The 227,393-nt window shown below is 39.2% G+C and overlaps 1 protein-coding gene across 1 annotated transcript; it reads right to left on the reverse strand.

Moving 5' to 3' along the window:
• Window positions 1–214: 214 nt before the first annotated feature.
• On the reverse strand, window positions 215–129,267 carry LOC126188585 (tubulin alpha chain-like). The gene is made up of 6 exons (XM_049930186.1): window positions 129,239–129,267; window positions 128,712–128,827; window positions 126,869–126,981; window positions 126,114–126,353; window positions 63,108–63,395; window positions 215–502 (listed from the first exon to the last, which is right to left on the reverse strand). The coding sequence occupies exons 1-6, from the start codon at window positions 129,265–129,267 to the stop codon at window positions 215–217; spliced, it is 1,074 nt and encodes a 357-aa protein (XP_049786143.1).
• Between the last annotated feature and the right edge of the window lie 98,126 nt (window positions 129,268–227,393).

Raw genomic sequence — 227,393 nt, forward strand, 5'->3', positions numbered from 1 at the left:
ACTACAAATATTTCCCCAACCTTTATTGACATATTTTACAAACTTCATCAAAAATATATGAATCACAGAGGAGTATGATTATGCATGAGTCATTTTCTAAGATAGCATTCCAATTTTGCACTTTCTTATTCAAAGATTAACGACAGATTTCTGAAGAAGAGACTTCGATACCAGGTGATTATCACAATACAGACTACATTTAAATACACACTTCCTAAAATTCTTCTAACATATTATCAGATGAATCATTAGCTACTTCTGCATAATCCCTTTCAAGTGCTGCTAGATCTTCACGAGCTTCACCAAATTCACCCTCTTCCATTCCTTCTGCAACATACCAGTGAACAAAAGCACGTCTGTTGTACATCAAGTCAAATTTGTGATTCAACTTTGCCCAAGCTTCTGCTATAGCAGTTGTGTTACTTAGTAGAGAAACAGCTCTTTGAACTTGTGCAAGATCAGCTCCTGGCACTGCTGTTGGAGGCTGATAGTTGATGCCAATCTGGAAATAAAATTGTTTGTAGTATGTATATATATATATATTTTAAGTGTACATTAATTTTTTGCCTGGTTGCAGACAGACTAATAAAAATTGAAAATATTTGTAGTCATTTAAAAGCAATCAGTTTCATCATGAGTAATTTATGACCAACATTTACAGAGGCAATTGACATGTTAGGTGAAATGCATCATGCACCATTGACCATTCTCACTAAATAGTCAGTAACTTGTGTATTGTGGCTGTAGTTATTTATAATGAGAGCACAAACAAAAGTGTACCCAGGACCTAGGACCAAAACTGGGAATGGTGTGGGTGGGGTGAGGTGGGGTGGGGAGGGGGAAGTTAGGAGGAGGGAACTTATGTTATATTAACAGTGAATGACAAAACAGTCTTGAGCTCTCATGATTAATGGCTCTGGGTGCACTTGCTGCTAGTCAGTATCCCTATACAGATCCCCACTGGGAAATTTTGAACTGGTAAGAGGAATGTTGATTCCTTGCTACACTATCTGCAGACAGCAGCAAGCAGTTAATAGTCTGTAGTAATTTCAACGTAAATTTTCTTAAGGATTCTAAAAGGAAGAATGAGCTGCAATCCTTATTTGGATCCCACAATTTGAGCTCAGTAATTAACTTTTCAACACAGGTGGACAAAGACAGTAGGATTCTAACTGATAAAGTTTTATTTGGCAAAACTCAAAGCAAGAAAACATCTGTTGAACCAGTAACAAATACTCTCTCTGATCATGATGCACTGTTAATTAGGATAAATAAGAGAATGCCTTGCAGAATCGATACTTTCTCAGTGGAAATCAGTTAGAGTAATTAATGACTGCAGGACAAATGTTTCCATGAGTAGCTTACAAGAAATGATCTGGGATGAAATTTGTAATGAACCAAATGCTAACATAAAATTTAATCTATTCCGTGATAAATTCATATCATTATTTGAACATAGCTTTCTGTATAAGCTAATGAGAAAGAACATTAAACAGCCACGTAAAAAACCGTGGATCAGCTGAGGGATTAAAGCATCTTGTGAGAGGAAAAGGGAAAGATATCTGCTAGCAAGGTCAAGTAGAGATCCAGCAGTATTTGTAGACTACAGAAACTACTCAAAATTACTAACAAAGTTATTAGAAATCAAGGAAAATGCACATTGTATCAGAAATAAGAAATTATGATAACAGACTTCAGTTTTTTTTATTTTTTTTTATTCTACAAAAACTGATAGGTTGCAAGAAGTAGTTACTAGAAGTTAAGGAACTCATTTATTTTAATAATGCATTTCAAGCGTGCCCCATCATCAGATGACCTGCTAAATTAATAACAAATTTTTAAATTACAAATGTGAACACATGCAGAAATGTATTTATTCAGGCACAATGATTTGAAACCAAAATTCATAATTTACAGAAATATGCACTACAATGCATATGAATACAATGCTGCGACAAATACTATATTCAAATAAAGACAGAAATACTGATATGACATTTAGACAGCTAGCAGAGAAACAAATATAGCAACTTGTAAAGGGACATCCTCCTCTAGTGTTACTTTACCTCAACAGAAGTAGTTGATACCAAAAATATTTTTGATTTTTAAAACAGGTCAATATTGTCTCAGTGGTTTTTCTAAAAAAAATTCATATGATTTTGTGTACAATGTATTATAATTCAAGCTAAAATCCATAAAAAGACATTACTTAATTATTGTTGTTACAATCGATACTTACTAGCTCTGTATGTAGTTAATTTTTCATTTATTTATTTATTTATTTTTTATATAAATATTTGAAATTACAAGATATTTGGTACATTTAAAAATTCTATTATTAACTATGCAATTTTGTGCTACTTATTATGTTTATTTCTGGATTCATTTATAAAATAATAATATAAATTAATAGAAATTCATTTGTCAAGAGAATTTGTAAACACTTGGAATACTGTTAGTACTGCAGAGCAATGTAGTATTGGGCATGCCTCTGACGTTATCAGACATGTTTTTGTAATTTGGAATAACAATGTAATTTCAGCTTTGTTTATGTGAAAATTCAATAAACAGTGTGATGTAGAAAAATATGATACAATAAATTATTGTGAAGAAACAAAAATCCGAACAGACTTAATTCAAAACTTATTATGTCAATGGAAATCATGAGAACTTATAATGTTATAATGTTTAGCTTTAAAAATCAGCCCCTAGACGTGAAGAACTGGAGGCAACTATGAGAAAAGAAGATAAGTAAAAAGGTTATTGTAAACCTTACTTCCCTCAAAGCTTATTAACAGACTTAACCATAAAGACAGAGACAATCAACAAGTGATGTGAGTAAGGGGTAGGTTACAAGCTCTCAACACTGCATGAGTAAACTAGCTTACACTAGAAGCGGGTGAGTCATAGTGCTATAGCCTGACAGTACAGGATAATACACTATTACTTTTTAATAAGATTTATTTTATGGTACAAACAGATATTTACACAAATTTAAAGTGGTGTGTATTTCATGCCAACATATAGGCAATGAAAAACACACTTAAGAGAAATAGTAAGAGATAAAAGTTCAAGTAAACCTACAGACAAGTGATTTAACTCTGTTTTAAGTATATAATCAGTGTTTCAATTCAGGATAAGTGTGAATGTTGCCATAGGATAGTCAAAGAGGGAGTGGTAGGTGTAGATTGGAGTTGGAATTTTATTGTGGTGACTATAGTGGGCAACTGAGTGGGAGACACAGTGAGGCTGTTCCATGGTACTGTAGGCTATGTAAAAAAATAAAAGAGAATCACTAAAAGGAGGCATAGATTTGTGCCTTTCAGGCTTAATTCAAACATGTGAAATTTTAACTAGATAGGCTGAAGAAGGAAGAAGATCATGGGAACTGGGTAAAGGTAACAAGCAATGGGCAAAAGGGGCACAGCCTCTTCAACTTTTTCATCTACATTTGAGCTCACAGTAGAGAATAAATTTGACTTGCTACCTGAAGTAGGAGGAGAAGAGCCTCATCCAACTGTACGTCACAGTAGTGTGCAACAGACTTCTTGCAAAGAATTCTAGTCTAGGTTGGAATTAAAATATAGTAGGAAGAAAAGAATCCCACCACTAGGTAGTAGCCATAGGAGGGGTGTAGGCTAGATGGTACAGGACAAATCAGGAACAGGATACCAAGTCAAAAGTATTGTGAAGCCAAGTGCTAGCCTCAGACAGGTGACAGAGGAGTGGGGATTTTAGGCAAGTATTTTGGCAAAGAGGAGGAGGAGGATATTAGTGTTTAACGTCCCGTCGACAACGAGGTCATTAGAGACGGAGCGCAAGCTCAGGTGAGGGAAGGATGGGGAAGGAAATCGGCTGTGCCCTTTCAAAGGAACCATCCTGGCATTTGCCTGAAGCAATTTAGGGAAATCACGGAAAACCTAAATCAGGATGCCTGAAGCAATTTAGGGAAATCACGGAAAACCTAAATCAGGATGGCCGGAGACGGGATTGAACCGCCGTCCTCCTGAATGCGAGTCCAGTGTGCTAACCACTGCGCCACCTCGCTCGGTTTTGGCAAAGAGAAACACGTTATTGTAGTAAGTGGAGTGGGGAATATACTGGCCAAAGATAGAAATTACAGCATTAGGGGTGATCTGTATGAAATAGGAGTAGCAACTATACACACAGCAATGTGAGTTTTGTGGAGCTCCTGTATTTCCATGAACATCCATAGGACAACACTGCTGAGAGTTGTGTGGACACTAAGTTGAGCAGACTGCTGCTGACTGAAACAAAAACTCATATGAATGTGGTGCTACTGCTACAATTGGGAGATGAAGCTATACTAGAGACAGTTCACACCTGAATAACACCCATCACACAAACAAAGATACCTGTGGTTACTGGTGTCAGAGTGTCACCTTTTTAGGTTAGGATCAGGATTAAGGCACATTGTTTTGAAAGAAGCCAAAATAACACAAGAGTCCCACAAAATTCTTACGAATGCACAGAAAAGTAAGGTTAGAAGAGCTCCTTGTCTGGAAAATATAGAAAGTTCTGAAAAGATGGATATCCTATGCTTATCTGAGCACCACATAATCACAGGGTTAGATAAGTTACATCTAAAAGATTAGACTCGAGGAGCTTACTCATGCAGAACTAATATGGGAAAAGGAGGAGTTGTTACATATATTGAGATGGGAATTAAGTTCAAAAACATTGAGGCTAATAGAGCCTGTAGTGATCAGCACATAGAAGTGTGTGCTTGTGAATTAATGCTGGAAATAATTAACTTTTAACTATAATCATGTACAGATCATCACTGTGGAATATTAAACTATTTTTGAGGAATCTGGATTCCTTACTATGCTATCTGTCAGACATAAGCAAACAGTTATTAATCTGTGGTAATTTAAATGTAGATTTTCTTAAGGTTTCTGAAAGGAAAAATGACCTGGAAACCTTATTTGGATCCTACAATTTGATCTCAGTAATTAACTTTTAAACACGGACAGATAAAGACTGTAGGACACTTACTGATAATGTTTTCTTTGGTGAAGCTCAAAGCAAGAAAATAACTGTTTATCCAGTAGCAAATGCTCTCTCTCATCTTGAAACACTGTTAGTTAGGATAACTAAGATAGTGCCTTTCAGAATAGATATTCCACAGCGGAAATCAGTTAAAATAATTAACGACTGCAGGACAAATGTTTTTATGAATGATTTACAATGACCTGGGATGAAATTTATAATGAACCAAATGCTAACATAAAATTTAATCTATTACATGATAATTCATATCATTATTTTAAAATAGCTTTCTGCATAAGCTAATCACAAAGATTAGATTCAGCAATGACTGTAGACTACAGAAACTACTCAAAATTACTAAAAACATTATTAAATAATCAAGAAACATGCACATTATGTCACAAGTAAGTAATTCTGGCAACAGACTTAAGGCTGTATGTGATGTAGTGAAGTCCGAGACAGGACAACCAGCCACAGACATGATAACATCGCTATTGAACTGAATGTAAGGGCTGTAAATGATGAATCATAGGCAGAAAATATATTTAATAATCATTTCTTAAATGTAATAGGAAGCACAGGGACTAATAGATTAAGAGAAGAATCACAGCAATATGCTGAGAAAGCATGTGTCACAGAATTCAGTAAGATGAATATATCAACAACTTCTCCTTTTTAAATTAAGGAAATTACACTTTCTCTCAAAAATAAAAGCTCATCTTGTTCTGGTGGTGTTTCCAATAGTGACTAAAAATTTGTTCCCCCATATAGTAAGCCCTGTCTTATCTGAAATATGTAACGTGTCACTAACATAAGGCACTTTTTCAGAGAGACCCCTCTATTAGAAAGTTGATACAAGAGATGTCAACAATTAGCAACCAATTTCATTGCTGACATCATTTTCCAAAATTTTTGAGTAGATGATGAATTCTAGAATAATATCTCTCTTCATCAATGATAATATCCTCAGCAAATCACAATTTAGATTTCAAAAGAGTTGTTCTGCTGAGAATGCCATTTACATGTTCTCTTGAAATGTGCCAATTCTCCATCCCTATTCCAATCCTAGTCCCAATCCTGCATCCAATGGGCCAATCCCCTGTGGTCAGCCCATGTGCAAGACCTGTTCCATACATCAACCCACCACCTCCTGCTGCAATCCTGTCCCAGGCATTTCTTACTCTATAAAAGGCAAATCCGTGCGTGAAAGTAGCCATGTTATGTATCAGCTATACTGCAATTGCTGTGTAGCATTACTTGTGGGCATGGCAAGCAAACTGTGGCAAACCACAAACTTGACCATCAATTTTCCAAACATGTTGCACACCACAACACAAATGACTTCAACAGGTGCTTCACTATGCAGACATTTGGATACTTCCTTCCATCACAAGTTTTTCTGAACTACACAGAAGGGAACTGTCTGCTCAGCATATCCTGTGGTCTTGCAATACCCCTGGCCTTAACCTCCAATAACCTCATCCCACTGCCTCACCTTACCCTTTCCCTTCTCTCTTCTGTCCACACTACTTCTTCCCCACCTAGATAGTGCACTACCTTCTCCACCACTCTTCCACCTCACTCCCCCTCCCTGCATTGTGGGTGTTATCTGTCTCTCTCTCTCTCTCTCTCTCTCTCTCTCTCTCTACCCCTTCCCCTCTTTCCCTCCTTTTAACCCCTCTCCCATCTCTTGCTCTTCCCTTTCTCCCTCTTCATCACATCACCTTCTTCTCCTTTTCCTGCTTCCTTCCTCCTTTCCCTCTTGCTACATCTGTTTTTGCTGTACCCTCTATACTGTTACAATTTTGTTGTGGAGTCACAGAGTCATCTACCCTGAGACCTGTCTCTTTCCTGTTACACCCTCTATGCACCCATCCCTACCACCTCCACATCTCCATCAGCTCAGGCAACTGTTTGCAACACTTGGTTATCAATAATCAACCTTACTGTGGCCATAGGAATGTGCATCTGCTTGTCTATTGGTCATGTGTGTGAATGTGTGTACTACTGCTAAAAATAAAAAAATAAAAAATAAAGAATAAAGGAAGAGCCTAAAAACTAATGTGAATGGTGTTCCTGTTACATGTTTCTGGTGCTTCACACATTGGTTTGCTCTATGTGAGTGCTTCTTGTTTCATTATATTAATTATGGTATTAAATACATTATAACCATTATTTTTTCTATTATAATGTGTATATTTTTAATAACTTTTCATAATATACTAGCAAAATGTAGCAGATATTGTACTACCTCCTTATATAAGTTTACCTCTGCATATATAAAAAAAGGATGACCTGTATGTAATCTAGAGACTACACTGATGGGAAAAATGCAAAAATAAAAAATAATTAATATAGAGTAATGAAATTTTGGGAATACACTCATGTAACTAACATATTTACTTGATTAACACTGGAAGATTGCAGGTTAATATACGGGTGAGACACGCCATTGCAAATGTGGATTGCTAGTACATCCATAGTCAGTGTAACCACCAGAATGTTGAAAGTAAGCATGCAAACATGCTTGCCTTGTGTTGTACAGGTGCAAGATGTCAGTTTGTGGGATGGCATTCTATGTCTGTTGCACTTGTTTGGTCAGTACAGGGATGGTTAATGCTGTTTGTGGTCGATGATGGAGTTGTTGACTGATAATGTCTCATGTGTGTTCAATTGGAGAAGACCTGGTGACCGAGCAGGCCATGCCAACATATCAACACTCTTAGAGCATGTTGGGTTACAACAGCAGTATGTGGGTGAGCATTATGCTATTGTAAAACATTCCCTGGAATGCTGTTCTGAATGGCAGAACAACAGGTCAAATCAATAGACTGACGTACAGATTTGTGGTCAGAATGCATGGGATAACTACATGAGTGCTCCTACTGTCATACAAATTTGCACCCCACACCATTACTCCAGCTGCAGGTACAATGTGTTTAGCACACAGACAGATTTGTTGCAGGCCCTCAAAATCGTATCCTCCCAACCAACACACAGCCATTACCGGCACTGAAGCAGAACCAGATTTTATCAGAAAGCACAGCATACCTCTACCGTGCCCTCCAATGAGCTCTCACTTTACACCACAGAAGTCGCAAAAGGCAGTGGTTTTGGGGTCAGTGGAATGCATGCTATGGGGCGTCTGGCTTGGAACTGACCTAGAAATAACCAATTTTTAACAGTTCACTGTATCATTATGGTGCCTGCTGCTGCATATGCAGTACAATGCACCAGATCCATATGCCAAACATGATGGTCTTCAATCTCGGTAGTGCCACATGGATGTCTGGAGCCTGGTCTTCTTGTGACCATACATTCTCACGACCACTATTACCAGCACTCATGTGCAGTGGCTACCTTCCTGCCAAGTCTTTCTGGAATATCACAGAAGGAACATTCAGCTTTTTGTAGCTTTACTAGACAATCTTGTTCAAATTCGCCAAGTTGTCAATAATGGCATGCCTTAAAGGCATTCTTGACTAACATCAACTCACCATGTCCAGTTTCAAAGGTAACTTACAATCACAACCATTACAGTTTGTATTTAAAGCAAACCTGATTTGCATCCTCATAGTGGTACTTGTAGCAACAGTCTTACGAAACTGGTGTGAAATTTGAATCGACACTATCTTTGAGATATATATAGAAACATGCCTATCAACTTTTGTTATGTCACACAACTCCTTCTTGGTGTTGCAGTTATTTTCTGTCAGAGTCATAGAGAAATGTGGAAAAATGAAAGATAATGTCATCGAAGTAGATATGTTGCACCACCATCCAGTGGTGCAAATTTCTTTTGCCTGTAAACAAATAAGAATAGAATATTGTTTGCCTATAAACAAAAGAGGAATAGTTAAACCAATATCCAGCATTCAACAAAAAGAAAAAAGTATTCTATTTCAAATTCAACCACCAACTACTAATCACAGTCACAGTCACTATTTGTTATTATTGAGGATGGAGGCTTTGATATGATTTTTGCGATTGATTGAATAGTATAGGAGTTGATATGCTGCAACATCACCAAGTGGTGTAATACAACAAAGTGGGTACTGTGAAAATATTCTCCATCCTCAAATATCATATACACTAATTTTCATAGTGATCAGTTGAATGGTATAGAAGCTGATGTGCTGCAGCACCATCTAGTGGTGAGTTACAGCAAAGCAGATAGCATCATATCCTTCTCTATGAAAAAATACATACACGTTCTAACTTCATGGTGACTTGTCAAACATTGTCAAAGTCTATTAATCTCAAACAGCCATACCAACATCCATTTCTATACACAAATATTGAGGTAATTTTTGTGTAATGTAAATAGTATGGGGTCTATGCTTCATATGGCAATTACATAAACTAACTTTATCCATTTACAAAATTATATTAATCTCTTCAGTAATTTAGTTTTTAAAATGGGATTACTGAATAATTTTTTAGAGAAACTATGTCCAATTATTGTTACAGAATTCCATTCATTTTACATCAGTATTTCCTTACTTAAACACCACATGCCAATCTAACTTTTGCATCATGTTCTTGTTTTGGATAGAAATGACTCAGCCACTACAGTTTTCATTTTTACTAGTTGTCTTTAAGGCCTGATCAGGCACTGAAAATGACGTAAATACCTTTTCTCAAATAGAACATTGTTCAGAAAAGAGTTACAAGTGGGAGACCTACTAACTTTGCATACAAAATATAAAAAATTTACACCTAAGTCAGGCTGTAACAGCTGAATAACATTTCCAACTTGCTTTTTCTTTCATAATCTTTTAAGTAATATTCACCAACTATTAACTGTTTCTTTTTGTCTGACATGTAGCTTCAAAAATAAATTTAAACTTTACATAAAAATCTGTAAGTTCCCCAGTGTTGATCTACAAGAACTTGTAATTATAATAGTTTTATTCTTCAGTAAAAGCTCAGAAACAGATGTTTCTATATCTTCATCTATGTAAAAACAGAATGTTCAAATACTTTTGACTTCACATTCTATTTACAAATTTTTGGTAACTTATTCTCTTTCTGTGCTGACTCAATTAGAAGATGTTGCTAAACTAAAAGCACTTGTAATTTATCTTTTATAAGTCTGTGGTTTCATGATATGATTCTGTAATTCTTCTAAACAAGTAGCACATCAAGTTTTTTCTCAGTCTTTATTATTCTTGCCAGATAGTGAGATGGAGCATCTGGTTGTGGTTGTCTCACCACTGAGAGTTCTACCAGCATAAAATTGAGACATACACTGCTGTACATCTAATAGCCAACACATCTGTGGATGAGTAATTTCCCTAAAACAATTAAGGCAAATATTAAGAAGGTTTCTTTGGAAAGGACAGCTGATTTCCTTCCACATACTTTCCCAATCTGAAACTGTACTCCATCTCTAATAACTTTATCATTGACAGTATATTGAACCCTGATTTTTCTTCATTCTTCCTTTTATCCATGGATAAAACAGCTGGCTCAGTACACAACAGTCAGTGATATATTTACTACTGAATATTACATCTTCTTAAAGGCTGAGCCAGTTTTCTGATCTATACTATGAAATCTGCTTTCTACCCAGATTTATTTTTGATTGGTTCATGTTAAATTAGTGTTTTAATTTGTGTTATATTCTTGGACTTTCTTGGTATATTCTTATATGGGATTATTATTTAATCTATGATGGTCTGATGTTCTTAATTTCATATCATATGCATCTGTTTAGGCCAATCCAATGCTATCATTCAATAATTTATATTCAGTTGTTTAACGCAAATACAAAATTGGTGACTATATATTAAGTGATGATTGTTAAGTATGTGCATATGATTTAATAGCGTAATTAATGTCCAGGATGGGACTGGAATAATTATTAAGTTGTCACTTCAGTCATGCAGCCCAAATCCATCACCTGATTCTTAGTCCTCCAGAACAGTTCTTAATCACAATGTACCATAGACAAATGACAAAAACCAATCTCATATACACAAATAATGGGATTAGCAATCAGTACTAATGTCAGTCTCCCAGACAGCTAAATCTCATTTAGATTGTTTCTACATCTACATCTACATCCATACTCCGCAAGCCACCTGACGGTGTGTGGCGGAGGGTACCTTGAGTACCTCTATCGGTTCTCCCTTCTATTCCAGTCTTGTATTGTTCGTGGAAAGAAGGATTGTTGGTATGCCTCTGTGTGGGCTCTAATCTCTCTGATTTTATCCTCATGGTCTCTTCACGAGATATACGTAGGAGGGAGCAATATACTGCTTGACTCTTCGGTGAAGGTATGTTCTTGAAACTTTGACAAAAGCCCGTACCGAGCTACTGAGCATCTCTCCTGCAGAGTCTTCCACTGGAGTTTATCTATCATCTCCGTAATGCTTTCACGATTACTAAATGATCCTGTAACGAAGCGCGCTGCTCTCCGTTGGATCTTCTCTATATCTTCTATCAACCCTATCTGGTACGGATCCCACACTGTTGAGCAGTATTCAAGCAGTGAGCGAACAAGCGTACTGTAACCTACTTCCTTTGTTTTCGGATTGCAATTCCTTAGGATTCTTCCAATGAATCTCAGTCTGGCATCTGCTTTACTGACGATCAACATTATATGATCATTCCATTTTAAATCACTCCTAATGCGTACTCCCAGATAATTTACAGTATTAACTGCTTCCAGTTGCTGACCTGCTATTTTGTAGCTAAATGATAAAGGATCTATCTTTCTGTGTATTCGCAGCACATTACACTTGTCTACATTGAGATTCAATTGCCATTCCCTGCACCATGCATCAATTCGCTGCAGATCCTCCTGCATTTCAGTACAATTTTCCATTGTTACAACCTCTCGATACACCACAGCGTCATCTGCAAAAAGCCTCAGTGAACTTCCGATGCCATCCACCAGGTCATTTATGTATATTGTGAATAGCAACGGCCCTATGACACATTGTTGTTGTTGTTGTTGTTATGGTCTTCAGTCCTGAGACTGGTGTGATGCAGCTCTCCATGCTACTCTATCCTATGCAAGCTTCTTCATCTCCCAGTACCTACTGCAACCTACATCCTTCTGAATCTGCTTAGTGTATTCATCTCTTGGTCTCCCCCTACAATTTTTACCCTCCACGCTGCCCTCCAGTACTAAATTGGTGATCCCTTGATGCCTCAGAACATGTCCTACCAACCGATCCCTTTTTCTGGTCAAGTTGTGCCACAAACTTCTCTTCTCCCCAATCCTATTCAATACTTCCTCATTAGTTATGTGATCCACCCATCTAATCTTCAGCATTCTTCTGTAGCACCACATTTCGAAAGCTTCTATTCTCTTCTTGTCCAAACTATTTACCGTCCATGTTTCACTTCCATACATGGCTACACTCCATACAAATACTTTCAGAAATGACTTCCTGACACTTAAATCTATACTCGATGTTAACAAATTTCTCTTCTTCAGAAATGCTTTCCTTGCCATTGCCAGTCTACATTTTATATCCTCTCTACTTTGACCATCATCAGTTATTTTGCTCCCCAAACAGCAAAACTCCTTTACTACTTTAAGTGTCTCATCTCCTAATCTAATACCCTCAACATCACCCGACTTAATTCGACTACATTCCATTATCCTCATTTTGATTTTGTTGATGTTCATCTTATATCCCCCTTCAAAACAATGTCCATTCCATTCAACTGCTCTTCCAAGTACTTTGCTGTCTCTGACAGAATTACAATGTCATCGGCGAACCTCAACGTTTTTATTTCTTCTCCATGGATTTTAATACCTACTCCGAATTTTTCTTTTGTTTCCTTTACTGCTTGCTCAATATACAGATTGAATAACATCGGGGAGAGGCTACAACCCTGTCTTACTCCCTTCTTAACCACTGCTTCTCTTTCATGTCCCTTGACTCTTATAACTGCCATCTGGTTTCTGTACAAATTGTAAATAGCCTTTCGCTCCCTGTATTTTACCCCTGCCACCTTTAGAATTTGAAAGAGAGTATTCCAGTCAACATTGTCAAAAGCTTTCTCTAAGTCTACAAATGCTAGAAACGTAGGTTTGCCTTTCCTTAATCTTTCTTCTAAGATAAGTCGTAAGGTCAGTATTGCCTCACGTGTTCCAACATTTCTACGGAATCCAAACTGATCTTCCCCAAGGTCGGCTTCTACCAGTTTTTCCATTCGTCTGTAAAGAATTTGTGTTAGTATTTTGCAGCTGTGGCTTATTAAACTGATTGTTCGGTAATTTTCACATCTGTCAACACCTGCTTTCTTTGGGATTGGAATTATTATATTCTTCTTGAAGTCTGAGGGTATTTCGCCTGTTTCATACATCTTGCTCACCAGATGGTAGAGTTTTGTCAGGACTGGCTGTCCCAAGGCCGTCAGTAGTTCCAATGGAATGTTGTCTACTCCGGGGGCCTTGTTTCGACTCAGGTCTTTCAGTGCTCTGGCAAACTCTTCACGCAGTATCGTATCTCCCATTTCGTCTTCATCTACATCCTCTTCCATTTCCATAATATTGTCCTCAAGTTCATCGCCCTTGTATAGACCCTCTATATACTCCTTCCACCTTTCTGCTTTTCCTTCTTTGCTTAGAACTGGGTTTCCATCTGAGCTCTTGATGTTCATACAAGTGGTTCTCTTATCTCCAAAGCTCTCTTTAATTTTCCTGTAGGCAATATCTATCTTACCCCTAGTGAGATAAGCCTCTACATCCTTACATTTGTCCTCTAGCCATCCCTGCTTAGCCATTTTGCACTTCCTGTCGATCTCATTTTTGAGACGTTTGTATTCCTTTTTGCCTGCTTCACTTACTGCATTTTTATATTTTCTCCTTTCATCAATTAAATTCAATATTTCTTCTGTTACCCAAGAATTTCTATGAGCCCTCGTCTTTTTACCTACTTGATCCTCTGCTGCCTTCACTACTTCATCCCTCAGAGCTACCCATTCTTCTTCTACTGTACTTCTTTCCCCCACTGCTTTCAATTCTTCCCTTATGCTCTCCCTGAAACTCTGTACAACCTCTGGTTTAGTCAGTTTATCCAGGTCCCATCTCCTTAAATTCCCACCTTTTTGCAGTTTCTTCAGTTTTAATCTACAGGTCATAACCAATAGATTGTGGTCAGAGTCCACATCTGCCCCTGGAAATGTCTTACAATTTAAAACCTGGTTCCTAAATCTCTGTCTTACCATCTATCTGATACCTTTTAGTATCTCCAGGGTTCTTCCATGTATACAACCTTCTATCATGATTCTTAAACCAAGTGTTAGCTATGATTAAGTTGTGCTCTGTGCAAGATTCTACCAAGCGGCTCCCTCTTTCATTTCTTAGCCCCAATCCATATTCACCTACTACGTTTCCTTCTCTCCCTTTTCCTACACTCGAATTCCAGTCATCCATGACTATTAAATTTTCGTCTCCCTTCACTATCTGAATAATTTCTTTTATTTCATCATTAATTTCTTCAATTTCTTCGTCATCTGCAGAGCTAGTTGGCATATAAGCTTGTACTACTGTAGTAGGTGTGGGCTTCGTATCTATCTTGGCCACAATAATGCGTTCACTATGGTGTTTGTAGTAGCTTACCCGCACTCCTATTTTCCTATTCGTTATTAAACCTACTCCTGCATTACCCCTATCTGACTTTGTGTTTATAACCCTGTAGTCACCTGACCAGAAGTCTTGTTCCTCCTGCCACCGAACTTCACTAATTCCCACTATATCTAACTTTACCCTATCCATTTCCCTTTTTAAATTTTCTAACCTACCTGCCCGATTAAGGGATCTGATCCGTAGAACGCCAGTTGTCTTTCTCCTGATAACGACATCCTCTTGAGTAGTCCCCGCCTGGAGATCCGAATGGGGGACTATTTTACCTCCGGAATATTTTACCCAAGAGGACGGCATCATCATTTAATCATACAGTAAAGCTGCATGCCCTAGGGAAAAATTACGGCCGTAGTTTCCCCTTGCTTTCAGCCGTTCGCAGTACCAGCACAGCAAGGCCGTTTTGGTTATTGTTACAAGGCCAGATCAGTCAATCATCCAGACTGTTGCCCTTGCAACTACTGAAAAGGCTGCTGCCCCTCTTCAGGAACCACACATTTGTCTGGCCTCTCAACACATACCCCTCCATTGTGGTTGTAGCTACGGTAACGCTATCTGTATCGCTGAGGCACGCAAGCCTCCCCACCAACGGCAAGGTCCATGGTTCATGGGGGGGAGGGGGGGGGGGGGGGTATGACACATTACATGGTTAAATTTGTTTCTGTACCATAAACCTGGATGTATGCCCACAGAGTACTTATGATGACCTCCGAAAACAGATGTGGATCTGCCATACTGAGTGGGATGCCACAATGGTTATCATACAGGACTAGCATTTGGGAGGATGGAAGTTCAGATAGCCATCCATCCATCTGATTTAGTTTTTCCATGATTTCCTTAAATTTTTTAAGGCAGAAGGCAGGGTGGTTCCTTTGAAAGAGCATGGCCAGTTTCCTACTTTCCTACTATACCTTTTCATAAGCTGAATTTGTTCTTCATCTCTAATGGCTTCACTGTTGATGGGGCTCTAGTCTTCCTTCTTTCATTATTGGCTATACCATCTTGGTGATATGAGGTAAAGAACATAGTTCTGGTCCAGGCCTAGAAAAAAAATGTTCTTGCAAGGGAGGAAAAAAAAAATACTGGAGTGTGATGGAAGCTTTGGGGGGGAGGGGGGGGGGGAGGAGGGAGGGAAAAAAAATACTGGAGTGTGATAGAAGCTTGGTAAGGAAGCCCCTGCCTATTGTCAATGAAGATTTAATTTATACCAGTCTACTGGATCACTAGTGCTGCACATGACATACTGTACACTTCTTACCTATAGTGAACAAACTATTCCAGGAATAGAGAAAACAGTCATTTCCATAAGCCATGAGAAAGTTACTTGCAAATTAACAATACTAACAATGGCAAATCCTAAGATGTCCAAAATTTTTCATCTAGATGTCTTATTCTTATTTGGATTCTAAGTTCAAGATGCAGTTAGCCTAGGTTCAGAAGTTTCCCCTTTTGTCAGTCTTGAATATATTTTTGAACCAAGTTTAGGTTGTGCCAATAAATCACAACATGTTGAAATCGTCCACATTATGCTTTTGTATAGCTAAAATATTTTAATTTGTACTAAGGGATAAATGAAGTAAGGAATTATGCTAAGTGGATAAACATATACAAAAAAGGCAAGTATGTGTACATAGAGACACACATTTCTCCATGTCCAACCACTGCCATTCAGTCAAGGTTGTGGTTGTAGTTAGTGCTAGGTATCCTACAATTAGTAAGGGAGTTTGGCTGCAAAGGGTGAAAGTTTTTATATCTTCAAATGTAACATATTTTTTGGACAACACAACACACATATAAGTCACTGAGTAAGTTGACCTGTGTACAAGTCGGCATTCGATTAAACACTGAGTCTCAGTCTAGCGGCCGCTGCTCAGCTGGTCGCTTAGGTGGCGCAGCTGCTGCCTGGCTGGCAGACAGCACCGCACGTAGAGGACGTGCGTAATTGCGCGGCGGCACTTTGAATAATCGGCGAGTCACAACACTTTTCCCCCCTTTTGAAATTGTTGCACTGGTCTTGATAGAGGTGTCCTGGAGATGGCTAACGTCCATAGGCATTGTTTGACTCGCCGTAAAGTCTCGAGGAGGAGGCTTCCCGTACGGACGGAAATGTCCCTGATGATAACGGGTCGAGATGACAGGAGACGTAGGAGTTGAATCTGCTGGGGCCCCCTGCACCAATCTGCCCGTTGCGGCAAGTCCAGTTGATATGATAGGAGACATGGGCGATGTGTCAGCGTCTGTTGGAGGAGGAGGCGAGTAGATGTACTCTGACAGAGGACGGTCCTCCGGTTCCTGCATGGGCACGTCTCCTGGTGGCGTTCGTTCTGGTGCTGGCATCGCGATGACAGTGAGAGGGCTGCGTTGTGAGTATTGAGAGATGCCAAGATCCCGGGCATCAGGTAGAGCCAAAGGTGGTGTGGCGGCATTCGGAACAGGCGTTGCTGGCACCCGAGGCCGAAGCTGGTCCGAATGATGCACTGCAACACCCGCGTCCGTCTGGATTTCATACAGGCGTCTGACACGGTGTCGTAAGATGCGGCCCGGGCTCCATTTTGGCCGCCTGCCATATCCCCGTACCCAGACGAGGTCGTCAGCAGTGAACCGGCCAAGTGAAGGCACCCGCGGCCGTGAGGTGGGAGGCCGCAGAAGATGAAGTAGCGTGCGGGGCTGTCGGCCATGTAAGAGCTCAGCCGGGCTGTGATCGCCCATGGGGGTGAAACGGTAAGACGCCAGGAACTGGAGAAGCGCGTCATCAGCAGCAGAAGAAGTCAGAAGTTTCCGCATCTGAGCCTTAAATGTGTGGACCAGTCGTTCAGCCTCACCGTTTGATTGTGGATGGAACGGCGGGGCCGTGACATGCGTAACGCCGTGACGAGCACAAAAATCTGCAAAGTCGGAAGAGGCAATTTGCGGACCATTATCAGTAACAAGAGTAGAGGGGAGGCCTTCCAAAGAAAAAATGCGGGCGAGAGCACTGGTGGTTGCCGCGGTGGTAGGTGACGTGCAACGGACAATGAAAGGAAAGTTAGAATAGGCGTCAATTACGAGGAGCCAATAAGTACCTATAAAGGGTCCCGCAAAGTCAGCATGAATGCGCTCCCAGGGCTTCTCAGGCGAAGGCCACGGTGACAAAGATGACTTCGGGGCAGCGGCCTGTGACGCACAAGGGCCGCAGGCAGCGACCATGTGTGCGATGTCAGAGTCGATGCCAGGCCAGTACACATGACGGCGTGCCAGAGATTTTGTGCGAGACACACCCCAGTGCCCCTGGTGAAGGAGGCGCAAGACCGAAGCACGCAAAGACGCAGGTACTACAACACGCAGCGAATCATTGTCAGTGGAGAGGAGGATAACACCATCCCTAGCCGTGAGGCGGTAGCGCAAAGTGTAGTAGTTCCGCAACGGATCAGAAGTCTCAGCGGACGGGCGATCTGGCCAACCCTTCTGAATACAGTGTAAAACCCGGGAGAGGGTAAGGTCAGAACCCGTAGCAGCCGCTAGCCTGTCCCCAGTGATGGGGAACCCGTCCACAACCCGCTGCTTGGCAACATCCAGGTGGAAACACAAAAGTTCGTCCCTATCGAATGCCTGATCAGGACCCATGGGAAGGCGAGACAAAGCATCACCATTCGCATGTTAAGCCATTGGCCGGAAATGAATCTCATAATTGAAACGGGACAAGTAAAGAGCCTAACGCTGGAGGCGGTGTGCAGCCTTGTCGGGAAGTGATGTTGATGGATGAAACAAGGAAACAAGCGGTTTGTGATCCATAACAAGATGAAATTTTGAGCCATAGAGAAAAACACCAAACTTATGAAGAGCATAAATGATGGCCAAAGCTTCTTTCTCAATTTGAGAATACTTTTGTTGGGCATCCGTGAGCGTTTTGGAGGCATAAGCGATGGGTTGTTCCGAACCGTCAGAAAAACGGTGCGCAAGGACTGCACCGACCCTGTATTGACAGGTGTCTGTGGCAAGAACAAGTAGCCAGGCATGGGGCCTGTTTCAGCATAGTCTTTAATTTCCGGAAAGCCGCGTCACATGACGCGGACCAGTGAAAAGGCACGTTTTTATGCAACAGGCGATGCAACAGCTGAGCCACCGACGCCGCAGACGGTAAAAACTTGTGATAGTATGCTATTTTCCCCAAGAAAGCCTGCAGTTCCTTAACAGATGTAGGGCGAGGAAGGGCATCGATCGCAGCAACAGTGTGTTGAAGCGGACGAATACCATCCCGAGAGAGTTGAAACCCCAAGTACGTGATAGATGCCTGAAAGAATTGTGATTTCTGAAGATTACACTTAAGACTGGCAGTCTGTAAGACATTAAAAAGTGTGCGGAGATTTTGAAGATGTTCTTCTGTGGTGGAGCCAGTGACAACAATGTCCTCCATGTAATTGATACACCCCGGGACAGGGAGCAATAATTGTTCCAAGAATCGCTGAAAAAGAGCAGGGGCGCTAGCAACCCCGAATGGCAAGCGTTGGTATTGATAGAGGCCGAAAGGCGTGTTAAGGACCAGAACCTGCCGGGAAGTAGCGTCGAGAGGAAGTTGATGATAAGCTTCCGACAGGGCAATTTTAGAAAAATACTGTCCTCCAGCGAGTTTAGTGAACAGTTCTTCAGGACGGGGCATAGGGTAAGTGTCGATGAGGCATTGAGCATTTACAATGGCTTTGAAATCGCCACAGAGACGAATATCACCATTGGGCTTAGCAACTACAACGACAGGAGAGGACCACTCACTGGAAGTGACAGGAAGCAAGACCCCTGAAGCAGTGAGACGATCCAACTCCCATTTTACCCGATCACAAAGGGCCACAGGAATGGGCCGAGCCCGAAAAAACTTAGGCCGAGCAGTGGGTTTGAGCGTGATATGAGCTTCAAAGTCGTTTGCATGGCCTAACCCAGGAGAAAAAAGGGACGAAAATGTCATCGACAAGGAATCCAGCTGAGCATAAGGAACAGCATCAGAGACAATATTGACAGAGTCATCTATGGAGAACCCAAAAACGCGAAAGGCATCGAAACCAAAAAGATTTTCTGCGGTGCTCTGGTCGACCACAAATATGGGAACAGTGCGAACGATGGATTTGTAAGATACCTCAGCATTAAACTGTCCCAAGAGAGAAATCTTCTGTTTATTGTACGTCCGTAATTGCCAAGTGACAGGGGACAGGAGTGGAGAACCCAGCTGAAGATACGTCTGAGAATTAATTATAGTGGCAGCAGAACTGGTATCCACTTGCATGCGAACATATCGACCAAGGATTTGGACAGTGAGGAATAACTTCCCTGAAAGGGAAGAAGTGCAATTGACAGACAACACAGAATCAGAATCAGCGTCATGTTCATGAACATCATGTATGCGGTCGGATTTACAAACGGAAGACACATGACCTTTCTTTTTGCAATTGTGACACACAGCCCAACGTTGGGGACAATCCTCACGTGAATGTTTCGTAAAACACCGCGGACATGAAGGAAGTTGCCGAGGATTTTGCTGCAGTTTCTTAGTGGGTTGTTTACGGCTAGGCCGCGGCTGCGCATGGGAGTGTACTGCGGCCACGTCGGCCGGCGGGGATGCGCCGCACGCGTCGTCAACAGCGCACAGAGGTTGTATTTCCCCGACGTCACCCCACGCCTCTATTTGCGCCCCAGCGGCGCGAGAAATTTCAAAAGACTGCGCAATGGAGAAAACTTCATCGAGAGTCGGATTCGCCAACTGAAGGGCACGTTGCCGAACTTCTTTGTTGGGCGCCGACCGGATAATAGCATCCCGTACTATGGAATTGGCATAGGATTCTTTGTGAACGTCAGTAACAAATTGACACTTTCGACTGAGGCCGTGAAGTTCAGCAGCCCAAGCGCGATAGGATTGATTTGGTTGTTTTTGACAACGATAAAAGGCAACACGAGAGGCTACCACATGTGTTTGCTTTTGAAAATAGACAGACAGAAGGGAGCACATTTCAGCAAAGGACAAAGACGCAGGATCCTTCAAAGGAGCCAATTGTGACAACAACCGATACATTTGAGGTGAAATCCAGGAAAGGAACAGAGACTTACATGGTTGTTCGTCCGTGACATGAAATGCCAAGAAGTGCTGTCGAAGACGTTTTTCGTAATCAGACCAGTCTTCCGCCATCTCGTCGTAACGTGGAAAAGGAGGTACAGCAAATGCCGAGAAACGCCCCGCATTTGACGCCGCGATGAAATCGCGAATCGCTGCTGTTAGAAGCGTTTGCTGTTCAAGGAGATTTTGCAATAGTTGCTCGACAGTAGCCATGGAACCCTGTGAGTCAACGGTGAAAAGGAAAAATCCACTACCTCGGCGCCAATTTTTATATCTTCAAATGTAACACATTTTTCGGACAACACAACACACATATAAGTCACTGAGTAAGTTGACCTGTGTACAAGTCGGCATTCGATTAAACACTGAGTCTCAGTCTAGCGGCCGCTGCTCGGCTGGCCGCTTAGGTGGCGCAGCTGCTGCCTGGCTGGCAGACAGCGCCGCACGTAGAGGACGTGCGTAATTGCGTGGCGGCACTTTGAATAATCGGCAAGTCACAACAAAAGTAAATGAGTGTGTGTGGCAAAAATCATTTTCTCACACATTTTCTTTAAGAACAGCATCTAAAATAACACTATCATCAATAATTGCAATAATTATTAATAATTAGAATTATTAAAAAAGCTATTAGGGTGCCCATTGTACACTGTGGACTGGAAGTACACCTGTGGACTGTTCACTCAGGGACCATGGTGGACCCTGTGCCTGGTAGGCAACAGGACACATGCTACACCCTGTGCCTAGTAGACAACAGGACACATGCTACACTGAGGTCACTGAAATGCTGATCATTTCTGCAGAGCGCACTGATGTACATGTCCTGTGAATATGAATGTCCTATCTTTAATCATTCGAGGTGTTCTGTTTTTTGTGAACTAGTGTGTGTTTTGTGTTTTGTTAAAAATTTATTCAAGTGAGTATAAACCTTTATTTTTTTGTTTTTACTATTTACTAGTAATGACTTACTTTTATTTATGAATTTATTTTTCAGAGTTGTTGTTTCAAATAAAATGCCAAAGTGTAACACAGTGTTTACACAACCTTATGTGAATTGATAAAGAAGAAAAGCTGCACATAGAAACAAAACAGGAGAAAAAAAAGACGACATGCAAAAAATAAGAAAAAGGTGAAGAGAAGAACAAAAAGCAGACATTAGCAAAGAGGTGTGAATTATATATGTTTAATTAGAAACCATGCATCAACTAACTGACATCAAATTCAAACATAATAAAGAAAGAATGGGCATTCTATGTAAACAAAATTGGCATTGTTAACAAGACCATCCAGAAGATGATTCCAGGGCAAAGAAAATTTACATGTTGATTGATATCATGATTGATGAAAATGAAACTGTAAATTTCCTTACTGAATTTTTAAATTTGTTGTATGTTTCAGGAATGCCATTACACAGCCTCAAATTGAAGGTTGGTTCACCACTCATTTTACTGTGGAATCTGAATTTGCTGAAAATATGTAATGGTACAACACTCTTAATCAGACAACTGCAGAATAATATCACTGAAATCAGTACATTGACTGGCAAAGAAAAATGGCAGACAGTATTTATACTGGGAATACCTTTAATATCAACTGGATTGCCCTTCAGTTTAAGATGATTGCAATTTCTATTAAAGGTGGCTTACAACATAATGATCAACAAAACACAGGGCTGGACAGCCAGATACTGAAGTGTTAGTGTACGGGAATCAAGCTTTTCACACGGCCAGCTGTATGTTGCTTTTTCATGAATTGGATCACATCAAAATTTGCTCATTTTTAGTCCAGGCAATAAAATTACAAGTATAGTGTACAAGCAAGTGCTGTGAAAAAATCAAAATATAAATATGTATACACAATGAAATATTAAATTTCTTATTACATTAAGTAAATTTTGATTTTGACCTGTTTTATTTAACTGATAATATTTTATTGTATTGTTGGTAATTAAATTAGTACACAGTATATACAGCATATGCTTAGTGGAATATACATCTCTATATATCTGATATGGAAAATGGTCCTCATGGCAATAACCGCGTAATATATTCTGACCCAAGCAGTGCCAGGTATTGCAGTTAGTGATACATACTTCATCAAAACAATGGTCCTTGCCATCAGTCATCTTCTTTAAGGCAAATTGGTAATTGTTAGTCAATGAAAATTACAAATCTATGTTCAACAACAATATAAAATGATAGATTGCTAGCCAACACAAAGAGGTGAAAATTACAAATCCATGTTCAACAACAATATAAAATGATAGATTGCTAGCCAACACAAAGAGGATTCATTGATTATTACTCATACACACATAGCTACAGTCTGCAGCCACTCAGGCCTGACTGCCAATTGTGCCTGCATCTGACATGAGCACCAATCTGGAAAAGGTGGTGGAGGTTAGGAGGAGGCATGGAGTGCAGAGGGGTAGGTAGCAGGGTAGGGGCGAGTGAAGGTGTTGTGCTGCTGTGGTAGCAAGCAGGGACATGTTTGGGACAAGGTAGGACAACTAGGTGCAGAGATGGAAGCCTGAGCTAGTGGAGTGGTAGTGGGAGAGAGGCAGAAGAGACATACAGAAGAGTAAAAGGCTAGCAGGTGCGTTGGTGGAATAGAAGGTGTTTATAGAACTGGAGAAGGAACATGGAAGGAGGTGGTGGACAAGGTCTAACATAGGTTGAGGCCAGGTGGCTTCCAAGAATGAAGGATATGTTCTAGGACAAATTCACACCTGTGCAATTCCAAAAAGCTGGTATTGATAGGAAGTATCTACATGTACATCTACAGCTACATCTACAGCTACATACATTCTCCACGAGCCATGTACAGTGGGTGGCAGAGGATAGTACAACTGTTACTTATTTCTTATCCTGCTGTGTTTGCAAACAGAGTGAGGCAAAAATGACTATCTATATTCATTTGTACAAGCTCTAATTTCTCTTATCCTACCACTGTGGCCACTATGCTAAGTGTATGTTAGTACTTTAATGGCTGTTAAATCCTTCTGCAGTCAAGCTTCAAATACCAGTTCTCTAAATTTTCTCAATAGTGTTCCTCAAAAATAATGTCACCTTCCCTCTAGATGTTCCCATTTGAGTTTTTGAAGCATCTCAATAATACTTCTCTACTGCTACAGGCTCATTCTCAGCCATTGACCTATCTTTCTGCTCTCCAACCCTCACCGACTCTGTTCACTGGGAGGTCATTGACGACCTTCATTCCAGCGACCACTTTCCTATCCGCATTCATCTCCTGGATGGTGTATTGCTGGAGCAGCGGCCACCATCGTGGATGATTGGTAGGGCTAACTGGCCACTGTTCACTGTCTTTGACCGCCACAATAACGTACAGGAATAGGTGGATCACATCACGCTTGTGGTCCATCTTGCTGCTGACCTGTCCATACCACAGTCTTCTGGCACTCTTAAGCGGCGCCTTGTGCCTTGGTGGACAGAAGAGTGCCGTTCAGCCATCCGGGCCAATTTAAATGCCACCCAACAGTGGTCAATCTTACCGCCTTTCAAATCGCAAGAGCCAGGGCACACCGTGTCATTAAAGAGAGCAAGAAAAGGTCATGGCAGGAGTTCCTGGACTCCATCAACCGTTCCACTTGTTCCACAAAAGTATGGGAAGCCATCCGGAGGATATCCGGTAAACATGGCCATTTACCAATAGCTGCTGTCCTGAAACAGGGATGCCTCCAAACGACACCTAGAGCCATTGCTCAGATGCTGGCAGAGCATTTTGCACAAAGTACTGCCACTGCAAATCAGGATCCAGCGTTTCATCGCTACCGTATGACTGTCGAAACAGTGACCTTGGACTTTCGGTTGAACAGTTCTGAGGCCTACAATTCCCCTTTCTCCTTGTGGGAACTTGAATCGGCACTTACTGAGACTTCTGACACTGCACCAGGTTACGACCGCATCCGGTACTCCATGCTTCGACATCTGCCAGCGGCGTCAAAGGAAATCTTCCTCGAATGTTTTAATCTCATATGGCAGACAGGAGTGTTCCCCACCTCGTGGAGGGAGGCAATCCTCATTCCTCTCCTCAAACCAGGAAAGGACCGCACATGTCCTGGTAGTTATCATAGTATCGCCTTGACAAGCTGTGTCAGAAAGACCCTGGAATGGATGGTTAACCGGCGTCTGGTCTGGCTGTTAGAGACCAGACAGCTCCTTAGCCACTTTCAGTGTGGATTCCGAAAATTTCGGTCCACGATTGACAACCTGACCCTTCTAGAGGCGGCTATTCAGCAGGCTTTTCTCCATCAGCATCACTGTATTGGTATCTTCTTTGATATCAGTAAGGCATATGATACTACTTGGAGACACTATATTCTTGCACAACTGCATCAATGGGGCTTTCGTGGCCGCCTCCCCATTTTCATTTGGTCTTTCCTGTGTCAGCGGTTTTTTCGGACCCGAGTTGGTAACACACTGTCTGATCGCTTTGAGCAAGAGAACAGTGTCCCCCAGGGCAGTTTTTTAAGCGTTACCCTCTTTGCCATAGCCATCAACAGTATAACGTCTACAGTGAGGAGTCCAGTACAGTGCTCCTTATTTGTGGACGACTTTGCTGTTTTCTGTTTCTCCTTCAGTGTTGCAACCGTGAGCCGTCAGTTGCAGCTAACAGTGCAGTGGTTAGAGGAGTGGGCTGCAAAGACGGGTTTTCGGTTTTCTGCCGATAAGTGTGTTTGTGTTCATTTTAATCGTTCTTGTCGTCTTTTTACTTTGCCTGCCTTGCATATGGTGGATAGTGTCCTACATTTTAGAGACACAGTGTGGTTTCTGGGCCTAATTTTTGACTCCAGGTTGTCATGGCTGCCACACCTATGTGACTTGAAAGCCAGAACGCTGAAGGCACTGAACATCCTCAAGTGCCTCAGCCACAGGTCTTGGGGTGCGGACAGGGCGTCTCCTTCAGTTTTATGGAGCTTTTGTGCGTTCACGGCTGGACTATGGGTGCACAGTATATGGGTCAGCGAGGCCATCTTATTTGCGGATCCTTGATGCTGTTCACCAGGCTGGGATTCGACTGGCCACAGTTGCTTATCGGACTAGTCCCGTACCCAGCCTCTGTGCTGAGTCTGGTGAACCGCCACTTACCATCTGGCGGCAGCTCCTGCTGGTGCGCCAGGCTTGTAAGTTTCTTGCAGCTCCCAGCTCGCCTGCCCACCGTCTTGTTGCCCATCCACCTCTGGACCACCTTTTTTCCCGCCGTCCCCGGGCTACATTGCCGTTTGGGATCCATGTGCAATGTGCACTAGAGTCCCTCAGTGTGGAGTCTGTACAACCCCAAATCCAAGGTTTTAACTGCCTGCCACCCTGGTTACTGAAGAGGCCTGGAGTGATTTTAGATTTATTGCAGTACAAGAGAGATTGCACTCCTGCCACCGTTTTTAATGCAGCATTTTCTGCCATTTTATCTGAGCACCACGACTATGTAGCTGTTTATACAGATGGGTTGAAACAAGGGGATTCTGTTGGTTGCTCAGTTGTTTTTCCGGATCGTGTCCTCGAGGTCCGACTGCCTCAGACTTTTACTGTCTTTGATGCATTCTTCCTCTCCTAAATTTCTTGTCTGTTCCGATTCACTCAGTGCCCTTCACTCATTGCAACGTTTGTATCCAGCAGACAAAATTGTCCAGACCATCCAGGATCCCCTCCTCCAACTACAGCGACTGGGGAAGGTTGTAGCTTTCTGCTGGGTTCCGGGGCATGTCGGCATTGCTGGGAATGAAAGGGCAGATCTCACAGCCAAGGAGGCGTGTCTCGCCCCACAAGTATCTCTGTGTGCTATCCCCTTGCACGCACTCACCTTGCTGTTGATCTCACGGGTCATGCATCGGTGGGAGGATGAGTGGCTGGAAGTGACGAACAATAAGCTCCGTATAGTCATGCCCGCAACGAGTGTGTGGTGTACTTCCTTTTAGCCCCATTGATGGGACGAGGTTCTCCTCACTCGGCTTCAAATAGGCCACAGCCCTATGACGCATGGCTTCTTGCTCCGGCGAGAGGACCCTCCAATGTGTGGTGCTTGCGGCGTCCAGGTCACTGTGAGCCATGTTTTATTGGATTGTGTTTTATTTTCTGACCAGCGGGTCGCGGCTGACTTGCCAGCAGACCTGCCATCTCTTTTAGGCAACACTCAGACGAATGTGGCTAAAGTTTTAAAGTTCTGTGCCCTGTCAAATGTTTTTACAAAGATTTTAGGGAGAGGATTTTAATTTGCTCACTGTGTGACAAGCTTGCCCATATTTTATGTAAGTGGCCAGCCAATAACAATTTCCTGTGACATTCTGGTTGCTATGTTTCCCCTTTCCTTAGGTTTTACTTTCTTATGTAGCATTTTCCTTCTTTTCCTGCTTTCTTTGAGTGTGTGCTTTAGTTTTCTTAGGTCTGTCCACATTTGTTCCTTTTAATGTGTGTCAGGGTGCTGATGACCTTGATGTTGAGTGCCAATAAGCCCCAACACACCACCACCACCAATACTTGCATGCTGTTTGAACCTACAGGTAACAAACGTAGCAGCCTACCTCTTCAATGTCTCCCTTCAATCAAAGCTGGTATGGGTGCCAAACACTTAAGCAGTACTCAAGAATGGCTTGCGCTAGTGCCCTATATGTGGTCTCCTTTACAGGTGTATCTCACTTCCCTAAAATTATCCCAGCAAATCAATGCTGACCACTCCACTTTCCTACAACAATCCTTCATTGCTCATTCAATTTCATATTGCTTCACAATGTCATGCCTAGATATTTAATCGGTATGTCTGTGTCAAGCAGCACACTACTAATGCTGTATTTGAACATTATGAGTTTGTTTTTCCTAATCATCTGCATTTTTCTACATTTAGAGCTAGCTGCCATCCATCACACTGACTAGAAATTTTGTGTAAATTAGTTTGTATCCTTTAACACTCACTCAAGGACAACACCATCCTGTACATCACAGTATCATCTGCAAACAGCTGCAGATTGCTTCTCACCCTGTCTGCCAGATTATTTATGTATATAGAAAATAACAGTCATCCGATCAAATTTCTCTGGGTCACCCATGATTCAGATGGTGCAGGCTGTTAAACTGTCATTGAAGTTAAGCACATCATGTTAGGCAGCATGTGCAGCAACTGTATGGTCCAACTGCCTCTTGACCATAGTCTGACAGGGGCCATTCATCCAGACTGATAGCTTGTTAGTTGTTATGCCCACATAGAAAGCAGCACAGTGGTTGCAGCCAAGATTGTAGATTACACAGCTGCATCCTCAGGTAGCCCTGCCTTTGATAGGGAAGAAGGTGCCTGCGACAGAACTGGAGTAGGTGGTATAGAAAGGATTTATGGGACACCTGTTGATCTAGGTTTGTTGCAGAGATGCAAACCATGAGGCAAGGGGTTGGGATCAGGGTTGGAGTAGGGATGGACAAGGATAATGTGTAGGTTAGTTTGTTTTCATAGGTTGCCTTGCCTTTGATGGGATGGGAGATGCCCATGACAGGACTGGAGTACTTGGTAGTGGGATGATGTATGGGACACATATTGCATCTAGGGCTGTTGCCGGGATATGAGCCATGAGACAAGGGGTTGGGATCAGAGGTGGAGTGGGGATGGACAAGGATACTGTGCAGGTTTGGTGGGTGATGGAATACCACATAGTCCTCATTTCAGCACATGATGAGATGTAGTAACAACTATGGCAGGGAATGTGATCAGTTGCCCCAGTCCTGTGTGGTGCTGAGTCACAAGAGGTATGCTTTTTTGTGGATGGACAGTGGGAAAGTGGAAATGGTAGGTGACTGGAACAACAAGGCTAGGGAGAATTGTTTATGAATTAGGCTGGAGGTCTGTAAAGGTCTCAGTGAGAACAATATTGTATTTGGAGTGGGACTGCTTCTTATAATATATGTGACAGCCATGGTTGGGTAGGCTGTGTGGAAAGGATGTATTGGTATGGAGCAGATGGCAGCTGTTGAAGGAGAGGTACTGTTGGCAGTTGGTTGATTTGATGTGGACAGAGATAATGTGTAAGTAGGCTGTTTATGTTTTCTTATCGGCAACGTTACGTAGCGCTCTGTATGAAAATCACTGGCTGTGCTGTGTGCAGTCTGTGGCTAGTTTGCATTGTTGTCTGCCATTGTAGTGTTTGGCAGCTGGATGTGAACAGCGCGTAGCGTTGAGCAGTTGGAGGTGAGCCGCCAGCAGTGCTGGATGTGGGGAGAGAGATGGCGGAGTATTGAAATTTGTAAGACTGGATGTCATGAACTGCTATGTATATTATGATTTTTCAACACTATTAAGGTAAATACATTGTTTGTTCTCTATTAAAATCTTTCATTTGCTAACTATGCCTATCAGTAGTTAGTGCCTTCCATAGTTTGAATCTTGTATTTAGCTGGCAGTAGTGGCGCTCGCTGTATTGCAGTAGTTCGAGTAACGAAGATTTTTGTGAGGTAAGTAATTTGTGAAAGGTATAGGTTAATGTTAGTCAGGGCCATTCTTTTGAAGGGATTTTTGAAAGTCAGATTGCATTGCACTAAAAATATTATGTGTCAGTTTAAACACAGTCATGTATAATTTTTCTAAGGGGACGTTTCAAATGATGCAGCCATCCTTGAGATGGAGATCAACATTGAGGAAGGAGGCTTGTGGTTGGTTATAGTGACCATGAAGGAAAATGATGGTGTCTCAGATATAAGAGGGTAGGTTGTAGGTAATAGGCTGAAAGTGGTGGTCCACGAGAACAGAGATTCTCTCAAGGAGAGGGGCAAAACAACTGGTAATAATGTGGCATCCTGGGTGGTTAGGTTTATGAAGTTTAGGAAGGATGTAGAAAGTAGGAGTTGGAACAAGAAGAGAGATAGACACACAGGAGAAGTTCTGGGATGGACCTACGAGTTTGAGGAAGGACTGGCTAGCCTGCTGTATTTGTGGAATGGTGTCACTGTGGCAGGGTTTGTAGGCAAATGGCAGCTAGCAGAGATTTTTCACCAGGTAACACATGTTACATGCTTTGGTTCATAACAAGAATGGTGAGCCCTTGTCAGCAGGTATGATTATAAGGTCAGGATCAGTTTTTGGTTGGTGGAGTGCAGTTTTTCCCGCAAATGTAAGGTTTGTTTCCATGTTTAGGGATTTAGGTATTGATGGTGAGATGTTGTTGTTGTTGTGGTCTTCAGTCCTGAGACTGGTTTGATGCAGCTCTCCATGCTACTCTATCCTGTGCAAGCTTCTTCATCTCCCAGTACCTACTGCAACCTACATCCTTCTGAATCTGCTTGGTGTATTCATCTCTTGGTCTCCCTCTACGATTTTTACCCTCCACGCTGCCATCCAGTGCTAAATTGGTGATCCCTCGATGCCTCAGAACATGTCCTACTAACCGGTCCCTTCTTCTAGTCAAGTTGTGTCACAAGCTCCTCTTCTCCCCAATTCTATTCAACACCTCCTCATTAGTTATGTGATCTACCCACCTAATCTTCAGCATTCTTCTGTAGCACCACATTTCGAAAGCTTCTATTCTCTTCTTGTCTAAACTATTTATTGTCCATGTTTCACTCCCATACATGGCCACACTCCATACAAATACTTTCAGAAACGACTTGCTGGCACTTAAACCTATACTCAATGTTAACAAATTTCTCTTCTTGAGAAACGCTTTCCTTGCCATTGCCAGTCTATGTTTTATATCCTCTCTACTTCGACCATCATCAGTTATTTTGCTTCCCAAATAGCAAAATTCCTTTACTACTTTAAGTGTCTCATCTCCTAATCTAATACCCTCAACATCACCCGACTTAATTCAACTATATTCCATTATCCTCATTTTGCTTTTGTTGATGTTCATCTTATATCCTCCCTTCAAGACACTATCCATTCCGTTCAACTGCTCTTCCAAGTCCTTTGCTGCCTCTGACAGAATTACAATGTCATCGGTGAACCTCAAAGTTTTTGTTTCTTCTCTATGGATTTTAATACCTACTCCAAATTTTTCTTTTGTTTCCTTCACTGCTTGCTCAATATACAGATTGAATAACATCGGGGAGAGGCTACAACCCTGTCTCACTCCCTTCCCAACCACTGCTTCTCTTTCATGCTCCTCAACTCTAATAACTGCCATTTGGTTGCTATACAAATCGTAAATAGCCTTTTGCTCCCTATATTTTACCCCTGCTACTTTCAGAATTTGAAAGAGAGTATTCCAGTCAACATTGTCAAAAGCTTTCTCTAAGTCTACAAATGCTAGAAACGTAGGTTTGCCTTTCCTTAATCTAGCTACTAAGATAAGCCATAGGGACAGTATTGCCTCATGTGTTCCAATATTTCTACGGAATCCAAACTGTTCTTCCCCAAGGTCAGCTTCTACTAGTTTTTCCATTCGTCTGTAAATAATTTGTGTTAGTATTTTGGAGCCGTGATTTATTAAACTGATAGTTTGGTAATTTTCACATCTGTCAACACCTGCTTTCTTTGGGATTGGAATTATTATATTCTTCTTGAGGTCTGAGGGGATTTCGCCTGTCTCATACATCTTGCTCACCAGATGGTAGAGTTTTGTTAGGACTGGCTCTCCCAAGGCCGTCAATAGTTCTAATGGAATGTTGTCTACTCCCGGGGCCTTGTTTCAACTCAGGTCTTTCAGTGATCTGTCAAACTCTTCACGCAGTATTGTATCTCCCATTTCATCTTCATCTACATCCTCTTCCATTTCCATAATATTGCCCTCAAGTTCATCGCCCTTGTATAGACCCTCTATATACTCCTTCCACCTTTCTGCTTTCCCTTCTTTGCTTAGAACTGGGTTTCCATCTGAGCTCTTGATATTCATACAAGTGGTTCTCTTTTCTACAAAGGTCTCTTTAATTTTCCTGTAGGCAGTATCTATCTTACCCCTAGTGAGATAAGCCTCTACATCATTACACTTATCCTCTAGCCATCCCTGCTTAGCCATTTTGCACTTCCTGTCGATCTCATTTTTGAGACGTTTGTATTCCTTTTTGCCTGCTTCATTTACTGCATTTTTATATTTTCTCCTTTCATCAATTAAATTCAATATTTCTTCTGTTACCCAAGGATTTCTACTAGCCCTCATCTTTTTACCTACCTGATCCTCTGCTGCCTGCACTACTTCATCCCTCAAAGCTACCCATTCTTCTTCCACTGTATTTCTTTCCCCCATTGCTGCCATTTGTTCCCTTATGCTCTCCCTGAAACTCTGTACAATCTCTGGTTCTTTCCGGGCATGGTGAGATAAGGTTTGAGATTATGAAAGTCTGTGAAGTTAACAAGGGGTGATTTGGGGGGCAGTGGGGCTGGATCATGTCTGGATGGAGGAGTGAACTGAGCCAGGAAGGGTTCAATATTGCTTTGGATTGTGTCTGACCAGTAGAGTTGTTGGCAAAATAGTGTTCCCACTATAGGAACCAAGAAAAGAAGAGAAGGTCTTTAGCAAGTCCAGCATGACTGAGTTTCAGGTTGGGGCAAAAGGCAAGATCTCTGGAAAATGATGGTACTTCTGGTATGGCAGATTCATTACAGGGTTTCATGTCTGTTTCAGTCCTGCATTCTGTATAGTCATGGGAGGGAGTTTCTGAGTGTGTGGTAAATGTCATCTATGAGGGCAGGAGGGAGAGGTTGAGGGGAGGCTATGTCGAGGTGGTGGACAGTGGTAACCCAAGGTGGAATTAGGAGGTTAACAGCTGGAGAGTTTTTTGGTGTGTATTGTGCATGCTGCTCAAGTTCCTGGACGGCAAATGTTCCAGTCTAGGGGATGGGATATAGGAACTTGGAACTGCAGAACAGGAGCATTTTATGGATGCAGAGGCGGTATTGCAAAGAAGTTTGGGCCTGATTTATATGGTTTTGCAGGACTGTCTTGGTGATGGCTATGGACAGACAGAATTTGAACATGGAGAGGTCATTGTGGCAGGTAGGGTTGCCTGCCTGACTCAGTTCACTCCTCCAGTGATCCATCCCAACTGCCCCCAAATCTTCCCTTGTTAATTTTCCAGAATTTCGTAACCTCATACGGTGCCTCACCATCATCATACAAACCTCTAAACATCCACAGAAAAAACTACACTCCACCAACTAAAATATTATCTGCCTTACTAACATACCTGCCAACAACGGCTTCACCACTGTGGTTATGAACTGCAGGGATTACCTGGTGGAGGGCCTCTGCCAGTTGCCAGATACACCCAGCTACCAAGCCTGCCACAGTGACCCCATTCTGCAAACACAGCAGGATTGCCAGTCCCTCCTCAGATCCTTAGGTCCATCCCCAAACCTTTCCCCTTGGTTTGTCTCTCCCTCAACTTCCACTACTTACCTCACTCCTATTTTCTCCATGCTTGCTGAAGTCCATAAACCCAACCACCTAGGATGCCCCATTGTGGCCAGTTACAGTGCCCTCTATGAGAGAACATTTGCTCTTATGGACCAACACCTTCAGCTTGCTACCTGTAACCTACACTCCTATACAAAAGACACCAATCAGTTCCTCCACCGATTCTCCACAGTTCCTGTTCCTTTACCATCTGGCCTCCTGCTTATCACAGTCAGTGCCACCTACCTTAGCACTAACATCCCCATTGCACATGGCCTTGCCAATCCTGAACACTACCTCTCCCAACACTCAAATGATTCCAAATCTACAACCTGCTTCTTGGTCACCTTCAGTGACTATATCCTCATGCACAATTCTCCTTTGAAGGCAGCACCTACAGTGAATTACAAGATACAGCAATGGGCATCTGCATGGCACCATACTGTGATGACCTGTTCATGGATCATCTGGAGGAATCCTTCCTAACCACCCAGAATCTCAAACCTCTCACCTGGTTCAGATTCACTTATGAAATATTTGTGATCTGGACTGAGGGTGAGAACACCCTATTCCTCCAGGACCTCAACACATTTTCCCCCATTCACTTCACCTGATCCTCCTCAACTCCACAAACCTTCTTCCTTGATGTTGACCTTCACGACAGGGATAGCTGCATCTCTACCACCACCCCATAAAATCTACCAGTCACAAACAATACCTCTACTTTGGCAGCTGCCAGCCATTCCATATCAAGAATTCCCTTCTGTACAGCCTAGCCACCCAAGGATGATGCATTTGTAGTGACAAGCAGTCCCTCTCCAAATATGAGTAAGGTCTTCCTGAAATCTTGACAGATGTTGCAACTCTGTCCAGAAACAGATCTCCTAGACCTTGTATCTCCAGTCACCAACCATTTCCACATTCCCACTGTCCAGCCGCAAAAGAGCATTCCTTCATGACTCAGTAACACCCAGGACTGAAGCAATTAAATCACATTCCCTGCCAGGGTCTTGGCTATCTCTCATCATGTGCTGAAATTACGAATATCCTACCCACTATGCTCCCTACCCCTCCTACAGTGGTATTGCAATACCCACCAAACCTACTCAGCATCCTTGTCCACCCCTACTCCACCTCTCATCCCACCCCACTGGTTCATGGCTTGTATCCTGGCAAGAGCCCTAGATGCAAAGATGCAATACATGTTCCATACATCCTCTCACTAGCACCAACTCCAGTCCTCTCATGGACATCTCCTATCGCATCAAAAGCAGGGCTAGCTGTGAAAGCAGCCATGTGATTTACAAATTAACCTACACATTATCCTCATCCATCCCAATTCCACCTCTGATCCCAACCCCTTGCCCCACGGCTTGTAGCATTGCAATAGCCTTAGTTGCAAAACAGGTCCCAAACATCCTCCCACTAACGCCTACTCCAGTCCTGTCACAGGCATCTTCTTTCCCATTAAAAGCAGGACAATATGTGAAAGCAGCCATTTGATTTAGAATCTAAGGTGCAACCACTGTGCTGCTTTCTGTGTGGGCATGACAATTGACAAGCTGTCTGTCTGCATGAATGGCTGCCACCAAACTGTGGGTAAGAGACATCTGGACCACCTAGTAACTAAACATGCTGCCCAGCATGTTGTGCTTCACGTGAATGACTGCTTAGTAGCCTGCAACATCTGGATCCTTCCTACCTACATCATCTTTTCCAGCTTTGCAACTCTGCACTCCTATCCTGTCCCCGCCGCGTCCTTGATCACTCCCACAGAAAAAAACATCATCTTCTCCCACCCCTATCCTGCTCTCCCATCCCTTCTGCACCCCATGCTTCCTCTTTAATCCTACCACCCACCCCAGATTACTGCTCATGTCAGATGCAGGCCCTGCCTGCAATCAGGCCAGAGCAGCTGTAGACAGTAGCATGTTTGTGTGTGTGTGTGTGTGTGTGTGTGTGTGTGTGTGTGTGTGTGTGTATGTGTGTGACTATCATACTTACGTAAGTGTTTTCCACTCCTGAAGAAGGACTTTTTTGCTTGAAAGCTAAAAAATTAGCAGTCTTTAATTGTCTGTCTGCGACTCACTGTCTCCTCTATGTGGTGAGTATGAATTTATCCTTCTCATATTGCTGTTCCATCCTGAACTTTTCAGTGTTCAAATTCATGTTCAGAGATATATACCTATGCAAGTCTATGTCCAGAAGAAAAAGTGGCCAAATAATTAGAAGGCTAATACACTGAGATGACAAAGAGTCATGGGATAGTCATAAGCACATACACAGATCATGGTAGTATACCTATACAAGGTAGAAAAGGCAGTGCATTGATGGAGCTGCCATTTGTACTCAGGCAATTCATGTCCAATGTGATTATGGCTGCATGATGGGAATGAACAGTCTTTGAATGTGGAATGGTAGTTGGAGCTAGACACATGGGACATTCCATTTTGGAAACTATTAGGGAATTCAGTGTTCTGAGATTCACAGTGTCAAAAGTGTGCAGAGAATATCGAATTTCAGGCATTACCTTTCACCATGAACTAACAGACAAGCAAAAATACATGGAATAACCACAGAAATCAATGTGGGACATCCGATAAACATATATGTTAGAACAGTTTGGCAAATTTGGCATTGATGGGCTATAGCAGCAGCCTTTCCTAACAGCATGACATCACCTGTAGTGCTTTTACTGGGCTTGTGACAATATCAGTTGGACCGTAGAGGACTCAGAAACTGTAGGCTTGTGAGATAAGTCCAGTTTCAGTTGGAAAGGGCTGATGGCAGGATTTAAGTATGGCACAGTCCACATGAAGCCATGGACCCAAGTTGCCAACAAGGCACTGTATTGGTGTGGACTGGAATGGGTCCTCTGGTCCGATTGAACTGATCATTGACTGGAAGTGATTATGTTTGGCTACTTGGAGACCATTTAAAGCCATTCATGGATTTCATGTTCCAAAACAATGGTGGAATTTTATAGATGGCATTGTGCCATGTCACTGGGCCACAACAGTTCGTGACTGGTTTGAAGAACAGTCTGGCCAATTTAAGCAAATGATGTGGCCCCCAGATCACTCAACATGAATCTCATCAAACATTCATGGGACATAATCGAGAGGTTAGTTTGTGCACAAAATCCTGCACAGACAATGCTCTTGCAATTATTGATGTCTATACAGGCAGCATGGCTCAATATGTATACAGAGGACTTCCAATGGCTTACTGAGTCCATGCCACATTGAATTCTGCACCAAGCTGGGAAAAAGAAAGGATATCTGACATGAAATTAGGAGGTATCAATGACTTTGTCACCCCAGAGTATTATTCAGAGACAGACTTGGCAAATGCCTATCTGCAATTATTTCAAAAAGGTAATAGTTATTTATGCCTTTTTTGTGTCTATCAAGACATCTCATTTGGAGTTGCAAAAGACCCTGCAGTGTGTCAATGCTATTTAAAGCAACCAATACATAAAATTCCTCAGTGTCCAATCTATTTTGGTGACATCATTGTAACAGAACAACTCAAGAAAATTATATGAAAAGACAGAAAATCAATTTGCAATTTGTAAATCAATGGTTTCAACTATAATTTGTAGGCATGCCCTTTTTTCAACCTATAATGGAATATATTATGCAGATAGGTTTGTGACAATATCAGCAGCAGGTAAAGCAAATGACAAACTACTTGCCTCCAATAATCTTGAAGAATTGAAATTGTTTTTCAGCTAGGTGCTGAAGTTATTCAGATATCTCTTACATCAAAGAAGTAAAAAAGGTGCCAAATTTTTAAGGTCTCAGGACTGTCAGAAGCTGTTATGTAGCTTACAAACTTGTATTAAACAGGTCATCATCTAGCCTTGTCTAACCAAAACAAACATTTCATTCTAATGGTAGATGTGTCCAAGTACAGCATTGGAACAATCCTTTCACTCAAAACTGAGAATGGTTCGGGACAACCAATATCATATGTATTAAAAACATTAACAATGCCAATAATTTAACAATAGACTACAGCACCTGGATGTTTATGTTATTTTTATAAGACACAAAATTTTATGTCTTAGGACTGCTTACCCATCATCTACTTGTTTGAAACATACACCTACTGTTAGAGAAAATGGTTCAGCAAATGGAAAAATGGTGTGCTACCTGAATAAATTTTAATATTCCATTCATTATAGCAATGTGGTTCAACACTTCAAGCTCATGCCCTATCACATCTTCCAATGAGTCCAGATGTTGAGCCTGATGCTAAAGAGTGTAATAGGACACCGTACTCTAACATTTTGTTGTTGTTGTAGAAATAACAATACCATGTATACTATCAATTCTTCTAGAGAGGAACATTATATCAGCTGTCTAACTGAATGAATTTCATATGATATTGTATACAATGGATGTTATTTCAGACTACAATGTATAAAAAGAAATTGATTTGTTACAATCAATATGTACTAATGGTTAAAATTACTTTTCTTTTAAAAATATTTGAAATTATGAAATTTCTGGCATACTTAAAACTCATATTATTAATTGCACAATCTAATGCTAACTACTAAATTTATTTCTGAATTCATTTATAAAATAATGATATATTTTAGTGAAGATTCTTCTTTGGTCAAGAAAGTTTGTAAACTCTTTTAGTTTGTAAACTCTTTGGAATATTGTGAGATCGGCAGAATGTTAGGGGTAGTGGGCATGCCTCTGATGAAAGTAGACAAATTTCTAATCTTGTCAACAAATTTGTAATCTTGCCAGCAACAGTGTGAATTCATGTTCTGAAATGAAATTGTAAATTCGGTGTGATATAAAAGAATGGAATAAAATAAAAAGATGTTCATAGCAACAGGCAAGTCTTCATCTGTTATTCTCTTCAACAGGTCCCCGCAACATTATAAAAATTACAGCCTCAAGAATTCACCCTAGACGCAAGACTTGGAGCCAACAATGAGATAATCAAGATAAGTAAAAAGTTTCGTTTTTTATACCTTATGCTTCTAGAAACTTTTGAAACTAATGAAGACACTAACAGAATTTTAATAGTGATGTGTGGGAGGGTAAGATTATAAGTGCGGGTGTCAGCCATGATCTGTTGATTGATAATGAAGTCTAGTCTGTTGCAGAAGAAGAAAGAACAGTAATTTGTATTATTTCCAGTTTTTATATACATTTGCATGCTCCAATCACTTGATGAATGGAGACCTGAGGGCTACCCAACAAAGTTGTATCAACTGTGATGAGATAATATCAACAATGAAGGACTGGATGAATTGAAAGAGGACTTTACAACTATGACAAAGGAGATCAGAAAAGATAAGTACAAATCTCTCTCTCTCTCTCTCTCTATTTTTTTATTTATTTTTTACTTTTTTATTTTATTTTTTTTTAACTGTAGGACATGGCCTAGACATGTTTGAACCAAGTGAAAGTGTAGTCAGCAAAGAAACAGTGAAAACCGATATTTTGCAATTGATTTTATTAAAATGAGAGGAAATGAAGATGGACAATGATAGCAAATTTAGCACAGTTAATTATCAGTGAACAGAAATAAAAACAGGTAACAATAGCAAATTTAATGCAGTCAATGATCAGTTAATGGAAATATGAACTGAAAACAATGATAAAATGGACATGGTAAAATACCAAATAGACCAACTTAGTAATCAGGTTTCAGAGCTAAAAGATGAGTTGTCAGATGGATTAAAAAGTATGAATTGAAAAGTTGATATGTTGGAAAATAAATTTATTGTTTTGGAAAATAAGGTAGTTGCACAATCTGCAAATTGGAGAAGAATGTTAATGACATCACAGTTCAATAGAAAGCTGTAGAGGGAAAAATGGAACAGATCTTTAGTTGTTTGGATCAAAAAATTTTAACTGTTGAAAATGATATGCTAACTAATGTGAATGTTGTAGACCATTCCAATCAAAAGTTTTCCATCAGACAATTTACATCCATTGGATTTTCTACACCACTGTAGAGATAGTTTTGACTCAGACATGAATGAAGATCAAAAAATTAAATTTCTTAAAAGATGTCTTGAAGGTGAAGCTCTGTCTTGGGTAAATCTAAATTTAGGTCTGTGGGAGACATACCAAAGTTTCAAAAAAAGTTTTTAAATAAATTTTGGTCAGAAGCTGAATAAGGAAGAATTGAAAGTGAATTTCTGAATGGTCCAAATTATAGGAATAGGGATGGGACAATGAAAGAGTTCTGTAAGAATCAACTTAAAAAATTAATTCATCTTGACAAACTATTTGACGAAATGATATTGATTGATGCAATAAAAAGGAGATTACCAGAAATGGTGCAGTGGGATTTAGTACATGGATGTGATGATTGTCTTGAAAAATTTTAACAATACGTTGACAGGGTGGATAAGGCAATAGAAAGAAGCATGTACGACAATAATCAAACGATAGATATCACAATAGTAACAACTACAGAAACTGAGATAATGGTAACTTATATCAGGGTCAAAATGGTAACAGAGACAGAAAATTTGAACATCAGCAGAATAGGAACAATGGGGATAACCACGGGCAATTTAATAGGAGAAGCAATCATAGAGTGGCCATTTGGTAAACAGTGTTCTGCCTCAATGAAGGTCCACAGTTTTGGGGCAAGGAAAAACAGCAAGGCACATCAGATTTCTCATTTATGTTTTGATCAAAAGTTTTGGAATACTATGTTTAATTGTAGTGATACAGGTGCTAATCATAAACGAGTGAGAGAGTAATGAGAATTTTGATGTAGTGTGTACAAATGATTTCATCTCTTGGTCAGAAAACAGTTGATGACTGTGTTGGATCTGAAGTAGGTGGTATTTTGATACAGATGTGAATAAGAGCTGTGAAATGACTGAGGTTGGTAAGTCAGAGACTGGTAGCTTATTGCAAGTGAATGTAGGTGACGAGTGTGACTTCAATGGAGATGAGACTTGTGGCATCGATGATGTTATTGATGAAGTAAATTTGGAAGCATATGATGATAATAATGTTAATGACTATCAGGTATTTGTGGAGATTAAGAATAATGAAGTTTCAGAGTTATTTGTGAATACAGGTGACATAAGTGGTGTATGTGATGATGTAAGGGAGAGTCATGGAATACCAGCCTAGTCAAAACAGTTTTTCATTAGTTTCATGCAGAGTAATGATCCAGATAGTAAAGGCAAGTAATTTGTGAGCCTAGAGAACAAAGATGAAAATGTTTTGAAGTTTGTATGGGACTATATTGATGATAATGTAGATGAATGTCTATTCTGTAGTAAGTTAGCTGTGGTTAGTCAAAATTTGAATCCAGACTGGTGGAATGAAGTGAAAGAAGATCTAAGTAGGAAATGTAATTTTGACAGTAAAATATTTTGTGTTCTTTCTGTAATAAGTGATGCTAGTTGTGCTATGGAACCTGTTCAGTGTGTTCAATCTTTACCTGACAACATGAGTAACCAAAGTAATGCTATGATACCAGTAAAGTTGATAAAACCCTGCAAAAACAGTGTAGATATAGCATTTGATGAAACTGAAAGTGATCTTTTGCTTGAAGTATCTAATAGCAGAGAAGATGATTCAGATTTTGGATGTCCTTAAGATTGATCAGTGGGAAGGGAACTGTTTGACTGATACAGGTAGCCCAATTTGTGACATACTGTATCTGAACAAATTACAGACAAGATACAGTATAGCAAGAATTTTGTGGAAATGTCCCATTGCACTTGTAAAGATAAGAGGAGCCACTGGTAAGTAGAGCAAGTATGTAAAATGTCAAGAACTGTTAATGTTTAGTATAGAGGACAAGAGATATGATTTAGTATAGAGGACAAGAGATATGAACATGTATGCACAATGATACCTAGTCTAGAACAAAATATTGACTGTGTCTGCAATGTCTTTCCACCATTCAATCGTCCAATGTTTACATTCCTTACACCAAACAAGGCATCATTTGGCATTTACCAGCATGATATGTGGCTTATGAGCAGCCGATCAACCATGAAATCCAAGTTTTCTCACCTCCCACCTAACGGTCATAGTACTTGCAGTGTATACTGACACAGTTTGGAATTCCTGTGTGATGGTCTAGATAGATGTCTGCCTATTACATATTATGACCACATTCAACTGCTGGTGGTCTCTGTCAGTCAACAGAAGAGATCGGCCTGTACAATTTTGTGCTGTACATGTCCATTCATGTTTCCAATTCACTATCACATTGGACCTAGGGATGTTTAGGAGTGTGGAAATCTCACGTACAGACATACGACGCAAGTGACACCCAATCACTTGACCAAGCTTTAAGTTCGTGTGGTCTGTGTAGCGCTGCATCCTGCTCTCTCACGATGTCTAATGACTACTGAGGTCATTGATATGGAGTATCTGGCAATAGATAGCAGCATAATGCACCTAATATGAGAAACATGTGCTTTTGGTGGTGTCTGGATACTTTTTATCATGTAGTGTGTCTGTGTGTATTATTAGTCCATGCTTTTCATTTCATTTATCTCCATTTATTAACGTTTCATATACTCTCTTTCAAATTCTGAAGGTGGCAGGGGTAAAATACAGGGAGCGAAAGGCTATTTACAATTTCTACAGAAACCAGATGACCGTTATAAGACTCAAGGGGCATGATAGGGAAGCAGTGGTTGAGAAGGGAGTGAGACAAGGTTATAGCCTATCCCCGATGTTATTCAATCTGTATATTGAGGAAGCAGTAAAGGAAACAAAAGAAAAATTTGGAGTAGGAATTAAAATCAATGGGGAAGAAATAAAAACTTTGAAGTTCACCAATGACATAGTAATTCTGTCAGAGACAGCAAAGGACCTGGAAGAGCAGCTGAACGGAATGGACAGTGCTAGAAAGGAGGATATAAGATGAACATCAACAAAAGCAAAACAAGGATAATGGAATGTAGTTGAATTCAATCGGATGATGCTGCGGGTATTAGATTAGGAAATGACTATAGAAGTAAATGAGTTTTGCTATTTGGGGAGCAAAATAACTGATGATGGTCAAAGTAGAGAGGATATAAAATGTAAGACTGGAAAGTGTTTCTGAATAAGAGAAATTTGTTAACATCAAGTATAGATTTAAGTGACAGGAAGTCGTTTTTGAAAGTATTTGTATGGAGTGTAGCCATGTATAGAAGTGAAATGTGGATGATAAATAGATTAGACAAGAAGAGAATAGAAGCTTTTGAAATGTCGTGCTACAGAAGAATGCTGAAAATTAGATGGGCAGATCACATAACTAATGAGGAGGTATTGAATAGAATTGGAGAGAAGAGAAATTTGTGGCACAACTTGACTAGAAGAAGGGATCAGTTGGTAGGACATGTTCTGAGGTATCAAGGGATCACCAATATTGGAGGGAATACACTAAGCAGATTCAGAAGGATGTAGGTTGCAGTAGGTACTGGGAGATGGAGAAGCTTGCGCAGGATAGAGTAGCATGGAGAGCTGCATCAAACCAGTCTCTGGACTGAAGACCACAACAACAACAACATGTGAATACTTTTTAATCTCACATGACATAAATCCCATACAACTGACTTTGAAAGTTATTAAGGAGAGCATATCTCATGTGATGTGAAGAAGGTATGGAATGGCATATTTAGCACACAAAACAATGTTTCAGGATTTGATGTGAATGCCAGTCAGTTGGAGCATGTGATGAGAACTCTAAGGAGGAGGCTGAATGATATTGGTGGGTCCACTTCGCACACTGCTGTGTGGCTGTATCCTGCTGTACCAGTCATCTTGCAAGAGATTGTGGGTGCTGGGTAACGTAATCGAGCATCTGTTGACTGGATCTGTGTTGTGACTGATATTTGTGAATTGTTAGCCAAGACTGCTAAAGACAATGCCATCCAACATAAATGCATGTAGGGGGATTGACTTTCCAATATGTTATGTTACTTTAAACCAGTATTTATTTTTTTTACCAATTGTAAATGAATCTTCTAGGTCTTTCTGCATGTAGGTTAGTTTGTGTGGACAATTAGTAAGTAGTGTGTAAATCATTTAATAGTGTAGACAATAAAACAAAATGTATACATGTGTGCTTTCATACACTGATTTTGGTCCTCAAGTTACTGGATTGATTCATCATTCAAAGCTATTTATGACTATGTTTACCTGAATTTATCCTGAGTATTGCAATATTGTATCTGATTGGAACTTGAGTTGTGGACAGATTCTTGCTTAGCTCTGTTTTGGGAACCCCTGGACATCATGTCTGTGTGTGTGTACTCAGGGAGAGTGTACAGCCATTGATTCAGGCTAGATGTTTCTTACAATTACTCTTTGCTTATAACTAGACTTATTGATATGATTATGAACTTTATTGATTTTGTTGTGTCCAAAGATTTTTTGCTGGTCGGTCGCCACATTGTAAACTCGGGCCTAATATTTTTCCCTTAGTTTGTTCTTTCATGAGTCAACATATCTGTAAATACTATGGTTTATATGGCTGATTGATTCCTGCTCATGATTGAGTATATTCTTCTGGTCTATACCCATCGTGAGTTTTTTGAGTTGGCTCACTCGTCGTACACTTAGGCACTGAAATTTTTTTGCCCTTCCCTTTTGAAAATGTTGAAGATTTGATTGAATGGATGTTAGTGTGCAATATATAATTATAGTATTTACATTGTCTCTGTAATTATTTCTATAGTATAGTGATGTAATGTTGTAATTATGACTTTGTATTATTTGTTTTGTGATGGTATGTTTCACAGACCTGAAAATCTGAATACCATATCCTGATATATGTATAGATTATGGCTTTTATAGTAGATATTTTTGTTGTTTTTTCTGTAATATGTTATGTATCAGATACTCCTATATATCTACCTGCTATCCTGGGCATCATTTTGTACACTGTTTGGCAAACTTTATAGTCTGTCACAAAATATTATAAACATCCTGTTTCCAAATTTTGTGAGGCAGATATTGTAAAGGGACACCCTCCTCTAACATTATTTTTTTTTTTATAGAAACTAACTGGTACCATCTATACTATCAGTTCTTGGATAGGTGAACATTATATCAACAGCCTAACTGAATGAACTTCATATGATTTTGTACACGTTGGATGACATTTTAGACTAAATTGAATAAAAAGAAATTAATTTGTTTCAACTGATAAGTACTAATGGTTAAACTTACACTTCTTTTAAAAATATTTGAAATTACGAAATTTCTGGCATACTTAAAATTCATATTATTAATTGCACAATCTAATGCTAACTATTAAATTTATTTCTGAATTCATTTATAAAATAATGATATATTTTAGCAAAGATTGTTCTTTGGTCAACAAAGTTTGTAAACTCTTTTGCTTTGTAAACTCTTTGGAATATTGTGAGTTCAGCAGAATGTTAGGTATAGTGGGCTTGCCTCTGATGAAAGTAGACAAATTTCTAATCTTGTCAACAACAATGTGAATTCATGTTCTGAACTGGAATTGTAAAGTTGGTGTGATGTAAATGAATGGGATAAAATAAAAAAAAATATTCATAGCAACAGGCAAACCTTCATCAGTTATTCAGTTCAACAGGAACCCACAACATTATAAAATTACTGCCTCAAGAATGTACCTTAGATGCAAGACTTGGATCCAACAACAATGATATAATGAAGATAAGTAAAAAGTTTTTCTTTTGTATATCTTACGCCTCTTGAAACCTTTAAAACTAATGAAGACACTAAGAGAATTTTAATAGTGATGTGTGGGAGGGTAAGATTACAAGAAGCATTCTGTTTCCAGATGGACAAAAGTGTACAGTAGTTTCTTGATGGTTTACCTCTCACCTCAAGGGGAGAGGCTGTTGTAACCACCAAGGACTTATTTTCAGGTAGGTTCTTACACACATTCAGCACATGTGACTACCATCAGTGGACGTTAATTTAAAAAAATGGGAGACCTAAAGAGAGTGCAAAATCAATCAGGCCAGTAAAACATTTTAATTCTGCTTGCTGTGAAGATGTTTCTAGCTAAATATTAAAAACTTGTGCTAATTTTATAGGATTATCCTTGAGCATTAGTTTTAATCAATTACTGACACATGTAAATATGCTATGTAATATCTGTCTCTACAACTGGAGACAAGCAAACCCCTCTAACTACAAACTTATCTCTCTCTTTTGTGTCTTCTTAAAAGTGTTTAAGAAAGTGGCCTACAACAGAATACTGACCCATTTATCAGATCAAAGCATGTCAGCTGCCTCTCCATTTGGATTTCATAAAAGATTCTCTACAGAGAAAGCAATACAAGACATTAAAAATAAAGTCCTGGTAAAGTTAAAGAAGCCAAATGCCTGGTTGTATGGATCACAGATTTCTATAAGGAAAACTTAAATGTTATGTATTAATGGGATCTCGCCTTCACAAAAAACTCAGGTTCTCATAGACAAATTGTATCATAGGTATGAAACTAATCTCAGACTGGGGAAACATAACATGCACAAGGATTGCTTCTGTACCCTACTCCATAACTGGCTTACATAATGATCTTCCAATGAATTTATAGGAGAATTCAAGAACTATAATGCTTGCTGATGATACAAGCATTCTAATCAACATTGCTAACAACTAAGATGTCAGCTGAACAGGTCTACAAGTGGTTCACAGCTAACAGTTTTAAGTCTTAATCTCACGAAGACTTATTTGTGCAATTTCAAGCAAGCAAAATTAAAGCTGGTAGCACCATAAATAGACGGTAATATTCACACAGTAAATAAAACACCCAGTGGGCCCAGTTGGATAAGAAGTTACAATAGAATCAACATGCTCACTTTATATTATTTTGCTTCACTCACATGTGCGCACACACACACACACACACACACACACAGACACACACACACACACACACACACTCTTGTGCTGCCACACTGTGCCATCTGGATGCACGTGCGCAATTCCAGGATTGCAGTTTGGCAGGTGGAACGGGATGGGGCGGAGGGAGGTCATATGGGGAAGGGTGAGCCCAGTGAGGTGAGAGGCAGCAAGAGGTGTTGGTGTGGTTAGCTAGCATCTTGAAGGAAGGCATCTGATTTACTGGATGGAATATGGGGGGGGGGGGAAAGGCAGCTCACGATGGAGGTGACATTGAGATGTGAATTGGGAGGGGGTGATAAGACAGAGGAAGAGGATAGATTAGATTAGATTAGATTAATACTAGTTCCATGGATCGTGAATACGATATTTCGTAATGATGTGGAACGAGTCAAATTTTCCAATACATGACATAATTAAGTTAATTTAACAACTCTGGAGTAATTTTTCTTTTACAACTGGAGACTTCCTCTGGTCATTGTGTTCCAGTTTCCAGCCAGGATTTCACATATGCAAGTGGTCAAGTTCAGAAAGAGGAGACCCAGTTAAAATGATGAATGTCAAATCACACACATGATTCACTAAATGGGCATTTCTTAAGGGGGTTTCAATCATCTTTATGGAGCTAAATGAGCATTTGCACTCAGCTATTGATATAGCAGTAGTGTTGGAAGCACAAAGCAGTTGTAGTAGATCATGAGGCTTCCGTTCAATATTTTTATATTCCTTGTGCTCCATGAAAGCTCTTATAATTTTCTTGTTATCTGAGATTCTAAATTGTTAGGAGAGATGGACTACAATTTCTCCTCCATGCATTCTATCCAGCTTCTTGGGCCATTCATATGTGCTTAACACTGTTAGGAGACAGAGGAGATAATTGTAGCTACTACTATTTTGTAAATCTTGATTCATTTCACTGTAAGAAGACTAAGTAGTTAACAATCTTGATTCTAAATTGGCAAAACAACTCCTGTAAAACTGCCTGCACAAATGATTTTTATGTTATTGGATATTAATGAAGAAACAGATTTGAATTTACTTAATTTGGTCACACTGTTAGCTACTTTGACATGAAGGCCAGGCTTTTGCTGCAATGACTGAAATACTTTAACAGCTCTTTTTATCAGTTATCTGCAGTTGGCAGTGTCATTTCCCCATTTTGAAGATAATATGAAAGATCAATTAATTCTATCAATGCTTCTAATATTACCCCTAAATTTTTCACAAACTCTGCAGTTCCAAAATACAGGGTGACAATTATTGAACTATATGAAATAAAATTGTCATATCTTCTCAACAGTTTATGTTAGGATGTTCAAAGTGCACAGCTGGCCACAGGGCATGATGAAAATTAGAATAGTTTGGTTTAGCAACAAAGCCCACTTTCATTTGGATGGGTTCATCAATAAGCAAAATCAGCACATTTGGGGGACTGAGAATTCACATTTCATGATCAAGAAGTCTCTTCACTCTCAACTGGAGACTGTATGGTGTGCTATGTCTAGTCACAGAATAATCAGTACAATATTCCTTGATGGCATGGTGACTACTGAATGGTAAGTGAAGGCTTTGGAAGATGATTTCATCCCCATTATCCAAAGTGACCCCGATTTCAACAAGATGTGGTTCATGCAAGACCTATTGAAGCAGAAGAGTGTTTGATGTCCTGGAGAAGCACACTGGGAACCACAACTTGGCTCTGGGGTACCCATAGGCCACTGGCATGGGCCTCGATTGGCTGCCATAGTCTCCAAATCTGAACACATTCAACTCCATTATGGAGGCTATATTACAGGCAAAGTGTACAGCAACAACTCCAAAACCATTTTTGAGCTGGAAACAACCATTCAGGAGGTCATCAACAGCACCGATATTCTGAGACTTCAGTGGGTGATGCAGAATTTTGCTATTTGTCTGCAGCACATCATCCACAATGATGGCAGGCATACCAAAAATGTCATAACCTAAATCAGAATATCTGTAGTGACATACACATGCTGAATAAAGTGTGTGTAGTTTGTAACTAATTTATGTTCTTTTTCATATAGTTCAATAATTGTTACCCAGTATTTTTGTAAAGCAGAATATTTGGCTCTTTCTTTCTGATTTTTTATAGCATCATTCTTAGTCATGTCAAATTGGGATAATAAACTTTCAGAATTTTTCCATATAAGTTGCAGAGTTCTTTTAGTTAGTGAAAGCCACCAAATAGTGAAACTTTTACCAATATGTAACATTTGTTGTCCCATAGCTTTTGCATAGGTGTTAGCTCTCTTTGATTCTTAGGAGAGTGACTGTATAGAACATACAGCTTTTTTCCACAAATATGTGAAAGTAATTTGTTTCATGGACTTCCCTGATGGAATCCTACCAGCTACCTCTGTCTGTGGTTGGAGAAATGCCAGATTACGACAAAGAAAAATAATTTTTTAAGTTTTCCCTGTGCCCCTATTTCTGCCTATCATTGCTACACCACCATCACATGGAAAACTTGTAAGACATTCTTTTAAATATTCAAACAATGGAAAATCCAGGATGGAATAATGACACTATTATGAAAAGGACAGACTGTTACTCGTCGTTTACAGGAGATATTGAGTCACAGACAGGCACAACAAAAAGACTTTCAGCAGAAAGGCCTTCTTCTACAGTAGACATAACACACACACACACACACACACACACACACACACACACACACTCTCTAGATGCAAGGACAATTCACACTCAGTGCCTTAGCAGCAAGAGACTGTGGTCATGTGTGTGAGAGTTGTGCTTCCATGTGTGTGTGTGTGTGTGTGTGTTAGTTGTCTGCAGTAGAAGAAGGCCTTCTTGCTGAGAGCTCACATTTTAGCAGTCTTCTTGTTGTGCATGACTCAACTTCTCTATATGATGAAAATTTGTATTCAATTCAAACCATGACCATGAAGAAAATTTACTTGCTTATTTATGTCAGTGGCATAAAAATATGCACTGTCACTTTTCCTACTATTTTAAACAATCACTTAAAATGTTTTTAGCATAATGCAGGCTTTAATACTGCATGCAAGTAATTGCTCTTGTTAAACAAACCAATGTCTGTGCAGTGTGATGTATAAATGTTCATGTACTACTGTAATTGCGTCAATTGACTTGTCTTATATTACTTGTTCACTGGCTGTATAATATGCAATCAACAGGACCAAATAAATGAATAAAATTTAAAAAAAATCAGTGTCCTCCATAGAAAATTTTAAGCTCATACTAGTGTCTACCTTTTATTTGGTGTTTCACAATTGTTTCACACATACTTTTAGTGATATGAGATATGATATTAGTGCAAGAGAAATTTGTTTGAAGGGTTCCTCCCATACTGAGCCCATTAAGAGATTGGAGATCTATATCAACTGGCATGTCATATAAGGACACTGATATTTTGCAGTTTTGTAAGCTGTTCTTAAATTATGATTAGTAATTTCAACTTTGTCTTATTGTATTGGTACAACTCCTTGTTCTAAGTATTGATTTTTGCTTGGTTCTACTATTTCTGATGCATTTATGTATGACTGACTTAATAGACGTTCAATTTACTTAATTTATGTTCATGAATTTTTTCCTTAAACTTTGTTGTTGAGTTTTTTTAGCACTTCCATAGCAATTTATTTTTCCCTGCACCCATTAGAGCAAAATTGAAGTCCCTGAGGCTTGTTAGGAATAAAATTTGTTTCTGAACATATCTTACATCCTAAGTTATCTTCATAAATGGATTCTCAGCACTAGAAGAATTCCACTGATCTGAGGTCCAACAGTGAGGTAAAGGAGTGGTGCCATTGAATGAACCCATTACATAATTTATTGCAGAGCTTTCAGAAGTACATGCTGCACTTTCCACTATAGCATGTTTTTTCCACAGCACTTTCAGCACTACCACTATCTTCATTCAAAATTTTGCAATATAACTTTCACCTTCACCAGTTTCACCACATTAATTTTGTTTTAACCATTTTAGTAAACTTATTTTGCTTCTTATTTCATGACCACATACATAACATCTGATTCCTAACTAGTAGTACCTACTGCTACTGCTATAAAAAAAATCTGTTTTTAATGTAACCTAATTTTAGATACATCTACATCTATACTATGGAAACCACTGCAAAGTACATGGCAGATTTTGCAACCCATTGCATCCCATTGCATCCCATTGCACCAGTTATTATGATTTCTTCCACTTTCATTCACATGTGGAGCACAGGAAGAATGATTGTTTAAATGCCTCATCCATCCTTTAATTAATCTAATCTTGTCTTCACGCTCCCTAAGGGAGCGATACAAGGGGGTTGTAGTATATTCCTAGACTTATCATTTAAAGCTGGTTTTTGAAACTTTGTTAGCAGGCTTTCTCAGGATAGTTTACATGTATCTTCAAGAGTCTATCACTCCAGTTCCTTCAGCATCTCTGTGACACTCTCCCATGTGTCAAACAAACCTGATCATTCATGCTGCCATTCTCTCTATATGTTCAATATCTCCTGTTAATCCTATGTAATATGGGTTCCACACACATGTGTAATATTCTAGAATGGGTCATGTGAATGATTTATAAGCAATCTCTGATGTAAAAGTCTGTATTTCACCAGTGTTCTACTCATAAACCAAAGTCTAACACCTGCTTTACACATGACTGAGCCTATGTGATCATTTCATTTCATTTCTCTACAGAGAGCTACACCTAGGTATTTGTATGGGTTGTCTGATTACAACTGTGAGTAATTGAAAATGTCTTAGGATACTATAACAATGAAAATAATCTGGTGCAGTCCCCAACAATCAGTCTTCCCTTCTCAATCCGTCTGGTAAGTCTTTCCTGACCCAGGGTACTACTGATTGACATTTACAAACCCTGCCCCTTTTTCTAAACCTTTCCAGTGCTTTTCCTGTACCCCTCTTCTTTACCCTTCAATCCTTCTGCCACTGGCTCTGAAGGCTTGCATACATAAAATGTTTTTTTTTTTTTGTATATGTGTTCTCCTGCTGCCACTTGGTGAGTAGTTCTTTTTGTCATAGGATACTACATTTTTTCATCTTATAAAATGCACAATTTTACATTTATGAACATTTAAAACAATTTGCCAATCTTTGTACTACTTAGAAGTCTTACCAAGTTCTGATTGAATATTTATGCAACTTCTTTCAGACAATACTTCATTGTAGATAACTCATCATCTGCAAAAAGTCTGAGGTTACTCTTAATATTATCTGCAAAGTCATTAATAGATAAAATGAACAGCAAGGGTCCTAGTGCACTTCTATGGGGCACAACTGAATTTACTTACACATCTGACAATGATTCTCCATCAAAGACAGTATGCTGCATTCTCCCTACCAAAGAATCCCAATCCACTCACATATTTCACTTCATAACCCATATGATTGTACTTTTGATACTACTGACCTAATCATTCTCCCTGCAGACAAAGGCTCCACTGCTGTCTTGATGAACCACAGTGACTACTGTGAATACTGTCAGAAGGCTTCTGTCAACTAACTCCTCCATGTATAAGCTCTGCCATAGTGATCCTGCCCCAGAAGTCCAACATAACCTCTAACCCCTTCTGAAATGCTTAGGCTCATCCCAGAACCTCTCCCCTGAGTCCACTTCCCTCCCTGCCCTAATGACACCCCACACACCCAGCTTTTACATGCTCCACAAAATCCATAAAACCACCTATCCTGGAGCCCCATTGTAGCTGGTTATTGTGTTCCTACTGAAAGAATTTCTGATCTTGTTGACCAACAGCTTGAAGCAATTGCCTGAAACCTAGCCTCTCGCATCTAAGACACTAACCACGTCCTTCACCAACTCTTCACCATACCCACCTCTTTAACTCCTGGATCCACACTTGTCACTGTTAATACCACCTTTTATACACCAACATCCCTCATGCTCATGGCCTTTCTGGTATCAAACACTACTCCTTCCAACATCCTTCAGCCAAACACAACTACTCCTTTGAGGGAGAGGTTGCTGTTGTGGTCTTCAGTCCAGAGACTGGTTTGATGCAGCTCTCCATGCTACTCTATCCTATGCAAGCTTCTCCATCTCCCAGTACCTACTGTAACCTACATCTTGCTGAATCTGCTTAGTGTATTCATTTCTTGGTTTCCCTCTAAGATTTTTACCCTCCAAGCTGCCCTCCAATACTAAATTGGTGATCCCTTGATGCCTCAACACATGTCCTATCAACTGATTCCTTCTTCTACTCAAGTTGTGCCACAAATTTCTCTTCTCTTCAATTCTATTCAATACCTCCTCATTACTTATGTGATCTACCCATCTAATCTTCATCATTCTTCTGTAGCACAACATTTCAAAAGCTTCTATTCTCTTCTTGTCCAAACTATTTATCGTCCATGTTTCACTTCCATACATGGCTACACTCCATACAAATACTTTCAGAAACGACTTCCTAACACTTAAATCTATACTCGATGTTAACAGATTTCTCTTCTTCAGAAACACTTTCCTTGCCATTGCCAGTTTACATTTTGTATCCTCCCTACTTCAACCATCATCAGTTATTTTGCCCCCAAAATAGCAAAACTCCTTTACTACTTTAAGTGTCTCATTTCCTAACCTAATTCCCTCTGCATTGCTTGACTTAATTCGACTACATTCCATTATCCTCATTTTGCTATTGTTGATGTTCATCTTATATCCTCCTTTCAAGACACTGTCCATTCCATTCAACTGCTCTTCCAGGTCCTTTGCTGTCTCTGACAGAATTACAATGTCATTGACGAACCTCATAGTTTTTATTTCTTCTCCATGTATTTTAATACCTACTCCGAATTTTTCTTTTGTTTCCTTTACTGCTTGCTCAATATACAGACTGAATAACATCGGGGATAGGCTACAACCATGTCTCACTCCCTTCACAACCACTGCTTCCCTTTCATGTCCACAAAGAGATTTCCCATGCAATATCCTCACTCACCCCTAATTCTCCCACCACTCCCACAAATCAGCTATGAAGGAATGCACCTCTCATCACCCAGTATCACCCTGGACTGGAACAACTGAACCATATCCTTCGCCAGGGATTTGATTATCTATCATCATGCCCTGAAATGAGAAAAACTTCTACTGAAATTCCTTTACAACCATCCTAAACTGGTGTTCTGTTGCTCACACAACCTACATAACACCATGTTAATCCTTGCACCACCCACACTCCCAACCCCATTGCCATAGGAACCATATCCCTGTGGAAGACCCAGGTACAAGAACTGCCCAATCAGTCCACCAACAAATTCCTACTTCAGTCCTGTCACAGGCTTGTCCTGTCCCATCAGATAAAGGGTCACCTGTGAAAGCAGCCACTTCGTACACCAACTCTGGTGTAATCACTGCACAGCTTTTTATGTTAATATGATAACCAAACAAGGTCCATCAGAAAGAATGGGCATCATCAAACTGTGCCAAAAACATTGTTGACCACCCAGTGGCACAACATGCAGCTGAGATCAACAAGCTCGATTTCAATGGCTGATTCAAATCTGGATAGTGCCCTTCATCACCAGCTTTCCTAAGTACATAGATGGAAGATATCTTTGCAACACATTCTTTGCTCTGTTAACCCTCCTGACTTCAATCTCCATTAACCAACTGCCTCCACCCCCTCCATCCAACCGTTTCCTCTTCCTCCGTCCTGTCATCTCCTCCCAGTTCATGTTTCCATTCACCTTCATAGTGCACCAGTGGATCTGACACCTGTACATCTTATGCCTAGCCCGTGCAGCTTCCACCCAACCCTCCCAGAGTCCTAGTGAGAAAACTACCCGCCACCCTCCAAGTTATTAGCTGCCAACCCTAAACTCTCTTCTTGTGTTCCACCTCTCTCCCCTGATTTAATGCTTCTGTTTTTTGATGAGTGGTCTCCTATACTCCCAAGGTACTTGTGTAAAATAAATAAAGAAATAAAGTATTTATTCTGCAGATGTGAGTAGTAGGAAAATTGTGTGAAACAGCCACTCATCTGGCAGAAGTCTCTTTAAGGATATGGAACTCTCTCTCACTTCCCAGCCTACTTACTCCTTAGTATTTTTTATGCCTGGAAACAAAAATCTCTTTTCACTGAACTGTGATCTACACAAACCCAGTACAATGCGCAAAAATAAATTTTCATGTCTAGGGTTCAGACAGGAGTCATGTACCATAGTGGAAAGATATTCAACAAGATCCCACCTAGCATAAAGCAAGATACTGTCTTTCTAAATCAGTTCAAAAGGAAACTAAAAACATACCCTTAAGCTACTCTTCCTACAAATTACACTACTGGCCATTACAATTGCTACACCATGAAGATGAAGTGCTACAGACGCAAAATTTAACTGACAGATGCTGTGATATGCAAATGATTAGCTTTTCAGAGCATTCACATGAGGTTGGTGCCAGTGGCAACACCTACAATGTGCTGACATGAGGAAAGTTTCCAACCAATTTCTCATACACAAACATCAGTTGACCGGCATTGCCTGGTGAAATGTTGTTGTGATGCCTCGTGTAAGGAGAAGAAATGCATACCATCACGTTTCTGACTTTGATAAAGGTCGAATTGTAGCCTATCATGATTGCAGTTTATCGTATTGCAACATTGCTGCTTGTGTTGGTCGATATCCAATGACTGTTAGCAGAATATAGAATTGGTGGGTTCAGGAGGGTAATACGGAACCCCGTGCTGGATCCCAGTGGCCTTGTATCACTAGCAGTTGATATGGCAGGCATTTTATCCACATGGAGGTAATGGATCATGCAGCCACATCTCGATCCCTGAGTCAACAGATGGGGATGTTTGCAAGACAACAACTATCTGCATGAACAGTATGATGTTTACAGCAGCATGGACTATCGGCTCAGAGACCATGGTTGTGGTTACCCTTCATGCTGAATCACAGACAGGAGCACTGGCATTGGTGTACTCAATGATGAACCTGGGTGCATGAATGGCAAAACGTCATTTGTTTTGGATGAATCCAGGTTCTGTTTACAGTATCATGATGGTCGCATCCATGTTTGCCGACATTGCAGTGAACGCACATTGGAAGCGTGTATTCGTCATCACCATACTGGCATATCACCCGGTGTGATGGTATGGGATGCAATTGGTGACATGTCTTGGTCACCTCTTGTTCGCGTTGACGGCACTTTGAACAGTGGACGTTACATTTCAGATGTGTTACGACCTGTGGCTCTACCCTTCATTCGATCCCTGCAAAACCCTACCTTTCAGCTGGATCATGCACAGCTGCATGTTGCAGGTCCTGTATGGGCCTTTCTGGATACAGAAAATGTTCAACTGCTGCCCTGGCCAGCACATTCTCCAGATCTCTCACCAATTGAAAACGTCTGGTCAATGGTGGCTGAGCAACTGGCTTGTCACAATATGCCAGTCACTACTCTTGATGAACTGTGGTATTATGTTGAAGCTGCTTGGGCAGCTGTACCTGTACATGCCATCCAAGCTCTGTTTGACTCAATGCCCAGTCGTATCACGGCTGTTATTATGGCCAGAGGTGGTTGTTCTGGGTACTGAGTTCTCAGGATCTATGCACCCAAATTGCATGAAAATGTAATCACATGTCAGTTTTAGTATAATATATCATCCGCATTTCTTCTCGGTGTAGCAATTTTAATGGCCATTAGTGTATCTGAGTATCTAGAGTTAAGGATTGAAAACTCCTGTTAGCTATATAGCAAGCAGCAATATTTACTGTAAAGCTTTTTGAGAAGTCAGTTACTGTAAACATTATCTGGTAATTTAAACTTACTGACAGGTAACTATTTTCTTTTGAAAATATGAGTATTATCAAGCAAATAATAAGCTAAAAATAGGAAATAAACATCAGATACTAGGATAACTGATAAGACGAAAACAGTTTTCAAAGTAATAACTTTTTTTAAATTTATATGCTTATATTTAGCATAAATAACATAGTGATAGTTTAGTGTAATTTGATAGATAGAAAATCTAGTCACCAGTGGTGGCAGGAGAACCCACTTACAAAGGAACTGAAATCTGTGAGCTTTCAGAGCCAGTGGCTCCTTCTTCTGGAAGAAGGACTAAAGGGGAAGGAAAAGGGGTGAAGGAAAAGGACTGGTAATGGGGAGAATTTGAAAAAGTCACCCAGAACACCAGGTCAGGGGAGACTTCCTGGATGGGATGAGAAAGGAACATTAATTTTTGGGGGTGGCACCAGACGAGATTAGAAAAACTGAGAGCTTAAAGGTGGAAGATAGGGTAATAATCAAAACAGAGATTATTGACAAAACATTTTGCAACAGCTAGTAAAAGTGGAAAACTAAGTGAATTGTATGTGGTGGAGGTGAGGGATGGGGAAAAATACACAGGTCAGAAAATAAAAGAAAACTAAAAGGGAGTGAAGAAAGAAATAGTTACAGAGAATGTATGTTGAGACCAAAGAAATAAAAGTAAAGTAAGGCCAGGTGGGTGGTGAGAACCAAGCACGTCATTACACAAGTTCCCATCTGCAGAGCTCTGAGGAATTGGTGTCTGAGGAAAGAATCCAGATGGCACCTGTGGTGAAACAGGCATTGAGTTCATGACTTTCATGAGCTTGCTCTGCAACAGGATATTGTGTGTTGCCTCTGCCTATGCCCATTCATCCTATCTGATAACTTGGTCACGGTCAAGCCAACGTAACAGGCCAAACAGTGTTCACATAACAGTTTGTACATGAAACGTGTCATTTCACATGTTGCTCTCCCTTTGATAGTATATGCTTTGCCAGTTACAGGGCTGGCATAGGTGGTGGCAGGATGGTGTTTATGGCAAGTCTTAAGTTGGGGTGGTCACAGGGGTAGGAGGCATGGGCTAGGGAAATGGGTGCAGAAGTAGTACAGGTTTCGACAAGGATACTGCTGAGATTGGGGGCAATGAAAAGCTATTCTAGATGCAGTGGGCAAAATGTCAGACAGAACTGACTGCATTTCAAGCATGATTTTAGAAAGTCATAGCCTTGTTGAAGTAGCTGATTAATATATTCAAGACCAGACAACAGTGATAGTTTGTAAAGATTATGTTTCTACAATACGCTTGTGTTTTGTTAATGTATACCATTTAAACATGTGGTACAGAGTTGGACTTTTTTTTGAATACTCTTATACTTCATTGTGATTCATCCTACAGAGTGTCTGTTGTTTGAGGCTTCATACTGCTGGTATCTGAACATACTCATGATGAGGTACCACCAATGAGCATATATGAAGTTTTATAGTGCAAAATCAAAACAAACATCCAATGGTTTTTTTCATTCACTGAAACATGGTGTTCTGAAAATCTGCATGTGAAGGAAGGTTGTCTGGGATGTGGTACGAGTCAAGTTACCGTATTTACTCGAATATAAGCCGCACTCGAATCTAAGCCGCACCTGAAAAATGAGACTCGAAATGAAGGGAAAAAAAATTTCCCGAATCTAAGCCGCAACTGAAATTTGAGACTCGAAATTCAAGGGGAGAGAAAAGTTTTAGGCCGCACCTCCAAATCGAAACAAAGTTGGTCCATTGTAATATGAGACACAATTTAGGTCGAATGAATGACGATACAGCTACAGTAGTTTGGTTCGAGTCGTAAGCTTAGCAGTTAAGCTTTACCACGTAGCCATTGCTATGCGTCAGGCTCTCCGTCCGTATTTATACGGGTGCCCTTCCTTTTTCACGTGCTTCGTCTGGTTTGAATCGATTGCTTATTTTGCTTTGAGCTGATAAGTGCCGTTTTCTTTGTTATAGGAGTTTGCGTCACTCTTAAGCTGAAAATGCATTACTGCACTGTGTCATGCATTGTTTGTCGCATTCTGATAGTGCATGTTTACGGCCTGTCACGGCTCGCGGCATGGCTTGCTTTTGTGCGCGCTACCGCCGCGTACAATTAAAAAAAAAAGAGAGGAATCGTCTCATTAGCGAAACAATGGCAAGAGACTGCTATTTGTTGTTACTTACACTGCTGCTTTCTTTGATAATGATCAACAAGAATCAAATAATAGACTGCGTATGATAGAACATGTTCTGAATGAGAGTTAGGTGAAAATTTTTCTCCGTTTGAAAATCTTTGCGGCCGCTTCTTTATTACATCAATTTCTGCACAGAAATTAGAGTCATCTTAGATTTAAAAATCTAGTCACTTGCCGTGCTTCATTTCTGACTGTATCACTGTTAGGCATAAGAATAATACGAATGTAAACATGACACGATACGTATATTCTTCCGCGTTTGCTGTTGTCTCACTCTAGTTTCGTAGTTTATTAGGCAGACAGGATTTAAATGAGAGAGCAGCAAACACGAAAGAATACATGGTAAAATGTTTATATTCGTATTATTCTTATGGTGAAGAGAATACTGGATGTGATTCAAATTTCATCAGGTTCCTATTAGCAACCATCTCTTCTCACAGATAGGAAAAAATTCAGAACGTAGAGTTGGCCATATTGACAAACATCCCAAACAGTCTTGCCAGTCAGATTTTTGTAGTACACTGAAATTGTGCTACATTCGAAGATGAAAAATACGGAATTTGTATTTACTTCGTTGGATAATGTATGAAAATGCAGTGGTCGAAACTCACGGCGGAGAAAAAAAGCTCGTCTTCCACTTTTTTTTTAAAATTAATTTACTGACGCAGAGGTTTTGGTGCCAGTATTTATCTTTGTGCCTACAGAGCATGCCTGCATAGCGCTACATATATTTGATGGCAGAAGTTAGTTGTGGGCACGTACCAACATTTTTCATAACTTCCGCTTGCTTTGCACTCGATTCTAAGCCACAGGCGGTTTTTTGGATTACGAAAACTGGAAAAAAAGTGCAGCTTAGATTCGAGTAAATATGGTATACATCAACAGCCAGGTGTAGTCACTTATGCCTTTGTCAGTAAACTAACTGCAGTTTATAATTAGTGGGAATTTATTTATACTGCCAATTACTAGAATTACTTTTAAGTTATTTTATATATTTACTCAAGGAGAAAAATATTTTTTTTAAAAAAAAAGGTATTGCTTCTTCTCTTATAGTGTTAAATTTACTTTACTCAGATAATGATCAGTTTCTTATACATTGCCAACATGAAGAATTGTTTAATACAAACATTAGAGTTTAATACAAACGTTAGAGAATTCACAACTTTCACTCATCGGAGACAATATGAATTGACAGTAAGTTCAAAAGATGTTTTATATGTTGAATTGATAATACACAAACAACAAGAGTGTGCACACACCAGGCATATACAGGAAGTTAACTAAATGAAGTTGAAAGGGAATTCCCCAAAGAGAGTGTGTCAAAAACCCAAAAGCTGCTGTAGAGCACCCGTCCACCCACTGGCAGTGGAGAGCACAGGGGAGGTCCAGAGGTGAAGGAACATCTGCTGGTGGCAATGACAGTCAGTCAGGAATCACAATGGTGCAGTGACCAGTAGTGACAGGACAGTCTTGAGGGGGAAATGACTGGACCATTTCTCAAAGGAGGTAGAGGTTCTACAAAGACAATACAAACCTTGTAGTCCTGGAGCCAATGAGGAGGGCAGAAGGGTTGGCCTGTGTGGGAAACAGGAACTGATTGGCTGCAAACCAGGGAAGGTTGCTGGAGGAGAGGAATAAAAATGGTAAGGCAGCTGGTGGTGTTAATGGATGCAGACATGTTGTTCAGGGAGAATGTGGTAGGATCAAAGGAAAGAGATGCGGTTAGTGGATGGGTCATCCAAACAGTGTGGGGCAGCATGCAGCATGAGGAGCATGCTATCGCACAGTTGAAGAGATAGATCATTGATGTGATATGGTGTAATGTTGATGGGGAATGTGATAATACTGGCAGGCATAGGGGGCAATGACTTGATGTCAGGCAGATGAAGTGAAGACATTTTTCTCAGAAAATTAAGGAAGAGGGCACCCCTGGGGAGGAGTATGTGAGGATCCTGTCATCTGAAGATAAGAGAGGTAAACATATTACATGCAGCACTTGCACTGGGAGACTCATAAGCAGACATCTGTAGACTGTGACACTAGGGGGAGGAATCACCACTGGAAGGGGGCTTGTGCAGAGCATGAGTGGGAGCAAAATCATCATTTAGTGTCCAAGGAGATTTCATCCTGTTGATGGAGACAATCTGATGTTTGCAGTGCAGACAGATGCCTATAATGTAGTCTGTTCAGCCAAGCACTTTGTACAGACCCGAACATGAGGACTGTAAAGTCACATGGACAGAAACATTCCAGAACATGAAATTCACAATGAGGCAAGTTTTTATGAATGAACACATGAAGCATGGAGTGAGGGTGGGGAGGAGGAATGTGTATTTGAGTGAGGTGAGAGTGGACTCTTCGAGAAGGGTGGGGGGTGTGGCCAGATGCAGTTCATGACAAACTCAGTGGGGAGGACCAGTGGCTCGCCATATAGAAGCTCAACCAATAAGGAGTTGAGGTCACCTTCAAAAGAGGTGCATATGGTGAGGACATCAGAGGGGTGCTTCTGATCAGGAGCCAGTAGGGCATCAGTGCAGCTTTGAGGGTCTGGTGGCACTGCTTGATTATCCCATTACTCTAAGGATGATAAGCCATTTTGTGGAATTTGTTGGTACCACATGGCACACAATCTGGAAAAGAACAATGTCTCAAACTGCCTCTTCCTGTGAGGTGTTTTTCTTGTTGTGGGTTAATTTTAAGGAACTGATATTTTCTGAGATGCCAAGTCTTTACTTGTTCCCTGTAGTAACAGTTACCTTCTTTTCTGAATTTCCTGATTGCTGACTTGTTTTCTCTGATGATGTGCTCCTGCTATGTAGTGCCATGTATTTGACCACCAACTTCTTTTCTGAATGCAGAGGGGCAAATGCTATAAGAGAGCTCCCACATTCAAAAAACTCACTACAAATTCACAAACATGGTTTCTGTAATTCTTCTATATTCTTCTGGGCATTGTCATGGAGCAGAAACACCCACTGAACAGCTTCTTGAGAAACTTCATCTTGACATCCTCCAGTTATCTTGTCAGGATATTTTGGCAGTAAGCTAGTGCGATGGTTTGCTTGTTATGAGCATAATCTATTAGTACACCACAGTGGTCCCTTTCTCCATGATTGCTGATCTTTACCACTTTTAGTGGTGGTGAATCCAAGTGTTTCAACTGACTGCTTTGCTATTTTGTCCTAGGGTCATAGTGATACAGCTGGACCCATCTATGCTAAAAATGAAATGATCATATGGCATTTTGTAGCCTGCCTGAAGTTGTTTGGCTGCCTGGTCCAAGCCCTTTTATTTGATGCCATTTTGATGATTTGTGTATCAATGAAAATGAAATGAAATTATTGAGACAACACAAGCACCTGTCCATCAAGCAAAGAATATTACTAACCTGGCCAGGAATTGAACCCAGGACCTCATGATCTAGTGATGCTACCCACTATCCATGGTGATTAGGTGACTAAAAACATTATCTGGATTTGCCTGACTCAGCAGCAAAATTTCTGATACTATCTTGCCTCAGTGAACTTCAGGGTATGCTCAATCACAGAACCAAGTGATTGGCAATTTTGACTTTATTCATAATGTCTGCAAGATGTTGAAATGTGATCCATGACTGATTTTGAATTTCTCCACTATTGCCCTGATTGTGATACAATGGTCTGCAATGCACCAGGGCCTCCATTTCCTTTGAAACTTCCACAAAGAGATTGTCTGCCACTTTGTTATATATCATACAGGCTCATGTGGCCACATGGGAAGCACTTGCATGACCCAACCATTGTTTCATACAATGGTGTATTGTTGTTGTACACTTCTACCAACTTTTCATTGATTGTTTCATCTTTATTACCCTTCAAAAGCAAGCAACACATTAACACAGATACACCACTTTGTCAATAGTCACACAATTTCGTTTTGGCTCCTCTACCAACATGATGTACTATGATGAGAGTATTTCTTTGGGTATCAAGACTCCAGACATATACCTTTGGACAAAACAGCTTTATTTATTTATTTGTTTGAGGAGGTAATTAAAAATGTATGTGTGTTTTATGTTAAATAACTCTGGGGAAGGACATTATCTGAATGCCCAGCAATGTATTCCATCTTGTTTATATGTGTACCACCTACTAAATAACTCAGCTACAAATGAGTAACTACCTTTAATTCTTCCATTACTTGTATTCTACTCAGAACTTTCAAGTATCATGTAAATTAATAATCCTCTTTACCAGATCACCGTGTAGCCTTTTTATTATGTGTTGGATATCATTGACCCCTTTATGCGCCCATTTCTCTTAGAGGTAATCTCTAGAAGTCTCCATGATGACTCCGTGTGACATAAACTCCTTTACTATAGATCAGGACACTGAGCAACCATATTAAAGTAGTGTCTTCCTCAAGATATTAAACAAGTTCTGTTCTTTAGACACTTCACTGATTTTTAAGTGCCATGAAATATCTCACAGTTTCTTGTTGTAGGTAGGGGGTGGGGGTTGGGTTGTTTGGGGGAGGAGACCAGACAGCGAGAGCATTGGTCTCATCAGATTAAGGAACAATGGGGAAGGAAGTCAGCCATGCCCTTTCAAAGGAACCATCCCGGCATTTGAATGGAGCAATTTAGGGAAATCACGGAAAACCTAAATCAGTATGGCCGGATGCAGGATTGAACCATCGTCCTCCTGAATGTTGTAGGTAGGCCGATATATTTTGAAAAGCTGCTGCACTGTCTTTTCACAATCAAAAACATATTCTGGCTAGCTGCTTTTCAACTATTGCTATTATTTTCCACATTTATTGATAGCAACGGTGACATGCAAGCCCTCTTTGTTGATTGGTTGTTAATACTTCATGGTGGCTTCCACCAAGTCAATGAAGACATTAAAAGGCTGAATACAGGATCCAATAAAGTTCACATAGAAAGTTAGGAAAGCAAAGAACAAATCATACCAAGTCATGTGTATATGAACAAATCTAATGCTACTTGGGTTCTGTCTGGGTAGTTGTTCACCAACACTTCTTTTCTCATAACAGCCGCCAATCTCAGTGGCAAACAGCTGACCTTATGGTTGAGGATTTTTTCATTTCTCATTAATGTAGTGCAGGTGGTTCAGCTAAAATCGCTGCTCTCTACAATACATTCTGTTCCACTGCCACACCAAAACAAACATGATGTGTTTCTCTATAATTAGGTAAAGGGACAGCTGAATGATTGAAATTGTACATACCTTGAATCCAGTTGGGCTCCATTTAACAAACTGAATACCAGTCCTCGATTTGAGCATTTCAATAGAAGCATTCACATCCTTGGGCACAACATCCCCTCTATAGAGCAAGCAGCATGCCATGTATTTTCCATTGCGAGGATTGCATTTAACCATCTGGTTGTCAGGCTCAAAACACTCTGCAGTTATCTCAGGAACTGTCATTCCACCATGGAATGACTTATGAGTACACAGTACAGGTGCATATGCTGTTAGTGGAAAGTGGATACGTGGATATGGCACCAGGTTGGTCTGAAATCAGTTTGTTATACAAACTTTGAAATAACATGTGAGTCAAAAAACATTTTAAAACTAATTAAGGTTAATTAATATGCAGTAAAAATTAATCTAACATATTAAAAGACACAACAGGTCCAACAAGATAACAGCTCTTTATGTATGAATGTATGGACATCTTAATGTACAAAAGAAAACAAGAGCAAAAGGTCAATTATAACTCCATTAAAAGATCTATGAAAACTGATGGTGGATTATATTTTACCTGAAAATAAACTGAACAATAACAAAGAGGGTAAACAGATAGGCAACTGAAAGATTAAAAAATTTGCTTTCTATCTGGGCTTGATGTCCAACAAGCTGTCTGTCCGCATGAAAGGCCACCAACAATCGGCGGCCAACACAGCTGGACCACCCAGTTGCCGAACATCAGCCCAACACAATGTGCTTCACTTCAAAGACTGCTTCACTGCCTGTGCTATCTAGATCCTTCCTACCAATACCACCTTTACAGAATTGCACAGGTGGGAACTCTGCAATGCATCCTATGTTCCTATAACCCCCACTGGCCTCAAAATTCACTAGTACCTTTCCTTCATTCACCTATCCCCTTCACTCCTCCTATACCAGCACTACACAGCCTTCTATTTCACTAATGCACCCACTAGTCTTTTTCCCCAATCTCTACTTCTCTCCTTTTCCATTACCCCCATCACACACAGATTGCTTTTTCCATCAGGTGTAGCTGCTGTGTGCAGCCCAGCCTCAGCAGCCAGAACAGTAGTCAGGTATGTGTGAGCTGTGCACATCTGAAAGTGTGTGATTTTCTACTTTAGAATAAGGCATTTTGGCTGAAAGCTCAGATGGATAGCAGTCTTTTTGTTGTGCTTGTTTGTGACTCAGCTTTTCTTCTGTATAATGAGTAGCAATCTATCCTTTTCATAATGCAGATATCCCAGGATGAGCAACAGAGATTCATGTAATTAAACATTATTTGAAAAAGAAAACAGTTACAACCCAGCCATAATTCCTGCCTACTGAAGATCAACAAAGTGTATTTGACAGTGGGGTGATAATAGGAGTAAAATATGCTAGCAGGTTACCTCCTTTATTTCATGAAGGAAGACGGATGAAGGAAAAGGACTGGTGAAGTCCAGGAAAAGGGGTATATTTTAGAAAAGTCACCCAGAATCATGGTTCAGGGGAGACTAACCAGATGGGATGAGAAGGAAAGACTATTTGTTGGGAGCTGCACTGGATGAGATTTGAAAGCCAGAGAGCTTAAAGGTGGAAGACAGGGTAATATGCTAGATAGATATTACTGCTAAAACATCATGCATGAGTTAATAAGAGTGAAAAGCTAAGTGCATTGTATGTAACAGAGGTGGGAGGGGGAGGGCGAAAAATAGACAGATAGGAAAATGAAAGATGTAGAAAACTAAAATGGAGTGAAGAAAGGAGTAGTTACTGTGAAGAAATGCTGAGTTGGAAGAAAATAATGTAAATTAAGGCCAGGCAGGTAGCAAGAACCAAGGACATGTTGTAGTGCTAGTTACCACCTGCGGAATTCTGAGAAACTGGTGTCTGGGGGAGAACGCAGATGGCAAATTTGGTGAAACAGGCACTGAGGTCACAACTGTCATGTTGTAGAGTATGCTCTGCAAGAGGATATTGTGTGTTGCCATTATGCAACTTCTGCTTACACCCACACATTCTAACTGATAACACACAAAAGGCTGAACAGCTGGTATATGACGTGTTATTTCACAGGTTTCTCTCCCTTTAATAATATACGTCTTTCCAGTTGCAGGGCTGGTATAGGTGGTGGTAGGAGGGTCATGGTAGGAAAAATCTCAGACAGAATGGATCTCATTTCAGGGCATGATTTTAGAAAGTTGTTGCCTTGTCAAAGTAGCTCTTTAATATATTCCAGATCAGGATAACACTGAGTGACAAGTGGTGTGCTCTGAAGTTGATTTTTTGAATGGGTAAACTGTACCAGGATTGGATTTGATGGCCGTGGAAATCTGCTTTTGAACTAGGCTGGTGGGGCAATTATATCCAGAGAACGCTGAGGTGAGAATGGTAGTATATTTCTGTAAAGAGTCTGCATCCAAACATATACATTTGCCTCAGATGCCAAGGCTGAATTGGAGGAAATAATTGACATGAAAAGGATTCCAACTTTCAAAATGTAAGTACTGTTGTTTGATAGGCTTAATGTGGACAGCAGCATGTAGTTGGCCTTTGGTGAGGAAGAGATCAACATGAAGGAAAGTGGCACAGGATTTGGAATAGGGTGTATTCTGGCAACACACAACACCCTTTTGCAGAGCACGCTATATAGCATGGCAGTCATGAGCTCGGTGCCTGTTTCACTTCATGCACCATATGCATTCTTTCCCCAGACACCAGTTTCTCAGAACTCTGCAGGTGGGACTGAGCACTACAACATGTTATTGGTTCTTGCCACCCACCTGGCCTTACTTTACATTAATTTCTTCCACCTCAGCATTTCTTCACAGTAAGTACTCCTTTCTTCACTCCATTTTAGTTTCCTACATCTTTCATTTTCAGGCATGATGTTTCAGCAGTATTCTCTAGATTGGGTCACAAGAGTTTTTTGTGCACGGTCTCCTTGGCAGACTGATTACATTTCCCAATAAACCAAAGTCTACAGTCTGTTTTACCTACAGCTGAGTCTATGTGATCATTCCATTTCATATCCCTACAAAGTGTTACACCAATGTATTTTTATGAGCTGGCCAATTCCAGCTGGACCCATTGATATTACAGTCATAGGTCACTAATTTTTTTCATTTTCAGAAATTCACAGTTTTACATTTCTGAACATTTAAAGCAAGCTGCTAATCTTTGAACCACTTTGAAATCCTACCAAAATCAGACTGTATATTTATGCAGCTTCTTTCAGACAGTACTTCATCAAAGATAACTGCATCATCTGCAAAATGTCTGATGTTACTATTAATATTGTCTCTGAGGTCATTAACATACTGCATGAACAGCAAGTAAGGGTCCCAGTACACTTCCCGGGGGAACAGTTGAAGTTACTTCTACATCTGACAATGTCTCATTATTCAAGGTAACATGCTGCAATCTCCCTGCCAAAAAGTTCTCAAGCCAGTCACAAATGTCACTTGACACCCCATATGATCATAATTTTGACAATAGGTGCACATGTGGTACTGAGTCAAATGCTTTTCAGGAATTAAGAAATACATCTACCTGACTTTATTTATCCAAAGTTTTCAGTATTCCATGTGAGAAAAGTGTGAGTTGGGTTTCACATGACGGATGTTTTTGGAATCCATGCTGGTTGACATGGAAGAGGCCATTCTGTTCAATATATCTCATTATGTTTGAAGTCAGAATATGTTCTAAGATTCAACAACAAATTGATGTCAAGGATACTGTAAGGCAGTTTTGCAGATGACTTCTACTACTCTTCTTGTAGATGGGTGTGACCTGTGCTTTTTCCCAATTACTGGGTGCAGTTTTCCATTTGAGGGATCTATAATAGATTGTAGATAGAAGAGGAGATAACTCAGCTGCAAATCTAGCATAGAATCTGATAGGTGTCCCATCAGGCCCTAGAGCTTTGTTCAGTTTTAATAATTTCAGCTGTTTCTCAGCACTACTGACACTAATATTAATTTCACTCAGTTTTTTGGTGGTCAAGGATTAAATTAAGGCAATTCTCCTGGGTAAAGGAACATTTGACAACAGAGTTAAGCATTTCAGCTGTTGCTTTGCTACCCTCAATTTCAGTTTCTGTCTCATTTGCTAGGGGCTGGACACTAACTTTGGAGCCACTTACAGCCTTTACATATGACCCAAATTTCTTTAGGTTTTGTGAAAGATCATTTGACAATATTCTGCTACAGTACTCACTGAAGACTCCATGCATTTCTCACTTTGTAGCCAAATGTAATTCATTCAGCATCTCTCTATCTATAGCCTTTGTTTGACACCTGTTATGCAGCAGTCTGTTTCTTCAGAAGTTTCTTAACTGTGACTGTGTATGGAGGAGGTTCCCTCCCATTGTGAACTATTCTATTGGGAACATATCTATCCAGTGCATGATCAACTATTCTTTTAAACATGAGCCATAATTCCAAATAATAATGTTGAAGAGGTGTCGATAGGTCAGTGTAATAGTGCAGCTCTCTCAAAAAAGCAAAAGTTTAGCAGTGCAGTGTGCAAGGAATGTAGAAAACATGTTGTAAAAGGAATTGTGTGTGTAAAGTGTTGCTTCTGGAAACATGAAAAGTGTACAAAAGTGAACCTAAAGTTCATAAATGATGATTTTTTGTGGTGCTGCCAGGATTGTTTATGTGACAAAAAGGTTGATCTCCAAAGTGAAGTGAATGCAAAAGAAAGTGTTATTCAAATGCTGCAAAAAGAAACTGAGTCCTTCAAAGGAGACTTGTTAGCATTACAAAATGAAAACAGCAAACTTATGAACCAAAAAGACTGTGACTATGGGGACTACATAGCCAGAAATGATGGAAATCTGCAGATGTGGAGTGATACAAGCTGTGTTTCAAAAAATGGTAATGATGCATCCTGGGAAGCAATGCAATGACAATCAGAAGTATTGCTGCCTAGAAATGAATACATGGAACATATTCACAATGAAAACTGTGACTCAAATGAATCTCAAAAAATGATCGATGTGTTGGTCAGAGAATCCAATGAAGTGAAAATCTGTGCTCATTTTAAGTACATGCCTCCAAAGAAAAATAAGAAATCTTTAGGAAAGTTCACTGATCTTAGCATCTACTCAGATACTCATGGTCAGGCAAATGACATGTCTTGTAATGAGTTAGCAAACACTATTCTCAGTTTAAAAAGTGCCCTAAGTCTGATATAGAACCAAAGAGTAATTCTTATTGTTATATCACATAGGTATGACCTCACATCAACTTCATGTGTAAATGCTGACATTAAGGAAGCAAACAAGCAGATACAAACAATATGCAAAGTGTTTCCAAATGTAAGATTCCTTGTTGTAGATTCCCTGGAGAGATGCAAATTTACAAGACATGGCATGAACCTTAACAGAAGAGGCAAGTCTCTGCTGTGCAAAATAATTTTTGAAATGTTAGAAACATACAAAAAACAATGACTTGCCTCAATTCTCGTGTGTAAACAGGCCAGTAGCATATACAAACAGTCAATATGCAGAAATTTGCAACCGTTACGCAAATATACAAATGGTTAATGTGCAAAATTTTAGTAGAGATCTTTACATCACTCACGGCCTTCGCCTCAATCGGCGCGGAAAAAGTCACTTAGCGTTCATTATTTGTGAAATCGTCGTAAATGCTAGGAACAGCATATACTCAAAACACACACATTCGAAGAATGAGTGCTCCACAACACAAGAAGACTGCAGCAATGGGTATAAACAGACAACATTGGACAAATGGCTGCTGAAAACACCAGGTAAAGCTGATTCTTCCCAGGCTCCCAGCACATGGAAACAGACCAACTTGAATCAATGGATAGTGAAAAATACCAAACCCACTCTGTCAACTGATATTTCTTTTTTAGGGATAAATGTATAAGTGGTTCTGGTAGGGTGACACATCCATCAAGCATTCAACAATCCAAGCTCACTTTCAAATTAATTTAGCAGAACTTTCAAAGTCTTGGCAATAAGTACAACGAGTTGGATACCATTGCAGCAATTGATAACCCTGATGTTTTAGTTATAAGCAAACACTGGTACACAGATGAGCTAATTAGTGTATGTAAGCCACTTTCCATGATCTTTTGCTCTGCCTTCAGTAGAAAAGAGAAACGTGGTGGTGGGGTAGCTATCTTTGCAGCCAGTGGTAGTAATAGTGTAATAGATGTGCTTTCAGCATTGAGGGTGTAATAGAACTATCAGCAATTAATTATAAGTGGGGGAAAGAGAACTTACTTATTATAGGCCTATACAGACCTCCATCTGGTAGCCTAGATAGTTTCTTTGATGTTCTTAATGACCTGCTTGTTGACATTGACAGTAAACACTGCAATAAAAATGGCTGGGTTAACATAATACTAACTGGAGATATAAACATTGACTTGCTGTCCAATGACTCTGTATCTAAGAAACTAATGCTAATACTAGCTCAATTTAACTTAGCATTTCTGATAAATGAGCCCACTAGAGAGGTCAATAATGTAAAATCATGCATTGACAACATTATAACTAACATGTCCCACTTTACATGCAGTGCATCAGTTCTGAAGCTTGCCATTTCTGACCACCACGCAGTACAGGTATTGATAGAAGCTGAAAATCTTCATGTCAATAGAAAAGAGAAACAATATGTGACAAAAAGAATGACCAATGATGACAATGTTAAAGATTTCAACAGTTTGCTAAAAAGCCTACAACGGGGTTAAAAAAACAGCATTACTTTCAGTGAGTTTTCATCAGATTTTTATTATTGCTTCAATGTCTCATGTTCAGAAATGACCTTTACAGTAAATGACTGCAAAAAGATACAAAAAAATAACTGGATAAATCATGAAGTAAAAACAGCAAGAGAGAAACTTAGACTTTTCCAATATGCAATGATAAATAATAACAGTAATAATAGACTAAATGTAGAATTTAAGAACTATCAGGATTACTATAAAGATCTTCTGCTAGAAACTAAAAGTAAATATGTAGCCACAATGTTAAGAAACTCTACTAACACAGGTTTAGCTGTTTGGAAAGTAATAAATAGCTTTAGGAATTGTAAGGACAGAGCAACAAGTGATTTTACTATAAACCATAAAGGGCATATCATGAAATGTCAATGTCAGATTGCAAATGTTTTTAATGAGTACTTTTCTTCTGTTGGAAAATCTGTCAATGACAATTTTAAGAATCTTCAGCATAGATATGGGGGCATTCCAATCAAACAAACCATATACTTGGCCCCAACCAATAACAAGGAAGTCAAAAACATAGTAATGTCATTAAAAAATACAAAATCAGCAGGCTATGATGGATTGTCTTTCAGTACACTGAAAAGATGCATAGACAACATATATGATGCCATGGCCACAGCAGTGAATGATGTAATTGCATCAGGTTGTTTCCCAGATAGTCTAAAGACAGCACAAGTAACCCCGATTCACAAGAAAGGTAATAAATCTAAAATTGAAATCTACCGCCCTATCTCAATCTTACCTGCATTTTCTAAGGTAGTTGAGAAAGTTATTTATACTAGACTAATGACATTCCTGAGTCAACACAATTTAATATTTCAAAATCAGAATTGCTTTATGAAAAACAAGTCAACATCAGTAGCAGCAGTACAATTAATAGACAAAATAATAATGGCCATAGAGAACAAGGAGTATGTAACTGGAGTGTTCCTTGATCTAGAAAAAGCTTTTGATTGTGTCAACATCACCATATTACTTGACAAGCTGTGGAACCTGGGTATCAGAGGAACTGGCTATGAGCTAATAAAATCGTATACGAGCAATAGAAAACAATTTGTCTTGCTTAAAACAAACAGTGGGTCTTACAAATCTAAAATTACTGACATCAAATATGGAGTGCCTCGAGGTTCTGTCTTGGGACCCCTTCTTTTCTTGATTTATGTTAATGAGACACAGTATTGTTCTCCTAACTGTACAAACATATTGTATGCAGATGACACATCAATAGTGTGTAAACACAAAGACTATGAGAGTCTGGAGGTACAGTGCAACAATGTAGCTAATGAAATAGTCAAGTATTTTAATGAAAGCCATCTAAATGTAAGTGCTTCAAAGACTGCAATGATGGAATTTAACACAAGGAAACAAATAGAATTTGACATGAAATTATCCATAGGAAATGACATTGTAAAAAAGGAAAAATGGACAAAGTTTTTGGGAATTACAATCCAGGACAGCCTCAGATGGGACATGCATATTGATTCCTTAGCATGTAAGCTGTTGAAGAATGTGTTTGCTATAAATATGATTAGCAAATATTGTAAGGACATGTGTGTACTAAAAACTGCTTATCATGCCCTATTCTCATCAAACTTAAACTATGCTGTGGAAATATGGGGTGCAACAACTCAAGCCAACCTAAGTACATTATTAATACTACAGAAAAAAGTTATCAGAATTATTTGTGGTGCCAAACCTCGAGAATCATGTCGGAATCTGTTCCCAAAATTAGGTGTGCTTACCATTATAGGTGTATACATATTGAAAGTTATATTGCTTGTGAAAACAATAAATCCAAATTTCAACTGTGACCTGCACCAGTATGATACAAGGCAAAAGTTCAGATACCATGTAAATAGCAACGGAACAGCTTTATATGAAAAAAATGCACTTCATGCTGGGCTGAAGCTAGCCAATGCCCTACCAAAAAGTCTCACAGCCCTTCCTACTAACAAATTAAAAGATCAGCTAAACAGAATTCTAATTGAAAACCCTTTTTATTCCCTAGACGAGTATTATATCCGTATGAAAAGTGCTTCATAAGTATGTCAAGCTCATAGTTTTAAGTAACCTACAACTAATATAATGTTGATAAAAAAAAATATTTGTAATATCGTGATTGTATACTACCAAATGTAAAATCCATCAAAATGTAAAATTTATTAATACAAACAAATCTTTAGTTTGTAATTTATAAACTGACGTATTCAGAAGAATTATCTGTATGATGTCCTGAAACTGTATTATTTCTAGGGATTGTATTTGATTATTCAATGTTGAATAAATATTATTATTATTATTATATTATTATTAGAGTATGAGTGAGTCGGTACCAGCCACTTGTATGAACCACCAATTCATTGCTGAATGCAACTCTACAAGAAATGACTCTATCTTGGAGGCAAGAACTGCAGCAGCTGCAGAATCACAAATGACTACACTTTCATTATCAAACTCAACAAAAGTTGCAGCACTGACAAAACCAGCAGCATCTAAACCAACCCAAACAACAACACAAATAACAGCTGAAACACAAGCAACAGAAGTAGAAATGGAATCAACAACAACAACAACAGTAGTAGTTCCACAGCAATCAGCAGAGCAGTGACTTTTTATGGCTGATACCAGGGAAATTGCTTTGATATCATCAACTGGATCCAGCACTATCAATGAGCAAACCATATTCCACCAGAACAAACAATACATAAAAAATAAGGTAATCCAATTAGAAATAATACAAAATAAAGAAATTCCTGATGTTCTAGCTCTAACAGAACATGGACTAAATAAGCATGAAATTTTAAATATTACCATAGCAGATTACAAAGTAACAGCTAGCTCATGTAGGAGAAATAGTAAAGGCGGGGGAACTGCTATACTAATCAATAACAAGATAAACAGAAACTGTGTACATAGTCTCGATTTATGCAAAAAAATATAATATTGAAAATGTAATGGAAGTAACAGGGCAGAAAATAATTTTAGGTACTTGTCCAATGTACATCTGAAACATCTACAGACCACCAAAAGGATGCATAGACACTTTCACTGAAATTATTGGAGAACTCTTGTATGTCATTCTAAACAAAAACTGCATACTTTTTCTACTAGACGATCTCAACATTAGTTCATTGAAAGGTTCAAAGGATGATAGGGAACACCTTAACACAATGAAAACATGTGGTTTAAACAAGGCAATATCAAAGCCAACACACACAATTGCAAACACCTGTACACAAATAGATCACATGTCCACAAATCTACATGATTTTCAGTACAAAAGTGAAGTTATAGAAACAGCCCTGTCAGATCATGATCCAATAAAAATATGCTTAAATTATTCCACCAGAAAAGAAAGGATACCAAAAAAATGGGAGAGAAGAAACCTAAATGAACAACATCTAACACCCCTTAGGCATAAACTTAGAAAATAAGGTTAGGAAAAGATTTCATACTGGATCAGAAAGTTACATACTTCATAAATGTCTCTTCTTATTACCTTCAAGTAACATGCCCAATAACAAAGGCCAGTAGGAATGTCACTGGCAAAAACAAAAACTGGATAACAAATGGTATTTTAGTCTCTAGAGACAATATAAAAATACTGCACAGAATGTATAAACCAGCAATGACAAAAAATTTAAAATTTGTTATATAAAATACAAAAAAGTATATGCCAATGTACTGCATGCAGCCAAACAACAAGAAGCAAAAACCTACACAAGTAATGCGGACAATAAAAGCAAGGCTTGCTGGTCTATTATAAATATAAATCGTATACCATAAAACCCAGAGAAACACAACAAAATACAATATATGATAAGCAAAAAGGTGATAAAAGAACAGAATAACACTGTCAATCTCTTCAATGATCATTTTGCCACAGTAGGCCAAAAACTAAGAGAAAAGACAAACTGTAGACACAATAGCACATGGAATACATACATTCATGGCTCTATTTCCAGCGACAGAAGAAGAAACACTGCAGAAAATAAAAAAGTCTAAAACAGACAAAATCGTGTGGAACTGATTGAATACCATTGACGCAAATTAAATATTGTATGCAGGAACTCAAAAAACCACTCAGCAAGTCATTCATGAAAGGAATTTTTCAAAATTGTTTGAAGAGAGCATTGATAAAACCAATACATAAAAAGGGAAATGGATATCAACTGCAAAATTACAGACCCATTGTTCTTTTACCAGTCATATCAAAAACATTTGAACAAGCCTATGCTCAGAGGCTCACTGCATTTTTGATGAAATATGGTGTTATCAGTAAAAACCAGTTTGGCTTCCAGAAAGACGAACTTACTATATATGCAATCATAGATCTAATTGAGAATGTCATAACCAACTTAGACTGTACTAATAAATGTGTAGGGGTATTTATAGATTTAACAAAAGCTTTTGACTGCATAGACCATAAAAATTAGTAGAAATATTAGAGGCATATGGGATAAGAGGGATGCCAGGAAACTGGATCATGTCATACCTGGAAAACAGGAACCAATATACAGAAATTACAAAAATGACAGGAGGGAAAATAAGATCTGAATCAAGAATTCTACACTTCTCTGTCCCACTGGGATTCATGCTTGGCCCATTGCTCTTCATTTTATATACAAATCACATCCCAAATACTGTAAATTATGGAAATATAAATACTTATTCAGACAATACAACTCTGCTATTCAAGGCAAATAACACAGAAAATCTGGAAATAAAAGCCAACATAGAAATAAGTAATGTTATCCAAAGCTTTGCTGGAATAGATCTGCATAACATAATAATAATAATAGCACTGCTAAAACACTTTGCTTAAATTTCTGACTAAAAAACCAATACAGTGAAGATATCAACATTCAAATAGGTGGGTGCCTAGCAGAAAATTACAAATGCACAAAATTCCCTGTGATAATAATCAATGAAAATTTAAACTGGGACAAGCACATAGAATACATTAAGTGGAAAGCTCTGCTCTAGCCTATATGTTCTCCACAAACTTTGCTTCCTAAAAGACATAAATATTATGAAAATTACATACTAATCACTAAATCATTCCACATTAAGATATTGCATAATTTTGTGGAGAAACATCTCCATAACAAACTTAAATAGAGTATTTAAAATGCAGAAAAGAGCAATAAGAATAATAACCAACCTTCAGTGGAGAGAATCATATTAGGCAGCATTCAAAACTCTCAAAATACTAACACTACAAAGCATTTACCTTTATGAACTCATGTGCTGGACAAAATTCAAATGATTATCTGGTACTCAAGATACCAAGCCCCAGCACAACCATGACACTAGGAAGTGAAACTTCTTCCATGAACCCAGACATAACACCATGAAATTCAAAACAAAGCCATCCTATGCAGGTCCAAAACCCCTTGAAAAACTTCTTTCATACTTGAGAGAGATAAACAATAAAAATATTTTCAAAAAGTCTCACAAAACATCGTTGATAGATAACTGTTACTATAGTATAAGTGATTTCATGTGCATAGCAGACTAATCCAAAATTGGCATTGTAATAGTATGTACAAAAATAGATGTAGATGAGTTTGAGATGTAAGAAATCTACTAAAGCAAGACAAACAGCGATGCAATAGTTTGTACTAAATACAATGTATCTTAGAGAACCACAAAATATGTATACATTGAAAAAAAAAAAGAAAGGAAAAAAGAACCTCATATATGATATGGTACTAGAATATTGAGGTATACTGCCATAATTTGCTAAATGCTACTTGTTAAGCATATTATACTACTTCAATTCTTGAGATACAAATTTGACTTGACCCTTATAACGTATGTTGTCTACAAATCCAATGAAAATAAATAAATAAATAAATAAATAAAAACATGCTGCTGCCCTGTGCTGAAAGTTTCAAGTTCCTCACAGAGATACAGGTTGACAATTATTGGAAAAAGAAATGTAAATTAGTTAGGAACTACCTTTTTATAACTCTGAACCAACCACTAAGAAAATGTGTTATCTGAAACTTGTAAAATAATTTCAAGAATATATCAACAAAGTGAAAACTGAAATGTGTTCGCCGGCTTCTGTGGCCAAGTGGTTCTAGGTGCTTCAGTCTGGAACCATGCGACTACTACGGTCGCAGGTTCGAATCCTGCCTTGGGCATGGATGTGTTTGTTGTCCTTAGCTTAGTTAGGTTTAAGTAGTTCTAAGTTTTAGGGGACTGATGACCGCAAATGTTCAGAACCATAGTGCTCAGAGCTATTTGACCCATTTTTTGAAACGTTTTCATAGGTTTGATTACAATTGGTACAATAAGATCAAAGCAGTGAAGCAAAATTTTACCAGTTAAGTACCAATTATTTCAATCAATCAACATTTCTGATCTTTCCACTCTGCTCAGTATGCTGTTATGAAGCACAAAGTATATGCCCTGAAAATCAGCAGAGGCAGAATTTAAATAATTAATTTGAATAAGTACTTATTGTGTGTGTGTGGGAGGGGGGGGGGAGGGGGGGGTCAGAATATGGGCTTTAGTTTGGAATGGAATGAAAGTTATGTTTCTGTGACTAAATGAACAATACTTTACAGGCAATGTCATTCCATCTTGAAAAAGGACTGAATTTGAAGGATAAAAACCAGGAAGGATGAACAAGAATTAAACATCATCAGCAATGTTAGAGAAGACAACAGAAAGTTGAGTGTAAAAGTGAATTTATTTATTAAAATATCTTTTTTGCTTTGTAGTGAACAGAAGTGAAAATGACCATTTTAGGGACTAAAGAAAATTTGGAATAGGAGGGGTGGGGGACTACATAACAATGGGGACAGTGTAATGATTAATAACAGGGACCTAAGTGCAACAGTGAAGGATGAAAATTTATCATTTTTGGAACCTGACTTTGTTGAGAAAGACAGTTAATGGAGAGGTATGAACAACTGGACATGGAAGGAGCAAGATAGATTATTTGAAGCAATCAATGCTAGATACAGGCAGGTCGTTAAAACTGAACATTCAAAAGATGGACCATAATAATGAAGAACTGAATCAAAAGTTTGATCAAATGTCTACTAATTTGGACATGGTTGAGGTATGGGTGGGTCATTTTGAGACACAAGTGGAGGAAGCTGACAAGGGCATTACTAAAAAAATTGAACAATTAACAGACAAACTTGCAAGTGATAGGGAGAAAACTAAAAAGTGCCTTCGATGAAGTAATTTGAAAATCAATACTGTCAATGAAAATCTAGAGAAAAATATAACATTGTTGAGGAAAATACGAGTATGAAGCTAATTACTATTACAAGCATCCTGGAAAAGAAAGTAAAATTGGTAGATGAAAAAGATGAACTTAAACATATAACCAGCAAAAATGATGCAAACAACATACAAAGTAATTTTTCTGACCTAGCTAAAAAAGTAGAAAACCACAATGCACAGACACTGTCAATGGCAACCTAATGAATAAAATAGTATGATGTGGTGTAACACACCAGTGAAAAAACGTTTCTGATGAAGGCACAATGCACCCTGTAGATTTTATGCAGCAGTGTAAAGATAATTTTGTGCCAAACAAGACCAACTGCATGAAAATTAAGTTTGTTAAAAAGTTGCCAGAGGGTGAAGCACAGAGTCATGGGCAAACCAAAATCTTTGTACTGATATGTCATCTGAAAATTTTGAAAAGAAATATTTAGAGAAATTTTGGCCAGAAACAGAGAAGGCACATATCAAAAATGAATTTTTGAATGTGCCATGGTATACGAAGGGGAGAGACAGTATGAAGCAATTTTGCAGGAGACTGGTACACAAATTAGCACATGCTAGTAAACCTTTTGATGAATTCACAATGATTGATGCTTTAAGATGTAGATTGCCTGCTCAAATTTAGTCTAGTCTAGTCTATGGACCAGATGACGCACTTGAGCACACTTTGGATAGCACTTTGAAAAGCATAGGAAAAGAGCACCATATTTACCACAATTTTACACAAAAAAATGGGAATCAAATTTGGGGAAATAATTAACATAAAAAAGAACACACAGACTATCAACAACATAACAACTTTCCATCAAAGAATCACAGAAGTCATGGTGAAAACAATCAGTATCAAATGGTTCAAATGGCTCTGAGCACTATGGGACTTAACATCTTAGGTCATCAGTCCCCTAGAACTTAGAACTATTTAATCCTAACTAAGCTAAGGACATCACACACATCCATGCCCAAGGCAGGATTTGAACCTGCAACCATAGCAGTCCCATGGTTCTGGACTGCAGCGCCTAGAACCGCACGGCCACTGCAGCCGGCCAATCAGTATCAGTAGAATGGTTATCACAATATGTTTGACAAAGGAATGACAATATCCTTTCTTTCAGGAGTGCTAGTTCTGCAGGGTTCACAGGAGAGCTTCCGTAAAGTTTGGAAGGTAGGAGACGAGGTACTGGCGGAAGTAAAGCTGTGAGGACGGGGCGTGAGTTGTGCTTGGGTTGCTCAGTTGGTAGAGCACTTGCCCGTGAAAGGCAAAGGTCCCAAGTTTGAGTCTCAGTCCAGCACACAGTTTTAATCTGCCAGGAAGTTTCAGTGACAATAAACACAGAAACAGACATTGGCGAGATCACTGCAATTCTACAGTATACTAAGGTGCAACTGTACATAAAGGGAAAAAACTAAGTAGGGGTCCAGTGTGCAAGCAAAGTCATACAATATAATGAATAATTATTTTAAGGAAGTGTATTATCCACTATGTGCCATTACAGTAGAGAAGAAGGAATGCTACAACCACAACAAAAAGACACAATTGACTACATACATGATAACACTGAACATGAAGTAGAAATGAATTTAGTAGATTTTTATGAATGGGCAGAAAACAATATTTTATCAGAACAGGTAATTGAAGTATGTAACAATTTTGGGATCAGTCAAGTTGTGGAGCAACCAAGTAAGTCAGAAGCACACACTGTGGTATGTGAAAGTGACACTCATGATCCTGGATATGAAAATGATGCTATGTTTCAGAGTGATTTGAAAGGTAATGATTTTTGTAGTGATGTTTGTGTTGGTAAATGTGAAGATAATGATGATCTTGTGGAGAGAAGAGGTATTTTGTAAGTTTTAAGGAAAATGTCAAGGTATATGATGATAAGGAGGAGAATGATGTTCATGTTGATGTTGAAGAAATATCCAAACACATAGTTGAGAAAACGAGTAATTGTAATGATAGTGTTAAAGCTACTAAGTTCCTGAGTTTAATTTCCAGTAAAAATTTACCTCCCAATGGTGGAGATGATGATGATGATGATGTCCCATACCCTGAGGAGTGTAGGGGATGATGCGGGAGACCTGCATCACCAACTACGTGGAGGTACTTCACTGAACAGAAGTGAGAGTAATTATAAATTTTTGGCTGAGAACACTAATGTTGAAGTGTTCTTCAATAGCTTGCAGTTGAACAGTGAGGCAGTTCATAATGATGAAAATTTTAGAAAAATGTTAATCAATGTGCGTTCAACTTTGTGTCCAAACTGGTGGCACAAAATTAAGTATGATATCTGTAAACAATAAAAGGTAAGTGCATGAGTGAAGATCAATGTCAGTTGGGTGAAATTTCTTGGATAAGCGACATTCTAGGTGTGGATAGTACTAGTCATGATTTTTCTGTTAGTGCAATGAAACTTTGCAATCCAGATAAGAACAGTACATGCATGATACAGACCATAGATGATTAGTCACATGAAAATGTTAACCACAGTTATTATGATGAAATTTGTAGCCCCTCCATTAAAATAAAGATAGGATAATGGGAAGGCATGTGCCTTATTGCCACAGGGAGCCACGAGTCTGGAAGATTCTGAGGTCTTGAGCAAGAAAATAAAGCAGGAAAATGATAATGTTGAATTACCTGTGATTGGAATTAAAATCGGAGGTGTTACAGGTAGATGTAGTAAAACAGTGAAGAATCAGGCTCTGATTACTTTTAGTATTGAAAGAGTACAGTTTACTTAAGGATGCCCTATAACTACAGAACTTTCAGTTTATTTGTTTTGATTGGGGAGGATAGAAGCTTTGTATTCCAAAACCAGATGGAAGCTGTGTTTCTCTAGTCAGATTTCAGCAGTAATAGTAAACTTACTAGTATTTGGTTTATGACAGTAGGAGGAGGTGTGAAGTATGACAATCTTGATGTAGGTACAAATGAGACAGAGGTTGAAGAACTTGTTAACACTAAAATAGGAGAAACTGGTGGGTTCAGTGAACTCCAAAAATAGGAATAAAGATCTTTACTCTGGGAGTACAGGGATGTCTTTAGTAATGTGCCAGGAAGAGTAAAACATTACCTGTACAACCTGAGACAGAATCCAATAGGCCGTTTGTTACCAGTATACTTTATAATGACAGAGCCTTCCACAAAATTCATATGAAATGTCTGATACGACTTCTTCTTCTTTTTTGGCCTTGTATGTGTGTCTTTATACATATCGTTCTGTCCTATTTGATAAAAAAACTTGATATTCATTGCAAAAGCGTATGGAATGTTCTGGAAGGATGTGCATTGTTATAATTATCGGTGGATTGCTGTCATTGATAAAATTATGTACATATACTAAATTAAGCAACTAATCAAGAAATTGAAGTAATAAGTCCTTAGCAGTTAATAACTAGAGACTGCAGAGATGTTAGGATGAAAAATCAATGCTTCTAATTAACAAAATGGTAATCGAAAAATCCAGTAACAGAAGACCTCTCTATCTTGTGAAACAGCATAAAAGTTATTACCAAGCGATGTATTTTCATTTGTTATTTATTTTTATGTCTTCCTCTGCAATTGAGGCCTTATTTGTGCATTTTATGAAACCAGATGGCAGTTATAAGAGTCGAGGGACATGGAAGGGAAGCAGTTGTTGGGAAGGGAGTAAGACAGGGTTGTAGCCTCTCCCCGATGTTATTCAATCTGTATATTGAGCAAGCAGTAAAGGAAACAAAAGAAAAATTCGGAGTAGGTATTAAAATCCATGGAGAAGAAATAAAAACTTTGAGATTCGCCGATGACATTGTAATTCTGTCAGAGACAGCAAAGGACTTGGAAGAGCAGTTGAATGGAATGGATAGTGTCTTGAAAGGAAGATATAAGATGAACATCAACAAAAGCAAAATGAGGATAATGGAATGTAGTCGAATTAAGTCGGGTGATGCTGAGGGAATTAGATTAGGAAATGAGACACTTAAAGTAGTAAAGGAGTTTTGCTATTTGGGGAGCAAAATAACTGATGATGGTCGAAGTAGAGAGGATATAAAATGTAGACTGGCAATGGCAAGGAAAGCGTTTCTGAAGAAGAGAAATTTGTTAACATCGAGTATAGATTTAAGTGTCAGGAAGTCATTTCTGAAAGTATTTGTATGGAGTGTAGCCATGTATGGAAGTGAAACATGGACGGTAAACAGTTTGGACAAGAAGAGAATAGAAGCTTTCGAAATGTGGTGCTACAGAAGAATGCTGAAGATTAGATGGGTAGATCACATAACTAATGAGGAAGTATTGAATAGGATTGGGGAGAGGAGAAGTTTGTGGCACAACTTGACCAGAAGAAGGGATCGGCTGGTAGGACATGTTCTGAGGCATCAAGGGATCACCAATTTAGTATTGGAGGGCAGCGTGGAGGGTAAAAATCGTAGGGGGAGACCAAGAGATGAATACACTAAGCAGATTCAGAAGGATGTAGGTTGCAGCAGGTACTGGGAGATGAAGAAGCTTGCACAGGATAGAGTAGCATGGAGAGCTGCATCAAACCAGTCTCAGGACTGAAGACCACAACAACAACAACATGTATGTAATCAGATAAAGCACAAGCTCTGTACTATCATTGGATGTTAGCAACCAAATCCAAACTGTAATTAATTACATAACTAAAATAATACACTAATGCATTTTTACATAAATTTAAGGACATAGAATATATCTCAGTCCTTGATGTGACCTCATGATTTCACCTGGTACCTTTAGCAAAAGATTCAAGAAAATATACTGCATTCTTATGTAGTGACTGTTGTTATCAATATTGTTTTGTACAACTTGGTTTGAATTCATCTGTTGCTGAATTTATTAGAGCTTTGGATCATGAGCTTGATAGAGAACTTTCATCCTGACTGACAATCCATGTTGATGACATTTTGGTAAATGGAATGCTTTCAACTTTGGAAACAAGCATGCAATAAACTTAGGCAAGGGGGAATGACAGTTAAATTAGAAAAATGTAAATTTGCTATACCAGACTTAAGTTTTTTGGTCACATTATTACTGAAGATGGAATTCTTGCTGAATCTGAGAAAACAGAAGCCATTTCCAAGTTTCTAGCAGCATGTAACGGAAAGCAGTTAAAGTCATTTTTTGGTTTATGTGGATTCTATTGAATGTTTGCCATTAATCAAAGTTTGAATGCACCATGTTTGAAAAATTTACTTAAGGAGAATGCTGTATGGATGTTGAGTGAGGAATGCCAGAAAGCTTTTGAATGAATAAGGAAAGAATTGAACAATGAACACTTTTTACACAGACCTGATTTCAGTTTACCTACTAACAGCAGTGGTTATGGACAAGACGCTGAGTTGTTTCAGGAAAAAGAAATTGATGGTAAAATTACACATTGTCAAATTGCTTTTGGAAGTAGGACATTACTCAGACATGAAAAATCTTACACCATGGCTGAAAAAGAGTTATTGGCTATTCTCTGGACTTTTGTCAAGTTTCAAAATTAACTGTTAGGCCATAAAATCAAAGTATACTCAGACCACAAAGCATTAAGTTATCTTCAAGAGTACAGGTTACACCATGAAAGACTAACAAGATGGAGCATGTTTTTACAGCAATTTGACTATGAAGTATTATACCTCAAATATACTGGAATTGTCATTGCAGATGCTTTATTTAGGTTATCCTTAAGTGGATTTAATGAATTACATGACCAGGAGGAGAAATAGGAGTATAATATGAGATGTATGAAGGGTGTTGATAATGAGATAGTCATTAGAGCCATGTGTAACAGAATCAGAGAAATCAAAATCATGATTCAAACTGGAGGTTAGTCTAAAGCTGTTTACATAAGGGAGGGTATGAAAAACTGGATAAATTTTACATAGGACACAAGGGTACTCAGTTTAGGGCAGATTCTGACACTGGTAACTGGAAGTTATGTTGACCAGAGGAGGAAGCTGAAAAATTAATCAGGTGCAGCCACAAATCATGCATTCAGAAATGCATACAAAAGTTACAAGAGAACATTTATTTTTATAATATGGCTAAAAAAGTAAGGAAAGAATTGTAATCCTGTGATACATGTCAAAGAGGAAAGGTAAGTAATAGAGCATGTCAAAGTGAAATGCAAAAAACCGTTCCTGAACAACCGATGGATTAGGTTGTCATCAACTTATATGGATCTTTGCTGAGAAGTAGAGGTGGTCACAGTTACATTTTTGCCATGGCTGACATTTTTTCCAAATTTATAAAACTGTACCCTGTCTGAAATCCCACAAACAAAGACATTATTTCTAAGATTGATAAGGATTACTTTAAAAATGTAGGAAAACCAAAAGCCATTCTCTCAGATAATGGATCACAGTTCATATCTAAAAAGGGAAAAGCATTTATTGGAAGAACAGCAATCTTTTGATTTCCATGTGTAACCCATCATTAAACCCAGCAGAAAGATAAACAAGAGAGATTGGTTGCCTATGTCATACATTTTGTAGACATAAGCATCTTACTTGGTTTGAACGCATCAATGGTTTTGAAGACATCATTAATAGCTTACAACACAGTTCTAGTGGATTTATACCTTTTGAGATTGTTTCATAAGAAACATGTAAACATTCTATCAGAGTTGACTGAATACCCATGGTATATAATTTTGTCTATACAGGAGAGAGAGGAGATTGTCAGAGAAACTGTGAAGAAATAAGGAGAGTCATGAAAAAGGAGACATGATGGTAAAGTAAAAGTAACACATTTTAAATGTACTTGTGAAACCACATGAAAGACCCAAAAGCTTAACAGCAGAACTAAACAAATTCTTTCACATATACATTGATCCATTCAAAATTGATGAAAGCAAAGAAAAGCACATTGTCAGAAGTCTTGTGTTTTTTTAAAAAAACCTGTTTTTCACTGGTAAACAGAAATTTAAATGCTAAACTAGTGGGGATTGATGACCATAGATGTTAAGTCCCATTGTGCTCAGAGCCATTTGAGCTAAACTAGTAAACTTTGTATGAATTTTGATGAAATCTGATTCAGGCATTTGTCTTCAACTCTATTTGTGCTGAAGCATATGCACATATGTCATCTAGAGTCATGATTCTAACCCTCAGAGGGATGTACACTTCTTTGTACATTATGTGCTCGGTGAGCACAAGATTTTTAGCTGTTATAGTACTGTTTCCTGCTAGTTTTCTGTACTATAGTTCCTTCTGCTATCTTTGAACCTATCACTGTTTTATTCTGCTGTTAATGCTGTCTTTTCTTTTTGAAAATACAAATCATGAAATAACATGTATGTATCTGGAAAACGTTTACATATAAAATGTTGTGGATTGATTTAACACTACATAATTAATCTATTGCAATACAAACTTCTAATCTATGCTTTTAACTGTGGTAGGTACCATACTCATTAATTATTCTTCTGCAAAATGAAGTATTGGACATTTCTCCAGCAGGGTGATAAAATAGCTCTTCTGAGATTGAAATGCTGAGAAACTACCTTAAAACTGAGGATGATGAAATAAATATGTTAATGATAATCTGTATGAACTTATATTAGTTTTCACCATGCAATAACACCATTAAAAGTCTCAAATGTTGTTGCATGAGCAATCTTACTGATTTGTGCCATCAAGCAAAAGGTCACAGAAGCTTTCTCTGAGTACATTCTATTTTTCAGACTTTACTGACTGGTTTTGTTGGTTGCCAGAAGAAATCCTCAAAAGCTTCATAATTATTCTCTTAGTGCATATTCTAGCTTATGTAACTACTCTGAAGATGTCTCAGAAATAAGCTCTGAGCAAGCCTTTATCATTTATGTATTTGACCTCAAAACAAGTCACTACACATCGTAAAATTTGTGAATATCACACACACACACACACACACACACACACACACACACACACACACACACACACAACATAACATTCTTTCACTTTATTCTTGTTAGAAATGACACACATTCATTTAATGTACTCAGTAAGACATTTACTTCACTGGAAAACCAAAGTAAAAATCAGACATTGTTGTCAGGAATAAATATGAGGAACAGAGGTTTGCTATAAAACTAACTAGTCTGTCAGTCAGCAGGGAGGTCATTCTACATGGTAATGATGTTGTAAATCAATACACTTGTGTGCAGAGATGCAGAGAGAATGGAAAGAAAAAGAAAGTAATATTTTTCAAACCTGTGTATACTAAAGAGTAAAGTGAGACCAAAACTTTTGAGAACTTGAATAACTAGTTGTTAATTAATGGGTTTACTGTATGCAGAAAAAGTAATAAATGTAATATTGATCCAAATTTGAGACAGAAATGATATATTTGGTTATTATAGCAAAGAAACGCCGTGCTGAGGTACGAGGAGGTTGATGGTGTTTTTGGTGCTTGTTCCAACCATATATGTGAGATAATTTGTGGTGGATAGGTTCTTGTGTTATGGCAAAGAAAATGAAGTTTAAATAAAGTATGCAACAATGGATTCTGCACTTTGGTATAAAAACATTGTTACAGCAAAGTAATGGAGGACAAACTTAGAAATGCAAGCGTTACTGAAGGTCCCCCCCCTCTGCCCACCCGCTCTAAAAATTATTTATTTATTTATTCTTTGCCCATGGACTCCAGCTGAAAATCCAGCTGAGAGTATTGGGTGTGTCATACAATAGGCTATTAACATCAAACTTGATTTCATTATATATAAATGAAACAGATAATTAAACAGAAATAGTCCATAAGCATACAAAGGTATTACATGTTTCACATTATATGTACACACAAATCCAAACAACATACAGAAATGATAATTTTTAAAGGTACATTTCAGTAATGATATAACGTATTTAAACACCATCTTAGTATTCACTCAAACTGTATATGCATTTCTATGTGAAATATAGTTTCAAATTATTTTTAAAACATTTTAGGTCTGTTTCTTTTTTAAAGATTTTGGGGAGTTTATTAAAAAACCTTTTGCCTGCTTCTTCTGGGGCAGTCATAGATAGTTTTAGATTTCTGTTTATCATGTAGTAATTTTCATTTCCTCTTGTACTGTGTTTGTGTACATCTTTATTTAGGAGGTGTTTATCGCTTGACCTTACCGCCATTATGCTTTGGTACATGTACAGTGAATATACTGTCATAATATTATAGTGTACAAAAGCTTGCCTACAGGTCTGTCTTGGTGGTATTTTTGCAATGCATCTCACTGCCCTTTTCTGAATTGTGAATATTCTTTTTAGGTAGCCAGCTTGTGCACTTCCCCATATATGAACTGAATAAGACAAATGTGGGAAGATAAGTCCATAATACATTGATCTGGGGACTTTATCATCCACAGTCTTGCCATGATGAAGATCTGTTTGTTTATCTTTTTACACAGCGCATCTATATGCTCCCCCCATGCCAAATGTTTGTCTATTATAGTTCCTAGAAAATTATAATAGACAAACATTTGACATGGGGGGAGCACATAGATGCACTATGTAAAACAATAAACAAACAGATCTTATGAGTTAAGTATAGAATAACAGATACCTGGTGGAATAGTTACAAGCAGCCCACATGCTGCCTGAATTTAGAAGGACGACAGTAACTAGTATGTCTCACTAATGGAACAAAACTTACAAAGCAATATGTCTATACATAGACAAAAAATTTAACCAAGTGGTTAATGAAGCACACTAAACACAGTGTGATGCCGTTCTCATTTTTTTTGGTAGTAATTGTTGTTATATTATTTTATTATGTGTTTCATGCTATGTACTTTTTTTGTTATTGCCATTGTTGTATTATACTTAATTCTGTGACAACTTCCTTCATGTTTTACAATCCACTGTATCTCATGTTGGCATTCTGTCCTGAAACCTATTTGCAATTGTGACTTGTGTCCTTGCCACTTACTGGCAAAGTATCATATTTTTTTGTAACTAGTTCCGGAAAAAGTGTAATGATGGTGAAGCATTATGTGGATGTGCCATACAATCAATCATTCTAAGGAATTGCAGCAGGAAAAACATGTCGAGGATGTAAGGTCAAATGAGCCCTTCATGAAGAAAAGTAAACATACTATCTTGTGGTGTACAAAGCATAAACTTGTAGTCAGACCAGTTTCCTTTATGTTTTTGTCAGCTTTTTAGTGAGTACACAATTAATATTCTAAAGAAAGCAGGGAACTTCAGATTAGCAAACATCCCATTAATAAAAAAGAGAATTCAGTCACATGCTGTAACCTGAAACTGCATATCTAAAGTTAAGTCACTGAGGCTAGAGAAAAACTAAGATGGTATGAGTATGCTATGTTAAATGACTTGAGCAATAAAAAATTAAAAGAAGAGTTCAAAAAGTATCAGAAATACTATGTAGACCTCCTAATTTTGGAAAAACAGAAATATTTTGAAAGTGTCATTCAGAACTCAAATAATATCTCCAAACCATCATGGTCACTAGTAAATAGAGAAATAGGTAAATCTGGGAAACATAAAACTGAAAATCACTTGCTGATAAACAGCACAATAGAAACTGATCAGAATAAGATAGCAGATCTATTTAACAATTACTTTGCTTCTGTTGGCTCCAGCATAAACAATCAGCTTAAAAATCATAAATACAAATTCAGAGTAACACCAGTGTCAGGAAGTATATTTTTGATGCCAACAAGAAAAGAAGAAATAATTAAAATAGTGAGTAGCTTAAAGAATTCCCATGCAGCAGGATATGATGGTCTTAGTCTGGACACTCTTAAGAAATCTATACATAAAATTGCATCACTTTTATCAACAGTTATCAATTCTCATATGGAAGATGGTCTATTTCCAGATGAGTTGAAATTGCCCGAGTTGTGCCTACTTTTAAAAAAGGAAACAGGAATTTAGTAGAAAACTTTCGACCCATTTCTGTTCTTCCAATAATATCCGAAATCTTTGAGAAAGTAATATACATAAGAATCTGGAACTTCCTAGTATGCAAAAAAGTGATTTCTAAGGGGCAGTATGGGTTTGTCAAGGGGTCATCCACCATTACAGCAGCATCCAACTTAATCAAAGGTGTCACTCAAGCAATAGATAATAAAGAACATGTATGTGACATCTTTCTGGACTTACAAAAGCATTTGACTGTGTTGATACGACCATATTGCTGGACAAACTGTGGAACTATGGCATTCGAGGCACAGCCCATAATCTGATGAGGTCCTACTTGACAAATAGGAAGCAGTTTGTGTCTATTAGCACTACAGAGGGAGCATACAAATCAAACACCACTGACATAAATTGGTATCCACAGGGGTCAATATTAGGACCACGTCTTTTTATTATTTATGTAAATGATATTCAGTCCATAACAAATCATGCAATAGCTATCTTATATGCAGATGATACCATGTTAATATGCTGCAATCCAAGCTATTCACAGCTCGAAGTGGAATCCAATACTGCCGCAGGCTTAATTCTGCAGTATTTTAATGAAAACAAAATAAAATTAAACACAAATAAATCTGTCTATATTGAATTTGATCTTGGGAGGCAAAAAACTCATGAAAAACAAATCTTAATGGGTGACAAATACATTAAAAAACAATACTCGACCAAATTTCTTGGCCTGACACTAGATGCAGAGTTAAACTGCTCTGATCATGTGAATGATATTTGCAAAAAGCTATGTACTACCATGTATGTCCTAAGAAAACTGACACCTTTTTGTAACATCACCACTCTGAGGCAAATATATTTTGCACTATTTGAATCCCATCTAAGTTATGGGATAGAGGTATGGGGATCCAGCAGTAAAGGTAATATGAAAAGTGTACTTGTCTTACAAAAGAAGGCACTTAGAATTATGGAAAAGAAATGTGCCAGGGAGTCCTGCAGAAATTTGTTTAAAGAATTTAAAATACTAACTGTTCATAACCTGCATGTGCTGAAGATAATCATTATGGCAGTAAACAGTAACAAAACACTTAATAAAGAAATACACAGTCACAACACTAGAGGTAGAGAGAGAGACCACATATCATCTCTCATAGAACACCACTTTATGAGAAAAGCCCTCACTATGCAGGCATAAAACTACTGAAATGCTTCCATCCTAATATCTCCAAATTGCCCATAACAAAACTAAAAATGAAATTAAAATTATGGCTCCTAAACAATCCTGTATATTCAATAGATGAGTTTCTAGATTTAGTACACTCGTATGATGGAAGACCATTTATCTAAAAATATATGTAATCTCAGATCTTAGACTGTGTCACAAACTGTAAATATTTGAATGTCAGATATGAATACTGTGTTACAAACTGTAGATTCCTTAATCTAAGTACGGCAATAACAATTTTTTTTATGCATAGTCCATATATGTAACTCTGTTCTCTCAACTAAATTTAGAAAAAGTTGTGTAGAAAAAAGTGCCGGCCAATAATATGTAACCCTAGTAAGTAAGGCTCTGACTTATCCAGAAGACTGGAACAAAAAAAACCTTTTTTTGTAATCAGTTGATGCTGGATGAAAATAAATAAATAAATAAACAAATAAATAAAAGAAGAAACATGTCACATGGAGGCTCATGTACACTTCTACAAAGTGATATAAATTATGACACCAGAAACTGTTTTAATTACTTAAATGAAGAATATGTGTTTGAGAGCTGTTGTGTAGAAATAGTGGACTCACTAGCAAATGTTATAATACTCTCAATATACAGAATTCCAGGGATGCCAACAACAGAACCATCCTTATCTAAGCTTCAAATTTAGCTAGAAGACCTTTGTAAAGAAAAAAAATTGTAATAGCTTCAAGATTCACTGACATAGTAAAGGAATATGGTTTCAAATTGAATTTATTTGAATCTACCAGAGACAATGGACAATCAGCAACATGTATTGACAATGTTCTAAGTAATTACGTATATGAAGATGTGTATAAATTTTGTATAGATCTAAGTATTTCAGATCACTATGCATTGTTCATTGAGCTGCCACAGACAGACAGGAATGTTTCACGTATGAGAACCTACATGGGCAGGAACTTAAGCAAAGAAAACTTGCTAACATTTAGTCAGAAGATGAAAGAGAAAACATGGCCTTTTGATCATAGTAACTCTAGTGATGAAAACTTCCTAACTAGTTTTCGTGTGGTCTTTAATGAAACATTTCCACCTAGACTCTGCAGCAATAAAATAACAAATAAATTAAAGTGGAGTACCCAGGGCATAAAAATTTCTGGTATAAGGAAAAGACAACTGCACAGAGAACTAAAATATAATAAAGATATTAATTTCATTAAATATGTTAGACACTATAAAACCATATTTAAAAGAGTTGTGAAGTCAGCAAAACAACTGAAAAATAACAGGCTAATCTTAAATCATAAAAATAAGACAAAGGGTTTGTGGTCAGTCATTAAATCTGAGTTAGGTGTTAAAGCCCGTAACGAAGAAATTTCAAAAACTGATGTTGAAGGAAATGTTATTCTAAGTCTAACTCAAATACCAGAGCACTTTAATGAATTCTTTATAAATGTAGCAAAGTCTGATGTAGATATAACGGATTATCATAACAAAGTAAATCCCTTTGGCCTAGGTGAAAACTCTGAAAATTTTACAAAATTCTTAAAAGTTTCTATGGGAGATGTAGACAATGCTATCCTAACATTAAGAAATAAAAAATCTGCAGGTTGGGATGGAATATCCACCAAAGTTATTAACATGGCACACATAGCTCAAATAATAAATCAATGTTTTAAAGAGGACAGTTTCCCAGAGGTACTGAAATATGCAGAATTCAAACCACTCTTCAAGAAGGGATCAAGGGAGATCATGGGAAATTATCATTCCATATCAATTCTCCCAGTCCTATCTACAATATCTGAAAAATTTGCTGTTGCACAAATACAAAACTTCATTGCAAAATAGTCAGTAATTCAAAACAATCAATTTGGTTTTCAGCAGGGGAAAAACACCATAGATGCAGTAAACAGTTTCATTGAGAAAATAAGTACATCATTAGACAAGAGAAATAAGGTGGCAGAAATTTTCTGCAACCTCACAAAAGTGTTTGATTCTGTAAGCAATGCATTGCTTGTTTACAAACTTGAAAAGTATGACATTAGCGGCAGTGCCCTACAATGGCTTAAATCCTACTTATCAAACAGAAAGCAAAGAGTTAGCATCTCTTCAAATGGTGCATATTATTTTTCTGGCTGGAAAAAATATATCAGGGTGTTCTACAAGGCTCCATATTAGGCCCAGTCCCATTTATCTTCTATGTTAATGATTTGTCATTAAATATGTACACCCCCGTTAGCTGAGTGGTCAGTGCGGTGGAATGCCACACCAAGGGGCCCAGGTTCGATTTCCGGCTGTGGCAGGAGATTTTCTCCACTCAAGGACTGGTTGTTGCATTGTCCTCATCATCATTTCATCCCTATCTCTGACATGAAATTGCCCAATGTGGCGTCGAATGCAATAAGTACTTGCCCTCAGCAACCGAACTTCCCCGAATGGGGGACTCCCGGCCCACAATGCTGTATGCTCATTTCCATTTTTTACCATTAAATATAGCTCCCATCAGTTCTGTTCACAGATGATACGTCTGTCTTAGTTGAAGATCAGGATTTGGAAAAAATTCCCAAATCTGTGATCAGTACCATCAGTACCTTAGAAACTTAGTTTCAGCTAAATGGGTTGGATCTAAACATATCTAAGACTCACATGATGCAGTTCAGAACCAAACATTCAAAATATGAGATGATTAAGATTGTACACAACAACCAAAATACAGAAGAAGTTTACACCTTCAAATTCTTAGGTTTAAATGTAAATAAAAATTTGAGTTGGCAGGCACACATCGAATACCTAGCAAAGAACTCAGCAGATTTGCATTTGTAATGCAAATATTATCAACTGCAAGGGGCACGGACACACAAAAAGTAGCGTATACAAGCTACTTTGAATCCTGTATTAGGTATGGTACTGGTTTTTGGGGTAACTTGACAAACATAGTGCAGATACTAAAAATACAGAAAAAAATCATTCGAAACATGTGCATTGCAAATCACAAAGAACCATTTTGACCATTATTTAGAAAACTCAAAATATTAACCCTGCCACCCTTATACATATATGAGATTATATATTTGTGTGCACCAGACATGAATTATTTGAGGGAAACCATTTTGTCCATTCACGATACTAGGAACAAAGAAAATTTTATGCTCCCCACCCACCACCTCAGACTGTATGCCCAGGGACTTTAATACATGGGAATGAAAATTTGTAATAAATTAAAAGAGGCCAAGTTGATGCAGATGAATTTAGGTTTGCTTAAAAGAAATCTATATGAGGTGCTGACACTGAAGTGTTATTACTCAGTGGATGAATTCATGCTGGACAAACTGGAAATCTGAGCTGGATACAATGTGTTACATACTCCAAGAAATGTCCTTATAGTGTTATTATTAATGTAGTGCTATTATTTATTAATGTAAAAATCATTGCAACTGTATTATAAATTTTTGACATGTCTCCTGTATGCAAACGAAGGAGATTGCAAATGTACGTCATGAGATGAATAAAACACAATTCAATTCACAATTCAACAATATCGTGCTCATATTCTGACTGGTGGGTTTGTCTACTGAAACTGATCAGACTACATCATGTTCTATGTACCAAGTGTAATTTCCAGTACAAGATGTTTTATCAGCCATTTTGCGATAACCTTTTTTAATTGTCATAAGTTTTGTAAATATTTCTTATAAAAAGTGCTCTTCACTATTTTGATGACTGTGAACGTCAGAGAGGTATGTAACCATAGAGAAATTTAATAATCTTTGACCAATGTGTTGTTTCCCATGTACCGGTATTTAAGAACACATGGACTATCGGTAGGTAAAGTAAGTTAGTTGCTGTGGAGTAGTTTGGCAAGAGAAGTTGTGTATGGCCCCATGTAATCAAATTTGGGTGAGTGGTGCCCATTATATCTAAATAACAGTGCTCAAAAGAATCTTTTTTATAAATGTGAATGACAAAGAAAAACTTTTATTTAAATACATTGTGAAATGATTTCAAGGATATATCAACAAAGCAAAAACTGAAACTTGCTTTGTTTTGATTAGAATTAATACAAAAAGATCAAACTTGCAAATACAAATAATCTGTCAACATTCTACAGGGGAGAGAGAAAGAAGAACCCTAGACATGAGCCACAAGAAACAATGAAGAAAAACCTTACTGGCTAGATGCCAATTATTTTGATCAATCAACATTTCTGAACTTTCCACCCTGTTTGTTCAGTGTGCTGTTATGAAGGACAAAGTACATGCTCTGAAAAACAGCAGAGACAGAATTTAAATAATTAATTTGACTTAGTAATTAGAGGATGGGGGTCAGATTACATAGTATGCCATATTGCACCCTGTACCATAATTCCATGTGAAGGACTTCTCTTTGCTCCCACATCAAGGGAAGCTGCAACAGTGGTTGCCATACTAACTGTCTGTGTGGACATTTGTTTCACTGCAAAGGAAAAAGAATCTCGTACCTTTAGAGGCTAGTTGCATGGGACCACTGAGATTCTGCACGGTGTTCAGTATTCTGAACTCAGTGATTCCATGTTCACATGACAATTGTGCGATCTCGACCAGTGTGAGGAACAGTATCATGGAACAATAAATTTCAGTCTCTGTAGGCCCTAGGGTTGTGACTGTAAAATTCAAGTACATGCTAATTACATGTTTCTCTATAAAAGACGTAGCTTACTCTTCTTGCAAACAACAAACATTCAAAAGTAATTTCTGAATGAGAAACCTGATGTGCCAGATACCAGGAGGTGGCATTAAGCCGGATTTGAAAATATTGTCTTCTCTGATGATTTGTTCTACATTGTGACCATGCTCAGAATCAGTAAACTGTCTATCTGTTGATTCAAGTGGTTCTTCCAATGCTGTGTCTGCAGCTGTAAGCCACACCATTTATCCCTGACCAACAATAGATTTGCTGTCCATGGTTATGGAAAATATTTTCATGTACCAACAAGTTATCAGTTATCATGAACAAGTTACCTAGTGAATGGCAAGAGAGAGTGGGAGAAAGCATTAGTGCTGAATGTTATTATGCACCCACCACGTCATAAAGCTTACATTGCTTTAAAAATGGAATTAATTGCTCACTGAGGCAAACTGCCAGAACAAAGGGTCAGACAAGTGCTTTACCAAGAAAAGTGAGGCAACAAAACTCTTTAAAATTTTGGTGGCATCTACAAAGTATGATAAGACACACTTACACTTTTGAACAATTTGTTTTAAAAATTGCACAACAGCCATCGCCACAAGTTCAAGTAGCATTGATAGTACATGAAGGTTAACCAATTAATATGTTGATAAATTTGGCTGAAAGAGTGCACACAACACTAAAGTTGACAACAACAGTTGCCATGATGTCTTCAGCAGATAATGCACCAGCTGACTCCACTTAATGATGCTGGAAAAGATGATGCCAGATTGTGTTGCCATAATGCTGTGACACTTGTGGAACATTTATGAACAGTTCCAGATTTTACACACTACAGTTGAGACACTGGTTGAAACAGTTTTGGTTGTAGCAGCAAAGTGGTGGACTTGAATAAGACTGAATAAATACTATCATCCTAACACACTCCAGTGCTGCAACCCCAAGATTACCTGTAAAATGAAGCCAACTTATAATGTTTGCTGGTATCTCAGACTATTTGGTCAATGACAACAGAGGAGCACTTTATTTACTTACTTATTTATTATTTGTCAAAAGTCGATAGATGCTCAATATAAAAATTCAGATTTGGGTAATTACAAATCAAGCTTCTTGCATGATCTGTTGAAATGGCTTGGTCAAAATCTGATATTTACTGTTATTACAGGGTGTTGAGAACCATAAGTTGCTTTCAGCGAGTTAAAGCAAAAGTCAATAAACACAAACTATGCTTTACTTCTGATTGAAAAAGAGAGAGAGAGAGAGAGAGAGAGAGAGAGAGAGAGAGAGAGAGAGAGAGAGAGAGAGCCGACATTAGTGGTTTACTCTACAACATCAGTTCATCTCTTTGTCAGAGAGAAGTCTGCAGTAAAAGAGTAACTATTATACTATAAAATGGAAGTTAGTACAAATTACCCAGAAAAAAAGAAGTAAATGAGGGCTCAGGAGCTAGAAAGTCCAGGTTCGAATGAAAGCATCCAAAAGTCCAACAAGAACATGGAAATGAAAGCTATTGCCTGTTTACGTGGGATACCAAATATGCTGGTGAACCCAAAAACCTTACAAGGAAAAGAACAAAGAGCAGTTGATCTCACTTATAATGATATCACAACTTTTTATCATAATGTGAAGAGTTTAAACAACATGGACTAGGATCAACTCTTACTCAAATACATAATAGCCACATCACCAAAAGGCAGGAACATCAAGAAACAAGCAAAAAGGAGGACTTCTGCTTTGACAAAGTACAGCAGAAGGACAAAAGATGGCTAGATAGTATCTGAATGCATGGCAACATGTAAAGCAACAAGGGATGTTCAAAGACACTCTCAAATTTGGCCAATAATTGTAATAAGGAAGTTACTGACTGAAAACCAAGGTGGTGACTACAGGACTTCCAAAGGTAGGGAAGTTACACAAGCTATAAATAATGATATCAAAACATATAAGTGTAGAGGGAGCTACTATTCAAGGAAAAAATCCAAATGACAATATTTACAATCAGAGCTGAGTACAATCAAAATATAGGAACATTTCTGTAAAAAATGAGAACTTTCACATATTCCTAGTTGGTCTTTACATATTTTCTACTACTGTTCTAATTTGCCATTTAAAGCACCCTATACAGATACCATATTTATACGAATGTAATGTGCCACTGAATGTAATATGTAGTCTCAATTTTCAAAATTAAAATCATAAAAATGGGTTTGTTGGGACATCACTGGCAGGCTAGATTTATTTTACACAACAATGGATGAATACATGAACTCATTGTTAAGTGACACTGTCATTATTAGGAAAGAATGTCTAACTGATTACCTACATGACATGCAAACAAACATACAATAAATACAGGTGTTATTCACCATTATTCACTAATGTCCTTATTATTGGTGTCTTCAGAGGAGTCTACATCAGAAACAGATTTACTTCCTCTTTCTCTGTCATCCTTGGTGTCATTCCAGAGTATATCATCTTCACTTCTATCTAGGGTATCTGAAAAACAGCATTTCTTGAATGATTTTATGATCACTGGTGCTTCAATGCTTTTCCAGGCAGCCAACACCCAATGTGCAATAATGTGGGGTGCAGTATGCTTAATTTTTCCTTTTGGGGTCAGTTCACTGTTTGGTTCACAAAACCATTTTTCATACTGTTTCTCAACATAACCTTTGAAAGGTTTTTTGTACTCATGTCCAGCGATTGTAATACATACATCATTCCTCCAGGAATGATAATCAGGTCATTGGGTAGGCTGTGGATCTTCTGTTTTAAATTGTCAGTGAGATGGCCATGAAATGCATCAAGACAAACCATTGATAGTAGTTTGGAAAGCCCACCAGGACAGAGTTCCCATATATTTTGGAGCCAGTTAAATGTTAAGGTTTCAGCCATCCATTCCATTCTCTGGATTTCAAGCAGTGCCGTCACCCCCTCACAGTTATGCTCTGTTTCTCACAACCTGATGTTTTGATGGTAACATCTTTATCCCCCTTCTTAATACCCAAGTAATTAGATGGCATATCAAACCAAATTGGCATCTCATCAGCATTTCCTATTTGGTCCATTGAAAACTTTTTCTGTTTCTGAAGTTTGATGACATACACTGAAATTCTTGAAGTTTTTTTCAAAATCCTGTGGAAGCTTTTGGCATATTGTCATGTAGTGCCATAGAGATAAGCCTGACCTTTTATAAAGTAATCAACCCATGAATGGCTAGCCGTAATATCTTGTCTCAGTGTATTAAAACTGCAGCCATCTCTTTTGCATGGTTTCTTATGGTGTCACTAGTCACAGGTTACCCATTCTTTCTCCATTCATGGACAAATTCTGAAACTACTTCTCCAGTGGCATGATGTATTCCTTTGGAGGGGCCAGGAAATTTCTTTTTAGTAGTGGTAGTTGCAAATAATGCCAATTTCCATTTCTTCCATAAGCAAATGTTACTCTCAACTACACTGAGCCCTCATCCCGCACTCCTGTTACCACATTGTTCAGCATATAGAACTACTTTACGCTTGAAAGTGGCATCATATGATGTTCATCTCTGCTTGCCTTGCATTTTCTGACTGCCTACTGCAAATATACTATGCAGTAATAAGCCAACAATAATGTAATGAAGCTGAGAATTGCAAAAATTCATTGTGCCATAAAGAACAATTCCTAAATTTCAAGGATGTTGTTGGTGAATGATGGGTTCAAGTTTATAATGGAATGTAATGACCCACTGAACCTTAAGCTCACCTCAATTTTGAATTCTGCATTTGATTAAAAAAAAGTGTGCATTAAATTCACATAAATGTGGTTCATGCTTGTCAGGTGCAGCTAGAATTAGAGCTGTCTAATCTTTGTCTAGCATGTATTCATTAAACGAAGTGGTAATACCTACAATATCATTCTCATGATCAGTGAAAAGAAGGAACTTTATTTAAATAGCTCTGATCAATGAAAGGAATAGGAGACATTATTTCCAAATGAAATTTTTACTCTGAAGCAGAGTGTGTGCTTATATGAAACTTCTTGGCAGATTAAAATTGTGTGCTGGACAGAGACTCGAAATCGGGACCTTTGCCTTTCGTGGGCAAGTGCTCTACCAACTGAGCTACCCAAGCATTACTCATGCCCCATCCTCACAGCTTCACTTCTGCCAGTACCTTGTCTCCTACCTTCCAAACATCACTGAAGCTCTCCTGTGAGGAAATAAGGTAGGAGATGAGGTACTGACAAAAGTAAAGCTGTGAAGATGAGGCATGAGTCATGCTTGGGTAGCTCAGTTGGTAGAGCACTTACTTGTGAAAGGTAAATGTGCTGAATTTGAGTCTCAGTCGAGCATACAGTTTTAATCTGCCAGGAAGTCTTGTATCAGTACACACTCCTCAGCAGAGTGAATATTTCATTCTTGTAACATTCCCCAGGCTGTTGCAAGCCATGTCTTCCAGAAGTGCTAGTTCTGCAGCATCACAGGTGAGCTTCTGTGAAGTCTGGAAGGTAGGAGATGAGGTACTGGCAGAAGTAAAGCTGTGAGGATGGGGTGTGAGTCATGCCTGGGTAGCTCAGTTGGTAGAGCACTTGCCTGTGAAAGGCAAATGTCCTGAGTTTGAGTCTCCATCTGGCACACAGTTTTAATCTTCCAGGAATTTTCAGGAGACATTATACTTGAAAGTAGAACTGTCTCTGACTGATAAGTAGTAGTTCATAATGGGGAAAACTCTGTAGCTACGTACACATCACAAAGAATGAAAAATGGAATGCAAAATTTAGAGACTGAATACAGTGTCACTGGCTGGTGTGTAATTAAATCTGACAGCTGCAACAACAACGCACAACACACATAGACAAAGCTTCAGTAGCTTCCTTGAGGGAAGTGTAGCCTCACTGAGACAATATGGTGCATGCCATGTCTGGATTGAGTTGTGTGCAATGGTTGCAGTTCTGTATGAAGGCAGTTGTTGCACCTGTGATTGTGATTGTGGTGCTGGTACTGGAAAATGAGGTTGTCTTTGTTGGTGCTCCAGCTGGTAGTGCATCCTGGAAGATGTACACAGGCTCGACATTACCACGAGAAATTATTTCATTCTTGCCTTTCACCACAATGTCCAGTGTACAAGAACCTCTTCTCAAAACTTGGTGTGGACTAGTATAATGAGGTTTTAAGGAAGATTTCACATTCTCCATGAGTAGCATAACATGAGATCAACTTATCAAATCATGATGCATGTAACTGGGTGGCATGCCACATCTTAGAGCTCTGTGAGGATGGATGCAAGCACTGTGGTCTTTTAGATGATGTTTGAAGTCTGGTTGGCCTTTAGTAGATGGCTGCAGAGAATTTGCATCAGTAAATTCTCCTGCTAGAGATAATCCTTTGGCATAAACAAGTTCCAATGATGAGGGCTTATGTCTGGTTTGTACATGTTCTGCAGACAAATGGGAACTATAGGAAGAGTGGTCATCCAGTTAGCATCATGACATGTGAGTGCAGCTTTAAGGGAATGACATCATCACTCAATCATACCATTACATGCCAGATGATATAGTTGGTGGTTTTGTGGTGCATGTATCCACAGAACTTTGCAAGTGAGATGATTAACTCAGACTAAAATTGTGGCTGTGGTCAGAAGTAATGGGCAGTGAGTAACCAAACTTAGAAAACCATGCCAATACAAAAGCAGAAGCTTATGTTCCTGCAGAAATATTGTCTACTGGAACTGCTTCCAACCAGTGAGCAAACCAATCAATCATAATAAGAAAGTGTCATTGGCTGTTTGATGGAGGAACAGTCCTATTGCATCAATAGACGTGTGTGCAAAATGTATAGCTGTGTCGGGGAAATCGTTAACCATCACACGGATGGGGTGAGGCACTTCGCTACATTGGTATTGCACACATGTATGTGTCCACTCATGGCTGTCTTTTTCCATTGCAAGCCAGACAAAATGCTTCAACACCAGGGAAAATGTTGTGGTGGTTGTTGAAGGCTTGTCTATGAAATGCAGCTGATAGGAAAGGATGAAGTCTTCCCTGAGAGACATTGCAATACAGCATGATTTCAACAGCAGGAATGTTGATGAGCTGCAACTGTTAACAGATGCAGCATCATTTAGGAAGCTCTGGAGCTTCTGGTCATCTTCTTTTACCTAGACGAGATCTATGAAATCAGTAGGACTTTACACACTTTTGACACATGGGAGGCAATCAGCAACAACATTGTCAATTCTGAAAATGTGCTTGATGTTTGTGCTAAATTGAGCTATTAATTCTAGGTGATTATACTGATGAGATGAGCAATTGTTGCTGTTCCACTTGAAGGCATAAGTCAATGGCTTATGACCTATGTAGATGGTAAATTTCCTCACTTCTATCTGTGCCCAAAGGTCTTGACTGCTTCATACATAGCAAGAAGTTCACAGTCATAGGCAGTCCTCTTCTGCCATGAAGCTGACAGTTTGTGAGAATAGTAAGTAACTGGTTCTCATGAGCCATCTGACAATTGTTCCAAAATTGCACAGATAGCTCTCTAACCTGCGTTCACCACAAGTGCTATGGGTACATTAAACTTGGAGTGTGTGAGAAGCACAACATTCACCACACTCTGTTTTGCAACACTGAAAGTGGAGAACATCATATATGTCCTCTGAACTGGAGTACTGCCTTTGACCTTTGCGCCAGCATGTGCTGAAGTTAATGGTTCCTGTAGTTCTGCTGAATTTGGTACATGGAAATGATACAAATTCAACATTCCTAGGAACAGACATAATTATTTAGCAGTGTTTGGCTTCAGTATCTGCAGGATGGCTTCAACCTTTTCTGATAATGTCTGTTATAATAAAAAAATACTACTACTACTACTACTTATATGAATGGAAAGAAAAACTGATCTAAAGTATATTACAATTGCATTATTAGTAATGTTGTGCTTATACGATTTTTGGCTAATTGGATTTCCTCTCTTACATTTCAATTGTAGATGTAGGCAGCAGACTTCAAGGACACCAGTACATGTGAAAAAAAGAAAATCCTCCTTACTTGGTTCCACTTCACTTCAATAAGAAAATACTTTATACTGATATCAAAACTACTCTTATTTCAAAACCATGTATGGTTCAAAACACTTGGATCCCATCGTACTTCGAACCTCACTTCGTAACACAAACTTCTACATACAAGTAAAATCATGTACAAGGAAACATGAATGATGATTTTTTTTCCTTCATTTGTCTGCACCTTACCGTGCATTCATAATTAACATCTTTGCCAATGCTTATGGTTGATCGGTGTTTCATTTTTTGCTTTTAATAAATTTTAACTTTATGATATCCTGGGGGTTTTCACCAATTGCCCCCACACTGTGTAATGTCCCACTGGTTAGTGAGCAGTTATAAATGGTTTAAATACCTGTGAATATCTTGCATTTGGTGTCTCTCAACGACTGCATACATAAGCTAAAATATGCTTGTTCAATAAATACAGGATACCATAATGGGTCTCACTACAATGGCGTGGGCCACAACTGAAGTACAGTAAGTACATAGATTTATTCACTTCAAAACCTGTATCTTATGAGCTCCTGATCAATCTTGGGTGTAATAAGCCTCATTGTTATCACTACAGATAACCAATGGTAGCACATACTACACTAGCGATATTAAGTAGTTCAGATGCAGTAATCTGATAGAAACGCATGTGTGAGGTCCATTGCATTATTCAACATCAATACTCAACAAAGTATGAATATAAAGTCACATACCATTCTGCCTTTTGTGATATTAAATCAAACTGTTTAACACTCCAAAATAATCCGTCACTGCACTGTTCTAATATGCTGTCCAACACACGAGTTGCTCTATTGTAAATCCAGACCTGAATCATGCACCAAGAATTTATCTCAACTGTATGCACAGATCTGTCCTCTAGTGGGTGCAGCACTCATCTGCCCTAACAATACTCGAGGCCGAATATTTATACTCTTCCTACAATGTACTGCTGGTTATAATAATGCAAAACATAATTTATAATATGAAATAGTTTAACAACATTATCAAACACTCTATAATATTCCCTACTTTGCTAGAAAAAGTTTAAGACATTTTCTAAACACATAAAAATAGCAGAAATATGCATACTAACAATGCTAAATGATCAATTATCTATATTTTGTTAATTTCTACCATTTACAGATGATGAGAATGAAACACATTATTCTTTTATCTAAACATTTTACATATATTAATTTCTTGAATATGATTTTGATTGTTTATGGTACAAAGGATATTGTAACTACTATTGTTTGGTATTGCTATTATTCTTCTAAAAGCCTTTTTCCTATTATTGAAAAGTAATTGAATTTAATCATAGCTGGAGATATAAGAGTATTAATCTAGTAATACATAATGCAGGGCTGTTACAATTAGCCTGGAATGTTACAACTGTACATTGACATGGTATGGAGATGTACAGTGTTTTTTGATTTTATTTTATTTTTTTTATTATTTTTTTTATGTACCTATTTGCATCTGTTGATAGGGGTTGAGGCCCTTTATTTGTCAGCTTCTCTTTTATTTACTGGAATGGATATGTCAGCTTATCCTATGTATGTTAGACGACTACAACATACATAATATGATAGTCCATACATATTTGAATTTAGCATGCTGACAATAATGTTCAGTTTGCTTCTGCATTGCTGCCATGTTTCGCACTTGTGCACTGGCAGATTTGATGGCTAAGAACTAGTTACTAATGGTCAACATGTTAGATGCTACCGTCACATGTGCATGCACTCAGTTTCTTAGTGCTGATTTCACACTGAGTGTCACACTTTCACCTGAGTACCACATATTGAAGAATTGCCATGGTGTTTGTCTTCATTCTGGATGCAGTGGGTGTGTGTTTACTTTTATTGTTCAAAAATCCAATGCTGTGGCAGAAGATCTCCATTTTTATGACCTGGATGTCATTATTACCAATCATAGTCACATTTTCAGTGGAGAAAACCCTGGCCAACAGCATCTGTCAACAAGGTAAGTACTGGCTCAAAGAACTATAGTTCACTTAGTAATGTCTCAAGTGTTGTGAGCCATGATACTCAGAAATTATTTCGTTTCACATGCATGTTAATGTCACCACACTTGACCATCCACACTTGACCATCCACTTGTTGAACGACACATGTAGCAGTGAAAAACATTATATAAATTGCTTGTCTTTAAAGTTCATTTCTTCACATGAAATTTGGTTTCCAATGCAAATTCATACAAGTATTGAGTTACAACAATGTACATAAGATGATAGCTTATACCTATGGCTGACATTCCATCCATCACTTATACTACGAACATAAATTTCTTAAGTTTTAAACTGTCATAAAATTTTCTTTAACTGGGTTATGTTACTACAGTTTGTTTGTTAGTTTTAACTTATTGTTATTCACATCACATATACAAATTAATTATATAACACATTATTATGATACAATACCCGCTTATAATACATTTATACTTTATTTTATAGATAGATGTTTCTCACTTATGGGAGCTCATTTCTTCCTTAGGTAGAGGATGGAGAAAAATACTGGAAATAGGACTAAAACATTACACATTGCTAGCCTAACTGCACTTGGCACCACCTCCTTTGTTTGGGAGAGAAGAAAGGAAATACTCATATACTGGTTCAAGGATTTATGAGGAAATGTTACTTGCACAGTCATGGACTAGTTGCCAAGGGACTTTTGTTTCATGGAAATAATGTGTACTGACTAATCATTCACATAATATCATGTTGTTTCTTCATGTGCTAGTACTGTTTACTTCAATTTATGTGTAGCTTAGTGTGAAATATGAAGTTTTAATCATTGTAGATTTATCTTTCTCAAATACCTGGAAATGTCATTATTCAAGCTTTCATATGACATGATAAAAATTAATTGGATTTTGTAAAAATCACATCCCTAATTGTTTATGTGTACTCTGCAGTGAATAGGTACTGATAAATGTCATGGAGATATACTGCGAGGATGTGTATTTCATTTTTGATTTGCCTTATCACCTTTGTATAAATGTCCTTATAACTATATTGTTTACTTGAGGTGCAGCCTGTTTCTTCATTTGGTACCTGCTAGTCTTGACATAATTTTCTTCTTCTGTGCCATGATGAAACTCTGGTCACTGAATGGAAAAAACTTAAAACTAATTGCATTAGGTAGCTTGATGGCCACAAATACATTTGGTCATTACGGCCGTCTGCAGATATTTCCATACTTTGTTTAAATTCATAGACATTTGTTTATTCTGTTAACCTTTATTATTATTTACCCTGCAAAGAAAATGATTTGACATTTCTTATGGTATTTTGTCATTTCTCCTTAGCTTACATGTCTCTCATATATATATCATAATGCTTTATATATATATTTCATAATGCTTTCTTTTTCTTGTAAATATGTTGTATATAGCTTAGTACTTAATTAACTCTCTGTGTACCTATATCAACAGGTTCCTTAGTTCTTAGACAGTAGATGTAATTGCATAGTATTTCTGTTTACTTTGTATTTAAGTACATGTACATATCACATTCCTATTTGGTCATGCCTTCTGCCAGACTGTCACACATGCCCACCCAATACTGACATCAGCACGTATTGTTGAGTGCAGACAGCTGAGCCATAAGCTAATTTTGTTTATACTTCCACTTTGCATGAAGCGATGTATTACTTCTTATTGCTGTTAATTTTATGCCTATGTGTACAAATCAAAAGAACTACTTATGCCTATACACATTACTTTATCTCAAAATACACACCAGAAGAAAAATTACACTTGGAGTTATGTACACTATGTACAATTATCGTGTGATAGAAAGAAAAAATTCTACCTCGCTTCATCATTCCATAAAAGCTTTATATCTTTGTGAGGGTGGAGACCCTTGTCTCTCCCTGTTTTCTCATGGACTAATCTGTACATCCCAGGGTATAGCATTTTGGAAATTATATGGTCCTGAATAGAGTAATTGCCACTTATTATTCAGTTTACCAAATTTTGCCTATTTAGGGTGCATCCTTAAGAGGACTCGTTGCCCTTCAAAAAATTGTGTAACACGTTGCAGTTTCTTATTATAAATTTTCTTTCTATACTCGGCCCTGTTTTCTAGTGTAACCATGACTTGTTTGATTTTGTCTTGTAGTGTCATTTATGTAATGGGTACTTTCGGAGTGGGCAACTCCTGTTCATTTGTTTGTTTTGTCGAGAGCAGCAGTTCGTTAGGTGTGAAACCTGTTGAAGAATGTGGAAAGTTATTGACAAACTGCATGAAAGGAGTTATGTATTCTACCCATCAGGTGTGTTTATGAAGGGTGTATGTCCTAATAAATTGATTAAATTCTTTAAAGACTCATTCTACTGGGCTTGCTTCTGGGTGAAAAAGGCTTATATGTTTCATGTCTTGTGAGGCCATAATTTTTTCCACTTTTGCCCAATGAAATATGAAGCATTATCAGTTAGTAGTACCTTTGGTTTACCTACTCTTATCCAACAGTCTCCCTCAATTCTTTTTCTGATATTTGTGGCTGTTGCATTTTTAATGGCATACATATATTTGTGGCTGTTGCATTTTTAATGGCATACATATCATGTAATATGTTTTGAGGAAATATCATATAGTGCTAATATGTATGTTACTCCTCCTTTACTTCTTGGATATGGACCAGCTATGTCCAGGGATACTATACCTAGAGGGTGTTTTGTGAGTATTGGGTGTAGCACAATATATTTTGACACATTGGACTGTTTTGATTTTTGACATACTGCACATTTTCTTTATGCCTGTAGGACTTGCCTTCTCAAATGTGGAAAATAACCAAGTGTTGCAGTTTTTTCAGTACATTTGCCTGCCTCATAATGTCCCCATATTTCAAGTGTGTCCTTATAAATTCGTCGATATAATCTTCAGGAATACATGAACACCATTGATAGTATTTCTCATGTTTCCTATGAAACAAAACACCGTTGTACTCCTGGTACCATTTACTTGCCTTTCCACTTTCATCCTGCTTAAGGTTTTGCATGACTTTACTTCATCTGTGATCTTGCTGTTGTATAATTTTCATTTTCTTACAAAACTTATGGTAATCAGACTGTTGTGTTGTACCCGGCATTAATAACATTTTGATTTCTGCATCCTGATCTGTTAATTCACCAAATTCCTCTAAAACTTGTGGTAACCTAGACAAGGAATATGCAATAACATTCTGACTTCCTTTAATGCAAATGATTTTGAAACTGAATTCTTGTAAATACAGATACTACTGAGCTAATCTACAATGTAATAGTTTACATGTGAAAGGAAATGACAGTGACTGATGGTCGCAGTAAACTTAGGTGTTCTTGCCCCACAAAAAATATTCAAACTTTTTAAATGCCCATATTACAGCTAAACTTTCCAACTCTGACACAGAGTAAGATCTTTCTGCTTCTGATAATGTACAACTAGCAAAACTGAAGACCTTGTGTACTTATTTATCTTCTTCTTCTTGCATCTGGAGCAGACATGCCCCCAGCCCTTGAGGTGAGGCATCTGTGCATAGACAAAAATCCTTGGGAATATCAGGGTGGCTAAGAATATTTGCATTGACTAATGCCTGATTAATGTTATTAAAGTCCTCCTGGCACTTATCATCCCATAACCAAAGTGTATCTTTTTGTAACAAGTTGAGTAATGCATTACTGTTCATCAGTTGCTGTGGTACGAATTTACGAAAAAAAGATGCTAGTCCTTAAAAGGCTTTTAGGTGTTTTTTATTCCTTGGAGCTGGACAGTTGCGTATGGCATAAAGCTTTTTTGGATCAAGTAATATACCTTGTTCTGATGCAAAATGTCCTAAAAATTTGACTTGCTCCCTACCAAAACTAGACTTTTTTAATTTGGCTGTTACTCTGTAATCGGCAAATCGTTGAAGTGCCTGTTCAATGGGCCTGATATGTTCTAACCAAGTGTGTGTGGCTATTAGAATGTCATCTACATAAATAGTGACTCTGCTAAGCAATTCTGGTCCTAAAACCGTGTCCAAACCAGATATAAACATGCCTGTGCTAATGTTCAGTCCAAAAGGTAGAACACAGAATTTGTAACTTCTGCCATCACAAATAAATTGAGTATGTTTTTGACTTTCGTCATGGAGCTTAATTTGCCAGTAGGACATCTTGAGATTGAGTATGCAGAAAAATTTTGTACCATATAGTGAAACTTTAGAAGCTGTTCATCCAAGTATGTCTGGTCTTATGCGTACTGGTACTATAATCTTACTGATGCATCTAGCATCGAGAACTAATCTTACAGAACTATCTGGTTTACTTACTGGTAATATAGGACTACAATACACTGAAAATGAAGGTTGTATAATTTTCCAATTAATCATATAATTCATTAAAAGCAATGGAAACTGAAAACATAAAATCAATGGAAACAGAAACATCCGAAAGGGGTGAGGAAACAAAAGTGGTGATCCAAAATGGAAACTGTAAATATAATGGAACAAGTGAGGCTTTTCAAAATATAAACAAACTCAAAAATTCTATCCTGATGCATCAAAACATAAATGGTTTAACAGAAAAACTTAGAAACTATGTTACTCTAAAATTGGTGAACTGCAAGTTATACTTTCTGAACTGGAAAAACAAAGGTAGTCTGCTTAAATGAACACTGGCCTGCTAAAGGATGTATGAACATTCTAAATAAAATTAGTAATTTCAAACTTGCCAGCAGCTTTTGGGGGCTCTTGTATTTTACCGCATGCCTCCTTAAACTTTAAAGTGAAAGAAGATTTTAATTATCTAAATGAAGAATGTATTTTTGAAAGCTGTTATGTAGAGCTGCATGATTTAAATACTGTCATAATATCAATTTATAGAATTCCTGGGAGTTCTGCTATTAAATTGTTCTTAGAAAAATTTCAGTATCTCTTAGGTAAATTTTAAAAAGAAAGCAAGAAACAGATAGTGATTGTGGGAGACTTCAACTTAAATACATTAACTGAAAGTAGTGACATTGAAAACTTTTGTGATTTAATACAAAAATCTGGTTTCAAGTTAAACTTTACTACGTGCACTACAGAGAACTTGCACTCAGCATCCAGCATAGATAATATTATTACAGATTATCAGTTTGATGATACAAGCAAGTTTTGCCTAGATCTAGGGATATCTGATCACTCAGCTTTGTTTATAGAGCTCCCCAAAACAGAGGAACTAAAATCTGAATCTTATATAATGAGGAATTTTAGCAATGAAAATTTAGAGTTGTTTTGTGATAAATTAAGTGTTATAAGCTAGCATTTAGACCACTGTGATTCAAGCAACAAATTTTTTGATACATTTCTAGACTGTTTTTTGTGTGTATTCAGAGAAACTTTTTCCCCAAAATCTTATCAAAAGAGAGTCAGGAATAGGTGAAATTGGATTACACCAGGCATAAAAATTTCAAGTGCCAGAAAAAGACAGCTACAAAATGAGCTCAAAGTAAACAGAAACCTTAATTTTGTAAATTATGTTAAGTGCTATAAAACTATATTCAAAAAAGTGATACTGGCAGCAAAAAAACTGGCAAATATTACATTCGTAAACAAAGAAATAAAAGAAAGGCAGTCTGGCCTGTTGGGAAGAGTTGAGAGTCAATGTTAAAAGTCAAGAAATTTCTCAAATTTGGCTTCATGGAGATACTATTGTAAGTAATGTTCAAATGTCAAAGTGCTTCATTGATTTCTTTGTCAATATAGCAAAATCTGATGTTGACATGACAGCCCATCAGGACAATATGATTTTCAGGCACAGAGATGATATACAAAACATTTTTTTAAGTCAGAAAAATCACTCAGAAACATGTGGAAGACACAATATTATCATTAAAAAACAAGAAGTCAGCTGGATGGAATGGAATACCTTCCATGGTAATCAAGGCAGTATGACATATTTTTTCATGCCCACTGAGTATTTTGTAAAACAGTCCTTTGAAAATGAGTCTTTCCCAGATGTCCTAAAATATGCAGAGATTAAGCCACTATTTAAAAAGGGATCACCACATGATATGGGAAACTACCGGCCTATCTCTCTCCTCCCTGTTTTTTTCTAAAATATTTGAAAAACTTGTGGCAAAACAACTAGAAAATTTCCTTACAGCAAATGACATTATTTGTAAAAATCAGTTTGGTTTTCAAAGAGTAAAAAACACCATAAATGCCATCAGAGAATTTACAGAAAAAATAAGCACATCACTAGACCAGGGTAAAAAGTCTCAGGAATATTCTGTGATCTAACAAAAGCCTTGGACTTGGTGAACCACCCATTATTACTTCAAAAACTGAAGAGCTATGGGATTGAAGATACTGCATTACAGTGGTTCAATTTTTACCTGACAGAAACGAAACAAAGAGTTATTTTAATATCAAATTCAGTTAACTACCACTGTGAATGGAAAACAATATTCCAAGGAGTTCCACAGGATTCAATACTGTTCTTGCTGTATATACATGATTTGCCATTAAATATTGATGCTCATTCAGTCTTGTTTGCAGATGACACCTCAGTCCTGATAGAAAATGATACAATAGAAAAGATTCCAGATAGTATAGAAAATGTTCTGGGGAAACTGGAATCCTGGTTCCATAAAAATGGACTAAAGCTCAATGTCACTAAGTCCCAGATAACGCAATTTCTCTCTAAATTGTCAGCAACATGTCCTGTACAAATAGCCCATAATAATCAACTGATAACAGAAGTGGACCATGTGAAATTCTTGGGCCTAAACCTTGATAAAACTTTAAACTGGAAGACATATATAGACTTCCTGGTAAATAGATTAAATTCCCTAGCTTTTGCAATGTTTATTTTATCTGGTGCTACTCATATGGACACAAGAAAGACAGTCTACCCCAGTTATTTTGAATCTGTTATTTGCTATGGGATAATTTCCTGGGGAAACTCTAGAAGCAGTACAAGGCTACTAATTCTTCAGAAGAAAATAGTTAAAAACATGCGTGCTGCCCACAAAAATGATTCATGTTGCCTTGTTCAAGAAATTAAAAATACTAACAATTACTCCATTGTACATTTTTGAAATTTTCATTTTTGTTTATAATAATCAACATAATCTTGAAAAGTGCTGTTTTAAGCATAGCTATGGTACTCATCACAAGGAAAACTTCAAATTTCCTTCACAACACTTAAAGCTTTATGCTCAGACACCACTGTACATGGGGCTACAAATATATATCAAATTAAAAGGAAGAAACATGTTAACAATGACCTCAGTTCACTGAAAAGTTTACTCCAAAATATTTTAATAGGGAAATGTTACTACACCATTGATGAAATCACTAAAGACAGACTGACACTTTGAACAATAAAAATCTATAGCTAATATTGCAGTGTTGTCTGTGTACAACAAAGGAAATTGTTAGATTGTTAATTTATAGTAAATATTGTAGTGTTGTATTTATTAGCATTGTTCTTAAAATAGTGTAAAAAGAATTTCTGTAAATCATTATACATTATATTTTTGCTAAACTGGACATGTCTCCTGTACAACAGATCATATGATCTGTACAATGTATGTAATGAGACCAATAAATCAATTTTACATTTTACATCTCTTGCCTCACCACCTCTCATTTTGCCCATGGAATAGGATATGACACTACACAAAATGTTTCATGTGGATAGAATTCAACATTATATTCATAGTCTTTGATTACTCCCGGCTCCTTACTGAAAACATTTGCATACTTAAATAACAGGTTAGAAAGTTCTTGTCAATGCATATCATTTAGTACCTATGATTCACTTAGTTTCTGCTCTATCATTTTGTAACTAACCTCAGTGTTTGCTTCTTGTTCAGTATCAAATTTGTTTGTGAAATATACTGCTGGAAAGGAATATTGTACAATTACGTTTGACTCTGGTTTGTTTTTATTACTTTCAGCAGGTGCTTTGACTAAACCAATAGAAAAAATCTGATCCTTTACATAAAAGTGGCATGTCAATCTTTGTTTTGTATGTTCTAAACATGTCCATGCCAATAATATAATAAGCTATAAGTTTGTCAATTATAAGAAAATTCACGTCACTGTAGAATGTTCAATTTGTAGTGGAATAAATGCCTGATGTTTAACCAATTTAGTCTTACTGCCTGCAGCAGTTTGCACCTAGCAATTCTGGACAGGAAATATTGGGAATTTGCCTCTCTTCTTCAATTCACAGAAAAATACATTTGACATTATGTTGGTAGTTGAACCTGTATCTAAAGTTAACTGTGTGTCAATGTTAAATATGTTCGACTTAATGAATACCTGTATTTGTTCTTCCTGGATTTTCTTTGTTGTATCTAACTCATGCTGATACACATCATCCTTGATGTCACTTTGTTTGTCAACCTTATGGAACATGTTTGTAGTTTTGCTTTGCCCCCACTCCCAGAGAGGTCAACAGCATGGGGCTTAACTACGACCAGTTGGTGTTTTCTGATGGCGTAGTGTGACTAAATTCAATACCTGGAGCAATTTCAGTTAGTTGCACTGTGTGGGTACTTCGCCAATTTGTGTTGTTAGCTGCTGTGCTGTTATTTTGCTGCCCAAAGGTCAGGTGTTATACTATGTGAGGCATGACACTGTTGCCGCACATCGGCCACTGATGCGATTGACTGTTTCTGTTTATGTTCGGCATAGGTCCTTGCGATGGTGGACTGTAATTTGCTCATACATTGAAATTACTCCTGTTGTTTTGAAAATTTCTTTTAAATTGCTTGTTTTTTCCGTTCCTGTTACCGTACTCATTACCTCTGGGTATGTAACATTGCTGCTGTGTGTACCATCCTTGCTGTGTGTTCAGTTCACATTTTACTGACTGGTTTATGTAACTATGTTATTGTTGTGTCTGATTTACCGTTGCTCTATTGGGTACAGGTCTTTCCTCATAGATTAAGTCGATAGAATCAAGCACTGACAGAAAATATTCAGTGTTGTGCTCTGGTGTTGTGAGTAATTTTTCTTTAATGTGCAATGACAAACAACTTTTCAAAATTTTTAACATGTCTACCTGTGATATTCGGTTCCTCCAGTAGCTTTTCTTGTTCACATATTTTTCAAAGTATCCACGTAGACTACCGTATTTGCCATTGAATTGTGCGGGGTTGAAAACCTTGCGTCTGAGTCTTTCTTGCACTGCCTCAGACCAGTATTTATCAAGGAAAGCTCATTCAAATTGGATATAAGTGCTGCAACATTCAGGCACTTCAGTTGCCCATAAAAGAATGTCACCTTGCATATATCCCACAACAAATCTGATTTTTTGTGCTTCCATCCAGTTGCGTGGAAATACATGCAAAAAGCACTGATAAATACTATTGTGTTCATTCTTTTACCTTTGGTAGTGAATGTAGGAAGCTGTCAATGTCTCAGCAAACCTCCATCTACAAAAATAGTTGATAGACACATGTCATTTTCAGTCGTATTTATGTTGTTACTGTAGTTACCTGTAATTCTGGTTGATAATAGTTCAGGTATCAGAGTTATGGGTATGTTTACATTTTGCGCTCTGAAAATGTCACTGGAACCTGCTGTGGGACTTGCTACAATTTGTGGACAAATATCGACAGGTTTCGGTTTGTTCACTGTTGCCTGTGTGTTATTTACTTGCATATTTCAAGATCCGGTAATATTTTCTTCTAAAAGATTGTCGATCCATTTTCCATGGCTTGTAGGTCAATGTTTACCTTGTTCACTATTTCATTTTCTTTTTTCTGAGTTATGATGCACAAGAGTGGGGGAAACTGCCTAAGAAAAGCACTCCCTTAAAGATAAAGTGTGATGCTGTTACTTGTAGTTTAACTGAAATTGTGGTGATAAAATGTAAATTTATCTGTTTCATTATGAGAAAATGTGAACTTCCATGTATCCCAATCTCTTGAGCATTCACTTAAGCCTCTTCTTAAGGAATGCAGTTAAAACTTGTATTCATTCAAACCATGACCATGAAGAAAATTTACTTCCTTATATATATCAGTAGCATAAAAATATGCACTGTCACTTATTCTACTATTTTAAACAATCACTTAAACTGTTTTTGGCATAATGCAGGCTTTAATACTGCATGCAAGTAATTGTTCTTGTAAAATAAACCAATGGCTGTGCAATGTGATATATAAATGTTTACGTACTACTTTAATTGCATCAATTGACTTGTCCTATATACTTGTATACTAGCTGTATAATATGTAATCAACAGGACCAAATAAATAAATAAAATAGCCTTTTCTACTACATCTGTGTATAACTTTCACATTCTGTTACTAACTTCTGTGCAATGGGATTATCCTTGTCTAACATAACTGCTTCAGCTTAACTTAGTACGCGAAAGAACTTGCCCCCCTTCTAACAGCCATGTACCGCAAGTCTCTAGAGGAACAGAAGGTTCCAAATGATTGGAAAAGAGCACAGGTAGTCCCAGTCTTCAAGAAGGGTCGTCGAGCAGATGCGCAAAACTATAGACCTATCTCTCTGACGTCGATCTGTTGTAGAATTTTAGAACATGTCTTTTGCTCGAGTATCATGTCGTTTTTGGAAACTCAGAATCTACTATGTAGGAATCAACATGGATTCCGGAAACAGCGATCGTGTGAAACCCAACTCGCATTATTTGTTCATGAAACCCAGAAAATATTAGATACAGGCTCCCAGGTAGATGCCATTTTCCTTGACTTCCGGAAGGCGTTCGATACAGTTCCGCACTGTCGTCTGATAAACAAAGTAAGAGCCTACGGAATATCAGACCAGCTGTGTGGCTGGATTGAAGAGTTTTTAGCAAACAGAACACAGCATGTTGTTCTCAATGGAGAGACATCTACAGACGTTAAAGTAACCTCTGGCGTGCCACAGGGGAGTGTTATGGGACCATTGCTTTTCACAATATATATAAATGACCTAGTAGATAGTGTCGGAAGTTCCATGCGGCTTTTCGCGGATGATGCTGTAGTATACAGAGAAGTTGCAGCATTAGAAAATTGTAGCGAAATGCAGGAAGATCTGCAGCGGATAGGCACTTGGTGCAGGGAGTGGCAACTGACCCTTAACATAGACAAATGTAATGTATTGCGAATACATAGAAAGAAGGATCCTTTATTGTATGATTATATGATAGCGGAACAAACACTGGTAGCAGTTACTTCTGTAAAATATCTGGGAGTATGCGTGCGGAACGATTTGAAGTGGAATGATCATATAAAATTAATTGTTGGTAAGGCGGGTACCAGGTTGAGATTCATTGGGAGAGTCCTTAGAAAATGTAGTCCATCAACAAAGGAGGTGGCTTACAAAACACTCGTTCGACCTATACTTGAGTATTGCTCATCAGTGTGGGATCCGTACCAGATCGGGTTGACGGAGGAGATAGAGAAGATCCAAAGAAGAGCGGCGCGTTTCGTCACAGGGTTATTTGGTAACCGTGATAGCGTTACGGAGATGTTTAACAAACTCAAGTGGCAGACTCTGCAAGAGAGGCGCTCTGCATCGCGGTGTAGCTTGCTCGCCAGGTTTCGAGAGGGTGCGTTTCTGGATGAGGTATCGAATATATTGCTTCCCCCTACTTATACCTCCCGAGGAGATCACGAATGTAAAATTAGAGAGATTAGAGCGCGCACAGAGGCTTTCAGACAGTCGTTCTTCCCGCGAACCATACGCGACTGGAACAGGAAAGGGAGATAATGACAGTGGCACGTAAAGTGCCCTCCGCCACACACCGTTGGGTGGCTTGCGGAGTATAAATGTAGATGTAGAACTAATGACATCACTCAGATTTTCATCAATCTTCCCTCTCTCCTTCTTAGCTCATACTGAGTGAATTTCTAATGTTGCTACCCTTAAAGTAAACACTTCTACAGCTAGAGATAAGCTTCATAGTCTTTATTTAGTTTCTTAATGACAGTGGTTACCTTTTTTACTGCCAAACACTGTGTGGCTTCAATAGTTGTGTTTGTGTCTTTGATTTTCCTTATCTGTTGCTCTACTAGATCATAATGGTGGTTACAAGTATCTACCTTCTGTTTTAGCTCCGCAATGTTACTGTTAACTTCAGAAAGTACTTCATGCTTTACTTGTTTTTTCATACCATATCATTCAATTTTTCATTGATTTCAGTGTGAAAATATTTGGCTCAGTCATCAGACTTCTGTGAGACAATGTCTCGCAAATCCTTGAATACTTGTTTTTGCTCTTGTTTCATTGCATTTAGATCTTATGTGATGGTGTTCAGATCATGTGTCAAAGTATCAGTTTTGTATTTTGTTTTATATCACTGGCATTGGTGTTCATATTGTGTTTCAAATCACCAAACTTCATATTTATGTTAGATAATAACTGCCACAGCAGTGCTTCAGTTGTACTATTGTGGTTGCTGTCAGATGCACTTTCCAAGTTAATGTTTGTGTTGTGACCAAGTGGTGTTTGTACCACGTTGTCAAAATTCATATTGGAGTTGCTCTCTAATGTTTCATTCATGAGTGGTATGTCACTTTGGGAGATGCGTGACCTTATCTCGTCAATTGTAGACATCGTTTTGTCAAGGTTATTCTGCTGTGGGGTGTCGCTATCAATTGTCACACCTGTGACGCTCATCTCTGGCCCATTTAAACTTTCTGCACTAGTCATGCATGGTGCCTGAACTTCAATTGTTTGGTTGCGCAATTCTGTGCCATCTTGGCTGAGTGTGTTTTTGCTGTTGCTCTCAACAATGGCCATATATTTTTCTGCCATGTTGTGTGAATATGCAAAAAATAAAAATTTTACAAAAATGTAAAAATTTCTTATGCTAATTATTACACTTGATAATTGTAATTTACCTAATTTCAAAGACTGTTTTCTGTCTACTATGATGTGAAAACTATTGTAGTGCAATTCGTTACATTTTACTGACAATGTGTATCACAATGAAAAATTTCTGTAAATTTTTCACAGTAAAATTCAAGGAAGGGAATGATGAGGAAAAGGCTTGTATCTACATCAAAAGAGGCACTACCAATCGTAACCATGCAAGCAACTTGGGTAGCCATCCTATCTTTGCTGCACCGAATAAAATGGCTTACTATGGAAAATTTTACATAACCTGTGTCCAATTCTTATTCCTTTCCATAATTTTCTCCCCAATTTTTGCCTTTTTGTTTTACTTTCTCCCTGCTGTGTTTCATGTAAACAGAAAATACCGACAATTAGTTTTTATGACTAATAACAATGTCATAGAAATTTCTTACTATAACAATAATTAACAAACCCTACTCACAACCAGTGCCTGAAGTCCTGGCACTCAGATCACCAGCTGTGTTATAATAATAATAATAATAATAATAATAATAATAATAATAATAATAAACCCCGTGGAGGCCCGGCAAAAGAATAGGCCTCCGGTATGTTCTGCCAGTCGTAAAAGGCGACGAAAAGAACAAACCACTAATAGGGCTAACCCCCCTTTTAGTGTGATTACTTGGTTCAGGACAGAACTAAAGAAGCCTCGGACAAGTGCCGTCATGGTCGGGGACGACGCTTGAACCCTATGCCCGCCCACAATGGTAACGACACTGCTAGCCAACTGGAAAATGATTTAAATCCGAATAGAGGTGTTTTGCAGGATATGCTTCCTGCAACCACCCTAGAAGGAAAACAAAGACAGAGGATGAGATGGTCAGATGAAGTTAATCGACACCTCATGTTCTGTTATTACCAAGCAACAAACCTAGGAACCAACACAACTGGATACAGATCACAAGTATACACAACATTTATTACCAGATACTCGGAATTAAAATTTTTAACAGAACAACGACTAGCTGATCAGATCCGTGTAATAATCAAAAATAACAGGATACCCCAGTCAGAATTAGAAAACAACAAACAACAAGTACAACAAATACTGGAACAAAATAATGTGCAATCAGAAGAGGAAGAAAACACAGTAATGGACTCAAACATCCCAGAGCAAACAAACAAAGACCAACACGCATAAATTAAACAGTCAGAGGAAAACGAAATCTTAAGACAGCCACCAGAACAAGCACAAATAGAACACGAACAGAGACACGTGTTAGATATAGAAGAGAAATTTCAGCTGACATATATAGAATACAAAGACACAAATACAGACATTAGACCATTCTTGCATAGACCGCCAAATAACCCACAAGTCGAAACAACAATAAAAACTATCAACACAATCATACACAACAAAATAAATGAAAACACAACTATGGAACAGTTACAACTACTGGTTTATATAGGAGCACTCACTACACTAAATATACACACTAGGCAGAGATCAGAACAAACCAACACACAGAAGAAATGCACAAAACCAGCATGGCAACGCAGGTTACAGATCAGAATAGAAAAACTGAGAAAAGACATCGGACAGCTAACACAATTTATAAGAAATGAAATATCAGACAAAAAACGAAAAAGGTTAGGTAAAATCTCGCAACAAGAAGCAATAGAGCAATTAGATGAAAAAAAGCAGAAATTGCAAGCATTGGCCAAACGACTTAGAAGATACAAAAAAAGTGAAAATAGAAGGAAACAAAACCAAACATTCAACACAAACCAAAAGAGATTTTACCAAACAATGGATAACACACACATTAAAATAGACAATCCACCAAACATAACAGACATGGAACACTTCTGGAGCAGCATATGGTCAAACCCGGTACAACATAACAGGCATGCACGGTGGATACAAGCAGAAACAGACACATACAAGATGATACCACAAATGCCTGAAGTGATAATTTTGCAACATGAAGTCACCCGAGCAATTAATTCTACACACAATTGGAAAGCCCCTGGAAATGATAAAATAGCAAATTAGTGGCTAAAGAAGTTCACCTCAACACATTCACATCTAACTAAATTATTTAACAGTTACATTGCAGACCCATACACATTCCCTGATACACTTGCACATGGAATAACCTATCTGAAACCTAAAGATCAGGCAGACACAGCAAACCCAGCTAAATATCGCCCCATAACATGCCTACCAACAATATACAAAATATTAACTTCAGTCATCACACAGAAATTAATGACACGTACAACACAGAACAAAATTATAAATGAAGAACAAAAAGGCTGCTGCAAAGGAGCACGAGGATGTAAAGAGCAACTGATAATAGATACAGAGGTGACATATCAAGCTAAAACTAAACAAAGGTCCCTACACTACGCATACATTGATTACCAAAAAGCCTTTGACAGTGTACCCCACTCATGGTTACTGCAGATTTTGGAAATATACAAAGTAGATCCTAAATTGATACAGTTTCTAAACACAGTAATGAAAAACTGGAAAACCACACTTAATATCCAAACAAATTCAGATAACATCACATCACAGCCAATACAGATTAAGCGTGGAATATACCAAGGAGACTCATTAAGTCCTTTCTGGTTCTGTCTTGCTCTGAACCCACTATCCAACATGCTAAATAATACAAATTATGGATACAATATTACTGGAACATACCCACACAAAATCACACATTTGCTATACATGGATGATCTAAAACTACTGGCAGCAACAAATCAACACCTCAACCAATTACTAAAGATAACAGAAGTATTCAGCAATGATATAAATATGGCTTTTGGAACAGACAAATGTAAGAAAAATAGCATAGTCAAGGGCAAACACACTAAACAAGAAGATTACATATTGGATAACCACAGCGACTGCATAGAAGCGATGGAAAAAACAGATGCCTATAAATACCTAGGATACAGACAAAAAATAGGAATAGATAATACAAATATTAAAGAAGAACTAAAAGAAAAATATAGACAAAGACTAACAAAAATACTGAAAACAGAATTGACAGCAAGAAACAAGACAAAAGCTATAAATACTTATGCTATACCAGTATTGACCTACTCATTTGGAGTAGTGAAATGGAGTGACACAGACCTAGAAGCACTCAATACACTTACACGATCACAATGCCACAAATATAGAATACATCACATACATTCAGCAACAGAAAGATTCACATTAAGCAGAAAGGAAGGTGGAAGGGGATTTATAGATATAAAAAACCTACATTATGGACAGGTAGACAATTTAAGAAAATTCTTTCTAGAACGAGCAGAAACTAGCAAAATACACAAAGCAATCACTCATATAAATACATCAGCTACACCATTGCAATTTCATAACCACTTCTACAACCCTTTAGATCACATAACATCAACAGATACAAAGAAAGTAAATTGGAAAAAGAAAACACTACACGGCAAGCACCCGTATCATCTAACACAGCCACACATAGATCAAGACGCATCCAACACATGGCTAAGAAACGGCAATATATACAGTGAGACGGAAGGATTCATGATCGCAATACAGGATCAAACAATAAACACCAGATATTACAGCAAGCATATTATTAAAGATCCCAATACCACAACAGATAAATGCAGACTTTGCAAACAACAAATAGAAACAGTAGATCACATCACAAGCGGATGTACAATACTAGCAAATACAGAATACCCCAGAAGACATGACAATGTAGCAAAAATAATACATCAACAACTTGCCATAAAACATAAACTAATAAAACAACACGTTCCCACGTACAAGTACACACCACAAAATGTACTGGAGAATGATGAATACAAATTATACTGGAACAGAACGATTATAACAGATAAAATAACACCACATAACAAACCTGACATCATACTCACCAATAAAAAGAAGAAATTAACACAACTAATTGAAATATCCATACCCAACACAACAAATATACAGAAGAAAACAGGAGAAAAAATTGAAAAATACATCCAACTGGCTGAGGAAGTCAAGGACATGTGGCATCAGGATAAATTCGACATTATCCCAATTATACTATCAACTACAGGAGTCATACCTCACAATATTCACCAGTACATCAATGCAATACAGCTACATCCAAACATATATAAACAACTACAAAAATCTGTAATTATTGATACATGTTCAATAACCCGAAAGTTCCTAAATGCAATATAACATATACCATACAGTTACAAGGAAGTCACGCTTGACCGAGGTCCGCGTCACGTTCCATTTTTAACCAGACTTAAGTCTGAGAAAAAAAAAAGTCAATAATAATAATAATACATATATGCATGGAAAGAAAAATTAATCCAAAGTATATTACAATTGCATTATTAGAAATCTTGTGCTTGAACGATTTCTGGCTAATTGGACTTCATTTTAATTGTAGATGCAGGCAACAGACTTCAAGGACACCAGTGCATGTCAAAAATAATAAAATCCTCCTTACTTGGTTCCACTTCAGTTCAGTAAAAAATACTTAATAGTGATGTCAAAACTTCTCTTATTTCAAACCATATATGATACAAAACACTTGTAGCCCGTCATACTCCAAATCGCACTTCTTAACAGAAACTTCTACATATGAGAGAGTCAGCAACAAAATCACGTTCAAGGAAAAATGAATGATGGTTTATTTTTCTTCATTTGTCTGTGCCTTACCGTGCATTCATGATTAACGTCTTTGCCAATGTTTATGGTTGATCGGTGTGGCATCTTTTTTTTTTCAATAAATTTTAACATTATGATTTCCTGAGGTCTTTCACCATGTACCTACAAAAATGGCTGGGAGCCTGTGCAAGATATCTGATGACCAAGGAAAGTAATCTCATATTGTCTGAACACACACTTAGCTGTGTACAAGACAATGCCATACTGCTCTAAATGCCTGAATACTTGAATAAGATGTTGTTGGTTATGCCCCTTGTTGGCCAAGAAGATAAGAATATCATCGAGGTACGCAAAACAATATGGCAGTCCTTGCAGAATTGAATCAATGAATTGTTGCCACATCTGAACAGCATTTCATAAGCCAAAGATCATGTACATATTCTCAGAGAAGCTAATCAGTTGAATAATGCCTTTTTTGAGCATGGTGTTGAACTCGGCTTTAGTAATAGCCATGAAATAGGGTGGCAACTGCTTAGACTCCATGATAATGGTGGCCCATCAGTAGTTTTAATATGTTGCACTATATTGTGTAGCACTTGTTTAGGAGCACCTGCAGATCAAGTCAAAGCAGGGAATTGCTGAGACAGAGAGGCATACTTACAATCATTTACTTGTATTAGCGTTGCACTGTGCACTTGCACACACTGACAAAATCCTGTAGTTGACAGTCCAGTAACACTGTCAATGAGCTGAGCATTCATAACATCTGGCAGCAGATGGTAATAAACCAGAAGATCATCACATATTATTGTTTCTGAGATATCAGCAACAGTGAAGTCCCAGATGAAGAAGCTATGCAGTCCAAAATCCAATTGCACTCTTTTGTTCCATACATAAATTTGGAAGAGTTGTTCATCACTGACAAACAGAAGGCCATCTGTGGTCTGTAATGATGAGCTGAAGTTTATGACGATAAACTTAAATCAGGACCAGTGTTTGCCAAATATTTTGGACCAAATCTCCTGTCGCCAATAAACAGTTGCTGCAGTGTTGGCAGGCTGTTAGCTGTACCTATGAGTGACTACTGCTGGTATTTGGGAAAGGACCATTTTGCAGTACTCTTTCATAGCTGTTCTCCAAGCTTGTGATGGTACCAGCATAATAGATGCTCTGTATTAGTAGACGTAGTATTAGGCAATGAATGGCTCCTTGATCTTCTATGTTGTCACCCTCTATCATTTCTGATACTGCTCTGAGACAACCACTTGTTGATTTTTTTGCTCATTAACTCAACCTTTGCTACTAGAGAGTTGTACTTGGCATGCACAACTGCTGCTGTTGTACTGTTGCACGACTCTAGTACTGTGGTAAATGAGCAGGAGTGATGACTTCTAGAATTCTGTACGCAAGCTCTGTAGCGCTTTCCAATAGCATTTCTGGTTTGGATGCTACTAATGCCTTGACTTGAGGTAGTAGGCAGCTGCTTCAAATGACGTGCTACAACTTATCTGGAAGAGTGCCAGTATCTACCTCGCTCCTTAGCTGCTGAAGGTACTATGGTGGTTTGCCGTCTCCAGTATCCTCTTATGTCAACACTTGATGGTATTATGTCTTCCTGTGAGGCTGCAACTGTTTTATTTAATTCTGTCTTGAGCTTCTTGTAAGAGTTTGCCACTGGTAGTGCAGTTAGGGTGTCTTGTACTTCCGCAGCAAAGCAGTGATCTAGCTGGCTCACTACTACACCAGGAGGATCTGCAGCAAATTGACGCATGGTGCAGGGAATGGCAACTGAATCTCAATGTAGACAAGTGTAATGTGCTGCGAATACACAGAAAGATAGATCCTTTATCATTTAGCTACAAAATAGCAGGTCAGCAACTGGAAGCAGTTAATACCATAAATTATCTGGGAGTACGCATTAGGAGTGATTTAAAATGGAATGATCATATAATGCTGATTGTCGGTAAAGCAGATGCCAGACTGAGATTCATTGGAAGAATCCTAAGGAAATGCAATCTGAAAACAAAGGAAGTAGGTTACAGTACGCTTGTTCGCCCACTGCTTGAATACTGCTCAGCAGTGTGGGATCCATACCAGATAGGGTTGATACAAGACATAGAGAAGATCCAACGGAGAGCAGCGCGCTTCGGTACAGGATCATTTAGTAATCGCGAAAGCGTTACGGAGATGATAGATAAACTCCAGTGGAAGACTCTGCAGGAGAGACGCTCAGTAGCTCGGTACGGGCTTTTGTCAAAGTTTCGAGAACATACCTTCACCGAAGAGTCTAGCAGTATATTGCTCCCTCCTACGTATATCTCGCGAAGAGACCATGAGGATAAAATCAGAGAGATTAGAGCCCACACAGAGGCATACCGACAATCCTTCTTTCCATGAACAATACGAGACTGGAATAGAAGGGAGAACCGATAGAGGTACTGAAGGTACCCTCCGCCACACACCGTCAGGTGGCTTGCGGAGTATGGATGTAGATGTAGATGTACACCAAACTTCATTGAATCAGTAGTGATGCTGCTGTAATAAAAACTCCTTTCAGCTTGTGTAAATCACAGTACAGGATTATGCATCCAGAATGGGGGTAAGTGCACAGATAATCTTGATACAGTTCGTTCATTTGCCATCTTGCAAATTTGTTTTAAAATTATGATTGCAGATTAATTCTAGTCATCTTAAAATCACATCAGGGTCACCATTTGTTGGGTGCAGCTAGAATTAGAGCTGTCTGACTTTCAAATAGTGTGTATTTATTAATCCTAGTGGTAGTGCCTGGAATACCACTGTCATGATCTGTAAAAAGTAGGAACTTCAAGTTGAGTAAACACACCCAACACGTAATAACTCTGTGGAATGAATATATTAGAGATGTTATACTTGAAAGCAGAACCACCCCTCAATGATAAACAGTAGCTCATAAGAGGGAAAAACTCTGTACACATTACGAAGAATGAAAATCAGAATGAAAAAGTCAAAGAATAAACTGTCATCACTGCTGCTGCATTCAGTGTTACTAAATGGTGCATGATTAAATCTGACAGACGTGACAACAATACACAACACACTTAGCAGAGGACAGAAGTCTGGTGTTACATGCTCAAAATGAAAGACTGGTTTAGTGAAATTAAAAAAGGAACAAAATATGGAGAAAAAGAATCAATTAGCAACAAATCTTCTACAAACTTATTGTAAAAAAGTTCTGTGTAATAATAGAGGAGGAAAATCCAGATGTGGTTAAAATATGTTTTGAAATAGAACAGAATCAGTTAATACCAAAGCCTCTGTAGGTGAAGTATTTTATTCAAGATGGGTTTGGCTACAAAATTTGAGCATCATGGTTCATTTATCAGTAGAGATTAAGAAAAGGATTGGTTTTTATATTTGGTTCAAAACAGGACTGAAAGTATGCATCCAAGTAGCCTCTGTTCTAGTGAATTTTTTCAGAAGTCTTGAGGAATACCAGCCAGAAAATTGTCTAAACAAAATTCATTTATTTTCTGACTCCTGCACCAATCAAAATAAAAATACAGTAATGATGTGCATACTAATGGCCTTCATGGAAGAGAACAGAAAATTTTATAAGCTGGTACATTATTTCCCTGTCTTTGGTCACAGGTATATGGCTTCTGACAGAGTGCTGGGTGCTGGTAGAGTGGAAAAAGACTACCAAAAAAGGATGATATTCTTTCAGCAACTGAATATTATAGAGGATGGAACAACATGGTATCGTCAAGATAGTAAATAAAGAATGGGAAGCAAAGGATCTGAGGCCCAGTGCACAAACAGCCATACAGTTTAAGATGCCTTTCAAAATAACTGCTCACTGAGTGATATCCAGGGGAGAGGGACACCAGAACTACACTTGTTTTCCAGCCATGTCCTGCATTGTAGCCAGCCACAGCATGCTGGTCACTGCACAACTGCACCCAGGTAATGTCAGCAGCTATGAATTTTGGTGACTCCCTTCTGCAAGTGCCCCGCACTGAGGTGGGGTTGGAGGGGGGTGGGATCGGTTGCCCCTATGTTGAATTCATGATGTAAAATATTACGGAGTAAGACTTTTTGATAGTGAGTTTAGCCTCCCATAGGAAGAATATTTTTGACTCACACAGTTCATTGTAAACAATGGTATCATGCACACATGTTTCATTGTTTGTCTATATTTAGCAATAAAGTGTTCATTAATTGCATTTACTGGTGTTCTGTTTCTTCCTGTGAGCATTACCAGCTGGAATTCCCACAGGTTTTCCTGGTTTTATGTCTATGATAAGTTGCTTGCAACAGGAGCACAGAATGCACAACACCAAACTGAGACTTAGACCAAGGTGCAATCTTAAACAATGGAAGTTGTTTTACTTACTTGAGCATTAGTTTCGATGTGGGGAAAATACAATATAAAGCACTACTAGTAGTACTTTATACTAATAGTAACAAAATAATCTGAAGAACCAAAACATTATGACCACTGTCTACCATGAGGTGGGCATGCAACATGAACAAATGATAAGAAAAGTATAGAAGTGTAGCAGAGACACAAGGAGAATCATTCTAGCAACAAGATGGACTGATGTAAGTGACTTTCACAGAGGGCAGATTGTCATGACGTGATGTCTGAGAATGATCATCTTGAAAATGGTGAAGCTGGTTGGTTGTTCACATGCTACCTTTGAGAGCATTTATGGAAGATGGTTAAAGTTTGATGAAACGATTAGTAGGTGTCAGCTTGTTTGGCACCCAAGCCTCATCAGAGAACATAGAGGTTGGAGACTCTGTAAAGTATGATATGCATTGGTCTGTGGCAGGTTTTACCATAGAGTACAAATCTGGTACAGGCACAAGTGTCTCAGAGGACATTGTTCAGTACATGTTGTTGAACATGTAGCTCTGCAGCAGACTGGCCCTATATGTTTCTATGTTGGCCCAGTATTCTATGTTGGCCCAGTAATACTGACAATTGCAGCTGCAGTGGGCATAGGATAATCAGGATTGGACCATGGATTAATGGAAGTATGTCATCTGCTAGGATGAATGGTGCTTCCTGTTACACCAGATCATGGGTGTGTTTGGATATGCCATCTTCCAAATGAACAGATGCTCAGAATATGCATTACACCATCGACACAGCCTAGCCATTGCATTGGGGGGGGGGGGGGGGGGGTGTTAGTAATTGAAAGAATCATGATAGCTGTGGGCTATGTGAATTTTATTGTGAATCACTTGCATCTCTTCATGCTTGTTGTCATCCCAGGGAGCTATTACATTTTCTAGCAGGATTGCTGTCTGTGCCAGAAGACCAGAATTGTTCTACAATTGTTTGAGGAGACTGATACTGAACTCAGCTGATCTATTGGCACCCAATGGAACACTTCTGGGTAGCTGTTGGACATCAGCTTAGTGCCAACAAACCACCAGTCCATAATTTACAGGAATTGCATGACCTAGATTTAGAAGGCTGGTGTCACATACCTTCAGAAATTAACAAAGAACTATTTGAATACAAGTTTCACAGAATGTCTGCACTACTGTGTTCCAAAGGTGAACTTATACACTACTGAGCAGGTGGTCACAATGTTTTGGCTCATTCAAGTGTATAGTTTTGAACATTAGTATTTAAAATGTATGTTAGAAATCTCTGACTGAATGAACTTATAGAAAGATATCATCACTGAACTGTAGGGAACATGAATTTTTTACAGTGCCATGTAAGCTATGTATATCACTAATAATGCAAAGTTCATCTTGGTACTTACAAGTATTTTGACAATTTTTCAAGAGGAAGTTTCTAACCTGGAATTCATTTAGGTCAACATTAAGTGCACCATCAAAGCGTAGAGAAGCTGTTACTGAAGACACCACTTGACTGATGAGACGATTTAAATTTTTATATGTTGGTCTGTCTATGTCCAATTTCTGTCGACAGATGTCATAGATAGCTTCATTATCTACCATGAAGGAACAATCTGAATATTCCATGTTGCTGTGTGTCATCAGGATTGAGTTGTATGGCTCAACGACAGCAGTAGATACCTAAATAAATAAACAAAAATTAAGACCAGATATAACAAACAAAGTACATGTAAATATACATTCATTATTTAAAATTTCCAAGCAGCTAGAGGAAAAATAATACTAGTCAGAAATACCTAAACTGAGAAATATCTGCTGCATAATTACTGGAAAGTAGCTGCCTCCTGTGCTATAACAAAACAACAATGAACCAACATCACAGTGTTCTGTTTGGCCATAATTGTAAATGTCAGTATTCTTCTATCACTCCAAGGGAAAAAGAGGACAATTCAACTTATATCGTTTAGCCCTTTGATTTTGATATTATAAATAAGTTCTTTCCAAGAGTAAAACTGAAATATTCTCATGTAGAATGAGGGAGTAACATTTGAATATTAGTAAAGAAACAGTTTTTTCTATGTCCCGGATGAGTTGCTGGCATTATTGTAGCTTGTCTGTTGATTGTATTGACCAACAGTGCAGTTATTGGAAAAACAACATATAAAGATGTTATAATTTTGGAGGTTATTATTTACTTCACTGAAGAAATAAAAACTTGGCAAAATGTCATTCCCCTGAGACAGCAAAACAAATGATACAGAAAAAATTTTTCTCTGTTTTTCATTAAACATGCCATGTGCTACTGAAACTAAACAGTAAACATAGCATACAATACAACTGTCTCAAGTCAGCATCTCAGTTATTTAGAAACACTTTCTATTGATTAAATTCATAGTGAAAGAGGCAAGGGACAGATGATATAGCAGCAGTTGTAGTGCAGTATCACATATGCCAACAGAGAACCATTACTCAAAATGCAGGGCATATGCTAGGCAGTGATAACTTTTTAAGCCTGCTGTGATGACAGTGACATAAAAAAGGCATACTACAAAATAGTGACAAATCAAATGAGGATGATGATGCAAATGTGTAAAGTAGCTACTGTTCTAAGATCTTCAATAGATGAAGATAAATGATATTGGATGGTAGTTCTGTGGATCACTTCTGCTGCTCTTCTTATAGACAAGTGTCATGCTTGCTTTTTTTCAACTGCTGTTCACATGATTTTCAATGTATTATAGGTAATAGAGGAGCTACATTAGTTACAATTTTTTTCGACTATCTGGTAGATATTTTATCATGTTTAATTTTAGTGATTACATTTGTTTCCCAATGACACTGGCACTATACCTATATCATCTACCTTTACAGTGCTGTGAGAACTAAACTTGGGTAATGCTGCTTGAACTTTATTTGTAGAGGAACATCTGGAAAAGGACTTCAGTGTTTCTGATTTTGCTTTGGTACCCTCAATTTCAGTTCATGTGTCACCTGTGCTTGTCTTGAAACTAACTTTAGTACCACCTACAGCCTTAACATAAGACTAGAATTTCTTTAGATCTTGTGAATGATGGTTTGATAAGTTTCTCCTATGGCACACCAAAAGATTCATGTATTGCCCTTTCAGCATTTCACGTGGGATCTTTCTGTTTATAATTCTGTACTTTGTTTCATACCTGTAATAGTCTCTGCTTCTTTACAAATCTTTACATAGACTGTGTACCATGGAGGTTCCATCCCATCATGAAGTTTTCTATTAGGTACAGACCTATATTGTGCTCAGTCAACTATTATTCTAAACTTGAATGACATGTCCTGTAGATGCTCCTGCTCAGAGTTAAATATTTCATGTTCTTGCCTGATATATGATGCTAGTGCCATTTGATTTAGTTTACTGAACATGCAAATCTTTCTACTTTGTTTTAGTTGCCTTTTCTACTTTGATAATCTTTGCTGCTACAACTCATGGTCAATGAATGATACTACTTGGCTCACCAAAACTGATCATGTCTACTCACTGCCATTAAATCTAATATGTTTCTGTCATGCGTATACAATGTTTCACCACGTCTTGCAATAAACTCGATTACTTAACTTTGTTTCTCAGTGAGGGGATGATATAACTGTGCAATAAATAATCCTTTCATTATGATTCCTGTCAGGTATTCAATTACTGTGTCAAGACAGTTTTGGTGGTAAACTAATTATTAAAATGATGTAGTCAACATGTTCGAATTACTCTTTAACTAATTTATTCTTTACAGACATATACCAAAATCTGATATAGGTTTCATACAAAACTGGCCAAAAACTGTTATAATACTATGTAATACTGAGGCACTGTGGCTACCAGTGTTAGTCCTCATAAAACACCCAGCAATTATAAGATCACTTTAAGTATTGTTTAAATTGAACTTAATTAAACTTACACTTGAAATTTATTGGCTCTCATAAGACTGACTACAAATTTAACTTAGCAAATGATGACATCTTTCATGAAAATGCTTTGATTATTTTTCTTAATTGACCCATAATTACACCATAACTTTTGGTCCTCCCATGAATTCAGTGTCTTTAAATTGAATTCTACCATTATAACTGCTGCTTTTTTGTATATTATTCCTAGGAAGGATGATTTCAGTCTGTACCTACATCTGGTTTCACAAATTTTTGGATTATAGAATAATCTTTCTACAAATTGATCAGAATGGAATACTGTTGGTTTAATTTCTTCATAAATCAACTAGCTTTCAAGTTACAGAAACCAAACAATAGTATAACTGAAACTTCTGCTAATATATAACTTCACACAATGTTCACGCAATGGTATTTCAATCTCTGAAATATATGGAATCATACACTGTATTTTATGTTATCCTGTTCTACCACATTTCATACTGCTCTCAAAGTATTACACACAAGAATTGTGGGTGAGACTTTTCTGTGGCATGCATGTACCAGGATAGGAAGTTTGTTGTACAAAATAACTTTAGCATCTATATTTTTTGGTGAAATGATGTTGCGTTAAATTCTAATCTATTGTTTACATTACATAGACATTTTACGTAAAGTACTGTTCTGAAATATCTATCATTACAAAGATTATTAACACTTTTTTCTTAGAAGTGCATTGTGGATCTCCTTTATCCTTTCCATGAACTTGTATGAACAAGCATAACTTGTCTTTGAAGTGTCAACATTCCACTTCTCAATTCCACTACAATGTTTTGTTTTTCTCTGAAATAAAACACAGCCTTCATTATCAGTAGTACACTCAGAGCATCACTACAGAAAAATATAAACAATTCTAAATGATCAAAATGCATACTTAGGTTTTACAGTTTCTGATATCCTGCAGATAAAAATTCAATGGCTCAAGTAATTGTATTATTACACGGTACAAGTGTAAGATTAAATCATTTATGTTTCAGACTGTATAATTTCTTTATACATACAGGTTCTTAATAACTAGTATCTCTTGCTCAAGCAGTCAGGATGCACATATTGTGAGCATAACCAAGGTTTACAAGATAAAGTACTAATCAAATGCATCACTAATTAGAATGAATTTGACAGTGTCAGTATTAAATGGAGTATAAACGATTTTTTAATTCTTCTTTCAACTTTTCTTTTTTTAATCAATACCATAAAAATAACAATTAAACACTTCTGTATCTTCACAGCCTAAAATGTTCTTTTTAACATGACATTTTGTTTCCACAGTGATAAGTGCATTCTTATGTGAATATATTCCAGTGGTAAATCATTTCAGCCTAGAATACTCCTTCCAAGTAGAAACAGCTCTCCACCTTTCAGTCAACATGATGTACATAAATGTCCAAGCATAATATCTGGAATAAAAATGGCAGTTTTTTGTATATCATGGCAATAGTTACATGATTGTGCACCTACAATGTTAATAACAGACAAATAAATAGTCTCCATCATATTATAATGCTTTGTACCATTAAAGTGAATCAACACTTATTAATCAACTGAGATTGTTACCTCTAATATTAAGTAAATAGTATTTATATATGACATTATGTATAAGTAAACAACATAACAAGACCTTCTATGCAGAAACTGTGATTAAATATATCATGTATCTCATATAACTATAGAAAATCCAGAATGGAATGTAATAACATTATGAAAAAGGAAGCTGCCACTCACCATATAGCAGAGATATGGAATCATACATAGGCACAACAAAAAGACTGTCACAAATAATGCTTTCGGCCCATAAGACTTTCATCAAAAATAGATGACCGACTGCATGTTACATGTTTTTGTTAGATGTGTTTACAGGAAGTAAATGGGGTTGTTAGTTTGTAAGTATCTAGTTGATATTAAAGGTATTCTTGACTGTACATTGTTTTGGTAATGTCTGTGTGAAATTTATTGGTGCACGTAGCCTTAAATCATATACGTGTCAAATAGACACTCGTAACATGTACATCCGACACCTTGAACAGCTGTGAATCGTCCAGGACTCACTAGAATAGTTCTTTAGATGTAATTTGAATCCTGAAGACCTAATCCTTTCAGTGACATGCATATTCATTCTTCACATATACACTTACATAGCTGGGTTTCAAATGCAGAAGCTTATATTATGGCAACATAATGTGACACCTGTCTGCACTTATGAGGTATCTCCATCACAGTAAAAGAGAAAAAGTATCTTCATTTATAAGTGTGTGTTAACTGAAATGTGTACTTATAGTTTGTAATTTCAGCAAATACAATCTGTTAAACAACCGACAACATGGATTTAGAAAAGGGAGATCTACTACAACAGCAGTAGCATCTTTTATACATGAAATATTAAATAAGCCGGACAAAAGTGACAAGGTAATAGGCACTTTCCAAGATATGAGTAAAGCTTTTGATACTGTGAATCATACCATTCTTCTGTGTAAGCTAGAAGAGTACGGGTTGAGAGTACTAGCCTTGAAACTACTTACCTCCTATTTGAAACACAGGAAACAGTGTGTAAAGCTAACTTATCAAAATAATGAGCAGCTCCTAACAACCAAATCAAACTTCAGGACACTTCAATGTGGCGTGCCTCAAGGAAGCATACTAGGGCCTTTTCTGTTCCTTGTATATGTAAATAACTTATTTGAACCCCAAAATTGCATGGTCATAAGCTATGCCGATGACATATCCTTCATCAGCTGTGGCTGTGATATGCAGTCTGCAGCTAACAGTACCAAGATCAGTTTCAATACTCTGTCCGCATACCTTACAGCAAACAAGCTTCTTGTAAATAAAGACAAAACGGTAATAATGAAGTTCATCCACAGTTATAATGCTGCCATAACTGATACTGTATTTACATCCCCATTGGGTCTTGCATATGCAAATTCACATAAATTTTTGGGCATCGTTGTTGATGAATACTTATCATGGAAAGAACATGTAGATAATATTTGCAAGAAAATCAGTAGAAACGTGTATCTACTGAACCGGGTCTCAGCCTTTTTGGACCATGATACTTTAAGGCAAATATATTTTGGGTTAATTCATCTGCACCTTCAGTATGGTTTCAGCTTTCAGCTGACCGATCCATCATCATTCTTACGGCTGACAAGAGTTCCACGACTGTGGTACTTGATCGTCGGGAGTATGCGGCTGAGGGACTGTGTCAGCTTTCAGGCAACACTACATACAAAGTTTGCCAAGGTAATCCCATTCCTGATGCCCAGGTGGAGTTCCAAAGAATCCTCAGAACCTTAGGCCCCCTACAAAACCTTTCACCTGACTCCATCAACCTACTGACACCACTGACACCCCGCACCCATACCTTCTACCTACTTCCTAAAGTTCACAAACCCAAATATTCTGGCCGCCACATTGTAGCTGGTTACCAAGCCCCCACAGAATGTATCTCTGCCTACGTAGATCAACACCTTCAACCCATTACATGCAGTCTCACATCCTTCATCAAACACATCAACCACTTTCTCGAACGCCTGGAATCCTTATCCAATCTGTTAACCCCGGAAACCATCCTTGTAACCATTGATGCCACTTCCCTATACACAAATATCGTGCATGTCCAGGGCCTTACTGCGATGGAGCACTTCCTTTCACGCCGATCACCCGCCACCCTACCTAAAACCTCTCTCCTCATTACCTTAGCCAGCTTCATCCTGACCCATAACTTCTTCACTTTCGAAGGCCAGACATACCAACAATTAAAGGGAACAGCCATGGGTACCAGGATGGCCCCCTCGTATGCCAACGTATTCATGGGTCACTTAGAGGAATCCTTCTTGGTTACCCAGGCCTGCCAACCCAAAGTTTGGTACAGATTTATTGATGACATCTTCATGATCTGGACTCACAGTGAAGAAGAACTCCAGAATTTCCTCTCCAACCTCAACTCCTTTGGTTCCATCAGATTCACCTGGTCCTACTCCAGATCCCATGCCACTTTCCTCGATGTTGACCTCCATCTGTCCAATGGCCAGCTTCACACATCCATCCACATCAAACCCACCAACAAGCAACAGTACCTCCATTATGACAGCTGCCACCCATTCCATATCAAACGGTCCCTTCCCTACAGCTTAGGTCTTCATGGCAAACGAATCTGCTCCAGTCCTGAATCCCTGAACCATTACACCAACAACCTGGAAACAGCTTTCTCATCCTGCAACTACCCTCCTGACCTGGTACGGAAGCAAATAACCAGAGCCACTTCCTCATCCCCTCAAACCCAGAACCTCCCACAGAAGAACCCCAAAAGAGCCCCACTTGTGACAGGATACTTTCCGGGACTGGATCAGACTCTGAATGTGGCTCTCCAGCAGGGATACGACTTCCACAAATCCTGCCCTGAAATGAGATCCATCCTTCATGAAATCCTCCCCACTCCACCAAGAGTGTCTTTCCACTGTCCACCTAACCTTCATAACCTCTTGGTTCATCCCTATGAAATCCCCAAACCACCTTCCCTACCCACTGGCTCCTACCCTTGTAACCGCCCCCGGTGTAAAACCTGTACCATGCACCCTCCCACCACCACCTACTCCAGTCCTGTAACCCGGAAAGTGTACACGATCAAAGGCAGAGCCACGTGTGAAAGCACCCACGTGATTTACCAACTGACCTGCCTACACTGTGAAGCCTTCTATGTGGGAATGACCAGCAACAAGCGGTCTATTCGCATGAACGGACACAGGCAGACAGTGTTTGTTGGTAATGAGGATCACCCTGTGGCTAAACATGCCTTGGTGCACGGCCAGCACATCTTGGCACAGTGTTACACCATCTGGGTTATCTGGATACTTCCCACTGACACCAAACCATCAAAACTCCGGAGATGGGAACTTTCCCTTCAGTATATCCTCTCTTCCCATTACCCAGCAGGCCTCAACCTTCGCTAATTTCAAGTTGCCGCCCCTCGTACATCATTTGTCACTCAACAACATGTTTGCCTCTATACTTCCGCCTCGACTGACGTCTCTGCCCCAACTCTTTGCCTTTACATATTTCTGCTTGTGTCTGTATATGTGTGGATGGAAATATGTGTGTGTGTGTGTGTGTGTGTGTGTGTGTGTGTGTGTGTGTGTGTGTGGGAGTGTATACCTGTCCCTTTTTCCCCCTAAGATAAGTCCTTCCACTCCCGGGACTGGAATGACTCCTTACCCTCTCCCTTAAAACCCACATCCTCTCGTCTTTCCCTCTCCTTCCTTCTTTCCTGATGAAGCAACCGTGGGTTGTGAAAACTTGAAATTTGTGCGTGTGTTTGTGTGTTTTTTATTGTGTCTCTCTACCAGCACTTTCTCGTTTGGTAAGTCACAGCATCTTTGTTTTTTAATATAAATAAATGAATATACTGAGTCTTATGTTAGTGGAGTGCTCACAAATGTTTCATTTCTACATCTTAGACTGTACAGATGCATTAAATCTCTGAGTTAATTCAGTATTTACATCATGTCAATATATTTGTATTTATGTGTCTTCAGGGCATAATCAGTAAGTGTATATGTGATTTAACATCTCTGAATAATTTTCCCTGGAAAACGACTACATATAATTCAGTTCAAAAAATTGTACAAGTGGATGATATCATTTCAAAATCTGAGGAGACTGCAGGAATACTCCAAGTAAAATACCTGCCCTGATTTTTTAAGCCTATTTTATAGGATACAAACAAATACAACCACAAGATGTTTAAAAAAACCTAAAAAAATGATAAACTAATGTCTAATTCCAAGAATAAACATAAAGGAATCTGACAAATTGTAAGAAGAAAAATGGGCACAAGGTAAGTTAATAACAGTAACATTGAGCTGATTGTGAACAACAATAAACTAACTGACCCCATACAAGTGGTTAATGCTCTCAACCATTAATTCTCAAACATACACATGACAAACAGCCAGACATAAGAGAGTACAGTCAGATAAAAAAAAAAAAAAAAAAAAAAAAGAATCTTGCAAATATAATAATCATGTATCCAGCAACACCTGCGGAATTGTTGAAAATTATAAAAGGATTGCCTAATAAATATACAGTTGGAGCTGATGAGATACCAGATGCTGAAAAGTGGTGCAACATTTATTGTGTAACCACATCATCATTTGAGAATGGTGTATTTCCATGTAGTCCAAAACCGGCAAAGAACTGCATAAGAACAGTACATATTGTAAAATTCCTACCTATAAGCCAGTTTCATTTTCATAAGGCTGCAGCAAAATTATGGAAAAAGTTAATAGGCTTCTTAAACAAAGAAAGGCTGATAAATGACTCACAGGATGGGTTCAGAGCTGGAAAGTCAGCCCAGACTGGAACTTATGTCTTTTTAAATGAAACACTAACAGCAGTGAATGATAAGCAACATTTACCTGGAATATTTATTATCTTAGTAAAGCCTTTGATGTTCTAGATTATGACATTTTCTTGTATAGTTTAAGTAATTATTGAATTACTGGCCAGTCTGAAAGTTGCATCCAGTCATATTTCAACAATCAGCAAAAGATTACAGAAAAATTCAGTGACAATGAAACACAAAATATTGTAGTTATTGCAGTAATAAGAAAAAAAAATCAAGTATGGAGTCCCATAAGATTAATTACGGGGCCTATCATATTTCTTCTTGGCTGGGGAAATACAAAATGGAACCACAGTACTCTTTGCAGATGACATTGAGTAAAACCTGCAGGAAACTGCAACATCGGTTATGCATAGCTTAACACAATGGTTCAGGACCAGTAGACTTACTGTAAGTTCTGGAAAAACTGTGGCAGTTAATTTCCACACCACACAAAATCTCCATCCTGAATATTCTGTTTTCATCACTGAAGGGAAAAAATGTGTCAAATGTGACTTATACAAAATTTTTATGCATAAATAGTCAGGAGCTTTTGAAGTGGGGAATGCACCTTAACAATCTGAACAGAAAACTAAAAACATTTACGTAATGTTAGGATTCTTGCTCAAAATACAAGCTGCTCATTGGGGTTAACAGTGGACCACGATAGTATACAGTCACTGCTATTCTACAGAATAATGTTTTGGGGGAATTAAAAAAATTTATCAAGACGATAAAAAAAGATAAACATACGGATTCCTTTTTAGAAGTCTGCAAATACTACCTCTGCCATGTCTGGGTATACATGAAATACAAATTTTTACAAATGGGAGAACAAAGACATCTTCAGACATACCTATGATATACAGGTATATGAAACTAGGCAGAAGCTGAACCTACACATTAGCACAATAAGTACCAAACTTATACAAAAGAGGTGGGTATTGCTTATTTCACTTCATACTATAATTTACTTTGTGTTGACCATGTAGTCTCACTTAATAACTATTGCTATCATAAGTAGAAGCAATGTAGTATGTAAGTTTGTACTATTATGCACTCTGTTTATGTTGACCATGCAGTCACAGTGACTACTGCAATCATGAATTGTACAAATAATGTGCTAAAAATTATTCTTGGACCAAATAAATGAAACTATTGTTATGATAAACACTTGTACAGGTAAGTTAGAGCATTATGCTGCAGTTAACTAGGTAATATTCATATTTATAGGAGATTAATTTGTTTGCTTGGTATAAAGCGTACATCTACATCTAGATCTACATCTACATTTATACTCCACAAGCCACCCAACAGTGTGTGGTGGAGGGCACTTTACGTGCCACTGCCATTATCTCCCTTTCCTGTATGTCACGTATGGTTCGCGGGAAGAACGACTGCCGGAAGCAATATGTTCAATAGCTCATACAGAAACGCACCCTCTCGAAACCTGAACAGCAAGCTACACTGCAAGGCAGAGCCTGCCACTTGAGTTTGCTAAACATCTCCGTAACGCTATCATGCTTACCAAATAACCCTGTGATGAAACGCGCTGCTCTTCTTTGGATCTTCTCTATCTACTCTGTCAACCCGACCTGGTAAGGATCCCACACTGATGAGCAATACTCAAGTATAGGTCGAACGAGTGTTTTGTAAGCCACCTCCTTTGTTTATGGACTACATTTTCTAAGGACTCTCCCGATGAATCTCAACCTGGCACCTGCCTTACCAACAATTAATTTTATATGATCATTTCACTTCAAATCGTTCCATACGCATACTCCCAGATATTTTACAGAAGTAACTGCTACCAGTGTTTGTTCCACTATCATATAATCATACAATAAATGATCCTTCTTTCTATGTATTTGCAATACATTACATTTGTCTATGTTAAGGGTCAGTTGCCACTCCCTGCACCAAGTGCCTATCCGCTGCAGATCTTCCTGCATTTTGCTGCAATTTTCTAATGCTGCAACTTCTCTGTATACTACAGCATCATCAGCGGAAAGCCGCATGGAACTTCCGACACTATCTACTAGGTCATTTATATATACTGTGAAAAGCAATGGTCCCATAGCACTCCCCTGTGGCATGCCAGAGGTTACTTTAACATCTGTAGACGTCTCTATTGAGAACAACATGCTGTGTTCTGCTTGCTAAGAACTTTTCAATCCAGCCACACAGCTGGTCTGATATTCCATAGGCTCTTACTTTGTTTATCAGGTAACAGTGCGGAACTGTATCGAACGCCTTCCGGAAGTCAAGGAAAATGGCATCTACCTGGGAGCCTGTATCTAATATTTTCTGGGTCTCATGAACAAATAAAGCGAGTTGGGTTTCACACGATCGCTGTTTCTGGAATCCATGTTGATTCCTACAGAGTAGATTCTGAGTTTCCAGAAATGACATGATACGCAAGCAAAAAAAATGTTCTAAAATTCTACAACAGATCAATGTCAGAGACATAGGCCTATAGATTTGCACATCTGCTCGATGACCCTTCTTGAAAACTGGGACTACCTGTGCTCTTTTCCAATCATTTGGAACCTTCCGTTCCTTTAGAGACTTGTGGTAGACAGCTGTTAGAAGGGGGGCAAGATCTTTCTCGTACTCTGTGTAGAATCGAATTGGTATCCCGTCAGGTCCAGTGGACTTTCCTCTGTTGAGTGATTTCAGTTGCTTTTCTATTCCTCTGACATTTATTTCAATGTAAGCCATTTTTTTGTTCGTGCGAGGATTTAGAGATGGAACTGCAGTGTGGTCTTCCTCTGTGAAACAGCTTTGGAAAAAGGTGTTTAGTATTTCAGCTTTACATGTGTCATCCTCTGTTTCAATGCCATTATCATCCCAGAGTGCCTGGATATGCTGTTTTGATCCACTTACTGATTTAACATAAGATCAGAACTTCCTAGGATTTTCTGTCAAGTCGGTACATAGAATTTTACTTTCGAATTCACAGAACGCTTCACACACAGCCCTCCTTATGCTAACTTTGACATCGTTTAGCTTCTGTTTGTCTGAGAGGTTTTGGCTGCATTTAAATTTGCAGTGAGGCTCTCTTTGCTTTTGCAGTAGTTTCCTAACTTTGTTGTTGAACCACGATGGGCTTTACCTGTCTAAAACACATTTTATGATTGCCTTGAAATTTTTCCATAACACTCAACATTGTCAGTGTTGGAACAGAAATTTTCATTTTGATCTGTTAGGTAGTCTGAAATCTGCTTCCTATTACTCTTGCTAAACAGATAAACCTTCCTCCCATTTTTTATATTCCTATTTACTTCCATATTCAGGTATGCTGCAACAGCCTTATGATCACTGATTCCCTGTTCTGCACTTTACAGAGTTGAAAAGTTTGGGTCTGTTTGTTATCAGTAGGTCCAAGATGTTATCTCCACGAGTTGGTTCTCTGTTTAATTGCTCGAGGTAATTTTCGGATAGTGCACTCAGTATAATGTCACTCGATGCTCTGTCCCTACCACCCGTCCTAAACATCTGAGTGTCCCAGTCTATATCTGGCAAATTGAAATCTCCACCTAAGACTATAACATGCTGAAGAAATTTATGTGAAATGTATTCCAGATTTTCTCTCAGTTGTTCTGCCACTAATGCTGCTGAGTCAGGAGGTTGATAAAAGGAGCCAATTATTAACCTCCACCCATAATAATTCACAGGAACTATCCACTTCTATTTCACTACAGGATAAACTACTGCTAACAGCAACAAACACGCCACCACCGGTTGCATACAATCTATCCTTTCTAAACAACGTTTGTGTCTTTGTAAATATTTTGGCAGAATTTATCGCTGGCTTCAGTCAGCTTTCCATACCTATAACGATTTCGGCTTCGGTGCTTTCTATCAGCGCTTGAAGTTCCGGTACTTTCCCAACGCAGCTTCAACAGTTTACAATTACAATACCGATTGCTGCTTGGTCCCCGCATGTCCTGACTTTGCCCCGCACGCTTTGAGGCTGTGGCCCTTTCTGCACTTGCCCGAGGCCATCTAACCTAAAAAACTGCCCAGTCCACGCCACACAACCCCTGCTACCCCTGTAGCCACCTGCTGTGTGTAGTAGACTCCTGACCTATCCAGCGGAACCCGAAACCCCACCACCCTATGGTGCAAGTCAGGGAATCTGCAGCCCACACAGTCGCAGAACCGTCTCAGCCTCTGATTCAGACCCTCCACTCGGCTCTGTACCAAAGGTCTGCAGTCAGTCCTGTCGATGATGCCGCAGATAGTGAGCTCTGCTTTTATCCTGCTAGCGAGACTGGCAGTCTTCACCAAATCAGGTAGCCGCCGGAAGCCAGAGAGGATTTCCTCTGATCCACAGCAACACACATCATTGGTGCTGACATGAGCGACACCTGCAGATGGGTGCACCCTGTACCCTTCATGGCATCCGGAAGGACCCTTTCCACATCTGGAATGACTCCCCCCAGTATGCACACGGAGTGCACATTGGTTTTCTTCCCCTCCCTTGCAGCCATATCCCTAATGGGCCCCATTACGCGCCTGATGTTTAGATGTTCTTCCTCAAATGGTCCATGACCAAATGAAAATTTTTGGCTTATTAGAAACAAAACAATACTTCATTTACAAAGTATAATATCAGGTTTAAGCATAGTTATTGTATTCATAAGCATAAGTTATGCAGCAACACTAAGTGTGATGTATCACACTGAACCAGTAAAGCAGGTTCTATAAGAGATATGAAAAAAAATTTGTACTGTAGGAAGCAGCCTACTCACGCCTTATAAAATTCACATCAGTCTTTCCATTGTGTGCCAGCCTAGTCCACTGTAACTAGCTCTGATGTCATAAATATTGTGCAATACTTTAAAATGAAGTAAATAACCTGAATCGTTTCTAGCATGTCAGGAGTAATACAAAATCAATATGTGTTGGATATCAGTTCAATAACTTTAACCCTTTTTGAAATTTGGATGTTTTTCTGTAAAAATCATTGACGCAACAGAAAAGAGCTAGAAACTTAAAAATTTATATTTAGACTCCTTTCGCATAATAATTTAGTAGAAACAGTATTCTGGATCTCAGAAATTAAAATTTTAGTTGAAATTCATGGTTTTCTGGGTTTTGTCTTAGAAATTAAGGAAGCAAGATAGATTAAGTAGGCAAATAAATAAAGCTAGGATGTTTAAATTTAAGTAGAAGGGAGATCCGCTATAATCATAAAAATGTGAGAAGTTTCAACAGAATAAGTATAAAACTATAGCTATAGCATATCTCCAAAGAGCAAGTTCAGAGTTCGTCTACTGCGTGTAGTGTAATTAAATTAATTTTCTCGCCCAAAATATTTGACTTAACCGTGTCAGACTTTTATTATGATTACTTACTTGTGTGCTGATTGCACGATTAAATTGAAAGCTTCATCGGCCATCAGCAAAGGAAGCAATGATTTATTCGATAACTTAAAGTGGTGCATTACTAGCCCAGCGGCTAGTCGGGAGGACAAATTTGATCAGGCGTTCCCTTAGCCGTCCGCACCACGGCTTTATATGTAAGAACGCTGCACGAGAAAGAAGAAGGTCCCAATTCTCTCCAGACGCTGATTAGCGCAACACCTGTGGTGGGAGTCGCATCGCGTCGGTATCGTTGATATAAACAGCCTCGGATGCAGTAATAAGTTACTCGGGATACGCATAACCATGAAATCGTTTTCGAGTGAAGTGTTAATTTTGAGATGACGTTAATGATCTATCTTTAGTTTGTGTATGTCGTATTTTCACATGCCACCGCAGGACAGACATTCTACCGTTTTTTAGCGTGGCGTTTGATGAACATTATCATCAGATTATGGCGAGCATTCACTTAAACATTTAATTTGAACAGTTATAGTTGCATCAGCGCATTAGACTCTGAACTGCTCTGGTAGTTGGATTGTGTGGATTCTTTTTGGTCTGTATCTTTCAGAATATAGTGAACATTTTAGAGAGAATGGTTTTTGATTATGAATCCCAGACAATCTCCTAATTCCTCAGAGCTATAAGCTGTAGCTATAAATGTATTTCTCAGATCAAGTGGGCACTAGGAATTCTAATTACAGGCTTCACGTTTTGCTAATCACTTTCTGGTTGCCAATATTGTAGTTAGAGAGCCAGTGTTGAGAAAGGCAAACAACAGCATTAAATAAATAAAAGAAACAGTTAACAATTAATCCACCCACCACTCCACATATGTTGCTAATCGGCCGGGAAACAAACTGAGTAAAAGTGAAAGTGATTTTTAAATATTCAGATTCGGAAGTGAAATGCGACACGCAACTGAGCAATGGAACAGTGATAGACAGTGTTACGTGTGCATGTGGATGATGTAATTGGATTAACAGCGCATCTGGATTGACGGAGCTGGCACTGAGTCTAGCGGCGCTGCCAGCATGGCGAGAAGCCGGTTTCGCCTCACCGCAGTCGTCCGCCGGAGCAACCGGGCATGCCTGCAGTTGCGGGCCACCCAAACACACAGCAGCCATCGAAGTGCCGACGGCAGTTCAACGTGCCGCATTGCATCAGTAATCCTGGTACGCCACGCCGGCAACACCATACGTCATGCAGAAGGAACTAAGTTAAGTGAAAAGCTGTTAAAATTTTTACTAGCCTGCACTAAAAGACTGTCGGCGATGGTGCCGCCAGGAGAAACTGAGGTTAAATTTAAATCAGAAACTATGTCTGTTGAGGGAACTGTACATCCAGGCAATGGTTCAAGTGTAAATATGCATGAAAGTAGTAATGTTAAAATGAAATATGAAGTATTGTCTCCTGACAGTAGTGTGAAAAGGGGCAATGATTCAATAATAGAGACCCCTGTAGTAAAGCAGAAATCAGAAATTGTTAATTTATTGGATGATAGTTTATCTGATGAGTTAAAAACAAAACAGTCATCAGAGGTGGTAGAGTTTAAAAAGGATAAGTTAGATATGACTGATCAATGAGATGTTTCATTTCGTTTTGATGATTCTGGTATTGGCTATTGATTTAAATGTTATATTACAAGCAATAGCTACAAGTAATGCTGAATTAAAGTATGAGGTTGTGGCCTGCCAAACTAATTTTAATAAACGATTGGAGGTAATCGACAATACCTTCAATGCTGGTTGCAATAAGTTGAAAGAGGATCTGGACAGTTTGAATTATAAAACTGGTTACAATCATGAGGATATTAAGAAAAAGGTTGCTCAACAATTTTCTGAAATGTATAAAACAGTAAAATCCGAAGTTGCTGAGGTTCGCAAAGACTTCCAAATGGAAGATGCAAAGCTGGAGCACAAGTTAACAGAAAAGATCGAGGTGGAATCTGAACTGTGCTCAGATAGGTTTAAAGATGTTAATATAAAAGTAAACATATGTCAAGCAGAAGAAGATGAAATCAGAACTGATACTACTCATATTGTGCAAAGAGTAGATAATGTTGAAATGAGAATAGAAAATGTTAGTACTAACATTGCTGACATTGAGAGTAAAGTAGCTTCAGTAACTTCTGGTAATGGTAGTATACAACAAGTTGTAGCTGCAAATGCCGTATTTATCGGATGTTGGCAGTTCTTGCAGTTCGATCCAGATAAAAATATCCACCCGCTAGATTTCTGGAACAATTTTGAAGATGTGATTCCACCAACTTGGTCTGAACGAGAGAAAATCTCATTTATTAGAAGCCATTTAGCAGGTGACGCCATGCGTTGGTCAGCTGATGCTATGTTGAAGTGTAAAACATTAGCGGAATTTAAAACAGCTTTCATTAATGAGTATTGGTCTAGCAATAAGTAAAATGAAGTGTTGAGAGAATTTTGGAAAATGCTTCAATGCAGGCAAGGAATCTATTAAAGAGTTTGCTAGGTCATGGATTTCACGTTTGTCACATTTGGCGGAAAAGCTCAAACCTGAAATGATAATACTAGATCTTGAAGCCAAACTGCCATGGTATTGGCAAACTAGAATTATATCTGCCCCTAGAGACAATCTTGATCGTTTCATTGAGTGTAGAGCATGTTGCTGCCAATGAGGAGCAAGCACGTAATAACAGAAATGGTAATAACACTAGTAGTAATTTTAAGAATGAGCAGAATGGCAATGTAAACATCAGAACAGTAGGTGTTTGCCATCCTAAGAGAGGTAGGAATTGGAGAAATAATTATCAGAACCAACAATGGCATCCAAATGATAGTAATTTTGTTCCAAACAAAATTATGCAGGTAAACAACAGTGCGGAAAGCAATGCTGTGCCAGTTAACTATAATGGAAATAAAGGAAACAGTAGTAGGCCGAGGCAGGAAAACTAGTTCCCGTCTATGAGGACACTGGCGCTCACCAGGTGGTTACTTTTCCTAAGCCAGTAATTACAGTAATTGGGAAGACAGATCAGAATACTCAGACTGAACATGTGGATGAGGGGTCGGTAGCATCTAAGGATACAGCAGAAATAATAGATCACTCACAGTATTTAATAGGTACCATGTTAGAGACGGTTTCTAAGTGGGAAGAGAAAGAGAAAGCACAGCAGTGTAACGGTAGGGAAGAGCTACGAAATACTGAACTGTCAGGTGAAGAAGCAGAAGAAATTCATGCTTATATTTACGATAAGGATGATGTGCTCTAATCTAAAGTGCCTGCGCAGGATGTTGATTCTGTACTAATAGATTTAGGACAGGAGGTAAGTGAGAATGTAGAGGATAGCCTGTTGTGGGTCAATGAACCCAGTAGCTGTGACCAGTTGTCACTTGAGAAGGAAACCGACAATAATAGTGGAAGCAGTTTAGCTGTGACTAGTGTTATGCCCGGTCTGGAGGCGTAGAATTGCTCAGACTACAGTAATTTGGGTCATGTTCAGCAAACTATGAGTAAATGTAATGAAGTCATGCGGTGTTTTGATTTAAAATTAATAGACCGACTGGAAAAGGCAGCTGAAAATGTAATTCAGGAAACCCCTACACACTTTGACCTAACTGCAATGAAGACAGATGTCGATCACTTTAGTTGGAGACAAATCCAAAAGGAACTATTGGATGAGTTTGAGGAACCACCTGTACAACCTAGAATAAGCCACCCTATAATAACAGTGAATATGTTGGGTATCAATGTACGTTGTCTCTTAGGCAGTGGAAGTGAGGTGAGTGCGATATCTCAGTCCTTCTTTGATGCATTACCTAGTAAAGAAAAGCTTACCGTAATGAGGGTATCAGGACTAAGAATAATTGGTGCTACTGCCAAGGTGTCAAAAACGGTAAAGCAAGAAGCTTTGCTGCCCTTTAACATTAATGCTAATTTAATTGATCATCCATGCTTAATTGTAAATAATCTCAGTATTGAGGATTTAATTGGCATAGATTTCTTGTCAAAATATCAGAGTGTTGTTGACTTTGAAAGAAGCCCATTAAAAATGGTCTTGCCGATAACTGGAGTAATTACAGTACCTTTTATTAATAAACATGTAGTAACTAATGATGAAACTTGGGAGCTGCCTATATGAGTTCTGAAAAATAGGAGATATTGGGATGAAGGTGTTAATCTTAGTAAAAGTAAGCTAAACACAGAAGAAGAAGCAATTATTTTGGACAAGATAGAAGCTAAATTACAGGAAATTGATAAAATTTCAGCTAATCAGAAGGACGAACTGAGACAGGTTTTAAAAAGGCATCATAAGGTATTTTCAAATCGACCTGGCGTGGTCAAAGGTTATGAATGACAAAGGTGAAACCTGGCCAAGTGTTTTTCATAGGAAACTACATGCCAATGCATATAGGCTAGTGTACCCTAAGAGTAAAAAGCTATTCGGTCTCAGAAACGTGATCAACCTAAAGAAGTTCATAGGTAGTGAATGAATTCTGTAGGGAGGAGGTTGCTCTGTAACCTCTACACAATGTGGCAGCTGTGCAGTCCCAGCTGTGTGAGATCTTTCACATTTCAGATCTCACTCTCTCTTCAGCTTTCCTATCCACCTAAAATTTTGACCCCTTCTTTCCAATACGAAAATTTTCTGAAACCAATGAATTCTGTAGGAGGAGGTTGTTCTGTACCCTCTGCACAGTGTCGCAGCTGTGCAGTCCCAGCTGGGTGAGATCTTCTTTCCCATTTCAGGTCTCACTATATCTTCATCTTTCCTATCCACCAAAGTTTTGACTCCTTCTTTGCAATACAAAAATTTTCCGTCATGGCTATCAAGCCATGAGTTCTGTAACCATTCTATCCACCGATTAGTGAAGAAAATATCTAATGTGACAAACCTAACAGTGACATAAACAACAGAGAAGTATGATGTAATTAAGATACGAAGGTATTGGAGTAACAAGTATGTATAGAACCCTGGTAATATTATAAGTACAAAGTTGTTGTTTTATTGGAAATGGTTCACCAACAGTAATTTAAAAAGATATACAAATTCGTGTACAAGCAGGATCTGAAGTGGCAGTGAAACCTATTGTATGCTGTAGAGCTAACTAATTAATAGTAAAAGAGATTGCTTAGTGTTATGGAAAATATGCAGGTAAGTTGTAAGAATGAACTCACCTTGTGTAGCAAAGAATGGCAGTGTAATAGAATTGAACAGTGTTTGTGGTTGAGACATGAAGGACACGTCCTTGAAATATTTATAAGGTTGGAGCTGGCCGTTATTTGGTGTAGTGTGTGACAGGACACACCTACACGTATTGAGGTTATGAGTTGGAGGCGTGAAGGTGACCATAGGTACCCTTATGTTAGATGAGACAGAGCAGCTCATGGTGTCCTATAGGTTTAAGGAATTTAGCATTACGCTCGCCCATAATTACTTAATGCACTTTAGTGGTAGGTCGAGAGAGACTACCTGTGGTTTCAGCATCCAATCAAGTGGAAATGGATTGCAACATGAGCAAACTGATCAGCTGCAATACACTATAGATATGAAATAAATGTGCTATCCTATGCGTTAAATGTTAATAGAGTGAGTGTTAAATAAGTACATACACTAGCAACATAATTGAGTAACATAATGGCAGATGTGAAACATTATTTATAGCTCAGCATAAATACACTTCGATGAAGTAAGTACATAATTGCAGATGTGGAACTGACACAGCAGCAGAGGACCAATAAGTGGATTTAGCAGTCAACTAAACGTAGTGTGTTTTGAACACTCAGAACTGTACTATTACCACAAGTTACTCACATGTACAAAGAAGCTGAGAAGACAACTACTAATCAAATATACTCATACTATCTCTAAGAATAAGGTAATCGAAGATGAGTCAGCTAAGTAAATAAAATACAAATGTATCAAGAATGTACCGAGCATTGGTTCAGTGTTCTGGCCCAGAAATAATAAATTGAGATTAAATAGGATTCATGATTGTATGCCTAGAGCATAAATTTTCTCTAGTATGTGATTAACGGTGTTTTGAGCCATTTGTTTACCGATTTTATTACAGTTAAGTAAAATTGAAAATTGTGACCCACACTTAGATATTAAGTGAACAGAGTCTGAGGCACTCTTTTTGTTTGTTCTACAGGACAAACCAGATAATGGCAGCCTGGTAGCTGCGTGAAAGCGTGGAGTGACTTGGACACAACTCACAGTGACCCCCCCCCCCCCCTTTCACCATGTAATTTAGAGTGAACATGAAGGACGCACACCATAGCAACTTCCCCTCCTCTACACTTGTGAATGGAAGTGTAGAACGCCAGCCAAAGTGGCTACAACCACATGTGTAAAAATGAAATTGTCATGATTAGTGAAATTTTCTTTCAGGTTTAGAAAAGACTGCTAAGATATAATTATCTGTTTATGTATCATGAATAACTGTGCTATTTTCTTTGAATTTGTGTATGTAAAAATATTTACAGACAATTTAATGAATTTAAGATTTTCATAATTTTACATATTTTTATGTGTTTGTCTGTCTAAGGCAATATGTATGCCAATGTGTTTCATTGATTTTGCTCAAATTTTGAGTGATAATGTTGCTTAAGAGGCAGTGAACATGCCAGTAATTTAAATAATTGAAGTAGGTAATAAGTTTTCTTTTAATATTTCTATATGTTTACATTTCAATTTTAATTTTCATAGGAAGTTAAGCTGTACTCTTGCTTCCCTTTTTGTAGTTTATTTTTTAAAATTTACATTAAAAAAAAAAATTAAGTAGAGGGTGATGTAGGGAAGCAGCCTACTCACGCCTTATAAAATTCACATCAGTCTTTCCATTGTGTGCCAGCCTAGTCCGCTGTAACTAGCTCTGACGTCATAAATATTGTGCAATACTTTAAAATGAAGTAAATAACCTGAAACGTTTCTAGCATGTCAGGAGTAATACAAAATCAATATGTGTTGGATATCAGTTCAATAACTTTAACCATTTTCATAATTTGGATGTTTTTCTGTAAAAATCATTGACGCAACAGAAAAGAGCTAGAAACTTAAAAATTTATATTTAGAGTCCTTTTACATAATAATTTAGTAGAAACAGTATTCTGGATCTCACAAATTAAAATTTTAGTTGAAATTCATGATTTTCTGGGTTTTGTCTTAGAAATTAAGGAAGCAACATGGATTAAGTAGGCAAATAAATAAAGCTAGGATGTTTAAATTTAAGTAGAAGGGAGATCTGCTATAATCATAAAAATGTGAGAAGTTTCAACAGAATAAGTATAAAACTATAGCTATAGCATATCTCCAAAGAGCAAGTTCAGAGTTCGTCTACTGCGTGTAGTGTAATTAAATTAATTTTCTCGCCCAAAATATTTGACTTAGCCATGTCAGACTTTTATTATGATTACTTACTTGTGTGCTGATTGCACGATTAAATTGAAAGCTTCATCGGCCATCAGCAAAGGAAGCAATGATTTATTCGATAACTTAAAGTGGTGCATTACTAGCCCAGCGGCTAGTCGGGAGGGCAAATTTGATCAGGCGTTCCCTTAGCCATCCGCACCACGGCTTTATATGTAAGAACGCTGCACGAGAAAGAAGAAGGTCCCAATTCTCTCCAGACGCTGATTAGCGCACCATCTGTGGTGGGAGTCGCATCGCGTCGGTATCATTGATATAAACAGCCTCGGATGCAGTAATAAGTTACTCGGGATACGCATAACCATGAAATCATTTTCGAGTGAAGTGTTAATTTTGAGATGACGTTAATGATCTATCTTTAGTTTGTGTATGTCGTATTTTCACATGCCACCACAGGACAGACATTCTACCGTTTTTTAGCGTGGTGTTTGATGAACATTATCATCAAATTATGGCGAGCATTCACTTAAACATTTAATTTGAACAGTTATAGTTGCATCAGTGCATTAGACTCTAAACTGCTCTGGTAGTTGGATTGTGTGGATACTTTTTGGTTGTGACTTTCAGAATATAGTGAACATTTTAGAGAGAATGGTTTTTGATTATGAATCCCAGACAATCTCCTAATTCCTCAGAGCTATAAGCTGTAGCTATAAATGTATTTCTCAGATCAAGTGGGCACTAGGAATTCTAATTACAGGCTTCACGTTTTGCTAATCACTTTCTGGTTGCCAATATTGTAGTTAGAGAGCCAGTGTTGAGAAAGGCAAACAACAGCATTAAATAAATAAAAGGAACAGTTAACAATTATTCCACCCACCACCCCACAGTACCAACATAACATAGTAACCCTGACATATAAATATTTTTGTGAGTCAGACAGTTGATATATTACAAAATGCATGTGACATTGTTCATAACAGCATACATCAATTATATCATTTCTTATTTTTTTCATGGTGTTGACATAACAAAGTAGATTCATATGAAGAAAGTAAGAAATATATATTATTTAGAACAGAATGAAAGACAGAACAAAGGCAATGTGCCTCCATCAAAATTTTTGAAACAAGAACCAGATGGCTAGAGACCTAGTGTCTGCCATACACTTGATGCATAAAGATGATGCAGCTCCCTTAGGGTATACATTGATTCTACAAAGACATGTAACATTACTTATATCAATTAACATTAGGTTATTACTCTTCTGTTATGACAGTACGTATTATCAATCTTGGTTCCAAGATTACATGGTTTTAATTGTGTAATATTTCTTAACATAAATAACTTTCTTGATTGTGGATAAATTAACCTATAAACATTTGGATGAGGACTCTCAAATATTTCAGGTGGTATGATATAAATGTCAAAAAATGTCTTTATTTCCCCACTGACTGCCTTCGATTTTTCACTTAAACTACACAAGAACAAGGTCACTTACTGTAAACTGTGTTACTTTCAACCTCCTACTATGTCTCTACTTCCTAACATTAGAGTGCTCTTTCGTTTTTCCTGACTATTTATTCTTTTTCTGTGAATAAACACTTGTGAATGCAGGAAATTCTATCATTTAATTTATTAAATTAGCCGGTTTCTTATTCACATGATCTCATAAGGTGAAAACCAAGGCAATGAATGTTGCAAACTATTTAGAATGTCTACAGAAGTACTTATATGTTAAATCCCATTTGAACACTATACTGCAGTAAGTCCTACATAGTCTAACCAGTTTTCATCAAATATCTTTCAGTGCAGTTGCTTGATGCTGATATTAATATGTGCTTTATATTTTTCTCCTCTACAATTTTTTTTCATATTTAGAAGCGGACTGAGCTCCATTATCAGTAACAATAGCCTTTGGGACTCCTACATTTCCTAAGTAGTCCTTTTTAATTTTTAGTATTTTGTTTTACTGGTTGTTTTTTCATAGGATGCAATTTAAGTCTACCATGGCAAAAATGTAACTGTAGCCCCCTTTTCTTATGGTAACTGCCTAAACAAATTGACTCCTATCAGGTGTCCAAAACACTCATGTAGGCCTACATACTTTATTAGACTTGCTATATATTGTTCCAGCCACACAGATTCCATTTATCATTGTCTGGACTATTTTTCCTAAGTAACACTCTCTTGTAGACTTTAAAATATTGTTCCACCTTTTCTTTTTGTTTTTTTCCTAAATAACATTTTAGAAGCTCCCAATTTTCATAATGGTTTTGGTTTCTCCTTATCTTGTTACAAATCCCCTGATTTCTTTTACATTTATAATTTCTTTAATATACATAATCCTGGAATCCCTTTCTCCTTGATTCCAACTCTTTCCATGTTCACTTCCCAATGATAATCTAGATGATGCACTTGCAATAAGATTTTCCTTTACTTTTGTGCATTTCATTGCATAATCAAGAAAAGTGCCCACCTTTTAATCCTACTGTGATATAATTTGGACTCCTGCAAGTAACACAAAGACTTGTGATCAGAATGTACAATGGTTTTGTGTTCCAGTTAATAATGTCTAAAGCTGGTGAAAGCCCAATGTACAGCCAATACCTCTTTTTCAGTCACAATTTAACTCTTCTCAATCTTTTAGAATGTTCTGCTTGCAAAGGTTATAGCATAATGTCATAGTCAACCATCTACTATTTTCTCTTGAAATAAATGAGCTACCACTCCACATTACTACTATATACTGTAAGGCAATTAGTAATGTCAAATCTGTTCTGTGCAAAATTGTGCCATCACATAACTGTCTCTTTATGTCAGTGAAAGCTTGCTGATACACATTAATCCATATCCATAATACACTCTTCTTTAAAAGATTATTCAGAAAAGGTGTGTTTAATACATGATTCCTTACAGATTTCCAAAAAATTGATTATCCCACGTTTTTTGACTTAGGGGCAGGAAAATTTGCTATGGCAAAATTCCACCCTCAGTAATGCAGTGTCCAAGAAATATCAACTGATGTTTAAAGCAGGTGGTTCGAAACTGTCAGCGTGTCTTCGATTACGGCACTACTGGCCATTAAAACTGCTACACCAAGAAGTAATGCAGATGATAAACGGGTATTTACTGGACAAATATATTATACTAGAACTGACATGTGATTACATTTTCACGCAATTTGGGAACATAGATCCTGAGAAATCAGTACCTAGAACAACCATCTCTAGCCTGGGCATTGAGTCAAACAGAGCTTGGATGGCGTGTACAGGTACAGCTGCCCATGCAGCTTCAACACGATACCACAGTTCATCAAGAGTAGTGACTGGCATATTGTGACGAGCCAGTTGCTCGGCCACCATTGACCAGACGTTTTCAATTGGTGAGAGATCTGGAGAATGTACTGGCCAGGGCAGCGGTCGAACATTTTCTGTATCCAGAAAGGCCCGTACAGGACCTGCAACATGCGGTCGTGCATTATCCTGCTGAAATTTAGGGTTTCGCAGGGATCGAATGAAGGGTAGAGCCACGGGTCGTAACACATCTGAAATGTAACATCCACTGTTCAAAGTGCTGTCAATGCGAACAAGATGTGACCGAGACGTGTAACCAATGGCACCCGATTCCATCTCGCCGGGTAATACACCAGTATGGCGATGACGAATACACGCTTCCAATGTGCGTTCACCGCGATGTCGCCGAAGACGGATGCGACCATCATGATGCTGTAAACAGTACCTGGATTCATCCGAGAAAATGACGTTTTGCCATTCGTGCACCCAGGTTCGTCGTTGAGTACACCATGGCAGGTGCTCCTGTCTGTGATGCAGCGTCAAGGGTAGGTAACCACAGACATGGTCTCTGAGCTGATAGTCCATGCTGCTACAAACGTCGTCGAACTGTTGGTGCAGATGGTTGTTGTCTTGCAAACGTCCGCATCTGTTGACTCAGGGATCGAGACGTGGCTGCACGATCCGTTACAGCCATGCGGATAAGATGCCTGTCATCTCTACTGCTAGTGACACAAGGCCGTTGGGATCCAGCACGGCGTTCCATATTATCCCCCTGAACCCACCGATTCCATATTCTGCTAACAGTCATTGGATCTCGACCAACGCGAGCAGCAATGTCGCGATACGATAAACCGCAAACGCGATAGGCTACAACCCGACCTTTATCAAAGTCGGAAACGTGATGGTACGCATTTCTCCTCCTTACATGAGGCATCGCAACAACGTTTCACCAGGCAACGCCGGCCAACTGCTGTTTGTGTATGAGAAATCGGTTGGAAACTTTCCTCATGTCAGCACGTTGTAGGTGTCGCCACCGGCGCCAGCGTTGTGTGAATGCTCTGAAAAGCTATTCATTTGCATATCACAGCATCTTCTTCCTGTCGGTTAAATTTCGAGTCTGTAGCAGGTCATCTTCGTGGTGTAGCAGTTTTAATGGCCAGTAGTGTAACGTAGGTCCCACGCAAGTGCAGGAGAACGTCTCCCATAGCATAATACTGCTCCCATCAGCACGTGTCCATAGTGCGCTGCACTTTTCGAGCCGCCGTTCAACCCGATGCCGGTGTTTGTGTAGACGACTATCGACGCAGTGTAGCAAACACATGATTCACCCGAAAAGTCGACACCTTTCCATCGATCGACGGTCGAATCCCGATGGCCCCGTACCCACTGCGGTCGTAGTTGAATTCATCGTTGTGTCACCATGTGAACACGTAGGGGTAGTCTGTTGTGGAGGTCCATATTCAACAACGTAGGATGAACGGTGTGATTCGAAATAGTGCGTGCACCAGCAATGGCGCTTTCGGCAGAGATGCCACAGATCACCATCTATCCTACCTTACGGAACAGACAAGCCTGGAATCCTCACGTTCTACGAAGAGTCGTGGACGTCCAATCATTTAGCGCCTAGTAGTATTTTCACTGTCCTACGCCTTTCCGTAGATGTTCACGACAGTAGCTCGTGAAAGTTCGATCATCTTCGCCGTTTTCGAGATAGTCATTCACGGGCTCTGCGTAGTAATAATCCGCCCTTTCTCAAAGTCGTTTATCTCAGTGGATTTCCTGATATTCAGCCGGATTCTGCGTTAACATACTTTTCCTAAAGCGTCACGTGCCCGCAACATTACGAGGAGGCATCCAACGTAGCGGTGGGCAGTGGTGATAATGTTTTGGCTTGTCAGTGTATATAGCTGCAGAATACCATTGGAGAATATTTTTAAAATATTATTGAATGTATATATGTGTAAGTCTCTGACGCTGACAGTCTTCAAGCAGAACTGGAACACCTGCAAAAAGTATTTTTGAAGAATGGCTTTTCACCTAGGCAAGTGAACAGAGTGATGAAGACCTACAAACGACGGAACAAGGAAGAGGAAGAGGCCTTCAGGTCGACTGTTTATCTACCATTTATTGGGAATATTTCTTCACAGATAGGCAGAATATTGAGAAAGTATCAAGTGAGAGTCATCTTTCGCCCTCCTTCCAAAATTTCATCACTGGTGGGGTCCGTTAAAGACGACCTGGGCCTGCGTAAACCAGGTGTTTACAAAATTCCGTGTGAATGCGGCAAATCATACATAGGGCAAACAACACGAACTGTGCAGGAACGCATTGTGGAACACCAACGGCATACTCGCCTTCTCCAACCCACCAAGTCCGCAATCGCCGAACATTGTATTTCCACAGACCATTCCATGAATTACAACGACACAAAAATTTTGGCCCATACATCAAACTTTTGGAGCTCGATTATCAATGAATCTGTGGAAATAAGATTGTCTGACAACGAGACTCTCATCAATCGAGATAGCGGTTATCAGCTGAACTCTGCTTGGAATCCTGTTATAGAGAAACTTCGTAGTCGACGTAGTTATCTGCATAAAGATGGAAATCGACCTGACACCGATACGCCAGGCTTTTGCAGTGGAGGGCGCGAGGCGCAGCGCACGGAGCTGTTATGAACGCGCACGCTGAGCAGCGCATGCGCAATGTCACCTCAGAAGGCTTTAAATAGCGGAGCTCAGCGCGTACTCGCCAGTACTACTACAGTGGCATTCACCTGAAGATGGCCAGAAGACTCTGCGCCGAAATATCGTGGCAGGAAGTTACTGATATCCAGCAGTTCTCCCGTGTTTTTATGGAACAATATCAACTGTTTCACACCAAATTTCCACTTTTACATCTTTAATGACATATCTCCTTCCCTTAAGTTTTCCCCTCCTTCCTGTAATAATCCCAAGTGCTCTTCCCAATTTTTACCAGTAACTAAAGTATCATATACATAAATTACCAAACTGGCAAGTCATTCCTTACCTGAAAAGAAAAATCTAAATCTCTTATAAACTCTGCTGCAGAAACATTTTATCCAAATGGTACAACACACCATTGATAAGATCAGCCACTATACAGAAATGCAGGATACTTTTTAGAATTGGGTTCTAATGATATCTTATGAAAACTAGAGGTTAAGACAAGACTAGTCATGTAAGTTACAGCTCACCTATATTTTCAGGATGGTTAGTTTCTCTCTCTAATATTTTGTTTAAGTGTCTGAAATCCAATGTAAATCTTATCCTGTCATCTCTTTTACATACCACCATACTTCTTGGGTCCTTATTTGTCCAACAGAATCCTACTCATGCTCAAAATAATTTCCTCACTCAAATTAGGTATCACAAAACTTTTGTGGACAAATTATATGTTGTTAGTTTTAAATGAGAAGAATACAAGTTTGTTCACTATTTTACTATGTTTCCCAGTAGCTCCTCTAATCTTATTTCCTATTACAAAAAACTCAACAAAACTTGGACTGTGCTTCATTCTCTCTCTTAATTTTTCAGACTCTTCACAAACAGGGTTCCCTGTGTCAATCAGTGTCAAGATCATTCTTAAGTCTGTGAACTGTCTTTTATTTAAAAGAGTGCATCGAAAGACAAGGCCACAATGAACAAAGGACTTCATATATTCTTTAAACAGCAACCAGCTCATATTAGCAGCAAGACATATCAGCTGTGTTCTTACATTAAAAGGCACATATTGCTTTTGTTTACTACAATCTTTTTCTTTAAATATCAACAATCAGTTACCTTCTCTGTTATGTTTCAGTATGAAGGCATGCATTTAGCTCAATAGCAATGTTATATTTGTTTCCTGATTCACACAAAAGATTGTTTTCAGTTTCTTTGAGCTCTATATCTTGTACCTGAACTTTGTTTGTATGTGTTTCCACTCTTGGTTGTATGGTATCCACAGGCATATCAGTTTTGTTCTGAGTTCTCTAAATTACCTGTTGTCTCTTAACACCATTCCGGATGCAAGCTTTCACAACCTTTTTCATTCTATCTTTTATTCTATTATCATTGCTTTCATTGCCATAATGATCCAAAACAACCATTAAAATTTTGATATTTGTACGTCTTTCATACTCCTTCCCAGCTTTACAACTGTTTCACTGATATCAACTGGCGAAGTCTTCCTTTCATCTCTACCACAGTTCTGGCCTCCCTGTATGTGTACATTGTTGTACCCTTAAAATCTTCCTCTAGTACTCCATATTTAATTAATCATAAAATTCAATCTCACTTCCTATTTTCTCTTCAATATCTTCAACAATATCTTCACTATTCTCATAACTATTGAATGTCACATATTTTTCATTTTTTTATCTGAGACATCCTATTCACTCTTCCACCACTACTACCTATAATAACTTCTTCCCTTATAGGTACATGACTGTTAAGTTCACCAGCTTCAACATACGAACAGCAATTTCTCCTTTTGCATCTGCTACATCCTCAATCACTAACTTCTGTAACCCAAATTCATCAAAATTATCCTCAGTTCCACCCTCTCCCATTAAAAATTCATTATTTTGTACAATGTTAGGGTCTGTTAATGATCCTGCATCTGGTTCTACTTCCACATTATAAGTAACTTTTTCTGATCTTTTGCATTCATATCAATTTCATTACTTTCCTGTCAAAATTTAATCTATTCATTTCATGTTTATCCATATCTCATAGCCTGTAGGGTCCAAAATTTCTCCCTCTCTCATAATTTTCTTCGTGATAAAAAGACTAATTTCTTCTATTTTTCCTCACCTTCACCTGCAGGCTCCCAAAGGGTCAATCCTAATTTGCGTGATTATTGCCCTTATTCTCCTATCTATTGTGATTAAATGATATTTTATTTCCTTCCCAAGATCTGTTTCTATTTTCATGTATTCCACTCACACTCCTGTTTCAGTCATTTCACTGTAGTTCTGTTCTGTCACCTCCTACCTGATAATTATTTCTATAATTTCTTCATTCTCTTCTTCCATAATTACTTGTATTACTGCAGTTTTGATTCCATTCCCTATTCTTGGTTCCACCATGTCCTTTCTGGTTAAAATTATACCTATCATTCTCTTTAATACCCTGTCTAGTTCATATACATATTTAAAAAATTGTTCATTCTGACCCATAAATCAAAACTTGCTGCAGTTTCCCTAGCAATCTCCTCTTTAATGCATTATTTGTGTAAGCTTATCAAATGTTTCATTGAAGTGGATTAATTGTCTCTGTTACTTCTCACATAATCTCTCTCATACTACCATTCCCTTCTCTGTAAGCTGGTCTATTTAAGCATTCACTTTTGATTCCAGATTGTGCAATTTATGACAAGAATTATCCAGAAAGTTTTTCTAAAAATCACAAAAAGTCATGAATGTGTTGGTTTATTTAGCCCAAGACAGTGCTTCCTCATCCAACACTTTTTTACAAACTTTGTCTTAAGCAAATCAGTCATACCACTAACAAAATTATTCTGACAATGTTGCAGAAAATCAGGTGGATGAAGTTTATTATGTCCTGGAAAACTTTTAATTGGAACATTGACCCACATCCCACTATAATCACTATTGAAACTTTTAATAGCAAAATTTTCTTCAAATCCAGCTAGTTTTTTTTTTTTTTTTTTTTTTTTACAAAAATTACCTAAATTACTATTACATGCATCCACATTGCTAGTTACAACTTCTTCCACCTTGAGAACTTTATTGTTAATTACCAAAATTTGATTTGCAGTTTCACTTTGCAAATTACTGATCTTATTTCCTATAATTTGATTATTTTGATCAGTTTTGGATCTTAATACACGATGCTCTTGTTTTATTACATTCTGCATTATTTCAAAACTTTTGTCAATTTCCTCAACTGTATAAGTAAAATTTGTTTTATATTCAGTTACTTCACCTTCCACTGTACTAACCCAAGTGTTGATTCACTTGTTCTCTGACTCTACAACTAATTTATATTAACTGAGCAGCTCTCTTATTTAAGACACTTGAATAGCAGTATTTAAAATATCATTCCTCAACTCTTTCAATTCAGTACTTGTGGTATTGATTTCACAACTTAAATCACATTTTGTCTCTTCAATTCTTCTTCCCAACTCATTTTTAAGCCATTTTTGACACCTGATTCTTCTGACCATGTCTTTATTCTGATTACTTAATTCATTTTTTATTTCAGTCGTTTCTTTAATTTGATTCTTAAATTGCTCCTTTGTAAATGTCATTAGCTGTTCAAAAACATTAATATTGGGTCCTAAATGTTCTCTGTGACTAAAATCTCCAAACTGACTGCAAACACTACAAACATTCTCATCCACTGCACCTTTATTATGACTCTCAGTTCTACAGTATTCTTCTAAAGTAGTTCTGCCTCACCAAGGCTACTGCTAAGTTCCATATTGTCATTTAAAGCTGTTTCATTGTTAACCACTTCTTCTTGGTTTTCCATATCTAATTTGTTTTAACATTTGCAATCCCCAAAAAGTATTTCACATGACCTAATCAGTGTTTTTCACTACAGTACAGAAAAAAATATGAAAATTACAGTACTTATCTTGTTTGTTGTCCATAATGATGATGTCTCACATAATCAATTTTCAGTCAGTAAATCTGTCACTTTGTTTTGGTTGCTTGTCCACCACATTCTCAGCCAGAATTATGCATTTTGTTATCCAAATCATTCCATTTAATTTTATTTTTGTTCTGCTTATCAACATATATTTTCTCCTTCTGACATAGAACTGTAATTTAGAAAATATACCAATCTTGATGTTTCCAGCAGATTCCAATTCGTCTCCACCATTTTACAATGTTCTGCTGTTTCTGGGAATGAACTTGAATACTTAGCTTTTGTAGTAGTTTCTCACTGAATGGGGGATGTAACTGTACAATAAATAAATACTCCATCCATTATAATGCATGCTCGATAATTCACTCAGTGCATCAAGACAATTTTTGTGGTACGCTAATCACTTAAATGATATAGTCAACACACTGGAATTCCTCTTTCACTAATTTATTTCTTCAAAGGCATACATCAGAATCTCATCCAGGACTAACATAAAACTGGTGACAACTGTTGTAAAAATATCATGTAGCTAACTGGCATAATACTGAAGCACTACAGATAACATCTTTGGTCGTTATATAATAACGAATCATTATGAGATCACCTTAAGTACTGATTAAATTGAATGTAATTAATCTTAAAAATGAAATTTTCATGCTATTATAAAACTAGTTACAAATTTTATCTTAGCACATCATGATAACATCTCTCACATAATTAGTATGTTGAAATATCTTTATTTTCAAATTGAAATTTCATGAAATATACTTTTATCATTTTTGTTAACTGTTTCATAATTGCACCATAACCTGCTTCATTGAACCACAATCTTTGGTCCTAACATGCATTCAGTGTCTTTACATTGTTTTCTATCATTATTACTACTGCTATTTTGTGTGCTATTCTTACAAACAAAGTTTTCAGTGTGCATTTACATCTAGTTTAACATATTTTTATTTTATAGTAAAATCTATCTATTGGTTTAATTTCTTCATAAGTCAATCAATTTTCATAAATATAGTAAATCAGTCAAATAGAATAATTGAAATTTCTGCATGTAAATAACTTCGTGTAAAATTCACATGATAGTACAATACTGTACCTTTGGGAGATTGTAATACTATCACTGCTACACAACAAGCAAACAGTTCTAAGCAATACTCAGAAAAAGTATTTAATATTATTTTGCAAGATTTCTTGCCATGCCCACTAACTAAAAAGCTGTAATTATATGGATTTGCTGTTGGATGATTAAAGCCTCTTCAAATGATGAAAATGTCATCATGACGGTGGTCACCCGAGGCTTCCTTTCAAATGGCTCTGAGCACTATGGGACTTAACATCTGTGGTCATCAGTCCCCTAGAACTTAGAACTATTTAAACCTAACTAACCTAAGGACATCACACACATCCATGCCCGAGGCAGGATTCGAACCTGCGACCGTAGCAGTCACGCGGTTCCGGACTGAGCGCCTTGAACCGCTAAACCACCGTGGCCGGCAAGACTTCCTTTAAAGTTTTCAGCTATCTCTGAGATAAGTTAGATGTCTGACAGAATGACCCAACTGTAAGTTTATTCCTACACTTCATTTTGTCTACTGTGACATATACCACCTTTATTTCTCATTAGCTTATTCTTTCAATATACACTTGGATGTACTGCAAAAGCTCACTGCTATTAATTTTGGGTTTTAGCCAGCTTTCTGTAGCTATAGTAGAGTCAGCAAAAGGAGATGCCTGACAGTTTGATGTGTTGTTTCCAGCTGACACCTGCAAAGCAAAAGTGCCTACAGGTGAAAACACTAAAACAGTAATCTATATAGCTTCAAATAAACTAAGGCATTGCCACAGAGACATATACAAAGTCATGTTATGTTGAGGTGGCAGTGCAAAGCAGCCATAAAAAGCCCATTGCAACTGTCAGGGATCTTCTATCACTGACTCTACTATACTATTACATGACCTTATTGCTTTTTAAGAGTGCTTAAGAAACGTATCAATTGCTGCAAAGACTTTGGTGACCAGATAACTAGGATATTAATAGTTCCATCGGGGGGGGGGGGGGGGGGGGACAGGGATTTATTTTATCTTACACCAATATTTAGGGGCATTCTACACATATCATGATCTAGAATGGATGGAGAGGTGACTAATCTTAGTCACCCTTGTGTGCGTTCCACACACATTCAGTTACCTGCGTAGCAACTTCTGACATTAGTGTGCCCCTGAGCCATTTGGTGGCCTTACATTAATGTTATACAGTAAATGCTACTAAATAAAACTGCTTATATGAAATGTTGGATCCAGTTCAGTAACGACAAAAATGAAGTCAACAAACAGGTGATGTAACCAAGAAGCTTATTTTGGAAATATATGCTTTTACAAGTGTCATTAGTTGTATTGTAATTATCGAAATTTATGAATGGAGCAATGCATAAAATAAGGGGAGGTAACTACTCATCTATAGCAGACTGGTGCACGTAACACAGAGACATATAACAGAAACAGCATTCACATTAGCTTTTGAGCAATAGCTCTTTTTCTAGCAATAATATGCATACTCACTCACACAAGCGCGCAGACACCAGAACACACATTCCCATGGCCATGGCAAGACTAATTATTAATACCTGATTATTGAAAGCAGTTGCCCAAGGTGAAAGGGGTGGGGAGGGATTAAGGAAGGATACAAGGAGGGTGTAGAGGGGAAGAGGCTGGTCTCCAGACAGATGACTTTGTGGCTTCACAACAAGATGAACAGAGTATAGAAGGTACAATAAAAAGAGGCATAGGAAAAGGAGAGGGATATAAGTGAAAGGGAAGGGAGAAGAGAAAGGTGAAGATGAAGAGGGAGAATGGGAGGGGAGAGAGAAGTTAGAGGGGTTGAAAAGGGGAGCAAAGGGTGGGAGATGGAGGGAGAGAGGGAGAATTCCTGCTTGGTGTGGGGGGGGGGGGGGAGGAAGACTGGTGGGAGAAGGTAGTACATGATCTGGATGAAGAAGGAGTGGTGTGGATAGAAGAGGGTAGAAAAAAAAGCAAGGTGAGGTAGTAGGTACAGGTTAGCAGAGTTTTAGGCCAGGGGAATTGTGAGAGCTTGGGGTGTGTTGAAGAGACAATAGCTATCTGCTTAGTTCAGAGAAACTTGTGCAGAGAGTGGCTATATATATGCCCCACATAGTAAACCAGTTGTTGAATTGATTTGTGTTGTCGTGTGCAGCATGTCTGGCAATAGGATGGTAAAGTCTGAAGTTTGCTCAATTTGGCAGTGGCCATTCATGTGAGTAGACAGTTGTCATGCCCACATAGAATACTGTACAGTAATTGCAGCATAGCTGTTATAGAACATGGCTGCTTTCACATATGGTCTTGCCTTTTATCAGATAGGAAATGCCTGTGACTGGATTGCGGCAGGAGGTGGTGGGTATGTGTATGGGACAGATCTTGCATCTGGATTGGAATATGGATAGAGAAGGATATTCTGTATGTTGAGTGGACAGTGGAATACTACTTTCAGGGATAAAGGTAGGATTTTGGATAGGATATTCCTCATCTCAACGCATGATAAGATAATGGAGGCCCTGGTGAAGGATTTGGTTGAGATTTTCGAGTCTGGGGTGACACTGGGTGATCAGAGCAGCACCAGTTGGTGGCTGTGGGCATGACAAGTAACCAGTTGTCCACTCACGTGAATGGACAATGTCAAACTGTGGCAAACCACAAAACCATACTACCCATTACCACTGTAGATATTTTAGCAATTACAGGAAGCCAAGGTAAGATTATCAAACAAGAAATCTATAAGTGTAGGAAATTTCCAATTCATGAAAACTTTACAAATAGTACCTAATGTTATTTTACAAGTATTTTTGGTATTGATTGGTTATTTAAATATAAAGTGATGCTAGTTTTTATGCAGAATTACTGTCTTGGAAGCAATACCTTTTAAAAAGAGACCAGCAAATAAATGAAAAAAGTGTAGTGGTAAACAGTACACACCTAATTTCTGGTGTGTAATTGATAAGCAAAGAAGAATTTATAATTGATGTACAGAATTGTAAAAATCAAACACACAGTAAAGCTTATGAATCCAACCTTAGGAGATGAGCATAATAAAGAATTATACAGTGTTCTTGGGCACACCAGCAATTATAGGAGATTACATTTGCCAATTTGAAACAAAAGCTGAAACACTATTTTTTTGTAAATATTATCATGTAACTTTAAGATCTGCAGCACATGAGGAAGTAAAAAAGATAATACACAGTAAAATTGTTGCTCATACTGTAAGTGTTCACAATAATTGGCTGTTGGTCATAAAGAAAGCTACAAATCAAGTGTGACTGGTCTTAGATGCATGTACTCTCAACAGACATATTAAAACTGAAAGAGATAGATCTAAGTGTACTGACAAATTGGTAGCTATATTTGAACAAGCCAGATATTTCAGTTCCATGAAGTTGACAGCTAGACATTGGTAAGTTAGGTTATACAAAAATTTGAAGCACTATACACATTTCTTGTTTGACAGAAAGTCATATCAGTTCAGAGTACTGCCTTTTGTGTTAAATATTTCAGTTTCAATATTTATTCATGTATTAAATGAAACTTCGAGGAAACAACTGTTGCAGGAAGTGATTATCTACATAAACGATATTTTAATATTGTCCAAGACATGGAAAGAACATGGCAGTCTGTTAACAAAAAATCTGCAAAGTTTTACGAGAAAGGTATTACCATTAAACTGTCAACATCTCATATCAACAGGAATGAATTAAAATTTTCGGGACATCTTGTAAGGGTACAAGGAATCAAGCCCAACCCTGAACAGAAAAAGATTCTCCAAAAGATGAAATGTGAAACAATTATGCTCTTTCCTCAGACTAGCAGGATTTTATTGAAGATACATGCATGGCCAACTAATGAATGATCCTAGACTATGAACGTTATTAAGGCAAAGAGCTTGATGGATATGGGTGAAGAAGCACCAGAAGCTTTTAAGAAAATTAAAGAAGCATTAGCGAATGCACCTCTACTGAACAGTCCTGTGATCCATTTTCAAGGGGAATGGAGTCCTGAAGTTTGGGGATATAAGACTATCACTATCCTTAATACACATCAATTAAACTACACAGCTACAGAAAAGGAGCTATTAGCTATTGTTTGGAGAATTCAAAAAAATTCCAAACACCAATTTGAGGATCAAGAACAGTTATTTACACTGTCCATCAAGCATCAGTGTTCTTAATGGAGAGTAGATTATTATAAAGGATGATTATAAGTAAAGTTAAACTTCCAAAATGCTGTAGAAATAACACCACTGGTCAGAATGATATCAAATTGAAATGGAATATTATCGGAGAAGGGGGAAAATGTATGACAGAAGAAAAAAAAAGTAGTGTGAAAACTGATCAACAGATGGCATTGTATGCATCAGAATACATGTCATGTGCACGACCCATTGAAATTGGTATAAACACGCCAGGTACATGGCTCTTCCTCCTTCTGTGTCTGCGATGTTCGCCATGACTGTCTCAATGCAGAATAGCACTCTGCTTGTAAAGCTATACTACAAGAATGATGACTATGCACATGTTGCTCTGCAGAAGTTCCAGACACTGAAGGGTTTGAAAAAAGGTGTTGCTCTGATGAATGCTGCAGGTCTGAATAAAATTTTTCAGAAATTCAAAAAGACAGTTTCTTTTGGTGTGCAACCTGGTTGAGGGAGGAAATGAATTGATTCGACATCACTGGAAGCAGTGGCCACAGGAATGCAGGAGGAGGTGAGTGGTGGTGTGCAAATGTGTAGTGTATGGAGAATTGCCCATGAGCATGATGCGTAAAATCCTACGAAACATCTTTATTTTCTATCCATTCAAAATTACCCATGTGCACAGGTTGCTTCCTGTTGACCTGCCAGCAAGAGAGACCTTTGCTTTAGAATATCTTGCTTGTATGGAAGTGGACAATGATTAGCCGTGGAAGATTTTGTGGACAGATGAAGCCCACTTCCATCTGACAGGATATGTCAATACACAGAATAGTCAAATATGGGCAATGGAAAGTCCACACGCAAATCAACCAGTACCACTTCATCCTGAAAATGTCATTGTGTGGTGTGAGTTTATGGCATCTTTTGTCATAGGGCCATATTTTTTCAAAGAGGCAGGTGCTTCTGGTCTTGTTACCTGTACCATCACTGGTAAGCGTTATGAGTGTCTTTTGTGCAACCACGTCATTCCAGTTCTCCAACAGTGTGGATATGAGGATGGGATCATTTTTATGCAAGATGATGCACTTCCACACTTTGAAAATCCAGTTAAGCAGCTGCTGAAGTACCATTTGGGAAATACTAGAATTATCAGCCGCCATTTCCCTACAGCCTGGACATCCTGATCACCTGATCTTAATCCGTGTGACTTCTGGCTGTGGGGCTACCTCAAAGATGTCGCGCTCAGTGTTCCAATTGCAAACTTAGCTGCACTGAAGGCATGCACTGTGCAACACATTCTGAACGTGACCACAGAAACACTTCAATCAGTTGTGGAACATGCTGTTTCTCAATTTCAACTTGTTGCAGAAAATGGTGGACAGCATATTGAACATGTTTTGTGCTAGTCCCATGGAAATTAATAATCCAATTTGATTTTGATTGATGCTTTTTATGTGGTTTTTGGTCTCAGAGCAATTAAAACTGATGTGATTGATGCTTTTTATGCAGTTTTTGGCATCAGGACAATTAAAAATCAATTTTTCCCATCTGATGTGATATGACCGTGCCATGGTGGATGTGCTTATGTTACTAACAGTACCACAGCTGTACACGCATTCACATTGAATGGTACAGTTTGTTTAACATCAAACGTACACCTTAGGCATTGTTGTATGATACATTTGTCATTTGTAGTCGACCACTATTAAATTATGGTGTTCACATTGCCATCTATTGCAACATTTGTAACTATTTTTTTTGTGCCATACATTTTCACCCCTTCTCTGATAATATTCCATTGCAATTTGACATCATTCTGACCAGTGGTGATATTCCTACATCGGTTTGAAAGTTTAACTTTAATTATAATCATCCTGTACAACAGTTTATTGAGGTGGGAACTGTTTTTATAAAAATTACAAATTACTAATTCTCAGAACCAAGATGCCTATGTATTGCCAAGATGTATTGCCAATGTGACTGCTTTGATAATAAAGAATAAAGGTAAACCTTATAATCTATTGGGTTTGTGCATAAGTTTTTTGCATATTGGTATCCCATTTGCTATGGGTTTATTTATTGAGTGTAATTTTTGATTTGTAATTCACTGACACTAATTGAGTTAACATATTTTCATTGCGTTGTGAACACTACAAAATGGAGTGCCAAGTGGAGAAATCAGAACATTTCTGCCACACTCTTCTGTTCAAGTTCAATAGTGGAGTGACAGCAGCAAAGGCAGCCAGAAACATTTGAACCAGGTATGAGGATGTTAACATTGGATGCAGTATGGCAAGAAAATGGTTTTCCCATTTTAAAGAGAATCATTTTAACATTAGTGATTCTCTGCATTGAGGAAGACCTTTGGGGTATGATGAATATCATTTAAAAGCATTAATTCACAACAATCCACATCAGTGTACTGGAGAATTGGTAAATGTGATGAACAGTAATTATACTATCATGAAGTAATATTTGCATGCAATGGGGAAGGTTCCAAAATTTGGTATATGGGTACTAAATGCTCAAAGTAAAAATAACAAAAAATCAGTGGGTACCCATATGTGCATCTCTGCTTGCTCGTCATTTAATTGGCCCATGAACAACACCAACCATTCCTGTCCTGTATAACTGCTGATGATGAGAAATGATATCTTTATTCTACCATAAGGTAAAGAAAGGAATGGCTGGGCCCAAACAAAGCAGCAATTCCCCATACAAAGACCTGCATGCATCCACAAAAAATAATTTTCTGTGTCTGGTGAAACATTGTTGGTGTGGTGTACTATGTATTGCTTCCCTGGAGTGTAACCATCACTGCTGACATTTACTGTCAACAACTGAGATACCTTGCAGACACAATCCAAGAACAGCAATCAGGAAGATTTTGTGAAATGATGCTACTCCATGACAATGCCCACCTGCATTCTGCTACACTGACAGAAATCACTATACAGGAGTTGTGTCATTCCACATCCACCTTATTCACCAGACATTGCACACTCAGATTTTCATCTTTTCTGCTCTCTGTTGAAGAACTTTAATGAACTTCTTTTCAGGATGAAAGTGCACATCACACATGGCTCAATGAGTTCTTCACCCCAAAACCATATGATTTCTACAGTTGCACAATGAAAAGTTACCCCAGCATTGGCAGACTGTTGTAAATGGTGAAGGAGAATAGATTATTGATGACTAAAGTCTCTGTTAAGTGTGTCTGTTGTGTTTATTAAACTTATGGAATAATGATATGAACTTATGCACCAACCCAATAGTAGCAATGAATAGATCCCTGGTGGACAATCATGATCAACAAGTATTTGTTGTAAGGTGAAGACTACCTGGAGAAGCATGCATGACTGTTATTAGTAACTACTGACAGAATGACCTGCATGAGAATAACATGAGAGGAAGCTTATTGTCAGACGATTTAACAGAATATATTTAAGTTGTGACATTGCAAGAAGCATAGGTAAAAAAGTACAAAAAGAAGGAGTCAGAAAACATAACTGGGTAGAATCAACATGCTGTGGAGAAACTTTGTCACTGGGATGTGTAAAGACAAGTGTCAGATGCTGTGCATATTGTTAAAGATTGGAGAATAGAAGGATAGGCGAATCCAGGGAAGGGATGCTCTAATCCTTTGTCAGGTGAATCCATAGATGGAATGATCTGAAGTGACCCTTTCTTTCATAGAGGAATTATAAATAAGGGCACTAACATTGAAAAGAAAAAAATATATTTACACACTATCTGCCCATAGAAGAAGGTGTAAGTGCAGCTCTTACAGGGATGGGAAGCTGTGCAGCAACTGCTAGCCACACTGTTGAAGTGTTTTCCAAAATAGTTAAAGGATAATTGACTTAGCACTGATGATTCTTTGCATTTATGTTTCTGCACATGTTTGACTTACTGCAGATCTGAGATTTGAAATTATAGAGTGTGGTGCACATTTCAGTGTCAGCATATGGGAAAGATGAACCTAACCATTTTCTCTCTAAATAAATTTGAGAAGCTTATGCTGTTCATCAGTGAATTAAAACCACTGTGAATTACCTTTGAGTAAGATTACTGTAATAATGATACAGCCTGATCAAGAAACGCAAATATCTCTCAGATTCAGATCTACGAAAAGGAAACAGTGTACATATACAATAATTGGGTAATAGTACAAAGGGAATAAAGTACAGAAAGGTGAGGAGAACAGCCTTGTGCATGGAGTTTCAATAAAGCTACAATTTGCAGCATTGTCTTCAGACCTGATCATGGCCCTTTTGCTCTGAGTCAAGTAGAAGGATTGAACCAGAGACATTGAAAGTTCTGTGACAAGCTACGGTGCAACTTCCTGGGCTTCCACCACAGGGTTGAGACTTGCACCACAGGGTTGAGAACTGTAGGATCCACCTAAATGGGTAAGGTGTGCACTACACATCAGAGGCTGCTGCTCAGGTAGTTGACTGTGTGTGGGGTGCACACAAGGGATTTTTAGATTAGGTGACACTCCATCTAATCCAGATAATGATAGCTGTAGGAAACCTGCAAGTATCAGTGCAAGGTCTTGCTACAGCTGAGAATATTAAAATTCTAATGATATATTGCCTAAGCATTTGCAACAAAGTGCCAGTGTTTGAAGTGCTCATGAAAAGCAGTGAAGCTTATATAATGATAAATATAGAAAGCTGGTTGAAACCTGAAATTTATAGTAGTGAGATTTTTGGGGAAAATTTAAGTGTATATTGAAAGGATAGGAATATGAGTAAAAGGAGGTGGTGTATTTGTTGCAGTAGTCAAGAAACTCAACTACCAAGATAGAAATTGAAGATGCATGTGAGATTGTTTGAATAAGACTCAGTATCAGGGATGGGCATAAAATGGTAATTATATCCTTATATCACCCACCAAACTCATCTCCTGCTGTAACCGAAAACTTAAGACAAAAGCTTAGTTCACTGATATGTAAGTTCCCCAAACATACTGTAATCATTGGTGGAGGCTTTACCATCCAACAATCAAATGGGAAAATTACAGTTCTGTTAGTGGTGGATGTGATAAGACATCATGTGAAACATTACAAAATTCTTTCTCTGAAAACTTTCTAGAAAAGATAATTTAGAATTACATTCATGACGGAAGTATTGGATCTAGTGGCAAAAAATAGACCTGACCTCTTTGAGGATATCCACATCAAAACTGGTATCAGTGATCATGACATGGTTGTGGAATCAATGATTACCAAAGTACAAAGAACAACTAAAACAAGAAGAAAGATACATATGTTCAGTAAATTAGATAAGAAATCCATAGTGTCATATCTCACTGAGGAGCTTGAAATTGTGAATGACACAGGAACTGAAACTTAGGATAACAAAGCAGAAGCTAAAATACTTAACTACATTTTCAAATGTTCCTTTAGAAAGGAAAACCCACGAGAATTGCCCCAATGTATTCCTCTCAACACTGAAAAGATGAGTGAAATAAGTGGTGTTGAGAAACAGTTGAAATTATTAAAATTGAACAAAGCTCCAGGCCACAATGGAATCCCTGTCATATTCTATACTGAATTTGCAGCTGAGTTAGGCCCTCTTCTAAGTATACTCTATTGTAGGTCCATCAAACTAAAAACCATGCTGAGCTCTTCGAAAAAGCCACAGGTCACACCAGTCTACAAGAAGGGTAATAGAAGTGATCCACAAAACTGCTCTCCAATATCCTTGACATCGATTTGTTGCAGAATCTCAGAACATGTCTTGCACTCAAACATAATTAGGTACCTTGAACAGAATGACATCCTCCATGCCAACCAGCATGGATTTTGAAAACATTGATCATATGAAACACAACTCACACTCTTCTCACATGACATACTGAAAGCTTTGAATAAAGGCATTCAGGTAGACATGGTATTTTTTGATTTCCAAAAAGTATTTGACTCAGTACCACACCTCTGCTTATTGTCAAAAGTATGGTCATATAGAGTATTGGGTGAAATTTGTGACTGGATTGGGGACCTTTTGGTAGGGAGGACACAGCATGTTATCTTGGATGGAGAGTCATCATCGGATGTAGAAGTAACTTTGGGTGTGCCCCAGGGAAGTGTGTTCAGTCCCTTGTTGTTCATGTTACATATTAATGACCTAGCAGACAATATTACTAGTAAAATCAGGATTTTTGTAGATGATGCAGTTATCTATAATGAAGTACTATCTAAAAGAAGCTGCATAAATATGCAGTCTGATCTTGATAAGATTTCAAAGTGGTGCAGGGATTGGCAACTTGTGTTAAATGTTCAGAAATGTAAAATTTTGCACTTCATAAAACGAAAAATTATAGTATCCTACAACTATAATATCAGTAAACCAGCTTATACAATTACCTGGGTATAACATTTTGTACAGATATGAACAGCCAGTGTCGGTTGGTCACAGCCAGTGAGTTGGATAAGCAGCAGCCAGTAGCAAGTGGTACTCTGAGCTCACTTATTTGTTTCATAATTTAATTCTTAATTTCTTTGTATGTTTTTGGGTACTTGCATAGCTTAATTCATAAATTTTGGGTGTATTATAGTATTTGAGACTTGTAGCATTGCGTTTTAGTACCCGTATAGTGTAAATTCGCTTAGTCATAAGTCATCTGTTTTGAATGGCTTGTGAGATAAAATAGAGGGAAAAAAATGTTTGGGATGGATAGGGACTGCGAATGTTGTGTACGGATGCAGGGGAATTGGCCACCATCAGTAAACAGCTGGAAGCTGTGTTAGCCATGGTCGACAGGCTCCAGGCTGTTGCCCTGGGCTGTGGTGACATTGGGACACCCGAGATGATCGCTTTGGCACCTCTGGAACCTGTAGCATTGCCTTGGGTCTCTGATGGCACTGCGCCCTCAGATTTGGATGTCCCTGCCAGTCAACACTTGCCTGACAGTGACTGGCAAACCGTGGCGGGGTCGCAAATCCCTGGGCAGAAGGTGAAAGTTGTTGCTGGCCCCAAGGCTGTACCCTAACACCTTCGTAACAGGTTTGAGGTGCTGCCCACTGCTGAAAGTACTTCTGAGCCAGCAAGGGTGGCCTCGTCTGTTGCAGCAGTGGCCAATCTTCCTGAGAGGTCCGGACAAGAGCATAGGGTGGGATTACATGTCATTGGGAGCTCCAATGTTAGGCGTGTGATGGAGCCCCTTAGGGATATGTCAGCTAATGATGGGAAGAAAGCCAATGTGCACTCTGTGTGCATACTGGGGGGGAGTCATCCAAGATGTGGAAAGGGTCCTTCCAGATGCCATGAAGGGTACAGGGTGCAGCCAACTGCAGATGGTGGCTCATGTCGGCACTACTGATGTGTGTCACTATGGATCGGAAGAGATTATCTCTGGTTTCCGGGAACTATCTGAGTTGGTGAAGATTGCCAGTCTTGCTAGCAAGATGAGGGCAGAGCTCACCGTCTGCAGCATTGTTGAAAGGACTGAATGCGGACCTTTGCTACAGAGCTGAGTGGAGGGTCTGAATCAGAGGCCTAGATGGTTCTGCGACTGTGTAGGCTGCAGATTCCTTGACTTGCGCCAAAGGGTGGTGGGGTTTCGGGTTCCACTAAATAGGTCAGGTGTCCACTACACACAGGAGGTGACTACAAGGGTAGCAGGGGCTGTGCGGCATGGATTGGGCAGTTTATTTAGGTTAGACAGTCTTGGGAAGGATCAAAAAAGGGCTCCAGTCTCAAAGGGTACAGGACAAAGAAACGACGAAAATAGACCTAGCAACAGACAGTATTGTAACTGTAAATTGTCATAGCTGTGTTGGAAAAGTGCCAGAGCTTCAAGCACTGATAGAAAGCAGTGATGCTGAAATCGTTATAGGAACAGAAATCTGGCTAAAGCTGGAGATAAATTCTGCCGGAATTTTTATGAAGGTGCAAACCGTGTTCAGAAAAGATAGATTAAATAAAGTAGGTGGTGGTGTGTTTGTATCTGTTGGTAATAGTTTATCTTGTAGTGAAATTTAAATAGACATTTCCTGTGAATTACTATGGGTAGAGGTTATACTCAACAGCCATACTAAAATAATAATTAGCTCCCTCTACCGACCCCCTGACTCAGATGATATAATAGCTGAATGCTTCAAAGAACTTGGAATCTCATTACAAATAAGTACCCCACTCATACAGTTATAATTGGTGAAGACTTCAATCTACCCTCGATTTGTTGGTGAAAATACGTGTTCAAAGCCAGTGGTAGACAGAAAAAAATCTTCCAAAATTGCACTAAATGCTTTCTGTGAGAATTACTTTGAACAATTAGTTCATGAGCCCACACAAATTGTAAATGGTTGCGAAAACACACTTGACCCCTTAGCCACAAATAATCCTGATCTAATAGAGAGCGTCATGATGGATACGGGGATTAGTGAACACAAGGTCATTGTAACGTGGCTCAAAACCGTATCAACCAAAACCACTAAAAATAATTGCAAAATATATCTATTTAAAAAAGTAGATAAAAATTTGCTGGATGCCCTCCTAAGAGAGAGTCTCCAGTCCTTCCAAGCTAATTATGTAAGTGTAGACCAGATATGGCTCAAATTCAAAGATACAGTATCGACAGCAATAGATAGATTCATACCACATAAGTTAATAAGAGACAGGAATGATCCACCATGGTACACAAAACACGTCAGAACACTGTTGCAGAAGCAATGAAAAAAGCATGCCAAATTCAGAAGAATGCAAAATCCCCAAGACTGGCTAAGTTTCACAGAAGCTAGAAATTTAGTGCGGACGTCAATGAGAGATACTTTTAATAGTTTCCACAATGAAATATTGTCTTAAAATATAGAAGAAAACCCAAAGAGATTCTGGTCATATGTAAAGTACATCAGTGGCAAAAAACATTCAATACCGTCACTGTGCAATAGTGATGGGAATGTTACCGAAGATGGTGTCACTAAAGCGGAGTTACTGAATACAGTTTTCCATAATTCCTTTATGAAAGAAGACGATGTAAATAATCCAGAATTCGAAACCAGAACTGCTGTTAGCATGGGTGACATAAAAGTAGATATCTTAGGTGTTGTGAAACAACTCAAATCGCTTAAGAAACACAAGTCTTCCGGTCCAGATGGTATATCAATTAGGTTCCTTTCAGAGTAATCAGACACAATAGCACCTTTCTTAGCAATCGAATACAACTGCTCAATTGATGAAAGGTCTGTTCCTAAATACTGGGTAGTAGCACAGGTCACATTATATTCAAGAAAGGAAACAGGAGTAACCCACTGAATTACAGATCCATATCACTGACCTCAATTTGCTGTAGGATTTTGGAGCGTATACAGGACTTGCACATTATGAATCACCTTGAAGAAAATGACTTACTGATACATAACCAACACGGATTCAGAAAATACCGTTCTTGTTCAACACAGCTAGCTCTTTATTCCCATGAAGTAATGAGTGCTGTCAACAAGGGCTCTCAGATCGATTCCATATTCCTAGATTTCCAGAAGGCTTTTGATACCATTCCTCACAAGCGACTATAAATCAAATTGTGTGCATATGGAGTATTGTCTCAGTTGTGTGGCTTCATGATTTCCTCTTCAAGAGGTCACAGTTCATAGTGATAGATGGTAAATCATCGAGTAGAACAGAAGTGATATCTGGTGTTGCGCAAGGTAGTGTCATAGGCCCTCTGCTGTTCCTGATTTACATAAATGATCTAGGTGATAATCTGAGCAGCTCCCTTAGACTGTTTGCAGATTACACTGTAATTTACCATCTAGTAAAATCACGGATGATCAATTCCAATTACAAAATGATCTAGAGAGAATTTCTGTATGGTGTGAAAAGTGGCAATTGGCATTAAACAAAGAAAAGTGTGAGATCATCCACATGGGTACCAAAAGAAATCCGATAAATTTTGGGTATAATATAAATCGCACAAAGCTAAGGGCTGTCAATTTGACTAAATACCTAGGAATTACAATTACGAGCAACTTAAATTGGAAAGACCAAATAGATAATATCGTGGGGATGGTGAAACAAAGACTGCACTTTGTTGTCAGAACACTTAGAAGATGTGACAAATCCACAAAACAGACAACCTAAATTACAATTGTCCATCCTCTGCTGGAATATTGCTGTGCGGTATGGGATCCTTACCAGGTAGGATTGACAGAGGACATAAAAAAAAAAAAAAAATCCAAAGAAGGGCTGCTCGTTTCATGTTATCGGATAATAGGGGTGAGAGTGTCACTAATATGATATGCAAGTTGGGGTGGCAGCCACTGAAATAAAGGCAGTTTTCTTTGTGGCGAGATCTATTTACAAAATTTCAATCACCAACTTTCTCTTCCGAATGAGTAAATATTATGTTGACACCCACCTATGTAGGGAGAAATGATCATCATAATAAAATAAGAGAAATCAGAGCTTGAATGGAAAGATTTAGGTGTTCCTTTTTCCCACGCACCATTCGAGAGAGGAATGGTACAGAAGTAGTATGAAAATGGTTCAATGAACCCTCTGCCAGGCACTTAAGTATGAATTGCAGAGTAACCATGTAGATGTAGATGTAGATGTAGAAATGGAATGATCACATTGGTTCAGTTGTGGGTAAAGCAGTTGGTAGACTTTGATTTATTGGTAGAGTACTGGAAAACGGCACTCAATCTACAAAGGAGATTGCTTACAAATCACGCATGTGACTGCTTCTAGAACATTGCTCAAGTATGTGTGGGACCTGTACTAGATAGGACTAACAGAGGATACTGAACATACACAGAGATGGGCAGCACAACTGGTCATACAGCAAAGGGCAGCACAAATGGTCACAGGTTTGTTTAATCCTTGGGAGAGTGTCACAGAGATACTGAAGGAACTGAGCTAGAAGACTCTTGAGGATAGAATTAAACTATCCTGAGAAAATATATTGATAAAGTACCAGAATCAGCTTTAAATGATTACTCTAGAAATATACAACAACCCCTATGTATCGCTCACACAGGGATCATGAGGACAATTTTAGAATAATTAGTGCACACACAGACGCATTCAAACAATCATTCTTCCCATACTCCATATGTGAATAAACAGGAAGAAACCATAGTAACTGCTACAATGGGATACACCCACTGCCATCTGCCACATGGTGGTTTGCAGAGTATAGATGCAGATGTAGATTTATGTATAAGAAGTGTTTTGGTATTAAGGGACCTTTAGCGAAGATAACAATAAAAATAATTGAATAAAAGTTAACAATATTTTGAAAAGGATAGGTTGCTACACACCATAAAGATGACATGGTGAATTACACACAGGCACAACAAAAAGACTGTTACACATTTAGCTTTCACATATAGCCTTCTTCAGAGAAGAGAGCACACATACATTAAAACACACATTCATTAAAACACATATACATTCATACAAGGTAGCACATCTCATGCACACATGGTTGCTATCTCCGGTCACTCTGTTCTGGTCTATGAAAGCTTTTTCTTGTTATCATTGCTATATTCTCTCTGTTAGTTTGTAGCCCTGAATTAATTGTGCTGCATTTTCTTTTGTCGACTGATAGTATTTAACTTCACAGTTATTGAAGAATTTAACTATATTATGCCTAATTACTGAAACCTACTCCGAGGTTTTTGTAATCACTTCTACAACAATGATTTCTTATTCATTATGTTTCTCTTTGAAGTGACAAATAGTTTACATTGAAATATTGTTTCGTATGTGTTAACAGTATTTATTAAAAACAAGGCAAACAAAATGTATATATATCTTTACGTAATGAATACACTTGTGGCACAGAACTGTGTGACTGCTGTACACACATATTTATTTATTGCTGAGAGTCCTCTCAACACTGTCAATACCATCAATATAAATATACCACATTCCAAAAATATTGTTTTCTAGTGATCAGTGACACTAGGATATAATATGATGCAGTGTTAGTGATTCATTTGTTGCATTCATTGGTCATCAGGCAGGATCAGGAGGCCCATCTGTGTGCCCTGTGAGTTTAGAAGTGAACAGTGTTTGCAGCATTAATTCCAGGGTACATGCATGCTCTACTGACAAGTAGGTATTCCTGCTGAACAACCTCTGACTTTTGAATGGAGTTGCATTGTGGGTCTGCAGGAGGCTGGATGGGCATACCAAAAGATTGCTGCATACATTGGACACAATGTATCTATAGTGTGTTGCTGCTTTCAGTAGTGGTCTGTGGAACATTCTTACGCCCATAAACCCAGTTCTGGACATCCTCATAGTAGACTGTTGGGAACCACATGCTTGCTGCAGCACAAATCTGGCCAAGTTATCACTGACACCATGTCACCGCCAGCTACTCTGATGTCATGAAAGAGTCAAATGGAGAATGGAATGTCACTCTGTTTTCTCAGTGATATAGGTTGGTGAATGTTGGATGTATACACAAATGAGGTAGGCCTGGTGAATGGCCTATTCTGCAATGCTGTCCCCCATGACACACAGGTCCCACCACAGGCTTCATGGTGAGGGTGAGGGGTGGTGGGGTGGGGTAGGGGTGGGTGGGTGGGTGGGGGGAGGGGTTGGGGTGGGGAGGGGGGCTATCAGTTACAACTTTTGGTCAAATTTGGATAAAGGGACCAGTTCCCACTATGTACCACAGGTTGTTATCCCCATTTCACTTCCATTTCTTAAACAGGAATGTGGTGTGCTTTTTCAGAAAGAAAATGCTTGTACACATATGGCTGCTATGATGCAACAAGCTTTTTGGTGTGTGAAGAAATTGCTCTGATGAGCAAGATCACCAGATCTCTTGCTAACTGAACATCTATAGTAACTAATGAAATGAGAATTACTTGTTATGCAGAGCCTGCAAGAATCCTTGCCAAATTGTCACAACATTGTTTCCAAAGACAGGTGCATGGTGTATTGATGAGATTGTTTGGAAACCCTGTACTGTAACAAGTGTGTTTCATTTGGTCTGAATTTGTTACCAGATATCCCTACATGAGCAACTGTCTGCCACATCACTTGTCAATGAAATGGCATTATCCTTGAGGCTGTTTCATTTATTTTTTTTCAAACAGTGTAGTCAATGAATAATGATTATTCTTTTGACAGAGCAGATGTGTTCTTAAGCTTTATATTGAAAATAAAAATACGTATGGAATAATGTTATGAGGAACAGATTTTACTCACTTCCCATTCACAGTTGCAAGAAAGTGTTGGCTAGTGAAAGTATTATTAATGTTTCTAGGAATGTTTTATTTGCAGCAAAGTTTTGATGAAACAGATATTGATACATTATTTTCATGACATTGATGTTAACTGAGAGGTAACTCACCAGAAGTAGTGTGTCTCTGTGTTTTAGTAAATTAAACCCCTAAGAGGATGGGATGAGTACTCAAAATTTTTATGAAAGTAAAAACTAAAGAAGTTAAATAGGGGTTAAAAGGTTTTTCAAAAATATATTGTTGCCATGGCAATTTTGAAGCTGGAACGATGAAAACTGGTGCTTGGTTTCTTGATCAGAAATAATGAAACATGTGTCTCAGCATTTTTGGAAATTTAACCCCTAAGGGGGCTAAATAGTATATGAAAACTTCTTTATGAAAATAAATCACTGCTACATCTTGAAATCTGGTATTTGAATTCTCAGTTAGAAATGGAGAAATATGAGTTACGGGATGAAAATTTCTATGGAAATAAAAGCACAAGAAAACAAAATGGCAGGACTAACAAAAATCTCTTACTCTAACTTCCAGATTCACTTATTCAGAAAAGAACATGTTTCAATGGCTTTAATTAGCATGACAAGTTTTGAAGTTGTAGCAATTTGTGAACTTAATTAAAGAAAGCTATTTAACAGTCACTATGATAAATTGGCTTTGTCAGAATTGCATAGAAAAAGAAAGGGATCTTTAATACATCAATTTTTCAGTAGGTCTAATATATGTTTATATAATTATTTTTGTTGTAATTACTATGAAAACTAATCACTGCTGATGACAAAACAAATACCATGTTTAAATGCAGTTCCATGTGGCCTACAGGAATATCCATTTGAGTTGAGAGAATTCAGTACCAAGTGTAAAACTGGTGCTAATGACTATAGAACCACTTATCTTATTTGGATCTCTCTCTTTTTTTTAACTTGCTATATGAAATGAAATTAACCCATTAGAACACTTTAATTATACCAAGATTACCAGCCATTTATAGGGTCATAAACTCTTCTCATTAAATACTACAACCGTATCTGCAGCTTAATTTGTGAAGACTTGATAAATTGTTTGCACAGTTTGTAGATTTACCCATGAGCAATGGGAATCATAACATACAAGTCTGATTAAAGAAAGAAAATAAATAAATAAAATATAATAAAATCTGTGCAGTCCACACAGTCTTCATTAGTGAAGAAGCATGTGCTAAGCTAGTATGATATTTACATAAGAAATACACTGAAATTTTGTGACTCTCTTTGAGTACTTCATTGAATTCACTATTGTCCACAAGTATTGTGTAGATCCAACTTGTGTATGTGACGATAGATATGGAAGTGTTTCTGAAAACAAATGTATAGTGTAGGAAGTGGTAAAATGATGATCATTTTTTATTTCTGTGTTACTAATGAACATAGTAATCAGTTATGTTATTTCAATACTTTAGCTTGTGTATAAAGATGCTTTGAAATTTGTGTAGTAATTATAAATTTATTCCAGCACTATAACAAGCACGCATAAGTGCTGCACAGTTTCTGTCTTGCATTATATTTACAACTGTCCTGTTATTGTATAAGCTTATTATATGTTGCAGATATGTGCATATCTGTTTAAAAAAATGTAATTTATTTGCTCACAAAGATGATACGAAAAATATGCCCCACATAGTTGATATAGTTCTATTTTTAATTTGCACATTAAATAATCAAGTAATTATTTAGAGCAGTAATAAAGAAAAAGAATTTGAGTCACCGCTTACTTGAGATGCTTGGTCCATTCTGGAAGATATTTTCAGTGACCGATATTACTTAACAAAGAATTATCCAACATTTTTGGGAATATTTTATCTGACATATTCATCCAACATTTACTGTTCTTCACACTTACTTGTATCTTTTATACACTGAATGTGATTTGCACTAAATATACGGTACAATTCACAGGAGAAAAGATGTGGAGTTTATGCAAGATTCTTGTATAGCAAGTGAATATGGAAGAATAGTTCCAACAGGAAAGAAGAAGAAAGATGAAATTTCTGATATTATAATGAATTTTATTGATGAATCCTCTATATTATAAACATTCATAAAGTTTTGGTTTGAAAACAGTGCAAACATTTAATCGTTGCAGGGGCAGCTGTAACAAATAAAGACCCAAAAAGAGACCTTCTGATGTAGAGTTTATGCAACATTCATGGAAGAGAGGTGAAAGTGGAAGGCTAGTTCCATCAAAAAAGAAGAAGAAAGAAATGATTGGATAATGAATTGTGTTACTGTATCACATATAACACAGACATTCATAGAGTTAGGGTTTGAAAACAGTACAAACACTTACTCTTTGCAGGGGTAGCTGTAACAAACGAAGACTCTTGCTGATTCAGTTTGATCAAGTCTACAAAGTTTGACTCACATATAAATTTTGTTGATATTATCTTAGTCATATTGTGTTAAAATTCCATATTGGCAGAATATCATGTATAAATTTTATTCATGAAATTCTGGGTATATTGCCTTGTAATATTCAATAAAATTCTTCAGGGTATCAGACCGCATCGTCATAATTTAAAATGCGCCAACGTTTCGGCCAGCGACGATGACGATGCTGTCTGATACCCTGAAGAATTTTATTGAAGATGACAACGGCCGCGGAAGCCTACACTTACATGCCTTGTAATATTTTATTTGCACAATTGAATTATGGTAATTTCTCTGTAATTTTGTTTGTTTGTATTCTTTTTTGTATAAACGGTGATTGTTCAGTCATGAAGCAGAATTTGTTTGGCACAGTATTGGTTCATTCTCAATGTAATTCTGTGCATTATAGAATTTTAGTATGAATGAATGAGGAACATGAAAAATAATGTGTTTCAAGAAGCTATTTAAAAATGTAAACATCTGTGATTCACATTGGAATATAGGACCAAACAATGATGTGGGCTAATTTGATCAACAGACACTGTTCACCCCCAATTCAACATCAACAATATAAGTATTTGTATGTCGACAAATCCTGTCTCAGTGGCATGCAACAAGGAAAGAGATGACAGGTTCATCAGAAACAATGTGCCACTGTGAGTGAAATCAGAATGAAACTTGTGGTAGAATGTGGTGCGATGAAAGAAAGGACCCAAAAGTTTCAAATATTAACATTATTTTTGTCCTTCCCACATTTATTGGCTGAGCACCATAAAATTCAGAAAGGAATCATTACCCAAAACCTTCTTCAGCATTTTTGAAATGGAAGACATCGTGTTTTGATAACTGTGAGATGTGTCAGAAGCTGTTTCCTTTACTATGAGCTTGGAACAAATAGTCAGAATATGGAATGGCACCATTTTGATTCACTACCAAAAAAGAAATAAAATACAGTGTGATCCACTGGATAAGTTGGGGACAGCACATTCTGGGAAGCTGTGGGTTGCAGTCAGGTTGATTTTCTTGAACCAGCTGTCCACTAAATAGGGACACTTTTGAAGCTCTGTTCTACATTGCATGATAAACATCTTGTGAAATGATCATCCTATAGCATGATGACATGTGACCACAATTCTCCTTTCTTTGCGGGGAAAATTAGAACATTTGGGTTGAGTATCTATCAGAAGTTGTTATTTAGTGCAATAAGATCAGTCCAATAATTAATATTGTGCTAACTGCACACCACACACCTTTTTTTCACATCTCACAGAGGCTCTTTATGTACCTGATCAAGATTTTTGAAGCTCAAGTGTTGATTATTCAGAATTTTCATGTACTTAACAAACAATAACATTTGCTTATCCAAGACAGTTAATGAATTAGTAGTATGTGGTTTTTGAAGATGAGTTATGCTCCTTTTGTTTGTCTTCATCAGCATATGGTTGCAGTGGTAAAACATCCGAAGTTCAGTAGGATTACCATACTGTACTGGTGAGCCTGTATATAAACAATTTTTTGAAGTCAATAATTAAAACAAAGTTGATAACATTTTTGCCAAGTCATGATAGGCACAACAAAAAGATTCACACAATTATAACTTTCGGCCATTAAGGCCTTTGTCAGCAGTAGACACACATACACACATTCACACACACACACACACACACACACACACACACACACACACACACATGCAAACGCAAGTTGCACACATGTCTGCAGTCTCGGAGAGCTGAAACCACACTGATTTTTGTTGTGCCTATCGTGACTCAGCATCTCAGCTTTATGGTGAGTAGCAACTTTCCTTCTCTGGTATTGTTACATTCCATCCTGGATTTTCGATTGTTTGACAACATTTTTGTCATTTTACACATCTCAGATACTCTTTAAAAATGTGTGGCATATTTTTGATAAGTAATTTCGCTCTTTTGAATCCTTTTGAGCACAGCAGAGATGAGGCTACAACATCTACATCTACATCTACATCCACACTCTGCAAGCCACCCGAAGGTGCGTGGCAGAGAGTACCTTGAGTACCTCTATCAGTTCTCCCTTCTATTCCAGTCTCATATTGTTAGTGGAAAGAAGGATTGTCGGTATGCCTCTGTGTGGGCTCTAATCTCTCTGATTTTATCCTCATGGTCTCTTTGCGAGATATACGTAGGAGGGAGCAATATACTGCTTGACTCTTCGGTGAAGGTATGTTCTCGAAACTTCAACAAAAGCCCGTACCGAGCTACTGAGTGTCTCTCCTGCAGAGTCTTCCACTGGAGTTTATCTATCATCTCTGTAACGCTTTCGCGATAACTAAATGATCCTGTAACAAAGCATGCTGCTCTCCGCTGGATCTTCTCTGTCTCTTCTATCAACCCTATCTGGTACGGAACCCACACTGCTGAGCAGTATTCAAGCAGCGGGTGAACAAGCGTACTGTAACCTACTTCCTTTGTTTTCAGATTGCATTTCCTTAGGATTCTTCCAATGAATCTCAGTCTGGCATCTGCTTTACCTACGATCAACTTTATATGATCATTCCATTTTAAATCACTCCTAATGCGTACTCCCAGATAATTTATGGCATTAACTGCTTCCAGTTGCTGACCTGCTATGTTGTAGCTAAATGATAAGGGATCTTTCTTTCTATGTATTCGCAGCACATTACACTTGTGTACATTAAGATTCAATTGCCATTCCCTGCACCATGCGTCAATTCGCTGCAGATCTTCCTGCATTTCAGTACAATTTTCCATTGTTACAACCTCTTGATATACCACAGCATCATCCGCAAAAAGCCTCAGTGAACTTCCGATGTCATCCACAAGGTCATTTATGTATATTGTGGACAGCAACGGTCCTAAAACACTCCCCTGCGGCACACCTGAAATCACTCTTACTTCAGAAGACTTCTCTCCATTGAGAATGACATGCTGTGTTCTGTTATCTAGGAACTCTTCAATCCAATCACACAATTGGTCTGATAGTCCATATGCTCTTACTTTGTTTATTAAACGACTGTGGGGAACTGTATTGAACGCCTTGCGGAAGTCAAGAAGCACAGCATCTACCTGGGAACCCATGTCTATGGCCCACTGAGTCTCGTGGACGAATAGCGCGAGCTGGGTTTCACACGACCATCTTTTTCGAAACCCATGCTGATTCCTACAGAGTAGATTTCTAGTCTCCAGAAAAGTCATTATACTCGAACATAATACGTGTTCTAAAATTCTACAACTGATAGATGTTAGAGATATAGGTCTATAGTTCTGCACATCTGTTCGAAATACCTTCTTGAAAATGGGGATGACCTGTGCCCTTTTCCAATCCTTTGGAACGCTACGCTCTTCTAGAGACCTACAGTACACCGCTGCAAGAAGGGGGGCACGTTCCTTCAGGTACTCTGTGTAAAATCAAACTGGTATCCCATCAGGTCCAGAGGCCTTTCCTCTTTTGAGCGATTTTAATTGTTTCTCTATCCCTCTGTCATCTATTTCGATATCTACCATTTTGTCATCTGTGTGACAATCTAGAGAAGGAAGTACAGTGCAGTCTTCCTCTGTGAAACAGCTTTGGAAAAAGACATTTAGTATTTCGGCCTTTAGCCTGTCATCCTCTGTTTCAGTACCATTTTGGTCACAGAGTGTCTGGACATTTTGCTTTGATCCACCTACCACTTTGCCATAAGACCAAAATTTCTTAAGATTTTCTGCCAAGTCAGTACATAGAACTTTACTTTCAAATTCACTGAACGCCTCTTTGTTTTTTAATTGTAATGTCGGCTGAAATACTAGGCTGTGGATGGTGGAGAGGGAGGTGGAACGTGATTTTTTATATATATATATATATATATATATATATATATATATGTGTGTGTGTGTGTGTGTGTGTGTGTGTGTGGTGTGTGTGTGTGTGTGAGAAAAATATATCTAAAAACAAAGATGATATGACTTACCAAACGAAAGCGCTGGCACGTCGATAGACACACAAACATACACACAAAATTCAAGCTTTCGCAACCAACGGTTGCTTCATCAGGAAAGAGGGAAGGAGAGGGAAACACAAAAGGATGTGGGTTTTAAGGGAGAGGGTAAGGAGTCATTCCAATCCCGGGAGCAGAAAGACTTATCTTAGGGGGGAAAAAGGACAGGTATACACTCGCACACCCACACATACCCATCTGCACATACACAGACACAAGCAGACATTTGTAAAGGCAAAGAGTTTGGGCAGAGATGTCAGTCGAGGTGGAAGTACAGAGGCAAAGATGTTGTTGAAAGACAGGTGAGGTATGAGCAGTGGCAACTTGAAATTAGCGGAGGTTGAGGCCTGGCGGATAACGAGAGGAGAGGATATACTGAAGGGCAAGTTCCCATCTCTGGAGTTCTGACAAGTTGGTGTTAGTGGGAAGTATCCAGATAACCCGGACGGTGTAACACTGTGCCAAGATGTGTTGACCGTGCACCAAGGCATGTTTAGCCACAGGGTGATACTCATTACCAACAAACACTGTCTGCCTGTGTCCATTCATGCAAATGGACAGTTTGTTGCTAGTCATTCCCACATAGAAAGCTTCACAGTGTAGGCAGGTCAGTTGGTAAATCACATGGGTGCTTTCACACGTGGCTCTGCCTTTGATCGTGTACACCTTCCGGGTTACAGGACTGGAGTAGGTGGTGGTGGGAGGGTGCATGGGACAGGTTTTACACCGGGGGCAGTTATAAGGGTTGAGCCAGAGGGTAGGGAAGGTGGTTTGGGGATTTCATAGGGATGAACTAAGAGGTTATGGATGTTAGGTGGACGGCAGAAAGACACTCTTGGTGGAGGGGGAGGATTTCATGAAGGATGGATCTCATTTCAGGGCAGGATTTGTGGAAGTCGTATCCCTGCTGGAGAGCCACATTCAGAGCCTGATCCAGTCCCGGAAAGTATCCTGTCACAAGTGGGGCACTTTTGGGGTTCTTCAGTGGGAGGTTCTGGGTTTGAGGAGATGAGGAAGTGGCTCTGGTTATTTGCTTCTGTACCAGGTCGGGAGGGTAGTTGCGGGATGCGAAAGCTGTTTTCAGGTTGTTGGTGTAATGGTTCAGGGATTCCGGACTGGAGCAGATTCGTTTGCCACGAAGACCTAAGCTGTCATAATGGAGGTACTGTTGCTTGTTGGTGGGTTTGATGTGGACGGACGTGTGAAGCTGGCCATTGGACAGGTGGAGGTCAACATCAAGGAAAGTGGCATGGGATTTGGAGTAGAACCAGGTGAATCTGATGGAACCAAAGGAGTTGAGGTTGGAGAGGAAATTCTGGAGTTCTTCTTCACTGTGAGTCCAGAACATGAAGATGTCATCAATAAATCTGTACCAAACTTTGGGTTGGCAGGCCTGGGTAACCAAGAAGGCTTCCTCTAAGTGACCCATGAATAGGTTGGCGTATGAGGGGGCCATCCTGGTACCCATAGCTGTTCCCTTTAATTGTTGGTATGTCTGGCCTCCAAAAGGGAAGAAGTTGTGGGTCAGGATGAAGCTGGCTAAGGTAATGAGGAAAGAGGTTTTAGGTAGGGTGGCGGGTGATCGGCGTGAAAGGAAGTGCTCCATCGCAGTGAGGCCCTGGACGTGCGGTATATTTGTGTATAAGGAAGTGGCATCAATGGTTAGAAGGATGGTTTCCGGGGGTAACAGACTGGGTAAGGATTCCAGGCGTTCGAGAAAGTGGTTGGTGTCTATGATGAAGGATGTGAGACTGCATGTAACGGGTTGAAGGTGTTGATCTGCATAGGCAGAGATACGTTCTGTGGGGGCTTGGTAACCAGCTACAATGTGGCAGCCAGGATGATTGGGTTTGTGAATTTTAGGAAGAAGGTAGAAGGTAGGGGTGCGTGGTGTTGATGGGGTCAGGTGCTTGATGGAGTCAGGTGAAAGGTTTTGTAGGGGGCCTAAGGTTCTGAGGATTCCTTGAAGCTCCGCCTGGACATCAGGAATGGGATTACCTTGGCAAACTTTGTATGTAGTGTTGTCTGAAAGCTGACGCAGTCCCTCAGCCACATACTCCCAACGATCAAGTACCACGGTCATGGAACCTTTGTCCACTGGTGTAAAACCTGTCCCATGCACCGTCCCACCACCACCTACTCCAGTCCTGTAACCCGGAAGGTGTACATGATCAAAGGCAGAGCCACGTGTGAAGGCACCCACGTGATTTACCAACTGACCTGCCTACACTGTGAAGCTTTCTATATGGGAATGACCAGCAACAAACTGTCCATTTGCATGAATGGACACAGGCAGACAGTGTTTGTTGGTAATGAGTATCACCCTGTGGCTAAACATGCCTTGGCGCACGGCCAGCACATCTTGGCACAGTGTTACACCGTCCGGGTTATCTGGATACTTCCCACTAACACCAACCTGGCAGAACTCCGGAGATGGGAACTTGCCCTTCAGTATATCCTCTCTTCTCATTATCCGCCAGGCCTCCAACTCCGCTAATTTCAATTTGCCGCTGCTAATACCTCACCTGTCTTTCAACATCATCTTTGCCTCTGTACTTCCGCCCTGACTGACATCTCTGCCGAAACTCTTTGCCTTTACAAATGTCTGCTTGTTTCTGTGTATATGCGGATGGATATGTGTGTGTGTGCGAGTGTATACCTGTCCTTTTTTCCCCCTAAGGTAAGTCTTTCCGCTTCCGGGATTGGAATGACTCCTTACCCTCTCCCTTAAAACCCATATCCTTTTGTCTTTCCCTCTCCTTCCCTCTTTCCTGACGAGGCAACCGTTGGTTGAGAAAGCTAGAATTTTGTGTGTGTGTTTGTGTTTGTCTGTGTGTCTATCGACCTGCCAGCGCTTTTGTTTGGTAAGTCTCATCATCTTTCTTTTTACACACACACACACACACACACACACACACACACACACACACACACACTGTGTGTATGTGTGCGTGTGTAAGTGTGTGTGTTGTGTTTTCAATTTTCCACCATTTCGCAGAATTACTTCGAAGTATTTGGAATGAGATAAGAAATTCTGGGTATTCACAGTGATGATATCATTGAAAGGTCAGTAATTTGTGTCATGTGATGTAAGCAAAGTGAGCCAAAAAGGAGGCCAAGGTTATTGACGTAAGTCATAAATGTAAACAAAGTGACCCAGGGTTGCCATAGCCATGCTAATCTCATTTTGTGCCAAGGCTCCTCACAACTGCCCACTTTTAGTTGAGGCTATTTCTGTCATTCTGGCGACTTGTGACACCATGCTTATTTCATCAAACAACCCTTATATCAGTATTATGATGATGAGATGTGTTATGAATCAAAATTAAGTCCATCTAATGATGCTTATGGCCAATTATATGGATAATTCAGTGCATCTAAATGACTTTTTGAGACCCTCACAAACTGCCGAATCAGTTACTGTGCAAATCATATTATTTCTGTCACTGATGTCTTTAATGACTTAAAATATTTAGTATTTTTAGTGATTGTCATCATTAGGGTTTCGTGATTGTAATGTTATGACCATACAGGCCATATGGATAGTCATTCAGAGTTTTTCTGTTGAGATGTATACATGAAGATGTGGCAATAGGCAATACAACTCGAGTCCACACAGCTGTACATGCTATTCTTTTTGGAAAAAAAGTTGTGTTCAATCTGTGATATACTGACTGAACTGAGTTGAAGGGGCGCTTAAAGAGCTAAAACCATGTTAAACAATAACTGATAGGAAAATTTTAAAAAGAAAAACGAGGCACATTATTAAGTAATATATCAAACATTTCTATTTGATCAGAGGATTATGAAACTGGAAATAGATTTTGACTAGGCAAAATATTGCAGGAGTGATTGATCTTTTAATTGATTAGCGGTATTAAACAAATTACAAAAAACTATCTCTCAGAATTAATATATTTTCAGCTTGTCTTCAAAGGAAAAAATGGTTTTTTAAAAAATGCGTCAAAATTAATATGAGCATTTCTCTCATATCAGTTTAGGTAGGTTTAGTTTGTTAAAGCTGTCCCCCCACATTCAAAACTGTTATTAATAGGTGGTTCTGACTTCCAATATGTGTTAGTAAATCTGAGCATTATTTCTAAAAGAGAGACCAAATATGAAAGCTTGAGCCACATGAAGGAAGCTGATAAAGAAAACACAAGTAAACAGACTTATATGGAAGCAGACAGATAATTTCAAACAATTCTATGTACTTGCCAAATGTGCCTGTTTTGTTACGTTAATACCAACCTCTGTTACATAATATTTTTGGGGATATTTTAAAAAGGAATTTTTATCTGAAGCAATTAACTAAGAATAAATTGAGTAGTCACAACTGAGCACAGATTTATGAAAAAAGTGGAGAGTTCAACAGAATTATATCACAAGGTTTAAAATCCTGTTGATGCCGAATCATTAAGTCAGACCACAACCTTGAATGGAACATGGATATGGAAAGAATTTGGCAATATCTGCTTCAAAAGGAGAACTCTGGTATTTGCCTTAATCAGTCCAGGGAAATCATGAAAAATTAAATATGGGACTTGGCATATCAGTTAACTGTATTGTTTCTCTTTCATGTAATGTCACTACTCACACCTACCTTACCTATTTATGCCTTCTTGCTATTGTATCATTAATTTTTCACATACTGGTATTAAGTGAAATGAGCACATAAAGCAAAAGGTAAGAACAGTAGATGTTAGACTGAGACTTGTAGGAAGAATCTTAAGGAAATGTTACTTATCCCTGAAGAAAGTGGCTTGCACTCCACTAGTTTGACCAATTTTTGAGTACTTTTCATCAGACTGGGACCCTTACCAGGTAGGACTGATAGAAGAGATATACAAAATCCAACAAAGAGTGGCACATTTTGTCATGGGTTCATTTACAAGGAGAGGAATCCTACACGTCATCGCCGAATTCATCCAAATTTGCGGTACATGTAGGGCATAGTACGACAAGAAAATACCCCAAGTGGAAACTCCAGAGGGCAAAGCACTTAAGGTATAAAAGGAATTTTGATATGGATCTATCATCATGTGCACCATGTCAATTGTCCCTGTGAGAGAGTGATTAGGAAGCAGTAAGAGATTGGATTCATATTGAAAGGGTCGCAGGTTTGACTGAGCCTGGTGACAAACATTTTTGTGCTCTTTGGCAGTGCATACACTAATGACATCACAATTAACTGAAATGTCATATAGACCATTTTATTAATTTATACAATCACTAAAAGTATAGGCATAGGATGAAATGTGGGTTAATTGCGATGTCAGCAGTGTATGCACTGCCAAGGAGCACAAAAATTTTTGCTGCTGGGTGGAGTCAAACCTGTGACCCTTTCATCACCAATCTGTTCACTGACTACTGAGCCAAACACTGTTTCCTAGTCACATCGTCACAGGGACAATTGATAAGGTAAGTATCAAAATTCCCTTTATTTCCTAAATGCTTGGCCATCTGAAGTTCCCACTTGGGGCACTTTCATGTCTCACTATGGCCTACATGTATCATGAATTTGGATGAACTCAGTGATGATGAGTAGGTGTCCTCTCCTTGTTAGCTGGCATGAGAGTGCTAAAGAGATGCTCAACAAACTCCTGTGGCAGATGTTACAAGAGAGACATTATGCAGCATGGAGAGTTTTACTATAGATGTTTCATGAGAACCTTTCTAGGAAGAGTCAGACGATATATTACTTGCCCCCACACATATCTTAAGAAATGACCATGATAAGAAAATTTCAGAAATTAGAGGTAAGACAGAGGCTCACTGACAATCATTCTTCCCAAGTGCCATTTGCAGGTGAAATAGGGAAGGGGGATCAGTTAGTGGTACTAGAAGTATCCACCACCACAAACTGTTAGGTGTCTTGCAGAGTATGATGTAGATGTAAACGTGGATTTACACTACACTGCCTGACAAAAAAAAGTGAGGCACCCGGAATGAGAGGAAGAAAGTTCATAGACTGAGAATGATGTTATTGCAGTGATTACAAAATAGAGTCAAATTTACAAAGAATTTGGCAGTAGGGCCCAACATATCAACATTACACAGCACCTCCTCTGACCTCAATGAGTGTACTGATTGGGTTGGAAAGGGTATCATTAGCCACTGAGACCTTACATGAGGCAAACTGGTCCCACGCATATTCTGTCAAGGACAGATCTGGGAATCTTACTGATCACAGGAAATATCTCAACATAGGCATGCCATTTATGGACAAGCATTGTCCTGTTGTAAAATGACAGCATGGTACAGTTGCACAACAGGTAACATGAAAATACAGGATGTCTGTGACGTACCTTCATGCCATCAGAGCATGACCTGAAGTCATACCTGATGGCTCTCAACATCATGACACAAGGAATAACATCACCACACCTCTCTAAAACATTGGAAGAATAAGGGTTCTTCCTAGGTCACAGCCATACTCACTGACAATGGTCATCAGGATAATCCAGAAATGTGGGTTGTTGCTGAACCCAATGTAGCACCGTTCATCAGCACTCCATGGTTCCTGGTCATCACACAACTCTATATGCAATGATTTGTATTGTGGTATTAATAGTTACCTGTGTATGGGACAGTAATTTCCTAGTTGGGCTGCTTCTAGTCTCCAACAAATGATGTGGACAGACAGAATGTTGTGGAGAGGTCAGGTAAGATGTGACGTGGTGATGATGAGCTTGGTGTACAGTATGTCAGCCTTCCCTTGTAGTACTCAAACATGGTTGACTGGAATCTTGATGATAAATATGCATGCCTTAACATTCACATGCAGTCCAACATCAGGTCATTGTCACATCCAAATGTCCCATAAATCTGGATATCGTATGAACTAACCAGTTAGCCGGTTGTAGATGCACAATGAAGTTCTTTTCAATCTATTTCAGGTGCTGAGAATGCCGTCTCATTTGAGTAAATGACATAGGCTTGTCTTTTACAATGACCACTCAATATCTGACACTGTTCATGCCCCATATACTCTTCAATCCTCATGTAATATATAAGCTGCATACAACTTTTATATTTTTTTCTGGCTCAAGCTGTTAACTAAGCTTGCTGTGCTTGACTGTAGGATGTACTTTACACCATGTGCTTTCTGTGGATCACTTGTTTTCATTTCTATTAGCTCTTAGTGGGTTTCAGCATTTTGTTGAAGAAAGCTGTTTAATACAGTCTTAGCATGAATTTGAGAAATAAAGATGATTTCCAATTGATTTAGTAATTCTGAAGTAAAATTTGTTTAGAATATACTGTAACATGGTAATATACAGCATAGTCCCACTAATCCCAACCCCAGTAATCTGAACATTTGGTTATCCGACCATGAAAGATGTTAGGAATAACAATGAAAGAGGAGCTATAAAACTTACTAAAATGCAGCGGACATTTTATTCCTACTTTTTAGATGACAAAACTCATTGTTTTTTGGTGTAATGAAGACACTCTGTTATATGACACATAGTTGTGCCATTGTCTCAATCAGCATGTGTAGCAGTGGGCTGTTGCACCAAATAATGTAGCCCAAGGTCAAGGGTTTGTGCTGCATCACTGTGTAGCACCAGCTCTCCTTTATCGCTTTCAGGCTCATTGTCACTTCCATCACAGCAGTCCACTTCTTCCTGGTGCTGAGTCGTCACAGCAGCAACAAAATCGGCGTCAGTAAGGTTCTCCACACATGCCCCGTCCACTACCATCCACTCATCTATATCTCCTTCACTAGCTTCTCCACATCCAGGAATTGTCTGTGTCATTTGTAGTAGAGTTTCCTCTTTATTTTCAACTAGGTTGTCATAAAATTGAAGAGATGTCCACAGTTTTCTCCACGATTTTCTCAGAGTATTTTCTGAAATATTCTGCCATGCCTCAGTGGCCCAATAAACAACATCCGTCACATTGTTTTTTTTATTTTGTCCACTAAAGGAATGCTATCATCTTGTATCAGCATTCTTAAAAATTGTTTTCTAAAATCAGTTTTAATGTTTGCAGTACAGCCTTGTCCATCAGCTCTACAAGTGGTGTAACATTCAGCAGCAAAAGGATTGCATGGGGAGACAACTGATTTTCCATAGAAAACTGTCAAGCAGAGGGAACAAACTGGCCATGAAACCATTCTCTGAACAGCTTACCATCCATCCATGCTTTCTTCTGGTTGCGATAATATATGGGCAGGGACTTCACGTTGCAGTTTTTAAAAGCTCTGGGTCTAGCAGCATTGCTGTACACTAATAAAGTCACACGATCTTTGCACATTTTAAAACCAGGAGCATGGTCTTCTGCTTTTGATCAGTAATCCGAACAAGATCTGGTCACAATTAGCTCAGATTAACGGGACTGTACTGTACTTTCTGCTATCAAAAAGGTGACTGTTAATATGATCACAACATTATGGTGATACTTTTTTTTGATGTAGCAAGGTCTACATTTGGCAATGATCTATACTTTCACATTCACAAGGGAGAATACAAGAGTAAGAAAAGAGTGAAGAAGAAGAGGAGGAATGTGATGACAAGGTGATGCATTTCTGATTAGGAAAACCTCCAGAAAGCCAAATCCTATGTCATCACCAACAACATGGGTGTTCCACATAATGCATCTACTTGAGATGATGAATAAAATCCAGAAAAGTTGTTTCCCATGTGGGCTGCCAGGATGCAAGGATTTCATATTTATACAGCGCATTAAATTCAAAATACACTCCTGGAAATTGAAATAAGAACACCGTGAATTCATTGTCCCAGGAAGGGGAAACTTTATTGACACATTCCTGGGGTCAGATACATCACATGATCACACTGACAGAACCACAGACACATAGGCACAGGCAACAGAGCATGCACAATGTCGGCACTAGTACAGTGTATATCCACCTTTCGCAGCAATGCAGGCTGCTATTCTCCCATGGAGACGATCGTAGAGATGCTGGATGTAGTCCTGTGGAACGGCTTGCCATGCCATTTCCACTTGGCGCCTCAGTTGGACCAGCGTTCGTGCTGGACGTGCAGACCGCGTGAGACGACACTTCATCCAGTCCCAAACATGCTCAATGGGGGACAGATCCGGAGATCTTGCTGGCCAGGGTAGTTGACTTACACCTTCTAGAGCACGTTGGGTGGCACGGGATACATGCGGACGTGCTTTGTCCTGTTGGAACAGCAAGTTCCCTTGCCGGTCTAGGAATGGTAGAACGATGGGTTCGATGACGGTTTGGATGTACCGTGCACTATTCAGTGTCACCTCGACGATCACCAGTGGTGTACGGCCAGTGTAGGAGATCACTCCCCACACCATGATGCCGGGTGTTGGCCCTGTGTGCCTCGGTCATATGCAGTCCTGATTGTTGCGCTCACCTGCACGGCGCCAAACATGCATACGACCATCATTGGCACCAAGGCAGAAGCGACTCTCATCGCTGAAGACGACATGTCTCCATTCGTCCCTCCATTCACGCCTGTTGCGACACCACTGGAGGCGGGCTGCACGATGTTGGGGCGTGAGCGGAAGATGGCCTAACGGTGTGCGGGACCATAGCCCAGCTTCATGGAGACGGTTGCGAATGGTCCTCGCCGATACCCCAGGAGCAACAGTGTCCCTAATTTGCTGGGAAGTGGCGGTGCGGTCCCCTACGGCACTGCGTAGGATCCTACGGTCTTGGCGTGCATCCGTGCGTCGCTGCGGTCTGGTCCCAGGTCGACGGGCACGTGCACCTTCCGCCGACCACTGGCGACAACATCGATGTACTGTGGAGACCTCATGCCCCACGTGTTGAGCAATTCGGCGGTACGTCCACCCGGCCTCCCGCATGCCCACTATACGCCCTCGCTCAAAGTCCGTCAACTGCACATACGGTTCACGTCCACGCTGTCGCGGCATGCTACCAGTGTTAAAGACTGCGATGGAGCTCCGTATGCCACGGCAAACTGGCTGACACTGACGGCGGCGGTGCACAAATGCTGCGCAGCTAGCGCCATTCGACGGCCAACACCACGGTTCCTGGTGTGTCCGCTGTGCCGTGCGTGTGATCATTGCTTGTACAGCCCTCTCGCAGTGTCCGGAGCAAGTATGGTGGGTCTGACACACCGGTGTCAATGTGTTCTTTTTTCCATTTCCAGGAGTGTATATCTTTGTTTCACAGAAAAAAGGAACTGTTCTTTGCTGTTCAATAAAAAATTGCAGAATGGACCACAAACTTAGGGTCTCCTAAAAGTAAGTGCAACGCCAAGATTATTTTGCAATGAGAATTGTACATTGTCAGTAGAGAGTACATGTTCCCAGTTTTCTGCGGACACAGTTCTGCTGTGGTGCAAATTGCAGAAACATCAGAGTGTGGGAGAGAAATGGTGCAGCAAATGGAAACGTAAACCGAGGTTGAAGTATGCAGGACAGTACGATTCATGTGAGCACATCTTCTAAATAGCACACAGATTCATCATGAAATCCTGGCAGTACATGGAACAACTGCAATGTCAATCCAGCCATAGAGAAACTGTGCAACAATTTGACCAACAATGCACAAAAGTTGGTAAAGCTGATCAGGAAAGAAGAGCACCGATACTGACATTGACCACAGACAAACAGTGAAGTCATTTACAAATGATTCTCAAATGGTTCTGTGACTACTGAATGGATTTCTATCATCAAGGAATTGAATGACTGGTATAAAGTTCTGGCCATCATTTAAAGAGACTTGATGATTATGTTCAAAAAATACTGCCATGTATCTGTGTCACTTTGAAGTGTAGTGCAGCAATTAATAGAAGTTACTTGGTCTGCCATAATAATATGTAACTAACTTTTTGAAATCCCCTCATATGAAAAATTTTCTCATCGTGTTTTCAGATAAGATAATCAAGTAAGGTTTACTGGTAGCCTACTTAAATAAATATATTACCTTCATTTGTCAGTTTCTAAATATGATATGTTATAGGACTCCCTGAAAACATTTCATTTCTAGGATAAAAACCATATTTGAGTATTGATGTAGCATGTATGCTGCATGTCCCAATATTATAGGGAATGACAATAGTTTTTTTTAAATTTAGTATTTTAGTCTTCTTTAACCCAACAACACATTGACTACCATATAAACTTCTCATTCACAGTATCTATGTTCAAGACTGAGGATGTTATCCAAAGTGTCCCAAAAGAATACTGACAAGCTTTAGGGGCAGTTTCCTTACACCAAAATAATAAAAAAATATCTAGTAAACCCAGGATATAAAATGCATAAGGTAACTGCTCTGAGCACTTCTTCAGTAGAAAAGATCTGTTTCCATAGCTCTTAGAGTACGCATTGTAGATGACATGTTTACTGTATACTTTTTTCTTGGTTTTGTCCATACTACCTCCTCCAAAAATATGGAAATCAAAGTCCTTGCAGTAGAAAAGATCTGTTTCATAGCATCAAAGATGAACAAGTGCTCATAGCTCATGAGGTATGCATTTTAGAACCCATGTTTACTAGACTTTTTTTCTAACATTTTACATTCCATTCTGGATTTTACATTGTTTAATAGCAATTTTTTTTCTTTTTTTGGTGTAAGGAATGTGTCCCTGAAGCTTGCTGGTGTTTTCATGGGACATCTTGAATACTCTAAAAGGCATGGTAACAACACTAAACATGAAAAACAGTACTGTATTCCGGTGGCTTTTTACGGGTCACAGAGAGCTGCGGCTCCAATCATTTACATTGAAGCTGATGGTGTGTATGTGTATGAAGTGAAGGTGACATTTGACAATGTCTTCTAGGTTCTTCACTTTATTTTTTGGGCAGTGCAATTCTTTTTTTCTATTCTGAATACTGAACTCAGTTTGCAGTGTCTATCATATAAATTTTCCATGTCTTTATTTCTTTTTACTACTATTGCTCTAACATTTTGTTGATTACTTGTGTACTGCTCTATGTGTAGTTTACCTGTGGTATCTTTTTCCAGTCTCAGTTGGTTGTTCCTTTATTGTGACATAAAAAGATCCATGTTGTTACATTCCATCCTGGTTTTTCCATTGTTTTTGTTATTTCAATATGTTTAGATTAATTTTACAGTTACCTTAATCACCAAATGCTGATTGTACTATTGCAACAGCACACAATGCTGGTTGTGCTATTACAACAGCACAAATGCTAATACTGCAATAATAAACAATACAATTATTCCAAACATAAAAAGGCTCTTTTACTACTACCACCACCTTGATTTTCTACAGCAGTTGCTGTTACTGCATGTTATGTTACTAATACTAACACTAACAGCCTGTGGCATCGATCCACGGATCGATAGGCCAGAACATCATATGTGTATTATGTCTTTGAGTTGATCTTTGTTTGTATACTTCCGGGACCTGAGTTCTGGCCTAGTCTTCGACCTGTACGTTTGTCATGTAATAAAAGTATTGATGATTAGAAGAGAGAACCATGGTCATTACCTTACCACCTCAATATCTCCTTCAGTGGTGACCCCGAAGTTCAAATAATCCATCAAACCAAGTACAAAGTGACTACCACGCCAGCTTCTACGTGGACCTTTGCCTGCTACACAATGGCCTTCTACAACATGCCACTGCCAGGTACTATGAACACAGCTGGCACGTCTGCTTCCTCTCTACCGCCCTCACGACCCAGAGTTAATTTTGACTTGGCTACTCCTGCGTCCACTAGCGGCTGCCTGCATTCTTCGACCGCCAGTTCGTCGAATCTACCAAAACTTCTGGCATTCAAACCTGCCCACCCGGAATTCTGGTTCAACCTGGTAGAGCAAACTTTCAGTGTCTGTGCACTTGATGACAACGCCCGTTTCACATGCCTCATGAACCTCCTCCACGACCGTGTCGACTTAATTTATGACCTGTTTAAGTCACCTCCCCCGAACGAGAAGTACGCTACAGCTAAACAAGCAATACTGGAACTTGTCTCCAAGCCAAGAAGAGAAAACGTTTGACAGCTCATCTATGAAGAACACCTCAGCGACAGATCTCCGTCCCAGCTGTGGCGATGGCTTCGACTTCTTGTCGGCGATTGTGACATGCTAGATGCCATGCTCACCGAGATTTGGATGGAAAAGCTGCCTGCGTCTGTTCAAACGGCCATCTCCACCTACAAAGATAGACCAAATAGCGAATGCTTGCGCGCCGCCAACCGAGCTTACTCCACTCTACTACGTGAATGCCGTGCCCAGCAGTCTGGCAGCTACGCCAGTTTCCAACCACAACCAGGGCCCCAACGTGGATGCGCCACTAAACCTAAGTCTGTCAAGCTCGCCACACTACCGGCACCTTCACGTCTGCACAACGACAGCACATCTGACTCTGCAGAAGATTCTGGGCCGCCGCCGTCTAACCACTCGCAGGAGCAGATGTCCGTCCATAAATACTTTTTCTTCCATGCAAAACTTGGGGAACAAGCACGCATTTGTAAAGCGCCGTGCTCCTACCCAAACTTCAACTGCAGGTAGGCAGTGGCGCCACCTCCTGCAATGTAAACAACAGGCGCCGTCCCACACTCCATTCCATGTCCAACACTAATGCTTTGAATGGACGAGTCTATGTCCGCGACTTGAACTCTAGCACAAACTTTCTCATTGAGACGGGCACAGATGTTTCCCCACTTCCATCTCGCCTTGCTACCAAAAAGTTCCGACTACGCAAAACTGTCCTACATGCTGTAAACTCAACTAGTTTGTCGTGCTTAGGTTCTACTTCATATGCAGTGTCCCCCTCGCCTGAGTGCAACCTCAAGTGGTCCTTCCTGGTGGCTGACATCAACGATCCCATTTTGGGCATCGACTTTCTACGACACCACAAACTGTGGCCTGACCTCGTCAAGAGTACAGTGTTCTACCACCCTACACAGGGACACATCCCATGTGCTTCGTCGAGTGTCAATAGTACTGCTAAACAGGTCCACCTGGCTAGGAAGTGTATTAACCCCTCCCCTGAGCTCTTGTCATGGACCAATAAGTGGCTCATGTAGCGTGTCGAGTCTACACGCCTGTGCTTGGAACAACTTGAGCTACGCCGTTGCCTCAACGACTTAAGTAACGAGTTATCTTCGGGACGGCAGCAGCTTGCAGCAGACGATGCCTCAGCAACACACAAGGTTAGTCGGTGCCACTGCAGTGTTCTCGCGCCTGAGTGCATTTGCGACCGTGTGCCACATAAACTGTACAGTGTCCGCGCTCCCACCAGCTCTAACTGTGTTAATTCGAGCGGACATTTATCCTCCTCCTCGCTTGGGCAGCTACTTCCCAGGTGCAGGTTATGTTTTTGATTTATTGCCATCAGCTGTTCATTCAGGCCAGCTACCACTACCAAGCTCGACAGCGGCACCTTCGGTTACTAATAAACAATGTACCAACCTTGTTTCACGTAGCTCACTTGTTTGTCATTCCCAGCCACCCAACAGTTGGCACTTATGCAGACTTTCGCCGTCTGCACCACAGCCCAGCCTAGCGGCCGCTGCGCACACTATACCACAGACAGTCGCCTCGTGTACCACGTCGCGTGTTTCCATGGTTACAGACGGCACTGCCCACAAACTTTGCTTGCAAGATGGACCGCCTATCTCTTGCTGACCACGCCGTCTCAAGCCAGAACTCATGAAATGGTGCACGAACAAGTGGATGATCTTTTAACAGCTGGTGTCATTGAACCATCTGCCGGATGCTGGGCCTCGTCTATCCACTTTGTCACAAAAAGCGATGGCACCTGGTGTATGGTTGGCGACTATACTAAGTTGAACTCTCGTATTATCATAGACAAGTACCCCGTTCCTAACGTCGCAGATTTTAACCATGCTCTTGCAGGTGCCAAATATTTCTCGGTAGTGGACTGTAGGAGGGCCTATCATCAAATTCCGATGGCACCAGAGGATATTGAAAAGACAGCTGTTACAACACCTTTCGGCCTTTTCCAGTACCGGTTCATGCCCTTTGGCCTCCGCAATGCTGCACAAACTTGGCAGAGATTCATAAACATTTTTATTTTCAGTCCTACCTTGCAAGGAACATTTGCAGATTGTTAAAGACATTCTTACCACTGCTGGTGTTGAACTGAATAATAAGAAGCTCCAGTTGCACCAGACTGTGGTAAGATTCTTAGGCTACATCGTGTCAGCTAACGGCCTCACTCCTCCTGAGGATAAAATCAAACCTATTTGGATTTGCCACACCCCCACTCGTTTAAGGAGCTGTGCAGGCTCATCAGAACAGTTAACAATTATAGGAAGCACTTGCCTGCTGCAGTCGAGGTTCACGCTCCCCTAACAGATGCTCTTGCTGGCAAAAATATGACCGGTATCTGCCCAGTCCCCTGGACCCCTGCCATGGAACAAGCTTTTGACAAACTGAAGCACCTACTAGCAAATGCAGTGACTGTTGCCCACCCGCATCTGGACGCTACAATTTTTATTACCGCGGATGCCAGTGATACCGCAATAGGTGCTGTCCTCAGCCAAACCATCGGAGATACTACCTCTCCTTTGCAGTTCTTTTCTAAGAAGCTCAATAGCACTCAAAAAAAGTACTCAGCCTTTGATAGGGAGCTCTTGGCAGTTTACGAGGCTGTGAAACACTTTTGTGCCGAGGTTGAGGGTAGGGACTTCTACATTTTAACCAACCATAAACCTTTATTTGCTGCTGTAAAGAACCCCCCAACTGACCCTCCACCTAGACGCTTTCGTCATTTGGACTTTATATTGCAATTTACCTCTGACATACGATACATCAAGGGTGCAGATAATGTGGTTGCAAATTTTTTGTCTCGTGTCGGTGCTCTCGCAATCCTGATAGACTTCTCTAACTTGCCTCAGCTGCAGTCTGCTGACACGGACACTATGGACCTTATTTCCAATCACAGCTCGTCACTCAAACCTGGGCGATCCACCTTTCCTGGTGTCATAGGTGAGGTTTGGTGTGACGAATCAACTGGTACGCTGCGTCCCTTCATACCCAAACCTCTACAGAGACAAGTGTTCGACAAATTATACAACCTAGCTCATCCAGGTGTGAGAGCCTCTACCAGACTTATTTCAGAGCACTTTGTCTGGCGCGACATGCATCACGACTGCCAAGCCTGGGCCCATGCCTGCATTCCGTGCCAACTAAATAAAGATTCGTGGCACACTTAGCCCCCACTAGGCAGCTTCACCGCTCCTCCCAGTCGCTTACAGCATGTTCATATCGACTTGGTGGGCCCCCTCACCCCCTCCAAGGGTTACAGACACATGCTGTTTATTATAGACAGAACCTATCGTTGGGTGGAAGCTGCCCTGCTACCCAATATTACATTCGAATCAGTGGCATGATCCTTCATAGACACTTGGATTTCACACTTTGGCTGCCCTGTTTACTTGACGATCGACCAAGGCTGTCAGTTTGAGTCTGCCTTGTTTTCTGAACTATGTAGGCTGTGCGGCATCAAGAAAGTTCATTCAACAGCATACCACCCCCAAAGCAATGGCCTCATGGAATGTTGGCATAGGACGCTTAAGATGGCCCTACGTTGCCATGGCCCCCTTTGGACGGAAGCCCTGCCATTCGTCTTACTTGGTTTGCAGACCACTTTCAAGGAAGACCTTAAAGGCTCATTGGCCAAGTTCATCTATGGCCAGTCCCTTACACTGCCAGGTGAACTTGTTGCTCCTACTCCACTCATCAAACCGTCCGAACTGCCATCCTCGGTAGAATGGGTGAGGTCACGCTGAAACAAGCTTCAACCCCCGCCCCCTTCCAGCCACAGTCCGCCGCACACATATGTTCCCAAGGCATTCCTTCGTGACAACACTGTAAAAGCTCCATTACAGCCCCCTTACACAGGCCCGTACAGAATTGTCAAACAAACCAGTAACACAATGGACATTGTAATTAAGGGCTCAGTAACTACTGTCTCCCTCAACAGGGTTAAACCTGCTCATGTTGAGTTTTCCCCTACCTCACCCACCATTGAAGAGACCACGCCCTCTGGCCACCCTCGTCCTTCTTCCTCTGCTCATGATTCAAGTAAACTCACATCTACACCGGCCCCATCAACAAGCCCACACTCTTCCCGGAGTTTTCCACCTCCCGGCTCCCATAGCAGAGGCCCCTGCTGCCAGGGCTCTAATATAACGGTTCCATCTTCGTGCAACAGCACACCATGCCGTTCTTCTAACCAGTGGAGCCCGCAGGTTTCTGCCACATCCACTCAGACCTCACTGTCTGACACTGACCCCTCTACTCGTAACACACCACCCTCACTGTGCTACGGTTTCCCCACCCCACCGGCTCAGCATACCTCTCCATTAGCAGGCGCCACTTATGAGCTCTCTACTCATGTTCATCCAAATGACATTTGTGGTTTATCTGTCATCATTACTGGTGATACTTCATTAGTGCTGCTTGCGTGTGACAATTTGTGTGACTTGTTACGTGGTGTGTCACAACGTGTAGTGAAGCATTTCAAAATCTCTCGAAGTGCTATGTGTTGCAACCTACGTGCTTACACTAGAGCAAGTGGAAAGGTGATCATTAGGTTCCCTGCCAACGACACCTTTCCACACCAGCGCTCCCACACCGACTGATGACTATGACCGCTGATGTCGCTTCAGACTTCAGCATCAGCATTCCAGGATTTGCTCCACGCTCTCCTCCCACACGGCCCATGCTGTTAGACGCAGAGGAACTCACTGTAACCCACTTAAACTCTCGCCAACCCCCCCCACCTTCGGGTATGTACTCCATACTGCAGGGGGAGGGGGGGGGGGGGCTATGTGACGTCGATCCATGGATCGATAGGCCAGAACATCATATGTGTATTATGTCTTCGAGTTGATCTTTGTTTGTATACTTCCGGGACCTGAGTTCTGGCCTAGTCTTCGACCTGTACGTTTGTCATGTAATAAAAGTATTGATGATTAGAAGAGAGAACCATGGTCATTACCTTACCACCTCAATAACTCCTTCAGTGATGACCCCGAAGTTCAAATAATCCATCAAACCAAGTACAAAGTGACTACCACGCCAGCTTCTACGTGGACCTTTGCCTGCTACACAATGGCCTTCTACAACATGCCACTGCCAGGTACTATGAACACAGCTGGCACGTCTGCTTCCTCTCTACCGCCCTCACGACCCAGAGTTAATTTTGACTTGGCTACTCCTGCGTCCACTAGCGGCTGCCTGCATTCTTCGACCGCCAGTTCGTCGAATCTACCAAAACTTCTGGCATTCAAACCTGCCCACCCGGAATTCTGGTTCAACCTGGTAGAGCAAACTTTCAGTGTCTGTGCACTTGATGACAACGCCCGTTTCACATGCCTCATGAACCTCCTCCACGACCGTGTCGACTTAATTTATGACCTGTTTAAGTCACCTCCCCCGAACGAGAAGTACGCTACAGCTAAACAAGCAATACTGGAACTTGTCTCCAAGCCAAGAAGAGAAAACGTTTGACAGCTCATCTATGAAGAACACCTCAGCGACAGATCTCCGTCCCAGCTGTGGCGATGGCTTCGACTTCTTGTCGGCGATTGTGACATGCTAGATGCCATGCTCACCGAGATTTGGATGGAAAAGCTGCCTGCGTCTGTTCAAACGGCCATCTCCACCTACAAAGATAGACCAAATAGCGAATGCTTGCGCGCCGCCAACCGAGCTTACTCCACTCTACTACGTGAATGCCGTGCCCAGCAGTCTGGCAGCTACGCCAGTTTCCAACCACAACCAGGGCCCCAACGTGGATGCGCCACTAAACCTAAGTCTGTCAAGCTCGCCACACTACCGGCACCTTCACGTCTGCACAACGACAGCACATCTGACTCTGCAGAAGATTCTGGGCCGCCGCCGTCTAACCACTCGCAGGAGCAGATGTCCGTCCATAAATACTTTTTCTTCCATGCAAAACTTGGGGAACAAGCACGCATTTGTAAAGCGCCGTGCTCCTACCCAAACTTCAACTGCAGGTAGGCAGTGGCGCCACCTCCTGCAATGTAAACAACAGGCGCCGTCCCACACTCCATTCCATGTCCAACACTAATGCTTTGAATGGACGAGTCTATGTCCGCGACTTGAACTCTAGCACAAACTTTCTCATTGAGACGGGCACAGATGTTTCCCCACTTCCATCTCGCCTTGCTACCAAAAAGTTCCGACTACGCAAAACTGTCCTACATGCTGTAAACTCAACTAGTTTGTCGTGCTTAGGTTCTACTTCATATGCAGTGTCCCCCTCGCCTGAGTGCAACCTCAAGTGGTCCTTCCTGGTGGCTGACATCAACGATCCCATTTTGGGCATCGACTTTCTACGACACCACAAACTGTGGCCTGACCTCGTCAAGAGTACAGTGTTCTACCACCCTACACAGGGACACATCCCATGTGCTTCGTCGAGTGTCAATAGTACTGCTAAACAGGTCCACCTGGCTAGGAAGTGTATTAACCCCTCCCCTGAGCTCTTGTCATGGACCAATAAGTGGCTCATGTAGCGTGTCGAGTCTACACGCCTGTGCTTGGAACAACTTGAGCTACGCCGTTGCCTCAACGACTTAAGTAACGAGTTATCTTCGGGACGGCAGCAGCTTGCAGCAGACGATGCCTCAGCAACACACAAGGTTAGTCGGTGCCACTGCAGTGTTCTCGCGCCTGAGTGCATTTGCGACCGTGTGCCACATAAACTGTACAGTGTCCGCGCTCCCACCAGCTCTAACTGTGTTAATTCGAGCGGACATTTATCCTCCTCCTCGCTTGGGCAGCTACTTCCCAGGTGCAGGTTATGTTTTTGATTTATTGCCATCAGCTGTTCATTCAGGCCAGCTACCACTACCAAGCTCGACAGCGGCACCTTCGGTTACTAATAAACAATGTACCAACCTTGTTTCACGTAGCTCACTTGTTTGTCATTCCCAGCCACCCAACAGTTGGCACTTATGCAGACTTTCGCCGTCTGCACCACAGCCCAGCCTAGCGGCCGCTGCGCACACTATACCACAGACAGTCGCCTCGTGTACCACGTCGCGTGTTTCCATGGTTACAGACGGCACTGCCCACAAACTTTGCTTGCAAGATGGACCGCCTATCTCTTGCTGACCACGCCGTCTCAAGCCAGAACTCATGAAATGGTGCACGAACAAGTGGATGATCTTTTAACAGCTGGTGTCATTGAACCATCTGCCGGATGCTGGGCCTCGTCTATCCACTTTGTCACAAAAAGCGATGGCACCTGGTGTATGGTTGGCGACTATACTAAGTTGAACTCTCGTATTATCATAGACAAGTACCCCGTTCCTAACGTCGCAGATTTTAACCATGCTCTTGCAGGTGCCAAATATTTCTCGGTAGTGGACTGTAGGAGGGCCTATCATCAAATTCCGATGGCACCAGAGGATATTGAAAAGACAGCTGTTACAACACCTTTCGGCCTTTTCCAGTACCGGTTCATGCCCTTTGGCCTCCGCAATGCTGCACAAACTTGGCAGAGATTCATAAACATTTTTATTTTCAGTCCTACCTTGCAAGGAACATTTGCAGATTGTTAAAGACATTCTTACCACTGCTGGTGTTGAACTGAATAATAAGAAGCTCCAGTTGCACCAGACTGTGGTAAGATTCTTAGGCTACATCGTGTCAGCTAAGGGCCTCACTCCTCCTGAGGATAAAATCAAACCTGTTTTGGATTTGCCACACCCCCACTCGTTTAAGGAGCTGTGCAGGTTCATCAGAACAGTTAACTATAATAGGAAGCACTCGCCTGCTGCAGCCGAGGTTCACGCTCCCCTAACAGATGCCCTTGCTGGCAAAAATATGACCGGTATCTGCCCGGTCCCCTGGACCCCTGCCATGGAACAAGCTTTTGACAAACTGAAGCACCTACTATCAAACACAGTGACTGTTGCCCACCCGCATCTGGATGCTACAATTTTTATTACCACGGATGCCAGTGATACCGCAGTAGGTGCTGTCCTCAGCCAAACCATCGGAGATACTACCTCTCCTTTGCAGTTCTTTTCTAAGAAGCTCAATGGCACTCAAAAAAAGTACTCAGCCTTTGATAGGAAGCTCTTGGCAGTTTACGAGGCTGTGAAACACTTTTGTGCCGAGGTTGAGGGTAGGGACTTCTACATTTTAACCAACCATAAACCTTTAGTTGTTGCTGTAAAGAACCCCCCGACTGACCCTCCACCTAGACGCTTCCGTCATTTGGACTTTATATTGCAATTTACCTCTGACGTACGATACATCAAGGGTGCAGATAATGTGGTTGCAGATTTTTTGTCTTGTGTTGGTGCTCTCGCAATCCTGATAGACTTCTCTAACTTGCCTCAGCTGCAGTCTGCCGACACAGACACTATGGACCTTATTTCGAATCACAGCTCGTCACTCAAACCTGTGCGATCCACCTTTCCTGGTGTCATAGGCGAGGTTTGGTGTGACGAATCAACTGGTACGCTGCGTCCCTTCATACCCAAACCTCTACAGAGACAAGTGTTCGACAAATTATACAACCTAGCTCATCCAAGTGTGAGAGCCTCTACCAGACTTATTTCAGAGCACTTTGTCTGGCGCGACATGCATCATGACTGCCAAGCCTGGGCCCATGCCTGCATTCCGTGCCAACTAAATAAAGATTCGTGGCACACGTAGCCCCCACTAGGCATCTTCACCACTCCTCCCAGTCGCTTACAGCATGTTCACATCGACTTGATGGGCCCCCTCACCCCCTCCAAGGGTTACAGATACATGCTATCTATTATAGACAGAACCTATTGTTGGGTGGAAGCTGCCCCGCTACCCAAAATTACATCCGAATCAGTGGCATGATCCTTCATAGACACTTGGATTTCACACTTTGGCTGCCCTGTTTACTTGACGATTGACCAAGGCTGTCAGTTTGAGTCTGCCTTGTTTTCTGAACTATGTAGGCTGTGCGGCATCAAGAAAGTTCATTCAACAGCATACCACCCCCAAAGCAATGGCCTCGTGGAACGTTGGCATAGGACGCTTAAGATGGCCCTACGTTGCCATGGCCCCCTTTGGACGGAAGCCCTGCCATTCGTCTTACTTGGTTTGCAGACCACTTTCAAGGAAGACCTTAAAGGCTCATTGGCCAAGTTCATCTATGGCCAGTCCCTTACACTGCCAGGTGAACTTGTTGCTCCTACTCCACTCACCAAACTGTCCGAACTGCCATCCTTGGTAGAACGGGTGAGGTCACACTGTAACAAGCTTCAACCCCCGCCCCCTTCCAGCCACACTCCGCCGCACACATATGTTCCCAAGGCATTCCTTCGTGATGACACTGTAACAGCTCCATTACAGCCCGCTTACACAGCCCCATACAGAGTTGTCAAACGAACCAGTAACACAATGGACATCGTAATTAAGGGCTCAGTAACTACTGTCTCCCTCAACAGGGTTAAACCTGCTCATGTTGAGTTTTCCCCTACCTCACCCACCGTTGAAGAGACCATGCCCGCTGGCCACCCTTGGCCTTCTTCCTCTGCTCCTGATTCAACTAAACTCACGTCTACACCGGCCCCATCAACAAGCCCACACTCTTCCCGGGGTTTTCCACCTCCCAGCTCCCATAGCAGAGGCCCCTGCTGCCAGGGCTCTAATATAACGGTTCCATCTTCATGCAACAGCACACCGTGCCGTTCTTCTAACCAGTGGAGCCCGCAGGTTTCTGCCACATCCACTCAGACCTCACTGTCTGACACTCACCCCTCTACTCGTGACACACCACCCTCACTGTACTACGGTTTCCCCACCCCATGGCTCAGCATACCTCTCCGTTAGCAGGCGCCACTTACGAGCTCTCTACTCATGTTCATCCTAATGACATTTGTGGTTTATCTGTCATCATTACTGGTGATACTTCATTAGTGCTGCTTGCATGTGACGATTTGTGTGACTTGTTACATGGTGTGTCACAACGTGTAGTGAAGCATTTCAAAATCTCTCGAAGTGCTATGTGTTGCAACCTACGTGCTTACGCTAGACCAAGTGGAAAGGTGATCATTAGGTTCCCTGCCGACGACACCTTTCCACACCAGCGCTCCCACACCGACCGATGACTACGACCACTGATGTCGCTTCAGACTTCAGCATCAGCATTCCAGGATTTGCTCCACGCTCTCCTCCCACACGGCCCATGCTGTTAGACGTGGAGGAACTCACTGTAACCCACTTAAACTCTCGCCAACCCACCCACCTTCGGGTATGTACTCCATACTGCAGGGGGGGGGGGGGGGGGGGGGGCTATGTGGCGTCGATCCACGGATCGATAGGCCAGAACATCATATGTGTATTATGTATTATGTCTTCGAGTTGATCTTTGTTTGTATACTTCCGGGACCTGAGTTCCGGCCTAGTCTTCGACCTGTATGTTTGTCGTGTAATAAAAGTATTGATGATTAGAAGAGAGAACCGTGGTCATTACCTTACCACCTTGATATCTCCTTCAAGCCAATACTTGTAATATGACTACATATGATGACGTTAATATCATTAGCTCTTAGAGAACAGTTAAGCAGCATTTTGTCATATGTACCTTCAGTGTTTCTCTTCTCTGTATTATGACATGGACACACACAATTTACAACTATCAGAATGTATCTAATTTCTCTGTATGTTACTTACCAGATGGACCCCATGGCAACATATTACTGCCTCCATATAATATGGCGATGGCTTGGAGTGCATCACTTACCTTAACCTGATTCTTCTCATACCTCTTAGATATGCTTGCAGCTACTTCCATTAATGCTTCTGTTACTGGGTTAAGCAATCATAGAGGCATCGGGCTTCATTCTTGTTCCCTGGGGTCATCAACAGACATTGCTTATCCCTGCTGTGGTGTTTGCTGGCCTACGTATGCCCTGTTTTATTCTGATACACCATCATGTATAAGATTTAAGGTGTCGAAGTTCTCTTCTACTCTTCTTCTACTGGGGAGACACTCCAGTAGGGCATGACACAATGAGCCAATTTTTCCACACGCACAGATATTTAGGTTATGAGCCATGTTCAGGAAGGTAGTGGACCACTCCCTTGCTTGGCTCAAAATGTGTAACCTGAAGCTTTTTTTATTACATCCTGTGTCTGAGGAATTCCATCTCTGTGAATATTAAACTCTTAATTGCTAACAATTTGTTGGTGGTTCCCCAATAATGTAATGTATATTTTCGTACTGCTCTTTCTTCAGCTAATAAGATGGCTTTTTCTTATTTATTGGTCCAGGGGACATATGCCCCTTGATACAGTTAGTTCGTGTGTAGATGTGGTCCTAGGGGCTCCATAGGATCGTAGTAGGATTCCTTGCTGTACTTTTCTCAGTGCAGCAATAATCTACGCTTCTGAACCATGCACCATAGACCATAATTGCAATTGTTATTAACTCAGTCTGATTACATCCAGGAACAACTTCTTTGTCCCATATTAATAACTGAAACCATCATACAACTACCATTCCATACTACAAATTCTACATTGACACTGACTGTCCAGCATTAATTTAGGCTCTGGGAGAACTGTAAAAGTTTATGGAAGTTATTGATCCATGATCTGAGCACCAGGCTGCAGCAGCACAATGCCAATAGGTGGTCAGGTCTGCTGGCGGAATAATATTGTTCTTTCCTGCATACTAATGTAACTATCTCCGTATGTTTCAGATGGCCATCAGTGAAAATAGTCAAAAAGAAAATCCACTGGAAATGGAACAACAAGAACGTCTGAAGGAACAGCCCAGAGGGCTTATCAGCCAAGGAAGAATGGGAGCCAATGATTCCTGCCAAGATCTTGGAAGTACAGCACTGCCCCTAAGGCAGACGAATAAGAAAATTGTAGAAAAGTTTTCTGAAGGCTGTCATTCGGTTAATAGCTCGAGAATATTTAGTCAGTATGTGACATGTCACTAATACTAATGTACATGCAATGTGTGACTTAATTTACTCTGCTGGCAACAACATGAAGGTGGCGTCAGAATTAGCAGTAGACGTAGTACTACATTCTTGGATATGCAAATGATTGGTATTTCATCACAATGGCAAGAACCATATAGAAGTAATGTCACGAACGTACTATATGCAGTGAGTAACTCATTCAGAAATCACAAATGAGTGTTGTTGTTTGAGAGAATGTCATGTTATGCCCTGTGTAAAAAGGGGAAAGGAGTAACAGCACGTGTCAGAATTCAACAGCACCATGATCGTGGCCTGTGGAGACTGTGGTTAATTGTTTTGTGACACTACTGCTAGCATTTGGTCAGCATACAAGTGCAAATAGGGACTCTATGTATTCAGGAGGGCTGTATGCTGGGTGTGTCAGAAATGTTACGACATCTCTCCAGTAGTTGTGTTACAGTGACCTTAATGTTCTAAGGGCCAGGACTGCAGCAGATAAAGCATAACCATAATCAGCTCTATTATTGTGAGTAGTTAGAGAAATGTTATAATTGGTGGAGGATCTGGGATAAGGTGTAAATCTGTAAACTAATCCTGTATTTTGTTTCAGAGTTAACCCGCTTGTTGAAATAATATTCAATTTTTTATGAGAATAGGACAAAGAAGAACATGAGTAACACTACAAAAAATACTTTTGTGAAAACACAACTTGTAAAACCAACTGTTTGTAAGTACAAAATTTACTTTAATTTTACTTTTGGAAACTGTTTTTTTCATCTGCTTTGTCATTATGGAGGATAATAGAGAAATTAACAACAGTAGGCAAGTTGATGAAAATGGGGAGGTTAATGGAAACTTGGAAAACAGTGTAGATATCACTGTTAATAATGTAGTTAATCAGGACAGTGAAATCGGAGAGGATAGTAACCACAGTAGTGAATGCTCACCCTTTCTTGTATTTGAATGTAATGTACCAGCCTTTAATTTAGTTTAATAGGTTAGTTAAGTTAATGGAAGAACAGAAAAGATTGATGGAAGAACAAAAATTATCGGTGGAAGAACAGAAAAAGACAATTGAAAAATCATTTCATGAACAAAAACACTCAATTGACAAGCATAGAGTCACTCTTGATCAAAAACTTGATTTGATCAACAAAAAATTAGACAAGCATGGAACCCAGATTCATGAGACAAAAGAGAGTTTAGAGGGGTGTTGGGAAAAAGTAGATGAGAATACCAAAAATGTGTTGGCTATACAAGGGGAAATTGTTACCTTAAAACAGGAAAACAAAAAATTCAAAGAGAGGCTAGATTCCGTGGAAAATTTTGAAAAAGTTGCTACTGTAGAAGTGTTACAATTGAAAAAACACAACAAAGATTTCGTAAAAAAATTCTCAGAAATGGATCAAAATACACAAAATTTCACTAGAATTGCAAATGATAATTTTGCACAGTTAAAAGAAGATGTAGGCATTTGTTTAGGTGAAATTTCGAACCTCAAGTCTAAATTTCAAGAAATTGAAGATTCTGTTGCTGTGAAATCTTTCTGTAGTTACAGTCCATTGTGGAGTAATGTAAACATAAAAAACGTTTTCAGGGGAGAGCAATATACATCCAGGAGATTTCATGTTCCAGATTAAAGACAACTTGTCTGATAAAATGATTGATAATTTGAAAATTAATTTTTTTTAAAAGTTCTTAGATGGGCAGACTTTATTGTGGAAGAACCAAGCAATCAAACCTGAAATGTCATTTAATGAGGTAGAATGAGATTTCATGAACAAATTCTGGTCAGAAACTAAACAAGCTGGAATAAGTCAGAATTTTTGAATGGGCCAAATTTCGAACCGGGTAATGGATGCATGAAAACTTTTTGTGAACAACAGTTAAGAACTTTAGTACATCTTGATAAACCACTTGATGAAATGATCCAAATAGACGCCCTAAAACGTAGGTTACCGAGTAGGGTTCAATGGAGTCTAGTCTACGGACCTGATGATACAATTGAACAATTCCTTAGATGTATAGATAAATTGGATTTAGCATGGGAAAGAAATGACAGATGTAACAACAGACCTGATGATAGCAGGAATAACAATAACAGAGCTTTCAATGACCATTTCAATAGCAGATTCAGAAATGATGACAGAAGAAACAGGGAGAGGAATGATAGGCGGAGGCCTGAGAATATGAATTTTGAACCAAGAAATAGGCAGTGGGGGCAAAATCAGGGAAACAATACTAACAATTCTGAAAACAGAAGAAATGGTCCAGTAAACTAAGACCTGCCTCTTTCGGAGCCTGGCAAAATGGGTCAAATAGACATGGGAATTACAATCAGGCACATTGGAGTAATTTCAGAAGGGGAAGGGGAAGAACAAATAGAACATACCAAAATTTTGTTCCCAGAATACAACCTGAAGTGAGTTAAATGAAGTTTGATAGGGAATTTTGGGAAATTATTTTATCTGAAAACAAAGATGAAGAAAAAAGTAAAAATATCTGAATTTGAATTAGAAGAAAACACTTTGACAAATTTGTTTAACAGTAGTAATGCAGTAGTAGCTGTTGATAGTGATGAGAACAGGTCTGATGAGTATAGTTTAGTGAGAATGTTGAGTGAATGTGAAATGAGTGAAAATGCTGACACTGATGCTGTATGTGTAGAATCTGATCTTCATGTGCTAGGCAATGGAAGTGAGAATGACAGAGTAATTCCAGGTGAAATTACAGTAGATAATAATCAGGAAAATGAGGATGTGATAAAACAGAGTAGTCACAGTGTTGAGGTTGTTGAAGAAGTGTGTGAAGAGAGAAATGAGTTTGGTGTAGTTAATAATATCAAATGTGATGATAATGTTTCCAATGAGAATGATTCAGATGATGGTGGTAATAATGATACTGATGATGAAATGTTACTTACAGAATTAGATGGGATGGTATATGTAGATGTTAAAGTTGATGATTTGATGCTGAATGATTCTGGAATTTCTGGTGTGTGTTCAAGTAACGAGTTAGAAACTAATAGAGCAGTGCCTGATAGATTAATGTTACCAGTTGATGTCAGTGATGTTGTGTCTGAATGTGTTTGTGAAAATGGAAAGGAGATCTAATTAGTGATGGAGTACTAAGTGTAATCAATGACCGTAGTAGCAAATGTCAGTATGGTGTTCAAAAGTGTAATGTCTTAAGTGAAATTTGTCGAAGTGTATTCTCAGATGATAAAATTGTCATGAAAAATGTGGAACAGTCTCCAGGTGGTAATATGATTAGTAAATGTGTAGAACCTGTAATAAAAAATAGTGATCGTGATAAAGTGGTGAAAATAGTTAGTGACTATGGTGAAAGATGTAATCATAGTGGCCAAAAGTTTTAAACTGTAAATGAAATTTGTCAAAATGTGCATTTAGGAAAGGAAAGTTGTTTTAAAAATTTGGAACAGGCATGTAATAGTAACTTAATAAGTGAATGTGTACAAGTAGTGAAGGAAGAGAGTGTATGTGTTGAAATCAGTAGCTTGCACACAGACTTGAGGGACCTTTGCAAAAACAGTTACCTAGTTAATGAAAGTACCACAAAACTGAATGTACAACCAGCAAACATTAAGCTTGTGTTGAAGAATGTATACCCATGCTGTACACCTTGCTAAGACACATTATGAATGTTCTGACCCAATAATTATAAAAATAGCAATTGAAAGAAAATTACAACTCATAAAAAGCTAAATTAATGTTCACTTTTCTTTTCTTTTTTTCTTTCTTTTTTTGCAAACACTGACAAGTGAGAAATCAGATAACTTAACACATATGAAGCTATTTCTGTAAAATATTTTTTGTAGTTTTTGTTCATATTTATTTTATGTGTGAATATTTGCATATTTTACCTATATTTTGTCTAAACATAGAGTGGGGGTTGAAAAGAGTATATTTGAATATTTGTGTATGCTTTTACCTGGCATAGATTTGGGGTTATTTTATTTTGTTGTTACTGGGGAATGTGACACAGATGAAATTGTGAAGACAACCTTAATCACGCGTTTAGCATCATGATATTTGTTCTTGGATATCTGACACACCATTCGAAATTTATTTGTTATGCTACTTACTTTACGCAGTCAAGGTCATACTGTATACTTTAGCAAACTCTACAGTGAGTACTTCAACCCAGTGATAGTGAAATAAGCAATGAGAGGAAATTTATTTTCATTTTTGTTATCACAGAATATTTCAATTCTTTTTTTTTATGTCCATCATAAATTATGAATTAAATAGTGATTTGAGGAGTTTAAATAGTTGAGAATACATTCTGTGCACTGTATAATCAAGGCAAAATCTGGGGATGAACATCCTCTCAGAAACAGGTAGGGGATTTGTGGTACTTTCATAGATACACCATGTGGCATATGGTGCCTTGCCCCAGCCAGTGACTCCATATTTATTTTCTGGGATCACTCCCCTTTTACTATCCTATCTAGTTAGTAAGGGCAGTTAGGATCCTTCTACTATCCTAGAGTATACAGTGTGCAATTTGTAAGACAAATGTCTATAACTTGACCAGGCACCTGTGGCGACTATTGACCAAGTCGCGAGTAATATCTTTGTTTTGCCAAGCTCTTTGCGGCAGTATGTGGCCGTGCACGTAAGTTTAGACATGTGGAGAGTGACCAAGAATGTATTTAACTGTATACAGGGTGTTACAAAAAGGTACCGCCAAACTTTCAGGAAACATTCCTCACACACAAAGAAAGAAAATATGTTATGTGGACATGTGTCTGGAAACACTTACTTTCCATGTTAGAGCTCATTTTATTACTTCTCTTCAAATCACATTAATGGTAACACACAGCAACAGAACGTACCAGTGTGGCTTCAAACACTTTGTTACAGGAAATGTTCAAAATGTCCTCCGTTAGTGGGGATACATGCATCCACTCTCCATCGCATGGAATCCCTTATCCGCTGATGCAGCCCTGAAGAATGGCGTATTGTAACACAGCCATCCACAATACGAGCACGAAGAGTCTCTACTACATTTGGTGCCAGGGTTGCGTAGACAAGAGCTTCTAAATGCCCCCATAAATGAAAGTGAAGAGGGTTGAGGTCAGGAGAGCGTGGAGGCCACGGAATTGGTCCCCCTCTACCAATCCATCGGTCACCGAATCTGTTGTTGAGAAGCGTACAAACACTTTGACTGAAATGTGCAGGAGCTCCATCGTGCATGAACCACATGTTGTGTCGTACTTGTAAAGGCACATGTTCTAGCAGCACAGGTAGAGTATCCCGTATGAAATCATGATAACGTGCTCCATTGAGCATAGGTGGACGAAACTAAAATGAGCTCTAACATGGAAATTCAGTGTTTCTGGACACATGTCCACATAACATCTTTTCTTTATTTTTGTGTGAGGAATGTTTCCTGAAACTTTGGCCGTACCTTTTTGTAACACCCTGTATGTGTGTTTCCGGGTAATAAAATAGTGATTATCACATGTGGTACAGTGTGCATCATTGGATCCTGCAGTCCTACAACCCTAGAACCCATACTGGTGACCATGAATTTTGTTCGCGAGTGCTACAATGAACTTTCGTACCGCGAAGTAGTACACAATAGATTGCTTGCCGCCCACCACACCAGACACGTGCCAACTAAGTTTCCCAACGGACACTTCGGCAGGGTTTTCCAATTATCCACCGTGTGTTCGTAATGGTTTGATGCCGTTTCCAAACACACTTACCAGGTATGAACAATAACTTTCTGTTATCGTACGTGAGTCAGCGGTCGTGTGGCAGTGTTCCGTACCAACATAACATTTTTCGTGCACAAAACTTTGAATATGAACATTTTACGTCGAGTATGAACTTTCCACATATTCCGAGTGCTCAACAATGACCGACACAATGCGCTCAAACCCCAGTGACCATGTTTCCCAAGTGCCAGTGTGAACTTTCCACCCGAAACAGTGTCGGTACAAATCGAGCCGGACGGCCAAGACAGGAAATTTCATGTTTATCCCGGAACCCCACAGTTTGCACCAGCCCCCCCTCCCACTACCTGTGTCCACTTCCACTTTACGAGTGTTTCTGGTGGCACACACCGTTCCTGCTGCATCTACCACATGTGTTCAACAAACATTAGGTGATTTTAACATTTTTAATGGACCTGTAGGGGAGGGGCCCGGAAACTGTACTCAGTTGTCCTCCGCACATCGGTCGACTCTACCACGCCGGTCCATTCTACGCCTGTTGGTGTTACTTCATCAAATGCACGATTCGCTAATTTCTTGACCAAGGTCAAGCCAGCCGTGCCTACCGTGTCGCATGCCACTGACAGTGTTGGAAGCCGGTACACCACTACTGCACCCGAGCCAATTACACTGCAGAACTATGGACAAGGAGTGACAGTTTCTAATAAACAGTCATGTCCAGACTTACCCATCCACTGGCCGAAGCTACCACCCCTTCGCAAGGACCACCCACACACATGGTTTGCCTTGGTTGACCACGTCCTGCACCTACATGGCATCGCTGATGACAGTTCGAAGTTTCTTTGCCTACTATGTCACCTCCATGATGAACTGGACCTGATCTGCGATATTGTGGCTTCACCTCCCATTATGGACAAATATGCATTCGCCTGACGCACCATCCTCAAGCGACTGTCCACATCGACAGAGGAAGCTATCCGCCTCATCAGCCAAGAATTGCTGGGTTCCAGATCCCCGTCGCAGCTCTGGCGTCATCTCTGCACCATGATACACACACATCACATGTCAGATGTTACACTTTGGTTCATCTGGTTGCTCAAACTTCCTCTGGAAGTTCGAATTCAACTTCTCCATGTGACTTCAGCCCCACTAGATGCCAAACTGAAGAACATTCTGCCCGCCCCACATACTACGGCCTCAGAGGTTGGCACACCTGCGCTGTAGCTTCCATTGGGCGGTACAGAGTGTGCACGACTCACTCCACGCATGGGTGCGGACCCAACGCCGCCTGGCAGCCTCCGCCGTAACTCCTCTCACACCAGTACTACTGCAACGCCGCCACCGAAGGAACCTGCAAACAAGACCCCCCACCCCCCCTCCACCCACTGCCACTTCGACCTCAGCCAGTATGACGAACAACGCCCCGCACCATCCCAGTTGGTGTTATTTCCATTCCCACTTTGGCGACGCGACTAAGAAGTGTCATTCTCCATGCGCATTCCCAAACAAATAATGCGACCCAATTCAGGTGCTACGGGCCGCATTGCACCATACAGACGCCTGTCATTTAATACTTCTTCACCTCATGCATCAAGACACTTGTATGTGAAAGATGCAGTGTCTTGCCTTTCATTTCTAGTCAACACGAGGGCTGAGGTTTGTGTGATACCTTTGTCTGCAGGTATTAAATTCGAGCATCAGCCTTGCCCGCTGCTTCGAGCTGCCAATAAGTCCTTGATTCAGTGTCATGGAATAACTAAGTTAAGCCTTAAACTGCAAAACATTAACACCCCCTTACAGTGGACTTTCGTTTTCACAGAGGTGGACGAACCCGTGCTCGGGGTAGATTTTCTCTTAGCCCATGCACTGTCACCCTGTCTGCAACGAGGTACACTAACCATTAACTTGATAGACTGTACCACTGGTTCAGGTATCTCTTCCCTCTCAGCTGAGAGTGTCACTCTATTGTGTGAGCTAGCTAAAAACGCTGTTGCAGTACTCTCTCTTAGATCACACAATGACGAACTTTGAGACAGCAATGAAGCCCTTTGCCTACGCATCGCCGCTGTGCAAGCCAAACTCATGGATGCTCGTAAGCAGGTCACCCAGCTGTCACACACAGCCACACCCCCAACCCCTGCACTGCTTCCTCGTACCTGCCGCTGACGCCACGTGACGTTTCTACTGCCAGAGAGAAGCTCTGCCCATGACGCTACCAAATACCCCACTGAGCTCTACAACAAGGACTACCTGTGGATCACCGCTACACCTGCTGACCCACCGGCCTGGGACACACAAGTGTGTGCATTACAGGTTAGTCGTAGTGCATCGGGTGCAGGTCCACCATCCCCATCAGTGTTCACGATCAACAACGGTACTGTCCACAGAATCAATACCACAGAAGGCCCACTGGTACATGCAAAGGCTAGGCGTTTAAATCCGGTAAAACTTAAACATGCCAAAGCTATTATTCAGGAACTTTTAGATAATAAGACTATTCGCCCTTCTTCTAGTACCTGTTTGTCACCCATTCATTTGGTGCCCAAGAAAGATGACACTTTCTGCCTCTGCGGTGATTATCGGGCACTTAACACCAGAACAATTCTAGATAATTATCCCAACCCAAATATTCAAGACTTTGCTTCCCAACTGCACGGGACACAAATTTTCAGTGTAATTGACTGTCACAAGGCGTATCACCAACTGCCAATGGCACCGGAGGACGTTGAAAAAACCGCTATCATCACCCCATTCGGGTTGTTCAAGTATTTGTTTATGCCGTTCAGCCTTAAAAATGCTGCACAGACATGGCAATGGTTCATCGACTGGTTGGTCAGAAAACTGGCCTTTGCATATGCCTATCTGGATGACCTGTTAATTTTTTCTTCCTCCCTCGAGGAACATGAACCCCATTTAAATACAGTGTTCCAACTATTAAAAGCAAATGGTGTCACAATGAATGATACACAAGTCACAACTCCGCCGCACTAGTGTCACTTTTTTGGACCACGGGGTTTCTGCCGATGGCATCCGTCCCCTACCCGAACGGGTCGAGGCCATTAGTATGGTACCTTTGCCTAAAGATTTTCAGGGCCTCCGCCGCTTCCTTGGAATGGTAAATTACTACCACAAACACGTCCCCCACACTGCTGAAATACAAGCCCCACTGACGGATGCTCTCGTAGGGAAAAACACTTCAGGGTCTCGGGCGGTCACGCGGACTCCAGATATACATTGCACAGTCAATAATCTAAAGTCAGCCTTGCAGACAGCCGTTACGCTCACTCACCCCATTCCTGTTGCTCCCATCTCGGTTACTACAGACATGAGTGATACAGCAGTGGGGGCGGTACTTCGGCAATCTGTGGGTTCAGTGGTACAGCCAGTCAGATTTTTCTCCCACAAACTGTCCACTTCCCAACGTAAATGGTCAACCTTTGACCAGGAACTGTTTGCTATTTACACTGCTATCAAATATTTCCAGGACGATATCGAAGGTCGCCATCTCGTGGTATTTACCGACCATGAGCCATTGATATACACTTTCCGTAACCTAGGCAAGGACTCGTCCTCGAGACGTTTTCATCATATGGACCTCATATGTCAGTTTATGAATGACATACGTTACGTCAGAGGACAGACAATGTCGTTGGCGATTTTCTATCTCATGTGTCGGTTTTATCTTCACAACTGGACCTCAGTGAACTCCTTAAATTGCAGACAGAGGATACTGAACTCACAACATTGCACTCCGATGTTAAAACAGGACTCAAACTAGAGTTAAGGACACTTCCTGGGTTTTCATCACTCATCTGGTGCGGCATTTAAACAGGACGCATACGTCCGATGGTTCCAGCACGTCTCCGCCGGGATGTTTTTAATAGTATCCACGACTTGGCACACCCTGGAATTCGCGCCGCCACACGTCTGGTATGTGAGCATTTCGTTTGGCCTGGGGTGATAAAACAATGTTGCAGTTGGGCACGAATGTGTGTGACTTTTCAGTGCGCAAAAGTAGGACACCATGCACAGCCCCCCATGCCCACGTTTGATGTGGTAAAAAGAAGATTCCAGCACATACACATTGATATTGTTGGGCTATTATCCCCCTCGGGGCCCTTCCATTACATAATGTCTGCCATTGACTGGTTTACCCGCTGGGTAGAGGTAATTCCTCTCACTACTATCACAGACGACGCAGTGGCCCGAGCCCTTGTATTAATGTGGATCTCGCGCTTCGGCTGCCCGGTTTCTATCACCACTGACCAGGGCCGCCAATTCGAGTCTACCCTCTTCCAACAGCTTTGTGAACTGTGTGGGGTGAAACGATTTAGGATTACAGCATATCACCCCCAGAGCAATGGGCTTGTTGAATGCTGGCACCTAACACTTAAAGCTCCCCTGATGTGCCATGGAGGTGAGTGGGGTGACGCCTTACCATGGGTAATGTTAGGCGTTTGGGCCGCATACAAAGAGGACCTTGGCGCATCCCTGGCAGAAGTACTGTATGGAGAACCTCTCACACTCCCAGCAGAGATAGTCGAGCCTTCACTCCCTCCAGATCAAAGCTGCGACTCAACATTCATCAGGCATGTTAAGGAGTTAGTCGCTAACATTCGTGTGCCTCCACCTCAACAGCATTCACCCCCTGCCGTATTTCTGCATTAGGACTTGGCGTTGTGCACTCATGTCATGGTGCACGATGACACTGTTCAACCGGCAGTCAGACCTCCATACTCGGGCCTGCACAGAGTCGTATCACGACGTACCAACACGTTCGAGGTGCTCATTAATGGTGCACCTCAAACGGTTTCTGTCTGCCATCTCAAACTGGCATGGTCTCTGGGAGAATTGCTTGATAACCCACCCAGTCAGCTCCAACCCCCTGCTACACCCGCCTCACATGAGGCATCTAGCGACAGTCCACAGATGAGTGATGCTCATTCCCGCACTTTTGATGTTACCCACTTCCAATCATGTGACAGTGCTACAGGTGTGTGTGACATTCCCATATAGAGTGATACATATGATGACTCCCCCTCCTACAGGCAGCCCCTGCCTCTTCCCTGTTAGGATTCAGTGACGTATCAGGGGCCAGCCTCAGAATGGGTGATGTTGCTGCCGTGATTCTATCAAAGCTATGAATTCTGATGAAACATGTAGTGACAAGTATAAAAATTGTGTGAGGATAGTAAGAACAGATGCTATTACAAATGATGACAACATAAAATCATTCTAACGAGAATTTTCCTCAGGAGGTTGCAAGCTCATTTTGCAATTTGGGCGTGGCAAACCCAAGGCTCCAAGCTGGTGTGACGAGGTATTTTTTTTTTTTTTTTTTTTTTTTTTTTTTTTAAAGAAGTTCACTGGATAGGTGTTGATTTACTGTCAAATATGAAAATACTTTGTCACGATCTTGTCCTTTACATATGTTAGATCTAATATATAATTGGAAAAGGAACATTTATCAGAAAGAAATTAATTATGTTTGTATTACTTCTGTAATTCATCTGTGGAGCATATGGAAAATGGAATTTTATGTTGGAAGTAGTTATTGGGACAGAAGTGTTCTGATTCCCAGGATGTAAGCTTCACATAGTTTTATTTTCATGTAATTTTCCACCACTTTAATAACCAAACCATTGGTAGTCTTATTTAATTATTCTTTTGCCATCTTAATACTATAAGATATGGATGATGTTTACAACATGTCTGGTATCTGTACAAGTCATGCTTACTCCTCAATATAGATATGAGGTGTTCTTTGTCACAATGTCTACACAAATCTGAACTGTTCAATACTGCTGTATGTTAAAGTAAGTCCATGCTTTTCAATACATACAAATGTTAGCTTATTATCTGATTATTAATGAAAGCTGGTTAAGTATCTCCAATGTCTTATTGAAGATACTCTGATGACCATTAATAATTCATGTGTAATGAGTAGCAAAGGAAAAAATAAAGATTGAGGATTTGAATTCATGATATAGTTATGGTTCTTGCAAACATCTACTTTCAACTGAAGACTAGTTGATTCATTAATATGTAACTGACGAGGAAATATAAATACATTTATCATACTTTTAGATTGGCTGAACTAACCATTTTACTCCTAGTATTAACTCATTCATATTTAACCACTAGTACTTTACCTTTTGCATATGTTGGAATTTACCTTATCTGTGCCCAATGTTAATTACTGTCTGATCTGATGTTTCTACATCATGACTAATGTGGTGATGACCAAAGAGAAATCTGTCAACTAGTTGTTGAGCAGTATGTGTTCTGGAAGTAACCTGCTGGTACTTAATTTGCCAATATAAATCTGATTCTACAGTGGCATGTGGCCGTGGTGGCTCTCAGTCTCTACAAGAAGATGCTTAAAAAAAAAAGTTTGGGATATGACGACATTCAAGCTACGAGAACAAGGTGCCTTCAACAGTTATTGTGGGCAAATCCCTTTGTCCGTCCTTGTGGTTTCCTGATCTGAAATGTTCATGTCGGTTCAGTTGTTCTAAAGTTGGAGTTTGAGTTGTAATGAAATGAAGACGTTTGGTCCTACAAGTGGTACAGTCATTATATCTATGTGCATTTCACCAGTTGAAAACTGACATAATTTTTCCATGAAAATAGATGTCTGAAAGGCTAACAATTATGTTTCTTGTAAATTGCTTGACTTGTAAATTGCTTGACAACTACCTATACATGACATGCTGCATACTATAATCATCTGTTTAATCTGGTCTATCTAGATTCAATACAATGATATACATCTGTTACACGCTATATATTCCTTTATAGTAACCTATTGTCAATATAATTTCAAACTTTGAGTGTTTATTCAAATGCACTAATGCACTGCTGCTTGTAATATTTTTTGCCTATACTTAATACAATGATATACTGTTCTCAGCAATTGCTTATTATCAATGCTCTTTTCTTTTCTAAAGAAATGCATTTACTATAATCTACAACAAAATTAGAAATACTGATGTATTGACATATGCTATGATGTGCTATCACATGCAACCTAATTCTCTGTAATTATTAATTGTATTTGTGGTAAACTGCTTTCCTGTGGCATACAGCCTACCCCAGCAATTTTTAACAGCAGTATCATAACTGTAATTGATCCTATCACTCTGCTAGTGAGTGCTTATTTATGAATATTGAAAATGGGACAAAAAATTTCTTTTGTCATTGTCACACTTGACTCTGTGATGTTAAGCAAATATATTGATGTATAAGAAAGGGCTTCACATAATGTGAACATTGCAACACTTGGATGATCTGCCCAGTGAGGCAGTTGACTTCGTCCACTTTTTTTGATATGAGATATGCTGTATTCAATGCATTTGGCTACCTTATTTCTATATTATTATATTTATATAATAATTTACGTTTGAGCAGCAACAGATGTCAGAGGAACACAGTAATTCTGTACCTCGCTTTAGTAATTTTCATGTATATGTCTCAGAAATGTCATAGGTTTCAATATTATATGTTTAGGTAATTGATTATGTTTGATCAAACCCAGATACCAGAGGACTACTTATAAGTCAGCTGTTGGATCTCGCATTTTTCGCCCTTCGTTGATCAATCAATGGGGAGTGTTGGGGTTAATTTTCGGGTACTGGGAAGGTGAAGCTGTGGCAAGTCTGTTCTGCAGGGAATGCCGAACACTCTTCTCCCTCCGGTGCCATAGTGAAGTACTGGAACAGTGGGGGTCCTGGGTAGAGAGGTTTCCTGTCTTTGGGGTCTGTCGTCTTTTCTTCTTCAACTCCAACACTCCAAACCATCTATTTCAACCAAGCTATCCTTCCTTTTGTCCACATGCATATGTCTCTATTGCTGAGACCCTTCTTATTTACTGTGTCAACTTTATTAAGTGACTAAAACCTATTTTTTAGGAGGATCCGGGGAACAAGCTAGCATTTCTGCATTATTAGATATAACCATACTCTGCCATACTATATTATTTATGTATGTATGTCTAATTTTGTTGTATGTTGTGACCCAAATTGTAAATAATTACTTATGTATTTGCTTTGCTATATACTAGCATCCAAACCTTCTATTTCATTTATTACTTCTCATTTGAGTACCAAGTTATTCTGGTCTCTGCTCACATGCATAACCACATGCATAATGAGTGCCAAGTTATTCTGGTCCCTGTTCACATGCACGTGTCTCTATTTCTGAAACCCTTCTAATTTACCTTGTCAGCCTATTAAATACCTAAAGCCAGTTTTATAGGAGGAACTAGGAATCAAGCCAGCATTTATGCATTATTAGATGTAACCATACTCAGTCATACTATATTATTTATTTATGTCTAATTTTGTTGTATGTGGTCACCAAATGGATAAACATTTTACTTGTGTATTTATTTTGCTACATACCAGCACTTAAAGTTGTGAACACTCATTAATATTTGTAATTATCATGAGGTATGGCTCACTTATTAATATTTGTAATTATCGTGAGGCATGGCATACCTACACTACTCTCTATATTTATCAATATCTAAGGTTGTTGTACGTAATTCTGTTTTTATATGCACCAGCACTTGAAATTGTGAACTCACCTATATGCAAGTCTTCTTCAACTCTAACAATCTGAATTTTCTATTTCATTTCTTACTTCTCATCAGAGTACACAGCTATTCTTCACCCTGCCCATAAGTTGTTGGTGCTGTTTCAATTACTTATAAAACACAACCAATATCATGTATTAGTTATTTATATTGTCATGCAAAAATATATGCAACGGCCCTCTTATGTATCATGTTTGAATGATTGTAAAGGTGGGGAAGTGGCATTGGAAGTGTCTTGACAAATGAAAAATAGTAAGATTGGTCATTGGTCAGACACTTCATCCTAAACAACAGCCTGCATACTGCAAACTTCAAGATTATCTACAAAGCAGTCTGCGTACTGCATACTTCAAGATTCACTATGGAGCAGTCTGCGAACTGCAAACATCAAGACTATTTACATTTATGTAAAGTACAGAGATTAGTACAATCATACACTTAGGATTATTGTACTAGTTTGAAAGTTGCATGCTGGCTCATACAGTTAAGAAATAATTTCTTCTTCCCTTGTACTATTGAGTAATAATGATTGCATAATGCTTCATAAATAATTTACATTTTTAATCAAACATAGGATTTATCTCATAACATAAGTAAAATGCTTGTTCCTCCAGTTTTTTTTTATAAAATGAGGACGCTATGTACATCTGTCAGAAAAGGTTTTGTTCAACTTTCAGTTTCACAAATCCTTTTGGGGGTGTTGAAACGTAACAGCCCATTAAGGCATATTTAAATTGAACATTTCGCAGTCTAATTCAGGATCGCACATGTAAACAAAATACGTAACTCATCTATAAAAACTTATAACGGAGAAAATAACTGTTTAATCTATTTCAGTTTGAAGTGTAGAAGCTCTGTAAATGAAGGGAATAATTCCTGAGAAGGGAGTCTCCAGTAATTAATAAAAAATATAAATGTATTATTATAACTCCTTATTTGAGAGTTTATTCTCAAATGAAATAACAGACGTGTACTAATATCATAGTGTACTTACTGTTCTGAGCAGACATACATTTATATATGTATTTTCAGTATTTATATGTAAATTTTAATGGTTAATTAATCAAAAAATGATTTAAAACAATGCCGAGGGTTGTTAAGAAATTATAAATAGTGACTGCCATGTTGGCATAGGGAGTCAGTCAGGTTTTAGTTTTTGAGCAATGAGCATGTCGCTGCTCCTTTTGTATTGTAAGTATTGTTTGCCTTTGTAATAATACTTTTATATTGTTTTGAAGGTATAATAAAAAAGAATAAAACCAATACAAGATTAAACTTAATCAACTCTCCAGTAGTTGTGTTACAGTGACCTTAATGCTCTCAGGACCAGGACTGCAGCAGATAAAGCGTAACTATAATCAACTCCATTATTACGAGTAGTTAGAGAAATGTTATAAATGCCATCCATAATTTCAATGGCCCCATTATCTACAACAATACGAACATCCTCGTGGACAGTACCACGACGTCTACAGCACCACGGACTGTCAGCATAGCGACTGTTGCCGCTGCTTCCCTCTATGAGGCAGCAGCGAGAGGCGTGCTGGCAGTGAGGCACCTAATGACAACCCTGTACATATGACTGGCACCTTGTCGTCTTCTCAGGCACTCAGTTCTGTGTGTAGCTTTACAATGGAAGTATCAACGTGTGGAGGCTCTGAGGAAAGCGAACATTGCCCCAGATTTCATTCTTCGTTGTAATGTGGTCCCACCATCTGGAGTGATAGTATGACATACCATTGAACTTACAACACTATCACTTCTGGTTCACATAGTTGGTAATCAAGACAGCAACCATTACATTTATAGATGCATTAAAACCAGTGGCTCTGCCTTTGACATCTCCATGCATTATATTTCCACACGAAGCCATGTTCCCTATGCTGTCCTGACGTACCCCGGTATGGAGATTATTTTGCTGTTGCAGAGTGTTCTTCAAATCTCTCACTTATAGAAAACACTTGGTCATCAATTGTTGAGAGAAGCATATGCCTCTATTTGTCAATCACTGCAACTGATGAACAATGGGATAAAGTTGAAGCAGCATTGAAAGGCATAAGTGTATGTCATCCAAGTTGAATTTGACTCAATGTCTAGTCAGATCCCCTAGAAATTTCATAACATATTCTTTTTGTTATAATGAACAAAGGGTGGGGCAAATAGAAGTGGCCTGGAGAACAGGGTTCCAGGATGCAAAAAAACGCAGCAGAGGAAAGGAATTTCAGTACCAGCCTGACTATAGCACATGTTGAAAGTTACCACCATTCATCTCTTGGCAATTTTTAGCCCTGGTCTGCATATTCCTGAAGACGGATCGAAGGTGGACTCTTGTAATTGCTGCAGTCTCATCTGAAATGTTCTGCTACAATTCTTGAAGGACATGAGGATTGTTGTAATACACCTTAGATTTGAGGGCTTTCCACACAAAGTTATCACACACTGACGGATCAAGTGAACTGGGTGGACAGCTAGGGCTGTGACCAGCCTGGCCTCTGCTAACAAATCTGTCAGATGTGAAGATTGTGTAAATGTGCTCCAGGGTTTGGTCAGCTATACGGGCAGTTGCTCCAACCGATTGGAAGTATCTGTAGGTCTTTTTTCTCCTCCGTTAATGCCACCAAAAATGGTTTCAAAATGTTGGCAATACAACATGTCGAGGTCAGTGTATGATGAAAGAAGATCAGACCAGTAATGTGGCTTGCAGACACTGCACACCAAACCCAACCTTCTGATCATGCAATGGTGTTTCGCAAAAGTTCTGTGGATTCTCTGCCGTCCAGAACCTGTGATTCTGTGAGTTGACAGAAACACTCAAGTGAAACTAGGCTTCATCAGACATAAAGAACACATCCATGTCCAAGTCATTCACTGTTGTCTCAAGGAACAGCCACTCTCAAAAATGAAGGCACTGAGGACTGTCTGCTGGGTTTAGTGCATGAACAACAGACACTCGGAAGGGATGCATGTGCAGCTCCAGATGGAGTATTCGTTGGCATGATTGATGTGATATGTTGGTCTTTTGTGACAGGCGTTAGGTTGATTTGGTAGGACTCTGAAGCATTTTCTGGTGCCTCATTTTCTGGTGTTTGTGCACGTTTTGTAATGTTTTTTGACTTGTTCAAAACATGAACCATGGACCTTGCCGTTGGTGGGGAGGCTTGCGTGCCTCAGCGATACAGATAGCCGTACCGTAGGTACAACCACAACGGAGGGGTATCTGTTGAGAGGCCAGACAAACGTGTGGTTCCTGAAGAGGGGCAGCAGCGTTTTCAGTAGTTGCAGGGGCAACAGTCTGGATGATTGACTGATCTGGCCTTGTAACAATAACCAAAACGGCCTTGCTGTGCTGGTACTGCGAACGGCTGAAAGCAAGGGGAAACTACGGCCGTAATTTTTCCCGAGGGCATGCAGCTTTACTGTATGATTAAATGATGATGGCGTCCTCTTGGGTAAAATATTCCGGAGGTAAAATAGTCCCCCATTCGGATCTCCGGGCGGGGACTACTCAAGAGGATGTCGTTATCAGGAGAAAGAAAACTGGCGTTCTACGGATCGGAGCGTGGAATGTCAGATCCCTTAATCGGGCAGGTAGGTTAGAAAATTTAAAAAGGGAAATGGATAGGTTAAAGTTAGATATAGTGGGAATTAGTGAAGATCGGTGGAAGGAGGAACAAGACTTCTGGTCAGGTGAATACAGGGTTATAAATACAAAATCAAAAGGGGGTAATGCAGGAGTAGGTTTAATAATGAATAAAAAAATAGGTGTACGGGTAAGCTACTACAAACAGCATAGTGAACGCATTATTGTGGCCAAGATAGACACGAAGCCCACGCCTACTACAGTAGTACAAGTTTATATGCGAACTAGCTCTGCAGATGACGAACAAATTGATGAAATGTATGATGAAATAAAAGAAATTATTCAGATAGTGAAGGGAGACGAAAATTTAATAGTCATGGGTGACTGGAATTCGAGTGTAGGAAAAGGGAGAGAAGGAAACGTAGTAGGTGAATATGGATTGGGGCTAAGAAATGAGAGAGGAAGCCGCCTGGTAGAATTTTGCACAGAGCACAACTTAATCATAGCTAACACTTGGTTTAAGAATCATGATAGAAGGTTGTATACATGGAAGAACCCTGGAGATACTAAAAGGTATCAGATAGATTATATAATGGTAAGACAGAGATTTAGGAACCAGGTTTTAAATTGTAAGACATTTCCAGGGGCAGATGTGGACTCTGACCACAATCTATTGGTTATGAACTGTAGATTAAAACTGAAGAAACTGCAAAAAGGTGGGAATTTAAGGAGATGGGACCTGGATAAACTGAAAGAACCAGAGGTTGTACAGAGTTTCAGGGAGAGCATAAGGGAACAATTGACAGGAATGGGGGAAAGAAATACAGTAGAAGAAGAATGGGTAGCTTTGAGGGATGAAGTAGTGAAGGCAGCAGAGGATCAAGTAGGTAAAAAGATGAGGGCTAGTAGAAATCCTTGGGTAACAGAAGAAATATTGAATTTAGCTGATGAAAGGAGAAAATATAAAAATGCAGTAAATGAAGCAGGCAAAAAGGAATACAAATGTCTCAAAAATGAGATCGATAGGAAGTGCAGAATGGCTAAGCAGGGATGGCTAGAGGACAAATGTAAGGATTTAGAGGCTTATCTCACTAGGGGTAAGATAGATACTGCCTACAGGAAAATTAAAGAGACCTTTGGAGATAAGAGAACCACTTGTATGAACATCAAGAGCTCAGATGGAAACCCAGTTCTAAGCAAAGAAGGGAAAGCAGAAAGGTGGAAGGAGTATATTGAGGGCCTATACAAGGGCGATGTACTTGAGGACAATATTATGGAAATGGAAGAGGATGTAGATGAAGATGAAATGGGAGATACGATACTGCGTGAAGAGTTTGACAGAGCACTGAAAGACCTGAGTCGAAACAAGGCCCCCGGAGTAGACAACATTCCAGTAGAACTACTGACGGCCTTGGGAGAGCCAGTCCTGACAAAACTCTACCATCTGGTGAGCAAGATGTATGAAACAGGCGAAATACCCTCAGAATTCAAGAAGAATGTAATAATTCCAATCCCAAAGAAAGCAGGTGTTGACAGATGTGAAAATTACCGAACAATCAGTTTAATAAGCCACAGCTGCAAAATACTAACACGAATTCTTTACAGACGAATGGAAAAACTAGTAGAAGCCGACCTCGGGGAAGATCAGTTTGGATTCCGTAGAAATACTGGAACCCGTGAGGCAATACTGACCTTACGACTTATCTTAGAAGAAAGATTAAGGAAAGGCAAACCTACGTTTCTAGCATTTGTAGACTTAGAGAAAGCTTTTGAAAATGTTGACTGGAATACTCTCTTTCAAATTCTAAAGGTAGCAGGGGTAAAATACAGGGAGCGAAAGGCTATTTACAGTTTGTACAGAAACCAGATGGCAGTTATAAGAGTCGAGGGGCATGAGAGGGAAGCAGCGGTTGGGAAGGGAGTGAGACAGGGTTGTAGCCTCTCCCCAATGTTATTCAATCTGTATATTGAGCAAGCAGTAAAGGAAACAAAAGAAAAATTTGGAGTAGGTATTAAAATCCATGGAGAAGAAATAAAAACTATGAGGTTCGCCGATGACATTGTAATTCTGTCAGAGACAGCAAACGACTTGGAAGAGCAGTTGAACGGAATGGATGGTGTCTTGAAGGGAGGATATAAGATGAACATCAACAAAAGCAAAACGAGGATAATGGAATGTAGTCGAATTAAGTCGGGTGATGTT

This window comes from Schistocerca cancellata, chromosome 5, assembly GCF_023864275.1.
Source record: "Schistocerca cancellata isolate TAMUIC-IGC-003103 chromosome 5, iqSchCanc2.1, whole genome shotgun sequence".
Classification (NCBI taxonomy): domain Eukaryota; kingdom Metazoa; phylum Arthropoda; class Insecta; order Orthoptera; family Acrididae; genus Schistocerca; species Schistocerca cancellata.

Bases quoted from the DNA above. Each gene is read 5' to 3' on its own strand.
- LOC126188585 (XM_049930186.1), bottom strand. From the start codon at position 129,267: ATGATAGATATTTCAGAACAGTACTTTAC. The intron at 128,828-129,238 runs GTAAAATGTCTA...TTGTGAAACCAG, and splicing joins ATTTCAGAACAGTACTTTAC to ATGTAGGTACAGACTGAAAT. The intron at 126,982-128,711 runs GTAATTATGGGT...TTTACTGTTTAG, and splicing joins GGAGGACCAAAAGTTATGGT to TTTCAGTAGCACATGGCATG.